Genomic DNA, 288,358 nt, shown 5'->3' on the forward strand with positions numbered 1-288,358 from the left:
AAGTATGACCACCAATCAACCATTGGGACCTCATGAAATTGAAAATCTAATACAGCAAAGAACAGAGTGAATAGAACAAAGACACAGCCTGTCATCTAGGGGGAAATCTTTGCCAGCTGTACATCTGTCAGAGAATAGATATCTAGGATATAGTAAGAATTACAGAAAAACTCAATAATAAAAAATGAATAACTCTATCAAAATTGTCTATAGAACTGGATTAAGACTTCTCTAGAGAAGAACTCTAAATGTTAAATAAATATGTAAAAATGGTTTTGACGGCTTAGCCATCAGAAAGATGCAAATGAATACAAGTCTGAGATTCCATTTCACTACTGTCAGAATAACTGTCATCGAGAAATCAGCTCTCCAGGCAGGGTCTGAGGACGAGATGTCTCACAGGAAATTTTCTGCTCCCAGACATGGGTCCTTAGGCTGCTTGTCTCAGAAGCACAGCAGCAGACGTTGGAGCAAAGTGAAGAGCTTCCCCAAGGATGACCCTTCCAAGCCGGTCCACCTTACAGCCTTTTCGGGCTACAAGACAGGCATGACCCACATCGTCTGAGAAGTCAATAGGCCAGGATCCAAGGTGAATAAGAAGGAAGTAGTGGAGGTTGTCACCATCGAGACTCCGCCCACGGTGGTTGTAGGCATCACGGGCTATGTGGAAACCCCCTGAGGCCTTCGTACCTTCAAGACAGTTTTTGCTGAGCACATCAGTGATGAGTGCAAAAGGCGCTTCTATAAGAATTGGCACAAATCTAAGAAGGCCTTCACTAAATATTGCAAGAATTGGCAGGATGACATGGGCAAGAAGCAGCTGGACAAGGACTTCAGGAGCATGAAGAAGTACTGTCAGGTCATCCACAGTATTGCCCACACCCAGATGTGCCTGCTTCCTGTTCGCCAGAAGAAGGCCCACTTGATGAACACAGGCACTGTGGCTGAGAAGCTAGACTGGGCCTGGGACAGGCTGGAGCAGCACATACCCGTGAACCGGCGTTTGGCCAGGACGAGGGGATTGATGTCATTGGAGTAACCAAAGGCAAAGGCTACAAAGGGGTCACCAGACTCTGGCACACCAAGAAGCTACCCCGCAAGACCCACCGAGGTCTTTGCAAGGTTGCATGTATTGCAGCCTGGCATCCTGCCTGTGTGGCTTTCTCTGTGGCTCCAGCTGGCAAGAAGGGCTACCATCACCACACTGAGATTAACAAGAAGATCTACAAGATTGGTCAGTGTTACCTTATCAAGGATGGCAAGCTGATCAAGAACAATTCCTCCACTGACTATGACCTGTGTGAAAAGAGCATCAACCCACTAGGTGGTTTTGTCCCTTATGGTGAAGTGATCAATGGCTTTGTCATGCTGAAAGACTGCATAGTAGGAACCAAGAAGCAGGTGCTCACCCACCACAAGTCTTTGCTGGTGCAGACCAAACGGTGGGCTCTGGAGATCAACTTGACGTTTATTGATACCACGTCTAAGTTTGGCCATGGCCATTTCCAGAACATGGAAGAGAAGAAAGCACTCATGGGACCACTCAAGAAAGACTGGATTGCCAAGAAGGAGGGTGCTTAATGTCAGCATAGTCCCCAGATGGTGGGGTCTTAATAAAAGCTTTTCCAGTGGGGAAAAAAAGCAATCAAATGACAATAAATGCTGGAAAGGTTGTGAGTAATGAAGAAAATTCATACATTGTTTATGGGAATATACGCTTATCCAGCCATCATGGAACTTAGTGTGGAGGTTCCTGAGACAGCCAAAGTAGATTTACCATATGGTACAGCTGTGCCTCTCCTTGGTATATAGCCTACAGACTCTACATATTAGTGTAAAGGTCCTTGTTCATCTGTTTATTACTGTTCTATTCACAATGGCTAAGAAGTAGAACCAGCCTAGATGTCCTAGAACTGACAAATTAAAAATTAGAGCGCTTACATTTACATAGTGCAGTTTTATGCAAATGTAAATGATAACATTTGCATGGAAATGGGTAGATCTGGAAGTATACTAGATAAGTATACTAGTATACTAGATAAGGCAACACAGGTTCAAAAAGTTTAATGATGAATGGTGTCTCTCACGTGGGGCTCCTAGCTTCAATTCTTCACATTTACATGTGAGGTAGAATAAAAGTGAGCAGAGTCCAAGAAGCTAGCAAGGGAGAAGGGAAGCCTTAAGAGGAGGATATTAGAAATGTGTAAGAAAGGGTACAAAAAGTTGGAAATGTGTAAGAAAAGGCACAAAATAATTGTGAGTTGAAATGACTGAGTTCAGGAAAGGGGACAGATGAGAGACGGCTAGGAAGGACTGTTAAAAAATTTAAAGATTTTAGTGTTTGAAAATGTTTATTTGCTTATTTGAGAGACAGAGAAAGCGGGTAGGGGGTGAATATGGGCTCACCAGAGCATCTTGCCACCGCGAACAAACTGCAGATGCAAGAACACTTTGCATATCTGATTTCATTTGGGTAATGATGAATCAAATCTTAGCTATCAGGCCTCACAAGCTATCATTCTGGCCCCAATTCAAAGATTTTTTATGAGTAAGCTATATGGTTACCTCCTTCTTGCTTGTAAAGTATTGTATGTGTAAAAAGTAGAGAATTTGGGCAGAAGTTCCTTGTGGCAGTGGATAAACTAGGCCCAAAATCATGTATGGTTATAAGAAAATTTTAGAGCAAGTGAGTGCTCGGTCTGGGAGGCTTCTGGTTCCCAACAAACTGCAGGCTATTGACTGGCATTTGCTTTATCACTGTGACGAGATGGTAATACCCTATTACTGTAGATAGTTAGGCTGAAGGTCCCTAAGAAATCAAGCTGGAGCTGAACTAGAAGTCTTCTCCCTGTTAACTAGCTGCCAGAATGCTGAAAACAATTACCTAGCCTGTTGCTTGGCAAATATCAATACCTACAACTGTACAGCCAGGCTAAAATACCAACTGGTTTAACTGTAACATATTTGCTCTGGTAAAAACAGGTACTCTTGATTGGGTTTGCGGAGCACTCCGTAGGAGGGAACCAATGGCTAAAAATGAAAACCTAGTCAAAAGCATTTGCTAGGGGAGGTCACAAGGCCTTGGGTGGGGAACTACTCCTGTTGACTATCTAAGTGAATATATGATGCTCACTAAACTGCCCTCTAACCACTTGTGCTCATGCCAATATATTAATACTGCTCTCACTTTTTCTTAGAGAAACTTCTGTTGCAAGATGGTGGTGACCACGTAGAAGACTCACAGCTCACTAAGGTATCATAGTGAAATTCCAGTGCAGCACTCAGGGAGACATCTTTACCAAACCCTGCAAGGTTCAGACTCCATTGCAGAAGAGGTGACAGTGAGAATGTAAGAGACTGGGAATGGGGGTGTGCTGTGTAATACAATCTTCCAGACAAAAGTGCTCATGGAATGCATGATCTCAATGTGGCTGACACCTCCTAAAGAAGTCTTGCATAGTAACAGGAGAAATGCTGCATAAAATCTTAAATTACTTGAGGGTCATTTGTAAGTAATTGGCCTCATTTCCTATGTGACTTTCTTCCTACTTAGAAAGATCTTGCCTATTCCTATATTTTACTAGTTTCCTCTAATTCTTTGGTCTTTCTCAAGATTCCTAAACCATCATTCAAAAGTAGAAACAAAAATAGTGTACAAAGTTAAGCACTGCAATAATAACAAATGCAATAAATAATCCTATCAATCTGAAATATTTTGGAAAGATCCAAAAATGTAATTTCATGTAACACTACAAAACAATAGTACCAAAAAGACAATGGCAATGGCACCAGAAATAGTAACTCTGTAGCATAGAAGGCCCACAAAGTTATAGGTACCTGACTTTCCCTAGACCGCAAAAATATAATCTGTAGAGAATACAGCCGATCTCCAAATTATGTTAACAATTCTGAATGGCCACATGTACAAGAAAAAATTTATACCTCTACCTTTAATGATGAAGAAAACAATTGATCAAGGACCTAAAAGGCGTTTCCTTCTTAACAGAAATGTGAAAAATTATATATTTCTATTAGAAGAAAAAAAATCAGTTAATTTTATAATAGATCTTGAACAGAACATGTTATGGTAGAGTTTTCACAACAAATTATTCCAAGTACACACAAAAGAGCCATACATACAAAACGTGAAAGTTACCTCACAAGATTAATTCATCATTGAGATTGAATGGAGAATTCTAAATGGCATCATTGTACCATAACCTGTCTTGACAGATGTGACAACAACATGAAGTGAATGTGAGATAATTTCTTGCACAGATTGTGCTGGGAATCAGTATATTTACATAATGAAGTATACAAGGTTATATCTCACCTTCTATGAAATCAATTGTGAAAAGCATTATTCAACTGATACTTTACCAGTTGTGTTAATAGAAGTTAGCAAAGGGAATGCACTTGTTGAGGGGTCTGTGCACAGAGTAGCAATAGTTCAGGAAATGATTGCAAGATGTGATGAATGAGAATTCACTAAATCCACAAGCTTCTGCATAGCAGAAGTAACAAAGAATAGATCAAAGACCTAGCCTGTATAAGAGGACAACGTATTGGAGCTATAAATCTGACTGCTGATTAGTATCAGGGCATAAAGAATGCAAAATTTAATACTAAAATCAGATAAATCAGTCAATACACAGGAAAGCATTCTGAAAGAAATCTTCCTAAAGAGGAACAAATTACCAATTAGCATATGATCAATCATAAACATATATAGAAATCTGAAAATTTTAAAAGCAACCACATTAATATCTTGTCCACAGTCATGAGCAATTCACTATGTTGTTCTGATTGCAGGGAAATTGGAACGTTTATACATTTGGTGGGGATATAAGCTTTTCTGGATGTCAGGATGAAGGATGTTCCTTTAAGTCTAAAATTAGGACCACCATATGATCCAGCAATACCACTTCCAAAAAATCAATACCAACTTATCTCAGAGAAACTTGAAAATCTATATCCCTGGTATCACATTCATGAAAGTCATAAAATGGAACCATAACAGATGTTCATCCCCACAAGATTAGCAGAAGAAACTGTGGAGTATATGTACAATCAACTTTTGTTCAAGCATCAGAAAGAAATGATTATGCCAGTGACAGTAAAGTGGATGGAAGTGATCATTGCCATATCATGAATCAGAATCTGCAGTATGTTTGTCAACAACCCACAGCCTCTTAGGCTTTATCCATGATAATAATGAAGCAATAATAACAACATGGAAAAACACTTACTGTGACTTAGGAATGATGAGACTACTCTTTCCCTGCAAGGGTTCCACATAAAGTAAGAAAACACATTCAGTTTGTGTATCTTCACCATGACCTCTATGGTGTTTTCTTTTCCACAGGCAGCTGTTGTCCTTTAAATTGCACAAGATGAGAGGATGTTTCAGGAGCAAGAAGACAAAAATCAAAGATAGCATCTTTTCCATGCCTCCCATCTAACAGCATGAACAGAGGTGGAGCACACACAGAGTGACATGCAGATGAATATGTATCACACGTCCTTGTGTGCATATGTGTCTCTTTTTATTACTGTGGTTGACTGATGAAGCCACTGATATCCCTCAACTATTGTCTCTTGTGCTTGTACCACCGTCTCTAGAGTTGTATGCGTCATATTGCCCTGGGGCTCTGCATCTGATGTCCACATCCAGCTGAAAAATGCTAGCTAAAAACATGTTGTGAGGATCATGTTCTGCCTCAGGGGCCATGATGTCATCATGTCTGTGGTAAACACGTCTCAGGTATGAGCTCATGTAATTTTTTTCCCCATCATGAATAAGCAAGCTGTTTGCATGAACATAATTTGAAATCATGTAAGGTGATTTCAGCACAGGATCCAAAATGAGGTGTGAAGGGAAATGGAAATAGAGGGCCCATGCCACTCTGAGCTGGTGAAGAAACGTGTAATATGTTCCCATGGTTTCTGACATAATGCAGTGTCACTAGCAGTCAGGAAAGATCATGTTCTATAACATGCATTCAGTACTCCATATTAGTCACACATGCAAAATCCCCCAAATCTTCATGTGTTTACTATTACGTGGAAAAGATACCATTCAAAATCATCATACTCCAAAATTATGATAAACCCAGTATCATGTGGTTACTCATTAACACTGCAGACACAAATCCTCATATTTTGTCTAGACTCTAATCTACCTCCTTATTATTCAGAATCCAGGATCAGTATCTTGTGATGAATCATTTTTTCACCTATGGCATTGTTTTTCTTTATTGCTAATTCAAGGATAGTAGCTCAAAATCAGTTTTTATTTTGCATGTAAAATTATTATTGCATGTTCAGAAAATACATTCTTTTTGCTGCATGCTAACATGCATATTTCCAATTAGTTTCTATAAGTGTAGTATGTAGTATGTAGATATTCAACATATTGATATTCAACATATTGTTGTGGGCTACTAATAAAACTCTGTAAGTTAGGGTTATTCATTTGTACAGAAGAGTGATAAATTATAGAACTTGAGATGATTTAAGCATCTTTGACCATCACAAATCTATGTTAGCATATTAAAATCTTTAATTAACATCCATGCAGGTTCCAGTCTATGTTGAATTCTCTTGAAGGGTGGCAAGAATAATAAACATACCTACTATAATGAAGAAATTAGATATGGAAACACAAGGAAACCCCCTCTTCAAATACTAAAGAAAACAGAGTATATAGGCTGCGAATGTAGCTTAGTGATAGGCTTATTATTATTATTACTCCTTTTTTAGTTGACATAGAGCTTTTATGTGTATAGTATGTAATATATTAAGTGTATATAATACTAGTTTTATTTTTATAATTTAAGGATGAATAAAGTTGCACTATTCACACTTTTATTAGAATTGATCTGATAATTGACACCAGTACTTATTCTATAAATTGGATATTCTGAATATTTCAAGAAATGTGAGTGTTTCTGTGGTGTGCTATTTAGGAACCTAGGTTATTTTCACAGAAGTAGTTAAAATAGAGTCTTTGGCTCTGGCACAATCATTTTCTCTCTCTCTCTTCTCCCTCTCCCTCTTTCTCTCCCTCAAATAAATAAATAATTAAAAATGAATCAGTTGAGAATAAAAGATGTCGTTAGCTAATGTAAATCAAAATAGTTAGGCAAACATTAAAATGGAAATAGACTCTGAGTGAGTGGTAGTCTGGAAAGTTCCTGAACCAGAGGGGGACGGACATAGTCCTCTGTGTTTATCGATGAGAATACAGGTGGAAATTTAGGGAGCAGTAGTCAATCTGCATTTTCATCCTCAATTTCTGGCCCTGGAAGAAGGGAGCTGGGTCTTTGTGAGCTATGAAATGTTCTGGACAATCCGACAGCTGAAGAGAAGGGTGGACTCCTGGCCCCCATTTCATTCCTTGCTCTTTATCCAGCATGTGTTGATGTATGTTATATGAAAATGTCATTTAAACAATCACAATTAAATTATTACTTTCCAGTGCAACAATATATTTGCTATTTCATTCTACTATTTTAAACTAGGAACAACATAAAAAATATGTATTGATTCTTGGTCCATTTTAAACATCATGATTCTTCAAACAATCCTAAACATTTTAATTTCAAATAATATTAAAGCTATTTGAAATAATGTAATAGTCAAAGGAAGGTAAGACTGCTTACAATGCAGGTGCCCAGACAGAAACTGGCCTTGATATCCATGCCTTCACAGTGCCTACTACTACCTTCACAAAACCCTAAAGGAGGAAATGATGATGGCATAAAAATAATAGAGACACTAACAGAGAGAGGAAGGGGATAAGATGGTGAGTGGATTTGTGGACAGGAAAGTGGGGAAGTGGAGGGAATTATCATGGTTTATTGTCTGTAAGTATGAAAGTTGTCAATAAAAAAATGCCAAAAAATGGGTGGCTGTAGAGATGGTTTAACAGTTAAGGCACTTGCCTTTGCCTGCTAAGCCTAAGGACCCATCTTCAACTTTCCAGATCCCAGGTAGACCAGATACACAGGGGTAAGGCAAATGCAGGATCACACATGTCCAGAGGTTGATGGAAGCATCTAGAGTTCTATGGAAGTGGCTGATACTCTGGTGTGCCAATTCACTCTCTCTCTCTCAAAATAAAAATAAATTTAAAAGAAATAGAAAAGCTTATAAATCCTTGACTAAGTTGATCAAAAGGAAAACAAAGGCTGGGCGTGGTGGTGCACACCTTTAATCCCAGCACTCAGGAGGCAGAGGTAGGAGGATCACTGTGAGCTCGAGGCCACCCTGAGACTACAGAGTGAATTCCAGGTCAGCCTGGGATAGAGTGAGACCCTCCCACAGAAAACCAAAAAAAAAAAAAAAAAAAAAGGAAACAAAGAAGAAGCTAATAAAAGAAAGCTTAGGGTTTAAAAAGGAGATGTTCCTACGAAAACTATGAAATTGGTAGAATTATTAGCATAAATTTCTCTTGGCTATATTACACAAAATTAGAAAAGCCTCAAGAAATGAAAGAATTTTTGGTCTGCTTCAGTGCTGGTGTTCTCTTAATGACCTCTCAAGACTAAGCCAAGAGGATATAAATTATCTAAGGAGAGCAATAACATCCTATGAAATTGGAATATTAATTAAAAGTTTCCAAAACAAAAAAAAAAGTCTGAGCCCACATGTTTTCACTACCAAACTCTGTTAAGCATTTATAGAAGAACAAAACCACTGCTTCTAGAGTTATTTCATAAAATTTTACAGGAAGAAATACTCCCTTATTCTTTTTATGAAGTCCAGTTGCACCAATACCAAAAATAAGACAGAGACATGGGAATGTCTACTCTCCTAATTGCTATTGAACATACCACTTGAAGGCTTAGCTTGAGTGATTTAAAAAAAAGAGAAAGAAATAAAGTGGATACAAATTGGCAAGGAAAAAAATGAAACCAGCCTTATTTGAAAACGACATGATTCTATACTTATTAAGCCAAAATAATTCACCCAAAATTTCCTAGGGCTGATACAAAATCAACATGCAAAAATAAGTAGCCTTTGTATATACCAATGACAAACATATGAACAAAGAAATCACTAAAGTACTCCCATTTACAATGGACACAAATTTAAATATCATGAAATATTCTTACCCAAGGACGTGAAAGATCTATAAAAATAAAATATCAAGCTGGGCATGACAGGTGCATACCTTTAATCACAGTACTTGGGGGCAGGGGTAGGAGGATTGCCATGAGTTCAAGGCCACCCTGAGACTCCATAGTGAATTCCAGGTCAGCCTGGGCTAGAGTGAGACCCTGCCTCAAAAAAAAAAAAAAAAAAAAAAAAAAAAAAAAACCCAGCACAGTACTGGTAAAAAAAAATAAAAGAAAGAAAAAAAGAAAAACCCAAGAAACATAGGTCGATGGGACAGAACAAAAGTTCCACAGATAAGTTCTGGCAAGCACTGCTATGTAATCTTTAAGAAAGTAGCCAGAAGTAAAGATGGAAGAGATGACAGCATTTTCAACAAATGATGCTGTATAAATGGGATAACTACATGTAGGGGAATGAATTTGTTCCCTCTTCTTTCACCCTACTTGAAAATAAACTGCAGATGGTTCAAGAACCTGAATGGAAGTGTTGAAATGGGCTGCTGCTAGGCACCCATGTTGGTGCCCCCTCCCACTTCCCAGCATCATCTGAGTCATTGCTTTGCCCAGCCCTGGGCTGGGAGCACCTGGATAGGAAGGACAGCTGGCACAGAAGTGTGTGGGTAAACCCTTTCAACAGCCAGTCCTGGGCACATTGCCAACAAGACATGTGAGGGCAGGCTAACCTGGAATGGTTCCATGGGATTCCCAGCAAGGCTGTGAGAAGGACCCCTGACACAAGGGTGTAAGGAGCAGAGTCAGGCCACTGCACAGGAAGACCTTTCCTCGGCTGCAGCAAGGCTGTCTCAGCTCTCCATGTGACCCAAGGACTTTCATGATGAGAGATCTTGGGTACTTTCCTCTCTGTATAATTGATAGTCTGGGTAGTGAAGAGGCAGGTGAAAGTGTCCAAATCTTTCTCCAGGACCGTTCAGGGCAATCAAAGACTCAATCTGGGGCAGTTGCACCATCTCAAAGCTAGATGCTGGAATCCAGCCAAACCGAGAAGATCAGCACTGCAGAAGAGCAAGTGGTGTCCTGATGCAGAGGCCAGCCCAGAGCTTAGAGGGCAAACGGGAGAGCGAGCCACACATTGCTAGTGGAATTTCCAGTGTGGTGCTTGGAATGGTGGCAGATTCTGGTTCAGCCTCCTCTTGTTTTACTGTTTATTCCTGTACTTCCATCAGTAGCAGCTAGGATCATTGGCGACCCATCACTCCATGGAGATGTCTGGTTGTGGCTTGGATTCTCCCTATTTCCATTTCCCTATGGGTGGTCCTCTGCTTGTTCTTAGTAAAGTTTTGAATGTCGTTTGGTTTCACAATAGAGCTGACCGGACATTTGTGGTGAGGAGGAGGAGGAAGTCTCATCCATTCCAGTGAGTGAGAAACATAATGGATGACATGTTCTTTAACCTTTTGCTATAGGCTCTATTCCTTAGCCAGGTGAATGTTTGTGAGTCTTTTTCCCATTTTTTTCCTTGGAGCTGGTTATTCTGCTGCACATGTCACTATTTTTATACACTGAACTGCTTTGAGTATCACTGATTGAATAACGGAATTGAAATGTACCAGCAACTATCAAATACAGAAAGGCAGTGACCTTACTGCTTTGGATTGGGCTTGCCATTGGCTTACTTCACAGAATGCAGTCCTCCTACATTACCAATGGCTGCCTCTTCTCTATCTAAGTTCATGTATTCATTGCCAGTGTCAAGGAAGCAAAGACTCCAGGGAAATGATGACTTTTCCAGTGGTGTCCCTCCTCCTTGGTGGTCTTCTTATGCAAAAGATTATTCCGCAACAGTGTATGTGCACTCAGCCCCCAGCAGCTCAATCTCAGTAGACAGGTTCCCTTCACCACATCCATCTCTTGCCAAACTAGATGTTGCTGCAGGCCACTGAGTCCCTATGCTCAAAGGGGATGGGTGGGATTAGATGGAAGCTGTCGCAGCTCTGTTTTCTTTCCCATGCCAGGAAAGAATGCACCCACTGCTAAAGGCCCTAATCACCCCCTCTGCTCTTTGGGGCATAGGAATTGTTATCTCTGATACACAAAGAGTAGATTTTTCACCACAGCAGGATGTGGAGTTTTACCACCACTGTGAATCTGAAAGGTCCACAGCTTTTCCAGCTGTTTCTGGTATTACCCAGGTTATGTGCCTGGACTGATCAGAAACTGTGTAGTCTCCCTGTGCCATTACCATCCCAGCTTTACTTCCTGCCTTGCAGCACCCTTGGAGAGAGAGGAAGTTTAGATGGATCAGAGGAGGGGATACTCAGCAGGCAAGTGGAGGGAATGAATCAGTAGGGTGTAAAGGTTGGCAGGGGCCTGTGTTAGGGAAAAATAGAACAGCAGAGATACATATATATACATACACACACATATCAGTGCCAGAATTGTGTTAACATCACAGAGGCCCACCATGTTCTTCAAACAATGCAGACCATTGTTAAATAGCTGGGGTACACACCTGATCTAAATTGCAACATCCTGCTTCTGATGAGTCCACAGGCTGGGGTCATAGGACACGGAGATATCTTGCTGGAAGTGAGTGGAAGCCGTATCTCTGCTAGGTTACTCTCATACTGCTGAAAATTGCTATATGAGCTGCTGCTGGGGGATAATGGCCACCAACAGTGTGATCTAGCAGTGGGGCCTACAAAATACAAAATCAACCTCCAAGGCAAGATGTGCACACTGGTACATTAGTGGCACAGAGGATTTCTCTCTGATTGAAGATGAGGTATGCCTGAGGGGGGTAAGAGGAATTCATACTTGGTACTTAGTACCAAATAGGAAGCCTATATTTTATAAAGTCATAAACCCTAGAGGGAAGTTTCCATAGTTTTTTTATATAAAGATATGCCTGTCAATATGTCATCTAAAAGTCTATTCTTATCCAGTTTGATACATGCCACTCTCACTCTTGATTAAAGAATCTTCTTTTCAAATATAGCATGACATACCTACAAGACTCAGAATCCAATAGTATGACAAGCCAAGAAAGTCAACTGACTAGCACGAGACTAGTCATCTCTACCACATCTCCCAGAGCCCAGGAAATATTACAGAGGACACTTTGGACTAAATATGAGTGCTTCTCCTACTGCTAGACTAAGAGACTCCCCAGAGAGATGGTGGAGGAGACTCAGCATTCACCAAAGGAAATATCAGAGGCTGCTGAGAGCTGAGCAGAAAAGGAGATATGACATAATTTCTAGGACCATGGTTCATTACAAAAGAGGGGATTGAAAGGAAGTTAAAGCCATAGGATGGAAAGGCATATGGTTATGCATTGTGCCCACCACAGACTGATTAGCACAGTCATCACCCCACATTGATACCAATAGCTGCAATGTGGATGATCCTCAATGGAATAAAGCTGGGGGAAGAGAGCATTAAGATGATAACTCAATAGGAGTATGGCTAATATGCAATAGGTTCATGCAGTAAATTCCTCAGTTATTAAAAAATCACTTTCCAAAGTAACCTTCAGATTATCTCATTTGTTTATCCATAGATATCATATCATTTCATAGGTATATGGGAGTAATTTAATGCATAATTATAGAAATACTCAGAATTGGTAAAATGGTATTTTTCTATTCACTTGACAACTACAGGTCAACATGAAACCCATTACATACAAGTAGTACATGTTTCACCACAGCATGTTGGCTCCTTAAATCACTCCTTCCTTCCTTCCTTTTAAAAATTTTTTTAAATTTATTTTTAACAGGTTTTTGAGGGAGGGTTTCAATATAATGAAGATGACCTAGAATTCTCTCTGTAGTTCCACTGGCCTCAAACTCATGGAGATTTTCCTATCTTCTCCTTGGGAGTATGGAAAGTAAAGTATGACAGACCACACCTGGCTCTAATCATATATTTCTTAAGGAAGAAAAGCATTTTCTGAGCATCTGACCTGTGTCAGTAACTTTGCTGGGTACTGGGAAGATATGGCTTTAGAAGATTCATGCTCTGGTTTTCATAATCTTTTGGAGGTATGGTCTCATTCTAGCCTAGTGTGACTTGGAACACCCTCTGCAGCCTTAGGCCTTGAACTCACAAACCCTCCTACCTCAATCACAATTAAAGTCTTGAACCACCACAGAAGTCTAGATTCATGTTTTTCATTGGAAACATGTGGGTCCAGTGGCAATCACATGTACATACAGGTAATCCCATATGCAAAATACAGTATCAGGGATAAAACTTCTATCATTACTATTTTGAACTCAAAAGAGTTTAATGGCAAAAGTATTATCGATAATGGTATTAGGAGAAGGTCAGGGTCATTTATATTTGCAATATTTTTGATGATGTAAATGTCATTATTAAATGAAGACTTTTTAAAATCTCTTCGGGTGTTTTCCAGATCCTTCCAAGGTCCGAGTCAGTTTTAGGGAGGAAATACACAGTCTGTAGAATTTCTCCTAATGTGTACCTGTGTCATTGGAAATCTCATTCTCTGGGCAGGCATTGCAATTAAAACAACAGGGAGCTTTCCCCTCCTGATGGGCTTTCCTGAACTGAGGCGTGCAAGTTACACTACACACAGAGGGAAGAATCTGAGGAAAATCAAATGATCAGTAGTCCATAGAGGTTTTAACTACTCCTTTCATAGCAGCCATGCTCTGGCATATTAATCCATTAGTAAATCTATTTTTCATGTACTTAAAATTGAATAGAATGGACATATACCATTTGTATAATGCATATCACACATGTATGAATATGTAGGAAAAAACTGAAAAATATTTCCGCTTCTCTTCTAATAGAAAAACAAGAAAGAGGGCTGAAGGGATGGCTTAGCAGTTAAGGAGTTTCCCTGCAAAGCCAAAAGACCCAGGTTCAATTCCCTAGGACCCATGTTAGCCAGATGCACAAGGTGGTACACGTGCTCTTTGCTGGAGCTGGAGGCTCTGGTGTACCCATTCTCTCCCTCTCTCTCTCTCTCCCTCCTTCCCTCTCCCTCTTTTTCTATCAACTAAATATATACATAAAAATAAAATATTTTTTAAAAATAAGACAATCTAAAAAGTGTAAAGTGAGTCCACAAATGATATTATGTTGTACCTATAAAAGTCCTGCAATTATACACAATACATTATAAGGTTTGGTTTATTTATGCTATGTGTAAATATAACTATCCTGTCTACTTCTTGTGGTCCACTCTATCACATCCTTTGATAAATGTAGTTGTTGTTCTTGCAGAACATATGGAGAATGCTGTCTTATTTTCACCTTTACCTGAAAGCTTTCTTGAAAATCCCATAAGTTAAAAATGTCATACTCTGGGTCTGATTTCCCTCTCTGATTCATATTCATTAGGTCTCCAACCAGGGTGGCAAATTTCATATTCTTTAGAAGATGGTTCAGCTGAAAGGGACAGATTATTTTATAAATAAGCATGGCCACACTAGGGTAGAAAATGAGAAGAGAAGACTGCCTCACAAATTCATTAATCTCTCACTTTCAAAGATACAGTTGTGAAAAACAACTACTATAAAAATTTAATAAATAATTAATGTTACCAGTAGGTTTTGAAATTAGTGTGTCTTATGAAAAATGCCCCAAACAAATCTATCCAAAAATAGACATGAGAGTGAGATAATTATTAACCCTACTTACCTCCATGATTACATTCAGAGCATATTTAAGAAATTAAGGACATGATTACATTTAATTTGTTTTGAATTACTTAAAAAAACTTATACATGGTAGACATCATGTTGATGCATATATTTTTCTACTTAAAGAGAGAGAAGTTCTCTCTGTTCACCACTGAGTATCCATGGGACTCAATGTTAAATATAAATATTGAAAACAAGTGGGTATGTTAATGCCTTCTGTCACAATCATCATTGACACACATTTCATACTGTTGTCATTGATTACCCTACTTTTTATGAGAAAACCCACATCTAATATGCTCAGATGTTAAAATGTATAAATTCTTATATTTGAAGAAAGGTTTCTTGACAATTTGGATTGATCAGGTCTGGGATAATCTATAAATAACCATAGTGAAGTCACTACATATCAATCTTGAAGGATTCTTTACCTTCCCACAGTCACTCTGAGGTCTGTTGTCAATAGGCATATGTGGGATATCTACTTGTTGAAGCAGCAGATCATGGAGGCAGTAGGCCACTGCATAGGCAGCATTGTATACATGGTAACCCTCCCCACTCATGGCCACACTGAAAGTGTGCCGTGTGAACAATTCCAATGATATGCTGTATGAATAGTTACATAGGATTTTACATTTAGACAGTGACACTTAACAAGTAACGTACAATCATCCCAACTTTTCCAAAGAAATGTCTTCTGCGTACTTGGATGGTTTCAGTGTTTGGATACATTTTTGAAGACCATAAACACCAGGATGGTGCTGAGAAAGATTGAAAGTCCTGTGGAACAGGTCAAGGTTTAAAGCTGTCATGCTTGAGAGAGCATCCCACGGTGTGGTGGTCACCCATATTTTCCCTGTGCCCAAATATTGCCATATTCTACTTGTTTTTCCTAGAATAGTACTAAAGTCACCATAAGTGATAACACTTGCTTTTAATATATTCCAGTTAATATATTATTTGCTTTTAATATATTCCAGTTCTTGTCAAGTACAACTGATTGGTTACAGGGACTACATTCACAAAAAGCACCACACATTCCATTTCTTTGTATTTCTTGTCTCAAGTCTAATAGAAATTGCAAGCTTTTTTCATCATCTGAAATGACCAGTCCCACCCACTTCCAGCTGAAATGAATCATCAAAGAGACGAATGCAAGGGTCAGAGAAGTATCCTGGTGGTCATCTGATATAGATAGGGAAACTTTTCGTGGTCACTCAGCACAGGTTGAAATGGTCCATAGATAAGCTACAGGACACAGAAAAAATGAAGCAATGTGAGGACAGGAGTGACATGCAACTCAATTTAACACTGGAATTGTGTCAGTAGTTTGATGCTACGTTGTCTCTGGTAATTAACCTTTCAAGACTCACAGGAGAGCCTATGCTTAAACTCCTTCTCCTCCTTTTTCTTTTCCAAGGCTCATAAGAAGGGCAACCCGGGAAACATCCCCACTCAACCTCCTCTGTGGAGTATAGTCCATTCAAAAGATTGGGGCCAACCTTGAAGATGTTGACCACATTTTGCCTGAAATTGTTACTTCACATAAAGTGCCGGTACACACATAGTTACGACACCAAAGAAACTAATTTTCTGTGCCTAAAGATAAATTTCTGTAAAAAATTGTTTAGATCAGCATTTGTTAAAAAAAGTAAAATCCTAGGGAAATGTTGGGTAAAAGACTGGGGTTCTTGTTGATCTCATCAATTTCATACTCCAATGCCAAGCCAAACTCATATTTTTCAGCTAACAAACTGAAATGAGAATTTAGTGGGCATTAGCAATGGATATTTAAAAATGATAATATTTAAATCCAATAGGATGAAATTTACTAACTTACGTTTGATTTCTAAATTCATGTGCTGAATGTATTGCCCCTGATTTGAGACTTTGAAAGCATAAGGTCATAGAGAGAGTACCAATAACTATTTTTAATAATAATGAAGGTGGATCCTTCAGTACTGTTAATTTTCTGGACACTCCTCCATCCCTTCTTCTCAGCACTGTGTTGCCTTTTGGGCCTTCCCAGTGGTCAATGCCATCTGAAAAGAGAAGCTTCTCTAACATCACTGGCCAACAACTCACTGGAAGGTATCCCACCCCTGGCACTGAACATTTTCTAGTAATAATTTCTGGCTTGTGGATGTGCCATTATTCAAGAAAGTAGATTTTCATATGTCTTATTGAGAATATCTTGAATTTTGATTGGCCCGCTCCCCCAACCTTCTTTTATAAAATCTCTCCCCCTGACATTGCTAAGGCTGGTCCCCTCCCTGTTATCTGTTCTTCTACTTACATATATACAGTAACATCCCCTTAAGACCTTTCCTCTCTTCCCTCCCTTATAACCTTTACAAATTTTTTTAAAGAAGAAAAACATTAATTTTGACTTAAAGTTTCAGGGCTACAATCCATCATGATGAAGAAGGCAAGGCAGGCTGGCTTCAACCCAGGAGACAGGGCATGAACAGTGAGTGAGCCCAGACTATAAAACCTCATGGCCCGCCTCAGTGACTCACTTCCTCCATTAAGGCTCCACCTTTTTCTTTATTGACAACTTCCATGATTGTAGACATTATCCCATGGTAATTCCCTCCCTCCATCCTCCCACTTTCCCCGTTGAAACTCCACTCTCCATCATATCTCCTCCCTGTCTCAATCAGTTTCTCTTTTATTTTGATGTCATGATCTTTTACTCCTATTATGATGGTCTTGTGTAGGTAGTGTCAGGCACTGTGAGGTTATGGATATCCAGGCCATTTGTGTCTGGAAGAGCACGTTGTAAGGAGTCCTACCCGGTGTTTGGCTCTTACATTCTTTCCGTCACCTCTTCTGCAATGGACCCTGAGCCTTGGAAGGTGTGATAGAGATATTGCAGTGCTTAGAACTCCTCTGTCACTTCTCAGCACTTTGGTGCCTTCTGACTCATCCCAAGGTTACTGCTATCTGAAAAGAGAAGCTTCTATAACTAAAAGTAAGAGAAGCATTTATATATGTGTATGAACATTAAGATAAGTGCTGACTGGGCAGTTTGGTGAGCATAGTATATAGTATATAGTATATACATTTAGCCAGACAGCAGCAGACTACACGCCTAAGGGCTCATGACCACCCCTGTTGTAGGTTTTCAGTAACAGGGATGTGTTTCCTCCCTTGGAGCAGGCCTCCAGTCAAATTAGAGGGCAGTTGGTTTCCCACATAACAGATATACTACTATTACACCCATTGGCTCATTTGGCCTGGCTGGCCAAATATAAGGCTTGTAGTGTCCACTGTTGAGTATCTTCACTGTTGATTTCTCTCTCCTCCATTGAACTGCATGCAGCGTGGCATTTTCCAGCTTTCTGTCAGCTGGTCTACATGGAAGAGGATTTTAGCTCAGCTCCAGAAGGATTTCTCAGTGACCTTGCAGGCCAAGTATGTGGAGTCTTCAGCAATACAGTACTACCATCTATTCCTAGTGGGAAACCAAGGGCCTCAGCAATGGCCTGTAATGTTTTGGGGGTATCAGTGACCTCCCTGACCAACAACTCACTGGAAGGTATTCCATCCCTGGCACTGAAAATTTTCTAATAACAATCTATGGCTCCTGTGTGATCCATTGTCCAAAAAAGTAGGTTTCCATATGATTTGTTTATATCCTCTCAAGATTTTGATTAGCCCTCCCTGTACCATTCTTTTACTCGATCTCTTCCCCTGACTTAAGTTAGGCCTTTTTTTACCCCCATTATCTGTTCTTTTACTTATGTATATAAAATACCATCCTATTAAGGCCCTCCGCCCCCTCATTTCTATTCCCTTTATACATTTCTTTTTATTACTGTGGCTGACTGAGGAAGACACTGATATACCTTAATTTGTACCTATTTTGCTTGTACCAACCCCTGTAGAGGAATATGCATCATATTGTCGTGGGGCTGTGCAACTGAGGTCCACATCTGGGTGGAAATCTCCTGTTGGAAAACATGTTGTGAGGATAATCTTCTGCCCCAGGGGCCATGATGTCATCATGTCTATGCTAAACATGTCTCGGGGATGAGCTCATGTAGTTTTGTTCCCTGTCTTTATGTATAGACATAATTTGAAATCGTTTTTTATAGGTAAAACAAGTAAACATTTTAAATATATTTCACTCATACATGATATAGGAAGGTAACAGGGCAAACAAAATGCTTATTCCTATCAAAGTGAGAGTAAAATAAACAGATACCTGAAAGAGACTCCATAAAGAAAAGCAGCTGAGTTAAGGCAGATCTCATGAAAGCATAAGATAATCACACAAGTGTTTCCTTTCTACTCATTTCATTGAGGGCTATAGAAATCAACTGGCATGTGGATATACAGATTGTTTATATCCTTATCTTAAATGAAACTTTACCTTTAAAAAATAAGTTTTTCATTCTAATTTCACAAATGGGTGATTTATTACTCTTTGGCCATGGATTTATTGCTGAAGAAGGTTGAAAACTGGTAACCTTCATCACTTCAACTTTTAGAGAAAAAAGAATACTAAATGGTGAATTTTATAACTCTAAATTCTGCTCTCTGATAGACTGTCCAGAGTTAACTTCTCTATCATACACTAACATCCTCGCTCTCTTTGAAGAATGCACACACCTATTAATGTGTTTAAAGTTCTCATTTTAAAGAACCTTTTCTATTACTGCTACTGATTAGAAAAAGCACAAAGAATAATAAAATCATGTCCAGTAGTCTATGATTTTAATTATATAACAAGTCAAACTCTCCTTGCCTGACTAAACAAGCCCAGATATAATGAATCAAGGCTTCTTATTTTTTTATTTGATTAACTTTGGGTTTCTCAAGGTAGGGTCTCTCTCTAGCCCAGGCTGACCTGAAATTCACTTTGCAGTCTCAATGTGGCCTTTAATGCGAGGAGATCATCCTACCATTGCCTTGGATGCGGTGGATTAGAGGTGTGTGCCACCATCCCACCCAGGAAGGCTTCTTATTTTTATTACAAAACAAAGAATTAGATTTTACTGTGGTGCTTGTTAAACACAGTCTATTTCTGTTTTCTTCAGACCTATTCTGTCCACCGGCATCTCTAGAGTTGTGTCCCCCTCCACCTGGCCTCCCTTCCCCTAACATCCTCATGGACTTTCGACACCTTTGCTCCACATCTCTGCTTCCATCTCATGGTCTCCTGTCCACTTTCACTCAAAATAATAAATGCAGTCATCACAGATATCCACCAACGGATAACTAGATCAAAAATATATGGTGCACATATACAAATGAAATTTTATATAACTGTAAAGAAAATGACCTCCTGAGATATGCTGGAAAATGGACATAAGTGGGAAACATACCTAAAGAGGTAACTTGGACCCATAAAATCAAACACTGCATGTTCTCCTTCACATGTAGATGTTAACTTCTGTGTGAGCATGCATGCAGATGCAGAAATATGTGCACAGGAATGGGCATTAAACTGGATGGACCAAGATTTCTAACACCGGAAGACAAATACAGGTATCACAGAAATACGCCCTTCCCTCTCTCCTGATCACTTCCAACAGCTTCCAATCATCGGTCAAATGCATGATGTAAAAAGAGAAACCTCTTCCTTTCTCCATTTCCCTTCACTTTCTAACTAGTTCTCAAATGCTTTTCTGAGGAAACGCAGTCTAAGGTGTTAGGTGTCATTATCCACTACAGCCAAGCTTCCATCATCAGTGCTCCTGCTCATCAATGTGCCTGGGGTCCATCTTCCTCCACCGCTCAGCAATGTGATGGAGCTGAGCACACTCCTACTTTGAATGAAGAGCACATGAATGAAGAGTGCAATATCGAGAGAAACTGAGCAGGGTCAAACTCCTGTCCAGGGGAAGGAATAGTCAGTGGTCTTACCTTCTCCCAGTGTGGTGTTGATTACCTGGCATGGGACTGCCGCCAACTTGCGACACAGAATCCATTTCAAGAGCAGACCCTTCACTGGTTGAAACAAAGATGGATTTACTTATAGTGAATTTGCTATTTTTACTTTTCCTTTCATCTGCCAGAGGGCAGGGGGTTCACTCCTTTAAGAGATTCATAAGAGTCAATGATTTCTACTATTTCATTCTCTGACAAGATTATAATTTGGCAACATTCCCACACTTCCACAAGGAGAGATGGCTTTGCAGTTAAGGCACTTGCTTACAAAGCTAAAGAACCCAGGTTTGATTCCCCAGGACACATGTAAGCCTGATCCCCAAGGGGCCCATGAATCCTGAGTTCATGTGTAGCAGCTGAAGGTACAGGTGCACCCATTCTCTCTCTCTTTCTCTCTCCATATATATATCACTCTTTTTATCTCTCTTTCAAATATACTTATCATATTTAACAAACAAATAACAAATAAAGAAATAGAAGTAGGATATTATACCTTATAATATATTTCTTATGGGTTGTTCCTAGTTTTGGATTTTCTTGCAAGAAAACTTTAGGTTTCACCATTTCTTCAATTTCTATTACAGTTACATCATTTTCGCTATTACTAACTTCCATTAGACTTCTGTATGGAAATACTTTACACTGGTTTTCCATTCTGATAGTGGAATCTGTATCAGTGAGAAATGGAAGGTAAAAAACACAAGAATACATTTTATGTATGTGGAATATACATTTTCAGATTCCTTCTTTCATGCTCTGAGGAAAGGTCTACTGATGGTGTGTGCATAATGTGCAACATGTTTTTTTTTTAAATTTTTATTTATTTATTTATTTATTTGAGAGCGACAGACACAGAGAGAAAGACAGATAGAGAGAGAAAGAATGGGCGCGCCAGGGCTTCCAGCCTCTGCAAACGAACTCCAGACGCGTGCGCCCCCTTGTGCATATGGCTAACGTGGGACCTGGGGAACCGAGCCTCGAACCGGGGTCCTTAGGCTTCACAGGCAAGCGCTTAACCGCTAAGCCATCTCTCCAGCCCATGTGCAACATATTTTTAAGCATAGCTAATTCAACATATGAGAGCTTGGCTCTCGTCTAGCTTAGTCTAGTGGAGAATCCTTGATAAATAATAGGTATAAGTTCAGGTAGATTCTTTAAGAAACAGATTGCGATAGGCCGGGAAGATGTTCTATAAGGTAAAGATGCTTGCTCGAAAAGGCTGCCATACTGGCTTGATTCCCTTGCTCCCCACTTAAGCCTGCTCCCTGTGTGCTGGAGTTCACCTGATGTGGAATAACCACTGATTTCCATCAGTGCGTCCATTTCTGCAGTAGATGTCTCAGGTGCTGGTGTTCTCACCAATTCTCTCAATTGGCTTTTTGTAACTTCACTTTTGTTTCCTTTCTCCAAAGGACAGGCTCTTTCCTTTCTGCAAGTTAATCATAGAAAACAATGCTTTCTATTAATTCTACTCATCAAGCTTTCAAAACAACTTGGGAAAATTACACACATTTCCCCTACTTACATATGTCTCAATTTTAACAGTTCTTTTTAATTTTATTATTTATTAGGTGGGCGAGCAGAAAGAAAGAGCAATAGAGAGAGAATGGACACTCCAGGGCCTTCAGCCAGTGGGAGCCAATGCCAGATGCACTGCCCCCTTGTGTGCATGCGCAGCACTGCATGCTTGAGTCACTGCACCTGTATGTGGACCTGGAGGTGAACAGGTTTTCTTAGGCTTCAAAGGCAAGCACTTAGCTGCTAAGCCATTTCTTCATGTAAAGTAATTGCTACTCATTACAAAAAGCACAAAGAATGACACAAATCTCTCTAGTGTTGTCTGAATGCTGTTAATTACATAAGTTAAGTCAAATCCCTCCATGCCTGATAGTTTCTTGTCAGCACATCATTTGCATGTGAAATTCCATTAAGATATTTATTGCCTTTTAGTACTACTCCAGAATAATCAATAGTCAGCAATTCCATTCTGATTTAACTGACTAAACATGATCAGATAGTGAAAAGAATTGGATTTCAATGTGGTGTTTTTCTCCCCTCCACCCTCAATTCAATCCCACCCTCATAACCACCACTGTGTCTTGCTCCAGTATGGCCTATTTTTCACATTCATGGATGTGGGTTTTGTGTATGTGTGTGACTTTTCAAGGTTGGGTCTTGCTCTCAGCTCAGATTTCCTGCCACCCAGTATGCAGTCTCGAGCTGTACTCAAACACACAGCGACCTCTTCTACCTCCCACTCCTCTCATGTGCAGGGACTGAAGGCGTGCTCTACAACACCTAGCTAGCCAAATGGATTCTTTGAGAAGTTGTATCAACACCTCCAGATTCCATGTCATGGTTTCTAATCCACGTAACACAAACTAAAGGTAAAATCTCCTTAGACATCAATCTACTGATGGTCGGACAAAAATTGGGTGTATATACACATACATACATATATATGTGGAAATTTCTTTAACTCTAAAGACACTGAAATTATGAATTATACAAGAAATGGATGGAGGTGGAAAATATTATTATACTAAAGGATTAACTGAGGGTCATAAAAAGAAAATCTACATGTTCTTCCTAACATCTGGATCCCACCTTTCATTATTGCCATCATCTTACTTTGACCGCTTGTACAGTTTGTTCTCCATCCTCACAGTCAGCCACATCAGGAGAAGTGGGAGCATCAGCAGGAGCAGGAGTAACAGGAGGAGGGGCAGGAACATCAGAATCCACAGAAAAAGGAGGATTAAGTAGGCCAGCAGGAAGAGCAAGAGAATCAGGGTCATCCTGAGCATAGGGACCATCAGAAGTGTCCAGATCATCAGAAGTATTGTGACCATTAGAAATATGCAGACCACCATAAGTATGCAGGCCATTGTAAGTATTAGGACCATCAGAAGTATTGGAAAAAATCAGGAGTTTCAGGACCATCAGGAATATTGGAACCATCGGGAGTATCCAGACCATCAGGAGTATCTGAGCCCTCGGAAGTATCTGGACCATCAGGTGTATGAGGCGCAGAAGAGGCATGGGGAGCATGAGGAGGGTCAGGAAACAGCATCACCAGGAAGAGCAGGAACAGCAGGGGCAGGCGGAATAGCAGGGGCAGGAGGAACAGGAGAAGCAAGAGGAAGAGGAAGAGAAGGTGCAGATACATAGGAGAAGAATGAGGAGCAGGAGTAGAAGGATCAGCGGAATTATCAGGATCATCCAGAGTTTTGGGACCATCCAGAGTATTGGGACAATTCAGAGCATCACGACCATCTGGAGTATCGGGAACATCTGGAGTATCAGGTCCATCTGGAGTATCATGATCATCCAGAGTAGCAGGACCATCCAGAGTATAGGGACCATATGGAGTTTCTGGTTCATCTGGAATATCAGGATATTCTGTAGTGTCAGGACCATCTGGAGTTTCAGGTCCATCTGGAGTATCAGGACCATCCAAGTTTCACGACCATATGGAGTTTCAGGTCCATCTGGAGTATGAGGATCATCTGCAGTATCAGGAACATCCCCAGTATTGGGACCATATGGAGTTTCAGGTCCATCTGAAGTATCAGGATCATCCAGAGTACTGGGACCATCTGGAGTTTCAGGTTCATCTGGAGTATCAGAACCATCCGGAGTATTGGGACCATGTGGAGTTTCAGGTCCATCTGGAGTATCAGGATCATCTGCAGTATCAGCACCATCTGGATCATCAGGATCATGCGGAGTATCGAAACCATCTGGAGTTTCAGGTCCATCTGGAATACCAGGATCATCTGGAGTATCAGGAACATCCAGAGTATTGGGAACATCTGGAGTATCAGGACCATCCAGAGTTATTGGGACCATCTGGAGTTTCAGTACCATCTGGAGTATCAGGTTCATCTGGAGTTTCAGGATCATGCAGAGTATCAGGACCATCTGGAGTTTCAGGTCCATCTGGAATATCAGGATCATCTGGAGTATCCGGAACATCCCATGTATTATTGGGATCATATGGAGTTTCAGGTTCATCTGGAGTACCGGGACCATCCGGAGTTTCAGGTCCATTTGGAGTATCAAGATCATCCGGAGTACCAGCAACATCTGGAGTGTCAGGTACATCTGGAGCATCAGGATCATGAGGAATATCGGGACCGTCTGGAGTTTCAGATCCATTTGGAGTATCAGGAACATCCAGAGTATCGGGACCATCTGGAGTTTCAGATCCATTTGGGGTATCAGGAACATCCAGAGTATCGGGACCATCTGGAGTTTCAGGAGCATCCGGAGTATGAGGACCATCCAGAGTATCATGAGCAGAAGGAGCAGGAGAATCAAATGGATTACCATCAGGAGTAGTGGAGGCAGGAGTAGGAAGTGGATCAGGAGAAGCAGGAGGGACAGGAGCAGGAGGATCCGTGTCATCAGCAGCAGCAGTAGAGGCAGGAGCTGTGGTACCAGAACCAGCGGCAGCAGGGTCGGCAGCAGCAGAAGCAGTAGCTGCAGGTCTACAATGTAACTTCTCTGAGCCTTTCAGTACCTTCCGTGCACTTTCCTTCTCCATTCTTTCAACCTTTAATGACAGTTTCAGTTGTATTACTTTTTGATAAAAAGAAATTTTATAGCTTTCCTAAGTTTCCTTTTTCTTTCTCTTTTTTTGTTATTGTCTTTTTCCAGGTAGGGTCTCCCTATAGCCCAGGCTGACCTGGAATTCACTATGTAGTCTCAGGGTGGCCTCAAACTCAGGGGGATCCTCCTACCTCTGTCTCCCGAGTTCTGGGATTAAAGGTGTGTGCCACCACGCCTGCCAGCATTCATTAGTTTTATCACTGGTCAATTCCTTTCCTTGACTTAATCACACTAAACAAAAGTATTTTTTTAATTTTTATCTATTTGAGAAGGACAGAAAGCCACAGGCAGATATTCATAGAGTATGGGTGCACTAGGGTGTCCAGACACTGCAAACAAACTCCAGACACATGTGCCATCTGTGCATCTGGCTTACGTGGGTCCTGAAGAATTGAACCTGGGTCCTTTGTCTTTATAGACAAATGCCTTAACTTCTAAGCCATCTCTCCAACCCTACAACACTTTTTTGTGTCTCACATTGATTTTGCCATTTTAAGTCATTATGAGTTTTTAAAAATAAATTCTGCTTCATTTCTACTCAAGTGAAAGAACCAGAGTGTTCAGGGTTCTCAACAAAGGACACACTTCATTCTGCGTCTTCTTCTGCTGTGTTCTACTCACCTAACATGGTCAGCTTCTGTGTAGTGGGACAGGAGTAAAGGTATTAAAAAGACAAAATTCAACTTCTTCCATTAGGACCCCAATTTCACATTACAGAGCTCAATTTAGTGAAGGCAGCTTGAGGCCTTCAGGAACTGAAGAAACCATTCCTTCCTGCACCTGGTTAATCCCTTTTCTACAATGACTTTTACATTTTTTTTTTTATCAGGATCCTGGGATATCAAATAAATGAATGTGATTCTTGAAATGCATGAAGCAGTATGTACCCACAAGAGGCCTCGTGGATATGCTGGGCATAAGCATGGAGAGGCCTTCCACATTTCACATTTATAGCTGTAACATTCTACTCCTGGGCTGGGGAGATGAGCCAGTGGTTAAGAGTGTTTGCTATTTAAGCATTAGGGCCACTCCTGACAGACAGTGAATTTCAAACCCCCAATCCCACATGAAAAGCTGGGCACAGTCATTCACATCTGCAGCCCCGGTCTGTAGCAGGCGGATACTGGAGAACTGCTGAGGCTTGCTAACAGACAAGAGCTTCAGATTTAAAGGAGAAACAGGGTCTCAAGAAACATCCTAAGTGGACCTGCTATAAAAGCAGGAAGCTGGGTGTTCTCTGTAACTTCCGCTTGAATGCAAACATGACATGAGCTTCACACACACACACACACACACACACACACACACACACACGTAATTGCCTTCAAGGCCAACAAATTCTGGATGATTCAAAGCCCTTTACAGGCTCTACCCAGCATTTTAAGTCACCCAAAATGATGAAATTCTGTAACACTGAATCAGATAAATTACCCTATGTGATTAAACCAATAAATTTAGGAAATGTGAGCTTTGCAAACCAATTAATTCCTACTTGGGGGCTGGGATTGCTTTGAAATACTGTATCTAGTTCCTTTGAAAGTCTTAATATCTCAGTGTGTGTGTGTCACAATTCAACATTCTAATAAGAGTCAAACAACAAATTTACAAATTTTTATGCTACATATGAAAAGACATCATGCATTATAAAACCTAATACATAATAAAATATGGAGATCATTGAGCAACATTTTAAGGAAGTATCCAAAATGTTTCCTTTTTTTAAGGTAGTGTTCCTATCTAGTACAGGCTGACCTGGACCTCACTATGTAGCCTCAGGGGGGCCTCGAACTCATAGTGAACCCCCTACCTCTCCTTCCCAAGTGCTGGGATTAAAGGCATGAGACACCATGCAAAGCAAAACATGTTTTCTTTAGTTACAGAGTCAAACACACTCTTCATGGAATCAAATGGAAAACATGGGACAGCCCCTATGTAATGTAGATTTTGATCGACTAAATGTTTAACTTTCTGGAACTTCTTAACTATGTTAGTCTAAATATTTTATTTATTTATTTATTTATTTATGAATGAGAGTGAGTGATAAGAGCAGGCAGATAGAGAATGGGCACACATCAGGGCCTCTTGCCACTGCAAGAAAACTCCAGATGCAGGTGCCACCTTTTACACTTGGCTTTCATGCGTAATTAGGAATTGAACCTTGGTCCACAGGTTTTCCAGACAAGTGCCTTAACCTCATCGTATTAAGGTACTTAAGGCACCTCTGCAGCACTCTTAGACTAAATAGACAGGCAAAGAAAAAAATTGGGAAGAGGTTCTTTTAAAAGCTAGAGGTCTTATGATGAGACTCCAGGCCTCAGGGAATTTCTAGAGTTGCATTCATTGATAATTAGATTTATTAAGGTTTAATGGGGGGGGGCAAGCAACAGCTCAGTGATTAAAAACGCTTACATGGGTTGACTTCCTCAGTTACCCGTCTAAAGTCAGCCAGAAGACTGCCTTCAGAGTCCGTTTCTTTGATTGGAGTGGCATAAGACACTGGCACGCTCATGCGTGTGTGAGCATGTGTTTAATTAGTTGGTAGATTTATTTAGGCATGGGTCATGTCAGTGTAATGTAAAAAGCCCTGTAAAGTACATTTCTCCAAATAATCCTTCACAGAATAGTAAATGTCCTGTACTGTGGGCCAAGTATTCCTCATTGAATTTTCCAGTACCTGTGGACTTTCAAACTCACTTTCTTCCTCATCCACAACTACCCCAATGTTTGTACTAGTCACATTCAATTTTATCAATGTAATAAATAATTAAATTGGTCTTAACTTTACAACTTTCCAAACAAATGATACTGGGCAGACAACTGCTGGATTTTAAAAGTAATCACTATCAAAACAAAATTCACAACAAAAAAAATTAATTTCAGAAAGGGGCATTTTACCTGGGCATTAAAATCATCATCTTTCTTGTCTCTCTTTTTAGTTTCAGGAGCATAAGGAGCGCGTCTGTTGGTCGCCCTTCAGAGGGAGAGCATACGATGAGTAACTTTGGTTATTAAAATAAAGTTCGGTAAAAGGTCACTTGTCTGCATAATAAGTAAGAGTTCTTCATTTATGTAAGAAAAGCTGGCTTTTAAAAGGTTTTAGATAGTTACGCCTTTACGTACTTGACTATGCGGGAGTTCAATGGAGACCACCCAGAACACCTACAGCCCGCATGTTGGCAGAGTCTGCACTGAGTGTCTGTATCAAGTACTTCTCTGGAAGGTTTAACGGAACACCCCCTAAGTGGACCTTGCACATTTGTCATTTAAACGGGAGCAAATCCCTTACTAAAACAAGGCAGAAAGACAAAGTAGGCCCTCCCAGTTGTCTGTTCCTTGTAAAGATTAATTGTAGATCCATGTCTGTAAATAGAGGCATGGGGTCGACAATACCACAAGCCTGTCTGCTACAGACAACCCGCCTGGGAGTATCTTTAACATGCTTCAGAGACTGGGAAGTTTCTCAGTTTCTAAAATTAAATCATGAAGTTACCAAAACAGCAACCACCTTCTCAGGACTCCCTTCATAGCTACAGAGTTCATGAAAAACAGGTCAGGAAGCACAGATGCTTTGTAAGCCTGTTGTGACGGTTACAAGCTAACACACACGAAGCACGTAGCATGATGTGTATCTGCAAGAACACTCAATGATCACGAGTGCCTCCTCTGTGTGTTGTCCATGACTCCAGAGTATTTAAGGGCAGAGAAATCCTACCTGCGAGAGAAGCTGGGAGAAGTACTGCGAGCTGCTTCTGAAGAGAAAGGAAAGTACATTGTACAACAGCAATACAAAATGGATCATAGTGAAATTACGGGAGGGATGTACTGGTAGGACATTAATAGACACGAATCTAGAGTGAGACTTCATTAGAATATTAAGAGGCAGGTGGTAATGCTCTGAAGTCTTACTTCCTTTTCTTTGTGTAATGAAAAACTGTAAGGAGAAGAAAGAAATCAAGGAAGGACTAACACGTGGAAGTGAGCTGCTGTGAGCAAGGACTGCCGTCCTAACTGAGCACTGTCACCTGACACAGGGGCTCTGCCAGCAGAATCCCCATCACAAGGTAACAGCATCAAGCATCAAGCATGGCACATTGTTGTTCTGGACTTGACGGCTTGAGGAACATTTCTATGTTCTTTGTTGGCCCGAGAAAATTATCTCCAGCTCGTCCACTGAAATTGCTCACTTTAGGATGAAAGTCTCTCACAAGGAAGGAGAACTATAGTCACTGTGCAGTTTAGCATAAAAAAATAGGAAACAGACAAGGAACCAATGTTCCTGTTTGAAATGAATCTCCAGCTGTCAGTGCGACAAAACTCAAGAAGGCAGAGTGCTTACCCTCCCGACACCTCCTCTGGGAAAGATGCTAGTGGAAGTGCGTAGCTCTAGCTCTGCTCCCTATTTGATGTACGCTCATCTTCTACTTAATCTCCCTTTAAATGAACCATTGAAGGCGATTTAGTTCAGGGGTGAAAGTTGCTCGTTTGGAAAGCCAGCCAGCCCGGGTTCCTTTCTGCAGTCACATAATGCAACATGGACATTCTCTTGCAGGGGCAAGAGTCACTGTTAGCTTCCCTTCATTCTGCACGTGTGCAAGTAAATACATAAATCAATGAAAAGAACTCCGGGAGGGGTCGCTGCCTTTGGGGTGAAGACCGCTGAGCGGTGATCTCACAGCGAGACACGGTGAGGGAGGCACTGGAGACAAGAGCGACAAGCCTACAGAGAACCGCCTGACATAAAACGCAAGGATCCACGCACGCGCTCGTCCCAGGCCAGCAGCTGGCTCTCACTAAAAGAAAAAATAACTCATTCTCACTTCACTTGAAGTACACACACGCCCAGTGAGACCTTCCTGGTATTCCAATGACGAGAGTCGAGGGTTGTCCAAAACTATAGTCGAGGCTGAGGTTGCTCATGGTGGAGCACTTCCTGAGCCAACAGCCAATACTGATCACCAGAGATAGTGAAGAAGGTGTTATTAACAAAATAGTACCTAAGAAAATAAGCCCTCTTATAAAAACATTGAATCTCTGCATACCCATGAATGGCAAAAGATTATTACAATTTATCTACAACATTTATTTCCTGGTCTTATTTATTTCCAGTGGAAATGTAGGTAGGAAAGAAGTTGTAGACAGTTTTTAAAAGTGCAAATTCTCAAGAGTGTTTCTTTACTACTAACACATCTGGACAGACTTGGTAGAATGTGATGTGTTCCTGCATGATGTGATCTTTGTCAGCCCACATGATGTGGCAGATCTCCCTGAAAAGTATACTTTCAGCATGTTAAATAAGTGGCACCATATTCTAATTTAGTCCACAAAAAAAGCAAGGTCTGTGCAGACTGAGAGGTTAAAAGTTATACCATACAATTGTAATAGTCGGAACAAGCAATCAATCAGAAAAGTGTTTCATGTTGTATCTTACTGTATGCCACAGATACCATTTGAAGGTATTCATGGCTTCATGATGTCATCAAGTAGTATTTTACAGATGCAATCATTATAAAAATTCTTTGTGCAACTGCAGAGAAACCACTTCACTGATAAATCATAATTGTAGTGTAATAATCATCAGGTACAAAATAAATGTATTTATTATACACATGGGCTTAAAATACATTTTTTTTTATAAATTTTTAAATTTTTTATTTATTTATTTGAGAGCAACAGACACAGAGAGAAAGACAGATAGAGGGAGAGAGAGAGAGAATGGGCGCGTCAGGGCCTCCAGCCTCTGCAAACGAACTCCAGACGCGTGCGCCCCCTTGTGCATATGGCTAACGTGGGACCTGGGGAACCGAGCCTCGAACGGGGGTCCTTAGGCTTCACAGGCAAGCGCTTAACCGCTATGCCATCTCTCCAGCCCTTAAAATACATTTTTACACCCTTTTCACCTTGTAATAACGGCAAAAGAAACACAAAATGTTTAACATCTTTCTCAAATACTTAACATCTTTCTCATACTTGTAAATGATTGTATCTATGTGTCTAAGTTTGTTTTCAGGAATCAAAAATCAACCAAAAACTGTCTGATTTTGAATTATCTAAGAAGAATTTCTTAAATCACTGTGAACCTCCAGTCACTTGGTAAAGAAATGAACAAAATGTATAATGATTTAAATTGGTATTTGTTTTCCCATGTAAATTCAGAGCACCAGGCGTAAATGAACGTCAGCATTCTTCCCCGGAGCTGGGGGTGTGGGTCAGTGGTGGAGCAAGGACCTCACATGGGTGAGGCCCTGCATCTACACCCAGTATGGGGAAAAAAGAAACAATCGGGGACTAGAGAGATGGCTTAGTGGTTAAGGTGCTCACCTGAGAAGTCTAAGGACTGAGATTCGATTCTCCAGGTCCCACATAAGCCAGATACACATGGTGGCACATGCATCTGAAATTTGTTTGCAGTGGCCAGAGGCCCTGGCATGCCCATTTTCACTCTCTCTCTCCTCCTCCTCTCTGTCATAATAATAATAATGATAATAATAATAAAATAATAATAATAAAGCATTCTTACCTGGAGGTCGTGCTGTATGCTTACACATCGTCCTGTGGTGTATCTTACGGTGGTTTCTAAAAAGAAATGATAGTGATTTTGAAGCATTTATTAAAAACAACTGACGATGTGTCCTTCAGCAATTAGTTGTGATTGATGATGGCTTTCCTTACTTTCTCCTCTTATGTCAAAGAAAGGAACAGAATTTTCCCCTTCATTAAAACATAAAACCACACCCACATGACACTCACGTACACAGAGACACACATAGGGAGATCCCCTCACCCCCACACACAGAGGAAAGAGGAGGATCTGAAGCGCTCACTCCCCGTGGTCACACTCTTGCTGTCAGTGTTCCTGGCTGGTTGCTTCTCGGTGCATTTTCTTTCTGTGGCTGCAGGGACTGAGAGTTCCCTACTTGCAACACACAATTCTTTGTACTTCTATTTACTCAGGAGGAACTAAGGACTGTCCCAGATTCCTACAGAACCACACCACACCATGGGCTCAGCCTCGTAGGCATTTCTGGGAGTCCTAGCCCGCTTCCCACACAGTTGGTGTGGGAGATAATGAGATGAATTTCTGCCTGTCAGCATCACCTGCCACCACACTCACAGCACAGCGCATTCTGGGCATTTTGAAGATGTTTCTTAGCAGGAAATTGGAGATTGGACGTTGAAACTATAATCTCACTATGTCTACGCTCAACCACCGTGTATCTGTCATGCTGAGTTCTTACAGCGCACACCCTTGCCACAACTCCCAGGAGGGCTGCACACCCCACGACTGCTCCCCTCTCCTGGCTGCTCCTAGATTCCACTTTGGGCTTCACCACTGGGATGGAAATTTGCTCTGGAGAGCCATGACCAAAGGGCCATCACTCACAGGGTCTCCAGCAAAGCTAAGAGCCCTGAGCCCGGCTTCCTTTGTCTCCAGCCCTCAGTCTTCTCAGAGTCGACTGATCTCAACTCTGTGCTCACCACCGTGTAATTTGAGTAAATGAAGGGGAAAGGGTCACAAGCAGAGAGGAGCATGCAGAAGGAAAGAGATCCCTGTGATCTAAAAGAACGTGACCTGCTCCAAGTCTCAGCTCCCTAACCAGCAAAGCAGAGCACAAAGACCCCGCGTCAGCAGGGTGAGAAGGGACAGGAACCTCCTACGCATGTCTTGTCGCTTCATCTGAGCAGTGACTGTTCTTGCTAAGCCTTCCTTGCATTGCTTCCTCTGTGTTCGTGAGAGATGAGTCAGTCTTCCTCCTGCCAACTCGCTGCTTCTGACTTCCGTGAGCGCCACCACTCAGGACAGCACAGAGCTGACAAGAGGGAACCATACCTATCCAGCAGCTCCTCCGCATGTATATCTGCACCCATGTCTTCCAAAAATTCTGCTACAAGATCTTTGTTTTCCTGTAGAGCAAGGAGGTATGGCGTGAAGCCTTCCTACAAAAATAAGAAATCAATCAATAAATAGGCACACAAATAAATAACATAATACAGATAATTTACAGCTTACACAATTTATGCATTTCTCCACTGAACTGTACAGATCATGAAAGAGGTCTTGAACACAAGGAGGAGTGTAGACAGTAACTCACAAGTCCCTCTCGTCCTCGTCCCGAGCTGCTCCTGCACACAGGCCGCTCCTGCGCTGGGACGTGCGCTGCCCCTGCTCAGTATCAACACGTGCACTCCAGTTCTCCCAGGAACTCACCTCAACACCCACTGCCTCTACGGAACTTCACTTTGAGGGACTCATATGATCTTTTTCAACCAAAACAAGACCTATGTGAACACAGTGTTCTACCTTTTTATCTTTTATGCATCACTGTGTATCTGGCTACATGGGACCTGGAGATTTGAACATGCATTCCCACATATTGCAAGCAAGTGCCTTAATCACTAAGCCATCTCTTCAGCCCTTAGTTTCTCTTCTGTTAAAAAAATTACTTATTTATTTATAAACAGAGAATGATAAGAGAATACAGATAGAATGAGCACTCCAGGGCCTTGGGCCTGTGCATAATAACTCTAGACGCATGTGCCTATTTTTGCATCTAGCTTTACTTGAATACTGGAGAGTCAAACCTGTCTTGCTGTGATTTGCAAGCAAGTTCCCTAACCACTGAGACATCGATCCAGCCCAAACTTGTAAACTTCAATCCAATTTTCAAGCTTCTAACAGAAAGTGTAGGCTAATGTATTCCTATGCATTATCATCAATCATTTATCTTTATAAATTAATATAAATCAAGTTGAAAACCCTGCAATACTTAACAATAATCATGAGTCATGATGTCAAATATTTGTAGAGGAAAAGCAGGAGGTGTGAGGTAATATCCTGGCGTGTCCCTAGACATCTGCATCTCACATGGGCCCCACCATATAAGTAGTGTGTTCCTCAAACACCAGAATGCCACAGGAGACTACATTCAATCTTTCGTTTTCAAGGTAGGGTCTCGCGCTAGCACAGGCTGACCTGGAATTCACTATGTAATCTCAGGGTGTCCTTAAACTCACGGATCCTCCTATCTCTGCCTCCTGAGTGCTGGGATTAAAGGCGAGCGCCACCATGCCCGGCTGCGTTCATTTTTTTTTTTTTTTTTTTTGGTTTTTCAAGGTAGGGTGTCACTCTGGCTCAGGCTGACCTGGAATTCACTATGTAGTCTTAGGGTGGCCTCCAACTCTTGGCGATCCTCCTATCTCTGCCTCCCAAGTGCTGGGATTAAAGGCGAGCGCCACCATGCCCGGCTGCGTTCATTTTTTTTTTTTTTTTTTTTTTTTGGTTTTTCAAGGTAGGGTGTCACTCTGGCTCAGGCTGACCTGGAATTCACTATGTAGTCTTAGGGTGGCCTCCAACTCTTGGCGATCCTCCTATCTCTGCCTCCCAAGTGCTGGGATTAAAGGCGTGTGCCATCATGCCTGGCTCAATTTTTAATAGCAAGTTTCTTGAGAAGTTTCCTTCAGTTCAAATGTGTACTTGAGCCATGCAGGCAACTCAGTGTATATATGATCCACGTTGAGCCCACAGCTCTTAAGATTTCCCTCTGCTGTGGACATTTCCACATGCTTAAGGAAAAGCAAGTGTGTGATGTGGACTCTTCTTCCTTTTAGCAAAAAGTCAAGTGATAACAACCTAAGTGTAATGAAAACGGTGCCCAACACCCTCTACAAGAATTTCTTCAACACATTAACTTCCACTCCATTTGCACCGGTATCTTCCCAAGTTCTCAATCAATGCATTGTGAAGCCATCAGATGGCTGTTCATATTAAGTGACAAAGTTTACTGTTCTGTGTTGTTCTACAGTAATTGCAAAGTCCTTGGTGAAAAACATATTTAAAGAAAGTTTTACCTTTGAAAATTCAATATCTCTTCAACTATTTGCCACAAATGCATAGAAAAAATGCTGTAGCCACTAAAACTTCTTTAAAAGTTCCAATATTAAAGGAAATATCTGGGCTGGAGAGATGGCTTAGTAGTTAAGCACTTGCCTGTGAAGCCCAAGGACCCCGGTTCAAGGCTCGGTTCCCCAGGTCCCACGTTAGCCAGATGCACAAGGGGGCGCACGCGTCTGGAGTTCGTTTGCAGAGGCTGGAAGCCCTGGTGCGCCCATTCTCTCTCTCTCCCTCTATCTGTCTTTCTCTCTGTGTCTGACTCTCTCAAATAAATAAATAAATAAATAAATAAATAAATAAATAAAGAAAGAAAGAAAGAAAGAAAGAAAGAAAGAAAGAAATATCTGTCAGGAGTAAAATTTCAAAACATTTCACTGTTAACACTGGAGATGCCACATATGAAAAATGGAGCAGCATGTGCCTTTGTTAAAACAAACCAATTTCAATGATTGTGGAAATAGAGTTGTGTCATCTTACCTTTGTTTTTGCCTCGATATTTGCATCGTATGCAAGCAGTAGAAATGCCAGTTCTAAGTCATCATTAAGAACTGCGTAATGGAGGGCGATGTTCCCGTACATGTCTGCCTCATTAGGATCTGCTCCATGGCCTAGTAAGGTATCGACACACGATGGAAACTCCCGCTGGCTAGCCTGTGGACAAAGAGTTCCCCAATTTAAAGACGTCCAGATAAAAATTACTTCTCTATAAATGAGACATTCATTTTTCCTCTAAGCATGTTTTGTTCCAATGTTGACATGAGGTCTCCTCATAAAGCCCAGATGTTTCTGGATTCAAAATCTACTTGTCCCAGTTTCTCATGTGGTGAGATCACAGGGTGAGCCCCCACCTTGATATTCTAAGCTTAAGTTGTTGGCTGTTACCTTAATCAGTGGAGTGCAGTGCTCCTTGTCAAATATGTTGACGGTGCGCTGATAGGTGAGTAACAGATGCACCACTTCCCTGTGGCCGTAGGCACAAGCATAATGAAGAGCAGTTCTATGCAAATGAGAGGGCATTTTAGGAAGCTATACAACACTACGTCAAAACACATCAATCAATATGATTATAAAAATCAGATAGTGTGCACTGAGTTTTCATGAGAAGGTGTTAGAATTTTCTTATTTTTATTTACTCTTTGTTTGTGGGTGCTTTTATGTAGTGTGTGTGTGTGTGTGTGTGTGTGTGTGTGTGTGTGCATGCACGCGCATGCGTGCTGAGTTACAAGTACAGCTGATGCAAAACCCTGAGTCCCCCTAGTGTAGAGGCAGGAGGAGATCTTCATGGGACCCCTCCATCTCTTGATTAGCTACTTTTCTTTTTTGTTTTTTCCTTTCTGAGGTACGGTCTCACGCTAGCCCAAGCTGGCCTGAATTCACTTTGAAGTCCCACCCTTTTATGTGGATGCCTGGGACTCACGCTGGAGCGGTGTCAGGCTTCTCAGGCCCTCGTGCTTGTGTGAGACACTCTGAGCCGCTGAGAGATCCCCACAGTCTGTCCATCTACTGACTCATGGTCCTGGGGTCACAGTACACGGCTCTACCTGTGCTGCGTCCCTGCACAGAGCAGCCTTTATACTGAACGGAGCTTGGATTCGAATCCTACCGCACATCGGGGCTTCTCTGGGAGCTCTACTCATGTTTTCTTCCTCCATAAAATGGGGATTGAGAACAGTAGTTACAATAAAGAATGTTGGTGTGAGCCTGGCATGGTTGTGCACGCCTTTAATACCAGCACTCGGGAGGCAGAGGTTTGAGGACTGCAGAGAATTCGAGGCCACCCTGAGACTACATAGTGAATTCCAGTCCAGCCTGAGCCAGAGTGAGATCCTACCTCAAAAAAACAAAAAACAAACCAACAAAAAAAGAATGTTAGTGGATGCTCTAATGAGAATCAACTCAAAGCCTCTAGACTTGTTTATGATACCTAACTCTTCAGTGTTTGTTAGATATGAAACCTAATACCATTTGCTCCCTGGATGTGGAGGTACATTCCTTTAATACCAGCACTTGGGAGGCAGAGGTAGGAGAATTGCCATGAGTTCAAAGCCACTCTGAAACTATACATAGTGAATTCCAGGTCAGACTGGGCTAGAGCAAGACCCTACATGGAAAAAAGAAACAAACAAAACTAACAATCCCGTTATGTGAAATAGAATCATAATTAACTTTGCAGATATAAGGATTTATGTATTTAAATAACCGTAATTTTTTTCTAATTTTTTTAAGAGAGAGAGCTAGAGACACAGACAGAGAGAGAGAGAACTGCTTTGCCAGGGCTTCAGCCACTGCAATTGAACCCCAGAGACTTGCACCACCTAGTGGGCATGTGTGAGCGACCAGCACTTGCCTCACCTTTGTGTGTCTGACTAACATGGGATGTGAAGGGTAGAACATGGGGCCTTAGGCTTTGCAGGCAAGCGCCTTACGCACCAAGCCCTCTCTCCAGCCCTAAATAACCATAACTGTTAAGGTCAGAAAGTGTCAGCTCGGTTGCCCATCTCCGCCTAGTAGCTGGGATCGTAGGCCAGGGCCACCCTGCCAGGCATTCTCTGATGCTCTTCATCTCACATTTTGGCATCTCTGGCATTCAAATGCCACTTGTAACTGCCAATGTTTCTCAAGTGTGAGTGGAAGGGTTTTTGTTTTTCTAGTTTATTACTATACAAGATAAAATACAATCACACGAAAGAAACTCAGTAAGATGTGCTCATGACGGCAAGGCAGCATGGACTGTGTGATGATCTTCTAGAGCAGCCACGTCCTCTGTATGGATGATCCCACCCACGCAGGTGACATCACTCTCCCAGGATGACCAGTACCCGGGCAGTCCCCTGCCCCTCCCGGCCTGTTACCTGTTCCTTCTGTCTGTGTCATTCACACTGACTATTCCGCTCCTGAGCAGACGCCGCACTGTGTCTACTGAGCCTTCCCTGGCGGCTTGGTGGAACTGCCCAACAGGCTCGTAGGCCTGGAGGTACTTCGGGGTTTTGCTCCTCTCAGTGTTAGGCACCTGCAGCAGAAGCAAGACCTGCACAGGCTGGTGCAGGAGCTTTGGAGCTCTGGGCTCCTTCGGGACCCTGAAACCCCCTCATGATAGAGGTCAAAGGCCTCACGGGGCCCTCCCCCCATGGGTCTCGGGTTTTCGTGGCCTTGGGGCCACACTCCGAGTCCTTTCTCGTTAAGAAAATTCCAAATCTGGTTGCCACTTCACCAGAACCACGCTCAAGGAGGACCTTTGACTCAGTAAGTGGAAGGAGCAGCTGGCTGCCGGGCAATGCGCGTGCACACGAGTCATGTCACAAGCGCAGTGACCACGGCCGCACCTGGGGGCCTGGAGGGCCAGCCCCGCACCTGCACAGGGCGCCCGCAACGGTGACCTGGGGGGCGGTGAGGTGTGCACGTCATTTGCCCCGTGCTTTGTGTGAGGAGCGGGTTCCGGGGTGCACGTGGGTGGCTTTTTTTCTGACCTACGATGTCAGGCATTCCCCACCTCAGACACGGTTCTTATTGATCCTGGTCACAGACCATTATCTCCACATGCATAGCGGGGCTCGGGGTAGGGGTCTGGGGTCTGGGGCGTGGGGCGGGTGGAACGGCTTCTCCCACGTCCTGAGGACAGGGGACTTTGCTCCGCAGCCTTGAGCCCTCGGAGGAACACTGGCTCCAGCATGCCGCAGAGGACCAGGTCCCCAGGGTGCCGCTGCCCCTCCTCCCCCGTGCAGCCTGCGGGGTCCCGCCAAGGACGGCCGTGGGGAGGGTCTCTGGGCGTGGGGTCGCGGTGTGGCCCAGGTTGTCCCGGGCGGCCGGGCTTACCTGGCCGGTGTCCCCAGGCTTCTCCTCCTCCTCCCGGGGGTCGTCCCAGGAGCGGCCACCCCGCAGGGCAGGGAGGGGCCCTAACGGCACCTCGGCGGGGGTCCGAGCCCAGGGTCTCCCGGCCCGCGGTGCGGGGACGCCGGCCTCGCCGCACGGAGCCCCGGGCAGCCCGGCGGCCGCAGCATCCTCGCAGCGCCTCGGCCCCGCGGCTCCCGGCCTCCTCCAGACCCGGGCTCCGCGCCGTGGGCCGCAGCCTGAGGACCGTCGCCTGTTCCACGAAGCCGCTCCTCTGGCCGCCTCGGAGAGTGTGCGCATGTCAAGCCCCGCCCTCCCTCGTGCCCATGGACCCCGGGGTCCTTTCACTTGCCCAAAGCCCTGCCAATCACTTGGCAGACTGCCCCTGGCCAGTGCCTGCCTGCAATCCTCAGGACCTCAGGCCTGGTGGCTTTTGCCTTTAATCACTGCCCTCAGGAGGCTAAAGTATGAGCTTTGCTGAGGTTCGAGGCCACCCTGAGACTACACAGTGAATTCCAGATCAGCCTGGACCAGAGTGAGATGCTACCTCAAAAAACCAAAAACAAACAAACAAACAAACAAGCAAACAAAAAACCACAATTATTGTGGATCTGTTGTCAATCAGTGCACAGACTTCCATTCTTTGGGGGCTGCTACTAGAACATGATTATGTTGATAGTGTCATGACTTTTTCATTTCTCGTGTTTGTTTTTGTGTTGATTCTCTACATATGATGGTGCAGTCAGCTGTTCCAAACGTCACACACTCATTTTTGTAGGGAAAGAGTTTCTCCCACAGATGGCTGTGACGGTGCTGGCTGGGTGGAGGGTGTTCGAGCTCTGGGGAGGGTGACCTTCAATAGTCTCCGTGTTGTCCTGTCTGCTCCGTTCACTGCTGGAAATGACGTGAGTGGCCAGGCAGCCATAGCCGTGGGCACCTGCAGTGGAAGTGCGGTTAGTGCCTTTGCTGGTGAAGGCTGCTGCAGCCTTCCTGATCTCCGGTGTTTATGGGGGACCGTTCCATGGAGGGGGTGTCCTCCCAGCAGTGGCTCCAGGTCTCGTTCTTGCTCAGGTGACAGCAGTACTCCTAATCTGGTGCATCTTACCTGGGAGGCCCCCGTGGGTTTGGCATCTGGAACGCATGGAATAGCGGCAGCAGGAGCCATAGAGCAAGCACGAGTGTCCCGTGTCTGCAGAAATCGGGAGCGCGAGTGCGCGCAGTGTGGCCGTTGCTGTGGAGTTCAGGGTTTGTGCGGGGACGGAGGGGGCACGATCTAAGTCTTAGGGCAGCACCCCACTGGCTCTTTTGGGAGGGCTGGGCACAATTTCTCTCTCTTCAGGGCCTTGGAGCAGCCATGCAGCTATGGTGGACCCCACCCTCTAGCTTATGGCAGCAGTTCTCTGTTCCTAGCCACCTCTTGGTATGTTAGCTGCTCCCATTTCCCCGGCAAGCCTTTCTCTGCAGTTATCTTTCCTTTAAAAAAAAAAATCTACTATGTTACTGAAAGATCTACATTTAAAATTTCATTTTCCTAAGGTATTTTCATTCACAGGTAGCTATGTAAATGTCTGCTTTGAGAGGGGAAGGATGGTATCTCCTACCCTTCCACAGGTAAAATCTCTTCTTTGCAAAATTTGACATGGTGGTGAAAAAAATAAGTAAAAGCACATTTACATATCATTTTTTGTTTGTTTGTTTGTTTGTTTTTATTTTTAACAGCAGGGTTTCACTCTGGCCCAGGCTGACCTGAAATTCACTATGTAGTCTCAGGGTGGCCTCAAACTCATAACAATTCTCCTACCTCTGCCTCCTGAGTGCTGGGATTAAAGGTGTGCGCCACCTCGCCTGGCTAAATAGCATTTACTTAATAGTCATATATATTCATTGTACAAGTCAATGGGGCTTGCTGTGGTGTTTCCACATATGCATACATTGTACATTTTCCATCTGCTCTAAACATATCACTTTCAATACTCTTTCAGTGACTAAGAGGAGGCCTCCCTCATAACACACACCAAAGAAAACTCTACCGATGAGATTGTATTTACAAAAGCAATCAGAAGTGGTATCTAATTTGCACAAAATGCTGGTGTATGCATGGGTAAAGCACCCTATGGCTATGGGAGGTGGAATACCCTCCCACCCCCGACAAAGCTGTCTGTTTACAATCCCTGGAGCCTGTGATCATGTCACTTATACGGCAGTGAGCAGTTGGGATTGTAGGCAGAATTCAGGCTACTAAGAACTTTACTTAACATCTGTATTACCTTGGTTTATCCTGCTGGACCCAATTAATCGTAAGAGTCCTAAAAGAGGAATGATTGAGACTGAAGACAAGCTTAAAGTGATGGTCGCGAAAAGGCTCAGCTCATGATTGTTGGCTTTTGAAATGGGAAAAGGGAACCAGGATTCAAATTCCAGAATTGCTTGGCTAAGATGGAAGAAGAAATTATGGAACTTCCAGAATGGAGCTCAGCCCCACTGATTCTTTGATGTGGGCCAATGAAATCCATACCAAATTTCTAACCCATAGAACTGGCCAGTGATAAATCTGTGCTGACTGAAGCCACTAAGTTTATGGTGACCTGTTACAGCAGCCATAAGAAATCAAGCAATGGCTTATAAGATGGGAGAAAATGGTGAATGACGAGCTCAGTAAAACTTGGATAATGTAGGAATTACATGGCTCTCAGCCACGATTAGAGGGCGATGACCATAGCACTGAGGTGCAGAAACAAGCGTTTAATCTGAGGACTAACCTGTGAAGGATTCAGGTTTCTGGTGAGGTTTTACTGATTGGGGGAAATATGACTTTGTGTCTTGCCCCTTTGTCAGAAAGGAAGAGCTGCTAGTTTGCGCAGAAGGAAGCAGTGCATTTTCTAGAAGGGAAAAGGGAGGAACCATGGCAGAGTGAAGGGCCCACGGTAAGGTAGTGGATAAAAGCAATGGATGTGATAACAATCTCTCACCCACCCACGTTGTGTATCATCAGAAACTCATCTACACCAGGTAGAAGGATAGAATGTACTGAATCTAAACAGCAACCAAGGAAAATTTATAACACAATTTAAACAATTAGATCTGGTTTTACCTGATTTATTGATGAATGAATAAGAATCTGTGATTTAAAAAACCATACAGAGGAGAAAATAAGAGAAAGAGAGTGGGAGAGAAAAGCAGAGAGAGAGAGGAGGGTAAAAAGACAAGAGGAAAGAGTACATAAGAGGTCCACAGAAACAAAAGGATTCAGTTCTTCCTGGGTGTAGTACTCTTGATTCTTGGTTGGTTTCCCATGGGCAGGCAACAATGTTGCATATTTAAACATCTCCCAGCATAGACTTCTGTTTCTATGCAATACTTTTGACAGGAACCATTTGGATGTGCACAAATCTCCTTCAAGTTGCCCCTGGCTGCACAGAGAAGAGAATTGATGATACCCAGTTATTGGTATGGATAAATTTTTGCTGAGTACATGGGGGCTAAGAGTATAGTATCTGGAGATAATTTTCTGTGTATGCTATTACTTGATTTCTTGCATTCATCCTCTAGGAATCTAACATTGCACAGTGATGGCTCAGCTGTCAAAGCTTCCTGCTTATAAAGCCTGACAGGTTCTATTCCCAGACCCAACATAAAGCCATATGTACAAAGTGGCACATGAATCTAGAGTTTATTTGTAGAGGAGGAGGGTCTTTGCTCTCTCTCTTTCTCTTTCTCATTGAATAAATAAATATTGGGTAAAAAATCCTCCCTAGCCACTGACCTGCACAGACAGTGAGCCTATGATGACCTTCTCATCCATGCTGGGGATCTTGCCATCTGTTGCAGTGCAGAGGAATCATGTGATCCAGGTCTCCATTCTGCAACTTCTCTCTCATGCCCTCCTTCTGGTCCTTCTTGGAAGGCAGTGTCTCAGAGGTGAAATGGTTACATCTGTGATGGTGCTGAAAGGGCAACAGGAAGCACAGTCAGTGTCACTCACCAAGGCTACCGGCCAAGCTAACTCAGAGTGAGCCCTCAACACCCTGGGGAGATCATCCCCTGACACCTAGGGAAACTGAGCAGCTCACACACAGGGATGTCCAGTGCCAAGCATGAAGACAAAAGCTTCATATTAGATATCAAAGTACTCTTGGCATTTTACTCAATTCTGTGAGGTGGCCACTGATCTAAGTACTAAGAAATTCACAATGTCCACTCCATCCAACTCAGCTGCTGCTCAGGTAAAGACCACATGCTGGTCAGAGAGGGCATCATTCTGTAACTACACCAGTGGTCTGTTACCTGATGTCTTACTTCATATGTGATGATGTATGTTTATCAAGGCCCTTTCCTACCTTTTAAGGGTAGAAATATATGATCAGGGAATAATCTAGATCAAAATACAGGGAAGAATTACCATTGCTATTGGTAAAGGGCTCACTGGCTACATTTTTTTCTGGTCTGGCCTCTTCCCCAGCTAATATCTTCAGAAGGTAATACTGTAGGTAGAAATATGGTTTCTAGGACTGTTAACATATTCTGACTGTTCTTATAGCTATTGTATGTTTATCAAGGTAACATATGGCTGGTTTCCATGTTCCAGATAGGGTTTACACTGTCACCATTCAAATAAACTTGAATATTAGACAGAATCACATTGAATTTTGTGCCATTCTTTCTAACCAGATGTGCCATATTGCCATATTTGTCTTCAAGACCAGTGAAACTGTCTTTCTGAGTGCTTAATAACCATATGTAGAAGTCATAGCTATTTGGAGATTCCAGAACAAAAAAGGACAACAATTTGTGTCCTGTTCCCAGGTCAGAAAGGCCACAGGAGACAATGAGACATTTCTAGCATGTTCTAAAACTCTGGTAAGCAACCTGGTCTTCTTGATCAGGGAAGGCATGGAGACTCAGATTGGACTGCAAGTCAGTGTACAATCCTCAAAAGGAGAGTCAAAATGGAGTAATGCTACCAAAGGAAGACACATGGCCTTGGTTTATCCTAGCAGATACCACAATGCTGAGTCATAGAGCTCCTGCCAAGTCCCTGAGAGTTATTCCTACAGAGCCACTACTGACCTTCAGAAAGGCAATATATAAAGTAACTTTTGGCTGTCTACACCATCTCAAACACCAACAAAAGAGTATAGCCAAAAGCATTACAATGTAAACAAAGATTCAGGATAATAGGCTTCCTTGTGTAATGCTAAATACAGATATCCACTTCTCTTAGACACATGCTTAAGGCTGATGATGCTAAGCTCTTACATTGACTTATGCCTCCTTCCAACAGGACAAGATCTTCTTTTACTATCTTGGTGATATCATAATGCTTTCCTTAACTGTTTATCTTTTATGAACGCTACCCTAGGTTCAAAGGAATGGACCAAAATAAAAGACCCACATACACATGGTCATGAGACATCAGACTAGTTCACCACAAATAACCTCTCCTCCTTGGGCCTTTCGATAAAATTCCCTCCTGAAGAGGTCTAACATCCATACCCTATGACACTGTTCTGCTTGAAGAAGGTAACGACTAGCCATCCTCCCATTTTCCTTACTTCAGTTAGTTTCTTCTTAGGAGAGGAGAATGAAGGACAAAGATAGGTTTTGATAGGCAGTCAGTCAGGAACACAGGCCCAAGGATGCCACTTGGCTTACCCTGGCAGAACTAAAACTCACATTCCCATCTGATGCAGTCTTGTGCAAGATGGCAGCAGGCAGCAGTCCCTAGCAGAGACTTCATTCTGGCTTCTTCCTCAGTTCAGCACACCTAGGTGGGCTGGTCTCTCCTGCGTTAGGCCCTTGAGTCCATAAACCAATCAGGTCTCCCCTTACACACCTACATGTGATAGCAAGACTCACCATAATTGCATGCCTGATCTTATAAATGAGCCAAGCCAATGGGCAAGACCTCTTTCTTCTTCCTGTGATTTCACCCAAACACCAGTGTGTAAGTCTGTCTTTCTTCTTTAGGCCTTTCTTTTCCTGCTTGCCTTCTACATGTGTGCTGCTTTGGGGTGCTTTCTCACTGTGTTTCCTGTATGCTTTTTCTTTGATCTCTGAATCATTCACTAGTTTTTAATCCTTTCTGGCATTCCCCCGTTCCCCAGGTTTGGTCTTTCTGGTCTTTTATGGGAAGGGGATCTTTTGGTTATCATGCTTTGCATTCTATGTGGGGATGCACACCTCCCACAGAGCCCGTTTACCCAGACATTTCCATGATGGAGATGCTCTCTGTCTTTCTTCTCTCTTCCCAGCTTGGGTCTTTCAGCTTGCCTCCTCCATGAATCTTACTTCTCCCTAAAATAAGCCTCATAATTTCCCCTAAATAAACTTAATAATTCATAATTCATAAACCCTTCTCAGAGTCATTTTTCTCAATTCTTTGTTAAAATGACAAAGAACCCAAAAGTTGGGATTCACAGAACCCTCTGAGTCACCAAATCCTGCACCAGTCTCCTCATTATATCTGGTTTCTCATACACGGTAACAGAAACCATGTTATATCACTACATACTTGTGAATTTGTCATTAGGCTTTGCAGGCAAGAGCCTTAACTGCTGAGCCATCTCTCCATACCCTCACTAAAATTCTTAATCTTTGTTTCTATCATTAAAGAACATCAAATATGTCATCTCCAGAGCCTTAACTGCTACTCTGAAGCCACTCTCATCAGATAATACAAGTGATCATCCATGAGAAAAAAATAAAACTGCCACATGCTTTAGAGACCAGAAGATCTACGATCAAAGCTTGATAAACATTCATCACATATCAAGTCAAGGTACAGATCTTCATAAATCACTTCCTCCAAATACCATGGCCTACCATTTAGCAGAAGAATGATCAGATTTATAAATGAGAAAGGAAACAGAAACAACAAACTGCTCACATTTGCTCAAGAAAATCTAAGAACACTAAGACTTGCAAAATAAACTGAACAAACCACAATGTCTCTCACAGATCATCTGAGCTTAAGCCTTTTTCTTTTTTTAGTATCAGCTCACTGAGACACTAATGTTCTAATACACAAGCTATATCTAACAATAAGTCCATGTACCATATTCTCTTGGGGACACACATGTCCAAAAAGCAAAGTCATCTACTGCTTCAACAACTCAGGGAAGTGTAGTTTTAACCACTCCACATCCAGACTACTAACTTCCAACCAAAGTAACACCACTCTATGCCTAGCTATAGGTCTGGAACCCCTTCATATCTCTTTTCTACCCCCTCCATTTGAATGTGTGCAGATCTTCTAATGCATGATTGTTCCTTCCTGCAGCAAACTATGTAAATGAAGCTTATTTTTGACCACAGATGTGTTCCTGGTAGTTGTCAGTGGTGGATGGGTTTTAATATTTCCAAGGCTGGCAACGGATGGCTAAGAAAAATAGGAAGACTTTCTGCTAAATACTGTAACATGTTATAATATTACTGATTTGAAAATAAAAATAAAGCCAATGTGCTGGTGCACACCTTTAATCCCAACACTCAGGAGGCAGAGGTAGGACGATCACCGTGAGTTTGAGGCCACCCTGAGACTACAGAGTGAATTCCAGGTTGGCCTGGGCTAGAATGAGATGCTACCTCGAAAAAACAAAATAAATAAATGAATGAATAAAATAAAAATTAAAAAGTGCTGAGATGAAAGCTCAGTTAGTAAGGTGCTTACCTTACAGACACAGGAACTGAGTTTGAATCTCAGAACCCACATTAGTAAAAAACAAAAACAAAGCCTAGCATGGTGGGGCAGGGTTGTAATCCCAGCCCTGGGGAGGCAAAGACAGGGGGACTGATCCCAGGGGCTCACTGTCCAATACTAAGTAGGCTAGTATTGGACAGTGAGCCCCAGGAACCGGAACCAGAACCAGAACGGACGCGTGGATGGGAAGAGCGCGCAGGGTCTCAGGCGCGCCGTTGGAACCACTCTGTAACCTTCATTATTAAGCTTACAGAGTGCCAGTCTGTCTTCCCACATCTAGAATTTCATAGTATTTGTCATAGTTCCTTAAATGTGATAACACATGAATATTCCTTCAGTTGTGAGAATATATGTGAGATTGGCAAACCACATATTGTTGAAAGAATCCAGTGTATCTCTTAAATGAAATACTAACTGGAAGATTAATAGATGAATATACTAAGAACACCAATAGACTTAGTAGTAGTAATATAGCCACCTACCAAAAGAGTTACTATATGTGTGAATGATGAATACTTACACAATACTTATACAGTTGTACTTTTAGACATGTATCTTTATATATGTACATACATATGTATTAGTTAACATTTTTAAAAGGTCAATTCATTTTAAAAGGTTTAGGCTCAAGTAAGGGTTCCATCCCTGTATTTTGGACGAGAATTCCTTTCTGGCCTTAAGAAAATAATATAGCATTTAGGAACAAATATGAAAATATGTATTCTTCCCTTGCTAGTGTTTGGCACACTCTCCTGCTGCTGTGTCCACGTGATGTTGGCTAGGAGGTGACGTTTACCCTGTGGTCATGCCATCATTTTCCCTTGCCATCATGGAGCTTCCCCTCAAGTTTGTAATCCAAAATAATCCCTTTCCTCCCATAAGTTGCTCTTGTTTTGGTGTTTTCTGCCAGTAATGTGAAGCTAGAACCAACAATTTATTTTATTTTATTTGTTCATTTTTAATTTATTTAGTTGAAAGCAACAAAGAGAGAAAGAGGGAGAGAGAGAGAGAATGGCCACTCCAGGGCCTCCAGCCGTTGAAAACTAACTCCACAAGCATATGTAACATGTTATAATATTACTGATTTGAAAATAAAAATAAATCCCATGTGCTGGTGCACACCTTTAATCCCAACACTCGGGAGGCAGAGGTAGGAGGATCCCCGTGAGTTTGAGGCCACCCTGAGACTATAGAGTGAATTCCAGGTTGGCCTGGAACATGGGTGCTGGGGAATCGAGCCTTGAACTGTGGTTCTTAGGCTTCACAGGCAAGCACTTAACCACTAAGCCATCTCTCCAGCCCTAGCACCAATAATTTAAATAATTTAAATGGGTAATAATTCTTATTCACTTTTATCTTTATGGTGAGCATAACTAAATATATATTTTCATTTATGTTTTTCATTCATGATTTTTAAATTGTATTACAAGTGAGCAAAATATTTCAAGTCTTATTAAATTGGGCATGCTATAATAAATTATCTTAGATTGGACAATGTATACACACCTAAATTTATTACTCACTGTTCTATGGCTTGGGAGTTTACGTTTACCATGATAACTGAATAACTGTTGACAACTATCTCTTGACTTCATAATTTCCCTTATGTTGGGTCTTCAGAAAAGAGTAGAAGCATGCAAATGTACTATAATTTAAATAAAGTGAAAAATTGTCCTAATCTCAAATACACACCTTAGCCCAACCTCATATTACCATCTCCTTAGGATTTGTTCTAACAGGCAAATTTTGTAAGACACTTATTTCACAAAATTCTGCTCTACAAGCTAGAGTGCATGATAGTAAACTCAAAGGTCTATGTACAATTACATACATAGAGCAAGATCCCTTTTTAACTTCCTCACAATTGAATACATACATCTGACATGACATATTAAAATATTGGACTTGTATTGCATATTAAGTTAATTTCTACAGTAAGAACATTTTTCCATTACTGAGTCTACCCATAAATATATACTTACACAGATCTACTCTTACTATATTCTAAATTGTGTTATAAATTTTATGGGTAGATACAACATTTTGGTAAATTTTTGAATTGTAGCATTCATTTTATTTGATAGGAAACATCTTAAAAAAATTTGTATGTATTTATTTGAGAGAGAGAGAGCAAAATAGGTAGAAAGTGACAAAGAGAGAATGGGCACATCAGAGCCTCTTACCAGTGCAAATGAACTATAGATGCGTGTGCCACCTTGTGCATCTGGCTTTACATGGGTACTGGGGAATCAAATTTGGGTACTTAGGCTCAGCAGGCAAGGGCCTTAACTGCTAAGCCATTTCTTCAACCCATATATACCATGTTTTAAACATTCTTCTTCACACAACATGACTATCATTTTATAAAGGGGAGAATTTGAATCATAACCTGCAATTTACAAACCACTAATGTCTGCATATTATTAATCCATGATGGTAATTTGTATATTGTGTGAACACCTCATCTAAACAATCACAATGAAATTATTACTTTCCAGTGCAACAATATTCATTCTATCATTTTTTATTAGGAACCACATCAAAAAACTTAAATATTGGGCTGGAGAGATGGCTTAGCACTTAAGTGCCTGCATATGAAGACTAAGGACCCAGTTCGAGCATCGAATCCCCAATACCCACATAAGCAAGATGCACAAGATGACACATGCATCTGGAGTTTGTTTGCAGTGGCTGCCGGCCCTCGTGCATCTGTTTTCTCTCTCTCAAATATATAAATCAATAAAAATATTTTAAAACTTAAGTATTGATTCTTTGCCCATTTTAGACATCATGATTCTTCATCCTATCCCAAATACTTCAATTTCAAATAATATAAATATATTTTTATATGTGTTCAAAAGCTGCACTGATCTCACCCCTGTCCTGCAGCATTAATGTGACACATGAGTTCCTAACACGTGACAACTCATACCCATGTAGGCACCACATAGCACTCTGAAAGTTGTCTGGAGTCCAGAGATCCATCCCCATGCACCCAAATAGTTATGTGGGTAAAATTAGGACTGTGCACTTATGGATTGAAGATGAGGTCCATTTGGCACTGACTTCACTCCTGGCCTGTCCAGTTCTGCCAACCTAATGAGAGACCTTAAAGTGGGGCACACTACCCACACCAGGCCCTTAGGGAGACTAGAAGTCACTCAGTGACTTCCCAGAATCCTGGTGACCACATGCCTCTGTGTCCATTAAGTCATGCCACCATTAGAGCCCTAGCCTGTGCATGCCCAGATGAGGAATTTTTGGATATCAGGCACATTAGGTGATGTCCACAGTCTCATGTCACCTGATAGTGTGTTCCCTGCATAGGGAAGATGAGAAAAGGCCCTCCCTGTCCTGGTCACACAGGACAGGACACCCAGCCACACCCCTGTAGAAAGGATAGGCTGATCACCTTCCTATGTTCCCAATCCAGACCTGAATATGGAAGGAAAGCCGAGGCCCACTGGGATCAAGGTTGCCCCGGCCAATTTACATAAACCCCAATAAAGCCAATGTTGCTGACTTTTCTACAATACAAAGGGATTGTCTAAAAGGTGGGCAAATACCAATTCAGAACAAGTAATACAAGAAGGTAAGACAAGGTATCTCCACCAAAAATGCTATGGTGGTTTGATTCAGGTGTCCCCCATAAACTTAGGTGTTCTGAGTGCTAGGTTCCCAGCTGATGAAGATTTGGGAATTTGCAGGTCCTGGAAGCAATGTACTGTTGGGCCTGGGCTTGTGTGTATTATAGCCAGTTTCCCTTTGCCAGTGTTTGGCACATTCTCCTGTGCCTGTTGTCCACGTTTTGTTGGCCAGAAGGTGGCCACTCTCTACTCATGCCAATGATTCCCCTGACATCATGGAGCTTCTCCTCGAGTCTGTAAGCCAAAATAAACCCTTTTTTCCTACAAGCTGATCTTGGTTGGGTGATTTCTGCCAGCAATGTGAACCTGACTGCAATGGTACAGTTGGTACTGAGGAGCGGGATTGCTGCTAGACACCTGACTGTGTGGCTTGGGTCCTTTGGAGCTGATTTTCAAGAGGAATGTGGAAGAACTTGAACTCTTGGCCTGAGAGACTCCTTGCAGTGCGATAAGTACAGCTTGATGGACTATTCTGGTCAAAGTGGAAAGACCTGGATACAGTAAGAACTATGGACTGTGAGGTTTGGCTTATAAGGGTGAGAGAGAACTTTGCTTGGACTTGGCTAGAAGCAGTTTGTGTGAGAGGCTTGCTGTTATGTCCATGTCCTGAGAACTAGTGCAGGTTGCAGTGCATAGAAACAGACTGATGTATGCAGAGGGATACGGCTGAAATTGCTGCCCGTTCCGCTGCAATTGTATGGGAGATTACAACCATTGAGATTGGGCCAGCTGACCTGCACTGGGACAACAGAAAGAAAGCAGTCTTTTGAAGGGGTCTCAATGCTAAAGGAGTGTCCTGTTCTTCAAAGCCTGCTTTATTGCCCCCTTGGTTCACAGGTTGGCATATTACCTAGTATTATGGAGTATAAAAAATGCAGGAAAGAGAGAGTCATTGAATTTTCTACATGGTCTTGTGTTTTGGAAGTGGCCATGGGCAGTGTGAAGTAGTATTGCCTGTGTGGAGACCCAATGGAGCTGTGAGGATGAACCGTGGGTTCCTGTGTAGACCCAATAGAGATCCTGGGACCATGAGATGGCTGCTAAGAGAAGCTGCCAGTCCCAGATGTAGTTTTCCAGGACTGTGGGTTGCCTAGCTGGAAGGGTGAAGTTAGATCTCCAGAGACTTGTTGCTGGTTAGAGTTATCAGACTTGGAGATTTGTCACTGACTAGAGTTGTTGGACTTGGAGCTATAGAGTCTGATGTTTGCTCTGATTGTTTTAAATCTTGTATTGGTCAAATATTTCTTTGCTATGTACAATGCCATCTTTTGCAGTGTAAGTGGTTATTCTGTGCCATTATGGGTTTTTCTTTGGAATATTTTGTAGTATGGCTCAGTTACAGACCTTGGATTATGGGGACGTTTGAACATCACTGGGATTGGTAAAACTATGGAGACTTTTAAAGTTGGAATGAATGCATTGTATTTTATATCACGTATGGTTATCAGTTTATGGGGGCCAGGAGCACAATGTGGTGGTTTGATTCACAGGTCCCCCATAAACTTAGGTGTTTTGAATGCTAGGTTCCCAGCTGATGGAGATTTGGGAATTAATGCCTCCTGGAGGCAGTGTATTATTCCATGTGGGCTTGTGGGTATTATAGCCAGTTCCATATTCCCAGTGTTTGGCATACTCTCCTGTTCCTGTTGTCCACCTTATGTTAGCCAGGGGTGATGTCCACCCTCTGCACCACTGAAGATTCCAGGATATCAAAGGATTCTTACATCCCATTCCCCACACAGTATACAGCACAGTGGATCTGAAGAGGTGAATGATGTAATTAGCTGAATGTACCCACCATGCACCATAGAGTGAACCAGCTTCATACTTAATGTTGGTGAGATAGAAAGTCATCCCAAAGGAGGTGTCTGTCTTTAGTAGTGAGATGGGTTTCTTGAAGACAGCAGATCGAGGGGTCCAATATTCTGATCCACCCTGTTAGCTTATGGCCCTTGATGGGAGAATTAAGGCCATTAATATTTAGGGTAATAACTATGATGTTTGATTTAATCCCTGCCATATTGTGGTGGTTTGTGTGGTTTGGTGTTTTCTTAGACTTTTTCACTTTTTGTGCCTTCTCTGAGTTTGGCTATTGTGATCTGCTTCTTGTAGGAACGTGATGTTGGTTATTTGACTCTTCTGTGTGAAGAATCCCCTGAAGTACTCTCTGTAGGAATGCCCTCTGTTCATATAGTTATAAAACTGACTTTTATCATGGAAAGTTTTTCTTTCACCATCTATTATGAGGGATGCTTTTGCAGAGTAGAGAAGTTTGGGTTGGAAGCCATAAGTTCTTAGACTTTTCCATGTTCTGTTCCAGGCCCTTATGGCTTCCAGGGTTTCCATTTTGAAGTCTGAAGTAATTCTGATGGCGTTACCTTTATATGTAATGTGTTGTTTTTACCTGGCTACTTTTAGGACTTTCTCTTTATTATCAATGTTTAGAGTCTTAATGATAATATGTCTTCTCCTTTAGTCTAGTCTGTTTGGAGTTCTGTTACCTTCATGTAAGCTGATGGGGCTGTATTTTGAGAGGGTGGGAAAGTTTTCTTCTATAATTTTGTTGATTAAGTTCTACATATCTTTGGTCTGAATTTCTTCCCCTTATGGTATTTCCATGATCTAAATGTTGGGTCATTTAAGGGTATCCCACAGTTCCCTCATGCTCTGTTCACAAACATTTTTGAACATATTGAGACATCTGGACTCACAAGTGTTTCTTCTGTTTTGTCTTCCAGTTATGAGTTTCTCTCCTCTAGATGACTGACTCTTCTTGAGCACTCCTATGGAGTTTTGGGCTTGTTCAATTTGGTTTGTGCTTCCTACTGTCTTTTTATGTATAGTTTCCATCCTTCTGTCGAGTTCCCTTTTCACATCATTTTCTGATTTTCTTAATGCTTCTTGGAATTAATCCTTGCATTTATTTATGTCTTCCTTGAGCTTAGCCAGCTGATTATTGAGGTCCTCTTTTATTTTGCTCTCCTTCAGATCATTTAACAGTTGTTGGAACTCTTCCTGGTTCTTTTCTATTAGGTCTAATCTAGCAAGGTCAGCATTCATACAATTATTGGACCTTTGTTGATTTTCTGCAAGTTCTGCTATTTGCTTCGCCAGGGTTGCATAGCTTGCATATTCATTTTGGGATTCTGATCCTATTGTCTCTTCTGTGTTTGGATTAGAGAGGTCAGTTGTGGGACTGGTAAATCTTGTTGGATTTACTTGCATTTGGTTTTTCATGTTATTCCTTTTGCATTGTAGTCTGCCGAACAAAGTGTAGGAATCTTATTTAATTTAGAGGAAACTGTAGTTTACCCTTGAAGTGTCTTCAGTGATTATTCCGTTCTATGTTTGCTTTGATTAGGCTTCTAATGGCAATGGGGCTTGTCTGCTCAGAGGGAAGGAGCCTGCAAGGCTCAGGTGGGGGCCCAAGGACCTGATGAAAGGATTAATCACTTGGTGGTTTGGGGTATGGGACTGTGTGGTAGGGTTGCCCAAGGGGACCGAGGTAGGGGGAATGGGGCAAAGCAGAAAGGTGTTGTGGCTGGGCTGTGGAGGGGGAGAGGGTAGGAGTATGTGGTGGTTCTGAGATGCTAAGGGGTGAGGGGATGGGACCATGGGTCCAGGTCTGTTGGGAGCTTGTAGCACGGGGAGAGAATGAGCCCATTGCACCTCACCAGGGCCCCAGCTGAAAACATAGAGAAACTTGGGAAATAAGCAAGAGTGCTGCTTTCTTGGTGAACCTGGTACCTGCGAGCACAAGGGTGAAGGATATAGACACAGAACACTCACCTCCTACCAAACCAGAGATCCAGAACACAGAGTCTCCCAAGACTTCATCACTGAAGTAGACCTAAAATGAACCCAACATGTCTCAGGGAAATTTGTGGAAGAGGGGGCTGAAAGATTGTTAGAGCCACAAGTTGGGACATTATGCACAGAGACATTGCTCTTCCCCATAACTGATGCCTGCCCTCACAATGCAGGATCCACAATCCCAACAAGGAGGCTCCCTTTGGAGGGGGGAGGACAGGGAGGAGGCTATCATGGCACCAACATGGCTGGTGATACACTGAGTATGTACATAATTAATGAAAAATTTATCCCTGAATGTAACTGGACTGTTTTTACAATAGGGCAATTAAATAAAGAGTACCTTATTACCAGTCATAAAGGAAATGCAAACTAATTGTATTACTCAGGGTTCTATAAAGGAACAGAACTACTAGAATGGATTGTTTTAAAAAGGGAATTTATTGGATTAGCTTTTGGTAGTTCAATAGCAGCTGCAGGTCCAAGAATCAAGGAACCTTGTAGCTGCTCAGTCCATGTGGCCAGATGCTTCAGCAGTCCCAATCCAGCACTGAATACCTGGAGGCTTCCTGAGGAGCCATTGGGTTTTGATCTATGAGGGTGTTCAGTTGATGCTGGTCTTCATTCCATGCTGGAAGGCAGCAAGCAGCTCCAGCAATCAGATGGGAGGAAGGAAGGGGCTCTCTACACCCAGAGATTCCTTATATAAAGTCCCCCTCTGAGAAGGGCCACCCTCTGTGAGACAAGGGCTCACTCTGGGAGAAGGACTTCTTCCTTCAGTTAATCCTTCCTAGAACCAACTTTAGAGACCCACCAGAAAGGGATTTCTGTGGATTACTAAACAGATCAAGTTGACAACACCTTAACTCTCACAAGTCCCCTCTCTTGTCAACTTGACACCAAACCATATCTCCTTATCTCATTCTTAATTTCCAAATAAAAACAGTAACAATCCGGGCATGATGGCACATACCTTTAATCCCAGCATTTGGGAGGCAGGGGTTGGAGGATGGCCATGAGTTCAAGGTCACCCTCAGACTGCATAGTGAGTTCTAGGTTAGCCTGAGCTAGGGTGAGACCCTACCTTGAAAAACCAAAACCAAAACCAAAACAAACAACAACAACAACAAGAAAAAAAAACAGTAGCCAGTTCATAATTCCTCCTAACATGGTATAACTATCCAACATACAACTGGAACTGCAAAATCTTCCCCCAACACAAAGCAAGGTTCCTTGAGGAATGCTTAGTCTCTAATATAATTGGTCTAATATAAATTAGACAGTTAGCTAGTGATATAATCTTAATATTGGTGTAGATATGTATAAACACCCTGTATCAAGGTAGGACAGAACATTGCACTTACAGTCCTCCTTGTTTCTATAACTGGTCACGAGGCCTTAGCTGGTATTTGTAACTGTCTTCTTCTACTACCCATTCTGTATTTCCTCTACCTTCCGCAAGCGCCTCAGCAGGTCTTGGTTCTTTACCTGGAGGGGTGACCGATACCTTCATTCCTGAAGGATGTGGGCCATTTACCACACTACCTCGATTGGGTTTTTGCAGTTGCCCATTGACTTTGACAACAGGGCATGGTAACACTAAGAGATGCCGTAAAGGATCTCCTGCACTCCAGACATACTCTTCCTTGCCTCCATTGTGGAAGAGCAGTCAGATTCCCCACTTGTAGTCTGGATCAATCATCCCTGCTATTACTGTAACTCCTTTCTCAGCCTGTTCATTTAAGAGCATCAGGAGCACAAAGTGGCCAGGGGCAAGTCTTAGCTTCCAGTTCAATGGAACGTTTTTCATGTCTCCTGGGAAAAGCACTCCCCCCTCTGGAACCAAGACTTGTAGGCCAGCAGAGCGCAAGATTGTGGGTACAGGAAGCAAAAATTTAGCTAATGGGTCACTTGGGGTGATGGTAAGTGGGACCATACCCATTTCCACCCCTTGATTCCTGGACGCATGAATCTGGGATATATGAGAAACAGTACCATATGTAGGATGCTGATTCAGAGAATATACAGCCTAGTGCTTTACCCACTCTTACACCTGCTCAGCCTCCAAGTAGGTTTCTTAAGGACAATGCATGGTGAAGAACAGCACCAGTGATGACCACTGGAGAGACTTAGAGCATCTCACTGAGGCTAGGCTAAAGAGAGGTAAAAGAAGAAATTGGGTATTGAGCTTTACCTACAGAATATTAAAAATGAGAAATTTCCATTCTTATTTAGTCTGTGGAGGTGGAATCTTTGCATTTGAGCAGTTTAAGTTTCCACTGATGTTGGGGTTTTCATGCTATTCCTCTTTCTTCTCTTGCTCTTTGTAATCTGGAGCTTGTGTCTCAAGTGTATTACATTCCAGACTCTCCTGGTGTTAATAATCTATTTATGTCACCAATGATATTTGATCACCCCATTATTACCTAGCTAACAACTTACTAAGTATATGATTCATGAGGCACTTTCATATTTCATTTTCATATTAGGTTACTATGGTACAGGTAGTTTTTTCTTATTGTCAGCTCCCATGTCCTCTATATTCTTGTATTTATCATTTCACTTGATCTCCATTTATTGTAATAATTTATGCATAAAACTAATTACAATTTCCATTTCTCCTGTTATAAAACCATTGAAATAGTCTGAAAAATATTGAATTATTGGATTTGGAGATGAGGCTACTACAGCATATTTTTGAGTATAGCACAGGCGTTACAATCTCTTAATGTAGGACCTTCTAGTGTATGTGGTTTTCAAATAACCATTCTTGACTGGGTGATGAAGTTCTTGGTTTCTTCATTTACTGAGAGTCATGAGTCTGGAAACTAACCAACAAAATGGTTATTAAATTTCTCTAAACACTTTTAATATATTCGGTAAATTTTCCATAAGAAAACACTTATTTACTATTGTCATGCATATAGATAATACCATTTCGATCATAATCCATTCACAATACATCTTTTGTCTCTTCACCCCTGGCCTTCATCTAATGAATCTCTTCTTCTTTCCAAGTAGTTCCTCTTTTATTTTGAAGTCTTTCCTGGGCTCCTACATATCAAATGTTGAAGGGTCCAATACTGTCCCTGTCTTCTGCAGGTAGCCATAGCATGTAACAGCCACTTCATTTCCAGAAGATAGTGTTCCAAAGCACTCCTTCTCATGCTGTGGCTCTTACATTCTTTCCACCATTTTAATCACTATTTGCTGAGCCTTGGAAGGCATGGTAGAGATGTCTCCTGTAACTCTGAGCATGCAATACCACTTTCTTTCTTTTTTTTTAAAGTGTGTGTGTGTGTGTGTGTGTGTGTGTCTATACATACATACATACATACATATATACATACACACACACACACACACACATATGTATATATATATATATATATATATATATATACAACTTCTATACTTATAGACAACAAACCATGGTATTTTCCTCCCCTCCCCCACTTTCCCCTTCATAACTCTGCTCTCTGTCATATCCCCTCCCTTTCTCCATTAACTTCTCTTTTAATTTGATGTCATCATCTTTTTCTCCTATGATGAGGGTCTTGTGTAGTTATTTCTAGGAACTGTGAGGTCATGGATATTGAGGCCAAATTCTGTCCACACAGTTGTATGTAAGGATGGTGCCCTTCTTTTGGCTCTTGCATTCTTTCCACCACCTCTTCTGCAATGGACCCTGAGCCTTGGAGGGTGTGATAGAGATGTTTTAGTGCTGGAGACTCCTCTGTCCCTTCTTCTCAGCACTATGTTGCCTTTTGGGTCATCCCTGTGGTCATCACCATCTGAAAAGAGAAGCTTCTCTAACCAGAAGTCAAAGTAGCAATAATATATGAATATGAACATTAAGTATAGTGCTTTCAGGGCAGTTTGGTGAGCGTAATATATACATTTATCTAGATAAGAACAGGCTTTATACCCCTAACGCTCATGACCTCCCTTCCATAGGCTTTTGATTAGGTTTTCCGTACCAGGCATGTATTCCCTTCCATGGAGTAGGCCTTCAGTCCAATTAGACAGCAGTTGGTTTCCCCCAGAGCAGACATGCCACTATTATACTCCTTCAGTCATTTGTCCTGTCTGGCCAAACTTGAGGCATCTGATGTCCACTGTTTTCACTGCTGATGACTTGTGTCTGCCCTAAGTGTGCATATAGTGCAGCTTTTCCCAGCTTTCAGTTGGCTGGGCCACAGGGGGAAGGTTTTCTGCTCAGCACCAGCTCTATTTCTCAGTGACTCTGCCACTCAGGCAAGTGAAGTCTTCAGCAATAGGGTATTTCCATCTCTTTCTCATAGGAAACCAAGGGCCTTGGCAATAGCCTATGGTGTTTTGGGGACAACAGCCACCTCCCTGGCCAACAATTCACTGGAAAGTATCCTATCCCTGGCACTGAAATTTTTCTAGTAACTATCTATGGCTTCTGTATGTGCTATCATTCTAGAAAGTAGATTTTCATATATCTTATTCAGAATATCTTGAATTTTGATTGACCCTCCCCACCTTTCTTTTATACTATCTCTTTCCCTGACCTCACTAAGGCCTTTCCCCTTCCTGTAATCTGTCCTTCTACTTACATATATACAATACCATCCCCTTAAGACCTTTCCTCTCCTCCCTCCCTTTTAGCCTTTTTCTAGCTTATATTTTTTAAAAAGAAAATTATTTGACTTTCCTGTCATATGAGATAAAAATTTACACAATTTGTTTCTTTTAACAGTACTAATTTCATGGCCGAGAGATTTTTAGAGTCTTAGCTTGGCTGAGACTCCGTAGGTCTGATTCCAAAAGAGGTATGAAAAACCCCTACAGCGTGGGGGGGGTTAAAATTACTCTGAGAATGGGAATGATGAGCCCTTCCCAGGCAGGCTGAGATCAACCAGGCAAATTCAGGCAGAGGTCATCTAAATCACAGGGCAATAAATGGTAGAGAGTCACATCAGCAAGAGAATGGATAAATCTGTAAGATCCACCCTTCTTCATTATCACTAATGAAGGAGGAGAGGACACAGAGAACCCAGATCTGGCAACATTCACAACAGTTAAAAGACCACATATAATATATATATAATATAATCTTTAAAAATCAGAAAATGAATAAAGGTTACTAAGAGCCATTAGTTTCATTCAACTGATGTTTGTAACTTCAAAAGTTTGATTATCTGAGTCTACTATAATACAAATGATGGCAATTACACTATTTTAGAAACAAATCCCCCTGCTATGTTGTGACATTATTAATAATGCTCTCTTCACATAAAGTTCAATGACATTATCATTTCTGTGACAAACATTCCTCCTTATTTCCTAACATGCCCTTTATTTCCTCAGCAGATTCTAGAAAGAAACTCAGTGCATTATCAAATATTAATCCCAACTGCATGAGCTTTCAGAAGTTATCTTACAATTGCAATATTATTTTAAATTCCTTAACAAGCACTCCCTTGATATCTTCAACTGTACCAATTATCTCAGTGACTCTCATCAAGATTCTGTTGTAATTCCTGCTACAAGGGGAGAATCAATTTCAGTTACCTAGAAACTCATTTGGATGATAAAGTAGGAGACTTCACACAGTGTATCCTGGACTTTCTTTTAGTAGTGAATTGCATTTCATCACATTTTCAAACATATTCCAGATAAAGACAAAGTATTTATTATGATCCTATTGCATCTTAGGAAAGAAAAACTTTTTCCTCTCTGCTAATATTCTCTACAAACTATCTCATAACTAACGGATAATTTAAAGCTTAATATATAAATATATGAAGAATCCAAATACTATTAATAATAATATAATATCATCTGTCAAGAAAATATTCAAGTCGCTTATATGTGAAACAAATGTCCCATAGTAATCTATTACTTCCTGATTTGATGGTTACAATTGTCAGTCTTTTGAGCATATATATTCATGTTATTATATGTGTATGAGTGAGGAAAACAATACTTACAAAGTTGTACATATATTTGTGTGAATATATATATATATATATATATATATATATATATATATATGGCAATTAGCATTTAAAAAGACTTATAGGTTCAAGCAAGTGTTCTATCTCTGTATTTTGGAACAGAATTCCTCTCTGGCCTTAAGAAAATAATATAGCACTTAGGGACAAAGATGCACCCGAGCAGCCCTGCACTGGAGGCCAGGATGGAGAAGACCTCCACAGCCACCATGACCTTCCCCTTTGTGCTGTGGTAGACTGGCAGGAACGTGACCCACACACTGCAAAACACGAGCATACTGAAGGTTAGGAACTTTGCTTCATTGTACTTGTCGGGAAGCTTTCTGGCAAAGAAAGCTATAGTGAAGCTCCCCAGGGCAAGGGAGCCAAGGAATCCCAGGACACAGTAGAAGGCAGAGACTGAGCCTTTGTTGCACACAATGATGATGCGCCCATGTTCAGAATGTGAATCTGTCTCAATAAAGGGAGGAGATGTTCCCAGCCAGACTCCACAGAGGATGAGTTGGATCAGTATGCAGATGAGGATGATGAAGTTCGGTGCTCCTGATACCAGCAACCACCTCATCCTTTTTCTTGGGGTCGTGAGCTTGAAGGCCAGAACCACAGTGATTGTTTTAGCTAAGACAGTGGAAACTGCCACAGAGAAAACCACTCCAAATGTGGTCTGCTGCAGGATGCAGGTGGCTGTGTTCGGACGACCCAGGAAGAGCAGGGAGCAAAAGAAACAGAAGATCAGGGAGATGAGCAGGATGTAGCTGAGAGCACGGTTGTTGGCCCTCACAATAGGAGTGTCATGGTGCTTCACAAGTACCCACAAAACTAGAGAGGTCAGTGCACAAAAACACAGGGCCATGCAGGCCAGAGCCATCCCCAGGGGTTCTCCAAATGAAAGAAATATTATAGCTCTTTGGAGGCAGTAGGTCTGTTCTCTGTTGTTATACTGATCTTCTGGACACCTCAAACACTGCTCCATATCTGTTGTAGGAGGCAAATATCATCACTGCTATACACAGGTCACCTTAAACAGATTTGCTAGAGAAACTTACAAAATGTGCTTTCCTTTTTACCTAGCTAGTTGATTAGTGTGGTGGTTTGCTTCATGCATCCCCCATAAACTTATGTGTTCTGTATGTCAGGTCCTTAGCTGGTAGCAAGTTTGGAATTGAAGCCTTCTGGAGGCAGTGTATTGCTGGGTATGGGCTTACAGATATTATAGCCTGCTTCCTCTTGCCAGTGTTTGGCACATTCTGCTGCTGCTGTTGTCCACCTGATTTGGACAAGAGTTGATGTCCTGCCTCTGCTCATGCTCTCAGTTTCCTTTGACATCATGGTTCTTTCCCTCAAGCCTTTAAGCCAAAATAAATACTTTCCTTCCATAAGCTACTCTTGGGTGTTTGTTTTCCTGGCAAATGAAGTTCACTGCAATAGCACAATTGGTACTGAGGTTTGTGATCCTTGCTACTGGAAACCTGAGTGTGTGGCTTTGGTCATTTGGCTGATCTGGGGGGACGAATGTGGCAGAAATTAAAACCTTGGTCTAAGAGCTGCCTTATAGTGCTGTAAGTACAGCTTGAGGCCTATTCTGGTAAGTGCTGAAAGACCTGAATGCAAACAACTGTGGACTGTGAGGTTTGGCTTATGAAGGGGAGAAACAGCTCTACCAGGATTGAATTAGATGCAGTTTGTGTGAGAGGATTTATGTTATGCCCAAGTCCTGTAAAGTTGTGAAGTGTTGTAGCATAAACGTGGACTGGTTGGGCATAGGGATCTGAAACAGAAAAAATGAAATCTTTGGGCCAAAGCTATTGCCTATTAAATTGTAATTGTTTGAGAGCTTACAACCATTGAGATTGGGCAAACTGACCTGTATTGGGACTACAGCAATAGTGCAGAGTCAGCTAGGTGTGGTGGTATACAGCATTAATCCAAACACACAGGAGGCAGATCTCTATGTGTTTAAGGCCACCCTGAGATTACATACTGAATGCCAGGTCATCCTGGGCTAGAAGGAGGCACTACCTTGAAAAACCAAAGAAGAAACAGAAAAGGAAAAATGCAGAGCATTTGAAGGGGTATGAATGCTGAAGGAATGTCCTTTTCTTCAAAGTCTGCTTTATTCCCCCGCCCAGATTAACAAATTGGCAGCCCACCTGGTAGTACAAAGTACAAGTGTAGGAGAGAAAGGGTCCTAGAGTTTGCAACATGGCTTTGTTTTCTAAAAATTGGCCACAGGCAATGTGAAGCAGGCTTGTTGGTTTACCAGTATTTAGGCCAGATGTAACCATGAGGATGAACCACTGGTTGCAGTAAAGACCTAACAAAGATGCCAGGACAAAGAGAGTGCTGCCAAGGAGAACTGCCAGCAGCAGATGAAGTTTGCTGGGACTGTATACATATATATATAAAATCCATCATAATAGAGGAGGAAAGAAAAACTCAATAATCAAAGTCAGCTATGTGAGTATATGAGCAGTGAGGCAGCTCTACAGACAACACTGGATGCAATACTTCACACTGAAGCGAACCCACAGTGAAGAGTCTATAGGAGGGAAAAAGAATAATCACAACTAGAACAGACATGAAAGCCAATGAAGATGAAGTAAATACCAAACTCAGCAAAGTCTTCAACTTGATGGAGATTAAGACATACTTCTTAATTAAAACTCTGAACATAATGTACAAAACTCCCTAGTCAAAAGACAGAGGTTAATGAGCTGGATCAGAAACCTGGATCCATCCATTTGCTGTCTTCAAGAAACCCATCTTGCAATGAAACAGACACCATGTTAGGGTGAAAGGATGGAAAAAGATATTCTAAGCAAATGGAAATACCAACAAGCAGATGTCTTAAAAAATAGACTTTCAACCAAAACAATAAAAATGTAGATGAATAAGTCAATTACTCACCAAAGATGCAATTTCACAAGAGGATATTCCAATTATAAACATAGATGCACACAACAGAGGTGCACCAAATTTTTTGAAGTAAAATATGTTAGTCAATAAATCTGAAATAAATCCTAGCTCAATAATACTGGGTACTTTAATACCCTACTGTAGTGATTATGTAGATCATCTAAACCGAAAATGCCAAGACAATGTAGCTAAACAACACAGTAGCTAACAAGTACTTTATAAACACCTGCACTTGATATTCCATTCAAACTTGACAGAACACATATTCTTCTCAGCAAATCAAGGGATCTTCTTAAAATAGGTGATGATCTATTATGACATAAAGCAAGCCTTTACAAACTCAGTAGGATGGACATAACATCTTGTCTTATATTTGACCACAATGCAATGATGTTAGATATCAGCAAGAAAAGAAGACACAGAAAATACACAAACTCCTGGTAATTGAAAAAAACAGCATTGAATTACTAATGAGTCAGTGAACAAAAACAACAATAAAAAATTCCTAGAACTGAATGAAAATGAAAGCATAAAACAACAAACTATTGCTACATAATGATAACCATCCCTAGATGGAAGTTGACACCTCTAAATGCCTTCATTACAAAAGTAAAGATATCTCAAAAAAATAATGAGGTGATCCATATGAAGGCATGGACAAACAAGAACATCCCATTCTTGAGTGTACTGCACTGAAGAAAAAAATCAAGATCAGGGCAGACATCAATGAAGGAGATGAAGAAAACAATTTAAAGACCTGATGGAATGAAGGGATGGTTCTAAGAAAAGAATGTAATAAAGCTTATAAACTCTTGCTTAGGTTGGTCAAAAAGAAAACAAACAAGAATCTAAAAAAAAAGTGGTAGAAATTAAAAGGATGTTCCAACAGATACCTGTGAAATTGGTAGAATCCTTAGGATAAATTTCTCATGGTGATATTACACAGAATTAGAAAATCTTGAAGAAATGAACAAATTTCTTGCCATATATGACCTCTCAAGACTAAGCTCAGAATATATAAATAATCTAAGGAGAGCAATAACATCTAATGAAGTTGAAATATTAATTAAAAGTCTCCAAATAAAAATAAAGTCCAAGCTCACATGTTTTAACTACCAAACTCTACTAAGCATTTATAAAGGAACAAAACCACTGCTTCTAGAGTTATTTCATAAAATTTTACAGGAAGAAATACTTCTTTACTCCTTATGGATATTATAGCAAGTTTCTCCTTGTCAGTGTTTGGCACTCTCTCCCGTTGCTATTGTTTACCTTATGTTAGCCAGGGGTGATGGCCACCCTTTTCTCATGCCATCATTTTCCTCTGCCATCAAGGAGCTTCCCCTTGAGTCAGTAAGCCACAATAAACCTTTTCCCCAAAAGCTTCTCTTGATTAGGTGATTTCTGCCAGCAATGCAAACCTACCTGCAACATTGCCTCTACAAGTTAGAGTCATGATAATTAATTCAAGGGTCTATGTTCATTTAAATATATTTTGAGCAATATCCCTTTTCAACTTCCTCATGTTTGAGTACACACATATGACATCATGACTTATATTAAATTATAGGAGTTGCATTGCATCTTAATTTTGATAATAATATTTCCCATCATTGAGTCTTTGCATCCATAAACATATACTTACACAGATCTACTCTCATATTGTACTTTAATTTGTGTTACATAGATTTATGCATAGATAAAACATATTGCTAAATTTTTTAATTCTTCCATTAACTTTTTTGATAACATCTTTAAAACTCTTTAATTTATATTTATTTATTTGATAGAGACAGAACAATAGGCAGGTAGAAACAGAGAGATATTGGGTGCACCAAAGCCACCAGACACTGCAAATGATGTATAGATAGATGCATATGCCGCCTCCACACCTCGCTTTCCATGGGTACTGGAGAATCAAACATGGGTCCTTTGATTTGCCGGCAAGGGCCTTAACAACTATGCCCTCTCTACAGCCCATAAATACCATGTTTTAAACATTCTTCGTCACATGTTACATGCCTATCATTTAGTAAAGGGATCATTTGAGTCATAACCTGGAACTTACAAACCACTAATGTCTGCCTACCACTAATCCATTACGTTAATTTGTATGTTGTATGAACATGTCATCTAAACAATCACAATTGAATTATTACTTTCCACTGCAACAATATATTTACTATTTTATTCTATTATTTTTCACTAGGAACCACATTAAAAAATTAAACATTGATTTTTCCCCTATTTTAGACATTTCAATTTCAAATAATGTTAAATCTCTTTTGAAATGTGCTCAGTAGCTGACATCTCACCTGTGTCCTGTCCACCTGTCCCACCAGGAATGGGATACCTGAGTTCCATACACTTGACAGCCTATATGCATGTGGGCACCACATGGCACTCTTACAGCTGTCTGTAGTCCAGAGATCCATGCCCAAGCATTTATGTGCATAAAATCAAGGCCTGTGCACTTATAAAGATCAGGTGTATGAGGCACTAATTTCATGCCTCAGCCTGTCCAGGTATGGACAGCTGATGAGGGATCTTAAAGTGGGTCACACTACCTCCGCCAGACCCTCTGGGAGACTGGAAGGCACTAAGGAGGCTTCCCAGAATCATGGTGACCATATGCCTTCAGCTCCCTTTCACTCATGCCTCCATTACAGCCTCAGCCTGTGCATGCCCAGATGAGGAATTATTGGCTATCAGGCACAGTAGGTGATGTCCACACTCTCACACCACCTGCAAGTGTTCTCCATGCATAAGGAAGACTAGAAAGGACCCTCCATGCAGTGGTCACACAAGGGCACCTAGTCCCACTCCTGTGGAGATTGTCCACTCATAGAATATGATGCTCAACTTCCAATATTCCCTAACCAAACCTGAATATAGAAAGGAATCCCAGGCCCACTAGGATCAAGGCTGACCAGGCCAATTTACACAGGTCCCAAAAAATCCAATGTTGCTACATTCTTTGTAATACAAAGGGATTATCTCAAGATGGCCAAACCTCAATTCAAAACAAGTAACACTAGAACACAAGACAGGGTATCATCACCAAGAATGCTTAGTCCCACATGAAAACATCCAATGAAAATACCTAGAAGAAACTTCCTAAACATAATTTCAAAATGCAATTATGATAAGCATATCCAACAAACTTAATGAAGTCATGAACAAATAGCTGAATGAGATGGAAGAGAACCAGTGAAAATGAATCAATAGGCAGCTGAAGGAAGTGGAAAAATAAACAAAAATAAGCCAATAGATGGACTAATGAAATGGAAGAATATAAAAAAATAAGATAAAATCAATAGACAGAGGAGTCAACCAAAAAAGAACAAGATCAGGGCATGAATGCATTCTAAGAGAGCACAGGTAATCAACAAAGTGCAATAAAAAGTCAAATAATGAAACGAAAATGAAACCCAATAAAAAGATGCAGATGTTGAAGAAGTATCTAGTGGAAATCAAGAATGAATTAATAAAATCTAAACTCTCCAAATAATGCCTCATCAGCAGAGTAACTAATGAGCACAGATTATCAAGGTCTGAGGAGAAGACAGAGAAAATAAGTCACGAAGTCAAAATTAGTGACACATTTAAAAACTATGAACAGAAAATTTGGAAAAATTGGGACACCTTAAAAAGACCAAATATTCAAACAATGGGCATATAAAGAAGACCCTCATGTCAAGTGAATATAGCCAATAAATTAATTGAAATTATGAGAACATTTTCTGACTGTTACCAAATAGAGGCCCATCCTGGTATAGAAGGCACACACAATACCAATCACAAAAGATCACAAAAGAAATTTCCCACTTTGCATTACAGTTCAAATACTAAACACAGAAAGCAAAGAGAGAGAGAGAACTAAATGACTGTACATAGAAAACTTATTCCTCATAATAAGGGATGAACAAAAAAACTTCCAAGGTAAAAGCCAGCTTTATGAATATATGAGCAGTACACCATTCCTACAGAGAATACTGATTGCAATATTCCACACTGAAGAGAACACACATACTTAAGAGTCTATAGGAAGGAACACAAAAGTCAAATTAGAACCAACAAGAAAGCGAATGAAGATCACGTAAATACCAAACTCCACAAAGTCTTCAACTTGACAGCAATTAACTTGTTCTTCTGAATTATAACTCTGAACAGCAATGAACAAAATTCCTCAGTCAAAAGATGCAGATTAACAGGCTGGATCAAAAACCTGGATCCTTCCATTTTCTGGCTTCAAGAAATCCATCTTAGCATGAAACATAGACACTACCTTAAGGTGAAAGGATGGAAAATGATATTCTAATAAAATGGAAAAAAAAAGCAACAAGCAGGTATGGCTATACTAATATCTGAAAAATTGAGCATCAACCAAAACATACTACAAAAGAAATAAATTAGCCACTTTTTACTTAGTAAAGAAATAATTCAAAAAAAGATATTTCATTCATTAACACAGATGCACCAAACAGAGGTACACCAAACATTTTGAAGCAAAATATATTAGATAATAAATCTGAAATTAATCCCAACCCCATAATAGTGGGGGCTTTTAGTTCCCCAATATAGTCAATATGTAGGTCATCTGAATAGAAGATCACAAAACAATGTGGCTAAACAACACAGCTGTTCTGCAGTATGGTAGCAGGTCTCTAGGTCCTTAATGTATTTTCTTCTAAGGTGCTAAACAAGAATGTAGAGGCCTAAGCCATGAAGATGGCAACAGATGCCATGATGCCCAATGCAGTTCATAAAGGGTCTGTTCACTTGCTACTGTTCTTGTGCCAAGTAAGGGCTATGTGAAGTATGAAAATTCAGGGTTTCAGAGCAATAACTTTTTCACTGTCTTATCCTCTGTCCTTTTCTATACCTGACACTATCAAGTACTTGGAGCCCTTTTCTTTTCTTCAAATATGGAAACCCTCATGAATTTCCATGTCAGCTTTGCTCAGGGCCCATGCTAATCTTCTCTGGAATCGTCCCAGTTTTAGTATCCCGGCTGCCGAAGCAAGCACGAGCCTACTTTCTTAAAGTAGCCTTCTTGACCTCAGCTGTTTTACCTGCTCTTGTTTGGCTGGGGGAATAGGACCTCTCGCTCTTTCACCAAAGCCTGAAAAGCCACCTGGTTTTTGTAGGGAAGCACCAGAAGCACGTTAGTTTAGAAGGATTCATCATAAATACAAACAGTAACTTAGTAGCCTTACTCCATAGACGAGAAAGGCATGTCAAAGCATTAGCCAAGCTTCGCCCTTAACTACGACATGACCCTTACAAGTTGTTCCAAGTTTTCTTCCCAAGGGCCAGCTTTTGGCTGACGAGTCCGGCCCTGCCCCAGACGACGCCACGTTAAACTCCTCCACATGGGCACTCTTGCTGCTGTTGGCTTGTCAGGGATAAGGGTCCAGCCGGCCAGCATGTCCAGAGACGCTAAGATGGAGTCCTACAGGCGACCTGCATGGCTCTCCAGCTCACCAGACTGCCTCGCGATCCTCCCAGGGACGTCCTTTAAACCTGGGGTGCTGTCCAGCAGGCACTGAAGCAGCAGCTCCCCTTTTCCCGGGACACTCGCCGTCAGCGACTGATGCTCATCGACATCTTTCTTAAGTTGCCGGTAGAGCTGCAGAGGAGACTGGACCTGGCTGGGGGAGAGCCAAGGTCAGCAGCAGCATCTGTGACGTTGTACGGCCCGCGGGGCAGTTCCTCCAGCTGACAGCAGACTGTCTGCGCACGCTGCGCCAACGAAGCTGTGCGCTGCCCTCCTGCCCAGGGCTCCGAGAGTGGCCGCCTGCCTGGCCGAGCTGGCGAGGGTGGAGTGTCCAGCAGTCTGCAGGTGGACCGAGGGCCTGGCTCACCCGACGGCTTTCGCCTGTGGAGTCCCGGGGGTGCAGGCAGCTGGGGTCCCGGCCCTAGGGTTCTGGGGTGACGGCACCTGAGGACACTGCGGGTGGGTGGGGTCCAGGGTGGGGGATGCTGGCCCATCTCTGTCTGGCACTTCCAGGGAGCTCCGCCCCTGAGCAGCCCTGGCAGGCGGGCTCTCAAAGGTGGGCACGGCTCCTACACAGGAAGCCAAACTAGAAACTTGGGTCAGCCGAGCAGGCAGGGCAAGGTACTCATCATCGCTGTCTATGTATATCTGACTTCCATCCAGGCTCTGGGCAGGTGGGGTGCTGAACACTCCGGCCGGCTGTCCTCTCCTGCTCTGACCTGGGCGACGGCTGCCCTCTCCCCCTTGTCCTCACCTGGGGAGAGCCCACTTTGAGGCGCATGCCCATAGACACACAGTCCTTTGCGCCCCTTAGGGCCGCTGCCCTGCTTTCCCAAGGAACATGCCCACTGCCAGGGGCTCGAGGGGTCAAGGGAAGGTGGCCCCAAAATGTCAAGTCTATGGTGCCCTGCTTCTGGGATACTCCCAAAGGCTGGAACTTAAGGCTTGACTGTTTGGCTCCAGAAAAAGGCAGGGTGGATGCTTCGGCTGGTGAGCAATTAGGGGTTACATTAGTAGGTGACTTCAGGGTGCTTGCTGGGGAGACCGAGAAACTGTCTAGATCTATGCCTCAATCTTGCATGACAGGGTCAACCAGGAGAAATATTTTTTAAAAAAGGAACTTATCCATATGAAAACAGGGAAGAACAAGGACACCCAATGCCCAAGTATGCCACACTGAAAGAAAGATCAACATCAGGTCAGACAGCAATAAACTGGAGATGAAAAAAAAAAAAAACAATTTAATAAACTAATGAAATAAAGAGGCGGTTCTTAGTGGGGCATGGTGGCGCACGCCTTTAACCCAGAACTGAGTAGGCAGAGGTGGGAGGATCACCAAGAGTTCAAGGCCAGCCTGAGTCTATGTAGTGAATTCCAGGTCAGCCTGTACTGGAGTGAAACCCTAGCTGGAAAAACAATCAAACAAACAAAACAAAACAAAAAAAGAAAAAAAAAGGTTCTGAAAAAAAGAAAGTAAAGGGCTAGAGAGATGGCTTAACAGTTAAGTGCTTGCCTGTGAAGCCTAAGGACCCCGGTTCGAGGCTCAATTCCTCAGGACCCACGTTAGCCAGATGCACAAGGAGATGCACCTGCCTGGAGTTCGTCTGCAGTGGCTGGAGGCTCCAGTGCATGCATTCATTCTCTCTCTCTCTCTCTCTCTCTGACAATCTCAAATAAATAAATAAAAATGAACAACAACAACAAAAAGAAAGTAAAGAAGCTTGATAAGCCCTTGTCTAAGTTGATGAAAAGTAAAATAAAGAAGAATCTAGAAGAGATTAAGTTTAAAAAAGAGATGTTTCAACAGATAAACATAAAATTAGTACAATCATTAGGACATATTTTTCATGGCTATATTGCACAAAATTAGAAAATCAGGAAGAAATGAGCAAATTTTTTGGCAAATATGACTTCTCAATTCCAGAAGCTATAAGTTATATAAGGGGATTAATAACATCTAATGAAATTGAAATACTAATAAAATCAAACCAAAAAAGTCAAAGCTCACATGTTTTCACTATTAAATACTAAAAAGCATTTGTAGAAGAACAAAATTACTGCTACTAGAGTTATTTCATAAAATTATACAGGATAAAATGCTTATTTACCCCTTTTATGAAATCAGTGTTGCATCAGTAACAAAACAAGACAGAGCCATAACAAATGAAAATTATAGACAAATATCTCTGGTGAGCATAGAAACAAAAATTCTCAATAAAATTCTGTCAAATCAAGTACTACAACATATAAAAACTGTCATCCATCTTGAATAGTAGGTTTCAGCTCAGGGGTGTAGGGATGGTTCAATGCACAGAAAGTGATAAACATAGTACATTAGACTTACAGAATGAAATCAAATGATCTTTGCAATAGATGTAGAAAAGGCTGTGAAAAAAATCAATACATCTTTATGGTTAAGTCATAGGACAAATTAGAAATTGAAGGGGTCATGCCTTAATATAACAATGGTTATGTAGAACAGATCTAAATCCTATACCATACTAAGGAAGGAGAATCTTGAAAAATTTCCACTAAGGTCTGGAACAAGACAAGGATGTCCACTCTCACCGCTGTTATTGAATATGGTACCTGAAGTATTAGCTTGAATAGTAAAAAACAAAACAAAACAAAAAATACTGAAAGACATAAAAGGGATACAAATTGTAAAGGAAAAAGTAAAACCAGCCTCAAGATTCTGTTTATTAAACCAAAACAATCTACCTTAAATCTCCTAGAGCTGATAATCTCTTTAAGCAAAGTAGCAGGAAACAAAACCAACATGGAAAAATCAATAGCTTTGGTGTATACCAATAACAAACCTATGGAGAAAGAAATCAGTAAAGCAGTCCTATTCACAATTGACACAAAATTAAATAACTTGAAATACACTCAACCAAGGAGGTGAAGGAACTATAAAATGAAAACATGGAATAACTCAAAATACAAACTGAGGAAAACACACACACACACACATACACACACACACACACACACACACACACACACACACAAATGGCCCATATTCATGGTTCAGATTGTAATATTCAGTAAGTGTCCATCACACCAAAAGAAATATACACATTCAATGCACTTAAAACCAAATTCTGGCACCATTCTTTACAGAAATAGGAAAGAAAACATCATCATTATGTGGAAGCCCAAAAATGTCCTGATAGACAAAAATATCCTCACCTCAGAATATGTGTGGTATATCAAAACTGATTTAAAAAATAATATAAAAGTATAGTAAAGTAAAATAACAGCAGTGTAATGGTAAAAAAAAAAAAAAAGAAAGAAACATAGGTCAATGGAACATAATAGAAGTTCCACTATAAGATCTAGAAAGTACTGTTACCTAATCCTTAAGAAAGAGGACAGAAACACAAATGGGAGAAAAGACATCATTTTAAACAAATGATGCCGGACAAACTGGATACTGCATGGGGGGCAATGAATCTGGAACCTCTTCTTTCACCTTCCTTGAAAACCGACTCCAGATGGTTCAACAACCTCATAGAAGTGTTGAAATGGGCTGCTGCTAGACACCCATGTTGGTGCCCCTTCCACTTCCCAGCATTACCTGAGTCAAGGGTATGCCCAGTGCTGGTGCAGCCCTGGCCTGGGAGCCACTGGATAGGAAGGACAGCTGGCATAGAGGTCAGTAGGCAGACCCATTCAACAGCCAGTCCTAGCACGTTGCCAACCAGGCATGTGTGGGCAGGCTAGCCTGGAATTGGTCCACAGGATTCCCAGCAAGGCTGTGGGAAGGACCCCTGACACAAGGGTGTAAGGAGCAGAGTCATGTCACTGCACAGGAAGACCTTTCCCCAGGGGCTGCAAGGCTGTCTTCAGCTTTCCATGTGACCCAAGGCCTTTCATGTTCAGGGATTTTGGGTATTTTCCTCTCTGTATAATTGATAGTCTGGGTAGTGAAGAGGCAGCTGACAGTTTTAAAATCTTTCTCCAGGACCTTCCAGGGCTTTCAAAGACTCGATCTGGGACAGTTGCACCATCTCAATGGTAGATGCTATAATCCAGCAAAACAGAGATCAGCACTCCAGGAGGGCAGCGCAAGCATAGAGCAAAAGCAGAATTATAAGCCCCACATTGTGAGACGAATTTTCTAAGGTGGTCCTTGGAATAGTTCCATATTCTGATTCAGTTTCCTCTTGTTTTAATATTTATTCCTGTGCTTCAGGCAGTCATAGCCAGTATCACTGGTGACACATCCCTCCATGGAGATCTCTGGTTGTGGCTGGAATTCTGCCTCATTCCATTTTCAGGGCTCTTTAGGTGCCCCCCTGTTTGTAATTAGCAAAGGTTTGAGTACCATTTGCTTTCACATAGAGCTTCCCTGACATCTGTGGTACTGAGCAGAAGTCTTGTCCATTACCTAAAGTGAGCAACATAACATGCTCTTTAACCTTTTGCTGTAGGCTCTGTTCCTTAGCCAAGGAAATGCTTGTGAGGCTCTTTCCCATCCGTTTCTGTGGTCAGCTGGTTAGTCTGCTGCACATGTCACTTTTTTACACACTGTACTTGAGTGTCATTGATTCAATAAGGGAATTGAAATGTACCAGTGACTGTCAAACACAGATGGGCAATGACCTTACTGCTTTGGATTGGGCTTGCCCTTGGCTTACTTTGCAGAGGGCAGTCCTTCTAATTTCCAGTGGCTGCCTCTTCTCTGTTCTGGGTCATGGATTTATTACCAGTGTCAATGAGGCAAAGACTCCTGGGAAAGGATGATTTTCCAGTTGTGCCTCTCCTCCTCGGTGGTCTTCTTGTGCAACAGATTATCCCACAAGACAGTGTATGTGCACTGAGTCCTGAGCAGCTCAAACTCTGTAGACAAGTTCCCTTCACCACATCCATCTCCTGACAAACTAAAGGTTTCTAAAGGGGGTTGAGTCCTCTAAGGTCAAAAGGGGGATGGGTGAGATTGGATGGAGGCTGTTGTAGCTCTTTTTTCCCCCATGCCAGTGAATAAAGGACCAACTGCCAAAGACCCTAATCATATCCTCTGCTCTTGAGTCATTGGGATCTTTATTTCTGGTACACACAGGGCAGAATATTCCCCACACCAGGATGTGGAGTTTTACCACCACCGTGAGTCTGAAAGGACCACAGGTTTTCCAGCTGTCTCTAGCATTTGCTAGGCCATATGCCTGGACTGATTAGAACACTGGGTATTCTTCCTTTGCCATTACTCTTCCATCTTTTCATCCTGCCTTCCAGCACCTTGAGGTAAATGGGTTATGTAATTCTCACAGCTGTATTTTGTGAATTTGTTGTCACTGTTTCTTTGAAGCACATACATTTGATGTAGCAGATGAGGGATTATGTCAGTTTCTCCTGCTCACTCTGTCTAGCCATTACTGTGTAGTTTCTTGTAATTCTGGTTAAGTTTTTAATCTCTTTCTCTACTCCTATCTCCCCCAAAAAGAAAGAAAAGATCTGAAGACATGACACAGGATAGACTTCACAGGCAGATTTTATTGATTCTAAGAAACAATTTTCTATCTCATGTTGAAGCAGACAAAGGTCTTTTCACTGGTAAATATATACTTTCCCTGCTAGGGGAGATACCAATACTAAAGAGAGAGTGTTAAGAGAATCTGAACCTCTCAATGATACAAGATGAAAATTTACTGTTGTCCACTGCCATGTCTGATTGGCATTTCGAAGAAATTTTCAGTGATACAAATAGGAACTGAAGAGGTAAACTTATTAAATACATATATCTCTGATAGGTGATGTTTTCCCTATCATATTCAAAAGACTAAATCAAAGATAGGAGGGCTGAAATCAAAAGTAAATACAATTTACAATTATTAAACATCACAATTACATGTGACTTTGCTTCCCATTAAAAAAAAAAATAGGGGCGGAGAGATTGTTTAATGGTTAAGGCCCTTGCTTGTGCAGGCAGAGCACCTAGGTTCAATTCCCCAGTATTCACATACTTCAGATGCACATGGTGGCACATGCATCTGGAGTTTGCTCACAGTGGCTAGAGGCCCTGGCATACCTATTCTCTCTGTCTCCTCTCCCTCTGCTTTCAAATAAATAAATAAATAATTTAAAAAGACATTGGCTGTGGAGGGTGTGCACAGAGTGAGTAGGTCAGATCTTTCTGTTCCTTTTCCTCCCATTTTCCTGTTCCCTGTCTGTTTCCCCCCCCCCCCCCCCCCCCCCCCCCCCCCGCTGAAGCTGGCTTGGTGCTTCCTATCAGCTTGCTGTGAAAGCAGGCTCCTTGCCTTGCCTTCCTGATTAATGTGCTCCTTAGCCCCAATTTCCGGGTACCCTGCTCCAAAGGGATTCCCTGGTGCTGGTTGGTTTCCCTGCTACTACCTTGGGGTTGCCTGGACCCTGTGCACTTGCTGCTCAAGCAGGCCCCTTGTTTTCCCTTCCGGATTGAATGGTGACTGAGTCTCCAACTTTTGGATCCCCTTTCCCAGAGGGTGCACATATGCAGTGAGTAAGCCAGAGCTTCTAGTTGGTTTTCCAACTACCAGTTCCCTGGTCTGGTATTCCTGCTGCTGCCTTGGCATGGCCTGCCCCTGTGTGTGCACTGTGGAAACAGACCTTTTGCTCTGGTTTCCTGATTGACGGGGCCCTGGGTACCACAATCCCTAATCCTCTGAGTCACAGGGTGCATGGCCACTGTAGGAGCTGGACTCTTGCCTCTGTCTCTCCAGCTTCCCTGCTCTTGTTTCCCTAGCTGTGGATCCCCGTGTGATGAAGCGTTTGTGCAGGTGGAGTGAGTAGGCCAAAACTCTCGGTTCCCCACCTCCCAGTTCCCCAGGTGCCTTTAATGTGCCTGCAGTCCCCCATCAGCAGTTATAATAGTTATAACTGTTACATATATTATAATTTTACATGTTATAATTATATATTTATATTTAATTTATATTTTTACTTATTTATTATTATGTTATATATTATATATTATGTTATTTTATTATATGTTATTCTATTATATTATTATTAATTATTTACATTTAAATAATTATATATAAATATATGATAATATTATAATATATTATATCATAACTGATCGTACACCAATCTGGTTCACATTTAAAGCAGATAAACCACTGAAGATTACAAGGACAAATACTTGCTTCCCCTTCAATAGAATAAAATAAAATGTTTCCTCAAGATGGGTACATCATAATGCAGAAACAAACAAACAAAACACAATTAAAATGAAAAAGCTGAGAGATCTCCCTCAATGATGTAGCCCCACAATGGAAGCCTCCAGTGAAATCATAGAGAAATCAATAGAACTTCAATCCCAAAATGAAAACACAACAACCAATGTGACCCTGATCAAAAGAATTTCTCAACTGTAAGACAACCATCCAAAACACAGTAATTCTATCACAGAAATTGAGCAGAATAGGCTCTTATAGCACTCAGCTTTTGACAGTAGGCTTACTTAATTGAAGAAAACCTTAGAAGCCTCAAAAGAGACACAAATGAATTGAAGGTGAGTCAACCAATGGAAAATCTCAATAACAAATTGATTAAACTTAATGAAGCCTTAATTAGATGCAAGAATAAATTCCAGAAAGCTTCAGGAAAAGCAGAATACAAACTGAAATCATATGTCAAAAAATGAACACAGTGCAAAATAACACAACAGAAAATAATAATGAAATAGATCATATGAAAACCTCTCTCGAACCCCTCACTAATACAGTTACTCATGTAGAGGACAGAATCTCTGACCTGGAACACAAGACAGAGGAAATTGATCAAGAGGTCAGAAGCATCACTAAGTTCAAAAAATCACATGTACATACGACGAGAGAAACTTTGGGATACTCTAAAATGACCAAACATCCAGATCATGGGCATACCAGAAGGAGAGGAAATCCAGACCAGAGACAGAGAGAATGTATTCAACAAAACCATTCAAGAAAAATTTCCCAATCTCTCAAAGAGAAGCCAATCCAGAATGGAACACTTCAAAGTCTAAAACTCTAGGGCTTCCAATACAATGTACTGTACATAGCAAAAGTATCCCTCATAATAGGTGGCTAAAGGAAAACTTTCCATGAAAAAAGTCAACTATATGATTACATGAACACAAAGCCAAACCTACAGAGAATTCTACAGGGAATACTCCACTTAGAAGTCAAACAACAAATCTCAAGAAGATCACAATCACCAAAACTAGACCAGGCTCAAAAAAGTTCAAAACACTGGAAAGCACCAAACTATAAAGCTCCCCATCATGGCAGGAATTGAATCAAACCTCAGAGTTATAACGTTAAATATTATTGGTCTTCTCTCACCCATCAAATGAAACAAGTCAACAAGGTGGATCAAGAAGGGACCCTTGTACTTGTTGTTTTCAAGAAGCCCACCTCACCACTAAAGGCAGACACCTGCTCAGTGTGGAAGGATGGACAATGACATTCCAAGCAAATGGAAATGAGAAACAAGCTGCTGTTGCTGTACTAATATGTGATAAAATAGACTTCAAACCAAAAGTAATAAGAAAGGACAAAGAAGGCGACTTCTTGCTCATCGAAGAAATGATCCAACACGAGAAGATCACAATCATAAATCTATATGCACCACACACAGGTGCACCATACTTTATAAAACAAAACCTACTTAATAAAGAAACCAGAAATAAACACCAATACCATCATAGTTGGACACTTCAATACTCCATTATCATCAACAAACAGATCATATAATTAGTAAATCAATACTTATCTAACAGAGCTCAGCCACACCATACATCACCTAGACCTAAAGAACATCAACAGAACATTCCACTCCAACTCTACAGAAAATACATTCTCAGCAGCCCATGGAAATTCCTGCAACATAGATCATATGTTAAGCCAAAAAAATGTGCCTCCATAAATTCAGGAAAATTGAAGTAAATTCTTGCATCATATCAGATCACAATGCCTCAAAGGTAGAAATTACCAACAAGATACACATCAGGAACTCCACCAGCTACTGGAGACTTAAAAACACTTTTATACAATTAATGGGTTGTGGAAGAAATCAAAGAAGAAATTGTAAAACTCCTAGAATTGAATGATAATGAAAATACAACTTACCAAAACTTGTAGGTCACAATGGCGGCAGTCCTAAGGGGGAAAATTCATAGCACTAAGTGCCTTCACAACAAAGACAGTGAGACCACAAATTAATAAACTAACTGGCCATCTAAGGACATTGGAAAAACAAGAAGAATCCAATTCTAAGAGCTCCAGATGGAAAAAAATAATGAAGATCAAAGGAGAAATTAGTTAATTAGAAAATCAAAACTATAGATAAAACAAAGAGCTGATTCTTTGAAAAAAAATATACAAGATTGATAAGCCCCTGTACAATTTGATATAGCAGATAAAAGAGAAGTAACAAATTAACAAAATCATAAATGAGAAAGGTGAGGTCACAGCAGATATGAATGAAATTGTAAGAACCATCAGGGCATACTTCAAAAACCTCTACTTCATAAAACTTGATTATCTGGAGAAATAGATGAATTCCTATCCACATATCACTTACCAAAACTAAACTCAGAGCCAATTATTCTCTTAAACAAACCTTTCATATCCATGGAGATTGAAAAGTTAATCAAAAACCTCCCCCAAAATAAAAGTCCACAAGTGGATGGCTACTCAGATGAATCCTATCAGTCCTTCATTGAAAAACTAGAACCAATTTGCCTCAAAGTGCTTCACATAATTGAAGTCCAGGGAATCCTCTCCAACTCCTTTGATGAAGCTAGCATCATCCAATACCAAAATCAGACAGAGATACAACAAGAAAATAAAACTGTAAGCCTACATCACTGATGAATTTGGATGCAAAGATCCTGAACAAAAGCCTCACAAACTGAATGCAACAATACATCAAAAGTATTATCCACCTTGATCAAGTAGGCTTTATTTCAGAGATTCCGGACTAGTTCAATATATGGAAATTAGTCAACATAATACACTACATAAAAAAACCTTACCCATAAGAACCACATGATCATCTCAGTTGATTCCGAGAAGGCCTTTGAAAAAAGATAATCCACAAGGAGATGATGGAAGGCACACAGAATTCACCAAAGGAAATATCAAAGGCTGTTGAAAGCAGAGCAGTAAAGGAGACATAACACAATCTCTAGGTCCAGGGTTCATTACAGAAGAGGGGAAGGAAAGGAAGTAAGAACCACAGGATGGAAAGGCACATTGTGACACACTGTGCCCTTGCACACATCCTGACTGGTTCACTCATCACCCCACATTGACAGTATCTGCACTAAGGAAGAACCTCTTTGGGAAAGAGGTGGGGGAGGAGAATAGGTGAATGATCCAAAGGCAGTGTGTCCAGTATGCAATACATTTACTCAACAAATTCCTCAATTATTAAAAAATCACTCTCCAAAGTGATCCTCGGATTATCTCAAAGGTTTATCCATCAATATAACATCATCTTGTAGGTTTATAGGATTCATTTAATGCATGCCTATAGAAATACACAGAATTCACATAGCTCTACTCACTTGTAAAATACAGAACAACACAAAATACAACAACCCAATTAGTGTATGTTGGCCCATAACATGTTTGACTCCACAAATAATTCCCCTCTTTCTTCCTTCCTTCCTTTCTTTCTTCCTTCCTTCCTTCCTTCCTTCCTTCCTTCCTTCCTTCCTTCCTTCCTTTCTTTCTTTCTTTCTTTCTTTCTTTCTTTCTTTCTTTCTTTCTTTCTTCTGTTCTTTCTCTCTCCCTTCCTTCTTTCCTTTCTTTTTCTTTTTACCTTACTTCTTCTTCCTCTCCTTTCTTTCTTGACTTCCTTCTTTTCATCTTATTTATTTATTTTTTACAGATATTTTTGTGGCAGAGTATCAACATACTGAAAGATGGTCTAGAATATTGTCTGTAGTTCCACTGGCCTCAGAATCATGGAGATTCTTCTACCTTATCATTGAGAACATTGGAATTAGATGTATAAACCACCACATCTGGCTCTAATCATATATATCTGAACTGCAGCAGTAACTTTGCTGGGTTTTGGAAAGATAAGGCTTTGAAAGATTCATGCTCTGTTTTTCATATTTGTTTTTCTTTGGAGGTATGGCATCACTCTAGCCTAGTCTGACTTGGAACATACTCCACAGCCTTAGGCTGGCTTTGAACTCACTGACCCTCCTACCTCATTCTCCTGAGCACTGTTATTAAAGTTGAATCATCATGCCGGGCTAGATTCATGGCTTTCATTGGAAACCTATGTTGGTTCAATGAAATTCATCCGTATGTACAGGTAATCCCATATGTGAAACACAACAAAGGGGGTAGAACTTCTGTTACTATTGTGTCCTCAAAAGATTTTAATGGGGAATGTATTATATATAATGGTATCAGAAAGGACTGAGTGCCACTTATATTTATAATATTTATGTTCATGTAAATGTCATTATTAAATAAAGGAAGACATTTTTATCTCTTCAGATGTTTTCCAAATCTGACCAATGTCCTAATGCATTTGAGAGAGGAAATAAACAGAAGAAGAGATTATATAAAAGAAGGGTGGGGGCAGGATTAATCAAACGTCAAGATATTCTGAATAAGACATATGAAAATCTAGTTTCTTGAATAATGGCACATCCAGAAGCCATAGATTGTTACTAGAAAATTTTCAGTGCCAGGGATGGGATACCTTCCAGTGAGTTGTTGACCAGGGAGTTCCCTGTTGCCTCCAAAACATTATGGGCTGTTGCCAAGGTCCTTGGTTTCCTGTGAGAAAAAGATGGTAAGATACTATTGCTGAAGATTCATATGCCTGAGCAGCAAAGTCACTGAGAAATCAAGCTGGTGCTGAGAAAAAAACCTTCTCCCTGTAGACCAGCCAAGTGAAAGCTGGAAAAAGCTGCACTGTATGCAGCCTTATGGGAGACAGAAGTCATCAGTGGTGAAAACAGTAAACACTGGAAGCCTCAAGTTTGGCCAGACAGGCCAAATTAGTGCATGATCATAATAGTGACACGTCTGCTCTGGGGAAGCCAACTGCTCTTTAATGGGACTGAGAATCCACTCTATGGAAAGGAATACATGCCCGGTACTGAAAACCTAGTCAGAAGCCTATGGCATGGGAGGAGGTCATGAGCCTTAAGGGTATAAAGCCTGCTTTTGTCTGGATAAATGCATATATTATTCTCACCAAATTGCCCTGAAAGCCTACACTTAATGTTCATACTCATATATTAACGCTACTCTCATTTCTGGTTAGAGAAGCTTCTCTTTTCAGATGGCAGTGACCACTGCGATGACCCAAAAGGCAACATAGTGTTGAGAAAAAGAGATGGAGGAGTGTCCATCACTGAAACATCTCACACCCTCCAAGGCTCAGGGTCCTCTGTGGAAGAGGTGGTGGAAAGAATGTAAGTCTAAAGGAAGGGTACCACTCTTAACATACAACTGTCAGGACAGAAATTGGCCTCAATATTCAAGACCTCTCAGTGCCTAGCAATACCTACACAAGACCCTCATAATAGGAGAAAAAGATGATGACTTCAAGTTAAAAGAGAGACTAATGGAGAGAGGGAGGGGATATGATGGAGAGCAGAGTTAGGAAGGGGAAAGCAGGGGAGGGGATGGAAATAACATGGTTTGTTGTCTGTAAGTATAGAAGTCAAATACATACACACACACATATATATATACACTTTTATACAGATATACATATATATACACACATATATACATATATATATAAGAAAAAAGATTTTAATGGGAAATTATTATATATAATGGTATCAGAAAGGGGAGAGTGTAATTAGTATTTGTAATATTTATGACCATGTAAATGGAACCATTAAATACCGGAAAACATTTTTTCTCTCTTCAGATGTTTCCCAGGTCTGACCAATGTCCTAATGGGTTTGACAGAGGAAATAAAAATTTTGTAGAATTTCTCCTAATGTCTAAACTTACCTGTGTCATTGGAAATCTCATTCTCTGGGCAGGGAATGCAATCAAAACAGCAGGGAGCCTTCCCCTCCTGCCGGGATTTCCTGAATCCAGGGATGCAAGTTACACTACACACTGAGGGAGGAATCTGAGGAACATCAAATGATCAGTAGTACATACAGAGTTTAACTACTCCTTTCATAGCAACAACGCCAAAGCATATTATGCCATTATTTTCCATTTACCTACAACTGAGTAGAATGGACACATATTATTTCTACAATTCATATCATATGTATGAATATGTAGGAAAAATATGAAACATATTTCTGCTTCTCTTCTAATAAAATATAAGAAAGACAATCTAAAAAGTGAAAAGGGAGTCCACAAATGATAATATCTTGTACCTATAAACTCATGCAGATATGTACAATATCTTATTCACTTTGGTTCATTTTTGCTCCATGTAAATATACTATTAGATCCATCTCACCTGTCTGTTTCCTGTGGCCCACTCTACCATGTCTTCCAGTAATTGCAGTTGTTGTCCTTGTGGAAGATATGGGGAAAACTGTCCTATTTTCTTCTTTACCTGCAAACTTTCTTGAAAATCCCATAAGTTGAAAATGTCATACTCTGGGTCTAATTTCCTTTTCTGATTCATATCCACTAGGTCTCCAACAGGGTTGGTAAATTGCATGTCCTTTAGTAAATGGTTCAACTGAAAGAGACATATCATTTTGTAAATAAACATGGCCACACTAAGACAGGAAATGAGAAGTGAGGACCTCCTCACAATTTCTCTACTCTCTCACTCTCAAAGGGTTATTTGCATAAAATAGATGTTATTATAAATTTAATAACTAATTAATATTATCATCAAGTTTTAATATCAATGTGTCTTGGGAAAAATGCCCCAAACAAATGTTTCCAATAATAGATATGAGATTGAGATAAATTTCAACACTATTTAATTCTAAGATTACATTCAAGACTATCATTATGAAATTGAAGATATGAATGAATTTTATTTGTTCTGAATTAACTTAAACACACATGATAGACATTGTGTTGATACATATATTTTCCTACTTTAAGAAAGAGAAATTAAGCCGGGCATGGTGGCACACACCTTTAATCCCAGCACTCGGGAGGCAGAGGTAGGAGGATTGCCGAGAGTTCAAGGCCATCCTGAGACTACATAGTGAATTCCAGGTCAGCCTGAGCCAGAGTGAGACCCTACCTCGAAAACCCAAAAAAAAAAAAGAAAGAAAAAAAAGAAAGAGAAATTCTCTCTATTCACTACTGAGTGTCCATGGGACTGAATGGTGAATATTATAAATATTGAAACCAAATGGGCATGTTAATGTCTTCTGTCACAAAATTGAGACACATTTCATACAGTTACCTTTAATTACACTATTTTTTATAACAAAACTCACATCTAACCTACTAAGATGTAAAAATGTAGAAATCCTTATAGTTGGAAAAAGTTTCTTGACAATTATTTACCAGCTCAGGGATACTCTATAAAGAGTATTAGTGATGGCACTAGATATCAATCATAAAGGACATTTTACCTTCCCACAGTCACTCTGAGGTCTGTTGTCAGTAAGCATATATACAATATCTACTTGTTGAAGCAGCAGCTCATGGAGGGAGTAGGCCACCACATATGCAGCATTGTATATATGGTAACTCTCCTCACTCATGGCCACATCAAAAGTGTGCTGTGTCAACAATTCCAATGATATGTTTGATGAAAAATTATACAAGGTTTTCCATTTAGACTCTGACACTGAACAATTAAAATACATCCACCCCAACTTTTCCAAAGAAATGTCTTCTAAGTACTTGGAAGATTTCATAGTTTGGACAAATGTTTTAAATCCATAAGTATCACCACAGTGTTGAGAAAGAGTGAAAGTCCTATGGAATGAGTCAAAGCTTAAGTATCTGATACTTGAGATGTCATACCATTGTGTGGTGGTGACCCAGATTTTTCCTGTGCCTAAATATTGCCATGTTCTAATTGTTTCATCGAGAGTAGAGCTAGTGTCCCCATACATGATGATAACATTTGCTGATGATATCATAATATGCTTATAATATATTCCATCTCTTCTCAAGTACAACTGGTTGTTTATTGGGACTACATTTACAAAAGCAGAGCAGATTCCATTTTTTTGCATCTCTTCTCTCAAGTCTGACAGAAATTGAATACCTTGGTCATCATCTGAGATGACCAGTCCCACCCAGTTCCAGGTATAATGAACCATCAAAGAGACCATGGCAAGGGTTAGTGAAGTATCCTTGGTGGCCATCTGATATAGATAAGGAAACCTGTCATGATCTCTCAACATAGGTTGAAATGGTCCATAGATAAGCTAGAGGAGACAAAACGAATGAAGCATTATGAGAACAGGACTGACATGAAACACAACACCTGAACCATGTTGAGAGATGCCATCATGTCTCTGATTAGTGCTTTGAGATACACAGATGAACACATACCTAAACTCAGTATCCTCCTTTGTTTTTCCCTATGTTCATGAAAAGGCCAACATAAAAAATATCCCCACTCTCCACTTGTGAACAATCTCACCTGTGGACCATGTTCCATTTGGATGTATGGTCCCCCCATTGCAGATGTTGCCCATTTTTGTCCTGAGATGGCTGCATGACATAAAAAGAAGCCACACCTATAGTTAGGAAACCAAAGTACTTCTTCTGTTGTGGCTGATAATAGAAGATCATGAAATGATTTTAAATCACATAGTTCTCTAAATAAATAAAATCCTAGGGAAATGTTAGGTAAAAGACTGTGGTTCTTGTTGATCTCATCAATTGCATACTCCAATGCCAAGCCAAGTTCATATTTTTCAGGTGGTAAACTGAAAAAAGAGTACAGAGTCATTAGCAATGAATATCTTAACTTGATGCTCTTCAAATCCAAAAGGGACACATTTTATTAATATTACATTTGATCCCTAATTCAGGCACTGGATCTTTCCCCCTGAAATGGGAGTGCATAATCATGAGGTAACTGAGTACTAATAAAGATATTTAAAATTCAAGAAAGTGAGTTCTTTATTGTTGTGACTTTTTAAAGTTTAAGAATCCATATGTTATCTATTGAAAAGACTGTATGTCATCCCTGCAGTAATAAACAGGCCCTTAGAAGACAAAAAGAATCTTGTCATCTTCTCATGGTGGAACTGTCATCTTCAAGACATGTAAACAGTGATTATAAACTCAGGTGAGATACCATAGTGAAGGAAGAGGGAGTTATAACCTTCCAGCATTCACTCAATCAACAAGGACCAGGTTCTAGCTATTTGTCAGTGGGATATGAAACACTAGAAATAAAAGGTAGAGTAAATTCAATAACAACAACAACAAAAACAAAAAAACATTAGAATATCTCTCCAATAGAATGAATCCAGGATAAAATGAAATATGTGAGCTGAAAGACAGGATGACAGGGCTGGAATATTTCAGCAAAAAGAAAGAAAAACTACCATGTTATTTTTATTACTATGGCTTTGTAGTATGGCTTTATATCAGGTATGATGATGTCTCCAGTGTTTTTTTTTTTTTTTTTTGCTGAGGATATGCTTGGATATCTGAGGCCTTCTGTCATTAAAAAACAACAACAACAAAAAGAAAAACTATAGAGTTACCAATAGATCCAGTTATTCCCTTATTGGTTATTTACTCTAAAAGCTCCGAACCTCAGCTCAGAGATATTTTCTCAACTGTGTTTTTGGCTGCTCAATTAATAATAGCTAAGAGCTGGAGTCAACCCAGATGTACATGATTAGATGAACGGACAATGAAGATGTAGTATATGTACACAATGGAATTCTACACAGCAGTAAGGAAAAATGGCATAATGAAATTTGAAGAAAAATGGTCAAACTTGGAAGAGATCATTCTCAGTGAACTCACCCAACCACAGAAAGATAATCGTTGCATGGTCTCCCTCATCTATGGCTCCTAAGCTGATTCTGCCCATGATGCTGACACCTTATAAACATCTCAAGGACTGACAATAGTGATGGTGGTGCAGGAGGGGTGGGTAATGGGGGGAACAAAAATGGACCCAAATGGAAATGGTAACTTAAAATCCTACATCCTGAAAGACATACTTATAAGTCAAACCTTCATCATGTGCTAAGAGAGAATACCTGATTCATAGGGACCTGGAGAGGGTGTGATAAAGATTATCCTCAATCTTTTCTTGTTTCTCTCTATCTCTTTTCTCTCTTTCTTTTTTACATTATCTGTATTTTTCTTCCTTCATCTCCCTTGGCACTAATATGTAACTCCCAGTACCAGCATGTGAGTAACATCCACAATGAGCTGTTGATTAGAGAGAACTACAAGGTTTTCCAAAGGAGACAGAATTCTGTCAGAGTACTTGATGTCTCACCAAAGATTAATGGTATGACCCTACTGCTGAAGACAACATTTACTATTGGGATGAAACATGGAGAGACCTAGCTGGAAACTGGAAGAGATTCAATCCCCAGACAGTCAGCTTGTCTAGTGCCAGAAGGTGTTACGTGAGTGACTGGGGGAAAATGACCAACATCTGTCTAAGCAACTTGTTGTCTTAGCTACACATCAGCTATTAACCTGATGTGAGGCTCACACAAGTGCAAAAGTGGCACACAGCCATGGTAACTTACCAACTACTCTTGATTTGGCTAACATATCCACTCAGTGGAATGGAACCCATACCTGGAATGGGAGAAACAAGTCAGAATCATATCCATAAATGAGCCTGCTCTCCAATATCAAGCTCCCACCAAAAGTGGGCTACAAGAGGGCCTACATCTATTAAATTTGCTGTAAAATAATAATGGGTATCCATGTATCTTGCACTGACCTTACTCTCCATTGGAGAATTTGCTTATCTTTTTCAGATGGATGTAGAACCTGAGGAGAGAATCAGCCCATCACACCCCACCAAGGCAGCAACTGAAGGCATAGAGTTAGTGGAATAATTAGCAAGAGCTGCTTTCTCAGTGAACCTGGTAATAGCACAAGGGTGAAGGAGACAGTCACAGAGAACACTCAACTCCTATGAAATCAGATATTCAGAACACAGAGACTACCAAGGCCTCCCGTCACTGAAATAGACCTAAAATGAACCCAACATGGCTCAGGGAAATTCGCAGAAGAGGGCGCTGAAAGATGGTGAGAGCCATAACTTGGGTCATTATGCACAGGGACATTGCCTCTCCCCTATAATTGAAGGCCACCCCCAAAATGCAACACCCATGATCCCAAGGGGGGACAGGGAGAAAGCTAACAGTGGCTAATCATGGCTGTATACACACTATATACATAACTAATAAAATTTTTTTAAAAAGAAAGACAAACTAATAAGATGTATGAATGAGAATTTCAATACTTCTGGAACTCTGTAAAGAGATCAAACTTAAAATTCAGGGCATCAAAGAAGAAAAATTTAAACCTAGATGCATACTAAGTATTTTCAACCAAATTATAGAAGGCAATTTCCCCCAAACTGGGAAAGCTTTGACATTGCAGATACAGAGAATATTTAATATACCAATCATGAAATACTAGAAAAGAACCTCTCCCCACCATTTTGTAATTAGACTACTGGACACACAGACCAAAGATAATATGTTGAAAGCAGTAAGAGAGAAGCACCTAGTCACCTATAAAGGCCAGGCTTTAGGGATAAATGCAGGTTCCTCAATATGATCTTTAAAATATAGAAAAGCTGGGAACGATGTATGCTATGTTCTGAAAGACAACTTCTGACCCAGAGCATTTTATCTACCAAAGCTCTCTATTATAATTCAAGAAGAAGAACGTTCAATGATCAAAGAAGTCTAAAGAAACACATAATCATTAAGGCAGCTCTACAGAAAGCAATTCAATATAGATATATAAACAAGGACTTTCTGCATGAAGCAACAGCCATTCAGGAAGTATGACCATTAATCAACCATTGGAACCTCATGAAACTGAAAATCTTCACTACATCAAGGAACACAGTAAATAAAACAAAGACATAGCTTATCAACTGGGAGAAAATCTTTGTCAGCTATATATCTGACAGAGAATATATATCTGGAATATACAAAGAAATACAGAAAAACTAAAAAATAAAAAAATTAGGCCGGGCATGGTGGCGCACGCCTTTAATCCCAGCACTCGGGAGGCAGAGGTAGGAGGATTGCCATGAGTTCAAGGCCACCCTGAGATGACAGAGTTAATTCTCCAGGTCAGCCTGGACCAGAGTGAGACCCTACCTCGAAAAAAAAAAAAAATTAGACAACTTTTATCAAAAATTGGCTATAGAACTGGATAAATAGTTGTCTTGAGAAGAACTACAAACGTTCAATTAATATGTAAAAAAGTTTTGCATGCTTAGCCATCAGAAAGATGCAAATGAATACAACTCTGAGATTTATTTCACTCCTGTCGGAATAACTGCCATCAATAAATCAAATGTCAAGAAGTGCTGGAAATGTTATGAGTAATGAGGAATCCTTATGCATGGTTTGTGTGAATGTATTCTGGTAACAGCCATCATGAAAGTCAGCATGGAGGTTCCTGAGACACACAAGAGAGTTCCCATATGGTACAGCTATACCTCTCTTTGGTGTATAGCCTAAGAGCTCTATAATTAACTCTAAATATTCTTGTTCACCTGTTTGTGACTGCTCTATTCACAATGGCTAGGAAGTAGAACCTGCCTAGATGTCCTAGATCTGACAAACTAAAAGCTAGAGCACTTACCTTTACACAGTGTACTTTTATTCAAATGAAAGAAAAATTTAAATTAGCACAGTAGCATTGAAGTGGTTAGATGTAGGAAATGTACTAGGTGAGGCAAACCAGGTTAAAGAGATTAATGATGAATGTTCTCTCTCGCGTGGGGATTCTAGCTTCAATTCTTCACATTTGCATGTGAGGTAGAATAAAAGTCAGTAGAGTCCAAGAAGCTATCAAGTAACAAGAAGGGAAGACTTAAGGGGAGGATGTTGGAAATATGTAAGAAAGGGAACAAAAAGTTGTGGGTGAAAAGGACTGAGTTCAGGAAAGGTGATAGATGAGGGAAGGTTTGGGCGGAGTTTCAGAGAGGAAAGTGGGGGGAGGGAGGGTATTACCATGGGATATTTTTTATAATCATGGAAATTGTTAATAAAAATTTGAAAAAAAAAAGATTTTATTTTTGAAAATATTTACTTATTTGAGAGAGAGAAAGCAAGAGAGAGAAAGAGAGAGAGAGAGAGAATATGGGCTCACCAGAGCAACTTGCCATTGCAAACAAACTCCAAATGCAAGAAAACTTTATATATCTGATTTCATTTGGGGACTAATGAATTAAACCTTGGCCAGCAGACCTTGCAAGCTATCATTATGGCCCCAAGTCAAAGATTTTGTGAGTAAGTTATATGGATACCTACTTCTTGCTTGCTAAGTATTGCATGTGTAAGAAGTAGACCATAGGGCTAGAGAGATGGCTTAGCGGTTAAGCGCTTGCCTGTGAAGCCTAAGGACCCCGGTTCGAGGCTCGGTTCCCCAGGTCCTACGTTAGCCAGATGCACAAGGGGGCGCACGCACCTGGAGTTCGTTAGCAGAGGCTGGAAGCCCTGGCGCGCCCATTCTCTCTCTCTCCCTCTATCTGTCTTTCTCTCTGTTTCTGTCGCTCTCAAATAAATAAATAAATAAAATTTAAAAAAAAAAAAGAAGTATACCATAGTTTATACTATTCCCCAAAGTCATGTATGGTTACAAGAAAATTTTACAGCAAGCAAGTTCTTGGTCTGGAAGGCTCCTTGTACCCCTAAAACAATGCAGGCTATTGAGTAGGCATTTGGTTGCTCACTGTGACTAGATAATATATCTAGGTAATAAATAGGTAATATCCTATTGTTATAACAATTAATCTTCAGGTCTCTGAGAAATCAAGCTGGGGCTGAGCTAGAAGTCTTCTCCCTGTTAACTGGCTGCCAGAATGCTCAAAAGGACTATGTTAGCCTGTTGAATAAAAAATATCAGCAGTGGGTCCTGTCAGCTCTGTAACTGTACAGCCTGACGAAAATACCATCTAGTTCACTTGTGTCATGTTTGCTATGGGAAAAACAAGGCTCTTTGATTGGACTTGAGGACCACTCCATAGGAGGGAATTAATGGCTGAAACTGAAAACCTAGTCAAAAGCATTTGGCTAGGGGAGGTCACAGGGCCTTGGGGCAGGGGCACAGCTACTCCTGTTGACAATCTTCGTGGATATTTGATGCTCACGAAACTGCCCTCTAAGCACTTGTACTCATGTCAATGTATTAATACTGCCCTCACGTTTTGTTAGAGAAACTTCTGTTGTAAGATGGTGGTGACCACTTAGAAGAATGAAAACTCACTAAAGTATCATAATGGAATTACAGTGCAGCACTAAGGGAGTCATCTTGACTATGCCCTGCAAGGTTCAGGGAGCACTGCAGAAGAGGTGGCAGTAAGAATGTAAGAGCCCAGGAATGGGAGTGTGCTGTGTAATACAATCTTCCAGACAAAAAGTGCCCATGGTATTCATGATCTCAAAGTGGCTGATACTTCCTACACAAGTCTTGCATAGTAACAGGGGAAATGCTGTATAAAATCTTAAATTGCTTGAGGATCCATTTGTAAATAATTGGCCTTATGTCCTATATGGTTATCATACTATTTATAAAGATCTTGCCTATTCCTATATCTTAGTAGTTTTCTGTAATTCTTTGGTCTTTCTCAAAATTCCAACACCATTATTCACAAAAGTGGAAACAAGAACAGTGTACAGTTTTGGGCACTGCAAAAATCACAAATTCAATAAATAATTCTAACTATCTGAAATATTTTGGAAAGATACAAAAATGTGATTTCATGTTACACTACAGAATCAGAGTACCAAAAAGAGAATGGTAATGGAATAAAAAATAGTAACTCTGCATAGAAGACCTACACAGTTACAGGTACCTGACTTTGTCAAGACTGTAAAACATATTCTGTATAAAACATAGCCCATAAGCCCACTCTCCAATATCAAGCTACCATCAATCATGGGCAACTGGGGGAAATAACCAATATCTGTCCAAGCACCTCATGGTCTAACCTACTTAGCAACAAATAACAGGTTGTGATGCCCACACAAGTGCAATAGTGGCACACAGCCATGGTGGGAAACCAACTGCTCTTTATTTGGCTAACTGATCCCCTCAGTGGTATGGGACCCATAGCTGGAGCTGGGAAACAAGTCAGAATCATATCCAAACATAAACCCTCTCTCCCATATCAAACTACCATCAACCACAGGCTACAAGAGGTCCTACACCTATTAAACTCTCTATAAAAAAAAGTAAGGGTTATTTCATTTGTCCTGGAACTAACTTACTCTCCATTGGAGAATCTGCTTCTCTTTTTCAGATAGATGCAGATCGTAAGGAGAAAGCCACCCCATCATACCTCAGAAGGGCCCCGGCTGAAACTAAGGAAAATTAGCAAAACAAGTAAGGGTGCTCTTTTCCTGATGAACTGGATACCAGCACAAGGGGGAAGGAGACAAACAGAAAAATCAACTCCTACCAAATCAGAGAGCCGGAGCATCAGAGGCACCCAACACCTGATCACTGAAGCAGACCAAAAATGAACCCAACATGGCTCATGGAAATTTTGCGGAAGAGGGTGCGGAAAGAATGTAAGAGCCACATGTTGGGTCATGATATGCAGAGACATTTATCGTACCCATAACTGTGGGCTAACTCCACAATGCATGACCCATATACCTCAACAAGGAGGGGACAATGGGGAGGGGGTTGGTCACGGATGAGCCTAATAATGGTACCAAACTGCCTGTACGTGCAAAATAGAAAACTAATTTAAAAAAAAAATTAAAAAAAAACATAGCCCATCACCAAATCATGTTGACAATTCTGATGGCCACATGTAGAAGACCAAATTTAGATCCCTATCTTCCTTGATGAAGAAGGAAAAATTATCAAAGACCTTATTGGCATTTCATTCTAAACAGAAACACATGTGAAAAACTATAAATATCTTTTAGAAACAAAGAAATCAGTTAATTTTATAATACATCTTGAACAGAACATATAATGGAAGAGTTTTCGCAAAAAAAAATTACTCAAAGTACAAAAAAGAGCCATACATGAAAAATGTGAATGGTACCTCACATGATTAATTCATCACTGAGATTGAATGGAGAATTCTAAATGACATTGTACCATAACCAGTTTTGACAAAGGTGATAAAAACATGCATTGACCTTTAATCCCAGCACTCGGGAGGCAGAGGTAGGAGGATCGCTGTGAGTTCGAGCCCACCCTGAGACTCCATGGTGAATTCCAGGTCAGCCTGGGCTAGAGTGAGACCCTACCTCGAAAAACAAAACAAACAAACAAAAAACATGCATTGAATGTGAGATAATTTCTTGCACAAATTGTGCTGGGGAATCTATATATTTATGTTTTGAAGAATACATCAGTATCTTTATTTCTCACCCTCTATGAAATCAAGTGTGAAAAGCATTATGCACCGCACCTGATATATCCTGATATATTACCAGTTGTGTTAACAGAAGGAAGCAAAGAGAATGCGCTTGTTGTGAGCTCTGTGTACACAGTTGCAGTAGCTCAGGATATGTTTGCAAGATGTGATGAATGAGAATTCACTAAACTCACAAGCTACTGCATAGCAGAAGTAACAATGAATACATCAAAGACTTAGCATGTATAATGCAAGAACATATTGGACCTATAAATCTGAACCCTGATTAGTAATAAGAACATAAAGAATGCAAAATTGAATACTAAAATCAGAGAACCCAGTCAATACATAGAAAAACATTCTAAAGGGGATTTTTCTAAACAGGGACATATTACTAATTAGCATATGATAAATCATAAACATACATAGAAATCTGAAAATTTTAAAAAGAAACTACATTAATATCTTGTCCACATGAGCAATGCACTATGCTGTTCTGATTGCAGGGAAATTGGAACACTTACACTTTTTTGGTGGGGGTATAAGTTTTCTGGGCATCAGAATGGAGGATATTCCTATAAGTCTAAAATTAGGGCCACTATAAGATACAGCAATACCATGTCCAAAAAATGATGCCAAGTTATCTCAGACAAACTTGAAACCCTATTTTACTAGTATCACATTTACGAAAGCCATAAAATGGAACCATACCAGATGTTCATCCCCACAAGATTAGCAGAAGAAACTGTGGAATATATGTACAATCAACTTTTGTTCAAGCATCAGAAAGAAATGATTATACCACTGACAGTAAAGTAGATGGAAGTGATCATTGTCATATCATGAACCAGAATCTGCAGCATGTTTTCTACCACCCACAGCCTCTCAGGCTTTATCCCTGATAATAATGAAGCAATAATAACAACATGGAAAAGCACTTACTGTGACTTAGGAATGTAGAGCCAGCTCTTTCCCTGCAAGGGTTTCACATAAATTAAGAAAACACATTCAGTTTGTGTATCTTCACCATGAACTCTATGGTGTTTTCTTTTCCACAGGCAGCTGTTGTCCTTTAAACTGCACAAGATGAGAGGAAGTTTCAGGAGCAAGAAGACAAAAATCAAAGACAGCATCTTTTCCATGCCTCCCAATCCAACAGCATGAACAGAGGTGGAACACACACAGAGTGACATGCAGATGAATATGTATCACACGTCCTTGTGTGCATATGTGTCTCTTTATTACTGTGGTTGACTGATGAAGCCTCTGATGTCCCTCAATTATTGTCTCTTGTGCTTGTACCACCGTCTCTAGAGTTGTATGCGTCATATTGCCCGGGGGCTCTGCATCTGATGTCCACATCCAGGTGAAAAACACTAGCTAAAAACATGTTGTGAGGATCATGTTCTGTCTCAGGGGCCATGATGTCATCATGTCTGTGGTAAACACGTCTCAGGTATGAGCTCATGTAATTTTGTTCCCCATCAGGAATAAGCAAGCTGTTTGCATGAACATAATTTGAAATCATGTAAGGTGATTTCAGCACAGGATCCAAAGTGAGGTGTGAAGTGAAATGGAAATGGAGGGCCCATGCCACTCTGAGCTTATACAGACACACGGAGTATTAGCATATTATGTTCCTGTGGTTTCCGACATGAAGCAGTGCCACTTGCAGTCAGAAAAGCTCATGTTCTCTGATATCCATTCAGAACCCCATACTAGTCAATGTGCAAAATCCCCAAATCTTCATGTGCTTACTATTACCTGGAGAAACAATCATTCAAAAGCCTTATACTCCAAAATCATCATGAATCCAATATCACCTGGTCAGTTACCCAATATCACTGAAGACAATAATCCTCATATTTTTTTCTAGAATGTAATCTATCTCCTCATTATTCAGTATCCATGGATCAGTAGATTTTGATGAATTATTTTTCCTTCTATGGCATTGTCTTCCATTATTGCTAATTAAAGGATAGTAGCACAAAATCAGTTTTATATTTTCATTGTAAAATTGTTGCATGTTCAGAAACGACATCCTTTTTGCTGCATGCTAACATGCTTGTGGCAATTAATTTCCATAACTGAGTGTAGTGTGAAGGTATTCAACATGTTGTTGTGGACTACAGATAAAACTCTGTAAGTTAGGGTTATTCATTTGGAGAGAAGAACGATAAATCATAGAACTTGAGATGAGTGAAGCATCTTGGATCATCACAAATCTACTTTAGCATATTGAAATCTTTAGATGACATCCATGCAAGCTCCACTCTATGTTGAATTCTATTGAAAGGTGGAAAGAATAATAAACAGACATAGTATAATGAAGAAATTAGATATGGAAACATGGGAAAACCCCTCCTTCAAATACTAAACAGTATACAGGCTGAGCATGCACCTTAGTGCTAGGCTCATTGTTATTTACCACGACTCCTTTTTAGTTGATGTACAGCTTGTATGTATAGTAGGTAATATATTAAGTATATATAATATTTGCTTTCTTTCTTTTCCTGCCCATTACTCACATGCTCCCATGAATATTGCATTTCTTTTTCCCCCACTGTCCCCACTTTTATTTAATATAGTACTGAAAGTCTTAGCTATAGCAATAAGTCAAGAGACACAATAAAAGGGACAAAAATTGGAAAGGAAGAGATCAAATTCTCATTGTTTGCAGATGGTATGATTTTTCTATTTTCTTTGTGTTATTATTATTTTTTTTTAATTTTTTTTATTTTTTATTTATTTATTTGAGAGTGACAGACAGAAAGACAGATAGAGGGAGAGAGAGAGAATGGGCGCGCCAGGGCTTCCAGCCTCTGCAGACGAACTCCAGACGCGTGCGCCCCCTTGTGCATCTGGCTAACGTGGGACCTGGGGAACTGAGCCTCGAACCGGGGTCCTTAGGCTTCACAGGCAAGCGCTTAACTGCTAAGCCATCTCTCCAGCCCTCTTTGTGTTATTATTAACAACATATTTTGCATGGATACCTCATGTATTGGTACCCTTTTCCTTCATCCCTGCCCGAATTCCACTGGGCCCCTCTCCAGTGGGTTTGCGGGTATTCTCCCCGGGTTGTGGAATGTGTGTTGTGGGAGCAGCAGTCAGTTTTCAGGGTTTTTTTTGGGGGGGGGAGGAAGGCCTCTGGGCATGATGACTCAACCTGTGGCTCTGAAAATCTTTGCCCTCCCCCTTGCACAAAATTCCCTGAGCCTTGGTGAGTTTTAAGTCTACTTCTGAGATGAGCTCTTAGGTGCCTCTGGATCTCTGCCTCGGTAAGTGCTGACTATCCTCAGCGTTTCTCCCGACCGCCTCGTGTTAGGTCGTCATGGAAGCGGCATTCTTGCTTGTCTCCCCGCTTCCTCTGCGGTTGCAGCAGTGAGTTACCTGAAGTGCGAGGAGTGCTTTGTCGCTTCAGGTTTTGCTGCCTTCTGGAAAAGAAGAACAGATTCTCCAACAGGAAGTGAAGTCAGCATACTTAAATGGTATAAGCCTTATTAATTTTGGGAGAATTTGAGGTATGTAGCCCCCTTTTTAGCCAAAGACTAGTGAAACCTTGTCAATGGGGAGTAAAATCTTTGTCTCCATAGAATTTTGATCTGGTTGCCACTTCCACATATGATTCCTTTACACTGAGTGGATCTCTTAGCCAATCAGAAAGTTATTGGTTACCCGCCAAGGCTGTGTGCCACTATTGCACTGGAGCGTACATCCTGTCAGGGTGTTTGCTTCTGAGTAGCTCAGACCTCTGGTTGTCCAGTCACTTGTTGGCTACTCTCGTCCAGTAGCTCATGTAGTGCCCAGCACTAGATGGGGACTGGCTCTCTTCTGGATTCTAGTCAGGTCTTTCCATGTTCTGTGTCAGCAGCATTTGGTGTTTTCAACAACAGATTTTGCCTCAGGCAGGTAATAAAGTGCTTTGATAGAAACCAGTCTTGTTTTAGGGAACTTAAAGGGATCTTTGTTAAACATCTCATTTGAATAGCAATGATTTCTGTACTGGAAATTACTGGCCAGAGACAAAAAGATAAATAAATAAAATAAATTTAGACTTCATTCCACACTCTCCAGGGAACTTCCTTTCAGGGGCTGTCCCCTTACTCCTGTTAAGGGTTATATCTTTTAGTCTATCTATAAGGGTAAAGGTCCCTATGGTACCAGTTCATTTAGAATTTAGTTTTATATTTGTTTTTTCCCACATCTATCACATCTTCCACCAAACAGCCACATTTCCCTTTAAGTCATATTAAGATTTTACCTGAATTCTAGGTTTTTCATAGCAAAGAAAACATGTCTGTTTCTCTGAGTCTCAGGTGTTTCACCTAACATGATGTTCTCCTTTTTCCCACTTTTCTGTGAGTGGCTTAACTTCTTTATAGTTTAAGGATGAATCAAGTTGCACTATGCACACTTTTATTGGAATTAATCTGATAATTGACACCAGTCCTCATTCTACACCTTGAATCTCCTACATAATATTACAAGAAATGTGAGTGTTTATGTGTTGTGCTGTTTTAGGCACCTAGGTTATTTTCACAGAAGTAGTTAAAATAGAACCTTTGGGTCTGGCATATTCATTTTATTTTTTCTCTCTCTCTTTTCCCTCTCCTTCTTTCTCTCTCTCAAATAAATAAATAATTAAAATATTAAAAACAAGTCAGTTGAGAATTACATATTTCATTAGCTAATGTAAATCAGAATAGTTAGGCAAACATTAAAATGGGAATAGACTCTATGAGTGAGGACTGGTCTGGAAAGTTCCTGGACCAGAGGGGGAGGGACATGGTCCTGTGTGCTTATGGGATAAGGATACAGGGGAAAATTTAGGGAGCAATGGTCAATATGGATTGTCACCCTCCATTTCTGGCCCTGGAAGAAGGCTGTGTGGGAGGTGGGTCTTTCTTCAACCATGGAATGTTCCAGACAATTGGAGAGCTGCAGAAGAGGGTTGACTCCTGGCCTCCACTTCAGTCCTTGCTCTTTCTGCCACCATGTGCTAATGAATGCCTCTCTTTTCACCTCCACCCACTTTGGTCCTCAATCACTATTCTTGGTGTCATGTTAACATCTGGAATGAAGTAAGGCTATAGTAGAGGTTACATATGCTCCAGTCTTAAGCAAGGTTCATGGCAGTTTTAATACCATTTACAATATCTATACATAAAAGCAATACTCTACAGTTTAGTCAGCACTACAGCAAATTTGCTAATAGTTTTGGAATACAGTTCTCTAAACTTGTGAGAAATTGCATCAACACTCCAGAAGGAAGGACTCCTTTTACTTCTTACGTCCTGTAATCTTCCCTGTCTTTCAATCTGTCCTCATTCCTTCCTTTGGTCCTGTCTTTTTCCTAAGACTAAGACTTCAGACTTTCTCCTCAAACTTCTGTCCTCCCTCAGAACTTACCTTCACCCTCATATCCCATTCTGATATGTTCTCCCCTCAGAATCCTGTTTCCCTCAGCAATTTCCTTTTAGCTCCACTCACAACATATTCCTCAGGTACCTACAGACTGCATCCATTTCATCAGGCCTTTTGTTTTCGAAATACTGTTAAGTTCTTACCTCCTCTCTGAAGTTGCTGCCTCAGCTCTCAGACACCCTCCAAATATCCATTCAAGTCTCTTCTTCATCACAAATGTGTCTTCCCACTTACTCCTCAGATGTGTGTGCACGATGGGCCTTGTTGTAGATGCTCATGTCCTAACCCTTTCTCCCTAACCTTGTCTTATTCCTTCTGGCTTTTTCTTTCTTCCTGACACCTTGTCTTCTATTCTTACATTTCTAAATACTGTCTTCCTTTCATAGATCTTTTTTTCCATCAGACACTTGGCTTCCTCCTTTGTTAAACAACAGGGAAAATCAGCACTGTCTCTCCCACACCCTTAAGGCCCTCCCTAGGCTAAGACAGATGGAGGCTTCTTCAGTGTTATGAGCACCAAGCCCCTGTCTGCCTTCGCCTGGGTAGCAGCAGTGGTAAAGTCACTACTAGAATCTATATACCCGCCCTTCCTCATCACACCCTTTGGCTGGGACTGAAGGTCCCCATAGGAAAAAGTTGGTAAACTCTAAAGCAGTTTTGGCAATTCCAAGGCAGCTTTTTATTCTTGTTTTCTGTGGCCCTATTAGTCTAGTAGGCAAAAGTTATGTGCTCCCTTTTTCTAGAAGAAAAAAACTTTCATGCAACATTTTCTTAGGTCTTGTAGGAAGGGAATATTTAATGACACCCAAGTTCTGTGAATGCCAGACAAGCACTCTATCACATATTAAATTGGTTTTTGGTTTGTTTTGAGGAGGAGTCTTGGTTACACTGGTTAGAAAAGACTCTGGAAACAAACTGTGCCTCAATGTTTTTGGTATTTGCTCTAGAATTACTGAGTTTGGTACCAAGGATGACAGGCATGTGTTAACCACAAGTATGGGAGGTAAAAGTTGAACACAGAAATAGGCCCCTTCTCTTGCTTCTCCTTAGCAGGGCAATGAGGGGGACCCACTGAGAGAAGGAAGGAGGTGTAAGGACGGAAGCTTCAGCACACAACTGACCCTGGTATCCTGAATCCCAAGTCAATATTACACAGGGCTGGGGGAATGTCCAAAGACCTTTCCCAGAGCATGGATCCAGACCCATGTTCACAGTCTCAGAGGGGCGACACTGGAGACACAAAAACAGGGCTAATTTGGCACAAATAATGTGGTTGATGGCATCTCATCATTTTGTAAACAAAGGTTTGATTATCTGAGTCTACTATTATACTTGAGAGATAAATGACACTATTTTAGGAACAAATCCCCCTGCCATGCTATGACTTTATCAAAAATGTTCTTTTCACATAAAGTTGAATTGCCTTATTTTTCCTATGATCATTCCAACTTATCTCTACCATTCCCCTTATTTCATCAATTGATTCATCAAAACAAAACACCCTCACTGCATTATGAAATACTAATCCTAACTGCATGACCTTTCAAACTCATCCTACAATTGAAACATTGTTTCAAGCGCCTTAACAAGCCCTCCCTTGATATGCTCATATGTACCATCTAGCTGTAGCCAATCAATCCATCAAGATTCTGATGCAATTATCCTTATATGGGGACAAGTAATTTCAGTTAGCTAGAAAATCATTATAAAGACAAAGGAAGGAAGGGGATTTCTCTTCTCCCACTGCATCCTGAACTTATCTTTAGTCATAAACTCTATTTCTCATATTTTCAAAGATTTCTCAGAAAAATAGTGTTTATTATGATTCTATTGTATTTTCATGTGGGGATTCTGAACCTATTGCCTCTTCTAAGTTTTCATTAGAATTTCCATTGTGGAACTGGGTAATCTTGTTGGATTTACCTGCATTTGATCTTTTTCTTTTAACACTAAGAGTATTTATTATCTACACAACCAGGAATTGTCCTCTAAATTTTTTTTTTGGTCTGTTTTTTATTTATTTATTTGAGAGCGACAGACACCAAGAGAAAGACAGATAGAGGGAGAGAGAGAGAATGGGCACGCCAGGGCTTCCAGCCACTGCAAACGAACTCCAGATGCGTGCGCCCTCTTCTGCATCTGGCTAATGTGGGACCTGAGGAACCGAGCCTCGAACCGGGGTCCTTAGGCTTCACAGGCAAGTGCTTAACCACTAAGCCATCTCTCTAGCCCTGTCCTCTAAATTTAAATATCCAACATGGGAGCCATAGCCTTCCTGGCCGTGGGTGGTTGCAGGAATGGGTCTAGGGCAGTGAAACCCTAGAACAACAGGTAGGATGCCCCAGAGCCAGGAGCTGCCAGTGGTAGCAAAAGATGCAAAAGGTCCCAGTGCCAGAGATGCCAAGGGGCGTGCAAGACACTTTGGACCCCACAGCTAGGCTGGGGGTTGGCCAAGCTGGGGTGCACACATGTGGAGGTCTAGTGCAATAGGCAAAGGCTACAACCTAGGTGCCCAGTAGCCAATCATGTGCGGGCTTGGCAATTTTGCCTCAAAGGCGTATGCCCTGGCCCTCCTGAAGTGAAGTGAGGTGGTACGGTAGAAGAGCAGGCACTGTTGACTGAGGACTTGCTGAAGGGCAAGTTTTGAGCCTTTTGTCCTGGCGCAAGCCCACCCACCCCAGCTCTTCAAAGGCTGATGAGGAAGGCGTCCTGCAGCCACTGGTCATGGGCATTGTGCGTCTGGGGCACAGTTAGGGGTGAGGGGGTCAGGGGGTAGGCTGGCATCAGAAGGCTCTTCATCATCAGAGAGGCCGGTATCAGGTGGGTGGAAGCTGCCCAAGAGCAAGGAGGACGACAGGTCCTGGCATAAGCTCAGGTCTTGGCACAGATGCTTGCAGCCCCCACAGCGGGAGTGGGAGAGGCATATCCAGCTGCCGCAGCCCCGCCTGCAGACAACCGACAGTGGGCATCTCCGTGTGCAGTGCAGCTAGCGCCGAGTCCAGGTTGACCTGACTGCACTGACCGGTAGCAGGGCCCGAGCTCGCCAGGCACAAAAATCACCTCCAAATGGAACAAAGTCCTCAATATAAGACCAGAAACTCTGCTACTACTGGAAGCAAAAGTAGGAGGAATTTTCCATTACATAGGAGTGGGAAAAGACTTTCGTAACGAAACCCCAGCAGTTCAGAAACTTAACTAATCACTCAACCATTGGGATCGCATGAAGCTGAAAAGTTTTTTCACAGACAAACATACAATAAGCAGAGCCAACAGACTACCCACAGAATAGGAGGAAATTTTTGTCAGCTATACAACTGACAGAGGCCTAATTCCTAGAATCTACAAAGAACCCCAAAACCTAAATAATAAAAAGTCAAACAATCATTCACAAAGTGGGACAGAAAACTGAACAGGGAGTTCTCAGAGGAAGAAATACAAATGGCAAACACACACTTATGAAAATATTCAACATCCCTAATCATAAGGGAAATGCACATTAAAACAATTATGAAATTCCACCTTACCACAGTAAGGTTAGCAAGCATTAAAGAAATTAAATGAGGGCTAGAGAGATGGATTAGCTACTAAGGCAACTGGTTGTGAAGCCTAAGGACCTAGGTTTGATTCTCCAGGTCCCGTGTAAGCCAGATACATATGATAACACATGCCTTTGGTGTTCATTTGCAGGGGCTAGAGGCCCTGGTGCACACATTCTCACTCTCTCTGTCTGTAATAAATTAATAAAATAAAAATCTTTTTTAAAAAAAAAACAAGTGAAAACAAATGCTGGCACAGATGTGGAGAAATGGGAACCCTCGTTTACTGTTTGTGGGAATGTAAGATGGTACAACCACTATGGAAAGCAATATGGAGACTCCTAAAAGATTGACTATAGAGATACCAACAGACCCAGCAATTCCCTTACTGGGCATTTAAACTAGAAGTCCCCTGCCTCAGTTCAGCCATTTGCTCAACTATGTTTATAGCTACTCAATTCATAACAGCTAAGAACTGGAATCAACCCAGATGTCCATTGTTTGATGAATGGATAACCAAGATGTATCTACATGATGGAATTCTACACAGCAGTAAGTAAAAATGACACAATGAAATTTAAAGAAAAATGTTTGAACTTGGAACATATCATTCTTGGCAAACTAACCCAATCACAGAAAGACAATAGTTGCATGGTCTCACTCATCTGTGGCTCCTAACCTGAATCATCCTGAGATGCTGACATGCCTATTATGCATCTCAAGGACTGGCCAATAGTGAGGGCAGAGTGGGAGGTGAAACAAAACTGGACCCAAATGGAAATGGCACCATAAAATCCTGTATCCTAAAAACAGACTAAAAGTTTGAACCTACATCAGGCCCTTAGAGGGTACACCTGAATCAAAGGGCCCCAGAGATGGTATGATGAAGACTAACCTTAATCTTTCCTGTTTCTCTTTCTCTTTCTGGCTCATTTTCACTCTTGTCTCTTTCACTTTCATATTTCCTATCTTTTTCTTCCTTCTTTTACCTGGGCACTGGTCTGTAACTTCCAGTACCAAGATGCAGTTAACATACATATTGATCAGAGAGGTCTCCCCCAAAAAGATAGATTTCTGTCACAGCACTTGATTATGCATCAAAGTTTATTAGGAAGACACTACTGCCAAAGAAACCATATGCTATTTGTACAGAACATGGAGAGACCTGGCTGGAATCTGGAAGAGAGTCAGTTCCCAGTTAGGTTGTCTAGTGCCAGAAGGTGCTGCATGAGCAACTGGGGGAAAATGACTAACATCAGTCCAAACAACTCGTGGTCTAAGATACTCAGCAGCAAGTAACCTAATATGATTGTCACCCAAGTGTAGTAGTGGCATAAAGCTATGGTGGGCAACCAACTGCTCTAGAATTGGCTAATAGATACGCTCAGTGGAATGGAACCCATAGCTGGAACTGGGAAACAAGTCAGAACCATATCCAAAGGTGTCATTGAGGAGCTGGAGAGATGGCTTAGCAGTTAAGCACTTGCTTGTGAAGCCTAAGGACCCTGGTTTGAGGCTCGATTCCCCAGGACCCACGTTAGCCAGATGCACAAGGGGGAGCATGCGTCTGGAGTTCATTAGCAGTGGCTGGAAGCCCTGACATGCCTATTCTCTCCCCCCCCCTTTCTCTGTGTGTGTGTGTCTTTCTCTCTCTGTCACACTCAAATAAATAAATAAAAATGAACAACAAAAAAATTTTTTTTAAGTGTCACTGTGGCCTGAAGAGATCGCTTAGCCCTTTAAGCCAAAGGACCTAGATTAGATTCCTCAGGACCCAAATAAACCAGATGTACAAGGTGGTGCATGTTACTGGAGTTCGTTTGCAGTGGTTAGAGGATCTGGTGTACCCATTCTCTCTATTTTCCTGTCTCTCTCTCTCTCTGTCTCTCAAATAAATAAATATAAACATAAAATATTTTTAAAAGATGTAATTGTCAGTGCCCATTAAGAAAATGAGGAAGAATATAACTAATATACAAGAGTTAAGGAGGAGAGAGAGAGACAGAGGGAGGGAGGGAAGATGTAGAAGAGACTCCCAGTACCAGCATGGGGCTATCATCCACAATGAGCTTTTGATCAGAGAAACCTACAAGGTTTCCTAAAAGAATGGCAGACTTCTGTCAGAGTACTTGACCCACCAAAGATCAGTGGTAAGACCCTATTGCTGAAGACACCATATGCAGTTGACACGTAAAATGGAACAGCAGGGCTGGAAGCCAGGAGAGAGTCACTCCCCAGACAGTCAGAGTATCTAGTGCCAGAAGGTGCTACATGGGCGACTGGGGGAAATAACCAATATCTCTCCAAGCAACTCATGGTCTAACCTAATTAGCAACAAATTGATGCCCACACAAATGCAATAGTGGCACACAGCCATGGTGGGGAACCAACTGCTCTTGATTTGGCTAACTGATCCCCTCAGTGGTACGGGACCCATAGCTGGAGCTGGGAAACAAGTCAGAACCATATCCAAACATAACCCGTCCTCCTGGGGGTGCTGGAGGGAAGGGAGACGCCACCAGTGCAGGCGTGACCCGTCTCTCATGGAGAGGACTCAGGGCTCCAGGGTCACTGACTTAGTAGTGGAAATAGCACTAGGGCCCATGAGAGAACCCAAATCCCCCCCCTGCCTGAGCACTGAGTCCTGCCCCAGGGGAACCTCAAGTCCTCCCCTGTGACCAGAGTCCTCTTGAAGAGCCCTAATCCACCCGTGCAGGAGCCCCGTGTCCTGTTCTGTGTGACCCCCTTGCCCTCCCTTGGGGAGCCCCTTGTCTTTTCCTGGGGAGCCCCGTGTCCTCCTCTGGAGGATCTTTCAAGCTCAGTTTCTCTCTAGTTTGAATGCCATGGTGTCAATCATGAAGTTGGATGGCTTGCCCCAGGGCATGGGTGCAGTAAACTCTGAGATTTAAGCAGCTCAACTTTAAAATGGCCCAGGATCATCAGCTGTGGTTCAAAACCCAGCCAAACATGGTGGCACACATCTGTCATGCCAGCCCACAGAGGCTGAGGCAGGAGAATTGCAAGTTAGAGGCCAGCCTGGGCTGCCAAGTGAAACCCTGTCTCTAAATAAACATATAAATGACTATACGCACATACGGTGTTTTGGCATGTCTGCTGAACACATACCTGAGGATCTAGCCCTGGCCTGCGCCCCGAAGGGCCCTCTGGACCTCGACTTTGAGTCGGCTTAAGAAAAGAGAAGACTTGTGGGCTAGAGAGATGGCTTAGCGGTTAAGCACCTGGCTGTGAAGCCTAAGGACCCCGGTTCAAGACTTGATTCCCCAGGACCCATGTTAGCCAGATGCACAAGGGGGTACATGCGTCTGGAGTTCATTTGCAGTGGCTGGAAGCCCTGGCATGTCCATTCTCTCTCTATCTGCCTCTTTCTCTCTCTCTCTCTTTCTCTCTCTGTCACTCTCAAATTAATAATTAAGATAATTAAAAATAATTTAAAAAAAACAAAAAAAATTAAAAAAGACACAAAAAAGAAACTTTACCTAAACCAAAAAAAAAAGAAGAGAAGACTTGTCACAGGAGTCACACCATTTAATCCTTACACTGGTCCTTGAGGAAGGAATTACCATCAGGGCGTGCAGGTGGGGAGATTGAAACACAGAGATTTTCCTGCTTAAGCACTTGAGCAGTTCTTGCGAGGACTTTGGGGAGTCTTTCTTGAGGCTCACATCCAGCCCAGGGGAGCACCTCTCTGCTGCCACCCCCACCCCTCAACACACACACACACACACACACACACACACACACACACACACACACACACACACACTTTCCAGCTTCTGGTTTCTGCTTCTAAAAAGCACAGCTGCTGCTGCTGCGCCCTGTTCTGCTGTTGGATTTCATTAGCAAGCGGGATTCTAATTGACCTTTTATTCACTAGCTACAGTTCGGCAATTAATCAAGCTCACCCGGCTCGGCTCGCATCCTCTGGGGGGAGAGAGAGCTAAGCAGGACTCCGTCCTCGTCCCTGGGGCGAGGCACCCTGCTCGCGTCTATGTTCTGCTGCTCTCCCCAGGCTCCCAGGACACCTTGCACTTAGAAATTTCTAAAGAAGGCTGTTAGATTCAGATGGCCATCACAGCCCCCTTCTGGCACAGTCCCTGGACTCTTGGCCTCTTCAGAAATCGCTTCATGCTGGCTTCCTGCTTCTTGTTGAGAAGTAAATGTGCCTTGCTCTCTGCCTGCCAGGCTCTTGGGCACCTCGTTTACTTTGTTTCTTCACGGAACATTTATAGTCGCTCTCCCCGTTCTCTGGTGTGAAAAATCACTAAGGAAAGAATAAATTCAATTATGCCACCAGCTAGAAATAGACCTCGCTGATATATGGAAGTGTGGAGAAAGCCTGACTTCCTTAAATACAGCTTTGTGAAACGCACACGTTGTGTCCAAATCCCCATCCAGAGATTCAAGACACAAGCAAGCTCAGGGGTGCTTCACCCCGCCTCATCATCTTCCGGTGGTTTCTGTTTTGTGAGAACTGCCCTCTATGAAGTTTTGCTGTATTCAGAGCCCAGGAAGATAGCAACTGCTGCCTGAGGCCGCAACCCTGGGGTTTAAGACGATCTGGAAAGTCAGCAGGTATAATCTGAACTGTGGAGCATGTGCCAACTGAAAACGACTGGAAGTCATCCCAAGGGCTTCCTTCTCCTGGCTCGACTCCTCCCTCTCTCCACACTTGCCTCCCCATCTTTGCCTTCCCCGAGGAATGACCACAAGAGCCTTGGCTACAAGGACTCTGACCTGACCTCTGGCGTCATAAACTGATGGCATTATTAGGAATGATGGGAACTTAGATGGGGCCTGGTTTGGGCATGTAATCACTGGGTGTGATCTCACCCTTGACCCCTCTGTTTCTGTCTGCTTGCTGGCTACCGTGGAAGAGCAGCTTTCCTGCATCAAACCCTTCCACCATGACACTCTGTCGTGGAAAAATCCTCTGAAACCATGAGCTAAAATCAACATTTCTCTCATTAACTGATTCCTTTAAGGAGTTTGTCTGAGTGACATAGGATTTGTGGTGGCAGGGCAGGCCCCAAACCGCCTGCCATGTGTGAAACTTAATACACATTTTTCTGGAACAGTAGATATGCTTCTATGATATTATTTCTAGCAATCACATAGATTCTATTACATAGATGCACAAAAGCAAGATCTCCTGTCAATGAAAGCTCACATTGTTTTTATTTTTTTAAATATTTTATTTACTTATTTACTTGAGAGAAAGAGAGAGAGGGCATACTAGAGTCTGTAGCCACCACAAAGTCCAGACACATGAGCCACCATGTGCATCTGACTTATGTGGGTAATGAGGAATCGCACCTGGGTCCTTTGCCTTTGCTGGCAAGCACCTTAACCACTAAGCCATCTCTCCAGCCTTTGTTTTTTATTTTTTGTCTTCAAACCATCTTGATGAACATCTTTTCCCACAAAGGTTTGTCTTGGTACTGTATGTATATAATAAATTTGTCTGTATTATTTGATATGGTATACAGTCTTGATATTCAAGTTTCCCTACACAGAGATGCCATCCAATCTCCACATGCAATGTTGGAGTGCCCATTTTCCCACCTCTTTATCTTCTGCAGTTAGAGATGGTTCTAGAGCAAGATGCCCAAGTAGTCTATTTTTAACTTTGTTTATTTATTTGAGAGAGAGGGAGGCACAGAAACATGAGGAGAGAGAATGGGTACACCAGGGCCTCCAACCACTGCAAATGAACTCCAGATGCAGGCACCCCCTTGTGCATCTGGCTTATGTGGGTCCTGGAGAATCAAACCGGGGTCCTTTGACTTTGCAGGCAAATGCCTTAACCTCTAAGCCTTCTCTCCAGCGACCCCTCCCCCAAGTAGTGTTTCTAAGAATCAGTTAAAGCATCCCCAGGGTTCCCAAATGCTCCCAAACGTTGTGTGCACCAGGGTTCTGCTCGAGGGCACATTCTCACAAGGTAGGAAGGAATTGCTGGGGAGCCCTCTATAGCAGAGAGGTGAGACCCTCAATTAACAGGCTGGATTAAGGAACAAATAGATGTTCACTAAACTACTGTCTAAGGAGGCCCGTCCACATAACTGCAGGCTTTCTGTGTTGGTCAGAAGGCACGCAAGTTCAGGGCCAGAACTGAAGTGTTGGGCGCCAGTGGAGAGACTGAAGTCCTTGTCACTCCTCCCCTACAGCACGCAGCCACTGCACTGACAGCCACTGGACATGCCCAGCGAAGCGCAGTTTCAACCACTGGGTAGTAGCCGGAGACTACTGATGATTGACCGTAAGTGATCACAATGAGCTGAAGGTGGTATCATTTACACTCCCTGCTTGTAGAGAGGAGGCACTCAGACTGGAGAGGTTGCTTAGTGTTAAGACATTTTCCTGCAAAGCCTAAGGACCCAGGTTCGATACCCCAGTACCCAGAATCAAACTTATCTCCTTAGGCTTTGCAGCCAAGTGCCTTACTGGTTGAGCTATTTCTCCAGCCCTACTGACTTTAATTTTAAGTAAGTAATAATTTGATCCTATCTTAAATGATGTCATTCTCCACATTTTAATTTATAAAACCTTGTTGCCATATTCCTGAGGGGGGGGGGAATACTGTCTCTGATGTTTTTTCTGTTTTAAATATGTACCATCACACTGCAAAGGAACTTCAGATGCATGAGCTACTTTGCACATCTGACTTTATATGGGTGCTGCCAACTGAACTTGGGCCATCAGGCTTTGCAGGCAAGCACCTTTAACCATTTTAACCATTGAGCCATCTCTCCAGACCCTGGAAGTTTAGTTCAAAAAATGAGCCTATGGCAGGACTGGGGAGATGGCCCAGAAGTTTAATGCACTTACTTACCACAGATGCCAGCCCAGGTTCAATTCTCCAGCACCCACCTAAAGCTGCTTGTGGGCCACACTCATTTGCAGCAGCAAGAGGCCAGATATCTCAAAGAAAGTGGAGCACATGCTGGATGGGTGGCGCCCGCCTTTAATCACAGCACTTGGGAGACAGAGGTAGGAGGACCACCTTGACTTCCAGGCCACCCTGAGACTACATAGTTAATTCCAGATCAGCCTGAGCCAGAGTGAGACCCTACTGCAAAAATCAAACAAACAAACAAAAAAAGCAAAAGAAAGAAAGAAAGAGGAGCTGAGAACTCTTTGGCCTCCACAGACTTCTATGGACTCCACAACATGGAACACACATACAAACCACCACGTAAACATACATACACATAAACAATTATTTTCAAAACGAACATCCAGGAGGGGATGGACAGATGGCTCAGCGGTAAAGGTGCTTGCCAGCAAAGCCTAAGGACCTAGGTTTGATTCTCCAGTCACACATAAGCCAGATGAACAGGGCAGCACATGCAGCTGGAGTTCATTTGCAATGACTATTGGCCCTGGCACAACTAGATTCTCCTTTCGTTTTCTTTCTCCCTCTCTCTGCTTTTCTCTCTCTCTCAAATAAATAAAATTTTAATATCCGGGCGTGATGACACATATCTTTAATTCCAGCACTCAGGAGGCAGAGGTAGGAGGATCACCATGAGTTCGAGGCCACCCTGGGATTACATGGTGAATTCCAGGTCAGCCTCGGCTAGAATGAGACCCTACCTCAACACAAAACAAAAAAATAAAAATAAAATTTTAAAAATCACATCATTGTTTGACTCTCGGTGACCCAGTTTCCTTCTTATTAGCATTTAATTGACATTGTTAATTTTTGTCTATTTTTCACTGGCATAATGTCACATACCTATTCAGAAGATGAAGTCAGGATGATGAGGATTTATATGCATATATGTATGTTAGTGTACACGTTTCTAAAAGTATATGAAAATATATTTACTATGATTTGAATGTGAAATTCCTCTAATAGGTTTGCATATTGAATGCTTGGCTCCCAGAGGTTGACACCACTGTGAGAGGCAGTGTAAACATCTGAATGTGTGTCATAGCTGAGGAAGGAGCCACTGAAATGCAGATCTTGTTTTCTCTCTGGCTGCCATGTCATTGATGAGCAGCTCCTCCCTATCACACATGATGGGCCTATGATCTTAGCAAGCAGGGCTCAGACACAAGGTCAGGAGCCAAAAGTCATTCTCAATTATCTAGCAAGTTTGAGGCCAGCCAGGCCTACATGAGAACCATCTCAACAAATTCATATGAACCCAAAGAGACAAACATCAACTCAGAGGAGGGACAGAGGATACAGCTTATGGGAGACACTGGACTAGAATGACAAGGCCCTAAGGAGGAGGGCCAGTACACGGGGTGAGGGCACAGCTGGGTGGGGGCCAACTCAGTGTGGCTGAAGATACGGCTGAGTGGTAGACCACTTGCCTACCATGCCCGAACCCAAGGTTTCAGCCCCCGCACCACACACACTCACACACACACACACACACACACACACACACACAAAGAAAAAAAACACACACGCACACACAAAACATCCTCAGTGAATTCTAATAATGACTTCCAAAGCACAAATGTAATTAAAGTAATCATAAAAGATCACTATGTTTAATCTTAGTAAGTGTTTCTGCAAAATGCAAAGATGTATTGTGTTCTTCTTAAACGTGGAGGAGGATTATGACTTGAGTTCTCAATTGAACACCAAAGACTTCAGAGGACCTCGAAGGACCTGAAGAAGATACTAGAAAGAGAAAGTGAGAATTATATTCTTGTTTTCAAAGATATCACTATTACTAGCACACAAGACTTAGGAAGTGTGAGCATTATGAGTATATATGAGAATGCAAACATGCATGTACCACTACAATACATCAGAATGGAGCACAATATGCCCAACTTTCACAAAGAATTCATTCTCATCAAGAATAAGTGTGAGTGATTTCCCATTTTTCATTCGGCTATTTAACAGCCACATGCTAAGTGAATAGCACACACTGGAACCAGGAATAAGGGGTCAAACTTCACAGGAGTCAGGCCGGAAAGAAGGCTAAGTGGTTAAGGCGCTTGCCTGTGAAGCCTAAGGTATCATGTTCTACTCTCCAGATCCCACATTAGCCAGATGCACAAAGGTGAGGCAAGCACAAGGTCCACTAGGTGGCATAAGCATCTGGAGTTCAATTGCAGTGGCTGAGGCCCAAAATATCAACTCTCTCTCACTCCTCTTTCTCTCTCTCCCTCTCTTTCTCTATCTCACTAAAAAAACAATAATAACAAAACAATATAAATAGCAAAGTAAACTTGCCCTCACATATTGGCTAAAAAGGTAGAGGCTATTGTCATTCAAGGAGTTCTTGCCATAAGAAAAGTTTACAAAATCTTAGTATTTAATGCAGACTCTGGATATATCTCCACATCTTGCACTCAGCATGAAGCAATGTGGAAGGAAAGAGGACCCTTAACAAGCGAGGGTTCACTCATTGAGCGTGCTCATTTCACTGTAGGGAAGAGAGAGGCTGTCCTAAGGCCACAATTATCCATTGCAAGACCCATCAAATAATTCAGTCCATACAAGTACTAAGAAAAAACAGTGTGGGAAAGGAAGGAGAAAAGGATGCTGGTTACAACATCACTATCACTGAGGCCGTTGATGGCTCAATCATCCCCAATCATAGCACAAGGGAGCAGAAAAGTCTAAATAGTGAAAGGAGTTCATAATGGGCCCATGGGTGCCCTTGCAAGGGAGTACTATTCCTCCTGCCAGTGAGGAAAGAAATGCCTCTCCTGACACCCTAAGTCCTTCAGTATCATGTGCAAGCCTCTCCACAAGTTCACTACTCCCCTCACCCACTGGCCAGCCTGAGAGCTGAATTACAAACTGCTCTATGCAGCTCTGTCAGTTCTCAGGGGCATCTCACGCCACCACCTTCTTTGACCAGTCACCCCTTCAAGGGACACTTACTAAAACAGGACAGGCAAATTATTTCACCATGTACACAAATGAAATCCTAACACACACTCATTCACTCTTCGGGACACCTGGTCAGCATAGCTCTGATTCTTCCCCGTGAAATCGTCAAAGGCTCAGAAGTCACCTAAGTTCTCCAACTAGAGATCCTGCCTGCCTTGGGCTCCGTACTCCTCTCCAAACTGACGATTACTGGATGATTATCTTGGTCTCCAAAGTAATGTCACAGGTCTCACCAGCTTAGTTGGCACCTTTGAACTCTCCTCTGCTTACGACTCTCCATCTTTGAGGAACAATTGAGAAGGCACACCCTACTGAAAGGAACGCCTCACTGGGGAATCACTTGACTTCCACAAGGCTTCCTCAACTCTTGGCTTTCACTCCTGAAAGATTCCAAGCCACTCCTCAGGCACTTCTCCTCCACTTGGTTGTCCCTACCCTACACCCTCCGGTGAAACTCAATCTACCCTTCTTAGAGGTAGCTAGGAACACCATTCCGAGATCTTACCATTTAGGAATCCAGTTCTACTTAGGGACCTATCTGGACACATACAATTCCTTCACACCTTTCTAAAGGACAGTTTCAAGTTATTTTCAGCACTTCCACTACGATAAACCTTTAAAGTCCCACCTTGGTTCCATCCGTCTACACTCAAGCTCAGCTCCAACTCTGCCAAAGGAATGAGATGTCACGATAGCGGCTGATCACAGACAGTATGACAGTGAGCCTAGAGGTGAACTCAAGCTGCTCTTCAAAAAAGAGAAGTCCTGAGCTGGTGAGACGGCTTAGCAGTTAATTGCTTGCCTGTTTAGCCTAAGGACCCTGGTTCCCCAGGACCCACGTTCGCCAGATACACAAGAGGGCACATGCGTCTGGAATTTGCATGCAGTGACTGAAGGCCTTGGTGCGCCCATTCAGTCTCTCTAACTGCCCCTTTCTCTCTCAAATAATCAAAACTAAAAAGAAGTTTTCCTCCATCACCACAGAACTTCTGTCTGATTATCTCTCTACATACCCCAGTAATTTATATACAGATCATGCTATTGAGATTGTCCTAAATCTGGTGTCAAAACAAAAGAATCCACAGCAGGGTTTCCGAGAGTACCCTCATTGTGGGCAAACACTGCCACTTTGCAAAACCAAATGGAAGTGTAGTTGTTGAAGGAGGTTGAAATGTTACAATAGTTATAACTCAGACTTCTTTGAAAAGCTAAACCATAATGATTTTTAGAAACCAAAAATTTCTGAATTCCCTATTTGTGACAGACTACTGTGAATTTATCTAAAATGTATGCGCCAAAGAAAGCCCACAACATAGTCTAAGTTGTGTCCACTGTAGAAAAACCTGCAACTCACAGGCGTCTGAAGTTGTTTATGCTGAATGAGTGAAATCGTCTGCTCCTTCTATCAACTCTCTCGCCCACCTGTAAAACAATGCAATGTCAAAATTTAAACATTTTTTTTTACCATATATGCAATGCGCAGAAATCTTAGTTTGATATCTAAAGTTAAAAATTTATGCACAGGTATAGGGACCTTGAGAAGAAATGACTTTTGTAACAGGGTAAAAGGAAAATTTTGTTTCTTCATGTAAATGTCTTTATTTAACCCAGTATTTCTTTTTCTCTACTTGACCATTTTTCCCATATCTTTAATTTATAGTTTGATACAACATCAAAGTGCTGATTAGAAACATCTTCAATAACTCAGATTTCGCAACAGTGTGTGCTCATTTAATAGCTATATTGACAGATATCTGTAATTTGTTACTTTTTTTTAATCAAGTGCTGAGCCTATGACAAGTCAAATTCTTAAACTTCACAGCTGGACCAGACAGGAAAGACCTTACCCTTTAAAGCTGCAGAGAGAGAAAACAATCCTGAGAAAGCACACACAGTTGATAGCACAAAAGGGGAAGCTTTCCCTCTGAAGCAATGAAAATCCTGTGCTGCAAAGATTCTGTGCACAGGGCCTGCAGGAGAGACCATGTCTGCCCCGGCTCCTGCTGTGACTCCCAGTCCTACCTGTTCACTGGGCGATGGAACATGATGCTGGTGGAGACGGGGAGCCTGCATTTCCTCAGTGCCAGTGAGCTGGAACTCCACCAGACATTGAGAAGTAGCTGACCGTATAACCTTTTCCCTTCTAACTCCATCGAAGCCTCTTTTCTCTCCTGCCCTTGAAGTGAGTTACTTCCTGATTTCTCCTACTGGCACTCTGGCATACTAACCTGTGCTCCTTGCTATCACTCCTCCTTGTTACCCACTGTTCCCTAGCAATAAACATGTGTGCAACGCTTTCTTGCTAATGTTCTCCTGTTCCAGCTGCCAGGCCCCAGGCATGCGAGTCCACCTAGCTCTGCCCGGCCCTGTGTGGGCACGGGGGTGGGCAGCCCTGACAGCGGGCTCCCGTGCAGCTGCAGGTCTCTGCGTGACTGCGCAGGGCTGGAGGCTGCTGAGGGAAGCCGTGGCGGCGGCAGCGCCTCCCTCTTCGTGTGCTCAGTGGGTCTGCGTTCTATGATAGATCTCACAGTTCTCTGCGGTGTGCAATGTTCCTCCTGAAAACTCTTTTAAGTGATTACTTGAAATACCTTGTGGAGTTCGGTAGATGTAATCTCGGCAGCCCTTTAAATCAAACAGAAAAAAAAAAAATTCAGACAATTAGTTAACAAATCACATACAGTGATTTTGTTGTTGTTGTTTTTCGAGATAGGGCCTCATGCTAGTCCAGGCTGACCTGAAACTCGCTATATAGTCTCAGGGTGGCCTCAAACTCTCAGCAATCCTTCCTACCTCTGCCTTCCAAGTGTAGTAGATGCTTTTTTAGGTAACAACATGAGGTTGAAATCTACGTCACAAATTCCTAACTGTTATATGGTACTAAAGGTCCAATCATTCTTTACCTGGGGATTGAAATGAAACTTAGTAGGCAGATCACAACACTATCAAAACCAAGAAACAAATTTACATCAAACTTTCTGAGGGCCAAAGCCAAAGAAAGATAACTCTTGTACCTTTTTAGCTACCACAAATATACTATATTGTTGTTCTTAATAAAAATAGAAGAAAGCTGGGAGTGGTGCCACACACCTTTCATCTCAGGACGTGGGAGGCAGAGGTAAGTACGAGAACCGCCGTGAGTTCGAGGCCACCCTGACACTACCTAGTTAATTCCATCTCAGCCTGAGCTATGTGAAACCATACCTCAAAAAAGCAAAAACAAAAAACCCAAACTCACAGGCACTAAATCCCTATACTAAAGTATGATTTGAGTCTTGACAGGATAGCATGCAGCGTTTTCAAACAATTACAGGGGTTATCTATCTCAGACCCCCCATGCAATATTAACTGTTTATTTACTGTAAGCCTTGTACATGTGTTGTTCTGCCTTGATACCTCACAATAATTTTGTGACATAAGTAACACGTAGATGTCTCATGGAGAAAGATATAGGGAAGAAAACGCCATGTAAATTGTCTAAGGATACAAGCTGGTTAGAGGGAGACCCAGAATTTCATCCTATGAGTATGTCTTTAGGACATGATTCTCACAATGTGTCATGAAAGTAACCTTTGTATTCCAGCAGTATTCAGTGATGTAACAGCACACTGACATTACCACTCACAGTATCACTCATTTGCCACTTATTATGACTGGCAGGAAAATACTTGTGAAAAATAAAACCACCTAAAGTTGCTTAAAAGTTATTTAAAATCCTACTTTGAGTATACCAAAGGTCTATTTATTACTATAGCCTGTTGAAAACCGGTAACTTTCATCACTTCAACTTTTAGAGGAAAAAGAATACTGAATGGTGAAGTTTAGAATTCCAGATTCTGCTCTCTGATACACTGTGAACAGTTTACTTCTCTATCATAGACTAATGGCACCCTCCCTCTCTCTGAAGAATGCACACACCTATTAATGTGTTTAAAGCTCTCATTTTAAAGAACCTTTTCTATCACTGCTACTGATTAGAAAAGACACAAAGAGTGACAGAATTATGTCTGACATGTCTAATGATTTTAACTATATGACTTAAGTCAAACTCTCCTTGCCTGACTAAACATGCCCAGACATAATAAATCAAGGCTTCTTAATTTTTATTTGATTAACATTGGGTTTTTTCACAGAGGGTCTCTCTCTCACAAGGCTGATGGGAATTCACTATGCAGTCTCAGTGTGACCTCAGAGGAATGGAGATCATCCTACCTCTGCATTGGATGCACTGCATTAGAGGTGTACGCCACCATCCCACCCAGGAAGGATTCTTATTTTTATCACAAAACAAAGAATTAGATTTATATGTGGTGTTTGTTACACATAGTCTATTTCTGTTTCCTTCAACCTTAATCTATCCACCGCCACCTCCAGAACTGTGTCCCCTCCACCTGGCCTCCCTTCCCCTAACATCCTCATGGACTTCCGACACCTTTGCTCAACATCTCTGCTTCCATCTCATGGTCTCCTGTCCACTTTCACCCAAACTAATAAATGCAATCAACATAGATATCCAACAACGGATGAGTCGGTCATAAAAATATGGGGCACATATACATATAAAATTCTATTCAACTGTCAAGAAAATAACCTCCTGAGATAGACTGGAACTCGGACATAAGTGGAAACATACCTAAAGTGGTAACTTAGCCTCATGAAATCAAACACTGCATGTTCTCCTTCACATGTAGATCCTAACTTTTGTGTGAGCATGTAAGCAGATGAGGAAATATGTGCACAGGAATGGGCATTCAACGGCATGGACCAAGATTTCTAACACCGGGCAGACAAACACAGATATCATAGAAACACACACTTCCTTCTCTACTGGACCACTTCCAAGAGCTTGCTTGCAATCATCTTTCCAATGAATGATGTAAAAAGAGAAACCTCTTCCTTTCTCTATTTCCCTTCACTTTCCAATGTGTTCTCCAATACTTTTCTGAGAAAACCGTGTCTAAGGCGTTATGTGCCAATATCCGCTACAGCCACGCTTCGATCGTCACTGCTCCTGCTCGTCCCTGTGGCGGGCGTCCATCTTCCTCACTGTTCAGCAATGTGATGGAGCTGAGCCTCCTCCTACTTTGAATGAAGACTACACGAATCTGCACAATTTCCAGAGAAACCGAGCAGTGTAACTTCCTGTAGAGCGAAAGGAATATTCGGTGGTCTAACCTTCTCCCGGTGTGGTGTAGGTCACCAGGCACGTGACTGCCGTCAACTTGCGCTGGCTGCGCAGTGTCCGTTTCAACAGGAGACCTTTCTCTGGTTGATGCAGACACGGATTCCCATGTAGTGAACTTACTGTTTTCACTCTTCTTTTCTTCTGCCAGAGGGCAGTGGGGCTCACTCCTTTAAGAGATTCAAGAGTCAATGATTCCTACCATTTTATTCTCTCACTACATTACAAGACAATTTGGCAACATTCCCACTCTTGCACAAAGACAGATGGCTAAGCAACTGCAGTTGCTTACAAAGGTTAAGAACAGATGTTCAATTCCCCAGGACACATGTAAACCTGATGCTAAGGGGCCCATTCATCTGGAATTTGTCTGTAGCAGCTGAACGTTCCGGCACACCCACTGTCTCTCTCTATATATATCTGATTCTTTTTCTCTCTCTTTCAAATATAAAAAGTAAATAAACAAATAAAAGGAGGATATTATACCTTTTAATGTGTTTCTTATGTGCTGTTCCTAGTTTCCAATTTAAGTGCAAGAAACCTTTATGTTTTTCCATTTCTTCATTTCCTATTACAGTTATATCATTTTCACTATTATTGACTTCCTTTAGCCTTTTGTATGGAACTACTTTATACTTGTTTTCCTTTCCAACTGTGGAATCTGTTTCGTGGAGAAAATGAATGTACATAAGACAAGACTACTTTCATGTAAGTGGAAGATACATTCTCACATTCCTTCATTCATGCTCTGAGGAAATGTCTACTGAAGGTATGTGTACAATGGGCAACATATTTTTTAAGCATAGCTAAATGAACAGATGAAACTTTGCTCTCATGTAGCTTAGCTAATGGAACATACTTGATAAATAATAGGTATAAAATCAAGTAGATCCTGTACGAAACAGATCATAATGGGCTGGGTAGATGTTTTAGAAGCTAAAGATGCTAGTTCGCAAAGGCTGCCATCCTGGCTTGTGTCAGGAGCTCCCTCGAAGAGCCTGCTCCCAATGTGCTCCTGGAGTTCACCTGATGCGGAAAGACTGTTGATTTCCATCATTGAGTCCATTCCTGCAGTGGATGTCTCAGGTGTTGGTATGCTCACCAATTCTCTCAATTGACTTTTTGTAATTGCACTTTTATTTCCTTTTCCCAATGGACAGGCTCTTTCCTTTCTGTAAGTTAATCATAGAAAACAATGCTTTCTAATAACTCTACTCATCAAGGTTGCAAAACAATTAGGGAAAATTACACACATTTACCCTGTTTATACATTTTTCAAATTTAACACTTTCATTATTATTTATTTGTGGGGGGAGTCAGATAAAAAGACCACTAGACAGAGAACAGACAATCTAGATCTCTCAGCCACTGAGAACTAATGCCAGATGCACCCTTGGCCTTGTGTGCATGCGCAACAGTGCAGGCTTAACTCACTGCATCTGCATGTGAGACCCGGAGGGGAACAGGTTTTCTTAGGCTTCAAAGGCAAACATTTAACCGCTAAGCCATGTGTTCATTGTAAAGTTATTGCTACTCATAATAAAAAGCACAAAGAATGACACATTTCTCTAAAGTGTTGTCTGAATGTTGTTAATTACATAATTGAAATCTAAACCTCCATTCCTGATACTTTCATGTCAGCACATCATTTGCATGTTGAATTCCATTAAGATACTGCTTTTTCATACTACTCCATAATACTCAGTGACCTCCAATTCCAGTCCGAAATGACTGACTAAACATGATCAGATACAGGGAGATGAATTAGATTTCAATGTGTTTTGCAAACTAGGTATGTTTTTGTTATATCAACCCTCTGTTCAAACCCATACTCATTTGTACCATTGTTTCTTTGCCCCACCATGGCCTCCTTTCTATTTTCATGGATGTTTTATTTTGTTTTGTTTTGTTTGGCAAGGTTGGATCTTGCTCTCAGCTCAGGTTGATCTGTGATTCCCTACGTACACAAAGGTTGTACTCAAACTCACAGAGATCCTCCTACCTCCCATTCCCATTTGCAGGAATCAAAGGCGTCCTGTACAACACCTGGGTAGCCAAATGGATTCCTTTGAGAACTTTTATCAACACCTCCAGATTCCATCTCATGGTCAACAATCCACTCTACTAAAAACTAAAGGGTAATATCTCCTTAGACATCTATCTCCTGATGATAGGAAAAAATAGGGTATAGGCACACACACACATGATATGGTTGGATTTTGTGGCACACTCCTTTAATCCCAGCAGTTTGAAGGTAGAGCTAGGAGGATGACTGTGAGTTTCAGGACACCCTGAGACACCACATGGTGCATTGCAAGTCAGCCTGGGCTATAGAGAAACCTTACTTTGAAAAGCCAAAACCAAACAGAAACAAACAAAAAACAACATGAACTCAGTACAGGGAGTGTACCCTTTCATTTCTGCAGTAAGAACAACTAGGCATTAAAAAGTAGGAGTATTTGGGGTGCACAGATGGCTTAGCAGTTAAGGCACTTGCATGCAAAGCCAAGGAATCCACAGGGTGAACTCCTCAGGACTCATGTAAGTCTGATTCACAAGGGGACACATGCATATGGAATTCGTCGGCAGAGGCTGGAGGCCCTAGATCCCCCAATCTCAATCTCTCTGTGCCCGTGTCTCTCTCTCTTTCTCTCCCACTCTCTCTCCAAATACATATATATACATATATATATCAGACTCTTTCAATTTGTTTCAAACAAATAAACCAATCAATGAATAGAAAACGGTAGGACACTGTAATTATACCTTTTCATTATTCCTAGTTTTGGATTTATTTGTAACAAAATTTTAGATTTCGACACTTCTAGAATTACGTTCGTAGCTACATCATTCCAATAATTTTAACTTACCTTAGACATTTGTAAGGAAATGCATGATCATTACGTTCCAATCTGACAGTGGACTCTGTATCATGGAGAAAAGCAGAAGGAAATAATATATGAGTCATTTTTATGTGTGTGTAATATGATGCATTTTTAGATTCCCTCATTCATATTCTTTTTTTTTTAATGGAAGCCAGATATTTTTAAAGTATTTTATTTTATTTATTTATTTATTTTATTTATTTGACAGCGACAGACACAGAGGAAAGGACAGATAGAGGGAGAGAGAGAGAGAATGGGCGCACCAAGGCTTCCAGCCTCTGCAGACGAACTCCAGACGCGTGCTCCCCCTTGTCTATCTGGTTAACGTGGGACTTAGGGAAGCGAGCCTCGAACCGGGATCCTTAGGTTTCAAAGGCAAGCGCTTAACCGCTAAGCCTTCTCTCCAACCTCCCTCATTCATATTCATGAGGAAATGTCTACTGATGATGTTTGTATAATGTGTAACATACATATACAGATAACTTGTTTTTTAAGGAGGGTCTCACTCTAGCCCGGGCTAACCTGCAATTCACTGTTTTCTCAGGGTGGCCTTGAACTCAAAGTGATCCTCCTACCTCTGCCTCCCAAGTGCTGGGACTAAAGGTGTGCACCATGGGTCCAGCGGTGTGTAATGTATTTTTAAAGCTCAGATAATTGAATAGATCACATCTTGGCTCTCATTGATCTTAGTCTAACAGAGAATGCTAGGCAGGAAATGGTTATATATTCAGGAAGATGCATTAACAAACAGATCGTTACATATTTGGGAGGTGTTTAGGAAGCTACAGTAGCTTGTTCACAAAGCGTGCCGTCTTGACTTGACTCCCTAGCTCCATCATTAAGCCTGCACCCTCTGTCCTGGACTTCACCTGACACGGGATGACCGTTCACTTCCATCAATTTGTCCATTTCTGCAGTAGATGTCTTAGGTGTTGATGTTCTCACCAATTTTTTCAATGGACTTTTTGTAATTTCACGTTTGTTTACTTTCTCCAAAGGACAGGCACTTTCATTTCTGCAAGGTAGTCATACAGAATAATGTGGTCTATTAATTCTACACCTCAACGTTACAAAACGTTATGACAAAATTCCAAAAATTCCCCTTTCACATTACTTAAAATTTTAAGTTTTGTAATTAATAATTTGAAAGAGATGGAGAAAGGGACAGACAGAGAGAGAATGGGCAGACCAGTTTCTTGAGCCACTGTGACCATGCATCAAACGCCTGTGCCCCCTTGTGTGCACGTGTGACATTGCATGTTTGCATCACTGCACCTGGCTCCATGGGATCTCGAGATCAGAGCAGGATTTCTTACGCTTCACAGGCAAGCACCTTAACCGAAAAGCCATATACGTGGTTAATAATTAATCATCATAAAAATGAGCCCAAATTAGACGGAAGCTTTCTTTGCAAAGAATAATTATCTAGCCTAAATTATTGCCATCATCTTACTTATCATTTTTCTCCTTAGTGTGAACGACTTTAGCAACTTGTAGAGCATGTTCTTTATCATCATAGTCAGCAGCATTAGGAGATGCGGGACCATCGGCAGGAACAGAAAGAGGGGCAGGAACATCAGCTTCCGCAGAAATAGCACGATCCAGAAGGGCAGCAAGAGGAGCAGGAGATTCAGGACCATCCTGAGCATTGGGACCATGAGAAACACGGGGACTCTCAGAAGGACTGGAACCATCAGAAGTTATGGGACCAACAGGAGTACTGGGCCCCTCAGAAGTATCATGAACATCAGAGGGATCAGGATCATCAGAAGTGCCCAGACTGTAAGGAGTGTCTGGACCATCGGGAGTGTCCGGATCATGAGGATTATCTGAACCAACAGGAATATCCGCACCATCAGTAGTGTCTGGTCCATCAGGAATGTCTGGACCATCAGGATTATGTGGACCATCAGAAGTGTCTGTACCATTAGGGCTGTCTGGACCATCAGGATTATCTGAAACAGTGGTCGTATCTGGACCATCACAAGTGTCCAGACCATCATGGGTGTCCAGACCATCAAGAGGATCTGGACCACCAGAAGAGTCAGGACCGTAAGGAGAGTCCATTTCTGAAGTGGATGTCTCACGTGTTGGTATTCTCACCAATTCTCTCAATTGACTTTTTGTAAGTGCACTTTTATTTCCTTTCTCCAAAGGATAGGCTCTTTTATTCCTGCAAGTTAATCATAGAAAACAATGTTTTGTAATAAATCTACTCATCAAGGTTGCAAAATAATTAGGGAAAATTACACACATTTACCCTGTTTATACATTTTTCAAATTTAACACTTTCATTATTATTTATTGGTGGGGGAGAGGTCAGATAAGAAGACCACTAGACAGAGAACAGACAATCTCAGCCACTGGGAACCAATGCCAGATGCACCCTTGGCCTTGTGTGCATGCGCAACAGTGCATGCTTAACTCACTGCATCTGCATGTGAGACCTGGAGGGGAACAGGTTTTCTTAGGCTTCAAAGGCAAACACTTAACCGCTAAGCCATGTCTTCATTTAAAGTTAATGCACTTCATAACAAAAAGCACAAAATATTACACATTTCTCTCTAGTGTTGTCTGAATGTTGTTAATTAAATAATTGAAGGCTAAACCTCCATTCCTGCTACTTTCTTGTCAGCACATCATTTGCATGTTGAATTCCATTAAGATACTGCTTTTGCATACTACTCCAGAAAACGCAGTCACCTGCAATTCCAGTCCGAATTAACTGACTAAACATGATCAGATACAGGGAGATGAATTAGATTTCAATGTGTTTTGCAAACTAGGTACGTTTTTGTTATATCAACCCTCTGTTCAACCCCATAATCATTTGTACCATTGTTTCTTTCCTCACCATGGTCTGCTTTCTATTTTCATGGATTTTTTATTTTGTTTTGTTTTGTTTGGCAAGGTTGGATCTTGCTCTCAGCTCTGGTTGACCTGTGATTCACACGTACACTCTGGTTGTACTCAAACTCACAGAGATCCTCCTAGGTCCCACTCCCATTTGCAGGAATCAAAGGCGTCCTGCACAACACCTAGGTAGCCAAATGGATTCTTTTGTGAACTTTTATCAACACCTCCAGATTCCATCTCATGGTCTTCAATGCACTCTGCTAAAAATTAAAGGGTAATATCTCCTTAGACATCTATCTACTGATGATAGGAAAAAAATAGGGTATAGGCACACACACACGATAGGGTTGGATTTTGTGGCACACTCCTTTAATCCCAGCAGTTTAGAGGTAGAGCTAGGAGGATGACTGTGACTTTCAGGCCATCCTGAGACACCACATGGTGCATTCCAAGTCAGCCTGGGCTATAGAGAAACCTTACTTTGAAAAGCCAAAACCAAACAGAAACAAACAAAAAACAACATGAATTCAGTACAGGGAGTGTACCCTTTCATTTCTGCAGTAAAAACAACTAGCCATTTAAAAGTAGGAAAATTTGGGGTGCACAGATGGCTTAGCAGTTAAGGCACTTGCATGCAAAGCCAAGGAATCCACTGGTTCAATTCCTCAGGACCCATGTAAGTCTGATTCACAAGGGGACGCATGCATGTGGAATTCGTCGGCAGAGGCTGGAGGCCCTAGATCCCCCAATCTCAATCTCTCTGGGCCCGTGTCTCTCTCTCTCTCTTTCTCTCCCTTTCTCTCCTATATACATATATATACATATATATACATATATATATCTGACTCTTTCAATCTGTTTCATATAAAAAAACAAATCAATGAATAGAAAATGGTAGGATACTGTAATTATACCTTTTAATTATTCCTAGTTGTGGATTTATTTGTAACAAAATTTTAGGTTTCGCCACTTCTAGAATTACGTTCGTAGCTACATCATTCTCATTAATTTTAACTTACCTGTGGCATTTGTATGAAAATGCTTGATCATTACGTTCCAATCTGACAGCGGACTCTGTATCATGGAGAAAAGGAGAAGGAAATAATATATGAGTCATTTTTATGTGTGTGTAATATGCATTTTTAGCTTCCCTCATTCATATTCTAAGGAAATGTCTACTGATGATGTTTGTATAATGTGTAACATACATATACAGATAATTTGTTTTTTAAGTAGGGTCTCACTCTAGCCCGGGTAACCTGCAATTCACTGTTTACTCGGGGTGTCCTTGAACTCAAAGTGATCCTCCTACCTCTGCATCCCAAGTGTGGGGACTAAAGGTGTGCAGCATGGTGCCCACCTGTGTGTAATGTATTTTTAAAGCTCAGATAATTGAATAGATCACATCTTGGCTCTCATTGATCTTAGTCTAACTGAGAATGTTAGGCAGAAAATGGTTATAAATTCAGGTAGATGCAGTAAGAAACAGATCGTTACAGATTTGGGAGGTGTTTCAGAAGCTAAAGTAGCTTGTTCACAAAGCGTGTCGTCTTGGATTGACTCCCTAGCTCCATCATTAAGCCTGCTCCCTGTGTGCTGCACTTCACCTGACACGAGATCACCGTTCACTTCCACCAATGTGTCCATTTCTGCAGTAGATGTCTTAGGTGTTGATGTTCTCACCAATTCGTTCAATGGACTTTTTGTAATTTCCCGTTTGTTTACTTTCTCCAAAGGACAGGCACTTTCATTTCTGCAAGGTAGTCATACAGAATAATGTTGTGTATTAATTCTACACCACAACGTTACAAAACAGTATGACAAAATTCCAAATATGCCCCTTTCACAATACTTAAAATTTTAAGTTTTGTAATTTATAATTTGAGAGAGATGGAGAAAGGGACAGACAAAGAGAGAATGGGCAGACCAGTTTCTTGAGCCACTGTGACCATGCATCAAACGCCTGTGCCCCTTTGTGTGCATGTGTGACATTGCATGTTTGCACCATTGCTCCTGGCTACATGGGATGTCGAGATCAGAGCAGGATTTCTGATGCTTCACAGGCAAGTCCCTTAACCGCAAAGCCATCTACATGGTTATAATTTAGTCATCATAAAAATGAGCCCATATTAGAATGAATTTTCTTGGCAAAGAATAATTATCTAAATTATTGCCATCATCTTACTTATCATTTTTCTCCTTTGTGGGAACGACTTTTACAACTTGTAGAGCATGTTCTTTATCATCATAGTCAGCAGCATTAGGAGATGCGGGATCATCGGCAGGAACAGAAAGAGGGGCAGGAACATCAGCTTCCTCAGAAATAGCAGGATCCAGAAGGGCAGCAAGAGGAGCAGGAGATTCAGGACCATCCTGAGTATTGAGACCATGAGAAACTCGGGGATTCTCAGAAGTACTGCAACCATCAGAAGTTATGGGACCAACAGGAGTACTGGGCCCCTCAGAAGCATCAGGAACATCAGAGGGATCAGGATCATCAGAAGTGCCCAGACTGTAAGGAGTGTCTGGACCATCGGGAGTGTCCGGATCATAAGGATTATCTGAACCAACAGGAATATCCAGACCATCAGGAGTGTCCGCACCATCAGGAATATCTGGACCATCAGGATTATGTGGACCATCAGAAATGTCTGTACCATCAGGGGTGTCCGGACCATCAGGATGATCTGAAAGAGTGGTAGTATCTGGACCATCACATGTGTCCAGACCATCGTGGGTGTCCGGACCATCAAGAGTATCTGGGACACCAGAAGAGTCAGGACCGTAAGGAGAGTCCATTTCTGAAGCGGATGTCTCACGTGTTGGTATTCTCACCAATTCTCTCCATTGACTTTTTGTAATTGCACTTTTATTTCCTTTCTCCAAAGGATAGGCTCTTTCATTTCTGCAAGTTAATCGTAGAAAACAATGGTTTGTAATAAGTCTACTCATCAAGGTTGCAAAATAATTAGGGAAAATTACACACATTTACCCTGTTTATATATTTTTCAAATTTAACACTTTCATTATTATGTATTTGTGGGTGGTGATCAGAAAAACAGACCACTAGACAGACAACAGACAATCTAGGGCTCTCAGCCACTGGGAACCAATGCCAGATGCACCCTTGGCCTTGTGGGCATGCGCAACAGTGCATGCTTAACTCACTGCATCTGCATGTGAGACCCGGAGGGGAACAGGTTTTCTTAGGCTTCAAAGCCATGTCTTCATTTAAAGTTATTGCTACTCATTACAAAAAGCACAAAGAATGACACATTTCTCTCTAGTGTTGTCTGAATGTTGTTAATTATATAATTGAAGGCTAAACCTCCATTCCTGATACTTTCATGTCAGCACATCATTTGCATGTTGAATTCCATTAAGATACTGCTTTTCCATACTACTCCAGAATACTCAGTCACCTGCAATTCCAGTACGAATTAACTGACTAAACATGATCAGATACAGGGAGATGAATAAGATTTCAATGTGTTTTTCAAACTAGGTATATTTTTGTTATATGAACCCTCTGTTCAACCCCATACTCTTTTGTACCATTGTTTCCTTGCCCCACCATGGCCTGCTTTCTATTTTCATGGATTTTTTATTTTCTTTTGTTTTGTTTGTCAAGGTTGGATCTCGCTCTCAGCTCTGGTTGACCTGTGATTCACCACGTACACTCTGGTTGTACTCAAACTCACAGAGATCCTCCTAGGTCCCACTCCCATTTGCAGGAATCAAAGGCGTCCTGCACAACACCTAGGTAGCCAAAGGGATTCTGTTGAGAACTTTTATCAACACCTCCAGATTCCATCTCATGGTCTTCAATCCACTCTGATAAAAACTAAAGGGTAATATCTCCTGAGACTCTATCTACTGATGATAGGAAAAAAATACGGTATAGGCACACACACACACACAGACACACACAGAAAAGGTTGGATTTGTGGCATACTCCTTTAATCCCAGCAGTTTGGAGGTAGAGCGAGGAGGATGACTGTGAGTTTCAGGCCACCCTGAGACACCACATGGTGCATTCCAAGTCAGCCTCGGCTACTGAGAAACCTTACTTTGAAAAGCCACAACCAAACAGAAACAAACAAAAAATAACATGAACTCCAGTACAGGGAGTGTAACCTTTCATTTCTGCAGTAAGAACAAGTAGGCATTTAAAAGTAGGAGAATTTGAGGTGCACAGATGGCTTAGCAGTTAAGCACTTGCATGCAAAGCCAAGGAATCCACAGGTTCAATTCCTCAGGACCCATGTAAGTCTGATTCACAAGGGGACGCATGCATGTGGAAATCGTCGGCAGAGGCTGGAGGCCTTAGATCCCCCAATCTCAATATCTATATGCACGTGTCTCTCTCTCTCTTTCTTTCTCTCCCTCTCTCTCTATATATACATATATATACATATATATATATGACTCTTTCAATCTGTTTCAAACAAATAAACCAATCAATGAATAGAAAACGGTAGGATACTGTAATTATACCTTTAAATTATTCCTAATTGTGGATTTATTTCTAACAAAATTTTAGGTTTCGCCACTTCTAGAATTATGTTCGTAGCTACATCATTCTGATTAATTTTAACTTACCTCTGGCATTTGTATGAAAATGCTTGATCATTACGTTCCAATCTGACAGTAGACTCTGTATCATGGAGAAAAGGAGAAGTAAATAATATATGAGTCATTTTTATGTGTGTGTAATATGCATTTTTAGCTTCCCTCATTCATATTCTGAGGAAATGTCTACTGATGATGTTTGTATAATGTGTAACATACATATACAGATAATTTGATTTTTACGTAGGGTCTCACTCTAGCCCAGGATAACCTGCAATTCACTGTTTTCTCAGGATGGCCTTGAACTCAAAATGATCCTCCTACCTCTGCATGCCAAGTGTGGGGACTAAAGGTGTGCAGCATGGTGCCTAGCTGTGTGTAATGCATTTTTAAAGCTCAGATAATTGAATAGATCACATCTTGGCTCTTATTGATCTTAGTCTAACAGAGAATGTTAGGCAGAAAATGGTTATAAATTCATGTAGATGCAGTAAGAAACAGATCGTTACAGATTTGGGAGGTGTTTCAGAAGCTAAAGTACCTTGTTCACAAAGCGTGCCGTCTTGGCTTGATTCCCTAGCTCCATCATTAAGCCTGCTCCCTGTGTGCTGGACTTCACCTGACACGCGATGAAAGTTCACTTCCATCAATGTGTCCATTTCTGCCGTAGATGTCTTATGTGTTGATGTTCTCACCAATTCGTTCAATGGACTTTTTGTAATATCATGTTTGTTTACTTTCTCTAAAGGACAGGCACTTTCATTTCTGCAAGGTAGTCATACAGAATAATGTTGTCTATTAATTCTACACCTCAAGCTTACAAAACAATATGACAAAATTCCAAAAATGCCCCTTTTCACATTTCTTAAAATTTTAACAGTTTTGTAATTTATAATTTGACAGAGATGGAGAAAGGGACAGACAGAGAGAATGGGCAGACCAGTTTCTTAAGCCACTGTGACCATGAATGAAATGCCTGTGCCCCCTTGTGTGCATGTGTGATATTGCATGTTTGCACCATTGCTCCTGGCAACATGGGATGTCAAGATCTGAGCAGTATTTCTGATGCTTCACAGGCAAGTGCCTTAACCGCAAAGCCATCTACATGGTTATTATTTAGTCATCATAAAAATGAGCCCATATTAGAATGAATTTTCTTGGCAAAGCATAATTATTAAATTATTGCCATCAACTTACTTATCATTTTTCTCCTTAGTGGGAACGACTTTTACAACTTGTAGAGCATGTTCTTCATCATCATAGTCAGCAGCATTAGGAGATGCGGAACCATCGGCAGGAACAGAAAGAGGGGCAGGAACCTCAGCTTCCTCAGAAATAGCAGGATCCAGAAGGGCAGCAAGAGGAGCAGGAGATTCTGGACCATCCTGAGCATTGGGACCATGAGAAACACGGGAACTCTCAGAAGTACTGCAACCATCAGAATTTATGGGACCAACAGGAGTAATGGGACCCTCAGAGGTATCAAGAACATCAGAGGTGTCAGTATCATCAGAAGTGCCCAGACTGAAAGGAATGTCTGGACCATCAGGAGTGTCCGGATCATGAGGATTATCTGAACCAACAGGAATATCCGCACCATCAGGAGTGTCCGGACCCTCAGGAATGTCTGGACCATCAGGATTATGTGGACCATCAGAAGTGTCTGTACCATCAGGGGTGTCCGGACAATCAGGATGATCTGAAACAGTGGTAGTATCTGGACCATCACAAGTGTCCCGACCATTGTGGGTGTCCGGACCATCAAGAGTATCTGGACCACCAGAAGTGTCAGGACTGTAAGGAGAGTCCATTTCTGAAGTGGATGTCTCACGTGTTGGTATTCTCACCAATTCTCTCAATTGACTTTTTGTAATTGCACTTTTATTTCCTTTCTCCAAAGGATAGGCTCTTTCATTTCTGCAAGTTAATCGTAGAAAACAATGTTTTGTAATAAGCCTACTCATCAAGGTTGCAAAACAATTAGGGAAAATTACACACATGTACCCTGTATATATATTTTTCAAATTTAACACTTTCATTATTATTTATTTTTTGGGGGGTCAGATAAAAAGACCACTATACAGAAAACAGACAATCCAGGGCTCTCAGCCCCTGGGAACCAATGCCAGATGCACCCTTCCCCTTGTGTGCATGCGCAACAGTGTATGCTTGACTCACTGCATCTGCATGTGAGGCCTGGAGGTGAACAGGTTTTCTTAGGTATCAAAGGCAAACACTTAACATCTAAGCCATGTCTTCATTTAAAGTTATTGCTGCTCATTACAAAAAGCACAATAAATGACACATTTGTCTCTAGTGTCTGAATGTTAATTACATAATTTAAGTCAAAAACCCTGATTCCTGATACTTTCATGTCAACACATCAATTGCATGTTGAATTCCATTAAGATCCTGCTTTTGTAAACTACTCCACAATTATCAGTGACCTGCAATTTCAGTCGGAATTGACTGACTAAACATGATCAGATACAGTGAAATGTAGATTTCAATGTGTTTTTCGAACTAGATATGTTTTTGTTACCTCCACCCTCTGTTCAACCCCACACTCATTTCCACCACTGTGTCTTTGCTCCACCATGGCCTGCTTTCTCCTTTCATGGATTTTATGTTTTGTTTTGCAAGGTTGCGTCTTGCTGTCAGCCCAGGTTGACCTGTGATTCACTATGTACTCTGTGGCTGTACTCAAAATCACAGCGATCCTCCTAACTCCCACTCCCACGACGGCGTGCTCTACAACACCCAGCTAGGCAAAAGGATTCTTTGGAGAACGTTTATCAACACCTCCAGATTCCATCTTATGGTCTCCAATCTACTTGAACAAAGACTAAAGGGTAAAATCTCCTTAGACATCCATCTACTGATGATAGGACAGAAATTGAGTATACACACACATATGGAATTTTATCCAACTCTAAAGACAATGAAATTATTAATTATATAGGAAATGGGTGGATAGAAGTGGAAAATATTATACTAACGGAGTACCCCAGGGTCACAAAAAGAAAACTGCATGATTTTCCTAACATGTTGATCCTGCCTTTCATGTGTGTACAGATACAGTAAGGAATTATGTCCATAGGCATGGGCATGAAACTGGCTGGATCTAGATTTCTAACACTTGGAAATAAAATGTCAGTTCAATTAGAACACAAATTTCTTTCTCTACTGCATCATGTCCAAAGATTGCAATCATTTCTCAAAAGAATGATGTAAAAAGAAATCTCTCCGTTGTCCAGTGCCCTTCACTTCTAACTAGTTCTTGAATCCGTTGATGGGGAAACATTGTCAAAGGTGTTAGGTGTCAATATCCACTACAGCCAAACTTCCATCATCACCGCTCCTGCTCGTCAGTGTGCCTGGGGTCCATCTTCCTGCACCGCTCAGCAATGGGATGGAGCTGAGCACCCTCCTACTTTGAATGAAGAGGACATGAATCTGCACAATTTCCAGAGAAACTGAGCAGTTTACAATTCCTGTTGAGGGAAAGGAATAATCGGTGGTCTTACCTTCTCCCAGTTCGGTGTAGATCACCGGACACGTGACTACCGTCAACTTGCGGTTCGGGCACAGTCCCCATTTCAAAAGGAGACCCCGCGCTGGTTGATGCAGACATGGATTCGCTTGTAGTGAATTTGCTATTTTCACTTTTCTTTTCTTCTGCCAGAGGGCAGGGGGCTCCATTCCTTTAAGAGATTCATGAAAGTCAATGTTTTCTACTGTTTCTTCTAAGAAGATTACAAAACAATAGGGGAAAATTCCACTCCTCCACTGATTGTTTTTTCAACCGTTTTCATTTGTTCTAGAGAGACAGAGCATGTGGCAGGTATGAGAGACGGGGTGAGGCGCGCACTCCAACCACTGCGAATGACCTCCAGATGCAAGTACCACCTTCTGCCGCAGGCTCACATGGCTCCTGGGAATTGTGCCTGTGCCATTTGGATTTGAAGGCAAGCGCCTTATTGGCTTAGTCATCTCTCCTAGACCTACTTATCTTTAAATGAATTTTTAACATGAGAATTACCAGGAAATGGCAAGGAAATATATATTCTATGATCATAAAATGGACACAGGTACAATTGATACTATGTGGTACACGAGGCTTATGCGAGAAGTTGTAACTGAGCTCAAGGACGTCTTTACATGGACAACAATGTAAACAAGGGGATGAACAATGAGGGGCATCAACCATGGAGATAAGAGACACCAGACACATGGTGCCTATGATGTCTAGATACCTCAATGGAAAAGAAAACAGATGAATGCAAACAGAGACGATGTCATATTACTTGTGAATGCTACCCTCACAGGATCGACCTCACTGAATATAACAAATGACGCAGTGACGGGAGTGATGCATTAGCGATTTACACCATATGTTGGTTTTCTTTTCAAATGTAACAATGTTCAATATAAATGATGTGAAATGTAGCATGGAGTTGGGTTTTGTGGCACACTCCTTTAATCCCAGCAGTTGGGAGGCAGAGATAGGATAATTACTGTGAGTTTCAGGGCACCCTGAGACCTCAAATGATGCATTCCAGGTCAGCCTGGGCTATAGAGAAACCTTACTTTGAAAAGCCAAAACCAACCAGAAACAAACGAAAAAACACCATCAACTCAGTACTGGGAGTGTACCCTTTCATTTCTGCAGTAAGAACAACTTAGGGATTTAAAAGTAGTATAACGCGAAGTGCACAGATGGCTGAGCAGTTAAGGCACCTGCATGCAAAGCCAAACAATCCACAGGTTCTATTCCTCAGGACCCATGTAAGGCTGATTCACAAGGGGACATATGCATCTGGAAATCAGCTTCAGTGGCTGGAGGCCCTAGCACCCCTAATCATACTTTCTCTCTGTCCCTCTCTCTGTGTATGTACATATACATATGTACATATGTGTGTGTGTCTGACTCACTCTTGTTCAAATAAATAAAACACATCAAGAAATAAATAACAGTAGGATACTGTAATTATACCTTTTAATTATTCCTACTTTTGGATTTCTTTGTAACAATACTTTAGGTTTTGCCATTTCTAGAATTACTTTTGTAACTACATCATTGTCCTTAATTTTAACTTACATTAGGCATTTGTATGAAAATGCTTGATTATTACGTTCCATTCTGATGGTGGAATCTGCATCATGGAGAAAAGGAGAAGGAAATAATATATGAGTCATTTTTATGTGTGTGTAATATGCATTTTTAGCTTCCCTCATTCATATTCTGAGGAAATGTCTACTGATGATGTTTGTATAATGTGTAATATATGCAGGTTTTTTTTTTTGAAGTAGGGTCTCACTCTAGCCCAGGCTGACCTGAATTCACTATATTCTCAGGGAGGCCTTGACCTCAAAGTGATCCTCCTACATCTGCCTCCCAAGTTCAGGGACTAAAGGTGTGCAGCATGGTTCCCGGCTGTGTGTAACATATTTTTAAAGCCATCCTAAGTGAATAGATGACACCATTTATCTTACTTTAACAGAGAATCCTAGGTAAATAATGATTATAAAATCAGGTAGATACAGTAAGAAACAGATTGCGACAGGTTTGGGAGATGTGTCAGAAGCTAAAGAAGCTTGCTCAGAAAGCCTACCCTCCTGGCTGGATTCCCTAGCTCCCTCGTTAAGCCTGCTCCCTGTGTGCTGGACTTCACCTGACTCGAGATGACCGCTCACTCCCTTCGGTGTGTCCATTTCTGCAGTAGATGTCTTAGGTGTTGGTATTCTCACCAATTCTTTCAATGGACTTTTTGTAATTTCATGTTTGTTTCCTTTCTCCAAAGGACAAGCACTTTCATTTCTGCAAGGTAGTCAAACAGAATAATGTTGTCTATTAATTCTACACCTCAAGCTTACAAAACAGTTTGACAAAATTCCAAAAATTCCCCTTTTCACATTTCTTAAAATTTTAACAGTTTTGTAATTTATAATTTGAGAGAGATTGAGAAAGGGACAGACAGAGAGAACGGGCAGACCAGTTTCTTGAGCCACTGTGACCATGCATCAAATGCCTGTGCCCCCTTGTGTGCATGTGTGACACTGCATGTTTGCACCATTGCTCCTGGCTACATGGGATGTGGAGATCTGAGCAGGATTTCTGATGCTTCACAGGCAAGTGCCTTAACCGCAAAGCCATCTACATGGTTATTAATTAGTCATCATAAAAATGAGCCCATATTACAATGAATTTTCTTGGCAAAGAATAATTATCTACATTATTGCCATCATCTTACTTATCATTTTTCTCCTTAGTTGGAACGTCTTTCACAGCTTTTAGAGCATGTTTTTCATCATCATAGTCAGCAGCCTTAGGAGATGCGGGACCATCGGCAGGAACAGAACGAGGGGCAGGCACATCAGCATCCACAGTAATAGCAGGATCAAGAAGGGCAGCAGGAGGTGCAGGTGAATCAGGACCATCCTGAGCATCGGGACCATCAGAAACACGGGGATTCTCAGATGTACTGGAACCATTAGAAATTTCAAAACCAACAGAAGTAGTGGGAGCCTCAGAAGTATTGGGAACAGCAGAAGTATCAGGATCATCACAAGTGTCCATACTGTGAGGAGTGTCTGGACCATCGTGAGTGTCTGGACCATCGGGATTATCTGGACCATCAGGCTTATCCAGACCATCAGAAGTGTCCGAAACATCAGGAGTGTCTGGACCAACAGGATTATCTAATACAACGGTATTATCTGGACCATCCAAAGTGTCCAGATCATCATGGTTATCCGGACCATCATGAGTAACTGGAACATCACAGGTGTTAGGACCATCGGGATCATCTGAACTATCAGGACTATCCGGTCCACCAGGAGTGTGTAGATCATCAGGAGTGTCTGGACCAGCAGGAGTGACCAGACCATGAGTATTGTCTGAATCATTAATAGTATCTGGACAATCACAAGCGTCCAGACCATCAGGAGTGACCGGAAGATCAGGGTTATCTGAAGCATTGGAAGTTACTGGACCATGATGAGTGACCAGACCATCAGGATATTCTGAAACATTGGTACTATCTGGAGCATCAGAAGTATATGGACCATTAGCTGTGTCTGGAACATCAGGATATTTTGAACCATCGGGAAATACTGGACCATCAGAAGTGTCCAAGCCATCAGGAATGTACGGACCATCTGGAGTGTCTGGACCATCAGCATTAGCTGGACGATCAGAATTGTCTGGACCATTGGGACTATCATTACCCTCAGTGATATTCGGACCATCAGTAGTGTTTGGATCATCAGGAGTGTCTGCACCATCAGGAGTATCTGGACCATCATAAGTGTCCGGACCATCAGCAGTGTCCGGTGCAGATGAGGCAAGGGGAGCATGAGGACGGTAAGGACAAAGCATCACTAGGAGCAGCAGGAACAACAGGGGCATGAGGAATGGCAGGGGCAGGTGGAAGAAGACAAGCAAGACGAGGAGGAAGAGCAGGTGCAGATATATAGGAGAAGAAAGGGGAGCATGATCAGCAGGAGCAGAAAGGTCAGTGGGAGTATCAGGATCATGCAGAGGATTGGGAACATCCAGAGAATCAGGACCATCTGGAGAATCGGGACCATGCAGAGTATCGGTACCATCAGGAATATGAGGTGCATCCGGAGCATCAGAACCATCCAGAGTATCACAAGCAGAAGGAGCAGGAGAATCGAATGGGTCAACATCAGGGATAGTAGTGGCAGGAGTAGAAGTTGGGGCAGGAGAAGCAGGAGGGGCAGGAGTAGCAGGAACAGGAGGATCAGTGCCATCAGCAGCAGCGGCAGAGGAGGCAGGAGCTGCGCTACCAGAACCAGGGGCAGCAGGGTCGGCAGCAGCAGAAACAGTAGCTGCGGCTCTACGATGTAACTTCTCTGAGCCTGTCAGTTCCTTAAGTAAGCATTTCTTCCTCACTCGTTCAACCTTTAATGAAAGTTGCAGTCGTGTTACTTTCCACTAAACAGAAGTTTTATGGCTTTTCTATGTTTTTTTTTCTCTTTTCATTTTGTTATTGTGTTTTTCCAGGTAGGGTCCCCCTATACACCAGGCTGACCTGGAATTCACTATGTAGTCTAAGGGTGGCCTCAAACTCACGGGGATCCTCCTATCCCAACCTCAATAATACTAGCATTAAAGGTGTGCGCCATCACGCCCGCCTCCGTTCATTGCTTTTATCGCTTGTCACTTCCTTTCCGTGACTTAATTATAGTGAAGAAAGTGTTGGTTTTAATTTTTAGCTATTTGAGATGGACAGACAGCCATAGGCAGATATTCATAGAGTATGGGTGCACTAGGGTATCCAGACATTGCAAACAAACTCCACACGCATATGCCACCTTGTGCATCTGGTTTATGTGGGTCCTGGAGGAATGAACCTGAGTCCTTTGGCTTTGCAGAGAAATGCGATAACTGCTAAGCCATCTCTCCAACCCTACAACACATTTTTGTGCCTTACATTGATTTTATCATATTCAATCATTGATTTTTGAAATAAATTCTGCTTTCTTTCTTCTCAAGTGAAAGAACCAGAGTGTTCAGGGATCTCAACAAACGACAGGCTTCCTTCCGTGTCTCCTTCTGTTGTGCTCTACGTCACCTACCATGCTCAGTCTCTGTGTAGGGGGACAGGAGTAAAGGTATTAAAAAGACCAAATGCAACTTCTTCCACAATGAACTCAGGGAATTTCTAGAGTTGCATTCATTGATGATTGGATTTATTAAGGGTTAATGGGGAGAGAGGAGGGGAATGGCTCAGTGATTAAAAGTGTTTACACGGGTTGAATTTCTCAGTTCCTCCTCTAAAGTCAGCCAGATGATTTCAGCCTCAGAATCTGTGTCTTTCATTCGAGTGGCATAAGACACAGGCACGCTCATGTGTGTGGTTGAATCATTACTAGATGTATTTAGGCATGAGTCATGTCAGTAAAAAGCCCTGTAAAGTACATTTGTCCGTGGGACAAGTATTCCTAATTCAATTTTCCTGTACAGTATGGACTTTCAAAAACATTTTCTACCTCATCCATTACTACTTCAATGATTGTACTAGTCATATTTAATTTTATCAAAGTGATAAATAATTAAATTGGTGTTAACTTCACAACTTTGCAAATAAACAATCCTGGGCAGAGAACTGCCGCATTTTAAAACTAATCACTACCAAAACAAAATTCACAACAAAACAATGAATTTCAGAACGTGCATTTTACCTGGGCATTGAAGTCATTGTCTTGCTCGTCTCTTTCAGTTTCAGAATCACGAGCACCTCTGTTGGTCGCCCTTCAGAATGACAGGGGATGATGAGTAACTTTAGTTATTAAAATAGTGTGGTACAAGGTCACTTTTCTACATAATCAATAAGAGGTCTTCATTTCTGAAGTAAAAGTGGCCTTTTCAAAGCTGGTAGATATTTATGCCTTTACCAGTTCACTATGCGGGAAGTTCAACAGAGACCAACCAGGTCCATACGGGACACCTACAGGCTGCATATTGGCAGAGTCTGCGCTGTGTGTCTATATCATGTTCTTCTCTTGAAGGTATCCCAGAACACTCCCTACATGGACATGGCACATTTGTCATCGAAACGAGAGCAAATCCCTTACTGCAGCAAGGCAGAAAGATAAACTAGGCCCTCCCAGGTGTCTGTTCCTTGCTGAAGACTAAGTGTAGATCCACGTCTGTACATGGAGGCATGGGGCCCACACTACCATGAGCCTGTCTGCTGCAGACAACGCTCCTGGGAGTGTGGTTAACATGCTGCGGAGACCAGGAAGTTTCTCACTTGCTAAAACAAAATCATGAAGTTATCAACAGAGCAGCCAGGTTCCAGCACTCCCTTCAGAGCTACCCAGTTCTTGAAAAACAGGTCAGGAAGCACAGATGCTTTGTAAGCCTGTTGTGATGGTTACAAGTTGACACACATGAAGCACATAGCATGATGTGTGTCCGCAAGAACACCCAATGATCAAGAGTGCCTCCTCTGTGTGTTGTCCATGACTCCACAATATTGAAGGTCAAGAAATCCTACCTGCGATAGAAGCTCGGAGAAGTACTGCGAGCTGCTTCTGAAGAGAAAGGAAAGTACATTTTACAACAGCAATACAAAATGCAACATAGTGAAATTACATGAAGGATGTAGTGGTAGGACATAATTAGACACAAATCTCGTGTCACCATTCATTATAATATTAATAGGCAGGTGAAAATGCCCTGAAGTCTTACTTCCATTTCATTGTGGAATGAAAAACGATAAGAAGAAGAAAGAAATGAATGAAGGACTAACACGTGGAAGTAAGCTGCTGTGGGCAACGACTGCCATTCTAGCTGAGCACCGTCACCCTGACATGAGGTGCTCCGCCAGCAGAATCCCCATCCCAAGGTGAGGGCGTCAAGCACATGACACGTTGCTCTCCTGGACTTGAAGGCTTGAGGAACACTTCATGTTCTGTGTTGGCCCCAGAAAATTATCTCCAGCTCTTCCACTGAAATTGCTCAGTTCAGGGTGAAAGTCTCTCACAAGGAAGGAGAACTAACGTCACTGTGCAGCTCAGCATAAAAACAGGAAATAGACCAGGAACCAAGAGGTTTGAAATGAATCTCCAGTTGTCAGTGAGGCAAAACTCAAGGGAGGGCGGAGTGCTTACACTCCCGACTCCTCCTCGGGAAAGACGCTAGTACAAGTGCATCGCTCTGGCTCTGCTCCTGTCTGATGTACGCTCATCTTCCACTTAATCTCCCTTGAAAGGAACCATTGAGGGCGATTTGGTTCAGTGCTGAAAGGTGCTCGTTTGGAAAGTCTGCCAGCCCTGCTTCCTTTCTGCAGTCACATAACGCAACATGGATATTCTCTTGCAGAGGCAAGAGTCACTGTTGGCTTCCCTTCATTGTGCACGCGTGCAAGTAAAAACATAAATCAATGAAAAGAACTCCGGGAGGGGTCGCTGCCTTTGGAGTGAAGACCGCTGAGCGGTGATCTCACAGCGAGACATGGTGAGGGAGGCACTGGGGACAGAGCGACAAACCTACAGAGAACCGCCTGACAGCAAGCGCAGGGATCCACGCACGCGCTCGTCCCAGGCCAGCAGCTGGCTCTCACTAAAAGAGAAAATAACGCATTCTCTCTTCATTTGAAGGACACAAACACCCAGTGAGACCTTCCTGGTATTTCCAATGACGAGAGTCGAGGGTTGTCCAAAAAATAGTCGAGGCTGAGGTTGCTCGTGGTGGAGCACTTCCTTAGCCAGCAGCCAGTACTGATCACCACACATAGTGAAGAAAGTGTTATTTACAAAATGGTTCCTGAGAAAATGAGCCCTCTCATCATAACAGTGAATCTCTGCATACTCATCATGAATGGCACAGGATTATTATGATTTATCTACACCATTAATTTCCTGGTCTTATTTCCAGTGGATACATAGGTAGGAAAGATGTTTTAGACAGTTTTCTATTTTTTATTTTATTTTATTTTTTTTCTTTTTTCAAGGTAGGGTCTCCCTCTGGTCAGGCTGACCTGGAACTATGTAGTCTCAGTGTGGCCTCAAACTCATGCTGATCCTCCTACCTGTGCCTCCCAAGTGCTGGGATTAATGGCGTGCACCACCACGCCCGCCTCTTTAGACAGTTTTTAAAAGTGCAAGTTACCGAAAGCGTTTCATTACCACTAACACTTTCGGGACAGACTTGGCAGAATGTGGTGTGTTCCTGCATGATGTGGTCTTTTTCAGCTCACATGACGGGGCAGATCTCCCTGAAAAGTATACTTTCGGCATGTTAAATAAGAGGCACCATATTCCAATTTAGTCCACAAGAAGGCAAGGTCAAAAAGGAGCTGGAGGTACAGCTCAGGAGGGGCACAGTGCCTAGACTGCTCAGAAGTCTCTATGCTGAATTTGTTGAAAAGACCAAAAAAAAAAAAAAGAGGAGGAGTGATCTAAAAGACATATTCAGTGAGCCTGTTAAAATGTATCAAAGCCGGGCATGGTGGCGCACGCCTTTAATCCCAGCACTCAGGAGACAGAGGTAGGAGCATCGCCGTGAGTTCCAGGCCACCCTGAGCCTACATAGTGAATTCCAGGTCAGCCTGGGCTAGAGTAAAACCCTACCTCAAAAAATCAAAAAAAAATAATGTATTACAGGCAGGCATAGTCACCTCAATATGTGACCGAATGACCTCAGGAAAAGCATCTTGTATGGTTTGTGCAGACTGACAGGTATAAAGTTATACCACACAATGGTAATTGTAGGAACGAGCAAGAAATTAATAAAGTGTTTCATGGTGTATCGTATGGTATGCCACAGATCCCATTTGAAGGTATTCATGGCTTCATTACATCATCAACTTGTATTTTACACATGCAATCATTGTAAACCACTACAAAGATAAATCATAACTGCACTGTAATAAACAATCATCAGATACATGATAAATGTATGTATTATACAAATGGATTTAAAATACATTTTTATACCCTTTTTTCTTTGTAGTAATGGCAAAAGAAATACAAAATGTTTAAAATCTTTCTCATATTTGTAAGTGATTGTATCTATGTGTCTAAGATTGTTTTCAGGAATTAAAAATCAACCAAAAACTGACTTTGCATTATCTAGGAAGAATTACTTAGCTCACTTTGAACTCCAGTCAGTTGATAAATAAATGAGCAAAATGTATAATGACAACGGTTTTTGTTTTCCCATGTAAATTCAGAGCAGCAGGCATAACTGAAAGTCAGCATTTTTCCCCAGAGTTGGGGGTTTGGGTCAGTGAGGGATCAAGGGCCTCACATGGCTGAGGCCCTGCAACTACACCCAGTATGGGGAAAAAAACAAACAATCGGAGACTAGAAAGATGGCTTAGTGGTTAAGGTGCTCGCCTGAGAAGCCTAAGAACTGAGATTCGATTCTCCAGGTCCCATACAAGCCAGATGCACATGGTACCTCATGCATCTGGAATTTGCTTGCAGTGGCTAGAGGCCCTGGCACGCACGTTCCTACTCTCTCTCTCCTCAGTCTGTCTTAATTAAAACAAAACAAAACAAAAGAGCAGTCTCACCTCGACGTCGCACTGTATGCTTACACATCCTCCTGCGGTGCATTTTACGGTGTTTCCTAAAAATAAAGGATAGTTACTTGGATGCACTTATTAAAATCAATCGATCACGGGTTCTTCAGCAATTAGTAATGATTGATGATGGCTTTCCTTATTTCTCCTCTGAAGTCAAAGATAGGAATAGAATTTTCCCTTGGAAAAATCTTAAAACCACACCTCCGTATGATACCTGCATGCACAAGGACACACATAGGCAGACACACCCACACACACAGGACAGGGGTGATCTGAAGCGCGCTCACTCCCCGAGTCCACATTCTTGCTCTCAGCGTTCCTGGCTCCTTGACTCTCCATGGCTGTTCTTTGCGCTGCTGCAGGGACTGGGAGTTCCCTCCTTACAGCACACAGGTCCCTGTACCTCTCATTACTCAGAAGGAACGAAGGATCGCCCGAGGTTCCAGCAGAACCACACCATACCAGGGGCTCACCCTCGTAGGCATTTCTGGGAGTCTGAGCCTGCTTCCCCCACACTCGGTATGGGAGATGAGGAGATGCATTTCTACCTGTCAGCCTCACCTGCCACCACGCTCACATCACAGCACATTTTGGGCATTCTGAAGATGGTTCTTATCAGGAAATTGCAGAGTGGATGTTGAAACTACAACCTCACTGCGTCTCTGCTCAATCACCGTGACTCTGTCATGCTGAGTCCTTACAGCGCACACCCTTGCCACAACTCCCACGCGGGCTGCACGCCTCACGACTGCTCCCCTCTCCTGGCAAGAGCTGAGAGCTCCAGCTCTATGTGCCTAGGATCCACTTGGCGCTTCACCCCTGGGATGAACATTGAGAGGGCTGTGATCCTGCTCTGGAGAGCCACAACCAACGGGCCATCACTCATGGGGTCGCCAGCAAAGCTAAGAGCCCTGAGCACGGCTTCCTTTTGTCTCCAGCCCTCAGTCTTCTCAGAATCGACTGATCTCAACTCTGTGTGCTCAGTACTTTGTATTTCACACCCAAACAGTGAGGCCATGGGAAATACCCCCAGACGCGTTGAGGTTCGGGCACCTACAATTTGTATGCAGCTTGTACGTAGAAAAATAATGAAGGGCAAAGGGTCACAAGCAGAAGGAGCACACAGAAAGAGAGTTCCCTGGGATCTAAGGGAAGGTGACCTGCTCCCAGTCTCAGCTCCCTAACCAGCAAAGCAGAGCACAAAGACCCCGCGTCAGCAGGGTGAGAAGGGACAGGAACCTCCTATGCATGTCTTGTCGCTTCATCTGACCAGTGACTGTTCTTGCTAAGCCTTCCTTGCATTGCTTCCCCTGTATTCGTGAGAGATGAGTCAGTCTTCCTTCTGTCTACTCGCTGCTTCTGACTTCTGTGAGCGCCACCACTCAGGACAGCACAGAGCTGACAAGAGGGAACCATACCTATCCAGCAGCTCCTCCGCATGTATATCTGCGCCCATGTGTTCCAAAAATTCTGCTATAAAATCTTTGTTTTCCTGTAGAGCAAGGAGGTATGGCGTGAAGCCTTCCTACAAAAACAAGAAATCAATCAATCAATAGGCACACAAATAAAATAATTAAAATAAAATAATACAGATAATTTACAACTTACACAACTTATGCATTTCTCCACTGAACTGTAGAGATCATGAAAGAGGTCGTGAACACAAGGAGGAGTGTAGACAGTAACTCACAAGTCCCTCGCGTCCTCGTCCCGAGCTGCTCCTGCACACAGGCCGCTCCTGCGCTGGGACGTGCGCTGCCCCTGCTCACTATCAACACGTGCACTCCAGTTCGCTCAGGAACTCACCTCAACACCCACTGCCTCTAAGGAATTTCACTTTGACGGACTTGAATGATATTTTCCAACTAAAACAACAACTATGTGAACACAGTGTGCTACCTTTTATCTTTGATGCATCACTGTGCATCTGGCTACATGGGATCTTTTGTTACAAAAAACTTATTTATTTAGAAACAGAGAATGATAGAGAACAGAGTTAGAATGGGCACACCAGGGCCTCAGGCCTCTGCATACTAACTCTAGAGGCATGTGCCTATTTTTGCATCTAGCTTCATCTGCTTTCTGGAGCAGGAAGCCTCTGTTGTGATGGTTTGCAAGCAAGTTCCTTAACCACTGAAACATCGATCCAGGCCTAATTTGTAAGCTTCACACCATTTTATTTTGGGGGGGGGGGTGGATTTAAGTAGGGTATTATTCCAACCCAGGCTGACCTGGAATTCATTACTGAATCTCAAGGTGGCCTCAAACGCACAGCAATCCTCCACCTCTGCCTCCCAAGAGCTGGGATTAAAGGTGTGTGCCACCACGCCTGGCTTCAATCCAAATTTTAAGCTCTAACAGAACGTGTAGGCTCATGTATTGCTGTACATTGCTGTCAACCATGTATCTTTATAAATTAATATTAATCAAGTTGATAACCTTGCAATATTTCACAATCATCATGAACCACGATGTCAAATATCTGGAATGGAAAAGCAGGAGGCGTGAGGTAATATCCTGGCGTGTCCCTAGAAACCTGGAACTCACGTGGGCCCTCCATATAAGTAGTGTGTGTTACTAAGACACCAGAATGCCACATGGACTCACAGGAGACTGCATTCAATTATTGCCTATTCAAGGTAGGGGTCTCCTGCTAGCTCAGGCTAACCTGGAATTTGCTATGTAGTCTCAGGGTGTCCTTGAACTCACGAAGATCCTCCTACCTCTGCCTCCCGAGGGCTGGGATTAACGGTGAGCACCACTACGCCCGACTGCGTGCTATTTTTCATGGCAAGTTTCTTTACAAGTTTCCATCAGTTCAAATGTGGACTTCATGCACGCAGGCAAATCAGTGTATTTATGAGCAACGTTGAGCCCACAGCCCTTGAGATTTCCCTCTGCCGTGCTCATTTCCACATGCTTAAGGAAAAGCAAGTGTGTGACTGTGGACTCTTCCTTTTAGCAAAAAGTCAAGTGATAACAACCTAAGTGTAATGAAAACGGTGCCCAACACCCTCTACAAGAATTTCTTCAACACATTAGCTTCCACTCCATTTGCACCGGTATCTTCCCAAGTTCTCAATCAATGCATTGTGAAGCCATCTTAGGGCTCTTCTTATTAACTGAATGTTTCTCCCACTGTAAAACTGCCAAGCTGCTGAGGGCAGGGTTTGAGAACCATCACAGACACACTGAGTGGATACCACACACCTTCAATTCAAAAACCTTTCCTAACTTGCTACAATCCTCAGCGAGAAAATCTGGCTCATGTTTGATATTTGTTAATGTGTTGAAATGAATGAGGACAATAGAGAAGACATCCTTGAAAGGAAAGCCTCTGATTATTCAAAGGCTACGAGTAGCAATTTCCTAAACGCTTTATTTTATTTTTCCTTTATTGATTGATTTCTTATATCGATTTTTATTTTGTTTTATACTGATATTTATTTTATTTTATTTTGGTGTTTCACTGTAGGGTTGCATTCTAGTGCAGGCTGACCTGTAATTCACTATATAATCTCAGGGTGGCCTGAAACTCATGGAGATCATCCTACATCTGCCACTCCCTACCGTGTGCTGGGATTAAAGGGTGTGCCACCACACCGAGCCTAAAGTTTGTTTTTTTGTTTGTTTGTTTGTTTTTCATCACTCCTTCTTACAGTTCAGCCTCATCTCAGAAATGATTCACTTTCAAAGATTTTTTTTTTTTAATTTTAAAAAGACAAGAGAGAACTGTCCAAAGGCATGAGCCACCACAATCGATCCCCAGAGGCTTGCGCCACCTCGTGGGCATCTGTGGCCCTGCCCTTGTCTCACGGTTGTACATCTGGCTTACACGGAATCTGGAGAGTCAAACCTGGTGCCCAAACTTCCCGGGCTAGCACCTTTGACCTCCAAACCATCTCTCCCACCCATCATTCACTTTTATATGATGATCCATGCTAACGAGGATTCCATTTGTCATAAATATTTATTTAGAGTTGTAAAACAAGGCCCAACTCTTAGATAATTTACTGTTCCGTGTTGTTTTACAGTAATTACAAAGTCCTTGGTGAAAAACATATTTAAACAAAGTTTTACCTTTAAAACATTCAATGTCTCTTCCATCATTTGCCACAAAAGCATTGAAATAATGCTGTAGCCACAAAAACGTCTTTAAGAAGTTCCAATGCCAGGCATGGTGGCACATGCCTTTAATCCCAGCACTAAGGAGGCAGAGGTAGAGGATCACCATGATTTCGAGGCCACCCTGTGACTATATACGGAATTCCACATAGACTGGAGTGGGGGGAGACCCTACCTCCAAAATAAAAAATAAAAATAAAAAGTTCCAATATTAAAAGAAAAATCTGGGGCTGGAGAGATGGCTCAGCGGTTAAGCGCTTGTCTGTGAAGCCTAAGGACCCCGGTTCGAGGCTCGGTTCCCCAGGTCCCACGTTAGCCAGATGCACAAGGGGGCGCACGCGTCTGGAATTTGTTTGCAGAGGCTGGAAGCCCTGGTGCGCCCTTTCTCTCTCTCTCCCTCTATCTGTCTCTCTCTGTGTCTGTCGCTCTCAAATAAATAACTAAAATATTAACAAAAAAAAAATAGAAAAATCTGTCAAGAGTAAAATTTCAAACCATTTCACTTTGTTAACACTGGAGATTCCACATATGAACAATGGAGCAGCATGTGCCTTTGTTAAAACAAACCTATTTTAATGATTGTGGAAATAGAGTCGGGTCATCTTACCTTTGTTTTTGCCTCGATATTTGCATCGTAGGCAAGCAGTAGATCTGCCAGTTCTAAGTCATCATTCAGAGCTGCGTAATGCAGCGCGGTGTTCCCGTACATGTCTGCGTCGTTCGGATCAGCTCCATGTGTCAGCAGGGTATCGACACACAAATGAAACTCCCGCTGGCTGGCCTGTGGACCAAGAGTTCCCCAATTGAAAGACATCCAGATCAACAATCCACTAGCTTCACAATTACTTCCCTATAAATGAGAGACATTCATTTTTCCTCTCAGCTTGTTTTGTTCCCAAGTTGACATGAGGGCTCCTCATGTAGCTCAGGCTTCTCATCCCAGCTTCTCATGGGGAGGGATCACAGGGGGGCGCCCCTCCTTGATGTTCGAGCATTGCAATGACTAAGTTCTCACACTGAAGTTGCTGCATGTTACCTACCTTAATAAGTGGAGTGCACTGCTCGTTATCGAAGACACTGATGGTGCATTCGTAGTCGAGTAACACATGGACCACTTCCCTGTGGCCATAGGCACACGCGTAATGCAGAGCAGTTCTATGCAAATGAGAGGGCATTTCAGGAAGTTATATAACACTACATCAAAACACATCCATTATAAAAATCAGGTAGGGTGCACTTAGTTATCATCAGAAGAGAAGGTGTTAGAATTTTCTTATTTTTATTTACTCTTTGCTTGCAGGTGCTTGTATGGAGTGTGAGTGTTGTGTATTTGTGTGTGGGGGGAGGTGGATGGTTAAAAGTACATCTGATGCAAAGCCCTGTGCCAACCTCCTGTAGAGGCAGGAGGAGTTCATCGTGGGACCCCTCCATTTCTTGACTTTTCTTGCTGTAATGTATTTTTTCTTCCCGAGGTAGGATCTCACGGTAGCCCGAGCTGGCCTGGAATTCACTATGTTGTCTTGGGCTGGCCTTGAACTCACAGCAATCCTCCTACCTCTGTCTCATGAGTGCTGGGATTAAAGGCATGAAACACCTTGGCCAGCCTTGCGTGGCTACTTTTCTTGGACACTGAGCCTCCTTGGCTCAGGACCACGCAGTGTTCAGGAACCTCAGCAATTCTTTGGTTTCTGCCCCACACGAGACCGGCGTTAGAGGCCATCTGCCCACACCCAGCCTTCTATGTGGATGCCTGGGACTCACGCTGGAGCACCGTCAGGCTTCTCAGGCCCTCGTGCTTGTGTGAGACACTCTGAGCCACTGAGAGATCCCCACAGCCTGTCCACATACTGACTCAGGGTCCTGGGCCTACAGTACACGCCTCTACCAGGGCCGCGTCCCTGCACAGAGCAGCCTTTACACTGACCGAAGCTTGGATTCGAATCCTGCTGTACATCTTCGCTTCCCTAGGAGGTCTACTCATGTTTTTCATCCATAAAATGGGGACTGGAAATAGTAGTTACCTTAAAGAATGTTAGGGTGATGGTCTAAAGAGATCAACTCAAAGCCTGTAGACTTGTTTAAAATGCTTAATTGTTCAGTGTTTGTTAGATATGATACCTAATATCATTCACTACTATGAACAAAACTGACATCACAGAGCCCCGTGTGGAGGTAGATTCCTTTAATCCCAGCACTTGGGAGGCAAAGGTAGGAGAATTGTCATGAGTTCAAGGCTACCCTGAAACTACATAGTGAATTCCAGGTCAGCGTGGGCTAGAGCAAGACCCTACCTTGAAAAAACCAGTGAAGAAAAGTAACATTCCAATTATGTGAAATAGAATCATAGCTCAAATTTCAGATATAAGAATTGATGTATTCAAATAACCAAAATGGTTTTTTCTATTTTTTAAGAGAGTGAGCGAGAGGAACCGAGAGAGAATTGCTGTGCCAAGGCCTCAGCCACTGAAATTGAACCCTAGGCACTTAGGCCACCTAGTGGACATGTGTGAGCGAACTAGCACTTGCCTCACCTTTGTGTTGACTAATGTGGGATCTCAAGGGTAGAACATGGGGCCTTAGGCTTTGCAGGCAAGCGCCTTAAGCACTAAGCCATCTGTCCAGCACTAAATAATCATAATTATAAATGTGAGAAAGTGTCTGCTTTGTTGTCCATCTCGGCCTTGATCTTGCAATCCATTACTTCAGCCTTTTAGTAGCTGGCATTGCAGGCCAGGGCCACCCTGCCAGGCATTCTCTGATGCTCTTCATCTCACATTTTGGCATCTCTGGCATTCAAATGCTACTTGTAACAGCCATGTTTCACGAGTGTGAGTGGCAGGGCTTTTTTCCTTTAAATTTATTACCATACAAAATAAGATAATCACACAAGACTCAATGAGATGTGCTCATGACCGCAAGGCAGCACAGACTGTGTGAGGATCTTCGCCAGCAGCCACGTCCTCCTTCTCCACTCTTGTCCACCTCTATGGAAAGGATGGATAGGAAGGAATGACTAAGGCCCCACCCAGCCCACTGTCCCCGCTTAGGATGAGCTCCTTTCTCCTTTGCAGGGCCTTGGATTTAGGGCTGTCACCCGATTGCTCATCTGGCAGTCAAAGTGAGAAGACAGAATCTCTCAAATTTCTGGAAGTGCGTACTTGCAGCCAAAACGCTGGGGAAACCTCCATCCATCCCTCGACATTGTGCAGAGGAACCCAGCCACACAGGTGACACCACTCTCCCAGGATGACCAGTCCCCCGGGCAGTCCCTGGCCCCTCCGGGCCTTTTACCTGTTCTGTACGTCGGTGTCGTTGACGCTGAATAGTCCGCTCCTCAGCAGACACCTCACTGTCTCTACTGAGCCTTCGCTGGCGGCTTGGTGGAACTGCCCTACAGGATCGTAGGCCTGGAGATATTTTGGCCTTTTGTGCCTCTTTCTCTTTAGGAATGTCCAGCAGAAGCAAGCCCCGCACAGGCTGGTGCAGGAGCTCTGGGGCTCAGGGCTCCATCGGGACCCTGACGCCCTCCTCATGATAGAGGTCAAGGGCCTCACGGGCCCCCTCCCCCCATCAGTCACAGCTTTTCGTGGCCTCACGGCCACATTCAGGGTAATTACTATTAAAGAAATACCAAATATGGCCAACACTTTGTAAGTACTGTGTTCAAGGAAGACCCCTGACTCACGAAATGAATGGTAGGAGCAGTTGGTTGCCAGGCAACGAGGGAAACAAAGTTATGTCACAATTGAACGTGACCAGGCAGCCTCAACTGAGGACATGGAGGGTCGGCCACGCACAAGCAAGTGCGAGGCAAGCCCGTCTGACACATGTCAGCTCTGCGCACAAGGCGCCCTGCAAAGGTGAGCTGCCAGGGGTGTGTGTGAAGTGTGCAGATCCTTTGCTGCCCAGCTCTGCCCACAAAGCCAAGTGGTTTCAGTGTGAGGAGCAGGTCCCGCTGTGCACTTGGGTAGCTTTTTTTTAACCTACCATGTCAGGCATTTAAGATTATTGGTGGCTTGATTTTGTTTTGTAGACTTTCCAGTTTCCTGTACATGAGTTCACCAAACCCAAAAACACCAACCTGCACGGAAGGAGAAAGACAGAGCCACAGGAAGGCGAGCGAAGGCTGCAGGTGAGCATGGTGCAGTCCCATCGCGAAGCTCAGGGGCATCTTCAGGATCGCCACCGCGCCCGCCAGCTCATCTGCTCTCGACAGGGTCCCCTGGGCTGCCAAAGCGGCTTCCTTGGCCTCTGCAGAAGTCCCTCTGTCCCTTGAAGTGATGCAACTCTGCCTTTCCTTTCCTCTTCCAAACCCAGTGTGTCCTGTGGGCCTGCCTTGCTCTGACTTCACTGCCTGGTAGGTATATTTGCCAGCGTTGACTGGGACCCCAACAACCAGGTAGTCATCTGCACTGGCTTCACACTGACTCAGGAACTTGTTAGCTGACATCCAGTGAAGAGATGCGTCCTTGCGAGGCAGCCCCAGGCTCTTGGAGACAGCCCTGGGGACGAACATCGCCTGTCCAGTGCTGGGAGGTGCGAAGGGGTGCACGCATGTGTAGTTCTTTCCCAGTGGCTGTAGGCCCTGCTAGGCCATTCAATCTGTCTATCTCTGCTTGTAGAGAAATAAATAAAAATACGTAAAAAGTCTAACTGGCACCCTGACACCCGTGAATGAATCTTCTATTCATTCTTTTCTAGCTCAGCTCTATTTGTTGTACAACTAGGGAATTCACTCACGACTTCAGATGGAAGCACTGAAGGCAGAACTCTGGACAGCGAACTGGCAGTGGGCAGTGCTGTGGGCCTTGGCCAGTCACCCCCCAGAGGGATCCTGATCCTCTCCTTTCACTTTCACTGTCACCAGGTCTAGTAATGGTCGTGGACCTCAGGGAAAACCCTGATAAAGCTGTTGGGCCGGGTCTGGGAGAAGCCTGTTCTGTGCTGGAGTCCACACCACCCTCCGCCCCTCCTGCTGGGCAGCAGTGAGCAGTGCTGAGGTGCTGCAGGGCCTGCAGGAGGCCACAGAGGGCGCACACCCACCAAGGCAGAGCCTGGCCTTAGGTGGCCCTGCTGCCTGAGGAGAAGGACCAGGCGCAGCGCAGCTTTGGGGGCCCTGGACTCTGAGGCGCTGCGAAGATGCGCAGCCTGGGCGGATCCATCCTGAGAGACTGCTCCTGCCAAGCCCCACTGCACAGCGACGCTGAGAAAAGGGTGTTGAGGGGGCTCCCCAGGGAATATAGGCAGTGGGTCCACTAGCCAGGTCAGTCGCAGCAGGTATATCCTCCACTCAGGTGAGGTCAATGTCCACCTCTGTCAGCACTGCCCACTTGTGCAACATTTATAAAGTGGTCTGCGATGCCCAGTAAGGTCCCAGGCCCTTCACACTCCCTGGTTCTATGGCAAACTTGATTCATGACGGGCCAACAGTATCAGTCAGAGGTTTTTAAGAAAATTTTTTTTATTTTTATGTTGGTTTTTTTTTTTTTTTCTTCTGGTTTTTGGAGGTAGGGTCTCCCTCTCTCTAGCCCAGGCTGATCTGGAGTTCATTCTATTCTCAGGGTGGCCTGGCACTCATGCAGTCCTCCTACTTCTGCCTCCAAAGGGCTGGTATTAAAGGCGTGAGCCACCACACCAGTTTTAAAGATTTTTGTTAATTCTGCTTTATTTATTCGAATTTCACAGACACAAAGAGAAAAGAGAGACAGGGGGAAGGACAGAGAGAATATGAGCGCGTCAGGGACTACAGCCACTGCAAAGGAACTCCAGACGCGTGCGCCCCCAGTGCATCTGAATTAAGTGTGTCCTGTAGAATCCAGCCTCTAACTGGTGTCCATAGGCTTCACAGGCAAGCGCTTAACCTCTAAGTCATGTCTCCAGCCTATTTTTTTTTTCATTTTTCTTTAATTGTTTTTTTTTCCCAAGGCAGGCTCTCACTCTACCCAGGCTGACCTAGAACTCACTCTGTAGTCTCAGTCTTGCCTCGAATTCACTGCAGGCCTACTTCTGCTTCCCAGGTCCTGGGATGAAAGCTGTGCTCCATCATGCTGGCAACTTTTCTCTTTGAGAGGAGGGGGAGCGAATGTGGGCATCCTAATCACCATCCCCTGATGCTACCCATTTCCCCGGTCCCAGACCCACGGTTTCTACAGGCACAGTTCGGATCCGGGTCTGGACGTGCGGCAGTGGGGGACTGAGGACTTTGCTCCGCAGCCGTGCCCCAAGTGGAAGCTCGTGGCCCAGCATCCCGCGGAGACCCAGGGACCCGGGATAGGCCCCGCCGCTGCCCCACCGTGCACCGCCGGGGTCCCGCCAAGACGGGCCGTGGGAGTGTCGGGGTGGGTCGCGGGACCACCGGCCTCGCCGCAGGGAGACCCGGGCGGGCGGGCGGGCTTACCTGGCCGGTGTCCCCAGGCTTCTCCTCCTCCTCCCGGGGGTCGTCCCAGGAGCGGCCACCCCGCAGGGCAGGGAGGGGCCCTAACGGCACCTCGGCGGGGGTCCGAGCCCAGGGTCTCCCGGCCCGCGGTGCGGGGACGCCGGCCTCGCCGCACGGAGCCCCGGGCAGCCCGGCGGCCGCAGCATCCTCGCAGCGCCCCGTCCCGCGGCTCCCGGCCTCCTCCAGACCCGGGCTCCGCGCCGTGGGCCGAGCTGCAGCCCGGCCAGGCCAAGGCCGCCTGACCGCCGTCGCCGTCCACGAAGCCGCTCCCGCAGGAGGACGAGCTGGACTCTGCGCCTGGGGCACGTGCAGGTCAACCGCGCCCGCCCTCCGCCCGCGGGACCCCGGGGACCTCGCATTTGCCCACAGCCCTGCCCATCACGTGCCAGACCGCCCCTTGCCCGCCCGCCTGCCTACAACGCTCAGGACCTCAGGCATGGTGGCCTGTGCCTGCAGTGCCAGCACTCAGGAGGCGAAGCAGGGGGATTGCTGTGAGGTCGAGGCCACCCTGAGACTACACAGTGAATTCCACACCAGCCTGGGCAGCAGCGAGGTCCTCCTTCTAAAAACGAAATATGAATACTAATGATTGAAAGACCCGGAAACTAGACTGGTGCCATGACACGCTTCAGTAAGGGGCTGCACCAGCTAGGCCAAAGTTTCACAAACACAACTGATTTTGCCTAGGTATACTGGCACATGCCTTTACTCCCAGCACTTGCGAGGCAGAGGTAGGAGGATCACTGTGACTTTAAGGGCACCCTAAGACTACATACAGAATGTCATTCAGCCTGGGCTACACTCACACCCTACCTCAAAAACAACAACAAAATGCAGATGTGGTGGCATACACCTGTCATCCCAATACACGGGATTCCAATTTTGTAGCCTTGCAAGTTACAGAGCAACATCCTGTCTCAAACTTTAAAAAAAAAAAAAAAAAAAAAAAAAGCCAGACCTAGTGGCTCACATCTGTAATCTCAGCACTCAGGAAGCTCTGAAGTAGGAGGATCACTGCCGAGTCAAATCCAGCCGGGTCTACATAGCTAGTACAAGGTCAGGCAGGTCTACATGTGAGGTCCTATCTCAAAATAAAAATAAAAAATTATTTAAATAGCCGTGTGTGACTGCACACCCCTTTTATCCCAGCACTCAGGAGGCACTGTTAGGAGGATTGCCATGAGTTCGAGGCCACCCTGAGACTACATAGTGAATGCCAGGTCAGCCTAGGCTACAGAAAAACCCTACTGTGAAATAATAATAATAATAATAATAATAATAATAACAACAATAATAATAATAATAATAATAAGCGCAAGAGAGATGGCATAGAGGTTAAATCATTTTCCTGCAATGCCAAAGGACATAGGTTCAATACCCCAGGACCCACATAAACCAGATGCACAAGGGAAATATGCGTCTGGAGTTTGTTTGCAGTGGCTAGAGGCCCTAGCATGCCCATTCTGTCTCTATTCCCTCTCTCTGCTTACAAATAAATAAATGAATAAAAATAGTAATAAGCCTTTAATCCCAGTACTTGGGAGGCAGATGTAGAAGGATCGCCATGAGTCTGTGGCCGCATTGAGTTTACATAGTGAATTCCAGGTCAGTCTGGGCTAGAGTGAAACCCTACATCAAAAACAACAAAAAGAAAAAAAAAAAAACAGTAATAAAACTTTCCTTGATTAAGGAAATGGAACATCATGTCCATTTCATAGATAATGCTACTGAGGCTAAGAGTGAACGAACTCAGACTGGAGAAATGGTTCAGTGGTTAAAGGCACTTGCTTGCAAGCCCAATGGCCCAGGATCAATATCAAAATAAAGGCAGACGCACCAAGTGACACATGATTCTGGAGTTTATTTGCCGTGGAAAGAAGCCCTAGCACACACATTCACTCTTTCGGACTGTTTCTCGCTGGATAGTTTTCTCCCTCATATTTGACAATAAGAATAGATTTTCTTAAAATGCGTTCGGGAGTCAGTAGGTTTATTGTGAGTTTGAGACTGGCCTGGAACTACACTTCAAGTCAGCCTGGGTTACAATGAGACCCTACCTTGAAAAAAAAAATTGAATCTGTGTGGATTGGCACATGTCTTTGTCTATGTTTTTAACAACTTTTTAAAATTCATCTTTTCTTCATTTGAGAGCAACAGAGAGAGAGAGAGAGAGAGAGAGAGAGAGAGAGAGAGAAAGAGAGAAAAGGAGAGAGAATGGGCATTCCAGGGTTTCCAGCCACTGCAAACAAACTCCAGAAGCATGCGCCCTCTTGTGCATATGGCTAACGTGGATCCTGGGGAATTGAGCCTCGAACTGGGGTCCTTAGGCTCCACAGCCAAGCGCTTAAATGCTAAGCCATTTCCAGCCCGGCACATGTCTTTAAATCGTGAGTTTGAGGCCACTGTGAGACAATGTAGTAAATACCAGGTCAGCCTGAGAAGGCTGACAACAAAAACACTAATAAAAGTAAGAAAGTGGAGCACAGGAAACTCTCTGACCTCCACAGACAGCTTCTATGACCTCCACACATACATGAAACACACATAGCCCCGCCCCCCACTTGAACATACATGCACATAACCAATTATTTTCAAAAAAATCCTCCAGGAGGGGCTCAAAGGAGGGCTCAGCGGTAAAGGTGTTTGCCGACAAAAGCCCATGGACCTTGGTTTGATTCCCCACTACACACATAAGCCAGATGAACAGAATGGCACATGCATCTGAGGTTCATTTACAGAGACAGAGGCCCTGGTACACCTAGATTCTCCTTTTTTTTTTCTTTATCTCTCTGCTTTGCTCTCTCTCTCTTTCTCAAATAAAACAAAAATTTTTAATTTTTTAAAAATTTTATTAGAGAGAGACAGACACAGAGAGAAAGGCAGATAAAGGGAGAGAGAGAGAGAATGGGCGCGCCAGGGCTTCCAGCCTCTGCAAACGAACTCCAGACGCGTGCGCCCCCTTGTGCATCTGGCTAACGTGGGACCTGGGGAACCGAGCCTCGAACCGGTGTCCTTAGGCTTCACAGGCAAGCGCTTAACCGCTAAGCCATCGCCCCAGCCCGTCAAATAAAATAAAATTTTTAAAATAACATCATTGACTCTCGGCGCCCCAGGTTCCTTCTTATTAGCATTTAAGTGCCATTGTGTTAGTATCTGTCTATTTTTCGCTGGTCATAATGGCATATACCTGTGAGCCCAGCGTTCAGAAGACAGAGGCAGGAAGACCAGGATTTCTATGCATATATGTATGCTAGCGTTGATGTTTCTGAAAATATGTTCACTATGATTTGAATGTGAAATTCCTCTCATATGTTTGCATGTTGAAAACTTGGTTCCCAGAGGTTGACATCATTGTGATAAATACTGGAAACTTCTGAATGTGTGTTCTTGGTGAGGAAGGAGGCACCGAAATGTATATCGTGTTTTCTCTCTCCCTTGCTGCCATGTCATTGATAAGCAACTCCTCACATCATAGGCCCATATCACACATGATGGGCCTATGATCTTAGCATGCAGGACTCAGACACGAGATCAGGGGCCAAAAGTCATTCTCAATTATCTAGCAAGTTTGAGGCCAGCCAGGCCTACATGAGAACCATCTCAACAAATTCATATGAACCCAAAGAGACAAACATCAACTCAGAGGAGGGACAGAGGATACAGCTTATGGGAGACACTGGACTAGAATGACAAGGCCCTAAGGAGGAGGGCCAGTACACGGGGTGAGGGCACAGCTGGGTGGGGGACAACTCAGTGTGGCTGAAGATACGGCTGAGTGGTAGACCACTTGCCTACCATGCCCGAACCCAAGGTTTCAGCCCCCGCACTACACACACTCTCTCACACACACACACACACACACACACAAAGAAAAAAAAACACACACGCACACACAAAACATCCTCAGTGAATTCTAATAATGACTTCCAAAGCACAAATGTAATTAAAGTAATCATAAAAGATCACTATGTTTAATCTTAGTAAGTGTTTCTGCAAAATGCAAAGATGTATTTTGTTCTTCTTAAACGTGGAGGAGGATTATGACTTGAGTTCTCAATTGAACACCAAAGACTTCAGAGGACCTCGTAGGACCTGAAGAAGATACTAGAAAGAGAAAGTGAGAATTATATTCTTGTTTTCAAAGATATCACTATTACTAGCACACAAGACTTAGGAAGTGTGAGCATTATGAGTATATATGAGAATGCAAACATGCATGTACCACTACAATACATCAGAATGAAGCACAATATGCCCAACTTTCACAAAGAATTCATTCTCATCAAGAATAAGTGTGAGTGATTTCCCATTTTTCATTCGGCTATTTAACAGCCACATGCTAAGTGAATAGCACACACTGGAACCAGGAATAAGGGGTCAAACTTCACAGGAGTCAGGCCGGAAAGAAGGCTAAGTGGTTAAGGCGCTTGCCTGTGAAGCCTAAGGTATCATGTTCTACTCTCCAGATCCCACATTAGCCAGATGCACAAAGGTGAGGCAAGCACAAGGTCCACTAGGTGGCATAAGCATCTGGAGTTCAATTGCAGTGGCTGAGGCCCAAAATATCAACTCTCTGTCACTCCTCTTTCTCTCTCTCCCTCTCTTTCTCTATCTCACTAAAAAAACAATAATAACAAAACAATATAAATAGCAAAGTAAACTTGCCCTCACATATTGGCTACAAAGGTAGAGGCTATTGTCATTCAAGGAGTTCTTGCCATAAGAAAAGTTTACAAAATCTTAGTATTTAATGCAGACTCTGGATATATCTCCACATCTTGCACTCAGCATGAAGCAATGTGGAGGAAAGAGAGGAAAGAGGACCCTTAACAAGCGAGGGTTCACTCATTGAGCGTGCTCATTTCACTGTACGGAAGAGAGAGGCTGTCCTAAGGCCACAATTATCCATTGCAAGACCCATCAAATAATTCAGTCCATACAAGTACTAAGAAAAAACAGTGTGGGAAAGGAAGGAGAAAAGGATGCTGGTTACAACATCACTATCACTGAGGCCGTTGATGGCTCAATCATCCCCAATCATAGCACAAGGGAGCAGAAAAGTCTAAATAGTGAAAGGAGTTCATACAGGGCCCATGGGTGCCCTTGCAAGGGAGTACTATTCCTCCTGCCAGTGAGGAAAGAAATGCCTCTCCTGACACCCTAAGTCCTTCAGTATCATGTGCAAGCCTCTCCACAAGTTCACTACTCCCCTCACCCACTGGCCAGCCTGAGAGCTGAATTACAAACTGCTCTATGCAGCTCTGTCAGTTCTCAGGGGCATCTCACGCCACCACCTTCTTTGACCAGTCACCCCTTCAAGGGACACTTACTAAAACAGGACAGGCAAATTATTTCACCATGTACACAAATGAAATCCTAACACACACTCATTCACTCTTCGGGACACCTGGTCAGCATAGCTCTGATTCTTCCCCGTGAAATCGTCAAAGGCTCAGAAGTCACCTAAGTTCTCCAACTAGAGATCCTGCCTGCCTTGGGCTCCGTACTCCTCTCCAAACTGACGATTACTGGATGATTATCTTGGTCTCCAAAGTAATGTCACAGGTCTCACCAGCTTAGTTGGCACCTTTGAACTCTCCTCTGCTTACGACTCTCCATCTTTGAGGAACAATTGAGAAGGCACACCCTACTGAAAGGAACGCCTCACTGGGGAATCACTTGACTTCCACAAGGCTTCCTCAACTCTTGGCTTTCACTCCTGAAAGATTCCAAGCCACTCCTCAGGCACTTCTCCTCCACTTGGTTGTCCCTACCCTACACCCTCCGGTGAAACTCAATCTACCCTTCTTAGAGGTAGCTAGGAACACCATTCCGAGATCTTACCATTTAGGAATCCAGTTCTACTTAGGGACCTATCTGGACACATACAATTCCTTCACACCTTTCTAAAGGACAGTTTCAAGTTATTTTCAGCACTTCCACTACGATAAACCTTTAAAGTCCCACCTTGGTTCCATCCGTCTACACTCAAGCTCAGCTCCAACTCTGCCAAAGGAATGAGATGTCACGATACCGGCTGATCACAGACAGTATGACAGTGAGCCTAGAGGTGAACTCAAGCTGCTCTTCAAAAAAGAGAAGTCCTGAGCTGGTGAGACGGCTTAGCAGTTAATTGCTTGCCTGTTTAGCCTAAGGACCCTGGTTCCCCAGGACCCACGTTCGCCAGATACACAAGAGGGCACATGCGTCTGGAATTTGCATGCAGTGACTGAAGGCCTTGGTGCGCCCATTCAGTCGCTCTAACTGCCCCTTTCTCTCTCAAATAATCAAAACTAAAAAGAAGTTTTCCTCCATCACCACAGAACTTCTGTCTGATTATCTCTCTACATACCCCAGTAATTTATATACAGATCATGCTATTGAGATTGTCCTAAATCTGGTGTCAAAACAAAAGAATCCACAGCAGGGTTTCCGAGAGTACCCTCATTGTGGGCAACCACTGCCACTTTGCAAAACCAAATGGAAGTGTAGTTGTTGAAGGAGGTTGAAATGTTACAATAGTTATAACTCAGACTTCTTTGAAAAGCTAAACCATAATGATTTTTAGAAACCAAAAATTTCTGAATTCCCTATTTGTGACAGACTACTGTGAATTTATCTAAAATGTATGCGCCAAAGAAAGCCCACAACATAGTCTAAGTTGTGTCCACTGTAGAAAAACCTGCAACTCACAGGCGTCTGAAGTTGTTTATGCTGAATGAGTGAAATCGTCTGCTCCTTCTATCAACTCTCTCGCCCACCTGTAAAACAATGCAATGTCAAAATTTAAACATTTTTTTTTACCATATATGCAACGCGCAGAAATCTTTGTTTGATATCTAGAGTTAAAAATTTATGCACAGGTATAGGGACCTTGAGAAGAAATGACTTTTGTAACAGGGTAAAAGGAAAATTTTGTTTCTTCATGTAAATGTCTTTATTTAACCCAGTATTTCTTTTTCTCTACTTGACCATTTTTCCCATATCTTTAATTTATAGTTTGATACAACATCAAAGTGCTGATTAGAAACATCTTCAATAACTCAGATTTCGCAACAGTGTGTGCTCATTTAATAGCTATATTGACAGATATCTGTAATTTGTTACTTTTTTTGAATCAAGTGCTGAGCCTATGACAAGTCAAATTCTTAAACTTCACAGCTGGACCAGACAGGAAAGACCTTACCCTTTAAAGCTGCAGAGAGAGAAAACAATCCTGAGAAAGCACACACAGTTGATAGCACAAAAGGGGAAGCTTTCCCTCTGAAGCAATGAAAATCCTGTGCTGCAAAGATTCTGTGCACAGGGCCTGCAGGAGAGACCATGTCTGCCCCGGCTCCTGCTGTGACTCCCAGTCCTACCTGTTCACTGGGCGATGGAACATGATGCTGGTGGAGACGGGGAGCCTGTTTTCCTCAGTGCCAGTGAGCTGGAACTCCACCAGACATTGAGAAGTAGCTGACCGTATAACCTTTTCCCTTCTAACTCCATCGAAGCCTCTTTTCTCTCCTGCCCTTGAAGTGAGTTACTTCCTGATTTCTCCTACTGGCACTCTGGCATACTAACCTGTGCTCCTTGCTATCACTCCTCCTTGTTACCCACTGTTCCCTAGCAATAAACATGTGTGCAACGCTTTCTTGCTAATGTTCTCCTGTTCCAGCTGCCAGGCCCCAGGCATGCGAGTCCACCTAGCTCTGCCCGGCCCTGTGTGGGCACGGGGGTGGGCAGCCCTGACAGCGGGCTCCCGTGCAGCTGCAGGTCTCTGCGTGACTGCGCAGGGCTGGAGGCTGCTGAGGGAAGCCGTGGCGGCGGCAGCGCCTCCCTCTTCGTGTGCTCAGTGGGTCTGCGTTCTATGATAGATCTCACAGTTCTCTGCGGTGTGCAATGTTCCTCCTGAAAACTCTTTTAAGTGATTACTTGAAATACCTTGTGGAGTTCGGTAGATGTATTCTCGGCAGCCCTTTAAATCAAACAGAAAAAAAAAAAATTCAGACAATTAGTTAACAAATCACATACAGTGATTTTGTTGTTGTTGTTTTTCGAGATAGGGCCTCATGCTAGTCCAGGCTGACCTGAAACTCGCTATATAGTCTCAGGGTGGACTCAAACTCTCAGCAATCCTTCCTACCTCTGCCTTCCAAGTGTAGTAGATGCTTTTTTAGGTAACAACATGAGGTTGAAATCTACGTCACAAATTCCTAACTGTTATATGGTACTAAAGGTCCAATCATTCTTTACCTGGGGATTGAAATGAAACTTAGTAGGCAGATCACAGCACTATCAAAACCAAGAAACAAATTTACATCAAACTTTCTGAGGGCCAAAGCCAAAGAAAGATAACTCTTGTACCTTTTTAGCTACCACAAATATACTATATTGTTGTTCTTAATAAAAATAGAAGAAAGCTGGGAGTGGTGCCACACACCTTTCATCTCAGGACGTGGGAGGCAGAGGTAAGTACGAGAACCGCCGTGAGTTCGAGGCCACCCTGACACTACCTAGTTAATTCCATCTCAGCCTGAGCTATGTGAAACCATACCTCAAAAAAGCAAAAACAAAAAACCCAAACTCACAGGCACTAAATCCCTATACTAAAGTATGATTTGAGTCTTGACAGGATAGCATGCAGCGTTTTCAAACAATTACAGGGGTTATCTATCTCAAACCCCCCATGCAATATTAACTGTTTATTTACTGTAAGTTTTGTACATGTGTTGTTCTGCCTTGATAACTCACAATAATTTTGTGACATAAGTAACACGTAGATGTCTCATGGAGAAAGATATAGGGAAGAAAACGCCATGTAAATTGTCTAAGGATACAAGCTGGTGAGAGGGAGACCCAGAATTTCATCCTATGAGTATGTCTTTAGGACATGATTCTCACAATGTGTCATGAAAGTAACCTTTGTATTCCAGCAGTATTCAGTGATGTAACAGCACACTGACATTACCACTCACAGTATCACTCATTTGCCACTTATTATGACTGGCAGGAAAATACTTGTGAAAAATAAAACCACCTAAAGTTGCTTAAAAGTTATTTAAAATCCTACTTTGAGTATACCAAAGGTCTATTTATTACTATAGCATGTTGAAAACCGGTAACTTTCATCACTTCAACTTTTAGAGGAAAAAGAATACTGAATGGTGAAGTTTAGAATTCCAGATTCTGCTCTCTGATACACTGTGAACAGTTTACTTCTCTATCATAGACTAATGGCACCCTCCCTCTCTCTGAAGAATGCACACACCTATTAATGTGTTTAAAGCTCTCATTTTAAAGAACCTTTTCTATCACTGCTACTGATTAGAAAAGACACAAAGAGTGACAGAATTATGTCTGACATGTCTAATGATTTTAACTATATGACTTAAGTCAAACTCTCCTTGCCTGACTAAACATGCCCAGACATAATAAATCAAGGCTTCTTAATTTTTATTTGATTAACATTGGGTTTTTTCACAGAGGGTCTCTCTCTCACAAGGCTGATGGGAATTCACTATGCAGTCTCAGTGTGACCTCAGAGGAATGGAGATCATCCTACCTCTGCATTGGATGCACTGCATTAGAGGTGTACGCCACCATCCCACCCAGGAAGGCTTCTTATTTTTATCACAAAACAAAGAATTAGATTTATATGTGGTGTTTGTTACACATAGTCTATTTCTGTTTCCTTCAACCTTAATCTATCCACCGCCACCTCCAGAACTGTGTCCCCTCCACCTGGCCTCCCTTCCCCTAACATCCTCATGGACTTCCGACACCTTTGCTCAACATCTCTGCTTCCATCTCATGGTCTCCTGTCCACTTTCACCCAAACTAATAAATGCAATCAACATAGATATCCAACAACGGATGAGTCGGTCATAAAAATATGGGGCACATATACATATAAAATTCTATTCAACTGTCAAGAAAATAACCTCCTGAGATAGACTGGAACTCGGACATAAGTGGAAACATACCTAAAGTGGTAACTTAGCCTCATGAAATCAAACACTGCATGTTCTCCTTCACATGTAGATCCTAACTTTTGTGTGAGCATGTAAGCAGATGAGGAAATATGTGCACAGGAATGGGCATTCAACGGCATGGACCAAGATTTCTAACACCCGGGCAGACAAACACAGATATCATAGAAACACACACTTCCTTCTCTACTGGACCACTTCCAAGAGCTTGCTTGCAATCATCTTTCCAATGAATGATGTAAAAAGAGAAACCTCTTCCTTTCTCTATTTCCCTTCACTTTCCAATGTGTTCTCCAATACTTTTCTGAGAAAACCGTGTCTAAGGCGTTATGTGCCAATATCCGCTACAGCCACGCTTCGATCGTCACTGCTCCTGCTCGTCCCTGTGGCGGGCGTCCATCTTCCTCACTGTTCAGCAATGTGATGGAGCTGAGCCTCCTCCTACTTTGAATGAAGACTACACGAATCTGCACAATTTCCAGAGAAACCGAGCAGTGTAACTTCCTGTAGAGCGAAAGGAATATTCGGTGGTCTAACCTTCTCCCGGTGTGGTGTAGGTCACCAGGCACGTGACTGCCGTCAACTTGCGCTTGCTGCGCAGTGTCCGTTTCAGCAGGAGACCTTTCTCTGGTTGATGCAGACACGGATTCCCATGTAGTGAACTTACTGTTTTCACTCTTCTTTTCTTCTGCCAGAGGGCAGGGGGGCTCACTCCTTTAAGAGATTCAAGAGTCAATGATTCCTACCATTTTATTCTCTCACTACATTACAAGACAATTTGGCAACATTCCCACTCTTGCACAAAGACAGATGGCTAAGCAACTGCAGTTGCTTACAAAGGTTAAGAACAGATGTTCAATTCCCCAGGACACATGTAAACCTGATGCTAAGGGGCCCATTCATCTGGAATTTGTCTGTAGCAGCTGAACGTTCCGGCACACCCACTGTCTCTCTCTATATATATCTGATTCTTTTTCTCTCTCTTTCAAATATAAAAAGTAAATAAACAAATAAAAGTAGCATATTATACCTTTTAATGTGTTTCTTATGTGCTGTTCCTAGTTTCCAATTTAAGTGCAAGAAACCTTTATGTTTTTCCATTTCTTCATTTCCTATTACAGTTATATCATTTTCACTATTATTGACTTCCTTTAGCCTTTTGTATGGAACTACTTTATACTTGTTTTCCTTTCCAACTGTGGAATCTGTTTCGTGGAGAAAATGAATGTACATAAGACAAGACTACTTTCATGTAAGTGGAAGATACATTCTCACATTCCTTCATTCATGCTCTGAGGAAATGTCTACTGAAGGTATGTGTACAATGGGCAACATATTTTTTAAGCATAGCTAAATGAACAGATGAGACTTTGCTCTCATGTAGCTTAGCTAATGGAACATACTTGATAAATAATAGGTATAAAATCAAGTAGATCCTGTATGAAACAGATCATAATGGGCTGGGTAGATGTTTTAGAAGCTAAAGATGCTAGTTCGCAAAGGCTGCCATCCTGGCTTGTGTCAGGAGCTCCCTCGAAGAGCCTGCTCCCAATGTGCTCCTGGAGTTCACCTGATGCGGAAAGACTGTTGATTTCCATCATTGAGTCCATTCCTGCAGTGGATGTCTCAGGTGTTGGTATGCTCACCAATTCTCTCAATTGACTTTTTGTAATTGCACTTTTATTTCCTTTTCCCAATGGATAGGCTCTTTCCTTTCTGTAAGTTAATCATAGAAAACAATGCTTTCTAATAACTCTACTCATCAAGGTTGCAAAACAATTAGGGAAAATTACACACATTTACCCTGTTTATACATTTTTTAAATTTAACACTTTCATTATTATTTATTTGTGGGGGGAGTCAGATAAAAAGACCACTAGACAGAGAACAGACAATCTAGATCTCTCAGCCACTGAGAACTAATGCCAGATGCACCCTTGGCCTTGTGTGCATGCGCAACAGTGCAGGCTTAACTCACTGCATCTGCATGTGAGACCCGGAGGGGAACAGGTTTTCTTAGGCTTCAAAGGCAAACATTTAACCGCTAAGCCATGTGTTCATTGTAAAGTTATTGCTACTCATAATAAAAAGCACAAAGAATGACACATTTCTCTAAAGTGTTGTCTGAATGTTGTTAATTACATAATTGAAATCTAAACCTCCATTCCTGATACTTTCATGTCAGCACATCATTTGCATGTTGAATTCCATTAAGATACTGCTTTTGCATACTACTCCATAATACTCAGTGACCTCCAATTCCAGTCCGAAATGACTGACTAAACATGATCAGATACAGGGAGATGAATTAGATTTCAATGTGTTTTGCAAACTAGGTATGTTTTTGTTATATCAACCCTCTGTTCAAACCCATACTCATTTGTACCATTGTTTCTTTGCCCCACCATGGCCTCCTTTCTATTTTCATGGATGTTTTATTTTGTTTTGTTTTGTTTGGCAAGGTTGGATCTTGCTCTCAGCTCAGGTTCATCTGTGATTCCCTACGTACACAAAGGTTGTACTCAAACTCACAGAGATCCTCCTACCTCCCAATCCCATTTGCAGGAATCAAAGGCGTCCTGTACAACACCTGGGTAGCCAAATGGATTCCTTTGAGAACTTTTATCAACACCTCCAGATTCCATCTCATGGTCAACAATCCACTCTACTAAAAACTAAAGGGTAATATCTCCTTAGACATCTATCTCCTGATGATAGGAAAAAATAGGGTATAGGCACACACACACATGATAGGGTTGGATTTTGTGGCACACTCCTTTAATCCCAGCAGTTTGAAGGTAGAGCTAGGAGGATGACTGTGAGTTTCAGGACACCCTGAGACACCACATGGTGCATTGCAAGTCAGCCTGGGCTATAGAGAAACCTTACTTTGAAAAGCCAAAACCAAACAGAAACAAACAAAAAACAACATGAACTCAGTACAGGGAGTGTACCCTTTCATTTCTGGAGTAAGAACAACTAGGCATTAAAAAGTAGGAGTATTTGGGGTGCACAGATGGCTTAGCAGTTAAGGCACTTGCATGCAAAGCCAAGGAATCCACAGGGTGAACTCCTCAGGACTCATGTAAGTCTGATTCACAAGGGGACACATGCATATTGAATTCGTCGGCAGAGGCTGGAGGCCCTAGATCCCCCAATCTCAATCTCTCTGTGCCCGTGTCTCTCTCTCTTTCTCTCCCACTCTCTCTCCATATACATATATATACATATATATATCAGACTCTTTCAATTTGTTTCAAACAAATAAACCAATCAATGAATAGAAAACGGTAGGACACTGTAATTATACCTTTTCATTATTCCTAGTTTTGGATTTATTTGTAACAAAATTTTAGATTTCGACACTTCTAGAATTACGTTCGTGGCTACATCATTCCAATAATTTTAACTTACCTTAGACATTTGTAAGGAAATGCATGATCATTACGTTCCAATCTGACAGTGGACACTGTATCATGGAGAAAAGCAGAAGGAAATAATATATGAGTCATTTTTATGTGTGTGTAATATGATGCATTTTTAGATTCCCTCATTCATATTCTTTTTTTTTTAATGGAAGCCAGATATTTTTTAAGTATTTTATTTTATTTACTTATTTATTTTATTTATTTGACAGCGACAGACACAGAGGAAAGGACAGATAGAGGGAGAGAGAGAGAGAATGGGCGCACCAAGGCTTCCAGCCTCTGCAGACGAACTCCAGACGCGTGCTCCCCCTTGTCTATCTGGTTAACGTGGGACTTAGGGAAGCGAGCCTCGAACCGGGATCCTTAGGTTTCAAAGGCAAGCGCTTAACCGCTAAGCCTTCTCTCCAACCTCCCTCATTCATATTCATGAGGAAATGTCTATTGATGATGTTTGTATAATGTGCAACATACATATACAGATAACTTGTTTTTTAAGGAGGGTCTCACTCTAGCCCGGGCTAACCTGCAATTCACTGTTTTCTCAGGGTGGCCTTGAACTCAAAGTGATCCTCCTACCTCTGCCTCCCAAGTGCTGGGACTAAAGGTGTGCACCATGGGTCCAGCGGTGTGTAATGTATTTTTAAAGCTCAGATAATTGAATAGATCACATCTTGGCTCTCATTGATCTTAGTCTAACAGAGAATGCTAGGCAGGAAATGGTTATAAATTCAGGAAGATGCATTAACAAACAGATCGTTACATATTTGGGAGGTGTTTAGGAAGCTACAGTAGCTTGTTCACAAAGCGTGCCGTCTTGACTTGACTCCCTAGCTCCATCATTAAGCCTGCTCCCTGTGTCCTGGACTTCACCTGACACGGGATGACCGTTCACTTCCATCAATTTGTCCATTTCTGCAGTAGATGTCTTAGGTGTTGATGTTCTCACCAATTTTTTCAATGGACTTTTTGTAATTTCACGTTTGTTTACTTTCTCCAAAGGACAGGCACTTTCATTTCTGCAAGGTAGTCATACAGAATAAGGTGGTCTATTAATTCTACACCTCAACGTTACAAAACGTTATGACAAAATTCCAAAAATTCCCCTTTCACATTACTTAAAATTTTAAGTTTTGTAATTAATAATTTGAGAGAGATGGAGAAAGGGACAGACAGAGAGAGAATGGGCAGACCAGTTTCTTGAGCCACTGTGACCATGCATCAAACGCCTGTGCCCCCTTGTGTGCATGTGTGCATGTTTGCATCACTGCACCTGGCTCCATGGGATCTCGAGATCAGAGCAGGATTTCTTACGCTTCACAGGCAAGCACCTTAACCGAAAAGCCATATACGTGGTTAATAATTAATCATCGTAAAAATGAGCCCAAATTAGACGGAAGCTTTCTTTGCAAAGAATAATTATCTAGCCTAAATTATTGCCATCATCTTACTTATCATTTTTCTCCTTAGTGTGAACGACTTTAGCAACTTGTAGAGCATGTTCTTTATCATCATAGTCAGCAGCATTAGGAGATGCGGCACCATCGGCAGGAACAGAAAGAGGGGCAGGAACATCAGCTTCCGCAGAAATAGCACGATCCAGAAGGGCAGCAAGAGGAGCAGGAGATTCAGGACCATCCCGAGCATTGGGACCATGAGAAACACGGGGACTCTCAGAAGGACTGGAACCATCAGAAGTTATGGGACCAACAGGAGTACTGGGCCCCTCAGAAGTATCATGAACATCAGAGGGATCAGGATCATCAGAAGTGCCCAGACTGTAAGGAGTGTCTGGACCATCGGGAGTGTCCGGATCATGAGGATTATCTGAACCAACAGGAATATCCGCACCATCAGTAGTGTCTGGTCCATCAGGAATGTCTGGACCATCAGGATTATGTGGACCATCAGAAGTGTCTGTACCATCAGGGCTGTCTGGACCATCAGGATTATCTGAAACAGTGGTCGTATCTGGACCATCACAAGTGTCCAGACCATCATGGGTGTCCAGACCATCAAGAGGATCTGGACCACCAGAAGAGTCAGGACCGTAAGGAGAGTCCATTTCTGAAGTGGATGTCTCACGTGTTGGTATTCTCACCAATTCTCTCAATTGACTTTTTGTAAGTGCACTTTTATTTCCTTTCTCCAAAGGATAGGCTCTTTTATTCCTGCAAGTTAATCACAGAAAACAATGTTTTGTAATAAATCTACTCATCAAGGTTGCAAAACAATTAGGGAAAATTACACACATTTACCCTGTTTATACATTTTTCAAATTTAACACTTTCATTATTATTTATTGGTGGGGGAGGGGTCAGATAAGAAGACCACTAGACAGAGAACAGACAATCTCAGCCACTGGGAACCAATGCCAGATGCACCCTTGGCCTTGTGTGCATGCGCAACAGTGCATGCTTAACTCACTGCATCTGCATGTGAGACCTGGAGGGGAACAGGTTTTCTTAGGCTTCAAAGGCAAACACTTAACCGCTAAGCCATGTCTTCATTTAAAGTTAATGCACTTCATAACAAAAAGCACAAAGAATTACACATTTCTCTCTAGTGTTGTCTGAATGTTGTTAATTAAATAATTGAAGGCTAAACCTCCATTCCTGCTACTTTCTTGTCAGCACATCATTTGCATGTTGAATTCCATTAAGATACTGCTTTTGCATACTACTCCAGAAAACGCAGTCACCTGCAATTCCAGTCCGAATTAACTGACTAAACATGATCAGATACAAGGAGATGAATTAGATTTCAATGTGTTTTGCAAACTAGGTACGTTTTTTTATATCAACCCTCTGTTCAACCCCATAATCATTTGTACCATTGTTTCTTTCCTCACCATGGTCTGCTTTCTATTTTCATGGATTTTTTATTTTGTTTTGTTTTGTTTGGCAAGGTTGGATCTTGCTCTCAGCTCTGGTTGACCTGTGATTCACACGTACACTCTGGTTGTACTCAAACTCACAGAGATCCTCCTAGGTCCCACTCCCATTTGCAGGAATCAAAGGCGTCCTGCACAACACCTAGGTAGCCAAATGGATCCTTTTGTGAACTTTTATCAACACCTCCAGATTCCATCTCATGGTCTTCAATGCACTCTGCTAAAAATTAAAGGGTAATAACTCCTTAGACATCTATCTACTGATGATAGGAAAAAAATAGGGTATAGGCACACACACACATGATAGGGTTGGATTTTGTGGCACACTCCTTTAATCCCAGCAGTTTAGAGGTAGAGCTAGGAGGATGACTGTGACTTTCAGGCCATCCTGAGACACCACATGGTGCATTCCAAGTCAGCCTGGGCTATAGAGAAACCTTACTTTGAAAAGCCACAACCAAACAGAAACAAACAAAAAACAACATGAACTCAGTACAGGGAGTGTACCCTTTCATTTCTGCAGTAAAAACAACTAGGCATTTAAAAGTAGGAAAATTTGGGGTGCACAGATGGCTTAGCAGTTAAGGCACTTGCATGCAAAGCCAAGGAATCCACTGGTTCAATTCCTCAGGACCCATGTAAGTCTGATTCACAAGGGGACGCATGCATGTGGAATTCGTCGGCAGAGGCTGGAGGCCCTAGATCCCCCAATCTCAATCTCTCTGGGCCCGTGTCTCTCTCTCTCTCTTTCTCTCCCTTTCTCTCCCATATACATATATATACATATATATATCTGACTCTTTCAATCTGTTTCAAATAAATAAACAAATCAATGAATAGAAAATGGTAGGATACTGTAATTATACCTTTTAATTATTCCTAGTTGTGGATTTATTTGTAACAAAATTTTAGGTTTCGCCACTTCTAGAATTACGTTCGTAGCTACATCATTCTCATTAATTTTAACTTACCTGTGGCATTTGTATGAAAATGCTTGATCATTACGTTCCAATCTGACAGCGGACTCTGTTCATGGAGAAAAGGAGAAGGAAATAATATATGAGTCATTTTTATGTGTGTGTAATATGCATTTTTAGCTTCCCTCATTCATATTCTAAGGAAATGTCTACTGATGATGTTTGTATAATGTGTAACATGCATATACAGATAATTTGTTTTTTAAGTAGGGTCTCACTCTAGCCCGGGTAACCTGCAATTCACTGTTTACTCGGGGTGGCCTTGAACTCAAAGTGATCCTCCTACCTCTGCATCCCAAGTGTGGGGACTAAAGGTGTGCAGCATGGTGCCCACCTGTGTGTAATGTATTTTTAAAGCTCAGATAATTGAATAGATCACATCTTGGCTCTCATTGATCTTAGTCTAACTGAGAATGTTAGGCAGAAAATGGTTACAAATTCAGGTAGATGCAGTAAGAATCAGATCGTTACAGATTTGGGAGGTGTTTCAGAAGCTAAAGTAGCTTGTTCACAAAGCGTGCCGTCTTGGCTTGATTCCCTAGCTCCATCATTAAGCCTGCGCCCTGTGTGCTGCATTTCACCTGACACGCGATGAAAGTTCACTTCCATCAACGTGTCCATTTCTGCAGTAGATGTCTTAGGTGTTGATGTTCTCACCAATTCGTTCAATGGACTTTTTGTAATTTCCCGTTTGTTTTCTTTCTCCAAAGGACAGGCACTTTCATTTCTGCAAGGTAGTCATACAGAATAATGGTGTCTCTTAATTCTACACCACAACGTTACAAAACAATATGACAAAATTCCAAAAATGCCCCTTTCACATTTCTTAAAGTTTTAAGTTTTGTAATTTATAATTTGAGAGAGATGGAGAAAGGGACAGACAGAGAGAGAATGGGCAGACCAGTTTCTTGAGCCACTGTGACCATGCATCAAACGCCTGTGCCCCCTTGTGTGCATGTGTGACATTGCATGTTTGCATCACTGCACCTGGCTCCATGGGATCTCGAGATCAGAGCAGGATTTCTTATGCTTCACAGGCAAGCCCCTTAACCGAAAAGCCATCTACGTGGTTATTATTTAGTCATCATAAAAATGAGCCCAAATTATAAAAAATCTTTCTTGGCAAAGAATAATTATCTAGCCTAAATTATTGCCATCATCTTACTTATCATTTTTCTCCTTAGTGGGAACGACTTTAGCAACTTGTAGAGCATATTCTTCATCATCATAGTCAGCAGCATTAGGAGATGCGGGAACATCAGCAGGAACAGAAAGAGGGGCTGGAACCTCAGCTTCCTCAGAAATAGCACGATCCAGAAGGGCAGCAAGAGGAGCAGGAGATTCAGGACCATCCTGAGCATTGGGACCATGAGAAACACGGGGACTCTCAGAAGTACTGCAACCATCAGAAGTTATGGGACCAACAGGAGTACTGGGCCCCTCAGAAGTATCAGGAACATCAGAGGGATCAGGATCATCAGAAGTGCCCAGACTGTAAGGAGTGTCTGGACCATCGGGAGTGTCCGGATCATGAGGATTATCTGAACCAACAGGAATATCCAGACCATCAGGAGTGTCCGGACCATCAGGAATATCTGGACCATCAGGATTACGTGGACCATCAGAATTGTCTGTACCATCAGGGGTGTCCGGACTATCAGGATGATCTGAAAGAGTGGTAGTATCTGGACCATCACATGTGTCCAGACCATCGTGGCTGTCTGGACCATCAAGAGTATCTGGGACACCAGAAGTGTCAGGACCGTAAGGAGAGTCCATTTCTGAATTGGATGTCTCACGTGTTGGTATTCTCATCAATTCTCTCAATTGACATTTTGTAAGTGCACTTTTATTTCCTTTCTCCAAAGGATAGGCTCTTTCATTTCTGCAAGTTAACCGTAGAAAACAATGTTTTGTAATAAGTCTACTCATCAAGGTGGGAAAATAATTAGGGAAAATTATACACATTTAACCTGTTTATATATTTTCAAATTAACACTTTCATTAGTATTTATTTGTGGGGGGTCAGAAAAAAAGACCACTAGACAGACAACAGACAATCTAGGGCTCTCAGCCACTGGGAACCAATGCCAGATGCACCCTTTGCCTTGTGTGCATGCGCAACAGTGCATGCTTAACTCACTGCATCTGCATGTGAGACCCGGAGAGGAACAAGTTTCCTTAGGCTTCAAAGGCAGACACTTAACCGCTAAGCCATGTCTTCATTTAAAGTTATTGCTACTCATAACAAAAAGCACAAAGAATGACACATTTCTCTCTAGTGTTGTCTGAATGTTGTTAATTACATAATTGAAGACTAAACCTCCATTCCTGATACTTTCATGTCAGCACATCATTTGCATGTTGAACTCCATTAAGATACTGCTTTTGCATACTACTCCAGAATACTCAGTCACCTGCAATTCCAGTCCGAATTAACTGACTAAACATGATCAGATACAGGGAGATGAATTAGATTTCAATGTGTCTTTCAAACTAGGTATGTTTTTGTTATATCAACCCTCTGTTCAACCCCATACTCATTTATACCATTGTTTCTTTGCCCCACCATGGCCTGTTTTCTATTTTCATGGATTTTTTATTTTGTTTTGTTTTGTTTGGCAAGGTTGGATCTCGCTCTCAGCTCTGGTTGACCTGTGATTCACTACGTACACTCTGGTTGTACTCCAACTCACAGAGATCCTCCTACGTCCCACTCCCATTTGCAGGAATCAAAGGCGTCCTGCACAACACCTAGGTAGCCAAATGGATTCCTTTGAGAACTTTTATCAACACCTCCAGATTCCATCTCATGGTCTTCAATCCACTCTGATAAAAACTAAAGGGTAATATCTCCTTAGGCATCTATCTACTGATGATAGGAAAATAATACGGTATAGGCACACACACACACACACAGAAAAGGTTGGATTTGTGGCATACTCCTTTAATCCCAGCAATTTGGAGGTAGAGCTAGGAGGATGACTGTGAGTTTCAGGCCACCCTGAGACACCACATGGTGCATTCCAAGTCAGCCTGGGCTATAGAGAAACCTTACTTTGAAAAGCCACAACCAAACAGAAACAAACAAAAAACAACATGAACTCAGTACAGGGAGTGTACCCTTTCATTTCTGCAGTAAAAACAACTAGGCATTTAAAAGTAGGAGAATTTGGGGTGCACAGATGGCTTAGCAGTTAAGGCACTTGCATGCAAAGCCAAGGAATCCACAGGTTCAATTCCTCAGGACCCATGTAAGTCTGATTCACAAGGGGACGCATGCATGTGGAATTCATCGGCAGAGGCTGGAGGCCCTAGATCCCCCAATCTCAATATCTCTATGCACGTGTCTCTCTGTCTCTCACTTTCTCTCCCTCTCTCTCTCCATATACATATATATACATATATATATCAGACACTTTCAATCTGTTTCAAACAAATAAACCAATCAATGAATAGAAAACGGTAGGATACTGTAATTATACCTTTTAATTATTCCTAGTTGTGGATTTATTTGTAACAAAATTTTAGGTTTCGCCACTTCTAGAATTACGTTCGTAGCTACATCATTCTCATTAATTTTAACTTACCTGTGGCATTTGTATGAAAATGCTTGATCATTACGTTCCAATCTGACAGTGGACTCTGTATCATGGAGAAAAGGAGAAGTAAATAATATATGAGTCATTTTTATGTGTGTGTAATATGCATTTTTAGCTTCCCTCATTCATATTCTGAGGAAATGTCTACTGATGATGTTTGTATAATGTGTAACATACATATACAAATAATTTGATTTTTAAGTAGGGTCTCACTGTAGCCCGGGATAACCTGCAATTCACTGTTTTCTCAGGGTGGCCTTGAACTCAAAGTGATCCTCCTACCTCTGCATCCCAAGTGTGGGGACTAAATGTGAGCAGCATGGTGCCTAGCTGTGTGTAATGCATTTTTAAAGCTCAGATAATTGAATAGATCACATCTTGGCTCTTATTGATCTTAGTCTAACAGAGAATGTTAGGCAGAAAATGGTTATAAATTCAGGTAGATGCAGTAAGAAACAGATCGTTACAGATTTGGGAGGTGTTTCAGAAGCTAAAGTAGCTTGTTCACAAAGCGTGTCCGTCTTGGATTGACTCCCTAGCTCCATCATTAAGCCTGCTCCCTGTGTGCTGGACTTCACCTGACACGCAATCACCGTTCACTTCCACCAATGTGTCCATTTCTGCAGTAGATGTCTTAGGTGTTGATGTTCTCACCAATTCGTTCAATGGACTTTTTGTAATTTCCCGTTTGTTTACTTTCTCCAAAGGACAGGCACTTTCATTTCTGCAAGGTAGTCATACAGAATAATGTTGTGTATTAATTCTACACCACAACGTTACAAAACAGTATGACAAAATTCCAAATATGCCCCTTTCACATTACTTAAAATTTTAAGTTTTGTAATTTATAATTTGAGAGAGATGGAGAAAGGGACAGACAGAGAGAGAATGGGCAGACCAGTTTCTTGAGCCACTGTGACCATGCATCAAACGCCTGTGCCCCCTTGTGTGCATGTGTGACATTGCATGTTTGCACCATTGCTCCTGGCTACATGGGATGTCGAGATCAGAGCAGGATTTCTGATGCTTCACAGGCAAGTCCCTTAACCGCAAAGCCATCTACATGGTTATTATTTAGTCATCATAAAAATGAGCCCATATTAGAATGAATTTTCTTGGCAAAGAATAATTATCTAAATTGTTGCCATCATCTTACTTATCATTTTTCTCCTTAGTGGGAACAACTTTAACAACTTGTAGAGCATGTTCTTCATCATCATAGTCAGCAGCATTAGGAGATGCGGGACCATCGGCAGGAACAGAAAGAGGGGCAGGAACATCAGCTTCCTCAGAAATAGCAGGATCCAGAAGGGCAGCAAGAGGAGCAGGAGATTCAGGACCATCCTGAGTATTGGGACCATGAGAAACTCGGGGATTCTCAGAAGTACTGCAACCATCAGAAGTTATGGGACCAACAGGAGTACTGGGCCCCTCAGAAGCATCAGGAACATCAGAGGGATCAGGATCATCAGAAGTGCCCAGACTGTAAGGAGTGTCTGGACCATCGGGAGTGTCTGGATCATGAGGATTATCTGAACCAACAGGAATATCCAGACCATCAGGAGTGTCCGCACCATCAGGAGTATCTGGACCATCAGGATTATGTGGACCATCAGAAATGTCTGTACCATCAGGGGTGTCCGGACCATCAGGATGATCTGAAAGAGTGGTAGTATCTGGACCATCACATGTGTCCAGACCATCGTGGGTGTCCGGACCATCAAGAGTATCTGGGACACCAGAAGAGTCAGGAGTGTAAGGAGAGTCCATTTCTGAAGCGGATGTCTCACGTGTTGGTATTCTCACCAATTCTCTCAATTGACTTTTTGTAAGTGCACTTTTATTTCCTTTCTCCAAAGGATAGGCTCTTTTATTCCTGCAAGTTAATCACAGAAAACAATGTTTTGTAATAAATCTACTCATCAAGGTTGCAAAACAATTAGGGAAAATTACACACATTTACCCTGTTTATACATTTTTCAAATTTAACACTTTCATTATTATTTATTGGTGGGGGAGGGGTCAGATAAGAAGACCACTAGACAGAGAACAGACAATCTCAGCCACTGGGAACCAATGCCAGATGCACCCTTGGCCTTGTGTGCATGCGCAACAGTGCATGCTTAACTCACTGCATCTGCATGTGAGACCTGGAGGGGAACAGGTTTTCTTAGGCTTCAAAGGCAAACACTTAACCGCTAAGCCATGTCTTCATTTAAAGTTAATGCACTTCATAACAAAAAGCACAAAATATTACACATTTCTCTCTAGTGTTGTCTGAATGTTGTTAATTAAATAATTGAAGGCTAAACCTCCATTCCTGCTACTTTCTTGTCAGCACATCATTTGCATGTTGAATTCCATTAAGATACTGCTTTTGCATACTACTCCAGAAAACGCAGTCACCTGCAATTCCAGTCCGAATTAACTGACTAAACATGATCAGATACAGGGAGATGAATTAGATTTCAATGTGTTTTGCAAACTAGGTACGTTTTTGTTATATCAACCCTCTGTTCAACCCCATAATCATTTGTACCATTGTTTCTTTCCTCACCATGGTCTGCTTTCTATTTTCATGGATTTTTTATTTTGTTTTGTTTTGATTGGCAAGGTTGGATCTTGCTCTCAGCTCTGGTTGACCTGTGATTCACACGTACACTCTGGTTGTACTCAAACTCACAGAGATCCTCCTAGGTCCCACTCCCATTTGCAGGAATCAAAGGCGTCCTGCACAACACCTAGGTAGCCAAATGGATTCTTTTGTGAACTTTTATCAACACCTCCAGATTCCATCTCATGGTCTTCAATGCACTCTGCTAAAAATTAAAGGGTAATATCTCCTTAGACATCTATCTACTGATGATAGGAAAAAAATAGGGTATAGGCACACACACACATGATAGGGTTGGATTTTGTGGCACACTCCTTTAATCCCAGCAGTTTAGAGGTAGAGCTAGGAGGATGACTGTGACTTTCAGGCCATCCTGAGACACCACATGGTGCATTCCAAGTCAGCCTGGGCTATAGAGAAACCTTACTTTGAAAAGCCAAAACCAAACAGAAACAAACAAAAAACAACATGAACTCAGTACAGGGAGTGTACCCTTTCATTTCTGCAGTAAAAACAACTAGGCATTTAAAAGTAGGAAAATTTGGGGTGCACAGATGGCTTAGCAGTTAAGGCACTTGCATGCAAAGCCAAGGAATCCACTGGTTCAATTCCTCAGGACCCATGTAAGTCTGATTCACAAGGGGACGCATGCATGTGGAATTTGTCGGCAGAGGCTGGAGGCCCTAGATCCCCCAATCTCAATCTCTCTGGGCCCGTGTCTCTCTCTCTCTCTTTCTCTCCCTTTCTCTCCTATATACATATATACATATATACATATATATATCTGACTCTTTCAATTTGTTTCATATAAAAAAACAAATCAATGAATAGAAAATGGTAGGATACTGTAATTATACCTTTTAATTATTCCTAGTTGTGGATTTATTTGTAACAAAATTTTAGGTTTCGCCACTTCTAGAATTACGTTCGTAGCTACATCATTCTCATTAATTTTAACTTACCTGTGGCATTTGTATGAAAATGCTTGATCATTACGTTCCAATCTGACAGCGGACTCTGTATCATGGAGAAAAGGAGAAGGAAATAATATATGAGTCATTTTTATGTGTGTGTAATATGCATTTTTAGCTTCCCTCATTCATATTCTAAGGAAATGTCTACTGATGATGTTTGTATAATGTGTAACATACATATACAGATAATTTGTTTTTTAAGTAGGGTCTCACTCTAGCCCGGGTAACCTGCAATTCACTGTTTACTCGGGGTGGCCTTGAACTCAAAGTGATCCTCCTACCTCTGCATCCCAAGTGTGGGGACTAAAGGTGTGCAGCATGGTGCCCACCTGTGTGTAATGTATTTTTAAAGCTCAGATAATTGAATAGATCACATCTTGGCTCTCATTGATCTTAGTCTAACTGAGAATGTTAGGCAGAAAATGGTTACAAATTCAGGTAGATGCAGTAAGAATCAGATCGTTACAGTTTTGGGAGGTGTTTCAGAAGCTAAAGTAGCTTGTTCACAAAGCGTGCCGTCTTGGCTTGATTCCCTAGCTCCATCATTAAGCCTGCGCCCTGTGTGCTGCATTTCACCTGACACGCGATGAAAGTTCACTTCCATCAACGTGTCCATTTCTGCAGTAGATGTCTTAGGTGTTGATGTTCTCACCAATTCGTTCAATGGACTTTTTGTAATTTCCCGTTTGTTTACTTTCTCCAAAGGACAGGCACTTTCATTTCTGCAAGGTAGTCATACAGAATAATGGTGTCTCTTAATTCTACACCACAACGTTACAAAACAATATGACAAAATTCCAAAAATGCCCCTTTCACATTTCTTAAAGTTTTAAGTTTTGTAATTTATAATTTGAGAGAGATGGAGAAAGGGAGAGACAGAGAGAGAATGGGCAGACCAGTTTCTTGAGCCACTGTGACCATGCATCAAACGCCTGTGCCCCCTTGTGTGCATGTGTGACATTGCATGTTTGCATCACTGCACCTGGCTCCATGGGATCTCGAGATCTGAGCAGGATTTCTTATGCTTCACAGGCAAGCCCCTTAACCGAAAAGCCATCTACGTGGTTATTAATTAGTCATCATAAAAAAGAGCCCAAATTACAAAGAATCTTTCTTGGCAAAGAATAATTATCTAGCCTAAATTATTGCCATCATCTTACTTATCATTTTTCTCCTTTGTGGGAACGACTTTTACAACTTGTAGAGCATGTTCTTCATCATCATAGTCAGCAGCATTAGGAGATGCGGGAACATCAGCAGGAACAGAAAGAGGGGCAGGAACCTCAGCTTCCACAGAAACAGCACGATCCAGAAGGGCAGCAAGAGGAGCAGGAGATTCAGGACAATCCTGAGCATTGGGACCATGAGAAACACGGGTTCTCTCAGAAGTACTGCAACCATCAGAAGTTATGGGACCAACAGGAGTACTGGGCCCCTCAGAAGCATCAGGAACATCAGAGCGATCAGGATCATCAGAACTGCCCAGACTGTAAGGAGTGTCTGGACCATCGGGAGTGTCCGGATCATGAGGATTATCTGAACCAACAGGAATATCCAGACCATCAGGAGTGTCCGCACCATCAGGAATATCTGGACCATCAGGATTATGTGGACCATCAGAAATGTCTGTACCATCAGGGGTGTCCGGACCATCAGGATGATCTGAAAGAGTGGTAGTATCTGGACCATCACATGTGTCCTGACCATCGTGGGTGTCCGGACCATCAAGAGTATCTGGGACTCCAGAAGTGTCAGGACCGTAAGGAGAGTCCATTTCTGAAGCGGATGTCTCACGTGTTGGTATTCTCACCAATTCTCTCAATTGACTTTTTGTAATTGCACTTTTATTTCCTTTCTCCAAAGCATAGGCTCTTTCATTTCTGCAAGTTAATCGTAGAAAACAATGTTTTGTAATAAGTCTACTCATCAAGGTTGCATAATAATTAGGGAAAATTACACACATTTACCCTGTTTATATATTTTTCAAATTTAACACTTTCATTATTATTTATTTGTGGGGGGGTCAGTAAAAAAGACCACTGGACAGACAACAGACAATCTAGGGCTCTCAGCCACTGGGAACCAATGCCAGATGCACCCTTCGCCTTGTGTGCATGCGCAACAGTGCATGCTTAACTCACTGCATCTCCATGTGAGACCCGGAGAGGATCAGGTTTTCTTAGGCTTCAAAGGCAGACACTTAACCGCTAAGTCATGTCTTCATTTAAAGTTATTGCTACTAAGAAAACGCACAACAAAAAGCACAAAGAATGACACATTTCTCTCTAGTGTTGTCTGAATGTTGTTAATTACATAATTGAAGGCTAATCCTCCATTCCTGATACTTTCATGTCAGCACATCATTTGCATGTTGAATTCCATTAAGATACTGCTTTTCCATACTACTCCAGAATATTCAGTCACCTGCAATTCCAGTCCGAATTAACTGACTAAACATGATCAGATACAGGGAGATGAATTAGATTTCAATGTGTTTTTCAAACTAGGTATATTTTTGTTATATGAACCCTCTGTTCAACCGCATACTCTTTTGTACCATTGTTTCCTTGCCCCACCATGGCCTGCTTTCTATTTTCATGGATTTTTTATTATGTTTTGTTTTGTTTGGCAAGGTTGGATATCGCTCTCAGCTCTGGTTGGCCTGTGATTCACTACATACACTCTGGTTGTACTCAAAATCACACAGATCCTCCTAGGTCCCACTGCCATTTGCAGGAATCAAAGGCGTCCTGCACAACACCTAGGTAGCCAAATGGATTCTGTTGAGAACTTTTATCAACACCTCCAGATTCCATCTCATGGTCTTCAATCCACTCTGATAAAAACTAAAGGGTAATATCTCCTTAGGCATCTATCTACTGATGATAGGAAAATAATACGGTATAGGCACACACACACACACACACACACACAGAAAAGGTTGGATTTGTGGCATACTCCTTTAATCCCAGCAGTTTGGAGGTAGAGCTAGGAGGATGACTTGAGTTTCAGGCCACCCTGAGACACCACATGGTGCATTCCAAGTCAGCCTGGGCTATAGAGAAACCTTACTTTGAAAAGCCACAACCAAACAGAAACAAACAAAAAACAACATGAACTCAGTACAGGGAATGTACCCTTTCATTTCTGCAGTAAGAACAACTAGGCATTTAAAAGTAGGAGAATTTGGGGTGCACAGATGGCTTAGCAGTTAAGGCACTTGCATGCAAAGCCAAGGAATCCACAGGTTCAATTCCTCAGGACCCATGTAAGTCTGATTCACAAGGGGACGCATGCATGTGGAATTCGTTGGCAGAGGCTGGAGGCCCTAGATCCCCCAAACTCAATATCTCCATGCACGTGTCTCTCTCTCTCTTTCTTTCTCTCCCTCTCTCTCTCCATATACATATATATACATATATATATCAGACACTTTCAATCTGTTTCAAACAAATAAACCAATCAATGAATAGAAAACGGTAGGATACTGTAATTATACCTTTTAATTATTCCTAGTTGTGTATTTATTTGTAACAAAATTTTAGGTTTCGTCACTTCTAGAGTTACGTTCGTAGCTACATCATTCTCATTAATTTTAACTTACCTGTGGCATTTGTATGAAAATGCTTGATCATTACGTTCCAATCTGACAGTGGACTCTGTATCATGGAGAAAAGGAGAAGGAAATAATATATGAGTCATTTTTATGTGTGTGTAATATGCATTTTTAGCTTCCCTCATTCATATTCTGAGGAAATGTCTACTGATGATGTTTGTATAATGTGTAACATACATATACAAATAATTTGATTTTTAAGTAGGGTCTTACTGTAGCGCGGGATAACCTGCAATTCACTGTTTTCTCAGGGTGGCCTTGAACTCAAAGTGATCCTCCTACCTCTGCATCCCAAGTGTGGGGACTAAAGGTGAGCAGCATGGTGCCTAGCTGTGTGTAATGCATTTTTAAAGCTCAGATAATTGAATAGATCACATCTTGGCTCTTATTGATCTTAGTCTAACAGAGAATGTTAGGCAGAAAATGGTTATAAATTCAGGTAGATGCAGTAAGAAACAGATCGTTACAGATTTGGGAGGTGTTTCAGAAGCTAAAGTAGCTTGTTCACAAAGCGTGCCGTCTTGGATTGACTTCCTAGCTCCATCATTAAGCCTGCTCCCTGTGTGCTGCACTTCACCTGACACGCAGATCACCGTTCACTTCCACCAATGTGTCCATTTCTGCAGTAGATGTCTTAGGTGTTGATGTTCTCACCAATTCGTTCAATGGACTTTTTGTAATTTCCCGTTTGTTTACTTTCTCCAAAGGACAGGCACTTTCATTTCTGCAAGGTAGTCATACAGAATAATGTTGTGTATTAATTCTACACCACAACGTTACAAAACAGTATGACAAAATTCCAAATATGCCCCTTTCACATTACTTAAAATTTTAAGTTTTGTAATTTATAATTTGAGAGAGATGGAGAAAGGGACAGACAAAGAGAGAATGGGCAGACCAGTTTCTTGAGCCACTGTGACCATGCATCAAACGCCTGTGCCCCTTTGTGTGCATGTGTGACATTGCATGTTTGCACCATTGCTCCTGGCTACATGGGATGTCGAGATCAGAGCAGGATTTCTGATGCTTCACAGGCAAGTCCCTTAACCGCAAAGCCATCTACATGGTTATTATTTAGTCATCATAAAAATGAGCCCATATTAGAATGAATTTTCTTGGCAAAGAATAATTATCTAAATTATTGCCATCATCTTACTTATCATTTTTCTCCTTAGTGGGAACAACTTTTACAACTTGTAGAGCATGTTCTTCATCATCATAGTCAGCAGCATTAGGAGATGCGGGACCATCGGCAGGAACAGAAAGAGGGGCAGGAACATCAGCTTCCTCAGAAATAGCAGGATCCAGAAGGGCAGCAAGAGGAGCAGGAGATTCAGGACCATCCTGAGTATTGGGACCATGAGAAACTCGGGGATTCTCAGAAGTACTGCAACCATCAGAAGTTATGGGACCAACAGGAGTACTGGGCCCCTCAGAAGCATCAGGAACATCAGAGGGATCAGGATCATCAGAACTGCCCAGACTGTAAGGAGTGTCTGGACCATCGGGAGTGTCCGGATCATGAGGATTATCTGAACCAACAGGAATATCCAGACCATCAGGAGTGTCCGCACCATCAGGAATATCTGGACCATCAGGATTATGTGGACCATCAGAAATGTCTGTACCATCAGGGGTGTCCGGACCATCAGGATGATCTGAAAGAGTGGTAGTATCTGGACCATCACATGTGTCGAGACCATCGTGGGTGTCCGGACCATCAAGAGTATCTGGGACACCAGAAGTGTCAGGACCGTAAGGAGAGTCCATTTCTGAAGCGGATGTCTCACGTGTTGGTATTCTCACCAATTCTCTCAATTGACTTTTTGTAAGTGCACTTTTATTTCCTTTCTCCAAAGGATAGGCTCTTTTATTCCTGCAAGTTAATCACAGAAAACAATGTTTTGTAATAAATCTAGTCATCAAGGTTGCAAAACAATTAGGGAAAATTACACACATTTACCCTGTTTATACATTTTTCAAATTTAACACTTTCATTATTATTTATTGGTGGGGGAGGGGTCAGATAAGAAGACCACTAGACAGAGAACAGACAATCTCAGCCACTGGGAACCAATGCCAGATGCACCCTTGGCCTTGTGTGCATGCGCAACAGTGCATGCTTAACTCACTGCATCTGCATGTGAGACCTGGAGGGGAACAGGTTTTCTTAGGCTTCAAAGGCAAACACTTAACCGCTAAGCCATGTCTTCATTTAAAGTTAATGCACTTCATAACAAAAAGCACAAAATATTACACATTTGTCTCTACTGTTGTCTGAATGTTGTTAATTTAATAATTGAAGGCTAAACCTCCATTCCTGATACTTTCATGTCAGCACATCATTTGCATGTTGAATTCCATTAAGATACTGCTTTTGCATACTACTCCAGAATACTCAGTCACCTGCAATTCCAGTCCGAATTAACTGACTAAACATGATCAGATACAGGGAGATGAATTAGATTTCAATGTGTTTTGCAAACTAGGTATGTTTTTGTTATATCAACCCTCTGTTCAACCCCATACTCATTTGTACCATTGTTTCCTTTCCTCACCATGGCCTGCTTTCTATTTTCATGGATTTTTTATTTTGTTTTGTTTTGTTTGGCAAGGTTGGATCTCGCTCTCAGCTCTGGTTGACCTGTGATTCACACGTACACTCTGGTTGTACTCAAACTCACAGAGATCCTCCTAGGTCCCACTCCCATTTGCAGGAATCAAAGGCGTCCTGCACAACACCTAGGTAGCCAAATGGATTCTGTTGAGAACTTTTATCAACACCTCCAGATTCCATCTCATGGTCTTCAATGCACTCTGCTAAAAATTAAAGGGTAATATCTCCTTAGACATCTATCTACTGATGATAGGAAAAAAATAGGGTATAGGCACACAAACACATGATAGGGTTGGATTTTGTGGCACACTCCTTTAATCCCAGCAGTTTAGAGGTAGAGCTAGGAGGATGACTGTGACTTTCAGGCCATCCTGAGACACCACATGGTGCATTCCAAGTCAGCCTGGGCTATAGAGAAACCTTACTTTGAAAAGCCAAAACCAAACAGAAACAAACAAAAAACAACATGAACTCAGTACAGGGAGTGTACCCTTTCATTTCTGCAGTAAAAACAACTAGGCATTTAAAAGTAGGAAAATTTGGGGTGCACAGATGGCTTAGCAGTTAAGGCACTTGCATGCAAAGCCAAGGAATCCACTGGTTCAATTCCTCAGGACCCATGTAAGTCTGATTCACAAGGGGACGCATGCATGTGGAATTCGTCGGCAGAGGCTGGAGGCCCTAGATCCCCCAATCTCAATCTCTCTGGGCCCGTGTCTCTCTCTCTCTCTCTTTCTCTCCCTCTCTCTCTCCATATACATATATATACATGTATATATCTGACTCTTTCAATCTGTTTCAAACAAATAAACAAATCAATGAATAGAAAACGGTAGGATACTGTAATTATACCTTTTAATTATTCCTAGTTGTGGATTTATTTGTAACAAAATTTTAGGTATCGCCACTTCTAGAATTACGTTCGTAGCTACATCATTCTCATTAATTTTAACTTACCTGTGGCATTTGTATGAAAATGCTTGATCATTACGTTCCAATTTGACAGCGGACTCTGTATCATGGAGAAAAGGAGAAGTAAATAATATATGAGTCATTTTTATGTGTGTGTAATATGCATTTTTAGCTTCCCTCATTCATATTCTGAGGAAATGTCTACTGATGATGTTTGTATAATGTGTAACATACATATACAGATAATTTGATTTTTAAGTAGGGTCTCACTCTAGCCCGGGATAACCTGCAATTCACTGTTTACTCGGGGTGGCCTTGAACTCAAAGTGATCCTCCTACCTCTGCATCCCAAGTGTGGGGACTAAAGGTGTGCAGCATGGTGCCCACCTGTGTGTTATGTATTTTTAAAGCTCAGATAATTGAATAGATCACATCTTGGCTCTCATTGATCTTAGTCTAACTGAGAATGTTAGGCAGAAAATGGTTACAAATTCAGGTAGATGCAGTAAGAATCAGATCGTTACAGATTTGGGAGGTGTTTCAGAAGCTAAAGTAGCTTGTTCACAAAGCGTGCCGTCTTGGCTTGATTCCCTAGCTCCATCATTAAGCCTGCGCCCTGTGTGCTGCATTTCACCTGACACGCGATGACCGTTCACTTCCATCAACGTGTCCATTTCTGCAGTAGATGTCTTAGGTGTTGATGTTCTCACCAATTCGTTCAATGGACTTTTTGTAATTTCCCGTTTGTTTACTTTCTCCAAAGGACAGGCACTTTCATTTCTGCAAGGTAGTCATACAGAATAATGGTGTCTCTTAATTCTACACCACAACGTTACAAAACAATATGACAAAATTCCAAAAATGCCCCTTTCACATTTCTTAAAGTTTTAAGTTTTGTAATTTATAATTTGAGAGAGATGGAGAAAGGGACAGACAGAGAGAGAATGGGCAGACCAGTTTCTTGAGCCACTGTGACCATGCATCAAACGCCTGTGCCCCCTTGTGTGCATGTGTGACATTGCATGTTTGCATCACTGCACCTGGCTCCATGGGATCTCGAGATCAGAGCAGGATTTCTTATGCTTCACAGGCAAGCCCCTTAACCGAAAAGCCATCTACGTGGTTATTATTTAGTCATCATAAAAATGAGCCCAAATTATAAAGAATCTTTCTTGGCAAAGAATAATTATCTAAATTATTGCCATCATCTTACTTATCATTTTTCTCCTTAGTGGGAACGACTTTTAGCAACTTGTAGAGCATATTCTTCATCATCATAGTCAGCAGCATTAGGAGATGCGGGAACATCAGCAGGAACAGAAAGAGGGGCTGGAACCTCAGCTTCCTCAGAAATAGCATGATCCAGAAGGGCAGCAAGAGGAGCAGGAGATTCTGGACCATCCTGAGCATTGGGACCATGAGAAACACGGGGACTCTCAGAAGTACTGCAACCATCAGAAGTTATGGGACCAACAGGAGTACTGGGCCCCTCAGAAGCATCAGGAACATCAGAGGGATCAGGATCATCAGAAGTGCCCAGACTGTAAGGAGTGTCTGGACCATCGGGAGTGTCCGGATCATGAGGATTATCTGAACCAACAGGAATATCCAGACCATCAGGAGTGTCCGGACCATCAGGAATATCTGGACCATCAGGATTACGTGGACCATCAGAATTGTCTGTACCATCAGGGGTGTCCGGACTATCAGGATGATCTGAAAGAGTGGTAGTATCTGGACCATCACATGTGTCCAGACCATCGTGGCTGTCTGGACCATCAAGAGTATCTGGGACACCAGAAGTGTCAGGACCGTAAGGAGAGTCCATTTCTGAATTGGATGTCTCACGTGTTGGTATTCTCATCAATTCTCTCAATTGACATTTTGTAAGTGCACTTTTATTTCCTTTCTCCAAAGGATAGGCTCTTTCATTTCTGCAAGTTAACCGTAGAAAACAATGTTTTGTAATAAGTCTACTCATCAAGGTGGGAAAATAATTAGGGAAAATTATACACATTTAACCTGTTTATATATTTTCAAATTAACACTTTCATTAGTATTTATTTGTGGGGGGTCAGAAAAAAAGACCACTAGACAGACAACAGACAATCTAGGGCTCTCAGCCACTGGGAACCAATGCCAGATGCACCCTTTGCCTTGTGTGCATGCGCAACAGTGCATGCTTAACTCACTGCATCTGCATGTGAGACCCGGAGAGGAACAAGTTTCCTTAGGCTTCAAAGGCAGACACTTAACCGCTAAGCCATGTCTTCATTTAAAGTTATTGCTACTCATAACAAAAAGCACAAAGAATGACACATTTCTCTCTAGTGTTGTCTGAATGTTGTTAATTACATAATTGAAGACTAAATCTCCATTCCTGATACTTTCATGTCAGCACATCATTTGAATGTTGAACTCCATTAAGATACTGCTTTTGCATACTACTCCAGAATACTCAGTCACCTGCAATTCCAGTCCGAATTAACTGACTAAACATGATCAGATACAGGGAGATGAATTAGATTTCAATGTGTCTTTCAAACTAGGTATGTTTTTGTTATATCAACCCTCTGTTCAACACCATACTCATTTGTACCATTGTTTCTTTGCCCCACCATGGCCTGTTTTCTATTTTCATGCATTTTTTATTTTGTTTTCTTTTGTTTGGCAAGGTTGGATCTCGCTCTCAGCTCTGGTTGACCTGTGATTCACTACGTACACTCTGGTTGTACTCCAACTCACAGAGATCCTCCTACGTCCCACTCCCATTTGCAGGAATCAAAGGCGTCCTGCACAACACCTAGGTAGCCAAATGGATTCCTTTGAGAACTTTTATCAACACCTCCAGATTCCATCTCATGGTCTTCAATCCACTCTGATAAAAACTAAAGGGTAATATCTCCTTAGGCATCTATCTACTGATGATAGGAAAATAATACGGTATAGGCACACACACACACACACAGAAAAGGTTGGATTTGTGGCATGCTCCTTTAATCCCAGCAATTTGGAGGTAGAGCTAGGAGGATGACTGTGAGTTTCAGGCCACCCTGAGACACCACATGGTGCATTCCAAGTCAGCCTGGGCTATAGAGAAACCTTACTTTGAAAAGCCACAACCAAACAGAAACAAACAAAAAACAACATGAACTCAGTACAGGGAATGTACCCTTTCATTTCTGCAGTAAGAACAACTAGGCATTTAAAAGTAGGGGAATTTGGGGTGCACAGATGGCTTAGCAGTTAAGGCACTTGCATGCAAAGCCAAGGAATCCACAGGTTCAATTCCTCAGGACCCATGTAAGTCTGATTCACAAGGGGACGCATGCATGTGGAATTCATCGGCAGAGGCTGGAGGCCCTAGATCCCCCAATCTCAATATCTCTATGCACGTGTCTCTCTGTCTCTCACTTTCTCTCCCTCTCTCTCTCCATATACATATATATACATATATATATCAGACACTTTCAATCTGTTTCAAACAAATAAACCAATCAATGAATAGAAAACGGTAGGATACTGTAATTATACCTTTTAATTATTCCTAGTTGTGGATTTATTTGTAACAAAATTTTAGGTTTCGCCACTTCTAGAATTACGTTCGTAGCTACATCATTCTCATTAATTTTAACTTACCTGTGGCATTTGTATGAAAATGCTTGATCATTACGTTCCAATCTGACAGTGGACTCTGTATCATGGAGAAAAGGAGAAGTAAATAATATATGAGTCATTTTTATGTGTGTGTAATATGCATTTTTAGCTTCCCTCATTCATATTCTGAGGAAATGTCTACTGATGATGTTTGTATAATGTGTAACATACATATACAAATAATTTGATTTTTAAGTAGGGTCTCACTGTAGCCCGGGATAACCTGCAATTCACTGTTTTCTCAGGGTGGCCTTGAACTCCAAGTGATCCTCCTACCTCTGCATCCCAAGTGTGGGGACTAAATGTGAGCAGCATGGTGCCTAGCTGTGTGTAATGCATTTTTAAAGCTCAGATAATTGAATAGATCACATCTTGGCTCTCATTGATCTTAGTCTAACAGAGAATGTTAGGCAGAAAATGGTTATAAATTCAGGTAGATGAAGTAAGAAACAGATCGTTACAGATTTGGGAGGTGTTTCAGAAGCTAAAGTAGCTTGTTCACAAAGCGTGTCGTCTTGGATTGACTCCCTAGCTCCATCATTAAGCCTGCTCCCTGTGTGCTGGACTTCACCTGACACGCAATCACCGTTCACTTCCACCAATGTGTCCATTTCTGCAGTAGATGTCTTAGGTGTTGATGTTCTCACCAATTCGTTCAATGGACTTTTTGTAATTTCCCGTTTGTTTACTTTCTCCAAAGGACAGGCACTTTCATTTCTGCAAGGTAGTCATACAGAATAATGTTGTGTATTAATTCTACACCACAACGTTACAAAACAGTATGACAAAATTCCAAATATGCCCCTTTCACATTACTTAAAATTTTAAGTTTTGTAATTTATAATTTGAGAGAGATGGAGAAAGGGACAGACAGAGAGAGAATGGGCAGACCAGTTTCTTGAGCCACTGTGACCATGCATCAAACGCCTGTGCCCCCTTGTGTGCATGTGTGACATTGCATGTTTGCACCATTGCTCCTGGCTACATGGGATGTCGAGATCAGAGCAGGATTTCTGATGCTTCACAGGCAAGTCCCTTAACCGCAAAGCCATCTACATGGTTATTATTTAGTCATCATAAAAATGAGCCCATATTAGAATGAATTTTCTTGGCAAAGAATAATTATCTAAATTGTTGCCATCATCTTACTTATCATTTTTCTCCTTAGTGGGAACAACTTTAACAACTTGTAGAGCATGTTCTTCATCATCATAGTCAGCAGCATTAGGAGATGCGGGACCATCGGCAGGAACAGAAAGAGGGGCAGGAACATCAGCTTCCTCAGAAATAGCAGGATCCAGAAGGGCAGCAAGAGGAGCAGGAGATTCAGGACCATCCTGAGTATTGGGACCATGAGAAACTCGGGGATTCTCAGAAGTACTGCAACCATCAGAAGTTATGGGACCAACAGGAGTACTGGGCCCCTCAGAAGCATCAGGAACATCAGAGGGATCAGGATCATCAGAACTGCCCAGACTGTAAGGAGTGTCTGGACCATCGGGAGTGTCCGGATCATGAGGATTATCTGAACCAACAGGAATATCCAGACCATCAGGAGTGTCCGCACCATCAGGAATATCTGGACCATCAGGATTATGTGGACCATCAGAAATGTCTGTACCATCAGGGGTGTCCGGACCATCAGGATGATCTGAAAGAGTGGTAGTATCTGGACCATCACATGTGTCGAGACCATCGTGGGTGTCCGGACCATCAAGAGTATCTGGGACACCAGAAGTGTCAGGACCGTAAGGAGAGTCCATTTCTGAAGCGGATGTCTCACGTGTTGGTATTCTCACCAATTCTCTCAATTGACTTTTTGTAAGTGCACTTTTATTTCCTTTCTCCAAAGGATAGGCTCTTTTATTCCTGCAAGTTAATCACAGAAAACAATGTTTTGTAATAAATCTAGTCATCAAGGTTGCAAAACAATTAGGGAAAATTACACACATTTACCCTGTTTATACATTTTTCAAATTTAACACTTTCATTATTATTTATTGGTGGGGGAGGGGTCAGATAAGAAGACCACTAGACAGAGAACAGACAATCTCAGCCACTGGGAACCAATGCCAGATGCACCCTTGGCCTTGTGTGCATGCGCAACAGTGCATGCTTAACTCACTGCATCTGCATGTGAGACCTGGAGGGGAACAGGTTTTCTTAGGCTTCAAAGGCAAACACTTAACCGCTAAGCCATGTCTTCATTTAAAGTTAATGCACTTCATAACAAAAAGCACAAAATATTACACATTTCTCTCTAGTGTTGTCTGAATGTTGTTAATTAAATAATTGAAGGCTAAACCTCCATTCCTGCTACTTTCTTGTCAGCACATCATTTGCATGTTGAATTCCATTAAGATACTGCTTTTGCATACTACTCCAGAAAACGCAGTCACCTGCAATTCCAGTCCGAATTAACTGACTAAACATGATCAGATACAGGGAGATGAATTAGATTTCAATGTGTTTTGCAAACTAGGTACGTTTTTGTTATATCAACCCTCTGTTCAACCCCATAATCATTTGTACCATTGTTTCTTTCCTCACCATGGTCTGCTTTCTATTTTCATGGATTTTTTATTTTGTTTTGTTTTGATTGGCAAGGTTGGATCTTGCTCTCAGCTCTGGTTGACCTGTGATTCACACGTACACTCTGGTTGTACTCAAACTCACAGAGATACTCCTAGGTCCCACTCCCATTTGCAGGAATCAAAGGCGTCCTGCACAACACCTAGGTAGCCAAATGGATTCTTTTGTGAACTTTTATCAACACCTCCAGATTCCATCTCATGGTCTTCAATGCACTCTGCTAAAAATTAAAGGGTAATATCTCCTTAGACATCTATCTACTGATGATAGGAAAAAAATAGGGTATAGGCACACACACACATGATAGGGTTGGATTTTGTGGCACACTCCTTTAATCCCAGCAGTTTAGAGGTAGAGCTAGGAGGATGACTGTGACTTTCAGGCCATCCTGAGACACCACATGGTGCATTCCAAGTCAGCCTGGGCTATAGAGAAACCTTACTTTGAAAAGCCAAAACCAAACAGAAACAAACAAAAAACAACATGAACTCAGTACAGGGAGTGTACCCTTTCATTTCTGCAGTAAAAACAACTAGGCATTTAAAAGTAGGAAAATTTGGGGTGCACAGATGGCTTAGCAGTTAAGGCACTTGCATGCAAAGCCAAGGAATCCACTGGTTCAATTCCTCAGGACCCATGTAAGTCTGATTCACAAGGGGACGCATGCATGTGGAATTTGTCGGCAGAGGCTGGAGGCCCTAGATCCCCCAATCTCAATCTCTCTGGGCCCGTGTCTCTCTCTCTCTCTTTCTCTCCCTTTCTCTCCTATATACATATATATACATATATATACATATATATATCTGACTCTTTCAATTTGTTTCATATAAAAAAACAAATCAATGAATAGAAAATGGTAGGATACTGTAATTATACCTTTTAATTATTCCTAGTTGTGGATTTATTTGTAACAAAATTTTAGGTTTCGCCACTTCTAGAATTACGTTCGTAGCTACATCATTCTCATTAATTTTAACTTACCTTTGGCATTTGTATGAAAATGCTTGATCATTACGTTCCAATCTGACAGCGGACTCTGTATCATGGAGAAAAGGAGAAGGAAATAATATATGAGTCATTTTTATGTGTGTGTAATATGCATTTTTAGCTTCCCTCATTCATATTCTAAGGAAATGTCTACTGATGATGTTTGTATAATGTGTAACATACATATACAGATAATTTGTTTTTTAAGTAGGGTCTCACTCTAGCCCGGGTAACCTGCAATTCACTGTTTACTCGGGGTGGCCTTGAACTCAAAGTGATCCTCCTACCTCTGCATCCCAAGTGTGGGGACTAAAGGTGTGCAGCATGGTGCCCACCTGTGTGTAATGTATTTTTAAAGCTCAGATAATTGAATAGATCACATCTTGGCTCTCATTGATCTTAGTCTAACTGAGAATGTTAGGCAGAAAATGGTTACAAATTCAGGTAGATGCAGTAAGAATCAGATCGTTACAGTTTTGGGAGGTGTTTCAGAAGCTAAAGTAGCTTGTTCACAAAGCGTGCCGTCTTGGCTTGATTCCCTAGCTCCATCATTAAGCCTGCGCCCTGTGTGCTGCATTTCACCTGACACGCGATGACCGTTCACTTCCATCAACGTGTCCATTTCTGCAGTAGATGTCTTAGGTGTTGATGTTCTCACCAATTCGTTCAATGGACTTTTTGTAATTTCCCGTTTGTTTACTTTCTCCAAAGGACAGGCACTTTCATTTCTGCAAGGTAGTCATACAGAATAATGGTGTCTCTTAATTCTACACCACAACGTTACAAAACAATATGACAAAATTCCAAAAATGCCCCTTTCACATTTCTTAAAGTTTTAAGTTTTGTAATTTATAATTTGAGAGAGATGGAGAAAGGGAGAGACAGAGAGAGAATGGGCAGACCAGTTTCTTGAGCCACTGTGACCATGCATCAAACGCCTGTGCCCCCTTGTGTGCATGTGTGACATTGCATGTTTGCATCACTGCACCTGGCTCCATGGGATCTCGAGATCTGAGCAGGATTTCTTATGCTTCACAGGCAAGCCCCTTAACCGAAAAGCCATCTACGTGGTTATTAATTAGTCATCATAAAAAAGAGCCCAAATTACAAAGAATCTTTCTTGGCAAAGAATAATTATCTAGCCTAAATTATTGCCATCATCTTACTTATCATTTTTCTCCTTTGTGGGAACGACTTTTACAACTTGTAGAGCATGTTTTTCATCATCATAGTCAGCAGCATTAGGAGATGCGGGAACATCAGCAGGAACAGAAAGAGGGGCAGGAACCTCAGCTTCCACAGAAACAGCACGATCCAGAAGGGCAGCAAGAGGAGCAGGAGATTCAGGACAATCCTGAGCATTGGGACCATGAGAAACACGGGTTCTCTCAGAAGTACTGCAACCATCAGAAGTTATGGGACCAACAGGAGTACTGGGCCCCTCAGAAGCATCAGGAACATCAGAGCGATCAGGATCATCAGAACTGCCCAGACTGTAAGGAGTGTCTGGACCATCGGGAGTGTCCGGATCATGAGGATTATCTGAACCAACAGGAATATCCAGACCATCAGGAGTGTCCGCACCATCAGGAATATCTGGACCATCAGGATTATGTGGACCATCAGAAATGTCTGTACCATCAGGGGTGTCCGGACCATCAGGATGATCTGAAAGAGTGGTAGTATCTGGACCATCACATGTGTCCTGACCATCGTGGGTGTCCGGACCATCAAGAGTATCTGGGACTCCAGAAGTGTCAGGACCGTAAGGAGAGTCCATTTCTGAAGCGGATGTCTCACGTGTTGGTATTCTCACCAATTCTCTCAATTGACTTTTTGTAATTGCACTTTTATTTCCTTTCTCCAAAGCATAGGCTCTTTCATTTCTGCAAGTTAATCGTAGAAAACAATGTTTTGTAATAAGTCTACTCATCAAGGTTGCATAATAATTAGGGAAAATTACACACATTTACCCTGTTTATATATTTTTCAAATTTAACACTTTCATTATTATTTATTTGTGGGGGGGTCAGTAAAAAAGACCACTGGACAGACAACAGACTATCCAGGGCTCTCAGCCCCTGGGAACCAATGCCAGATGCACCCTTCGCCTTGTGTGCATGCGCATAGTGCATGCTTGACTCACTGCATCTGCATGTGAGACCCGGAGAGGAACAGGTTTTCTTAGGCTTCAAAGGCAGACACTTAACCGCTAAGTCATGTCTTCATTTAAAGTTATTGCTACTAAGAAAACGCACAACAAAAAGCACAAAGAATGACACATTTCTCTCTAGTGTTGTCTGAATGTTGTTAATTACATAATTGAAGGCTAAACCTCCATTCCTGATACTTTCATGTCAGCACATCATTTGCATGTTGAATTCCATTAAGATACTGCTTTTGCATACTACTCCAGAATACTCAGTCACCTGCAATTCCAGTCCGAATTAACTGACTAAACATGATCAGATACAGGGAGATGAATTAGATTTCAATGTGTTTTTCAAACTAGGTATGTTTTTGTTATATCAACCCTCTGTTCAACCCCATACTCATTTGTACCATTGTTTCCTTGCCCCACCATGGCCTGCTTTCTATTTTCATGGATTTTTTATTATGTTTTGTTTTGTTTGGCAAGGTTGGATATCGCTCTCAGCTCTGGTTGACCTGTGATTCACTACGTACACTCTGGTTGTACTCAAAATCACACAGATCCTCCTAGGTCCCACTGCCATTTGCAGGAATCAAAGGCGTCCTGCACAACACCTAGGTAGCCAAATGGATTCTGTTGAGAACTTTTATCAACACCTCCAGATTCCATCTCATGGTCTTCAATGCACTCTGCTAAAAACTAAAGGGTAATATCTCCTTAGGCATCTATCTACTGATGATAGGAAAATAATACGGTATAGGCACACACACACACACACAGAAAAGGTTGGATTTGTGGCATACTCCTTTAATCCCAGCAATTTGGAGGTAGAGCTAGGAGGATGACTGTGAGTTTCAGGCCACCCTGAGACACCACATGGTGCATTCCAAGTCAGCCTGGGCTATAGAGAAACCTTACTTTGAAAAGCCACAACCAAACAGAAACAAACAAAAAACAACATGAACTCAGTACAGGGAATGTACCCTTTCATTTCTGCAGTAAGAACAACTAGGCATTTAAAAGTAGGGGAATTTGGGGTGCACAGATGGCTTAGCAGTTAAGGCACTTGCATGCAAAGCCAAGGAATCCACAGGTTCAATTCCTCAGGACCCATGTAAGTCTGATTCACAAGGGGACGCATGCATGTGGAATTCATCGGCAGAGGCTGGAGGCCCTAGATCCCCCAATCTCAATATCTCTATGCACGTGTCTCTCTGTCTCTCACTTTCTCTCCCTCTCTCTCTCCATATACATATATATACATATATATATCAGACACTTTCAATCTGTTTCAAACAAATAAACCAATCAATGAATAGAAAACGGTAGGATACTGTAATTATACCTTTTAATTATTCCTAGTTGTGGATTTATTTGTAACAAAATTTTAGGTTTCGCCACTTCTAGAATTACGTTCGTAGCTACATCATTCTCATTAATTTTAACTTACCTGTGGCATTTGTATGAAAATGCTTGATCATTACGTTCCAATCTGACAGCGGACTCTGTATCATGGAGAAAAGGAGAAGTAAATAATATATGAGTCATTTTTATGTGTGTGTAATATGCATTTTTAGCTTCCCTCATTCATATTCTGAGGAAATGTCTACTGATGATGTTTGTATAATGTGTAACATACATATACAAATAATTTGATTTTTAAGTAGGGTCTCACTGTAGCCCGGGATAACCTGCAATTCACTGTTTTCTCAGGGTGGCCTTGAACTCCAAGTGATCCTCCTACCTCTGCATCCCAAGTGTGGGGACTAAATGTGAGCAGCATGGTGCCTAGCTGTGTGTAATGCATTTTTAAAGCTCAGATAATTGAATAGATCACATCTTGGCTCTCATTGATCTTAGTCTAACAGAGAATGTTAGGCAGAAAATGGTTATAAATTCAGGTAGATGAAGTAAGAAACAGATCGTTACAGATTTGGGAGGTGTTTCAGAAGCTAAAGTAGCTTGTTCACAAAGCGTGTCGTCTTGGATTGACTCCCTAGCTCCATCATTAAGCCTGCTCCCTGTGTGCTGGACTTCACCTGACACGCAATCACCGTTCACTTCCACCAATGTGTCCATTTCTGCAGTAGATGTCTTAGGTGTTGATGTTCTCACCAATTCGTTCAATGGACTTTTTGTAATTTCCCATTTGTTTACTTTCTCCAAAGGACAGGCACTTTCATTTCTGCAAGGTAGTCATACAGAATAATGTTGTGTATTAATTCTACACCACAACGTTACAAAACAGTATGACAAAATTCCAAATATGCCCCTTTCACATTACTTAAAATTTTAAGTTTTGTAATTTATAATTTGAGAGAGATGGAGAAAGGGACAGACAGAGAGAGAATGGGCAGACCAGTTTCTTGAGCCACTGTGACCATGCATCAAACGCCTGTGCCCCCTTGTGTGCATGTGTGACATTGCATGTTTGCACCATTGCTCCTGGCTACATGGGATGTCGAGATCAGAGCAGGATTTCTGATGCTTCACAGGCAAGTCCCTTAACCGCAAAGCCATCTACATGGTTATTATTTAGTCATCATAAAAATGAGCCCATATTAGAATGAATTTTCTTGGCAAAGAATAATTATCTAAATTATTGCCATCATCTTACTTATCATTTTTCTCCTTAGTGGGAACAACTTTAACAACTTGTAGAGCATGTTCTTCATCATCATAGTCAGCAGCATTAGGAGATTCGGGACCATCGGCAGGAACAGAAGGAGGGGCAGGAACATCAGCTTCCTCAGAAATAGCAGGATCCAGAAGGGCAGCAAGAGGAGCAGGAGATTCAGGACCATCCTGAGTATTGGGAACATGAGAAACTCGGGGATTCTCAGAAGTACTGCAACCATCAGAAGTTATGGGACCAACAGGAGTACTGGGCCCCTCAGAAGCATCAGGAACATCAGAGGGATCAGGATCATCAGAAGTACCCAGACTGTAAGGAGTGTCTGGACCATCGGGAGTGTCCGGATCATGAGGATTATCTGAACCAACAGGAATATCTGGACCATCAGGAGTGTCCGGACCATCAGGAATGTCTGGACCATCAGGATTATGTGGACCATCAGAAGTGTCTGTACCATCAGGGGTGTCCGGACCATCAGGATGATCTGAAAGAGTGGTAGTATCTGGACCATCACATGTGTCGAGACCATCGTGGGTGTCCGGACCATCAAGAGTATCTGGGACACCAGAAGTGTCAGGACCGTAAGGAGAGTCCATTTCTGAAGCGGATGTCTCACGTGTTGGTATTCTCACCAATTCTCTCAATTGACTTTTTGTAAGTGCACTTTTATTTCCTTTCTCCAAAGGATAGGCTCTTTTATTCCTGCAAGTTAATCACAGAAAACAATGTTTTGTAATAAATCTAGTCATCAAGGTTGCAAAACAATTAGGGAAAATTACACACATTTACCCTGTTTATACATTTTTCAAATTTAACACTTTCATTATTATTTATTGGTGGGGGAGGGGTCAGATAAGAAGACCACTAGACAGAGAACAGACAATCTCAGCCACTGGGAACCAATGCCAGATGCACCCTTGGCCTTGTGTGCATGCGCAACAGTGCATGCTTAACTCACTGCATCTGCATGTGAGACCTGGAGGGGAACAGGTTTTCTTAGGCTTCAAAGGCAAACACTTAACCGCTAAGCCATGTCTTCATTTAAAGTTAATGCACTTCATAACAAAAAGCACAAAATATTACACATTTCTCTCTAGTGTTGTCTGAATGTTGTTAATTAAATAATTGAAGGCTAAACCTCCATTCCTGCTACTTTCTTGTCAGCACATCATTTGCATGTTGAATTCCATTAAGATACTGCTTTTGCATACTACTCCAGAAAACGCAGTCACCTGCAATTCCAGTCCGAATTAACTGACTAAACATGATCAGATACAGGGAGATGAATTAGATTTCAATGTGTTTTGCAAACTAGGTACGTTTTTGTTATATCAACCCTCTGTTCAACCCCATAATCATTTGTACCATTGTTTCTTTCCTCACCATGGTCTGCTTTCTATTTTCATGGATTTTTTATTTTGTTTTGTTTTGATTGGCAAGGTTGGATCTTGCTCTCAGCTCTGGTTGACCTGTGATTCACACGTACACTCTGGTTGTACTCAAACTCACAGAGATACTCCTAGGTCCCACTCCCATTTGCAGGAATCAAAGGCGTCCTGCACAACACCTAGGTAGCCAAATGGATTCTTTTGTGAACTTTTATCAACACCTCCAGATTCCATCTCATGGTCTTCAATGCACTCTGCTAAAAATTAAAGGGTAATATCTCCTTAGACATCTATCTACTGATGATAGGAAAAAAATAGGGTATAGGCACACACACACATGATAGGGTTGGATTTTGTGGCACACTCCTTTAATCCCAGCAGTTTAGAGGTAGAGCTAGGAGGATGACTGTGACTTTCAGGCCATCCTGAGACACCACATGGTGCATTCCAAGTCAGCCTGGGCTATAGAGAAACCTTACTTTGAAAAGCCAAAACCAAACAGAAACAAACAAAAAACAACATGAACTCAGTACAGGGAGTGTACCCTTTCATTTCTGCAGTAAAAACAACTAGGCATTTAAAAGTAGGAAAATTTGGGGTGCACAGATGGCTTAGCAGTTAAGGCACTTGCATGCAAAGCCAAGGAATCCACTGGTTCAATTCCTCAGGACCCATGTAAGTCTGATTCACAAGGGGACGCATGCATGTGGAATTTGTCGGCAGAGGCTGGAGGCCCTAGATCCCCCAATCTCAATCTCTCTGGGCCCGTGTCTCTCTCTCTCTCTTTCTCTCCCTTTCTCTCCTATATACATATATATACATATATATACATATATATATCTGACTCTTTCAATTTGTTTCATATAAAAAAACAAATCAATGAATAGAAAATGGTAGGATACTGTAATTATACCTTTTAATTATTCCTAGTTGTGGATTTATTTGTAACAAAATTTTAGGTTTCGCCACTTCTAGAATTACGTTCGTAGCTACATCATTCTCATTAATTTTAACTTACCTGTGGCATTTGTATGAAAATGCTTGATCATTACGTTCCAATCTGACAGCGGACTCTGCATCATGGAGAAAAGGAGAAGGAAATAATATATGTGTCATTTTTATGTGTGTGTAATATGCATTTTTAGCTTCCCTCATTCATATTCTAAGGAAATGTCTACTGATGATGTTTGTATAATGTGTAACATACATATACAGATAATTTGTTTTTTAAGTAGGGTCTCACTCTAGCTCGGGTAACCTGCAATTCACTGTTTACTCGGGGTGGCCTTGAACTCAAAGTGATCCTCCTACCTCTGCATCCCAAGTGTGGGGACTAAAGGTGTGCAGCATGGTGCCCACCTGTGTGTAATGTATTTTTAAAGCTCAGATAATTGAATAGATCACATCTTGGCTCTCATTGATCTTAGTCTAACTGAGAATGTTAGGCAGAAAATGGTTACAAATTCAGGTAGATGCAGTAAGAATCAGATCGTTACAGTTTTGGGAGGTGTTTCAGAAGCTAAAGTAGCTTGTTCACAAAGCGTGCCGTCTTGGCTTGATTCCCTAGCTCCATCATTAAGCCTGCGCCCTGTGTGCTGCATTTCACCTGACACGCGATGACCGTTCACTTCCATCAACGTGTCCATTTCTGCAGTAGATGTCTTAGGTGTTGATGTTCTCACCAATTCGTTCAATGGACTTTTTGTAATTTCCCGTTTGTTTACTTTCTCCAAAGGACAGGCACTTTCATTTCTGCAAGGTAGTCATACAGAATAATGGTGTCTCTTAATTCTACACCACAACGTTACAAAACAATATGACAAAATTCCAAAAATGCCCCTTTCACATTTCTTAAAGTTTTAAGTTTTGTAATTTATAATTTGAGAGAGATGGAGAAAGGGAGAGACAGAGAGAGAATGGGCAGACCAGTTTCTTGAGCCACTGTGACCATGCATCAAACGCCTGTGCCCCCTTGTGTGCATGTGTGACATTGCATGTTTGCATCACTGCACCTGGCTCCATGGGATCTCGAGATCTGAGCAGGATTTCTTATGCTTCACAGGCAAGCCCCTTAACCGAAAAGCCATCTACGTGGTTATTAATTAGTCATCATAAAAAAGAGCCCAAATTACAAAGAATCTTTCTTGGCAAAGAATAATTATCTAGCCTAAATTATTGCCATCATCTTACTTATCATTTTTCTCCTTTGTGGGAACGACTTTTACAACTTGTAGAGCATGTTCTTCATCATCATAGTCAGCAGCATTAGGAGATGCGGGAACATCAGCAGGAACAGAAAGAGGGGCAGGAACCTCAGCTTCCACAGAAACAGCACGATCCAGAAGGGCAGCAAGAGGAGCAGGAGATTCAGGACAATCCTGAGCATTGGGACCATGAGAAACACGGGTTCTCTCAGAAGTACTGCAACCATCAGAAGTTATGGGACCAACAGGAGTACTGGGCCCCTCAGAAGTATCAGGAACATCAGAGCGATCAGGATCATCAGAACTGCCCAGACTGTAAGGAGTGTCTGGACCATCGGGAGTGTCCGGATCATGAGGATTATCTGAACCAACAGGAATATCCAGACCATCAGGAGTGTCCGCAGCATCAGGAATATCTGGACCATCAGGATTATGTGGACCATCAGAAATGTCTGTACCATCAGGGGTGTCCGGACCATCAGGATGATCTGAAAGAGTGGTAGTATCTGGACCATCACATGTGTCCTGACCATCGTGGGTGTCCGGACCATCAAGAGTATCTGGGACTCCAGAAGTGTCAGGACCGTAAGGAGAGTCCATTTCTGAAGCGGATGTCTCACGTGTTGGTATTCTCACCAATTCTCTCAATTGACTTTTTGTAATTGCACTTTTATTTCCTTTCTCCAAAGCATAGGCTCTTTCATTTCTGCAAGTTAATCGTAGAAAACAATGTTTTGTAATAAGTCTACTCATCAAGGTTGCATAATAATTAGGGAAAATTACACACATTTACCCTGTTTATATATATTTTAAATTTAACACTTTCATTATTATTTATTTGTGGGGGGGTCAGTAAAAAAGACCACTGGACAGACAACAGACAATCTAGGGCTCTCAGCCACTGGGAACCAATGCCAGATGCACCCTTCGCCTTGTGTGCATGCGCAACAGTGCATGCTTAACTCACTGCATCTGCATGTGAGACCCGGAGAGGATCAGGTTTTCTTAGGCTTCAAAGGCAGACACTTAACCGCTAAGTCATGTCTTCATTTAAAGTTATTGCTACTAAGAAAACGCACAACAAAAAGCACAAAGAATGACACATTTCTCTCTAGTGTTGTCTGAATGTTGTTAATTACATAATTGAAGGCTAATCCTCCATTCCTGATACTTTCATGTCAGCACATCATTTGCATGTTGAATTCCATTAAGATACTGCTTTTGCATACTACTCCAGAATACTCAGTCACCTGCAATTCCAGTCCGAATTAACTGACTAAACATGATCAGATACAGGGAGATGAATTAGATTTCAATGTGTTTTTCAAACTAGGTATGTTTTTGTTATATCAACCCTCTGTTCAACCCCATACTCATTTGTACCATTGTTTCCTTGCCCCACCATGGCCTGCTTTCTATTTTCATGGATTTTTTATTATGTTTTGTTTTGTTTGGCAAGGTTGGATATCGCTCTCAGCTCTGGTTGACCTGTGATTCACTACGTACACTCTGGTTGTACTCAAAATCACACAGATCCTCCTAGGTCCCACTGCCATTTGCAGGAATCAAAGGCGTCCTGCACAACACCTAGGTAGCCAAATGGATTCTGTTGAGAACTTTTATCAACACCTCCAGATTCCATCTCATGGTCTTCAATGCACTCTGCTAAAAACTAAAGGGTAATATCTCCTTAGGCATCTATCTACTGATGATAGGAAAATAATACGGTATAGGCACACACACACACACACACACACACACACAGAAAAGGTTGGATTTGTGGCATACTCCTTTAATCCCAGCAGTTTGGAGGTAGAGCTAGGAGGATGACTGTGAGTTTCAGGCCACCCTGAGACACCACATGGTGCATTCCAAGTCACCCTGGGCTATAGAGAAACCTTACTTTGAAAAGCCACAACCAAACAGAAACAAACAAGAAACAACATGAACTCAGTACAGGGAATGTACCCTTTCATTTCTGCAGTAAGAACAACTAGGCATTTAAAAGTAGGAGAATTGGGGGTGCACAGATGGCTTAGCAGTTAAGGCACTAGCATGCAAAGCCAAGGAATCCACAGGTTCAATTCCTCAGGACCCATGTAAGTCTGATTCACAAGGGGACGCATGCATGTGGAATTCGTTGGCAGAGGCTGGAGGCCCTAGATCCCCCAAACTCAATATCTCTATGCACGTGTCTCTCTCTCTCTCTCTTTCTCTCCCTCTCTCTCTCCATATACATATATATACATATATATATCAGACACTTTCAATCTGTTTCAAACAAATAAACCAATCAATGAATAGAAAACGGTAGGATACTGTAATTATACCTTTTAATTATTCCTAGTTGTGTATTTATTTGTAACAAAATTTTAGGTTTCGTCACTTCTAGAATTACGTTCGTAGCTACATCATTCTCATTAATTTTAACTTACCTGTGGCATTTGTATGAAAATGCTTCATCATTACGTTCCAATCTGACAGTGGACTCTGTATCATGGAGAAAAGGAGAAGGAAATAATATATGAGTCATTTTTATGTGTGTGTAATATGCATTTTTAGCTTTCCTCATTCATATTCTGAGGAAATGTCTACTGATGATGTTTGTATAATGTGTAACATACATATACAAATAATTTGATTTTTAAGTAGGGTCTTACTGTAGCGCGGGATAACCTGCAATTCACTGTTTTCTCAGGGTGGCCTTGAACTCAAAGTGATCCTCCTACCTCTGCATCCCAAGTGTGGGGACTAAAGGTGAGCAGCATGGTGCCTAGCTGTGTGTAATGCATTTTTAAAGCTCAGATAATTGAATAGATCACATCTTGGCTCACATTGATCTTAGTCTAACAGAGAATGTTAGGCAGAAAATGGTTATAAATTCAGGTAGATGCAGTAAGAAACAGATCGTTACAGATTTGGGAGGTGTTTCAGAAGCTAAAGTAGCTTGTTCACAAAGCGTGTCGTCTTGGATTGACTCCCTAGCTCCATCATTAAGCCTGCTCCCTGTGTGCTGCACTTCACCTGACACGAGATCACCGTTCACTTCCACCAATGTGTCCATTTCTGCAGTAGATGTCTTAGGTGTTGATGTTCTCACCAATTCGTTCAATGGACTTTTTGTAATTTCCCGTTTGTTTACTTTCTCCAAAGGACAGGCACTTTCATTTCTGCAAGGTAGTCATACAGAATAATGTTGTGTATTAATTCTACACCACAACGTTACAAAACAGTATGACAAAATTCCAAATATGCCCCTTTCACATTACTTAAAATTTTAAGTTTTGTAATTTATAATTTGAGAGAGATGGAGAAAGGGACAGACAAAGAGAGAATGGGCAGACCAGTTTCTTGAGCCACTGTGACCATGCATCAAACGCCTGTGCCCCTTTGTGTGCATGTGTGACATTGCATGTTTGCACCATTGCTCCTGGCTACATGGGATGTCGAGATCAGAGCAGGATTTCTGAAGCTTCACAGGCAAGTCCCTTAACCGCAAAGCCATCTACATGGTTATTATTTAGTCATCATAAAAATGAGCCCATATTAGAATGAATTTTCTTGGCAAAGAATAATTATCTAAATTATTGCCATCATCTTACTTATCATTTTTCTCCTTTGTGGGAACGACTTTTACAACTTGTAGAGCATGTTCTTCATCATCATAGTCAGCAGCATTAGGAGATGCGGGACCATCGGCAGGAACAGAAAGAGGGGCAGGAACATCAGCTTCCTCAGAAATAGCAGGATCCAGAAGGGCAGCAAGAGGAGCAGGAGATTCAGGACCATCCTGAGTATTGAGACCATGAGAAACTCGGGGATTCTCAGAAGTACTGCAACCATCAGAAGTTATGGGACCAACAGGAGTACTGGGCCCCTCAGAAGCATCAGGAACATCAGCGGGATCAGGATCATCAGAAGTGCCCAGACTGTAAGGAGTGTCTGGACCATCGGGAGTGTCCGGATCATAAGGATTATCTGAACCAACAGGAATATCCAGACCATCAGGAGTGTCCACACCATCAGGAATATCTGGACCATCAGGATTATGTGGACCATCAGAAATGTCTGTACCATCAGGGGTGTCCGGACCATCAGGATGATCTGAAAGAGTGGTAGTATCTGGACCATCACATGTGTCCAGACCATCGTGGGTGTCCGGACCATCAAGAGTATCTGGGAAACCAGAAGTGTCAGGACCGTAAGGAGAGTCCATTTCTGAAGCAGATGTCTCACGTGTTGGTATTCTCACCAATTCTCTCAATTGACTTTTTGTAATTGCACTTTTATTTCCTTTCTCCAAAGGATAGGCTCTTTCATTTCTGCAAGTTAATCGTAGAAAACAATGTTTTGTAATAAGTCTACTCATCAAGGTTGCAAAATAATTAGGGAAAATTACACACATTTACCCGGTTTATATATTTTTCAAATTTAACACTTTCATTATTATGTATTTGTGGGTGGTGATCAGAAAAACAGACCACTAGACAGACAACAGACAATCTAGGGCTCTCAGCCACTGGGAACCAATGCCAGATGCACCCTTGGCCTTGTGGGCATGCGCAACAGTGCATGCTTAACTCACTGCATCTGCATGTGAGACCCGGAGGGGAACAGGTTTTCTTAGGCTTCAAAGCCATGTCTTCATTTAAAGTTATTGCTACTCATAACAAAAAGCACAAAGAATGACACATTTCTCTCTAGTGTTGTCTGAATGTTGTTAATTATATAATTGAAGGCTAAACCTCCATTCCTGATACTTTCATGTCAGCACATCATTTGCATGTTGAATTCCATTAAGATACTGCTTTTCCATACTACTCCAGAATACTCAGTCTCCTGCAATTCCAGTACGAATTAACTGACTAAACATGATCAGATACAGGGAGGTGAATTAGATTTCAATGTGTTTTTCAAACTAGGTATATTTTTGTTATATGAACCCTCTGTTCAACCCCATACTCTTTTGTACCATTGTTTCCTTGCCCCACCATGGCCTGCTTTCTATTTTCATGGATTTTTTATTTTCTTTTGTTTTGTTTGTCAAGGTTGGATCTCGCTCTCAGCTCTGGTTGACCTGTGATTCACCACGTACACTCTGGTTGTACTCAAACTCACAGAGATCCTCCTAGGTCCCACTCCCATTTGCAGGAATCAAAGGCGTCCTGCACAACACCTAGGTAGCCAAAGGGATTCTGTTGAGAACTTTTATCAACACCTCCAGATTCCATCTCATGGTCTTCAATCCACTCTGATAAAAACTAAAGGGTAATATCTCCTGAGACTCTATCTACTGATGATAGGAAAAAAATACGGTATAGGCACACACACACACACAGACACACACAGAAAAGGTTGGATTTGTGGCATACTCCTTTAATCCCAGCAGTTTGGAGGTAGAGCGAGGAGGATGACTGTGAGTTTCAGGCCACCCTGAGACACCACATGGTGCATTCCAAGTCAGCCTCGGCTACTGAGAAACCTTACTTTGAAAAGCCACAACCAAACAGAAACAAACAAAAAATAACATGAACTCCATACAGGGAGTGTAACCTTTCATTTCTGCAGTAAGAACAAGTAGGCATTTAAAAGTAGGAGAATTTGAGGTGCACAGATGGCTTAGCAGTTAAGCACTTGCATGCAAAGCCAAGGAATCCACAGGTTCAATTCCTCAGGACCCATGTAAGTCTGATTCACAAGGGGACGCATGCATGTGGAAATCGTCGGCAGAGGCTGGAGGCCTTAGATCCCCCAATCTCAATATCTATATGCACGTGTCTCTCTCTCTCTTTCTTTCTCTCCCTCTCTCTCTATATATACATATATATACATATATATATATGACTCTTTCAATCTGTTTCAAACAAATAAACCAATCAATGAATAGAAAAACGGTAGGATACTGTAATTATACCTTTTAATTATTCCTAGTTGTGGATTTATTTCTAACAAAATTTTAGGTTTCGCCACTTCTAGAATTATGTTCGTAGCTACATCATTCTGATTAATTTTAACTTACCTCTGGCATTTGTATGAAAATGCTTGATCATTACGTTCCAATCTGACAGTAGACTCTGTATCATGGAGAAAAGGAGAAGTAAATAATATATGAGTCATTTTTATGTGTGTGTAATATGCATTTTTAGCTTCCCTCATTCATATTCTGAGGAAATGTCTACTGATGATGTTTGTATAATGTGTAACATACATATACAGATAATTTGATTTTTACGTAGGGTCTCAATCTAGCCCAGGATAACCTGCAATTCACTGTTTTCTCAGGATGGCCTTGAACTCAAAATGATCCTCCTACCTCTGCATGCCAAGTGTGGGGACTAAAGGTGTGCAGCATGGTGCCTAGCTGTATGTAATGCATTTTTAAAGCTCAGATAATTGAATAGATCACATCTTGGCTCTTATTGATCTTAGTTTAACAGAGAATGTTACGCAGAAAATGGTTATAAATTCATGTAGATGCAGTAAGAAACAGATCGTTACACATTTGGGAGGTGTTTCAGAAGCTAAAGTACCTTGTTCACAAAGCGTGCCGTCTTGGCTTGATTCCCTAGCTCCATCATTAAGCCTGCTCCCTGTGTGCTGGACTTCACCTGACACGCGATGAAAGTTCACTTCCATCAATGTGTCCATTTCTGCCGTAGATGTCTTATGTGTTGATGTTCTCACCAATTCGTTCAATGGACTTTTTGTAATATCATGTTTGTTTACTTTCTCTAAAGGACAGGCACTTTCATTTCTGCAAGGTAGTCATACAGAATAATGTTGTCTATTAATTCTACACCTCAAGCTTACAAAACAATATGACAAAATTCCAAAAATGCCCCTTTTCACATTTCTTAAAATTTTAACAGTTTTGTAATTTATAATTTGACAGAGATGGAGAAAGGGACAGACAGAGAGAATGGGCAGACCAGTTTCTTAAGCCACTGTGACCATGAATGAAATGCCTGTGCCCCCTTGTGTGCATGTGTGATATTGCATGTTTGCACCATTGCTCCTGGCAACATGGGATGTCAAGATCTGAGCAGTATTTCTGATGCTTCACAGGCAAGTGCCTTAACCGCAAAGCCATCTACATGGTTATTATTTAGTCATCATAAAAATGAGCCCATATTAGAATGAATTTTCTTGGCAAAGCATAATTATTAAATTATTGCCATCAACTTACTTATCATTTTTCTCCTTAGTGGGAACGACTTTTACAACTTGTAGAGCATGTTCTTCATCATCATAGTCAGCAGCATTAGGAGATGCCGGACCATCGGCAGGAACAGAAAGAGTGGCAGGAACCTCAGCTTCCTCAGAAATAGCAGGATCCAGAAGGGCAGCAAGAGGAGCAGGAGATTCTGGACCATCCTGAGCATTGGGACCATGAGAAACACGGGAACTCTCAGAAGTACTGCAACCATCAGAATTTATGGGACCAACAGGAGTAATGGGACCCTCAGAGGTATCAAGAACATCAGAGGTGTCAGTATCATCAGAAGTGCCCAGACTGAAAGGAATGTCTGGACCATCAGGAGTGTCCGGATCATGAGGATTATCTGAACCAACAGGAATATCCGCACCATCAGGAGTGTCCGGACCCTCAGGAATGTCTGGACCATCAGGATTATGTGGACCATCAGAAGTGTCTGTACCATCAGGGGTGTCCGGACAATCAGGATGATCTGAAACAGTGGTAGTATCTGGACCATCACAAGTGTCCCGACCATTGTGGGTGTCCGGACCATCAAGAGTATCTGGGACACCAGAAGTGTCAGGACTGTAAGGAGAGTCCATTTCTGAAGTGGATGTCTCACGTGTTGGTATTCTCACCAATTCTCTCAATTGACTTTTTGTAATTGCACTTTTATTTCCTTTCTCCAAAGGATAGGCTCTTTCATTTCTGCAAGTTAATCGTAGAAAACAATGTTTTGTAATAAGTCTACTCATCAAGGTTGCAAAACAATTAGGGAAAATTACACACATGTACCCTGTATATATATTTTTCAAATTTAACACTTTCATTATTATTTATTTTTTGGGGGGTCAGATAAAAAGACCACTATACAGAAAACAGACAATCCAGGGCTCTCAGCCCCTGGGAACCAATGCCAGATGCACCCTTCCCCTTGTGTGCATGCGCAACAGTGTATGCTTGACTCACTGCATCTGCATGTGAGGCCTGGAGGTGAACAGGTTTTCTTAGGTATCAAAGGCAAACACTTAACATCTAAGCCATGTCTTCATTTAAAGTTATTGCTGCTCATTACAAAAAGCACAATAAATGACACATTTGTCTCTAGTGTCTGAATGTTAATTACATAATTTAAGTCAAAAACCCTGATTCCTGATACTTTCATGTCAACACATCAATTGCATGTTGAATTCCATTAAGATCCTGCTTTTGTAAACTACTCCACAATTATCAGTGACCTGCAATTTCAGTCGGAATTGACTGACTAAACATGATCAGATACAGTGAAATGTAGATTTCAATGTGTTTTTCGAACTAGATATGTTTTTGTTACCTCCACCCTCTGTTCAACCCCACACTCATTTCCACCACTGTGTCTTTGCTCCACCATGGCCTGCTTTCTCCTTTCATGGATTTTATGTTTTGTTTTGCAAGGTTGCGTCTTGCTGTCAGCCCAGGTTGACCTGTGATTCACTATGTACTCTGTGGCTGTACTCAAAATCACAGCGATCCTCCTAACTCCCACTCCCACGACGGCGTGCTCTACAACACCCAGCTAGGCAAAAGGATTCTTTGGAGAACGTTTATCAACACCTCCAGATTCCATCTTATGGTCTCCAATCTACTTGAACAAAGACTAAAGGGTAAAATCTCCTTAGACATCCATCTACTGATGATAGGACAGAAATTGAGTATACACACACATATGGAATTTTATCCAACTCTAAAGACAATGAAATTATTAATTATATAGGAAATGGGTGGATAGAAGTGGAAAATATTATACTAACGGAGTACCCCAGGGTCACAAAAAGAAAACTGCATGATTTTCCTAACATGTTGATCCTGCCTTTCATGTGTGTACAGATACAGTAAGGAATTATGTCCATAGGCATGGGCATGAAACTGGCTGGATCTAGATTTCTAACACTTGGAAATAAAATGTCAGTTCAATTAGAACACAAATTTCTTTCTCTACTGCATCATGTCCAAAGATTGCAATCATTTCTCAAAAGAATGATGTAAAAAGAAATCTCTCCGTTGTCCAGTGCCCTTCACTTCTAACTAGTTCTTGAATCCGTTGATGGGGAAACATTGTCAAAGGTGTTAGGTGTCAATATCCACTACAGCCAAACTTCCATCATCACCGCTCCTGCTCGTCAGTGTGCCTGGGGTCCATCTTCCTGCACCGCTCAGCAATGGGATGGAGCTGAGCACCCTCCTACTTTGAATGAAGAGGACATGAATCTGCACAATTTCCAGAGAAACTGAGCAGTTTACAATTCCTGTTGAGGGAAAGGAATAATCGGTGGTCTTACCTTCTCCCAGTTCGGTGTAGATCACCGGACACGTGACTACCGTCAACTTGCGGTTCGGGCACAGTCCCCATTTCAAAAGGAGACCCCGCGCTGGTTGATGCAGACATGGATTCGCTTGTAGTGAATTTGCTATTTTCACTTTTCTTTTCTTCTGCCAGAGGGCAGGGGGCTCCATTCCTTTAAGAGATTCATGAAAGTCAATGTTTTCTACTGTTTCTTCTAAGAAGATTACAAAACAATAGGGGAAAATTCCACTCCTCCACTGATTGTTTTTTCAACCGTTTTCATTTGTTCTAGAGAGACAGAGCATGTGGCAGGTATGAGAGACGGGGTGAGGCGCGCACTCCAACCACTGCGAATGACCTCCAGATGCAAGTACCACCTTCTGCCGCAGGCTCACATGGCTCCTGGGAATTGTGCCTGTGCCATTTGGATTTGAAGGCAAGCGCCTTATTGGCTTAGTCATCTCTCCTAGACCTACTTATCTTTAAATGAATTTTTAACATGAGAATTACCAGGAAATGGCAAGGAAATATATATTCTATGATCATAAAATGGACACAGGTACAATTGATACTATGTGGTACACGAGGCTTATGCGAGAAGTTGTAACTGAGCTCAAGGACGTCTTTACATGGACAACAATGTAAACAAGGGGATGAACAATGAGGGGCATCAACCATGGAGATAAGAGACACCAGACACATGGTGCCTATGATGTCTAGATACCTCAATGGAAAAGAAAACAGATGAATGCAAACAGAGACGATGTCATATTACTTGTGAATGCTACCCTCACAGGATCGACCTCACTGAATATAACAAATGACACAGTGACGGGAGTGATGCATTAGCGATTTACACCATATGTTGGTTTTCTTTTCAAATGTAACAATGTTCAATATAAATGATGTGAAATGTAGCATGGAGTTGGGTTTTGTGGCACACTCCTTTAATCCCAGCAGTTGGGAGGCAGAGATAGGATAATTACTGTGAGTTTCAGGGCACCCTGAGACCTCAAATGATGCATTCCAGGTCAGCCTGGGCTATAGAGAAACCTTACTTTGAAAAGCCAAAACCAACCAGAAACAAACGAAAAAACACCATCAACTCAGTACTGGGAGTGTACCCTTTCATTTCTGCAGTAAGAACAACTTAGGGATTTAAAAGTAGTATAACGCGAAGTGCACAGATGGCTGAGCAGTTAAGGCACCTGCATGCAAAGCCAAACAATCCACAGGTTCTATTCCTCAGGACCCATGTAAGGCTGATTCACAAGGGGACATATGCATCTGGAAATCAGCTTCAGTGGCTGGAGGCCCTAGCACCCCTAATCATACTTTCTCTCTGTCCCTCTCTCTGTGTATGTACATATACATATGTACATATGTGTGTGTGTCTGACTCACTCTTGTTCAAATAAATAAAACACATCAAGAAATAAATAACAGTAGGATACTGTAATTATACCTTTTAATTATTCCTACTTTTGGATTTCTTTGTAACAATACTTTAGGTTTTGCCATTTCTAGAATTACTTTTGTAACTACATCATTGTCCTTAATTTTAACTTACATTAGGCATTTGTATGAAAATGCTTGATTATTACGTTCCATTCTGATGGTGGAATCTGCATCATGGAGAAAAGGAGAAGGAAATAATATATGAGTCATTTTTATGTGTGTGTAATATGCATTTTTAGCTTCCCTCATTCATATTCTGAGGAAATGTCTACTGATGATGTTTGTATAATGTGTAATATATGCAGGTTTTTTTTTTTGAAGTAGGGTCTCACTCTAGCCCAGGCTGACCTGAATTCACTATATTCTCAGGGAGGCCTTGACCTCAAAGTGATCCTCCTACATCTGCCTCCCAAGTTCAGGGACTAAAGGTGTGCAGCATGGTTCCCGGCTGTGTGTAACATATTTTTAAAGCCATCCTAAGTGAATAGATGACACCATTTATCTTACTTTAACAGAGAATCCTAGGTAAATAATGATTATAAAATCAGGTAGATACAGTAAGAAACAGATTGCGACAGGTTTGGGAGATGTGTCAGAAGCTAAAGAAGCTTGCTCAGAAAGCCTACCCTCCTGGCTGGATTCCCTAGCTCCCTCGTTAAGCCTGCTCCCTGTGTGCTGGACTTCACCTGACTCGAGATGACCGCTCACTCCCTTCGGTGTGTCCATTTCTGCAGTAGATGTCTTAGGTGTTGGTATTCTCACCAATTCTTTCAATGGACTTTTTGTAATTTCATGTTTGTTTCCTTTCTCCAAAGGACAAGCACTTTCATTTCTGCAAGGTAGTCAAACAGAATAATGTTGTCTATTAATTCTACACCTCAAGCTTACAAAACAGTTTGACAAAATTCCAAAAATTCCCCTTTTCACATTTCTTAAAATTTTAACAGTTTTGTAATTTATAATTTGAGAGAGATTGAGAAAGGGACAGACAGAGAGAACGGGCAGACCAGTTTCTTGAGCCACTGTGACCATGCATCAAATGCCTGTGCCCCCTTGTGTGCATGTGTGACACTGCATGTTTGCACCATTGCTCCTGGCTACATGGGATGTGGAGATCTGAGCAGGATTTCTGATGCTTCACAGGCAAGTGCCTTAACCGCAAAGCCATCTACATGGTTATTAATTAGTCATCATAAAAATGAGCCCATATTACAATGAATTTTCTTGGCAAAGAATAATTATCTACATTATTGCCATCATCTTACTTATCATTTTTCTCCTTAGTTGGAACGTCTTTCACAGCTTTTAGAGCATGTTTTTCATCATCATAGTCAGCAGCCTTAGGAGATGCGGGACCATCGGCAGGAACAGAACGAGGGGCAGGCACATCAGCATCCACAGTAATAGCAGGATCAAGAAGGGCAGCAGGAGGTGCAGGTGAATCAGGACCATCCTGAGCATCGGGACCATCAGAAACACGGGGATTCTCAGATGTACTGGAACCATTAGAAATTTCAAAACCAACAGAAGTAGTGGGAGCCTCAGAAGTATTGGGAACAGCAGAAGTATCAGGATCATCACAAGTGTCCATACTGTGAGGAGTGTCTGGACCATCGCGAGTGTCTGGACCATCGGGATTATCTGGACCATCAGGCTTATCCAGACCATCAGAAGTGTCCGAAACATCAGGAGTGTCTGGACCAACAGGATTATCTAATACAACGGTATTATCTGGACCATCCAAAGTGTCCGGATCATCATGGTTATCCGGACCATCATGAGTAACTGGAACATCACAGGTGTTAGGACCATCGGGATCATCTGAACTATCAGGACTATCCGGTCCACCAGGAGTGTGTAGATCATCAGGAGTGTCTGGACCAGCAGGAGTGACCAGACCATGAGTATTGTCTGAATCATTAATAGTATCTGGACAATCACAAGCGTCCAGACCATCAGGAGTGACCGGAAGATCAGGGTTATCTGAAGCATTGGAAGTTACTGGACCATGATGAGTGACCAGACCATCAGGATATTCTGAAACATTGGTACTATCTGGAGCATCAGAAGTATATGGACCATTAGCTGTGTCTGGAACATCAGGATATTTTGAACCATCGGGAAATACTGGACCATCAGAAGTGTCCAAGCCATCAGGAATGTACGGACCATCTGGAGTGTCTGGACCATCAGCATTAGCTGGACGATCAGAATTGTCTGGACCATTGGGACTATCATTACCCTCAGTGATATTCGGACCATCAGTAGTGTTTGGATCATCAGGAGTGTCTGCACCATCAGGAGTATCTGGACCATCATAAGTGTCCGGACCATCAGCAGTGTCCGGTGCAGATGAGGCAAGGGGAGCATGAGGACGGTAAGGACAAAGCATCACTAGGAGCAGCAGGAACAACAGGGGCATGAGGAATGGCAGGGGCAGGTGGAAGAAGACAAGCAAGACGAGGAGGAAGAGCAGGTGCAGATATATAGGAGAAGAAAGGGGAGCATGATCAGCAGGAGCAGAAAGGTCAGTGGGAGTATCAGGATCATGCAGAGGATTGGGAACATCCAGAGAATCAGGACCATCTGGAGAATCGGGACCATGCAGAGTATCGGTACCATCAGGAATATGAGGTGCATCCGGAGCATCAGAACCATCCAGAGTATCACAAGCAGAAGGAGCAGGAGAATCGAATGGGTCAACATCAGGGATAGTAGTGGCAGGAGTAGAAGTTGGGGCAGGAGAAGCAGGAGGGGCAGGAGTAGCAGGAACAGGAGGATCAGTGCCATCAGCAGCAGCGGCAGAGGAGGCAGGAGCTGCGCTACCAGAACCAGGGGCAGCAGGTTCGGCAGCAGCAGAAACAGTAGCTGCGGCTCTACGATGTAACTTCTCTGAGCCTGTCAGTTCCTTAAGTAAGCATTTCTTCCTCACTCGTTCAACCTTTAATGAAAGTTGCAGTCGTGTTACTTTCCACTAAAAAGAAGTTTTATGGCTTTTCTATGTTTTTTTTTCTCTTTTCATTTTGTTATTGTGTTTTTCCAGGTAGGGTCCCCCTATACACCAGGCTGACCTGGAATTCACTATGTAGTCTAAGGGTGGCCTCAAACTCACGGGGATCCTCCTATCCCAACCTCAATAATACTAGCATTAAAGGTGTGCGCCATCACGCCCGCCTCCGTTCATTGCTTTTATCGCTTGTCACTTCCTTTCCGTGACTTAATTATAGTGAAGAAAGTGTTGGTTTTAATTTTTAGCTATTTGAGACGGACAGACAGCCATAGGCAGATATTCATAGAGTATGGGTGCACTAGGGTATCCAGACATTGCAAACAAACTCCACACGCATATGCCACCTTGTGCATCTGGTTTATGTGGGTCCTGGAGGAATGAACCTGAGTCCTTTGGCTTTGCAGAGAAATGCGATAACTGCTAAGCCATCTCTCCAACCCTACAACACATTTTTGTGCCTTACATTGATTTTATCATATTCAATCATTGATTTTTGAAATAAATTCTGCTTTCTTTCTTCTCAAGTGAAAGAACCAGAGTGTTCAGGGATCTCAACAAACGACAGGCTTCCTTCCGTGTCTCCTTCTGTTGTGCTCTACGTCACCTACCATGCTCAGTCTCTGTGTAGGGGGACAGGAGTAAAGGTATTAAAAAGACCAAATGCAACTTCTTCCACAATGAACTCAGGGAATTTCTAGAGTTGCATTCATTGATGATTGGATTTATTAAGGGTTAATGGGGAGAGAGGAGGGGAATGGCTCAGTGATTAAAAGTGTTTACACGGGTTGAATTTCTCAGTTCCTCCTCTAAAGTCAGCCAGATGATTTCAGCCTCAGAATCTGTGTCTTTCATTCGAGTGGCATAAGACACAGGCACGCTCATGTGTGTGGTTGAATCATTACTAGATGTATTTAGGCATGAGTCATGTCAGTAAAAAGCCCTGTAAAGTACATTTGTCCGTGGGACAAGTATTCCTAATTCAATTTTCCTGTACAGTATGGACTTTCAAAAACATTTTCTACCTCATCCATTACTACTTCAATGATTGTACTAGTCATATTTAATTTTATCAAAGTGATAAATAATTAAATTGGTGTTAACTTCACAACTTTGCAAATAAACAATCCTGGGCAGAGAACTGCCGCATTTTAAAACTAATCACTACCAAAACAAAATTCACAACAAAACAATGAATTTCAGAACGTGCATTTTACCTGGGCATTGAAGTCATTGTCTTGCTCGTCTCTTTCAGTTTCAGGAATCACGAGCACCTCTGTTGGTCGCCCTTCAGAATGACAGGGGATGATGAGTAACTTTAGTTATTAAAATAGTGTGGTACAAGGTCACTTTTCTACATAATCAATAAGAGGTCTTCATTTCTGAAGTAAAAGTGGCCTTTTCAAAGCTGGTAGATATTTATGCCTTTACCAGTTCACTATGCGGGAAGTTCAACAGAGACCAACCAGGTCCATACGGGACACCTACAGGCTGCATATTGGCAGAGTCTGCGCTGTGTGTCTATATCATGTTCTTCTCTTGAAGGTATCCCAGAACACTCCCTACATGGACATGGCACATTTGTCATCGAAACGAGAGCAAATCCCTTACTGCAGCAAGGCAGAAAGATAAACTAGGCCCTCCCAGGTGTCTGTTCCTTGCTGAAGACTAAGTGTAGATCCACGTCTGTACATGGAGGCATGGGGCCCACACTACCATGAGCCTGTCTGCTGCAGACAACGCTCCTGGGAGTGTGGTTAACATGCTGCGGAGACCAGGAAGTTTCTCACTTGCTAAAACAAAATCATGAAGTTATCAAAAGAGCAGCCAGGTTCCAGCACTCCCTTCAGAGCTACCCAGTTCTTGAAAAACAGGTCAGGAAGCACAGATGCTTTGTAAGCCTGTTGTGATGGTTACAAGTTGACACACATGAAGCACATAGCATGATGTGTGTCCGCAAGAACACCCAATGATCAAGAGTGCCTCCTCTGTGTGTTGTCCATGACTCCACAATATTGAAGGTCAAGAAATCCTACCTGCGATAGAAGCTCGGAGAAGTACTGCGAGCTGCTTCTGAAGAGAAAGGAAAGTACATTTTACAACAGCAATACAAAATGCAACATAGTGAAATTACATGAAGGATGTAGTGGTAGGACATAATTAGACACAAATCTCGTGTCACCATTCATTATAATATTAATAGGCAGGTGAAAATGCCCTGAAGTCTTACTTCCATTTCATTGTGGAATGAAAAACGATAAGAAGAAGAAAGAAATGAATGAAGGACTAACACGTGGAAGTAAGCTGCTGTGGGCAACGACTGCCATTCTAGCTGAGCACCGTCACCCTGACATGAGGTGCTCCGCCAGCAGAATCCCCATCCCAAGGTGAGGGCGTCAAGCACATGACACGTTGCTCTCCTGGACTTGAAGGCTTGAGGAACACTTCATGTTCTGTGTTGGCCCCAGAAAATTATCTCCAGCTCTTCCACTGAAATTGCTCAGTTCAGGGTGAAAGTCTCTCACAAGGAAGGAGAACTAACGTCACTGTGCAGCTCAGCATAAAAACAGGAAATAGACCAGGAACCAAGAGGTTTGAAATGAATCTCCAGTTGTCAGTGAGGCAAAACTCAAGGGAGGGCGGAGTGCTTACCCTCCCGACTCCTCCTCGGGAAAGACGCTAGTACAAGTGCATCGCTCTGGCTCTGCTCCTGTCTGATGTACGCTCATCTTCCACTTAATCTCCCTTGAAAGGAACCATTGAGGGCGATTTGGTTCAGTGCTGAAAGGTGCTCGTTTGGAAAGTCTGCCAGCCCTGCTTCCTTTCTGCAGTCACATAACGCAACATGGATATTCTCTTGCAGAGGCAAGAGTCACTGTTGGCTTCCCTTCATTGTGCACGCGTGCAAGTAAAAACATAAATCAATGAAAAGAACTCCGGGAGGGGTCGCTGCCTTTGGAGTGAAGACCGCTGAGCGGTGATCTCACAGCGAGACATGGTGAGGGAGGCACTGGGGACAGAGCGACAAACCTACAGAGAACCGCCTGACAGCAAGCGCAGGGATCCACGCACGCGCTCGTCCCAGGCCAGCAGCTGGCTCTCACTAAAAGAGAAAATAACGCATTCTCTCTTCATTTGAAGGACACAAACACCCAGTGAGACCTTCCTGGTATTTCCAATGACGAGAGTCGAGGGTTGTCCAAAAAATAGTCGAGGCTGAGGTTGCTCGTGGTGGAGCACTTCCTTAGCCAGCAGCCAGTACTGATCACCACACATAGTGAAGAAAGTGTTATTTACAAAATGGTTCCTGAGAAAATGAGCCCTCTCATCATAACAGTGAATCTCTGCATACTCATCATGAATGGCACAGGATTATTATGATTTATCTACACCATTAATTTCCCGGTCTTATTTCCAGTGGATACATAGGTAGGAAAGATGTTTTAGACAGTTTTCTATTTTTTATTTTATTTTATTTTTTTTCTTTTTCAAGGTAGGGTCTCCCTCTGGTCAGGCTGACCTGGAACTATGTAGTCTCAGTGTGGCCTCAAACTCATGCTGATCCTCCTACCTGTGCCTCCCAAGTGCTGGGATTAATGGCGTGCACCACCACGCCCGCCTCTTTAGACAGTTTTTAAAAGTGCAAGTTACCGAAAGCGTTTCATTACCACTAACACTTTCGGGACAGACTTGGCAGAATGTGGTGTGTTCCTGGATGATGTGGTCTTTTTCAGCTCACATGACGGGGCAGATCTCCCTGAAAAGTATACTTTCGGCATGTTCAATAAGAGGCACCATATTCCAATTTAGTCCACAAGAAGGCAAGGTCAAAAAGGAGCTGGAGGTACAGCTCAGGAGGGGCACAGTGCCTAGACTGCTCAGAAGTCTCTATGCTGAATTTGTTGAAAAGACCAAAAAAAAAAAGAGGAGGAGTGATCTAAAAGACATATTCAGTGAGCCTGTTAAAATGTATCACAGCCGGGCATGGTGGCGCACGCCTTTAATCCCAGCACTCAGGAGACAGAGGTAGGAGCATCGCCGTGAGTTCCAGGCCACCCTGAGCCTACATAGTGAATTCCAGGTCAGCCTGGGCTAGAGTAAAACCCTACCTCAAAAAATCAAAAAAAAATAATGTATTACAGGCAGGCATAGTCACCTCAATATGTGACCGAATGACCTCAGGAAAAGCATCTTGTATGGTTTGTGCAGACTGACAGGTATAAAGTTATACCACACAATGGTAATTGTAGGAACGAGCAAGAAATTAATAAAGTGTTTCATGGTGTATCGTATGGTATGCCACAGATCCCATTTGAAGGTATTCATGGCTTCATTACATCATCAACTTGTATTTTACACATGCAATCATTGTAAACCACTACAAAGATAAATCATAACTGCACTGTAATAAACAATCATCAGATACATGATAAATGTATGTATTATACAAATGGATTTAAAATACATTTTTATACCCTTTTTTCTTTGTAGTAATTGCAAAAGAAATACAAAATGTTTAAAATCTTTCTCATATTTGTAAGTGATTGTATCTATGTGTCTAAGATTGTTTTCAGGAATTAAAAATCAACCAAAAACTGACTTTGCATTATCTAGGAAGAATTACTTAGCTCACTTTGAACTCCAGTCAGTTGATAAATAAATGAGCAAAATGTATAATGACAACGGTTTTTGTTTTCCCATGTAAATTCAGAGCAGCAGGCATAACTGAAAGTCAGCATTTTTCCCCAGAGTTGGGGGTTTGGGTCAGTGAGGGATCAAGGGCCTCACATGGCTGAGGCCCTGCAACTACACCCAGTATGGGGAAAAAAACAAACAATCGGAGACTAGAAAGATGGCTTAGTGGTTAAGGTGCTCGCCTGAGAAGCCTAAGAACTGAGATTCGATTCTCCAGGTCCCATACAAGCCAGATGCACATGGTACCTCATGCATCTGGAATTTGCTTGCAGTGGCTAGAGGCCCTGGCACGCACGTTCCTACTCTCTCTCTCCTCATTCTGTCTTAATTAAAACAAAACAAAACAAAAGAGCAGTCTCACCTCGACGTCGCACTGTATGCTTACACATCCTCCTGCGGTGCATTTTACGGTGTTTCCTAAAAATAAAGGATAGTTACTTGGATGCACTTATTAAAATCAATCGATCACGGGTTCTTCAGCAATTAGTAATGATTGATGATGGCTTTCCTTATTTCTCCTCTGAAGTCAAAGATAGGAATAGAATTTTCCCTTGGAAAAATCTTAAAACCACACCTCCGTATGATACCTGCATGCACAAGGACACACATAGGCAGACACACCCACACACACAGGACAGGGGTGATCTGAAGCGCGCTCACTCCCCGAGTCCACATTCTTGCTCTCAGCGTTCCTGGCTCCTTGACTCTCCATGGCTGTTCTTTGCGCTGCTGCAGGGACTGGGAGTTCCCTCCTTACAGCACACAGGTCCCTGTACCTCTCATTACTCAGAAGGAACGAAGGATCGCCCGAGGTTCCAGCAGAACCACACCATACCAGGGGCTCACCCTCGTAGGCATTTCTGGGAGTCTGAGCCTGCTTCCCCCACACTCGGTATGGGAGATGAGGAGATGCATTTCTACCTGTCAGCCTCACCTGCCACCACGCTCACATCACAGCACATTTTGGGCATTCTGAAGATGGTTCTTATCAGGAAATTGCAGAGTGGATGTTGAAACTACAACCTCACTGCGTCTCTGCTCAATCACCGTGACTCTGTCATGCTGAGTCCTTACAGCGCACACCCTTGCCACAACTCCCACGCGGGCTGCACGCCTCACGACTGCTCCCCTCTCCTGGCAAGAGCTGAGAGCTCCAGCTCTATGTGCCTAGGATCCACTTGGCGCTTCACCCCTGGGATGAACATTGAGAGGGCTGTGATCCTGCTCTGGAGAGCCACAACCAACGGGCCATCACTCATGGGGTCGCCAGCAAAGCTAAGAGCCCTGAGCACGGCTTCCTTTTGTCTCCAGCCCTCAGTCTTCTCAGAATCGACTGATCTCAACTCTGTGTGCTCAGTACTTTGTATTTCACACCCAAACAGTGAGGCCATGGGAAATACCCCCAGACGCGTTGAGGTTCGGGCACCTACAATTTGTATGCAGCTTGTACGTAGAAAAATAATGAAGGGGAAAGGGTCACAAGCAGAAGGAGCACACAGAAAGAGAGTTCCCTGGGATCTAAGGGAAGGTGACCTGCTCCCAGTCTCAGCTCCCTAACCAGCAAAGCAGAGCACAAAGACCCCGCGTCAGCAGGGTGAGAAGGGACAGGAACCTCCTATGCATGTCTTGTCGCTTCATCTGACCAGTGACTGTTCTTGCTAAGCCTTCCTTGCATTGCTTCCCCTGTATTCGTGAGAGATGAGTCAGTCTTCCTTCTGTCTACTCGCTGCTTCTGACTTCTGTGAGCGCCACACTCAGGACAGCACAGAGCTGACAAGAGGGAACCATACCTATCCAGCAGCTCCTCCGCATGTATATCTGCGCCCATGTGTTCCAAAAATTCTGCTATAAAATCTTTGTTTTCCTGTAGAGCAAGGAGGTATGGCGTGAAGCCTTCCTACAAAAACAAGAAATCAATCAATCAATAGGCACACAAATAAAATAATTAAAATAAAATAATACAGATAATTTACAACTTACACAATTTATGCATTTCTCCACTGAACTGTACAGATCATGAAAGAGGTCGTGAACACAAGGAGGAGTGTAGACAGTAACTCACAAGTCCCTCTCGTCCTCGTCCCGAGCTGCTCCAGCACACAGGCCGCTCCTGCGCTGGGACGTGCGCTGCCCCTGCTCACTATCAACACGTGCACTCCAGTTCGCTCAGGAACTCACCTCAACACCCACTGCCTCTAAGGAATTTCACTTTGACGGACTTGAATGATATTTTCCAACTAAAACAACAACTATGTGAACACAGTGTGCTACCTTTTATCTTTGATGCATCACTGTGCATCTGGCTACATGGGATCTTTTGTTACAAAAAACTTATTTATTTAGAAACAGAGAATGATAGAGAACAGAGTTAGAATGGGCACACCAGGGCCTCAGGCCTCTGCATACTAACTCTAGAGGCATGTGCCTATTTTTGCATCTAGCTTCATCTGCTTTCTGGAGCAGGAAGCCTCTGTTGTGATGGTTTGCAAGCAAGTTCCTTAACCACTGAAACATCGATCCAGGCCTAATTTGTAAGCTTCACACCATTTTATTTTGGGGGGGGGGTGGATTTAAGTAGGGTATTATTCCAACCCAGGCTGACCTGGAATTCATTACTGAATCTCAAGGTGGCCTCAAACGCACAGCAATCCTCCACCTCTGCCTCCCAAGAGCTGGGAGTAAAGGTGTGTGCCACCACGCCTGGCTTCAATCCAAATTTTAAGCTCTAACAGAACGTGTAGGCTCATGTATTGCTGTACATTGCTGTCAACCATGTATCTTTATAAATTAATATTTATCAAGTTGATAACCTTGCAATATTTCACAATCATCATGAACCACGATGTCAAATATCTGGAATGGAAAAGCAGGAGGCGTGAGGTAATATCCTGGCGTGTCCCTAGAAACCTGGAACTCACGTGGGCCCTCCATATAAGTAGTGTGTGTTACTAAGACACCAGAATGCCACATGGACTCACAGGAGACTGCATTCAATTATTGCCTATTCAAGGTAGGGGTCTCCTGCTAGCTCAGGCTAACCTGGAATTTGCTATGTAGTCTCAGGGTGTCCTTGAACTCACGAAGATCCTCCTACCTCTGCCTCCCGAGGGCTGGGATTAACGGTGAGCACCACTACGCCCGACTGCGTGCTATTTTTCATGGCAAGTTTCTTTACAAGTTTCCATCAGTTCAAATGTGGACTTCATGCACGCAGGCAAATCAGTGTATTTATGAGCAACGTTGAGCCCACAGCCCTTGAGATTTCCCTCTGCCGTGCTCATTTCCACATGCTTAAGGAAAAGCAAGTGTGTGACTGTGGACTCTTCCTTTTAGCAAAAAGTCAAGTGATAACAACCTAAGTGTAATGAAAACGGTGCCCAACACCCTCTACAAGAATTTCTTCAACACATTAGCTTCCACTCCATTTGCACCGGTATCTTCCCAAGTTCTCAATCAATGCATTGTGAAGCCATCTTAGGGCTCTTCTTATTAACTGAATGTTTCTCCCACTGTAAAACTGCCAAGCTGCTGAGGGCAGGGTTTGAGAACCATCACAGACACACTGAGTGGATACCACACACCTTCAATTCAAAAACCTTTCCTAACTTGCTACAATCCTCAGCGAGAAAATCTGGCTCATGTTTGATATTTGTTAATGTGTTGAAATGAATGAGGACAATAGAGAAGACATCCTTGAAAGGAAAGCCTCTGATTATTCAAAGGCTACGAGTAGCAATTTCCTAAACGCTTTATTTTATTTTTCCTTTATTGATTGATTTCTTATATCGATTTTTATTTTGTTTTATACTGATATTTATTTTATTTTATTTTGGTGTTTCACTGTAGGGTTGCATTCTAGTGCAGGCTGACCTGTAATTCACTATATAATCTCAGGGTGGCCTGAAACTCATGGAGATCATCCTACATCTGCCACTCCCTACCGTGTGCTGGGATTAAAGGGTGTGCCACCACACCGAGCCTAAAGTTTGTTTTTTTGTTTGTTTGTTTGTTTTTCATCACTCCTTCTTACAGTTCAGCCTCATCTCAGAAATGATTCACTTTCAAAGATTTTTTTTTTTTAATTTTAAAAAGACAAGAGAGAACTGTCCAAAGGCATGAGCCACCACAATCGATCCCCAGAGGCTTGCGCCACCTCGTGGGCATCTGTGGCCCTGCCCGTGTCTCACGGTTGTACATCTGGCTTACACGGAATCTGGAGAGTCAAACATGGTGCCCAAACTTCCCGGGCAAGCACCTTTGACCTCCAAACCATCTCTCCCGCCCATCATTCACTTTTATATGATGATCCATGCTAACGAGGATTCCATTTGTCATAAATATTTATTTAGAGTTGTAAAACAAGGCCCAACTCTTAGATAATTTACTGTTCCGTGTTGTTTTACAGTAATTACAAAGTCCTTGGTGAAAAACATATTTAAACAAAGTTTTACCTTTAAAACATTCAATGTCTCTTCCATCATTTGCCACAAAAGCATTGAAATAATGCTGTAGCCACGAAAACGTCTTTAAGAAGTTCCAATGCCAGGCATGGTGGCACATGCCTTTAATCCCAGCACTAAGGAGGCAGAGGTAGAGGATCACCATGATTTCGAGGCCACCCTGTGACTATATACGGAATTCCACATAGACTGGAGTGGGGGGAGACCCTACCTCCAAAATAAAAAATAAAAATAAAAAGTTCCAATATTAAAAGAAAAATCTGGGGCTGGAGAGATGGCTTAGCGGTTAAGCGCTTGCCTGTGAAGCCTAAGGACCCCGGTTCGAGGCTCGGTTCCCCAGGTCCCACGTTAGCCAGATGCACAAGGGGGCGCACGCATCTGGAATTTGTTTGCAGAGGCTGGAAGCCCTGGTGCGCCCTTTCTCTCTCTCTCCCTCTATCTGTCTCTCTCTGTGTCTGTCGCTCTCAAATAAATAACTAAAATATTAACAAAAAAAAATAGAAAAATCTGTCAAGAGTAAAATTTCAAACCATTTCACTTTGTTAACACTGGAGATTCCACATATGAACAATGGAGCAGCATGTGCCTTTGTTAAAACAAACCTATTTCAATGAGTGTGGAAATAGAGTCGGGTCATCTTACCTTTGTTTTTGCCTCGATATTTGCATCGTAGGCAAGCAGTAGATCTGCCAGTTCTAAGTCATCATTCAGAGCTGCGTAATGCAGCGCGGTGTTCCCGTACATGTCTGCGTCGTTCGGATCAGCTCCATGTGTAAGCAGGGTATCGACACACAAATGAAACTCCCGCTGGCTGGCCTGTGGACCAAGAGTTCCCCAATTGAAAGACATCCAGATCAACAATCCACTAGCTTCACAATTACTTCCCTATAAATGAGAGACATTCATTTTTCCTCTCAGCTTGTTTTGTTCCCAAGTTGACATGAGGGCTCCTCATGTAGCTCAGGCTTCTCATCCCAGCTTCTCATGGGGAGGGATCACAGGGGGGCGCCCCTCCTTGATGTTCGAGCATTGCAATGACTAAGTTCTCACACTGAAGTTGCTGCATGTTACCTACCTTAATAAGTGGAGTGCACTGCTCGTTATCGAAGACACTGATGGTGCATTCGTAGTCGAGTAACAGATGGACCACTTCCCTGTGGCCATAGGCACACGCGTAATGCAGAGCAGTTCTATGCAAATGAGAGGGCATTTTAGGAAGTTATATAACACTACATCAAAACACATCCATTATAAAACTCAGGTAGGGTGCACTTAGTTTTCATCAGAAGAGAAGGTGTTAGAATTTTCTTATTTTTATTTACTCTTTGCTTGCAGGTGCTTGTATGGAGTGTGAGTGTTGTGTATTTGTGTGTGGGGGGAGGTGGATGGTTAAAAGTACATCTGATGCAAAGCCCTGTGCCAACCTCCTGTAGAGGCAGGAGGAGTTCATCGTGGGACCCCTCCATTTCTTGACTTTTCTTGCTGTAATGTATTTTTTCTTCCCGAGGTAGGATCTCACGGTAGCCCGAGCTGGCCTGGAATTCACTATGTTGTCTTGGGCTGGCCTTGAACTCACAGCAATCCTCCTACCTCTGTCTCATGAGTGCTGGGATTAAAGGCATGAACCACCTTGGCCAGCCTTGCGTGGCTACTTTTCTTGGACACTGAGCCTCCTTGGCTCAGGACCACGCAGTGTTCAGGAACCTCAGCAATTCTTTGGTTTCTGCCCCACACGAGACCGGCGTTAGAGGCCATCTGCCCACACCCAGCCTTCTATGTGGATGCCTGGGACTCACGCTGGAGCACCGTCAGGCTTCTCAGGCCCTCGTGCTTGTGTGAGACACTCTGAGCCACTGAGAGATCCCCACAGCCTGTCCACATACTGACTCAGGGTCCTGGGCTTACAGTACACGCCTCTACCAGTGCCGCGTCCGTGCACAGAGCAGCCTTTACACTGACCGAAGCTTGGATTCGAATCCTGCTGTACATCTTCGCTTCCCTAGGAGGTCTACTCATGTTTTTCATCCATAAAATGGGGACTGGAAATAGTAGTTACCTTAAAGAATGTTAGGGTGATGGTCTAAAGAGATCAACTCAAAGCCTGTAGACTTGTTTAAAATGCTTAATTGTTCAGTGTTTGTTAGATATGATACCTAATATCATTCACTACTATGAACAAAACTGACATCACAGAGCCCCGTGTGGAGGTAGATTCCTTTAATCCCAGCACTTGGGAGGCAAAGGTAGGAGAATTGTCATGAGTTCAAGGCTACCCTGAAACTACATAGTGAATTCCAGGTCAGCGTGGGCTAGAGCAAGACCCTACCTTGAAAAAACCAGTGAAGAAAAGTAACATTCCAATTATGTGAAATAGAATCATAGCTCAAATTTCAGATATAAGAATTGATGTATTCAAATAACCAAAATGGTTTTTTCTATTTTTTAAGAGAGTGAGCGAGAGGAACCGAGAGAGAATTGCTGTGCCAAGGCCTCAGCCACTGAAATTGAACCCTAGGCACTTAGGCCACCTAGTGGACATGTGTGAGCGAACTAGCACTTGCCTCACCTTTGTGTGTTGACTAATGTGGGATCTCAAGGGTAGAACATGGGGCCTTAGGCTTTGCAGGCAAGCGCCTTAAGCACTAAGCCATCTGTCCAGCACTAAATAATCATAATTATAAATGTGAGAAAGTGTCTGCTTTGTTGTCCATCTCGGCCTTGATCTTGCAATCCATTACTTCAGCCTTTTAGTAGCTGGCATTGCAGGCCAGGGCCACCCTGCCAGGCATTCTCTGATGCTCTTCATCTCACATTTTGGCATCTCTGGCATTCAAATGCTACTTGTAACAGCCATGTTTCACGAGTGTGAATGGCAGGGCTTTTTTCCTTTAAATTTATTACCATACAAAATAAAAGATAATCACACAAGACTCAATGAGATGTGCTCATGACCGCAAGGCAGCACAGACTGTGTGAGGATCTTCGCCAGCAGCCACGTCCTCCTTCTCCACTCTTGTCCACCTCTATGGAAAGGATGGATAGGAAGGAATGACTAAGGCCCCACCCAGCCCACTGTCCCCGCTTAGGATGAGCTCCTTTCTCCTTTGCAGGGCCTTGGATTTAGGGCTGTCACCCGATTGCTCATCTGGCAGTCAAAGTGAGAAGACAGAATCTCTCAAATTTCTGGAAGTGCGTACTTGCAGCCAAAACGCTGGGGAAACCTCCATCCATCCCTCGACATTGTGCAGAGGAACCCAGCCACACAGGTGACACCACTCTCCCAGGATGACCAGTCCCCCGGGCAGTCCCTGGCCCCTCCGGGCCTTTTACCTGTTCTGTACGTCGGTGTCGTTGACGCTGAATAGTCCGCTCCTCAGCAGACACCTCACTGTCTCTACTGAGCCTTCGCTGGCGGCTTGGTGGAACTGCCCTACAGGCTCGTAGGGCTGGAGATATTTTGGCCTTTTGTGCCTCTTTCTCTTTAGGAATGTCCAGCAGAAGCAAGCCCCGCACAGGCTGGTGCAGGAGCTCTGGGGCTCAGGGCTCCATCGGGACCCTGACGCCCTCCTCATGATAGAGGTCAAGGGCCTCACGGGCCCCCTCCCCCCATCAGTCACAGCTTTTCGTGGCCTCACGGCCACATTCAGGGTAATTACTATTAAAGAAATACCAAATATGGCCAACACTTTGTAAGTACTGTGTTCAAGGAAGACCCCTGACTCACGAAATGAATGGTAGGAGCAGTTGGTTGCCAGGCAACGAGGAAAACAAAGTTATGTCACAATTGAACGTGACCAGGCAGCCTCAACTGAGGACATGGAGGGTCGGCCACGCACAAGCAAGTGCGAGGCAAGCCCGTCTGACACATGTCAGCTCTGCGCACAAGGCGCCCTGCAAAGGTGAGCTGCCAGGGGTGTGTGTGAAGTGTGCAGATCCTTTGCTGCCCAGCTCTGCCCACAAAGCCAAGTGGTTTCAGTGTGAGGAGCAGGTCCCGCTGTGCACTTGGGTAGCTTTTTTTTAACCTACGATGTCAGGCATTTAAGATTATTGGTGGCTTGATTTTGTTTTGTAGACTTTCCAGTTTCCTGTACATGAGTTCACCAAACCCAAAAACACCAACCTGCACGGAAGGAGAAAGACAGAGCCACAGGAAGGCGAGCGAAGGCTGCAGGTGAGCATGGTGCAGTCCCATCGCGAAGCTCAGAGGCATCTTCAGGATCGCCACCGCGCCCGCCAGCTCATCTGCTCTCGACAGGGTCCCCTGGGCTGCCAAAGCGGCTTCCTTGGCCTCTGCAGAAGTCCCTCTGTCCCTTGAAGTGATGCAACTCTGCCTTTCCTTTCCTCTTCCAAACCCAGTGTGTCCTGTGGGCCTGCCTTGCTCTGACTTCACTGCCTGGTAGGTATATTTGCCAGCGTTGACTGGGACCCCAACAACCAGGTAGTCATCTGCACTGGCTTCACACTGACTCAGGAACTTGGTAGCTGACATCCAGTGAAGAGATGCGTCCTTGCGAGGCAGCCCCAGGCTCTTGGAGACAGCCCTGGGGACGAACATCGCCTGTCCAGTGCTGGGAGGTGCGAAGGGGTGCACGCATGTGTAGTTCTTTCCCAGTGGCTGTAGGCCCTGCTAGGCCATTCAATCTGTCTATCTCTGCTTGTAGAGAAATAAATAAAAATATTTAAAAAGTCTAACTGGCACCCTGACACCCGTGAATGAATCTTCTATTCATTCTTTTCTAGCTCAGCTCTATTTGTTGTACAACTAGGGAATTCACTCACGACTTCAGATGGAAGCACTGAAGGCAGAACTCTGGACAGCGAACTGGCAGTGGGCAGTGCTGTGGGCCTTGGCCAGTCAACCCCCAGAGGGATCCTGATCCTCTCCCTTCACTTTCACTGTCACCAGGTCTAGTAATGGTCGTGGACCTCAGGGAAAACCCTGATAAAGCTGTTGGGCCGGGTCTGGGAGAAGCCTGTTCTGTGCTGGAGTCCACACCACCCTCCGCCCCTCCTGCTGGGCAGCAGTGAGCAGTGCTGAGGTGCTGCAGGGCCTGCAGGAGGCCACAGAGGGCGCACACCCACCAAGGCAGAGCCTGGCCTTAGCTGGCCCTGCTGCCTGAGGAGAAGGACCAGGCGCAGCGCAGCTTTGGGGGCCCTGGACTCTGAGGCGCTGAGAAGATGCGCAGCCTGGGCGGATCCATCCTGAGAGACTGCTCCTGCCAAGCCCCACTGCACAGCGACGCTGAGAAAAGGGTGTTGAGGGGGCTCCCCAGGGAATATAGGCAGTGGGTCCACTAGCCAGGTCAGTCGCAGCAGGTATATCCTCCATTCAGGTGAGGTCAATGTCCACCTCTGTCAGCACTGCCCACTTGTGCAACATTTATAAAGTGGTCTGCGATGCCCAGTAAGGTCCCAGGCCCTTCACACTCCCTGGTTCTATGGCAAACTTGATTCATGACGGGCCAACAGTATCAGTCAGAGGTTTTTAAGAAAATTTTTTTTATTTTTATGTTGGTTTTTTTTTTTTTTCTTCTGGTTTTTGGAGGTAGGGTCTCCCTCTCTCTAGCCCAGGCTGATCTGGAGTTCATTCTATTCTCAGGGTGGCCTGGCACTCATGCAGTCCTCCTACTTCTGCCTCCAAAGGGCTGGTATTAAAGGCGTGAGCCACCACACCAGTTTTAAAGATTTTTGTTAATTCTGCTTTATTTATTCGAATTTCACAGACACAAAGAGAAAAGAGAGACAGGGGGAAGGACAGAGAGAATATGAGCGCGTCAGGGACTACAGCCACTCCAAAGGAACTCCAGACGCGTGCGCCCCCAGTGCATCTGAATTAAGTGTGTCCTGTAGAATCCAGCCTCTAACTGGTGTCCATAGGCTTCACAGGCAAGCGCTTAACCTCTAAGTCATGTCTCCAGCCTATTTTTTTTTTCATTTTTCTTTAATTGTTTTTTTTCCCAAGGCAGGCTCTCACTCTACCCAGGCTGACCTAGAACTCACTCTGTAGTCTCAGTCTTGCCTCGAATTCACTGCAGGCCTACTTCTGCTTCCCAGGTCCTGGGATGAAAGCTGTGCTCCATCATGCTGGCAACTTTTCTCTTTGAGAGGAGGGGGAGCGAATGTGGGCATCCTAATCACCATCCCCTGATGCTACCCATTTCCCCGGTCCCAGACCCACGGTTTCTACAGGCACAGTTCGGATCCGGGTCTGGACGTGCGGCAGTGGGGGACTGAGGACTTTGCTCCGCAGCCGTGCCCCAAGTGGAAGCTCGTGGCCCAGCATCCCGCGGAGACCCAGGGACCCGGGGCGGCCCCGCCGCTGCCCCTCCTTGCACCGCCGGGGTCCCGCCAAGACGGGCCGTGGGAGTGTCGGGGTGGGTCGCGGGACCACCGGCCTCGCCGCAGGGAGACCCGGGCGGGCGGGCGGGCTTACCTGGCCGGTGTCCCCAGGCTTCTCCTCCTCCTCCCGGGGGTCGTCCCAGGAGCGGCCACCCCGCAGGTCAGGGAGGGGCCCTAACGGCACCTCGGCGGGGGTCCGAGCCCAGGGTCTCCCGGCCCGCGGTGCGGGGACGCCGGCCTCGCCGCACGGAGCCCCGGGCAGCCCGGCGGCCGCAGCATCCTCGCAGCGCCCCGTCCCGCGGCTCCCGGCCTCCTCCAGACCCGGGCTCCGCGCCGTGGGCCGAGCTGCAGCCCGGCCAGGCCAAGGCCGCCTGACCGCCGTCGCCGTCCACGAAGCCGCTCCCGCAGGAGGACGAGCTGGACTCTGCGCCTGGAGCACGTGCAGGTCAACCGCGCCCGCCCTCCGCCCGCGGGACCCCGGGGACCTCGCATTTGCCCACAGCCCTGCCCATCACGTGCCAGACCGCCCCTTGCCCGCCCGCCTGCCTACAACGCTCAGGACCTCAGGCATGGTGGCCTGTGCCTGCAGTGCCAGCACTCAGGAGGCGAAGCAGGGGGATTGCTGTGAGGTCGAGGCCACCCTGAGACTACACAGTGAATTCCACACCAGCCTGGGCAGCAGCGAGGTCCTCCTTCTAAAAACGAAATATGAATACTAATGATTGAAAGACCCGGAAACTAGACTGGTGCCATGACACGCTTCAGTAAGGGGCTGCACCAGCTAGGCCGAAGTTTCACAAACACAATTGATTTTGCCTAGGTATACTGGCACATGCCTTTACTCCCAGCACTTGCGAGGCAGAGGTAGGAGGATCACTGTGACTTTAAGGGCACCCTAAGACTACATACAGAATGTCAGTCAGCCTGGGCTACACTCACACCCTACCTCAAAAACAACAACAAAATGCAGATGTGGTGGCATACACCTGTCATCCCAATACACGGGATTCCAATTTTGTAGCCTTGCAAGTTACAGAGCAACATCCTGTCTCAAACTTTAAAAAAAAAAAAAAAAAAAAAAAAGCCAGACCTAGTGGCTCACATCTGTAATCTCAGCACTCAGGAAGCTCTGAAGTAGGAGGATCACTGCCGAGTCAAATCCAGCCGGGTCTACATAGCTAGTACAAGGTCAGGCAGGTCTACATGTGAGGTCCTATCTCAAAATAAAAATAAAAAATTATTTAAATAGCCGTGTGTGACTGCACACCCCTTTTATCCCAGCACTCAGGAGGCAGTGTTAGGAGGATTGCCATGAGTTCGAGGCCACCCTGAGACTACACAGTGAATGCCAGGTCAGCCTAGGCTACAGAAAAACCCTACTGTGAAATAATAATAATAATAATAATAATAATAATAACAACAATAATAATAATAATAATAAGCGCAAGAGAGATGGCATAGAGGTTAAATCATTTTCCTGCAATGCCAAAGGACATAGGTTCAATACCCCAGGACCCACATAAACCAGATGCACAAGGGAAATATGCGTCTGGAGTTTGTTTGCAGTGGCTAGAGGCCCTAGCATGCCCATTCTGTCTCTATTCCCTCTCTCTGCTTACAAGTAAATAAATGAATAAAAATAGTAATAAGCCTTTAATCCCAGTACTTGGGAGGCAGATGTAGAAGGATCGCCATGAGTCTGTGGCCGCATTGAGTTTACATAGTGAATTCCAGGTCAGTCTGGGCTAGAGTGAAACCCTACATCAAAAACAACAAAAAGAAAAAAAAAAAAAAACAGTAATAAAACTTTCCTTGATTAAGGAAATGGAACATCATGTCCATTTCATAGATAATGCTACTGAGGCTAAGAGTGAACGAACTCAGACTGGAGAAATGGTTCAGTGGTTAAAGGCACTTGCTTGCAAGCCCAATGGCCCAGGATCAATATCAAAATAAAGGCAGACGCACCAAGTGACACATGATTCTGGAGTTTATTTGCCGTGGAAAGAAGCCCTAGCACACACATTCACTCTTTCGGACTGTTTCTCGCTGGATAGTTTTCTCCCTCATATTTGACAATAAGAATAGATTTTCTTAAAATGCGTTCGGGAGTCAGTAGGTTTATTGTGAGTTTGAGACTGGCCTGGAACTACACTTCAAGTCAGCCTGGGTTACAATGAGACCCTACCTTGAAAAAAAAAATTGAATCTGTGTGGGTTGGCACATGTCTTTGTCTATGTTTTTAACAACTTTTTAAAATTCATCTTTTCTTCATTTGAGAGCAACAGAGAGAGAGAGAGAGAGAGAGAAAGAGAGAAAAGGAGAGAGAATGGGCATTCCAGGGTTTCCAGCCACTGCAAACAAACTCCAGAAGCATGCGCCCTCTTGTGCATATGGCTAACGTGGATCCTGGGGAATTGAGCCTCGAACTGGGGTCCTTAGGCTCCACAGCCAAGCGCTTAAATGCTAAGCCATTTCCAGCCCGGCACATGTCTTTAAATCGTGAGTTTGAGGCCACTGTGAGACAATGTAGTAAATACCAGGTCAGCCTGAGAAGGCTGACAACAAAAACACTAATAAAAGTAAGAAAGTGGAGCACAGGGAACTCTCTGACCTCCACAGACAGCTTCTATGACCTCCACACATACATGAAACACACATAGCCCCGCCCCCCACTTGAACATACATGCACATAACCAATTATTTTCAAAAAGATCCTCCAGGAGGGGCTCAAAGGAGGGCTCAGCGGTAAAGGTGTTTGCCGACAAAAGCCCATGGACCTTGGTTTGATTCCCCACTACACACATAAGCCAGATGAACAGAATGGCACATGCATCTGAGGTTCATTTACAGAGACAGAGGCCCTGGTACACCTAGATTCTCCTTTTTTTTTTCTTTATCTCTCTGCTTTGCTCTCTCTCTCTTTCTCAAATAAAACAAAAATTTTTAATTTTTTTAAAATTTTATTAGAGAGAGACAGACACAGAGAGAAAGGCAGATAAAGGGAGAGAGAGAGAGAATGGGCGCGCCAGGGCTTCCAGCCTCTGCAAACGAACTCCAGACGCGTGCGCCCCCTTGTGCATCTGGCTAACGTGGGACCTGGGGAACCGAGCCTCGAACCGGTGTCCTTAGGCTTCACAGGCAAGCGCTTAACCGCTAAGCCATCGCCCCAGCCCGTCAAATAAAATAAAATTTTTAAAATAACATCATTGACTCTCGGCGCCCCAGGTTCCTTCTTATTAGCATTTAAGTGCCATTGTGTTAGTATCTGTCTATTTTTCGCTGGTCATAATGGCATATACCTGTGAGCCCAGCGTTCAGAAGACAGAGGCAGGAAGACCAGGATTTCTATGCATATATGTATGCTAGCGTTGATGTTTCTGAAATTATGTTCACTATGATTTGAATGTGAAATTCCTCTCATATGTTTGCATGTTGAAAACTTGGTTCCCAGAGGTTGACATCATTGTGATAAATACTGGAAACTTCTGAATGTGTGTTCTTGGTGAGGAAGGAGGCACCGAAATGTATATCGTGTTTTCTCTCTCCCTTGCTGCCATGTCATTGATAAGCAACTCCTCACATCATAGGCCCATATCACACATGATGGGCCTATGATCTTAGCATGCAGGACTCAGACACGAGATCAGGAGCCTAAAGTCATTCTCAATTATCTAGCAAGTTTGAGGCCAGCCAGGCCTACATGAGAACCATCTCAACAAATTCATATGAACCCAAAGAGACAAACATCAACTCAGAGGAGGGACAGAGGATACAGCTTATGGGAGACACTGGACTAGAATGACAAGGCCCTAAGGAGGAGGGCCAGTACACGGGGTGAGGGCACAGCTGGGTGGGGGACAACTCAGTGTGGCTGAAGATACGGCTGAGTGGTAGACCACTTGCCTACCATGCCCGAACCCAAGGTTTCAGCCCCCGCACTACACACACTCTCTCACACACACACACACACACACAAAGAAAAAAAACACACACGCACACACAAAACATCCTCAGTGAATTCTAATAATGACTTCCAAAGCACAAATGTAATTAAAGTAATCATAAAAGATCACTATGTTTAATCTTAGTAAGTGTTTCTGCAAAATGCAAAGATGTATTTTGTTCTTCTTAAACGTGGAGGAGGATTATGACTTGAGTTCTCAATTGAACACCAAAGACTTCAGAGGACCTCGAAGGACCTGAAGAAGATACTAGAAAGAGAAAGTGAGAATTATATTCTTGTTTTCAAAGATATCACTATTACTAGCACACAAGACTTAGGAAGTGTGAGCATTATGAGTATATATGAGAATGCAAACATGCATGTACCACTACAATACATCAGAATGAAGCACAATATGCCCAACTTTCACAAAGAATTCATTCTCATCAAGAATAAGTGTGAGTGATTTCCCATTTTTCATTCGGCTATTTAACAGCCACATGCTAAGTGAATAGCACACACTGGAACCAGGAATAAGGGGTCAAACTTCACAGGAGTCAGGCCGGAAAGAAGGCTAAGTGGTTAAGGCGCTTGCCTGTGAAGCCTAAGGTATCATGTTCTACTCTCCAGATCCCACATTAGCCAGATGCACAAAGGTGAGGCAAGCACAAAGTCCACTAGGTGGCATAAGCATCTGGAGTTCAATTGCAGTGGCTGAGGCCCAAAATATCAACTCTCTGTCACTCCTCTTTCTCTCTCTCCCTCTCTTTCTCTATCTCACTAAAAAAACAATAATAACAAAACAATATAAATAGCAAAGTAAACTTGCCCTCACATATTGGCTAAAAAGGTAGAGGCTATTGTCATTCAAGGAGTTCTTGCCATAAGAAAAGTTTACAAAATCTTAGTATTTAATGCAGACTCTGGATATATCTCCACATCTTGCACTCAGCATGAAGCAATGTGGAGGAAAGAGAGGAAAGAGGACCCTTAACAAGCGAGGGTTCACTCATTGAGCGTGCTCATTTCACTGTACGGAAGAGAGAGGCTGTCCTAAGGCCACAATTATCCATTGCAAGACCCATCAAATAATTCAGTCCATACAAGTACTAAGAAAAAACAGTGTGGGAAAGGAAGGAGAAAAGGATGCTGGTTACAACATCACTATCACTGAGGCCGTTGATGGCTCAATCATCCCCAATCATAGCACAAGGGAGCAGAAAAGTCTAAATAGTGAAAGGAGTTCATAAAGGGCCCATGGGTGCCCTTGCAAGGGAGTACTATTCCTCCTGCCAGTGAGGAAAGAAATGCCTCTCCTGACACCCTAAGTCCTTCAGTATCATGTGCAAGCCTCTCCACAAGTTCACTACTCCCCTCACCCACTGGCCAGCCTGAGAGCTGAATTACAAACTGCTCTATGCAGCTCTGTCAGTTCTCAGGGGCATCTCACGCCACCACCTTCTTTGACCAGTCACCCCTTCAAGGGACACTTACTAAAACAGGACAGGCAAATTATTTCACCATGTACACAAATGAAATCCTAACACACACTCATTCACTCTTCGGGACACCTGGTCAGCATAGCTCTGATTCTTCCCCGTGAAATCGTCAAAGGCTCAGAAGTCACCTAAGTTCTCCAACAAGAGATCCTGCCTGCCTTGGGCTCCGTACTCCTCTCCAAACTGACGATTACTGGATGATTATCTTGGTCTCCAAAGTAATGTCACAGGTCTCACCAGCTTAGTTGGCACCTTTGAACTCTCCTCTGCTTACGACTCTCCATCTTTGAGGAACAATTGAGAAGGCACACCCTACTGAAAGGAACGCCTCACTGGGGAATCACTTGACTTCCACAAGGCTTCCTCAACTCTTGGCTTTCACTCCTGAAAGATTCCAAGCCACTCCTCAGGCACTTCTCCTCCACTTGGTTGTCCCTACCCTACACCCTCCGGTGAAACTCAATCTACCCTTCTTAGAGGTAGCTAGGAACACCATTCCGAGATCTTACCATTTAGGAATCCAGTTCTACTTAGGGACCTATCTGGACACATACAATTCCTTCACACCTTTCTAAAGGACAGTTTCAAGTTATTTTCAGCACTTCCACTACAATAAACCTTTAAAGTCCCACCTTGGTTCCATCCGTCTACACTCAAGCTCAGCTCCAACTCTGCCAAAGGAATGAGATGTCACGATACCGGCTGATCACAGACAGTATGACAGTGAGCCTAGAGGTGAACTCAAGCTGCTCTTCAAAAAAGAGAAGTCCTGAGCTGGTGAGACGGCTTAGCAGTGAATTGCTTGCCTGTTTAGCCTAAGGACCCTGGTTCCCCAGGACCCACGTTCGCCAGATACACAAGAGGGCACATGCGTCTGGAATTTGCATGCAGTGACTGAAGGCCTTGGTGCGCCCATTCAGTCTCTCTAACTGCCCCTTTCTCTCTCAAATAATCAAAACTAAAAAGAAGTTTTCCTCCATCACCACAGAACTTCTGTCTGATTATCTCTCTACATACCCCAGTAATTTATATACAGATCATGCTATTGAGATTGTCCTAAATCTGGTGTCAAAACAAAAGAATCCACAGCAGGGTTTCCGAGAGTACCCTCATTGTGGGCAACCACTGCCACTTTGCAAAACCAAATGGAAGTGTAGTTGTTGAAGGAGGTTGAAATGTTACAATAGTTATAACTCAGACTTCTTTGAAAAGCTAAACCATAATGATTTTTAGAAACCAAAAATTTCTGAATTCCCTATTTGTGACAGACTACTGTGAATTTATCTAAAATGTATGCGCCAAAGAAAGCCCACAACATAGTCTAAGTTGTGTCCACTGTAGAAAAACCTGCAACTCACAGGCGTCTGAAGTTGTTTATGCTGAATGAGTGAAATCGTCTGCTCCTTCTATCAACTCTCTCGCCCACCTGTAAAACAATGCAATGTCAAAATTTAAACATTTTTTTTTACCATATATGCAACGCGCAGAAATCTTTGTTTGATATCTAAAGTTAAAAATTTATGCACAGGTATAGGGACCTTGAGAAGAAATGACTTTTGTAACAGGGTAAAAGGAAAATTTTGTTTCTTCATGTAAATGTCTTTATTTAACCCAGTATTTCTTTTTCTCTACTTGACCATTTTTCCCATATCTTTAATTTATAGTTTGATACAACATCAAAGTGCTGATTAGAAACATCTTCAATAACTCAGATTTCGCAACAGTGTGTGCTCATTTAATAGCTATATTGACAGATATCTGTAATTTGTTACTTTTTTTTAATCAAGTGCTGAGCCTATGACAAGTCAAATTCTTAAACTTCACAGCTGGACCAGACAGGAAAGACCTTACCCTTTAAAGCTGCAGAGAGAGTAAACAATCCTGAGAAAGCACACACAGTTGATAGCACAAAAGGGGAAGCTTTCCCTCTGAAGCAATGAAAATCCTGTGCTGCAAAGATTCTGTGCACAGGGCCTGCAGGAGAGACCATGTCTGCCCCGGCTCCTGCTGTGACTCCCAGTCCTACCTGTTCACTGGGCGATGGAACATGATGCTGGTGGAGACGGGGAGCCTGCATTTCCTCAGTGCCAGTGAGCTGGAACTCCACCAGACATTGAGAAGTAGCTGACCGTATAACCTTTTCCCTTCTAACTCCATCGAAGCCTCTTTTCTCTCCTGCCCTTGAAGTGAGTTACTTCCTGATTTCTCCTACTGGCACTCTGGCATACTAACCTGTGCTCCTTGCTATCACTCCTCCTTGTTACCCACTGTTCCCTAGCAATAAACATGTGTGCAACGCTTTCTTGCTAATGTTCTCCTGTTCCAGCTGCCAGGCCCCAGGCATGCGAGTCCACCTAGCTCTGCCCGGCCCTGTGTGGGCACGGGGGTGGGCAGCCCTGACAGCGGGCTCCCGTGCAGCTGCAGGTCTCTGCGTGACTGCGCAGGGCTGGAGGCTGCTGAGGGAAGCCGTGGCGGCGGCAGCGCCTCCCTCTTCGTGTGCTCAGTGGGTCTGCGTTCTATGATAGATCTCACAGTTCTCTGCGGTGTGCAATGTTCCTCCTGAAAACTCTTTTAAGTGATTACTTGAAATACCTTGTGGAGTTCGGTAGATGTATTCTCGGCAGCCCTTTAAATCAAACAGAAAAAAAAAAATTCAGACAATTAGTTAACAAATCACATACAGTGATTTTGTTGTTGTTGTTTTTCGAGATAGGGCCTCATGCTAGTCCAGGCTGACCTGAAACTCGCTATATAGTCTCAGGGTGGCCTCAAACTCTCAGCAATCCTTCCTACCTCTGCCTTCCAAGTGTAGTAGATGCTTTTTTAGGTAACAACATGAGGTTGAAATCTACGTCACAAATTCCTAACTGTTATATGGTACTAAAGGTCCAATCATTCTTTACCTGGGGATTGAAATGAAACTTAGTAGGCAGATCACAGCACTATCAAAACCAAGAAACAAATTTACATCAACCTTTCTGAGGGCCAAAGCCAAAGAAAGATAACTCTTGTACCTTTTTAGCTACCACAAATATACTATATTGTTGTTCTTAATAAAAATAGAAGAAAGCTGGGAGTGGTGCCACACACCTTTCATCTCAGGACGTGGGAGGCAGAGGTAAGTACGAGAACCGCCGTGAGTTCGAGGCCACCCTGACACTACCTAGTTAATTCCATCTCAGCCTGAGCTATGTGAAACCATACCTCAAAAAAGCAAAAACAAAAAACCCAAACTCACAGGCACTAAATCCCTATACTAAAGTATGATTTGAGTCTTGACAGGATAGCATGCAGCGTTTTCAAACAATTACAGGGGTTATCTATCTCAGACCCCCCCATGCAATATTAACTGTTTATTTACTGTAAGCCTTGTACATGTGTTGTTCTGCCTTGATACCTCACAATAATTTTGTGACATAAGTAACACGTAGATGTCTCATGGAGAAAGATATAGGGAAGAAAACGCCATGTAAATTGTCTAAGGATACAAGCTGGTTAGAGGGAGACCCAGAATTTCATCCTATGAGTTTGTCTTTAGGACATGATTCTCACAATGTGTCATGAAAGTAACCTTTGTATTCCAGGCAGTATTCAGTGATGTAACAGCACACTGACATTACCACTCACAGTATCACTCATTTGCCACTTATTATGACTGTCAGGAAAATACTTGTGAAAAATAAAACCACCTAAAGTTGCTTAAAAGTTATTTAAAATCCTACTTTGAGTATACCAAAGGTCTATTTATTACTATAGCATGTTGAAAACCGGTAACTTTCATCACTTCAACTTTTAGAGGAAAAAGAATACTGAATGGTGAAGTTTAGAATTCCAGATTCTACTCTCTGATACACTGTGAACAGTTTACTTCTCTATCATAGACTAATGGCACCCTCCCTCTCTCTGAAGAATGCACACACCTATTAATGTGTTTAAAGCTCTCATTTTAAAGAACCTTTTCTATCACTGCTACTGATTAGAAAAGACACAAAGAGTGACAGAATTATGTCTGACATGTCTAATGATTTTAACTATATGACTTAAGTCAAACTCTCCTTGCCTGACTAAACATGCCCAGACATAATAAATCAAGGCTTCTTAATTTTTATTTGATTAACATTGGGTTTTTTCACAGAGGGTCTCTCTCTCACAAGGCTGATGGGAATTCACTATGCAGTCTCAGTGTGACCTCAGAGGAATGGAGATCATCCTACCTCTGCATTGGATGCACTGCATTAGAGGTGTACGCCACCATCCCACCCAGGAAGGCTTCTTATTTTTATCACAAAACAAAGAATTAGATTTATATGTGGTGTTTGTTACACATAGTCTATTTCTGTTTCCTTCAACCTTAATCTATCCACCGCCACCTCCAGAACTGTGTCCCCTCCACCTGGCCTCCCTTCCCCTAACATCCTCATGGACTTCCGACACCTTTGCTCAACATCTCTGCTTCCATCTCATGGTCTCCTGTCCACTTTCACCCAAACTAATAAATGCAATCAACATAGATATCCAACAACGGATGAGTCGGTCATAAAAATATGGGGCACATATACATATAAAATTCTATTCAACTGTCAAGAAAATAACCTCCTGAGATAGACTGGAACTCGGACATAAGTGGAAACATACCTAAAGTGGTAACTTAGCCTCATGAAATCAAACACTGCATGTTCTCCTTCACATGTAGATCCTAACTTTTGTGTGAGCATGTAAGCAGATGAGGAAATATGTGCACAGGAATGGGCATTCAACGGCATGGACCAAGATTTCTAACACCGGGCAGACAAACACAGATATCATAGAAACACACACTTCCTTCTCTACTGGACCACTTCCAAGAGCTTGCTTGCAATCATCTTTCCAATGAATGATGTAAAAAGAGAAACCTCTTCCTTTCTCTATTTCCCTTCACTTTCCAATGTGTTCTCCAATACTTTTCTGAGAAAACCGTGTCTAAGGCGTTATGTGCCAATATCCGCTACAGCCACGCTTCGATCGTCACTGCTCCTGCTCGTCCCTGTGGCGGGCGTCCATCTTCCTCACTGTTCAGCAATGTGATGGAGCTGAGCCTCCTCCTACTTTGAATGAAGACTACACGAATCTGCACAATTTCCAGAGAAACCGAGCAGTGTAACTTCCTGTAGAGCGAAAGGAATATTCGGTGGTCTAACCTTCTCCCGGTGTGGTGTAGGTCACCAGGCACGTGACTGCCGTCAACTTGCGCTGGCTGCGCAGTGTCCGTTTCAACAGGAGACCTTTCTCTGGTTGATGCAGACACGGATTCCCATGTAGTGAACTTACTATTTTCACTCTTCTTTTCTTCTGCCAGAGGGCAGGGGGGCTCACTCCTTTAAGAGATTCAAGAGTCAATGATTCCTACCATTTTATTCTCTCACTACATTACAAGACAATTTGGCAACATTCCCACTCTTGCACAAAGACAGATGGCTAAGCAACTGCAGTTGCTGACAAAGGTTAAGAACAGATGTTCAATTCCCCAGGACACATGTAAGCCTGATGCTAAGGGGCCCATTCATCTGGAATTTGTCTGTAGCAGCTGAATGTTCCGGCACACCCACTGTCTCTCTCTATATATATCTGATTCTTTTTCTCTCTCTTTCAAATATAAAAAGTAAATAAACAAATAAAAGGAGGATATTATACCTTTTAATGTGTTTCTTATGTGCTGTTCCTAGTTTCCAATTTAAGTGCAAGAAACCTTTATGTTTTTCCATTTCTTCATTTCCTATTACAGTTATATCATTTTCACTATTATTGACTTCCTTTAGCCTTTTGTATGGAACTACTTTATACTTGTTTTCCTTTCCAACTGTGGAATCTGTTTCGTGGAGAAAATGAATGTACATAAGACAAGACTACTTTCATGTAAGTGGAAGATACATTCTCACATTCCTTCATTCATGCTCTGAGGAAATGTCTACTGAAGGTATGTGTACAATGGGCAACATATTTTTTAAGCATAGCTAAATGAACAGATGAGACCTTTGCTCTCATGTAGCTTAGCTAATGGAACATACTTGATAAATAATAGGTATAAAATCAAGTAGATCCTGTACGAAACAGATCATAATGGGCTGGGTAGATGTTTTAGAAGCTAAAGATGCTAGTTCGCAAAGGCTGCCATCCTGGCTTGTGTCAGGAGCTCCCTCGAAGAGCCTGCTCCCAATGTGCTCCTGGAGTTCACCTGATGCGGAAAGACTGTTGATTTCCATCATTGAGTCCATTCCTGCAGTGGATGTCTCAGGTGTTGGTATGCTCACCAATTCTCTCAATTGACTTTTTGTAATTGCACTTTTATTTCCTTTTCCTAATGGATAGGCTCTTTTCTTTCTGTAAGTTAATCATAGAAAACAATGCTTTCTAATAACTCTACTCATCAAGGTCGCAAAACAATTAGGGAAAATTACACACATTTACCCTGTTTATACATTTTTCAAATTTAACACTTTCATTATTATTTATTTGTGGGGGGAGTCAGATAAAAAGACCACTAGACAGAGAACAGACAATCTAGATCTCTCAGCCACTGAGAACTAATGCCAGATGCACCCTTGGCCTTGTGTGCATGCGCAACAGTGCATGCTTAACTCACTGCATCTGCATGTGAGACCCGGAGGGGAACAGGTTTTCTTAGGCTTCAAAGGCAAACATTTAACCGCTAAGCCATGTGTTCATTGTAAAGTTATTGCTACTCATAATAAAAAGCACAAAGAATGACACATTTCTCTAAAGTGTTGTCTGAATGTTGTTAATTACATAATTGAAATCTAAACCTCCATTCCTGATACTTTCATGTCAGCACATCATTTGCATGTTGAATTCCATTAAGATACTGCTTTTGCATACTACTCCATAATACTCAGTGACCTCCAATTCCAGTCCGAAATGACTGACTAAACATGATCAGATACAGGGAGATGAATTAGATTTCAATGTGTTTTGCAAACTAGGTATGTTTTTGTTATATCAACCCTCTGTTCAAACCCATACTCATTTGTACCATTGTTTCTTTGCCCCACCATGGCCTCCTTTCTATTTTCATGGATGTTTTATTTTGTTTTGTTTTGTTTGGCAAGGTTGGATCTTGCTCTCAGCTCAGGTTCATCTGTGATTCCCTACGTACACAAAGGTTGTACTCAAACTCACAGAGATCCTCCTACCTCCCAATCCCATTTGCAGGAAACAAAGGCGTCCTGTACAACACCTGGGTAGCCAAATGGATTCCTTTGAGAACTTTTATCAACACCTCCAGATTCCATCTCATGGTCAACAATCCACTCTACTAAAAACTAAAGGGTAATATCTCCTTAGACATCTATCTCCTGATGATAGGAAAAAATAGGGTATAGGCACACACACACATGATAGGGTTGGATTTTGTGGCACACTCCTTTAATCCCAGCAGTTTGAAGGTAGAGCTAGGAGGATGACTGTGAGTTTCAGGACACCCTGAGACACCACATGGTGCATTGCAAGTCAGCCTGGGCTATAGAGAAACCTTACTTTGAAAAGCCAAAACCAAACAGAAACAAACAAAAAACAACATGAACTCAGTACAGGGAGTGTACCCTTTCATTTCTGGAGTAAGAACAACTAGGCATTAAAAAGTAGGAGTATTTGGGGTGCACAGATGGCTTAGCAGTTAAGGCACTTGCATGCAAAGCCAAGGAATCCACAGGGTGAACTCCTCAGGACTCATGTAAGTCTGATTCACAAGGGGACACATGCATATGGAATTCGTCGGCAGAGGCTGGAGGCCCTAGATCCCCCAATCTAAATCTCTCTGTGCCCGTGTCTCTCTCTCTTTCTCTCCCACTCTCTCTCCATATACATATATATACATATATATATCAGACTCTTTCAATTTGTTTCAAACAAACAAGCCAATCAATGAATATAAAACGGTAGGACACTGTAATTATACCTTTTCATTATTCCTAGTTTTGGATTTATTTGTAACAAAATTTTAGATTTCGACACTTCTAGAATTACGTTCGTAGCTACATCATTCCAATAATTTTAACTTACCTTAGACATTTGTAAGGAAATGCATGATCATTACGTTCCAATCTGACAGTGGACTCTGTATCATGGAGAAAAGCAGAAGGAAATAATATATGAGTCATTTTTATGTGTGGTAATATAATGCATTTTTAGATTCCCTCATTCATATTCTTTTTTTTTAATGGAAGCCAGATATTTTTTAAGTATTTTATTTTATTTATTTATTTATTTTATTTATTTGATAGCGACAGACACAGAGGAAAGGACAGATAGAGGGAGAGAGAGAGAGAATGGGCGCACCAAGGCTTCCAGCCTCTGCAGACGAACTCCAGACACGTGCTCCCCCTTGTCTATCTGGTTAACGTGGGACTTAGGGAAGCGAGCCTCGAACCGGGGTCCTTAGGCTTCACAGGCAAGCGCTTAACCGCTAAGCCTTCTCTCCAGCCTCCCTCATTCATATTCATGAGGAAATGTCTAATGATGATGTTTGTATAATGTGTAACATACATATACAGATAACTTGTTTTTTAAGGAGGGTATCACTCTAGCCCGGGCTAACCTGCAATTCACTGTTTTCTCAGGGTGGCCTTGAACTCAAAGTGATCCTCCTACCTCTGCATCCCAAGTGCTGGGACTAAAGGTGTGCACCATGGGTCCAGCGGTGTGTAATGTATTTTTAAAGCTCAGATAATTGAATAGATCACATCTTGGCTCTCATTGATCTTAGTCTAACAGAGAATGCTAGGCAGGAAATGGTTATAAATTCAGGAAGATGCATTAACAAACAGATCGTTACATATTTGGGAGGTGTTTAGGAAGCTACAGTAGCTTGTTCACAAAGCGTGCCGTCTTGACTTGACTCCCTAGCTCCATCATTAAGCCTGCTCCCTGTGTCCTGGACTTCACCTGACACGGGATGACCGTTCACTTCCATCAATTTGTCCATTTCTGCAGTAGATGTCTTAGGTGTTGATGTTCTCACCAATTTTTTCAATGGACTTTTTGTAATTTCACGTTTGTTTACTTTCTCCAAAGGACAGGCACTTTCATTTCTGCAAGGTAGTCATACAGAATAATGTGGTCTATTAATTCTACACCTCAACGTTACAAAACGTTATGACAAAATTCCAAAAATTCCCCTTTCACATTACTTAAAATTTTATGTTTTGTAATTAATAATTTGAGAGAGATGGAGAAAGGGACAGACAGAGAGAGAATGGGCAGACCAGTTTCTTGAGCCACTGTGACCATGCATCAAACGCCTGTGCCCCCTTGTGTGCATGTGTGACATTGCATGTTTGCATCACTGCACCTGGCTCCATGGGATCTCGAGATCAGAGCAGGATTTCTTACGCTTCACAGGCAAGCACCTTAACCGAAAAGCCATATACGTGGTTAATAATTAATCATCATAAAAATGAGCCCAAATTAGACGGAAGCTTTCTTTGCAAAGAATAATTATCTAGCCTAAATTATTGCCATCATCTTACTTATCATTTTTCTCCTTAGTGTGAACGACTTTAGCAACTTGTAGAGCATGTTCTTCATCATCATAGTCAGCAGCATTAGGAGATGCGGGACCATCGGCAGGAACAGAAAGAGGGACAGGAACATCAGCTTCCGCAGAAATAGCACGATCCAGACGGGCAGCAAGAGGAGCAGGAGATTCAGGACCATCCTGAGCATTGGGACCATGAGAAACACGGGGACTCTCAGAAGTACTGCAACCATCAGAAGTTATGGGACCAACAGGAGTACTGGGCCCCTCAGAAGTATCATGAACATCAGAGGGATCAGGATCATCAGAAGTGCCCAGACTGTAAGGAGTGTCTGGACCATCGGGAGTGTCCGGATCATGAGGATTTTCTGAACCAACAGGAATATCCGCACCATCAGTAGTGTCTGGTCCATCAGGAATGTCTGGACCATCAGGATTATGTGGACCATCAGAAGTGTCTGTACCATCAGGGCTGTCTGGACCATCAAGATTATCTGAAACAGTGGTCGTATCTGGACCATCACAAGTGTCCAGACCATCATGGGTGTCCAGACCATCAAGAGTATCTGGACCACCAGAAGAGTCAGGACCGTAAGGAGAGTCCATTTCTGAAGTGGATGTCTCACGTGTTGGTATTCTCACCAATTCTCTCAATTGACTTTTTGTAAGTGCACTTTTATTTCCTTTCTCCAAAGGATAGGCTCTTTTATTCTGCAAGTTAATCATAGAAAACAATGTTTTGTAATAAGTCTACTCATCAAGGTTGCAAAACAATTAGGGAAAATTACACACATTTACCCTGTTTATACATTTTTCAAACTTAACACTTTCATTATTATTTATTGGTGGGGGAGGGGTCAGATAAGAAGACCACTAGACAGAGAACAGACAATCTCAGCCACTGGGAACCAATGCCAGATGCACCCTTGGCCTTGTGTGCATGCGCAACAGTGCATGCTTAACTCACTGCATCTGCATGTGAGACCTGGAGGGGAACAGGTTTTCTTAGGCTTCAAAGGCAAACACTTAACCGCTAAGCCATGTCTTCATTTAAAGTTAATGCTACTCATAACAAAAAGCACAAAGAATTACACATTTCTCTCTAGTGTTGTCTGAATGTTGTTAATTAAATAATTGAAGGCTAAACCTCCATTCCTGCTACTTTCTTGTCAGCACATCATTTGCATGTTGAATTCCATTAAGATACTGCTTTTGCATACTACTCCAGAAAACGCAGTCACCTGAAATTCCAGTCCGAATTAACTGACTAAACATGATCAGATACAGGGAGATGAATTAGATTTCAATGTGTTTTGCAAACTAGGTACGTTTTTGTTATATCAACCCTCTGTTCAACCCCATAATCATTTGTACCATTGTTTCTTTCCTCACCATGGTCTGCTTTCTATTTTCATGGATTTTTTATTTTGTTTTGTTTTGTTTGGCAAGGTTGGATCTTGCTCTCAGCTCTGGTTGACCTGTGATTCACACGTACACTCTGGTTGTACTCAAACTCACAGAGATCCTCCTAGGTCCCACTCCCATTTGCAGGAATCAAAGGCGTCCTGCACAACACCTAGGTAGCCAAATGGATTCTTTTGTGAACTTTTATCAACACCTCCAGATTCCATCTCATGGTCTTCAATGCACTCTGCTAAAAATTAAAGGGTAATATCTCCTTAGACATCTATCTACTGATGATAGGAAAAAAATAGGGTATAGGCACACACACACATGATAGGGTTGGATTTTGTGGCACACTCCTTTAATCCCAGCAGTTTAGAGGTAGAGCTAGGAGGATGACTGTGACTTTCACGCCACCCTGAGACACCACATGGTGCATTCCAAGTCAGCCTGGGCTATAGAGAAACCTTACTTTGAAAAGCCAAAACCAAACAGAAACAAACAAAAAACAACATGAACTCAGTACAGGGAGTGTACCCTTTCATTTCTGCAGTAAAAACAACTAGGCATTTAAAAGTAGGAAAATTTGGGGTACACAGATGGCTTAGCAGTTAAGGCACTTGCATGCAAAGCCAAGGAATCCACAGGTTCAATTCCTCAGGACCCATGTAAGTCTGATTCACAAGGGGACGCATGCATGTGGAATTCGTCGGCAGAGGCTGGAGGCTCTAGATCCCCCAATCTCAATCTCTCTGTGCCCGTGTCTCTCTCTCTCTCTCTTTCTCTCCCTCTCTCTCTCCATATACATATATATACATATATATATCTGACTCTTTCAATCTGTTTCAAATAAATAAACAAATCAATGAATAGAAAATGGTAGGATACTGTAATTATACCTTTTAATTATTCCTAGTTGTGGATTTATTTGTAACAAAATTTTAGGTTTCGCCACTTCTAGAATTACGTTCGTAGCTACATCATTCCCATTAATTTTAACTTACCTGTGGCATTTGTATGAAAATGCTTGATCATTACGTTCCAATCTGACAGCGGACTCTGTATCATGGAGAAAAGGAGAAGGAAATAATATATGAGTCATTTTTATGTGTGTGTAATATGCATTTTTAGCTTCCCTCATTCATATTCTAAGGAAATGTCTACTGATGATGTTTGTATAATGTGTAACATACATATACAGATAATTTGTTTTTTAAGTAGGGTCTCACTCTAGCCCGGGCTAACCTGCAATTCACTGTTTACTCGGGGTGGCCTTGAACTCAAAGTGATCCTCCTACCTCTGCATCCCAAGTGTGGGGACTAAAGGTGTGCAGCATGGTGCCCAGCTGTGTGTAATGTATTTTTAAAGCTCAGATAATTGAATAGATCACATCTTGGCTCTCATTGATCTTAGTCTAACAGAGAATGTTAGGCAGAAAATGGTTACAAATTCAGGTAGATGCAGTAAGAATCAGATCGTTACAGATTTGGGAGGTGTTTCAGAAGCTAAAGTAGCTTGTTCACAAAGCGTGCCGTCTTGGCTTGATTCCCTAGCTCCATCATTAAGCCTGCTCCCTGTGTGCTGCATTTCACCTGACACGCGATGACCGTTCACTTCCATCAACGTGTCCATTTCTGCAGTAGATGTCTTAGGTGTTGATGTTCTCACCAATTCGTTCAATGGACTTTTTGTAATTTCCCGTTTGTTTTCTTTCTCCAAAGGACAGGCACTTTCATTTCTGCAAGGTAGTCATACAGAATAATGGTGTCTCTTAATTCTACACCACAACGTTACAAAACAATATGACAAAATTCCAAAAATGCCCCTTTCACATTTCTTAAAGTTTTAAGTTTTGTAATTTATAATTTGAGAGAGATGGAGAAAGGGACAGACAGAGAGAGAATGGGCAGACCAGTTTCTTGAGCCACTGTGACCATGCATCAAACGCCTGTGCCCCCTTGTGTGCATGTGTGACATTGCATGTTTGCATCACTGCACCTGGCTCCATGGGATCTCGAGATCTGAGCAGGATTTCTTACACTTCACAGGCAAGCCCCTTAACCGAAAAGCCATCTACGTGGTTATTAATTAGTCATCATAAAAAAGAGCCCAAATTACAAAGAATCTTTCTTGGCAAAGAAAAATTATCTAGCCTAAATTATTGCCATCATCTTACTTATCATTTTTCTCCTTTGTGGGAACGACTTTTACAACTTGTAGAGCATGTTCTTCATCATCATAGTCAGCAGCATTAGGAGATGCGGGAACATCAGCAGGAACAGAAAGAGGGGCAGGAACCTCAGCATCCTCAGAAATAGCACGATCCAGAAGGGCAGCAAGAGGAGCAGGAGATTCAGGACAATCCTGAGCATTGGGACCATGAGAAACACGGGGACTCTCAGAAGTACTGCAACCATCAGAAGTTATGGGACCAACAGGAGTACTGGGCCCCTCAGAAGTATCAGGAACATCACAGCGATCAGGATCATCAGAACTGCCCAGACTGTAAGGAGTGTCTGGACCATCGGGAGTGTCCGGATCATGAGGATTATCTGAACCAACAGGAATATCCAGACCATCAGGAGTGTCCGCAGCATCAGGAATATCTGGACCATCAGGATTATGTGGACCATCAGAAATGTCTGTACCATCAGGGGTGTTCGGACCATCAGGATGATCTGAAAGAGTGGTAGTATCTGGACCATCACATGTGTCCTGACCATCGTGGGTGTCCGGACCATCAAGAGTATCTGGGACACCAGAAGTGTCAGGACCGTAAGGAGAGTCCATTTCTGAAGCGGATGTCTCACGTGTTGGTATTCTTACCAATTCTCTCAATTGACTTTTTGTAATTGCACTTTTATTTCCTTTATCCAAAGCATAGGCTCTTTCATTTCTGCAAGTTAATCGTAGAAAACAATGTTTTGTAATAAGTCTACTCATCAAGGTTGCATAATAATTAGGGAAAATTACACACATTTACCCTGTTTATATATATTTTAAATTTAACACTTTCATTATTATTTATTTGTGGGGGGGTCAGTAAAAAAGACCACTGGACAGACAACAGACAATCTAGGGCTCTCAGCCACTGGGAACCAATGCCAGATGCACCCTTTGCCTTGTGTGCATGCGCAACAGTGCATGCTTAACTCACTGCATCTCCATGTGAGACCCGGAGAGGATCAGGTTTTCTTAGGCTTCAAAGGCAGACACTTAACCGCTAAGTCATGTCTTCATTTAAAGTTATTGCTACTAAGAAAACGCACAACAACAAGCACAAAGAATGACACATTTCTCTCTACTGTTGTCTGAATGTTGTTAATTACATAATTGAAGGCTAATCCTCCATTCCTGATACTTTCATGTCAGCACATCATTTGCATGTTGAATTCCATTAAGATACTGCTTTTGCATACTACTCCAGAATACTCAGTCACCTGCAATTCCAGTCCGAATTAACTGACTAAACATGATCAGATACAGGGAGATGAATTAGATTTCAATGTGTTTTTCAAACTAGGTATGTTTTTGTTATATCAACCCTCTGTTCAACCCCATACTCATTTGTACCATTGTTTCCTTGCCCCACCATGGCCTGCTTTCTATTTTCATGGATTTTTTATTATGTTTTGTTTTGTTTGGCAAGGTTGGATATCGCTCTCAGCTCTGGTTGGCCTGTGATTCACTACGTACACTCTGGTTGTACTCAAACTCACAGAGATCCTCCTAGGTCCCACTCCCATTTGCAGGAATCAAAGGCGTCCTGCACAACACCTAGGTAGCCAAATGGATTCTGTTGAGAACTTTTATCAACACCTCCAGATTCCATCTCATGGTCTTCAATCCACTCTGATAAAAACTAAAGGGTAATATCTCCTTAGGCATCTATCTACTGATGATAGGAAAATAATACGGTATAGGCACACACACACACACACACACACACAGAAAAGGTTGGATTTGTGGCATACTCCTTTAATCCCAGCAGTTTGGAGGTAGAGCTAGGAGGATGACTGTGAGTTTCAGGCCACCCTGAGACACCACATGGTGCATTCCAAGTCAGCCTGGGCTATAGAGAAACCTTACTTTGAAAAGCCACAACCAAACAGAAACAAACAAAAAACAACATGAACTCAGTACAGGGAATGTACCCTTTCATTTCTGCAGTAATAACAACTAGGCATTTAAAAGTAGGAGAATTTGGGGTGCACAGATGGCTTAGCAGTTAAGGCACTTGCATGCAAAGCCAAGGAATCCACAGGTTCAATTCCTCAGGACCCATGTAAGTCTGATTCACAAGGGGACGCATGCATGTGGAATTCGTTGGCAGAGGCTGGAGGCCCTAGATCCCCCAAACTCAATATCTCCATGCACGTGTCTCTCTCTCTCTCTCTTTCTCTCCCTCTCTCTCTCCATATACATATATATACATATATATATCAGACACTTTCAATCTGTTTCAAACAAATAAACCAATCAATGAATAGAAAACGGTAGGATACTGTAATTATACCTTTTAATTATTCCTAGTTGTGGATTTATTTGTAACAAAATTTTAGGTTTCGTCACTTCTAGAGTTACGTTCGTAGCTACATCATTCTCATTAATTTTAACTTACCTGTGGCATTTGTATGAAAATGCTTGATCATTACGTTCCAATCTGACAGTGGACTCTGTATCATGGAGAAAAGGAGAAGGAAATAATATATGAGTCATTTTTATGTGTGTGTAATATGCATTTTTAGCTTCCCTCATTCATATTCTGAGGAAATGTCTACTGATGATGTTTGTATAATGTGTAACATACATATACAAATAATTTGATTTTTAAGTAGGGTCTTACTGTAGCGCGGGATAACCTGCAATTCACTGTTTTCTCAGGGTGGCCTTGAACTCAAAGTGATCCTCCTACCTCTGCATCCCAAGTGTGGGGACTAAAGGTGAGCAGCATGGTGCCTAGCTGTGTGTAATGCATTTTTAAAGCTCAGATAATTGAATAGATCACATCTTGGCTCTCATTGATCTTAGTCTAACAGAGAATGTTAGGCAGAAAATGGTTATAAATTCAGGTAGATGCAGTAAGAAACAGATCGTTACAGATTTGGGAGGTGTTTCAGAAGCTAAAGTAGCTTGTTCACAAAGCGTGTCGTCTTGGATTGACTCCCTAGCTCCATCATTAAGCCTGCTCCCTGTGTGCTGCACTTCACCTGACACGAGATCACCGTTCACTTCCACCAATGTGTCCATTTCTGCAGTAGATGTCTTAGGTGTTGATGTTCTCACCAATTCGTTCAATGGACTTTTTGTAATTTCCCATTTGTTTACTTTCTCCAAAGGACAGGCACTTTCATTTCTGCAAGGTAGTCATACAGAATAATGTTGTGTATTAATTCTACACCACAACGTTACAAAACAGTATGACAAAATTCCAAATATGCCCCTTTCACATTACTTAAAATTTTAAGTTTTGTAATTTATAATTTGAGAGAGATGGAGAAAGGGACAGACAAAGAGAGAATGGGCAGACCAGTTTCTTGAGCCACTGTGACCATGCATCAAACGCCTGTGCCCCTTTGTGTGCATGTGTGACATTGCATGTTTGCACCATTGCTCCTGGCTACATGGGATGTCGAGATCAGAGCAGGATTTCTGATGCTTCACAGGCAAGTCCCTTAACCGCAAAGCCATCTACATGGTTATAATTTAGTCATCATAAAAATGAGCCCATATTAGAATGAATTTTCTTGGCAAAGAATAATTATCTAAATTATTGCCATCATCTTACTTATCATTTTTCTCCTTAGTGGGAACGACTTTTACAACTTGTAGAGCATGTTCTTCATCATCATAGTCAGCAGCATTAGGAGATGCGGGACCATCGGCAGGAACAGAAAGAGGGGCAGGAACATCAGCTTCCTCAGAAATAGCAGGATCCAGAAGGGCAGCAAGAGGAGCAGGAGATTCAGGACCATCCTGAGTATTGGGACCATGAGAAACTCGGGGATTCTCAGAAGTACTGCAACCATCAGAAGTTATGGGACCAACAGGAGTACTGGGCCCCTCAGAAGCATCAGGAACATCAGAGGGATCAGGATCATCAGAACTGCCCAGACTGTAAGGAGTGTCTGGACCATCGGGAGTGTCCGGATCATGAGGATTATCTGAACCAACAGGAATATCCAGACCATCAGGAGTGTCCGCAGCATCAGGAATATCTGGACCATCAGGATTATGTGGACCATCAGAAATGTCTGTACCATCAGGGGTGTCCGGACCATCAGGATGATCTGAAACAGTGGTAGTATCTGGACCATCACATGTGTCCTGACCATCGTGGGTGTCCGGACCATCAAGAGTATCTGGGACACCAGAAGTGTCAGGACCGTAAGGAGAGTCCATTTCTGAAGCGGATGTCTCACGTGTTGGTATTCTTACCAATTCTCTCAATTGACTTTTTGTAATTGCACTTTTATTTCCTTTATCCAAAGCATAGGCTCTTTCATTTCTGCAAGTTAATCGTAGAAAACAATGTTTTGTAATAAGTCTACTCATCAAGGTTGCATAATAATTAGGGAAAATTACACACATTTACCCTGTTTATATATATTTTAAATTTAACACTTTCATTATTATTTATTTGTGGGGGGGGTCAGTAAAAAAGACCACTGGACAGACAACAGACAATCTAGGGCTCTCAGCCACTGGGAACCAATGCCAGATGCACCCTTCGCCTTGTGTGCATGCGCAACAGTGCATGCTTAACTCACTGCATCTCCATGTGAGACCCGGAGAGGATCAGGTTTTCTTAGGCTTCAAAGGCAGACACTTAACCGCTAAGTCATGTCTTCATTTAAAGTTATTGCTACTCATAACAAAAAGCACAAAGAATGACACATTTCTCTCTAGTGTTGTCTGAATGTTGTTAATTACATAATTGAAGGCTAATCCTCCATTCCTGATACTTTCATGTCAGCACATCATTTGCATGTTGAATTCCATTGAGATACTGCTTTTGCATACTACTCCAGAATACTCAGTCACCTGCAATTCCAGTCCGAATTAACTGACTAAACATGATCAGATACAGGGAGATGAATTAGATTTCAATGTGTTTTTCAAACTAGGTATGTTTTTGTTATATCAACCCTCTGTTCAACCCCATACTCATTTGTACCATTGTTTCCTTGCCCCACCATGGCCTGCTTTCTATTTTCATGGATTTTTTATTATGTTTTGTTTTGTTTGGCAAGGTTGGATATCGCTCTCAGCTCTGGTTGGCCTGTGATTCACTACATACACTCTGGTTGTACTCAAAATCACACAGATCCTCCTAGGTCCCACTCCCATTTGCAGGAATCAAAGGTGTCCTGCACAACACCTAGGTAGCCAAATGGATTCTGTTGAGAACTTTTATCAACACCTCCAGATTCCATCTCATGGTCTTCAATCCACTCTGATAAAAACTAAAGGGTAATATCTCCTTAGGCATCTATCTACTGATGATAGGAAAAAAATACGGTATAGGCACACACACACACACACACACACACAGAAAAGGTTGGATTTGTGGCATACTCCTTTAATCCCAGCAGTTTGGAGGTAGAGCTAGGAGGATGACTTGAGTTTCAGGCCACCCTGAGACACCACATGGTGCATTCCAAGTCAGCCTGGGCTATAGAGAAACCTTACTTTGAAAAGCCACAACCAAACAGAAACAAACAAAAAACAACATGAACTCAGTACAGGGAATGTACCCTTTCATTTCTGCAGTAAGAACAACTAGGCATTTAAAAGTAGGAGAATTTGGGGTGCACAGATGGCTTAGCAGTTAAGGCACTTGCATGCAAAGCCAAGGAATCCACAGGTTCAATTCCTCAGGACCCATGTAAGTCTGATTCACAAGGGGACGCATGCATGTGGAATTCGTTGGCAGAGGCTGGAGGCCCTAGATCCCCCAAACTCAATATCTCTATGCACGTGTCTCTCTCTCTCTCTTTCTCTCCCTCTCTCTCTCCATATACATATATATACATATATATATCAGACACTTTCAATCTGTTTCAAACAAATAAACCAATCAATGAATAGAAAACGGTAGGATACTGTAATTATACCTTTTAATTATTCCTAGTTGTGGATTTATTTGTAACAAAATTTTAGGTTTCGTCACTTCTAGAGTTACGTTCGTAGCTACATCATTCTCATTAATTTTAACTTACCTGTGGCATTTGTATGAAAATGCTTGATCATTACGTTCCAATCTGACAGTGGACTCTGTATCATGGAGAAAAGGAGAAGGAAATAATATATGAGTCATTTTTATGTGTGTGTAATATGCATTTTTAGCTTCCCTCATTCATATTCTGAGGAAATGTCTACTGATGATGTTTGTATAATGTGTAACATACATATACAGATAATTTGATTTTTACGTAGGGTCTCACTCTAGCCCAGGATAACCTGCAATTCACTGTTTTCTCAGGGTGGCCTTGAACTCAAAATGATCCTCCTACCTCTGCATGCCAAGTGTGGGGACTAAAGGTGTGCAGCATGGTGCCTACCTGTGTGTAATGCATTTTTAAAGCTCAGATAATTGAATAGATCACATCTTGGCTCTCATTGATCTTAGTCTAACAGAGAATGTTAGGCAGAAAATGGTTATAAATTCAGGTAGATGCAGTAAGAAACAGATCGTTACAGATTTGGGAGGTGTTTCAGAAGCTAAAGTACCTTGTTCACAAAGCGTGCCGTCTTGGCTTGATTCCCTAGCTCCATCATTAAGCCTGCTCCCTATGTGCTGGACTTCACCTGACACGCGATGAAAGTTCACTTCCATCAATGTGTCCATTTCTGCAGTAGATGTCTTAGGTGTTGATGTTCTCACCAATTCGTTCAATGGACTTTTTGTAATATCATGTTTGTTTACTTTCTCTAAAGGACAGGCACTTTCATTTCTGCAAGGTAGTCATACAGAATAATGTTGTCTATTAATTCTACACCTCAAGCTTACAAAACAATATGACAAAATTCCAAAAATGCCCCTTTTCACATTTCTTAAAATTTTAACAGTTTTGTAATTTATAATTTGACAGAGATGGAGAAAGGGACAGACAGAGAGAATGGGCAGACCAGTTTCTTAAGCCACTGTGACCATGTATGAAATGCCTGTGCCCCCTTGTGTGCATGTGTGATATTGCATGTTTGCACCATTGCTCCTGGCAACATGGGATGTCAAGATCTGAGCAGTATTTCTGATGCTTCACAGGCAAGTGCCTTAACCGCAAAGCCATCTACATGGTTATTATTTAGTCATCATAAAAATGAGCCCATATTAGAATGAATTTTCTTGGCAAAGTATAATTATTAAATTATTGCCATCAACTTACTTATCATTTTTCTCCTTAGTGGGAACGACTTTTACAACTTGTAGAGCATGTTCTTCATCATCATAGTCAGCAGCATTAGGAGATGCCGGACCATCGGCAGGAACAGAAAGAGGGGCAGGAACCTCAGCTTCCTCAGAAATAGCAGGATCCAGAAGGGCAGCAAGAGGAGCAGGAGATTCTGGACCATCCTGAGCATTGGGACCATGAGAAACACGGGGACTCTCAGAAGTACTGCAACCATCAGAATTTATGGGACCAACAGGAGTAATGGGACCCTCAGAGGTATCAGGAACATCAGAGGTGTCAGTATCATCAGAAGTGCCCAGACTGAAAGGAATGTCTGGACCATCGGGAGTGTCTGGATCATGAGGATTATCTGAACCAACAGGAATATCCGCACCATCAGGAGTGTCTGGTCCATCAGGAGTATCTGGACCATCAGGATTATGTGGACCATCAGAAGTGTCTGTACCATCAGGGGTGTCCGGACCATCAGGATGATCTGAAACAGTGGTAGTATCTGGACCATCACATGTGTCCAGACCATCGTGGGTGTCCGGACCATCAAGAGTATCTGGGACACCAGAAGAGTCAGGAGTGTAAGGAGAGTCCATTTCTGAAGTGGATGTCTCACGTGTTGGTATTCTCACCAATTCTCTCAATTGACTTTTTGTAATTGCACTTTTATTTCCTTTCTCCAAAGGATAGGCTCTTTCATTTCTGCAAGTTAATCGTAGAAAACAATGTTTTGTAATAAGTCTACTCATCAAGGTTGCAAAACAATTAGGGAAAATTACACACATGTACCCTGTATATATATTTTTCAAATTTAACACTTTCATTATTATTTATTTTTTTGGGGGTCAGATAAAAAGTCCACTATACAGAAAACAGACAATCCAGGGCTCTCAGCCCCTGGGAACCAATGCCAGATGCACCCTTCCCCTTGTGTGCATGCGCAACAGTGTATGCTTGACTCACTGCATCTGCATGTGAGGCCTGGAGGTGAACAGGTTTTCTTAGGTATCAAAGGCCAACACTTAACATCTAAGCCATGTCTTCATTTAAAGTTATTGCTACTCATTACAAAAAGCACAATAAATGACACATTTGTCTCTAGTGTCTGAATGTTAATTACATAATTTAAGTCAAAAACCCTGATTCCTGATACTTTCATGTCAACACATCAATTGCATGTTGAATTCCATTAAGATCCTGCTTTTGTAAACTACTCCACAATTATCAGTGACCTGCAATTTCAGTCGGAATTGACTGACTAAACATGATCAGATACAGTGAAATGTAGATTTCAATGTGTTTTTCGAACTAGATATGTTTTTGTTACCTCCACCCTCTGTTCAACCCCACACTCATTTCCACCAATGTTTCCTTGGCCCACCATAGCCTGCTTTCTATTTTCATGGATTTTTTATTTTGTTTTGTTTTGTTTGGCAAGGTTGGATCTCGCTCTCAGCTCTGGTTGACCTGTGATTCACCACGTACACTCTGGTTGTACTCAAACTCACAGAGATCCTCCTAGGTCCCACTCCCATTTGGAGGAATCAAAGGCGTCCTGCACAACACCTATGTAGCCAAATGGATTCTGTTGAGAACTTTTATCAACACCTCCAGATTCCATCTCATGGTCTTCAATCCACTCTGATAAAAACTAAAGGGTAATATCTCCTGAGACTCTATCTACTGATGATAGGATAAAAAATACGGTATAGGCACACACACACACACACACACACACACACACACACACACAGAAAAAGTTGGATTTGTGGCATACTCCTTTAATCCCAGCAGTTTGGAGGTAGAGCGAGGAGGATGACTGTGAGTTTCAGGCCACCCTGAGACACCACATGGTGCATTCCAAGTCAGCCTCGGCTATAGAGAAACCTTACTTTGAAAAGCCACAACCAAACAGAAACAAACAAAAAATAACATGAACTCAGTACAGGGAGTGTACCCTTTCATTTCTGCAGTAAGAACAACTAGGCATTTAAAAGTAGGAGAATTTGAGGTGCACAGATGGCTTAGCAGTTAAAGCACTTGCATGCAAAGCCAAGGAATCCACAGGTTCAATTCCTCAGTACCCATGTAAGTCTGATTCACAAGGGGACACACGCATATGGAAATCGTCGGCAGAGGCTGGAGGCCCTAGATCCCCCAATCTCAATATCTATATGCACGTGTCTCTCTCTCTCTTTCTTTCTCTCCCTCTCTCTCTATATATACATATATATACATATATATATATATATATATGACTCTTTCAATCTGTTTCAAACAAATAAACCAATCAATGAATATAAAACGGTAGGATACTGTAATTATACCTTTTAATTATTCCTAGTTGTGGATTTATTTGTAACAAAATTTTAGGTTTCGCCACATGTAGAATTACGTTCGTAGCTACATCATTCTGATTAATTTTAACTTACCTCTGGCATTTGTATGAAAATGCTTGATCATTACGTTCCAATCTGACAGTGGACTCTGTATCATGGAGAAAAGGAGAAGGAAATAATATATGAGTCATTTTTATGTGTGTGTAATATGCATTTTTAGCTTCCCTCATTCATATTCTGAGAAAATGTCTACTGATGATGTTTGTATAATGTGTAACATACATATACAGATAATTTGATTTTTACGTAGGGTCTCACTCTAGCCCAGGATAACCTGCAATTCACTGTTTTCTCAGGGTGGCCTTGAACTCAAAATGATCCTCCTACCTCTGCATGCCAAGTGTGGGGACTAAAGGTGTGCAGCATGGGGCCTAGCTGTGTGTAATGCATTTTTAAAGCTCAGATATTTGAATAGATCACATCTTGGCTCTCATTGATCTTAGTCTAACAGAGTATGTTAGGCAGAAAATGGTTATAAATTCAGGTAGATGCAGTAAGAAACAGATCGTTACACATTTGGGAGGTGTTTCAGAAGCTAAAGTACCTTGTTCACAAAGCGTGCCGTCTTGGCTTGATTCCCTAGCTCCATCATTAAGCCTGCTCCCTGTGTGCTGGACTTCACCTGACACGCGATGAACGTTCACTTCCATCAATGTGTCCATTTCTGCAGTAGATGTCTTAGGTGTTGATGTTCTCACCAATTCGTTCAATGGACTTTTTGTAATATCATCTTGGTTTACTTTCTCTAAAGGACAGGCACTTTCATTTCTGCAAGGTAGTCATACAGAATAATGTTGTCTATTAATTCTGCACCTCAAGCTTACAAAACAATATGACAAAATTTCAAAAATGCCCCTTTTCACATTTCTTAAAATTTTAACAGTTTTGCAATTTATAATTTGACAGAGATGGAGAAAGGGAGAGACAGAGAGAGAATGGGCAGACCAGTTTCTTGAGCCACTGTGACCATGTATCAAATGCCTGTGCCCCCTTGTGTGCATGTGTGACATTGAATGTTTGCACCATTGCTCCTGGCAACATGGGATGTCAAGATCTGAGCAGTATTTCTGATGCTTCACAGGCAAGTGCCTTAACCGCAAAGCCATCTACATGGTTATTATTTAGTCATCATAAAAATGAGCCCATATTAGAATGAATTTTCTTGGCAAAGCATAATTATTAAATTATTGCCATCAACTTACTTATCATTTTTCTCCTTAGTGGGAACGACTTTTACAACTTGTAGAGCATGTTCTTCATCATCATAGTCAGCAGCATTAGGAGATGCCGGACCATCGGCAGGAACAGAAAGAGGGGCAGGAACCTCAGCTTCCTCAGAAATAGCAGGATCCAGAAGGGCAGCAAGAGGAGCAGGAGATTCTGGACCATCCTGAGCATTGGGACCATGAGAAACACGGGAACTCTCAGAAGTACTGCAACCATCAGAATTTATGGGACCAACAGGAGTAATGGGACCCTCAGAGGTATCAGGAACATCAGAGGTGTCAGTATCATCAGAAGTGCCCAGACTGAAAGGAATGTCTGGACCATCAGGAGTGTCCGGATCATGAGGATTATCTGAACCAACAGGAATATCCGCACCATCAGGAGTGTCCGGACCCTCAGGAATGTCTGGACCATCAGGATTATGTGGACCATCAGAAGTGTCTGTACCATCAGGGGTGTCCGGACCATCAGGATGATCTGAAACAGTGGTAGTATCTGGACCATCACAAGTGTCCCGACCATTGTGGGTGTCCGGACCATCAAGAGTATCTGGGACACCAGAAGTGTCAGGACCGTAAGGAGAGTCCATTTCTGAATTGGATGTCTCACGTGTTGGTATTCTCACCAGTTCTCTCAATTGACTTTTTGTAATTGCACTTTTATTTCCTTTCTCCAAAGGATAGGCTCTTTCATTTCTGCAAGTTAATCGTAGAAAACAATGTTTTGTAGTAAGTCTACTCATCAAGGTTGCAAAACAATTAGGGAAAATTACACACATGTACCCTGTATATATATTTTTCAAATTTAACACTTTCATTATTATTTATTTTTTTTGGGGTCAGATAAAAAGACCACTATACAGAAAACAGACAATCCAGGGCTCTCAGCCCCTGGGAACCAATGCCAGATGCACCCTTCCCCTTGTGTGCATGCGCAACAGTGTATGCTTGACTCACTGCATCTGCATGTGAGGCCTGGAGGTGAACAGGTTTTCTTAGGTATCAAAGGCAAACACTTAACATCTAAGCCATGTCTTCATTTAAAGTTATTGCTACTCATTACAAAAAGCACCATAAATGACACATTTGTCTCTAGTGTCTGAATGTTAATTACATAATTTAAGTCAAAACCCCTGATTCCTGATACTTTCATGTCAACACATCAATTGCATGTTGAATTCCATTAAGATCCTGCTTTTGTAAACTACTCCACAATTATCAGTGACCTGCAATTTCAGTCGGAATTGACTGACTAAACATGATCAGATACAGTGAAATGTAGATTTCAAAATGTTTTTCGAACTAGATTTGTTTCTGTTACCTACACCCTCTGTTCAACCCCACACTCATTTCCACCAATGTGTTTTTGCTCCACCATGGCCTGCTACCTACTTTCATGGATGTTATGTTTTGTTTTGCAAGGTTGCGTCTTGCTGTCAGCCCAGGTTGACCTGTGATTCACTATGTACTCTGTGGCTGTACTCAAAATCACAGCGATCCTCCTAACTCCCACTCCCCTGACGGCGTGCTCTACAACACCCAGCTAGGCAAAAGGATTCTTTGGAGAACGTTTATCAACACCTCCAGATTCCATCTTATGGTCTCCAATCTACTTGAACAAAGACTAAAGGGTAAAATCTCCTTAGACATCCATCTACTGATGATAGGACAGAAATTGAGTATACACACACATATGGAATTTTATCCAACTCTAAAGACAATGAAATTATTAATTATATAGGAAATGGGTGGATAGAAGTGGAAAATATTATACTAACGGAGTACCCCAGGGTCACAAAAAGAAAACTGCATGATTTTCCTAACATGTTGATCCTGCCTTTCATGTGTGTACAGATACAGTAAGGAATTATGTCCATAGGCATGGGCATGAAACTGGCTGGATCTAGATTTCTAACACTTGGAAATAAAATGTCAGTTCAATTAGAACACAAATTTCTTTCTCTACTGCATCATGTCCAAAGATTGCAATCATTTCTCAAAAGAATGATGTAAAAAGAAATCTCTCCGTTGTCCAGTGCCCTTCACTTCTAACTAGTTCTTGAATCCGTTGATGGGGAAACATTGTCAAAGGTGTTAGGTGTCAATATCCACTACAGCCAAACTTCCATCATCACCGCTCCTGCTCGTCAGTGTGCCTGGGGTCCATCTTCCTGCACCGCTCAGCAATGGGATGGAGCTGAGCACCCTCCTACTTTGAATGAAGAGGACATGAATCTGCACAATTTCCAGAGAAACTGAGCAGTTTACAATTCCTGTTGAGGGAAAGGAATAATCGGTGGTCTTACCTTCTCCCAGTTCGGTGTAGATCACCGGACACGTGACTACCGTCAACTTGCGGTTCGGGCACAGTCCCCATTTCAAAAGGAGACCCCGCGCTGGTTGATGCAGACATGGATTCGCTTGTAGTGAATTTGCTATTTTCACTTTTCTTTTCTTCTGCCAGAGGGCAGGGGGGCTCCATTCCTTTAAGAGATTCATGAAAGTCAATGTTTTCTACTGTTTCTTCTAAGAAGATTACAAAACAATAGGGGAAAATTCCACTCCTCCACTGATTGTTTTTTCAACCGTTTTCATTTGTTCTAGAGAGACAGAGCATGTGGCAGGTATGAGAGACGGGGTGAGGCGCGCACTCCAACCACTGCGAATGACCTCCAGATGCAAGTACCACCTTCTGCCGCAGGCTCACATGGCTCCTGGGAATTGTGCCTGTGCCATTTGGATTTGAAGGCAAGCGCCTTATTGGCTTAGTCATCTCTCCTAGACCTACTTATCTTTAAATGAATTTTTAACATGAGAATTACCAGGAAATGGCAAGGAAATATATATTCTATGATCATAAAATGGACACAGGTACAATTGATACTATGTGGTACACGAGGCTTATGCGAGAAGTTGTAACTGAGCTCAAGGACGTCTTTACATGGACAACAATGTAAACAAGGGGATGAACAATGAGGGGCATCAACCATGGAGATAAGAGACACCAGACACATGGTGCCTATGATGTCTAGATACCTCAATGGAAAAGAAAACAGATGAATGCAAACAGAGACGATGTCATATTACTTGTGAATGCTACCCTCACAGGATCGACCTCACTGAATATAACAAATGACGCAGTGACGGGAGTGATGCATTAGCGATTTACACCATATGTTGGTTTTCTTTTCAAATGTAACAATGTTCAATATAAATGATGTGAAATGTAGCATGGAGTTGGGTTTTGTGGCACACTCCTTTAATCCCAGCAGTTGGGAGGCAGAGATAGGATAATTACTGTGAGTTTCAGGGCACCCTGAGACCTCAAATGATGCATTCCAGGTCAGCCTGGGCTATAGAGAAACCTTACTTTGAAAAGCCAAAACCAACCAGAAACAAACGAAAAAACACCATCAACTCAGTACTGGGAGTGTACCCTTTCATTTCTGCAGTAAGAACAACTTAGGGATTTAAAAGTAGTATAACGCGAAGTGCACAGATGGCTGAGCAGTTAAGGCACCTGCATGCAAAGCCAAACAATCCACAGGTTCTATTCCTCAGGACCCATGTAAGGCTGATTCACAAGGGGACATATGCATCTGGAAATCAGCTTCAGTGGCTGGAGGCCCTAGCACCCCTAATCATACTTTCTCTCTGTCCCTCTCTCTGTGTATGTACATATACATATGTACATATGTGTGTGTGTCTGACTCACTCTTGTTCAAATAAATAAAACACATCAAGAAATAAATAACAGTAGGATACTGTAATTATACCTTTTAATTATTCCTACTTTTGGATTTCTTTGTAACAATACTTTAGGTTTTGCCATTTCTAGAATTACTTTTGTAACTACATCATTGTCCTTAATTTTAACTTACATTAGGCATTTGTATGAAAATGCTTGATTATTACGTTCCATTCTGATGGTGGAATCTGCATCATGGAGAAAAGGAGAAGGAAATAATATATGAGTCATTTTTATGTGTGTGTAATATGCATTTTTAGCTTCCCTCATTCATATTCTGAGGAAATGTCTACTGATGATGTTTGTATAATGTGTAATATATGCAGGTTTTTTTTTTTGAAGTAGGGTCTCACTCTAGCCCAGGCTGACCTGAATTCACTATATTCTCAGGGAGGCCTTGACCTCAAAGTGATCCTCCTACATCTGCCTCCCAAGTTCAGGGACTAAAGGTGTGCAGCATGGTTCCCGGCTGTGTGTAACATATTTTTAAAGCCATCCTAAGTGAATAGATGACACTATTTATCTTACTTTAACAGAGAATCCTAGGTAAATAATGATTATAAAATCAGGTAGATACAGTAAGAAACAGATTGCGACAGGTTTGGGAGATGTGTCAGAAGCTAAAGAAGCTTGCTCAGAAAGCCTACCCTCCTGGCTGGATTCCCTAGCTCCCTCGTTAAGCCTGCTCCCTGTGTGCTGGACTTCACCTGACTCGAGATGACCGCTCACTCCCTTCGGTGTGTCCATTTCTGCAGTAGATGTCTTAGGTGTTGGTATTCTCACCAATTCTTTCAATGGACTTTTTGTAATTTCATGTTTGTTTCCTTTCTCCAAAGGACAAGCACTTTCATTTCTGCAAGGTAGTCAAACAGAATAATGTTGTCTATTAATTCTACACCTCAAGCTTACAAAACAGTTTGACAAAATTCCAAAAATTCCCCTTTTCACATTTCTTAAAATTTTAACAGTTTTGTAATTTATAATTTGAGAGAGATTGAGAAAGGGACAGACAGAGAGAACGGGCAGACCAGTTTCTTGAGCCACTGTGACCATGCATCAAATGCCTGTGCCCCCTTGTGTGCATGTGTGACACTGCATGTTTGCACCATTGCTCCTGGCTACATGGGATGTGGAGATCTGAGCAGGATTTCTGATGCTTCACAGGCAAGTGCCTTAACCGCAAAGCCATCTACATGGTTATTAATTAGTCATCATAAAAATGAGCCCATATTACAATGAATTTTCTTGGCAAAGAATAATTATCTACATTATTGCCATCATCTTTCTTATCATTTTTCTCCTTAGTTGGAACGTCTTTCACAGCTTTTAGAGCATGTTTTTCATCATCATAGTCAGCAGCCTTAGGAGATGCGGGACCATCGGCAGGAACAGAACGAGGGGCAGGCACATCAGCATCCACAGTAATAGCAGGATCAAGAAGGGCAGCAGGAGGTGCAGGTGAATCAGGACCATCCTGAGCATCGGGACCATCAGAAACACGGGGATTCTCAGATGTACTGGAACCATTAGAAATTTCAAAACCAACAGAAGTAGTGGGAGCCTCAGAAGTATTGGGAACAGCAGAAGTATCAGGATCATCACAAGTGTCCATACTGTGAGGAGTGTCTGGACCATCGTGAGTGTCTGGACCATCGGGATTATCTGGACCATCAGGCTTATCCAGACCATCAGAAGTGTCCGAAACATCAGGAGTGTCTGGACCAACAGGATTATCTAATACAACGGTATTATCTGGACCATCCAAAGTGTCCGGATCATCATGGTTATCCGGACCATCATGAGTAACTGGAACATCACAGGTGTTAGGACCATCGGGATCATCTGAACTATCAGGACTATCCGGTCCACCAGGAGTGTGTAGATCATCAGGAGTGTCTGGACCAGCAGGAGTGACCAGACCATGAGTATTGTCTGAATCATTAATAGTATCTGGACAATCACAAGCGTCCAGACCATCAGGAGTGACCGGAAGATCAGGGTTATCTGAAGCATTGGAAGTTACTGGACCATGATGAGTGACCAGACCATCAGGATATTCTGAAACATTGGTACTATCTGGAGCATCAGAAGTATATGGACCATTAGCTGTGTCTGGAACATCAGGATATTTTGAACCATCGGGAAATACTGGACCATCAGAAGTGTCCAAGCCATCAGGAATGTACGGACCATCTGGAGTGTCTGGACCATCAGCATTAGCTGGACGATCAGAATTGTCTGGACCATTGGGACTATCATTACCCTCAGTGATATTCGGACCATCAGTAGTGTTTGGATCATCAGGAGTGTCTGCACCATCAGGAGTATCTGGACCATCATAAGTGTCCGGACCATCAGCAGTGTCCGGTGCAGATGAGGCAAGGGGAGCATGAGGACGGTAAGGACAAAGCATCACTAGGAGCAGCAGGAACAACAGGGGCATGAGGAATGGCAGGGGCAGGTGGAAGAAGACAAGCAAGACGAGGAGGAAGAGCAGGTGCAGATATATAGGAGAAGAAAGGGGAGCATGATCAGCAGGAGCAGAAAGGTCAGTGGGAGTATCAGGATCATGCAGAGGATTGGGAACATCCAGAGAATCAGGACCATCTGGAGAATCGGGACCATGCAGAGTATCGGTACCATCAGGAATATGAGGTGCATCCGGAGCATCAGAACCATCCAGAGTATCACAAGCAGAAGGAGCAGGAGAATCGAATGGGTCAACATCAGGGATAGTAGTGGCAGGAGTAGAAGTTGGGGCAGGAGAAGCAGGAGGGGCAGGAGTAGCAGGAACAGGAGGATCAGTGCCATCAGCAGCAGCGGCAGAGGAGGCAGGAGCTGCGCTACCAGAACCAGGGGCAGCAGGTTCGGCAGCAGCAGAAACAGTAGCTGCGGCTCTACGATGTAACTTCTCTGAGCCTGTCAGTTCCTTAAGTAAGCATTTCTTCCTCACTCGTTCAACCTTTAATGAAAGTTGCAGTCGTGTTACTTTCCACTAAACAGAAGTTTTATGGCTTTTCTATGTTTTTTTTTCTCTTTTCATTTTGTTATTGTGTTTTTCCAGGTAGGGTCCCCCTATACACCAGGCTGACCTGGAATTCACTATGTAGTCTAAGGGTGGCCTCAAACTCACGGGGATCCTCCTATCCCAACCTCAATAATACTAGCATTAAAGGTGTGCGCCATCACGCCCGCCTCCGTTCATTGCTTTTATCGCTTGTCACTTCCTTTCCGTGACTTAATTATAGTGAAGAAAGTGTTGGTTTTAATTTTTAGCTATTTGAGACGGACAGACAGCCATAGGCAGATATTCATAGAGTATGGGTGCACTAGGGTATCCAGACATTGCAAACAAACTCCACACGCATATGCCACCTTGTGCATCTGGTTTATGTGGGTCCTGGAGGAATGAACCTGAGTCCTTTGGCTTTGCAGAGAAATGCGATAACTGCTAAGCCATCTCTCCAACCCTACAACACATTTTTGTGCCTTACATTGATTTTATCATATTCAATCATTGATTTTTGAAATAAATTCTGCTTTCTTTCTTCTCAAGTGAAAGAACCAGAGTGTTCAGGGATCTCAACAAACGACAGGCTTCCTTCCGTGTCTCCTTCTGTTGTGCTCTACGTCACCTACCATGCTCAGTCTCTGTGTAGGGGGACAGGAGTAAAGGTATTAAAAAGACCAAATGCAACTTCTTCCACAATGAACTCAGGGAATTTCTAGAGTTGCATTCATTGATGATTGGATTTATTAAGGGTTAATGGGGAGAGAGGAGGGGAATGGCTCAGTGATTAAAAGTGTTTACACGGGTTGAATTTCTCAGTTCCTCCTCTAAAGTCAGCCAGATGATTTCAGCCTCAGAATCTGTGTCTTTCATTCGAGTGGCATAAGACACAGGCACGCTCATGTGTGTGGTTGAATCATTACTAGATGTATTTAGGCATGAGTCATGTCAGTAAAAAGCCCTGTAAAGTACATTTGTCCGTGGGACAAGTATTCCTAATTCAATTTTCCTGTACAGTATGGACTTTCAAAAACATTTTCTACCTCATCCATTACTACTTCAATGATTGTACTAGTCATATTTAATTTTATCAAAGTGATAAATAATTAAATTGGTGTTAACTTCACAACTTTGCAAATAAACAATCCTGGGCAGAGAACTGCCGCATTTTAAAACTAATCACTACCAAAACAAAATTCACAACAAAACAATGAATTTCAGAACGTGCATTTTACCTGGGCATTGAAGTCATTGTCTTGCTCGTCTCTTTCAGTTTCGGAATCACGAGCACCTCTGTTGGTCGCCCTTCAGAATGACAGGGGATGATGAGTAACTTTAGTTATTAAAATAGTGTGGTACAAGGTCACTTTTCTACATAATCAATAAGAGGTCTTCATTTCTGAAGTAAAAGTGGCCTTTTCAAAGCTGGTAGATATTTATGCCTTTACCAGTTCACTATGCGGGAAGTTCAACAGAGACCAACCAGGTCCATACGGGACACCTACAGGCTGCATATTGGCAGAGTCTGCGCTGTGTGTCTATATCATGTTCTTCTCTTGAAGGTATCCCAGAACACTCCCTACATGGACATGGCACATTTGTCATCGAAACGAGAGCAAATCCCTTACTGCAGCAAGGCAGAAAGATAAACTAGGCCCTCCCAGGTGTCTGTTCCTTGCTGAAGACTAAGTGTAGATCCACGTCTGTACATGGAGGCATGGGGCCCACACTACCATGAGCCTGTCTGCTGCAGACAACGCTCCTGGGAGTGTGGTTAACATGCTGCGGAGACCAGGAAGTTTCTCACTTGCTAAAACAAAATCATGAAGTTATCAAAAGAGCAGCCAGGTTCCAGCACTCCCTTCAGAGCTACCCAGTTCTTGAAAAACAGGTCAGGAAGCACAGATGCTTTGTAAGCCTGTTGTGATGGTTACAAGTTGACACACATGAAGCACATAGCATGATGTGTGTCCGCAAGAACACCCAATGATCAAGAGTGCCTCCTCTGTGTGTTGTCCATGACTCCACAATATTGAAGGTCAAGAAATCCTACCTGCGATAGAAGCTCGGAGAAGTACTGCGAGCTGCTTCTGAAGAGAAAGGAAAGTACATTTTACAACAGCAATACAAAATGCAACATAGTGAAATTACATGAAGGATGTAGTGGTAGGACATAATTAGACACAAATCTCGTGTCACCATTCATTATAATATTAATAGGCAGGTGAAAATGCCCTGAAGTCTTACTTCCATTTCATTGTGGAATGAAAAACGATAAGAAGAAGAAAGAAATGAATGAAGGACTAACACGTGGAAGTAAGCTGCTGTGGGCAACGACTGCCATTCTAGCTGAGCACCGTCACCCTGACATGAGGTGCTCCGCCAGCAGAATCCCCATCCCAAGGTGAGGGCGTCAAGCACATGACACGTTGCTCTCCTGGACTTGAAGGCTTGAGGAACACTTCATGTTCTGTGTTGGCCCCAGAAAATTATCTCCAGCTCTTCCACTGAAATTGCTCAGTTCAGGGTGAAAGTCTCTCACAAGGAAGGAGAACTAACGTCACTGTGCAGCTCAGCATAAAAACAGGAAATAGACCAGGAACCAAGAGGTTTGAAATGAATCTCCAGTTGTCAGTGAGGCAAAACTCAAGGGAGGGCGGAGTGCTTACACTCCCGACTCCTCCTCGGGAAAGACGCTAGTACAAGTGCATCGCTCTGGCTCTGCTCCTGTCTGATGTACGCTCATCTTCCACTTAATCTCCCTTGAAAGGAACCATTGAGGGCGATTTGGTTCAGTGCTGAAAGGTGCTCGTTTGGAAAGTCTGCCAGCCCTGCTTCCTTTCTGCAGTCACATAACGCAACATGGATATTCTCTTGCAGAGGCAAGAGTCACTGTTGGCTTCCCTTCATTGTGCACGCGTGCAAGTAAAAACATAAATCAATGAAAAGAACTCCGGGAGGGGTCGCTGCCTTTGGAGTGAAGACCGCTGAGCGGTGATCTCACAGCGAGACATGGTGAGGGAGGCACTGGGGACAGAGCGACAAACCTACAGAGAACCGCCTGACAGCAAGCGCAGGGATCCACGCACGCGCTCGTCCCAGGCCAGCAGCTGGCTCTCACTAAAAGAGAAAATAACGCATTCTCTCTTCATTTGAAGGACACAAACACCCAGTGAGACCTTCCTGGTATTTCCAATGACGAGAGTCGAGGGTTGTCCAAAAAATAGTCGAGGCTGAGGTTGCTCGTGGTGGAGCACTTCCTTAGCCAGCAGCCAGTACTGATCACCACACATAGTGAAGAAAGTGTTATTTACAAAATGGTTCCTGAGAAAATGAGCCCTCTCATCATAACAGTGAATCTCTGCATACTCATCATGAATGGCACAGGATTATTATGATTTATCTACACCATTAATTTCCCGGTCTTATTTCCAGTGGATACATAGGTAGGAAAGATGTTTTAGACAGTTTTCTATTTTTTATTTTATTTTATTTTTTTTCTTTTTCAAGGTAGGGTCTCCCTCTGGTCAGGCTGACCTGGAACTATGTAGTCTCAGTGTGGCCTCAAACTCATGCTGATCCTCCTACCTGTGCCTCCCAAGTGCTGGGATTAATGGCGTGCACCACCACGCCCGCCTCTTTAGACAGTTTTTAAAAGTGCAAGTTACCGAAAGCGTTTCATTACCACTAACACTTTCGGGACAGACTTGGCAGAATGTGGTGTGTTCCTGCATGATGTGGTCTTTTTCAGCTCACATGACGGGGCAGATCTCCCTGAAAAGTATACTTTCGGCATGTTAAATAAGAGGCACCATATTCCAATTTAGTCCACAAGAAGGCAAGGTCAAAAAGGAGCTGGAGGTACAGCTCAGGAGGGGCACAGTGCCTAGACTGCTCAGAAGTCTCTATGCTGAATTTGTTGAAAAGACCAAAAAAAAAAAAAGAGGAGGAGTGATCTAAAAGACATATTCAGTGAGCCTGTTAAAATGTATCAAAGCCGGGCATGGTGGCGCACGCCTTTAATCCCAGCACTCAGGAGACAGAGGTAGGAGCATCGCCGTGAGTTCCAGGCCACCCTGAGCCTACATAGTGAATTCCAGGTCAGCCTGGGCTAGAGTAAAACCCTACCTCAAAAAATCAAAAAAAAATAATGTATTACAGGCAGGCATAGTCACCTCAATATGTGACCGAATGACCTCAGGAAAAGCATCTTGTATGGTTTGTGCAGACTGACAGGTATAAAGTTATACCACACAATGGTAATTGTAGGAACGAGCAAGAAATTAATAAAGTGTTTCATGGTGTATCGTATGGTATGCCACAGATCCCATTTGAAGGTATTCATGGCTTCATTACATCATCAACTTGTATTTTACACATGCAATCATTGTAAACCACTACAAAGATAAATCATAACTGCACTGTAATAAACAATCATCAGATACATGATAAATGTATGTATTATACAAATGGATTTAAAATACATTTTTATACCCTTTTTTCTTTGTAGTAATTTCAAAAGAAATACAAAATGTTTAAAATCTTTCTCATATTTGTAAGTGATTGTATCTATGTGTCTAAGATTGTTTTCAGGAATTAAAAATCAACCAAAAACTGACTTTGCATTATCTAGGAAGAATTACTTAGCTCACTTTGAACTCCAGTCAGTTGATAAATAAATGAGCAAAATGTATAATGACAACGGTTTTTGTTTTCCCATGTAAATTCAGAGCAGCAGGCATAACTGAAAGTCAGCATTTTTCCCCAGAGTTGGGGGTTTGGGTCAGTGAGGGATCAAGGGCCTCACATGGCTGAGGCCCTGAAACTACACCCAGTATGGGGAAAAAAACAAACAATCGGAGACTAGAAAGATGGCTTAGTGGTTAAGGTGCTCGCCTGAGAAGCCTAAGAACTGAGATTCAATTCTCCAGGTCCCATACAAGCCAGATGCACATGGTACCTCATGCATCTGGAATTTGCTTGCAGTGGCTAGAGGCCCTGGCACGCACGTTCCTACTCTCTCTCTCCTCAGTCTGTCTTAATTAAAACAAAACAAAACAAAAGAGCAGTCTCACCTCGACGTCGCACTGTATGCTTACACATCCTCCTGCGGTGCATTTTACGGTGTTTCCTAAAAATAAAGGATAGTTACTTGGATGCACTTATTAAAATCAATCGATCACGGGTTCTTCAGCAATTAGTAATGATTGATGATGGCTTTCCTTATTTCTCCTCTGAAGTCAAAGATAGGAATAGAATTTTCCCTTGGAAAAATCTTAAAACCACACCTCCGTATGATACCTGCATGCACAAGGACACACATAGGCAGACACACCCACACACAGGACAGGGGTGATCTGAAGCGCGCTCACTCCCCGAGTCCACATTCTTGCTCTCAGCGTTCCTGGCTCCTTGACTCTCCATGGCTGTTCTTTGCGCTGCTGCAGGGACTGGGAGTTCCCTCCTTACAGCACACAGGTCCCTGTACCTCTCATTACTCAGAAGGAACGAAGGATCGCCCGAGGTTCCAGCAGAACCACACCATACCAGGGGCTCACCCTCGTAGGCATTTCTGGGAGTCTGAGCCTGCTTCCCCCACACTCGGTATGGGAGATGAGGAGATGCATTTCTACCTGTCAGCCTCACCTGCCACCACGCTCACATCACAGCACATTTTGGGCATTCTGAAGATGGTTCTTATCAGGAAATTGCAGAGTGGATGTTGAAACTACAACCTCACTGCGTCTCTGCTCAATCACCGTGACTCTGTCATGCTGAGTCCTTACAGCGCACACCCTTGCCACAACTCCCACGCGGGCTGCACGCCTCACGACTGCTCCCCTCTCCTGGCAAGAGCTGAGAGCTCCAGCTCTATGTGCCTAGGATCCACTTGGCGCTTCACCCCTGGGATGAACATTGAGAGGGCTGTGATCCTGCTCTGGAGAGCCACAACCAACGGGCCATCACTCATGGGGTCGCCAGCAAAGCTAAGAGCCCTGAGCACGGCTTCCTTTTGTCTCCAGCCCTCAGTCTTCTCAGAATCGACTGATCTCAACTCTGTGTGCTCAGTACTTTGTATTTCACACCCAAACAGTGAGGCCATGGGAAATACCCCCAGACGCGTTGAGGTTCGGGCACCTACAATTTGTATGCAGCTTGTACGTAGAAAAATAATGAAGGGGAAAGGGTCACAAGCAGAAGGAGCACACAGAAAGAGAGTTCCCTGGGATCTAAGGGAAGGTGACCTGCTCCCAGTCTCAGCTCCCTAACCAGCAAAGCAGAGCACAAAGACCCCGCGTCAGCAGGGTGAGAAGGGACAGGAACCTCCTATGCATGTCTTGTCGCTTCATCTGACCAGTGACTGTTCTTGCTAAGCCTTCCTTGCATTGCTTCCCCTGTATTCGTGAGAGATGAGTCAGTCTTCCTTCTGTCTACTCGCTGCTTCTGACTTCTGTGAGCGCCACCACTCAGGACAGCACAGAGCTGACAAGAGGGAACCATACCTATCCAGCAGCTCCTCCGCATGTATATCTGCGCCCATGTGTTCCAAAAATTCTGCTATAAAATCTTTGTTTTCCTGTAGAGCAAGGAGGTATGGCGTGAAGCCTTCCTACAAAAACAAGAAATCAATCAATCAATAGGCACACAAATAAAATAATTAAAATAAAATAATACAGATAATTTACAACTTACACAATTTATGCATTTCTCCACTGAACTGTACAGATCATGAAAGAGGTCGTGAACACAAGGAGGAGTGTAGACAGTAACTCACAAGTCCCTCTCGTCCTCGTCCCGAGCTGCTCCAGCACACAGGCCGCTCCTGCGCTGGGACGTGCGCTGCCCCTGCTCACTATCAACACGTGCACTCCAGTTCGCTCAGGAACTCACCTCAACACCCACTGCCTCTAAGGAATTTCACTTTGATGGACTTGAATGATATTTTCCAACTAAAACAACAACTATGTGAACACAGTGTGCTACCTTTTATCTTTGATGCATCACTGTGCATCTGGCTACATGGGATCTTTTGTTACAAAAAACTTATTTATTTAGAAACAGAGAATGATAGAGAACAGAGTTAGAATGGGCACACCAGGGCCTCAGGCCTCTGCATACTAACTCTAGAGGCATGTGCCTATTTTTGCATCTAGCTTCATCTGCTTTCTGGAGCAGGAAGCCTCTGTTGTGATGGTTTGCAAGCAAGTTCCTTAACCACTGAAACATCGGTCCAGGCCTAATTTGTAAGCTTCACACCATTTTATTTTGGGGGGGGGGTGGATTTAAGTAGGGTATTATTCCAACCCAGGCTGACCTGGAATTCATTACTGAATCTCAAGGTGGCCTCAAACGCACAGCAATCCTCCACCTCTGCCTCCCAAGAGCTGGGATTAAAGGTGTGTGCCACCACGCCTGGCTTCAATCCAAATTTTAAGCTCTAACAGAACGTGTAGGCTCATGTATTGCTGTACATTGCTGTCAACCATGTATCTTTATAAATTAATATTAATCAAGTTGATAACCTTGCAATATTTCACAATCATCATGAACCACGATGTCAAAAATCTGGAATGGAAAAGCAGGAGGCGTGAGGTAATATCCTGGCGTGTCCCTAGAAACCTGGAACTCACGTGGGCCCTCCATATAAGTAGTGTGTGTTACTAAGACACCAGAATGCCACATGGACTCACAGGAGACTGCATTCAATTATTGCCTATTCAAGGTAGGGGTCTCCTGCTAGCTCAGGCTAACCTGGAATTTGCTATGTAGTCTCAGGGTGTCCTTGAACTCACGAAGATCCTCCTACCTCTGCCTCCCGAGGGCTGGGATTAACGGTGAGCACCACTACGCCCGACTGCGTGCTATTTTTCATGGCAAGTTTCTTTACAAGTTTCCATCAGTTCAAATGTGGACTTCATGCACGCAGGCAAATCAGTGTATTTATGAGCAACGTTGAGCCCACAGCCCTTGAGATTTCCCTCTGCCGTGCTCATTTCCACATGCTTAAGGAAAAGCAAGTGTGTGACTGTGGACTCTTCCTTTTAGCAAAAAGTCAAGTGATAACAACCTAAGTGTAATGAAAACGGTGCCCAACACCCTCTACAAGAATTTCTTCAACACATTAGCTTCCACTCCATTTGCACCGGTATCTTCCCAAGTTCTCAATCAATGCATTGTGAAGCCATCTTAGGGCTCTTCTTATTAACTGAATGTTTCTCCCACTGTAAAACTGCCAAGCTGCTGAGGGCAGGGTTTGAGAACCATCACAGACACACTGAATGGATACCACACACCTTCAATTCAAAAACCTTTCCTAACTTGCTACAATCCTCAGCGAGAAAATCTGGCTCATGTTTGATATTTGTTAATGTGTTGAAATGAATGAGGACAATAGAGAAGACATCCTTGAAAGGAAAGCCTCTGATTATTCAAAGGCTACGAGTAGCAATTTCCTAAACGCTTTATTTTATTTTTCCTTTATTGATTGATTTCTTATATCGATTTTTATTTTGTTTTATACTGATATTTATTTTATTTTATTTTGGTGTTTCACTGTAGGGTTGCATTCTAGTGCAGGCTGACCTGTAATTCACTATATAATCTCAGGGTGGCCTGAAACTCATGGAGATCATCCTACATCTGCCACTCCCTACCGTGTGCTGGGATTAAAGGGTGTGCCACCACACCGAGCCTAAAGTTTGTTTTTTTGTTTGTTTGTTTGTTTTTCATCACTCCTTCTTACAGTTCAGCCTCATCTCAGAAATGATTCACTTTCAAAGATTTTTTTTTTTTAATTTTAAAAAGACAAGAGAGAACTGTCCAAAGGCATGAGCCACCACAATCGATCCCCAGAGGCTTGCGCCACCTCGTGGGCATCTGTGGCCCTGCCCTTGTCTCACGGTTGTACATCTGGCTTACACGGAATCTGGAGAGTCAAACCTGGTGCCCAAACTTCCCGGGCTAGCACCTTTGATCTCCAAACCATCTCTCCCACCCATCATTCACTTTTATATGATGATCCATGCTAACGAGGATTCCATTTGTCATAAATATTTATTTAGAGTTGTAAAACAAGGCCCAACTCTTAGATAATTTACTGTTCCGTGTTGTTTTACAGTAATTACAAAGTCCTTGGTGAAAAACATATTTAAACAAAGTTTTACCTTTAAAACATTCAATGTCTCTTCCATCATTTGCCACAAAAGCATTGAAATAATGCTGTAGCCACGAAAACGTCTTTAAGAAGTTCCAATGCCAGGCATGGTGGCACATGCCTTTAATCCCAGCACTAAGGAGGCAGAGGTAGAGGATCACCATGATTTCGAGGCCACCCTGTGACTATATACGGAATTCCACATAGACTGGAGTGGGGGGAGACCCTACCTCCAAAATAAAAAATAAAAATAAAAAGTTCCAATATTAAAAGAAAAATCTGGGGCTGGAGAGATGGCTCAGCGGTTAAGCGCTTGTCTGTGAAGCCTAAGGACCCCGGTTCGAGGCTCGGTTCCCCAGGTCCCACGTTAGCCAGATGCACAAGGGGGCGCACGCATCTGGAATTTGTTTGCAGAGGCTGGAAGCCCTGGTGCGCCCTTTCTCTCTCTCTCCCTCTATCTGTCTCTCTCTGTGTCTGTCGCTCTCAAATAAATAACTAAAATATTAACAAAAAAAAATAGAAAAATCTGTCAAGAGTAAAATTTCAAACCATTTCACTTTGTTAACACTGGAGATTCCACATATGAACAATGGAGCAGCATGTGCCTTTGTTAAAACAAACCTATTTTAATGATTGTGGAAATAGAGTCGGGTCATCTTACCTTTGTTTTTGCCTCGATATTTGCATCGTAGGCAAGCAGTAGATCTGCCAGTTCTAAGTCATCATTCAGAGCTGCGTAATGCAGCGCGGTGTTCCCGTACATGTCTGCGTCGTTCGGATCAGCTCCATGTGTCAGCAGGGTATCGACACACAAATGAAACTCCCGCTGGCTGGCCTGTGGACCAAGAGTTCCCCAATTGAAAGACATCCAGATCAACAATCCACTAGCTTCACAATTACTTCCCTATAAATGAGAGACATTCATTTTTCCTCTCAGCTTGTTTTGTTCCCAAGTTGACATGAGGGCTCCTCATGTAGCTCAGGCTTCTCATCCCAGCTTCTCATGGGGAGGGATCACAGGGGGGCGCCCCTCCTTGATGTTCGAGCATTGCAATGACTAAGTTCTCACACTGAAGTTGCTGCATGTTACCTACCTTAATAAGTGGAGTGCACTGCTCGTTATCGAAGACACTGATGGTGCATTCGTAGTCGAGTAACACATGGACCACTTCCCTGTGGCCATAGGCACACGCGTAATGCAGAGCAGTTCTATGCAAATGAGAGGGCATTTCAGGAAGTTATATAACACTACATCAAAACACATCCATTATAAAAATCAGGTAGGGTGCACTTAGTTATCATCAGAAGAGAAGGTGTTAGAATTTTCTTATTTTTATTTACTCTTTGCTTGCAGGTGCTTGTATGGAGTGTGAGTGTTGTGTATTTGTGTGTGGGGGGAGGTGGATGGTTAAAAGTACATCTGATGCAAAGCCCTGTGCCAACCTCCTGTAGAGGCAGGAGGAGTTCATCGTGGGACCCCTCCATTTCTTGACTTTTCTTGCTGTAATGTATTTTTTCTTCCCGAGGTAGGATCTCACGGTAGCCCGAGCTGGCCTGGAATTCACTATGTTGTCTTGGGCTGGCCTTGAACTCACAGCAATCCTCCTACCTCTGTCTCATGAGTGCTGGGATTAAAGGCATGAAACACCTTGGCCAGCCTTGCGTGGCTACTTTTCTTGGACACTGAGCCTCCTTGGCTCAGGACCACGCAGTGTTCAGGAACCTCAGCAATTCTTTGGTTTCTGCCCCACACGAGACCGGCGTTAGAGGCCATCTGCCCACACCCAGCCTTCTATGTGGATGCCTGGGACTCACGCTGGAGCACCGTCAGGCTTCTCAGGCCCTCGTGCTTGTGTGAGACACTCTGAGCCACTGAGAGATCCCCACAGCCTGTCCACATACTGACTCAGGGTCCTGGGCCTACAGTACACGCCTCTACCAGGGCCGCGTCCCTGCACAGAGCAGCCTTTACACTGACCGAAGCTTGGATTCGAATCCTGCTGTACATCTTCGCTTCCCTAGGAGGTCTACTCATGTTTTTCATCCATAAAATGGGGACTGGAAATAGTAGTTACCTTAAAGAATGTTAGGGTGATGGTCTAAAGAGATCAACTCAAAGCCTGTAGACTTGTTTAAAATGCTTAATTGTTCAGTGTTTGTTAGATATGATACCTAATATCATTCACTACTATGAACAAAACTGACATCACAGAGCCCCGTGTGGAGGTAGATTCCTTTAATCCCAGCACTTGGGAGGCAAAGGTAGGAGAATTGTCATGAGTTCAAGGCTACCCTGAAACTACATAGTGAATTCCAGGTCAGCGTGGGCTAGAGCAAGACCCTAACTTGAAAAAACCAGTGAAGAAAAGTAACATTCCATTTATGTGAAATAGAATCATAGCTCAAATTTCAGATATAAGAATTGATGTATTCAAATAACCAAAATGGTTTTTTCTATTTTTTAAGAGAGTGAGCGAGAGGAACCGAGAGAGAATTGCTGTGCCAAGGCCTCAGCCACTGAAATTGAACCCTAGGCACTTAGGCCACCTAGTGGACATGTGTGAGCGAACTAGCACTTGCCTCACCTTTGTGTGACTAATGTGGGATCTCAAGGGTAGAACATGGGGCCTTAGGCTTTGCAGGCAAGCGCCTTAAGCACTAAGCCATCTGTCCAGCACTAAATAATCATAATTATAAATGTGAGAAAGTGTCTGCTTTGTTGTCCATCTCGGCCTTGATCTTGCAATCCATTACTTCAGCCTTTTAGTAGCTGGCATTGCAGGCCAGGGCCACCCTGCCAGGCATTCTCTGATGCTCTTCATCTCACATTTTGGCATCTCTGGCATTCAAATGCTACTTGTAACAGCCATGTTTCACGAGTGTGAGTGGCAGGGCTTTTTTCCTTTAAATTTATTACCATACAAAATAAGATAATCACACAAGACTCAATGAGATGTGCTCATGACCGCAAGGCAGCACAGACTGTGTGAGGATCTTCGCCAGCAGCCACGTCCTCCTTCTCCACTCTTGTCCACCTCTATGGAAAGGATGGATAGGAAGGAATGACTAAGGCCCCACCCAGCCCACTGTCCCCGCTTAGGATGAGCTCCTTTCTCCTTTGCAGGGCCTTGGATTTAGGGCTGTCACCCGATTGCTCATCTGGCAGTCAAAGTGAGAAGACAGAATCTCTCAAATTTCTGGAAGTGCGTACTTGCAGCCAAAACGCTGGGGAAACCTCCATCCATCCCTCGACATTGTGCAGAGGAACCCAGCCACACAGGTGACACCACTCTCCCAGGATGACCAGTCCCCCGGGCAGTCCCTTGCCCCTCCGGGCCTTTTACCTGTTCTGTACGTCGGTGTCGTTGACGCTGAATAGTCCGCTCCTCAGCAGACACCTCACTGTCTCTACTGAGCCTTCGCTGGCGGCTTGGTGGAACTGCCCTACAGGATCGTAGGCCTGGAGATATTTTGGCCTTTTGTGCCTCTTTCTCTTTAGGAATGTCCAGCAGAAGCAAGCCCCGCACAGGCTGGTGCAGGAGCTCTGGGGCTCAGGGCTCCATCGGGACCCTGACGCCCTCCTCATGATAGAGGTCAAGGGCCTCACGGGCCCCCTCCCCCCATCAGTCACAGCTTTTCGTGGCCTCACGGCCACATTCAGGGTAATTACTATTAAAGAAATACCAAATATGGCCAACACTTTGTAAGTACTGTGTTCAAGGAAGACCCCTGACTCACGAAATGAATGGTAGGAGCAGTTGGTTGCCAGGCAACGAGGGAAACAAAGTTATGTCACAATTGAACGTGACCAGGCAGCCTCAACTGAGGACATGGAGGGTCGGCCACGCACAAGCAAGTGCGAGGCAAGCCCGTCTGACACATGTCAGCTCTGCGCACAAGGCGCCCTGCAAAGGTGAGCTGCCAGGGGTGTGTGTGAAGTGTGCAGATCCTTTGCTGCCCAGCTCTGCCCACAAAGCCAAGTGGTTTCAGTGTGAGGAGCAGGTCCCGCTGTGCACTTGGGTAGCTTTTTTTTAACCTACGATGTCAGGCATTTAAGATTATTGGTGGCTTGATTTTGTTTTGTAGACTTTCCAGTTTCCTGTACATGAGTTCACCAAACCCAAAAACACCAACCTGCACGGAAGGAGAAAGACAGAGCCACAGGAAGGCGAGCGAAGGCTGCAGGTGAGCATGGTGCAGTCCCATCGCGAAGCTCAGGGGCATCTTCAGGATCGCCACTGCGCCCGCCAGCTCATCTGCTCTCGACAGGGTCCCCTGGGCTGCCAAAGCGGCTTCCTTGGCCTCTGCAGAAGTCCCTCTGTCCCTTGAAGTGATGCAACTCTGCCTTTCCTTTCCTCTTCCAAACCCAGTGTGTCCTGTGGGCCTGCCTTGCTCTGACTTCACTGCCTGGTAGGTATATTTGCCAGCGTTGACTGGGACCCCAACAACCAGGTAGTCATCTGCACTGGCTTCACACTGACTCAGGAACTTGTTAGCTGACATCCAGTGAAGAGATGCGTCCTTGGGAGGCAGCCCCAGGCTCTTGGAGACAGCCCTGGGGACGAACATCGCCTGTCCAGTGCTGGGAGGTGCGAAGGGGTGCACGCATGTGTAGTTCTTTCCCAGTGGATGTAGGCCCTGCTAGGCCATTCAATCTGTCTATCTCTGCTTGTAGAGAAATAAATAAAAATATTTAAAAAGTCTAACTGGCACCCTGACACCCGTGAATGAATCTTCTATTCATTCTTTTCTAGCTCAGCTCTATTTGTTGTACAACTAGGGAATTCACTCACGACTTCAGATGGAAGCACTGAAGGCAGAACTCTGGACAGCGAACTGGCAGTGGGCAGTGCTGTGGGCCTTGGCCAGTCACCCCCAGAGGGATCCTGATCCTCTCCCTTCACTTTCACTGTCACCAGGTCTAGTAATGGTCGTGGACCTCAGGGAAAACCCTGATAAAGCTGTTGGGCCGGGTCTGGGAGAAGCCTGTTCTGTGCTGGAGTCCACACCACCCTCCGCCCCTCCTGCTGGGCAGCAGTGAGCAGTGCTGAGGTGCTGCAGGGCCTGCAGGAGGCCACAGAGGGCGCACACCCACCAAGGCAGAGCCTGGCCTTAGCTGGCCCTGCTGCCTGAGGAGAAGGACCAGGCGCAGCGCAGCTTTGGGGGCCCTGGACTCTGAGGCGCTGAGAAGATGCGCAGCCTGGGCGGATCCATCCTGAGAGACTGCTCCTGCCAAGCCCCACTGCACAGCGACGCTGAGAAAAGGGTGTTGAGGGGGCTCCCCAGGGAATATAGGCAGTGGGTCCACTAGCCAGGTCAGTCGCAGCAGGTATATCCTCCACTCAGGTGAGGTCAATGTCCACCTCTGTCAGCACTGCCCACTTTTGCAACATTTATAAAGTGGTCTGCGATGCCCAGTAAGGTCCCAGGCCCTTCACACTCCCTGGTTCTATGGCAAACTTGATTCATGACGGGCCAACAGTATCAGTCAGAGGTTTTTAAGAAAATTTTTTTTATTTTTATGTTGGTTTTTTTTTTTTTTTTCTTCTGGTTTTTGGAGGTAGGGTCTCCCTCTCTCTAGCCCAGGCTGATCTGGAGTTCATTCTATTCTCAGGGTGGCCTGGCACTCATGCAGTCCTCCTACTTCTGCCTCCAAAGGGCTGGTATTAAAGGCGTGAGCCACCACACCAGTTTTAAAGATTTTTGTTAATTCTGCTTTATTTATTCGAATTTCACAGACACAAAGAGAAAAGAGAGACAGGGGGAAGGACAGAGAGAATATGAGCGCGTCAGGGACTACAGCCACTGCAAAGGAACTCCAGACGCGTGCGCCCCCAGTGCATCTGAATTAAGTGTGTCCTGTAGCATCCAGCCTCTAACTGGTGTCCATAGGCTTCACAGGCAAGCGCTTAACCTCTAAGTCATGTCTCCAGCCTATTTTTTTTTTCATTTTTCTTTAATTGTTTTTTTTCCCAAGGCAGGCTCTCACTCTACCCAGGCTGACCTAGAACTCACTCTGTAGTCTCAGTCTTGCCTCGAATTCACTGCAGGCCTACTTCTGCTTCCCAGGTCCTGGGATGAAAGCTGTGCTCCATCATGCTGGCAACTTTTCTCTTTGAGAGGAGGGGGAGCGAATGTGGGCATCCTAATCACCATCCCCTGATGCTACCCATTTCCCCGGTCCCAGACCCACGGTTTCTACAGGCACAGTTCGGATCCGGGTCTGGACGTGCGGCAGTGGGGGACTGAGGACTTTGCTCCGCAGCCGTGCCCCAAGTGGAAGCTCGTGGCCCAGCATCCCGCGGAGACCCAGGGACCCGGGATAGGCCCCGCCGCTGCCCACCGTGCACCGCCGGGGTCCCGCCAAGACGGGCCGTGGGAGTGTCGGGGTGGGTCGCGGGACCACCGGCCTCGCCGCAGGGAGACCCGGGCGGGCGGGCGGGCTTACCTGGCCGGTGTCCCCAGGCTTCTCCTCCTCCTCCCGGGGGTCGTCCCAGGAGCGGCCACCCCGCAGGTCAGGGAGGGGCCCTAACGGCACCTCGGCGGGGGTCCGAGCCCAGGGTCTCCCGGCCCGCGGTGCGGGGACGCCGGCCTCGCCGCACGGAGCCCCGGGCAGCCCGGCGGCCGCAGCATCCTCGCAGCGCCTCGGCTCCGCGGCTCCCGGCCTCCTCCAGACCCGGGCTCCGCGCCGTGGGCCGAGCTGCAGCCCGGCCAGGCCAAGGCCGCCTGACCGCCGTCGCCGTCCACGAAGCCGCTCCCGCAGGAGGACGAGCTGGACTCTGCGCCTGGGGCACGTGCAGGTCAACCGCGCCCGCCCTCCGCCCGCGGGACCCCGGGGACCTCGCATTTGCCCACAGCCCTGCCCATCACGTGCCAGACCGCCCCTTGCCCGCCCGCCTGCCTACAACGCTCAGGACCTCAGGCATGGTGGCCTGTGCCTGCAGTGCCAGCACTCAGGAGGCGAAGCAGGGGGATTGCTGTGAGGTCGAGGCCACCCTGAGACTACACAGTGAATTCCACACCAGCCTGGGCAGCAGCGAGGTCCTCCTTCTAAAAACGAAATATGAATACTAATGATTGAAAGACCCGGAAACTAGACTGGTGCCATGACACGCTTCAGTAAGGGGCTGCACCAGCTAGGCCGAAGTTTCACAAACACAATTGATTTTGCCTAGGTATACTGGCACATGTCTTTACTCCCAGCACTTGCGAGGCAGAGGTAGGAGGATCACTGTGACTTTAAGGGCACCCTAAGACTACATACAGAATGTCATTCAGCCTGGGCTACACTCACACCCTACCTCAAAAACAACAACAAAATGCAGATGTGGTGGCATACACCTGTCATCCCAATACACGGGATTCCAATTTTGTAGCCTTGCAAGTTACAGAGCAACATCCTGTCTCAAACTTTAAAAAAAAAAAAAAAAAGCCAGACCTAGTGGCTCACATCTGTAATCTCAGCACTCAGGAAGCTCTGAAGTAGGAGGATCACTGCCGAGTCAAATCCAGCCGGGTCTACATAGCTAGTACAAGGTCAGGCAGGTCTACATGTGAGGTCCTATCTCAAAATAAAAATAAAAAATTATTTAAATAGCCGTGTGTGACTGCACACCCCTTTTATCCCAGCACTCAGGAGGCAGTGTTAGGAGGATTGCCATGAGTTCGAGGCCACCCTGAGACTACATAGTGAATGCCAGGTCAGCCTAGGCTACAGAAAAACCCTACTGTGAAATAATAATAATAATAATTATAATAATAATAATAATAATAATAATAACAACAATAATAATAATAATAATAATAAGCGCAAGAGAGATGGCATAGAGGTTAAATCATTTTCCTGCAATGCCAAAGGACATAGGTTCAATACCCCAGGACCCACATAAACCAGATGCACAAGGGAAATATGCGTCTGGAGTTTGTTTGCAGTGGCTAGAGGCCCTAGCATGCCCATTCTGTCTCTATTCCCTCTCTCTGCTTACAAATAAATAAATGAATAAAAATAGTAATAAGCCTTTAATCCCAGTACTTGGGAGGCAGATGTAGAAGGATCGCCATGAGTCTGTGGCCGCATTGAGTTTACATAGTGAATTCCAGGTCAGTCTGGGCTAGAGTGAAACCCTACATCAAAAACAACAAAAAGAAAAAAAAAAACAGTAATAAAACTTTCCTTGATTAAGGAAATGGAACATCATGTCCATTTCATAGATAATGCTACTGAGGCTAAGAGTGAACGAACTCAGACTGGAGAAATGGTTCAGTGGTTAAAGGCACTTGCTTGCAAGCCCAATGGCCCAGGATCAATATCAAAATAAAGGCAGACGCACCAAGTGACACATGATTCTGGAGTTTATTTGCCGTGGAAAGAAGCCCTAGCACACACATTCACTCTTTCGGACTGTTTCTCGCTGGATAGTTTGCTCCCTCATATTTGACAATAAGAATAGATTTTCTTAAAATGCGTTCGGGAGTCAGTAGGTTTATTGTGAGTTTGAGACTGGCCTGGAACTACACTTCAAGTCAGCCTGGGTTACAATGAGACCCTACCTTGAAAAAAAAAATTGAATCTGTGTGGATTGGCACATGTCTTTGTCTATGTTTTTAACAACTTTTTAAAATTCATCTTTTCTTCATTTGAGAGCAACAGAGAGAGAGAGAGAGAGAGAGAGAGAGAGAGAGAGAGAGAGAGAGAAAAGGAGAGAGAATGGGCATTCCAGGGTTTCCAGCCACTGCAAACAAACTCCAGAAGCATGCGCCCTCTTGTGCATATGGCTAACGTGGATCCTGGGGAATTGAGCCTCGAACTGGGGTCCTTAGGCTCCACAGCCAAGCGCTTAAATGCTAAGCCATTTCCAGCCCGGCACATGTCTTTAAATCGTGAGTTTGAGGCCACTGTGAGACAATGTAGTAAATACCAGGTCAGCCTGAGAAGGCTGACATCAAAACCACTAATAAAAGTAAGAAAGTGGAGCACAGGAACTCTCTGACCTCCACAGACAGCTTCTATGACCTCCACACATACATGAAACACACATAGCCCCGCCCCCCACTTGAACATACATGCACATAACCAATTATTTTCAAAAAGATCCTCCAGGAGGGGCTCAAAGGAGGGCTCAGCGGTAAAGGTGTTTGCCGACAAAAGCCCATGGACCTTGGTTTGATTCCCCACTACACACATAAGCCAGATGAACAGAATGGCACATGCATCTGAGGTTCATTTACAGAGACAGAGGCGCTGGTACACCTAGATTCTCCTTTTCTTTTTCTTTATCTCTCTGCTTTGCTGTCTCTCTCTTTCTCAAATAAAACAAAAATTTTTAATTTTTTTAAAATTTTATTAGAGAGACACAGACACAGAGAGAAAGGCAGATAAAGGGAGAGAGAGAGAGAATGGGCGCGCCAGGGCTTCCAGCCTCTGCAAACGAACTCCAGACGCGTGCGCCCCCTTGTGCATCTGGCTAACGTGGGACCTGGGGAACCGAGCCTCGAACCGGTGTCCTTAGGCTTCACAGGCAAGCGCTTAACCGCTAAGCCATCGCCCCAGCCCGTCAAATAAAATAAAATTTTTAAAATAACATCATTGACTCTCGGCGCCCCAGGTTCCTTCTTATTAGCATTTAAGTGCCATTGTGTTAGTATCTGTCTATTTTTCGCTGGTCATAATGGCATATACCTGTGAGCCCAGCGTTCAGAAGACAGAGGCAGGAAGACCAGGATTTCTATGCATATATGTATGCTAGCGTTGATGTTTCTGAAAATATGTTCACTATGATTTGAATGTGAAATTCCTCTCATATGTTTGCATGTTGAAAACTTGGTTCCCAGAGGTTGACATCATTGTGATAAATACTGGAAACTTCTGAATGTGTGTTCTTGGTGAGGAAGGAGGCACCGAAATGTATATCGTGTTTTCTCTCTCCCTTGCTGCCATGTCATTGATAAGCAACTCCTCACATCATAGGCCCATATCACACATGATGGGCCTATGATCTTAGCATGCAGGACTCAGACACGAGATCAGGGGCCAAAAGTCATTCTCAATTATCTAGCAAGTTTGAGGCCAGCCAGGCCTACATGAGAACCATCTCAACAAATTCACATGAACCCAAAGAGACAAACATCAATTCAGAGGAGGGACAGAGGATACAGCTTATGGGAGACACTGGACTAGAATGACAAGGCCCTAATGAGGAGGGCCAGTACACGGGGTGAGGGCACAGCTGGGTGGGGGACAACTCAGTGTGGCTGAAGATACGGCTGAGTGGTAGACCACTTGCCTACCATGCCCGAACCCAAGGTTTCAGCCCCCGCACTACACACACTCTCTCACACACACACACACACACACACAAAGAAAAAAAAACACACACGCACACACAAAACATCCTCAGTGAATTCTAATAATGACTTCCAAAGCACAAATGTAATTAAAGTAATCATAAAAGATCACTATGTTTAATCTTAGTAAGTGTTTCTGCAAAATGCAAAGATGTATTTTGTTCTTCTTAAACGTGGAGGAGGATTATGACTTGAGTTCTCAATTGAACACCAAAGACTTCAGAGGACCTCGTAGGACCTGAAGAAGATACTAGAAAGAGAAAGTGAGAATTATATTCTTGTTTTCAAAGATATCACTATTACTAGCACACATGACTTAGGAAGTGTGAGCATTATGAGTATATATGAGAATGCAAACATGCATGTACCACTACAATACATCAGAATGAAGCACAATATGCCCAACTTTCACAAAGAATTCATTCTCATCAAGAATAAGTGTGAGTGATTTCCCATTTTTCATTCGGCTATTTAACAGCCACATGCTAAGTGAATAGCACACACTGGAACCAGGAATAAGGGGTCAAACTTCACAGGAGTCAGGCCGGAAAGAAGGCTAAGTGGTTAAGGCGCTTGCCTGTGAAGCCTAAGGTATCATGTTCTACTCTCCAGATCCCACATTAGCCAGATGCACAAAGGTGAGGCAAGCACAAGGTCCACTAGGTGGCATAAGCATCTGGAGTTCAATTGCAGTGGCTGAGGCCCAAAATATCAACTCTCTGTCACTCCTCTTTCTCTCTCTCCCTCTCTTTCTCTATCTCACTAAAAAAACAATAATAACAAAACAATATAAATAGCAAAGTAAACTTGCCCTCACATATTGGCTAAAAAGGTAGAGGCTATTGTCATTCAAGGAGTTCTTGCCATAAGAAAAGTTTACAAAATCTTAGTATTTAATGCAGACTCTGGATATATCTCCACATCTTGCACTCAGCATGAAGCAATGTGGAGGAAAGAGAGGAAAGAGGACCCTTAACAAGCGAGGGTTCACTCATTGAGCGTGCTCATTTCACTGTACGGAAGAGAGAGGCTGTCCTAAGGCCACAATTATCCATTGCAAGACCCATCAAATAATTCAGTCCATACAAGTACTAAGAAAAAACAGTGTGGGAAAGGAAGGAGAAAAGGATGCTGGTTACAACATCACTATCACTGAGGCCGTTGATGGCTCAATCATCCCCAATCATAGCACAAGGGAGCAGAAAAGTCTAAATAGTGAAAGGAGTTCATAATGGGCCCATGGGTGCCCTTGCAAGGGAGTACTATTCCTCCTGCCAGTGAGGAAAGAAATGCCTCTCCTGACACCCTAAGTCCTTCAGTATCATGTGCAAGCCTCTCCACAAGTTCACTACTCCCCTCACCCACTGGCCAGCCTGAGAGCTGAATTACAAACTGCTCTATGCAGCTCTGTCAGTTCTCAGGGGCATCTCACGCCACCACCTTCTTTGACCAGTCACCCCTTCAAGGGACACTTACTAAAACAGGACAGGCAAATTATTTCACCATGTACACAAATGAAATCCTAACACACACTCATTCACTCTTCGGGACACCTGGTCAGCATAGCTCTGATTCTTCCCCGTGAAATCGTCAAAGGCTCAGAAGTCACCTAAGTTCTCCAACTAGAGATCCTGCCTGCCTTGGGCTCCGTACTCCTCTCCAAACTGACGATTACTGGATGATTATCTTGGTCTCCAAAGTAATGTCACAGGTCTCACCAGCTTAGTTGGCACCTTTGAACTCTCCTCTGCTTACGACTCTCCATCTTTGAGGAACAATTGAGAAGGCACACCCTACTGAAAGGAACGCCTCACTGGGGAATCACTTGACTTCCACAAGGCTTCCTCAACTCTTGGCTTTCACTCCTGAAAGATTCCAAGCCACTCCTCAGGCACTTCTCCTCCACTTGGTTGTCCCTACCCTACACCCTCCGGTGAAACTCAATCTACCCTTCGTAGAGGTAGCTAGGAACACCATTCCGAGATCTTACCATTTAGGAATCCAGTTCTACTTAGGGACCTATCTGGACACATACAATTCCTTCACACCTTTCTAAAGGACAGTTTCAAGTTATTTTCAGCACTTCCACTACGATAAACCTTTAAAGTCCCACCTTGGTTCCATCCGTCTACACTCAAGCTCAGCTCCAACTCTGCCAAAGGAATGAGATGTCACGATACCGGCTGATCACAGACAGTATGACAGTGAGCCTAGAGGTGAACTCAAGCTGCTCTTCAAAAAAGAGAAGTCCTGAGCTGGTGAGACGGCTTAGCAGTGAATTGCTTGCCTGTTTAGCCTAAGGACCCTGGTTCCCCAGGACCCACGTTCGCCAGATACACAAGAGGGCACATGCGTCTGGAATTTGCATGCAGTGACTGAAGGCCTTGGTGCGCCCATTCAGTCTCTCTAACTGCCCCTTTCTCTCTCAAATAATCAAAACTAAAAAGAAGTTTTCCTCCATCACCACAGAACTTCTGTCTGATTATCTCTCTACATACCTCAGTAATTTATATACAGATCATGCTATTGAGATTGTCCTAAATCTGGTGTCAAAACAAAAGAATCCACAGCAGGGTTTCCGAGAGTACCCTCATTGTGGGCAACCACTGCCACTTTGCAAAACCAAATGGAAGTGTAGTTGTTGAAGGAGGTTGAAATGTTACAATAGTTATAACTCAGACTTCTTTGAAAAGCTAAACCATAATGATTTTTAGAAACCAAAAATTTCTGAATTCCCTATTTGTGACAGACTACTGTGAATTTATCTAAAATGTATGCGCCAAAGAAAGCCCACAACATAGTCTAAGTTGTGTCCACTGTAGAAAAACCTGCAACTCACAGGCGTCTGAAGTTGTTTATGCTGAATGAGTGAAATCGTCTGCTCCTTCTATCAACTCTCTCGCCCACCTGTAAAACAATGCAATGTCAAAATTTAAACATTTTTTTTTTACCATATATGCAACGCGCAGAAATCTTTGTTTGATATCTAAAGTTAAAAATTTATGCACAGGTATAGGGACCTTGAGAAGAAATGACTTTTGTAACAGGGTAAAAGGAAAATTTTGTTTCTTCATGTAAATGTCTTTATTTAACCCAGTATTTCTTTTTCTCTACTTGACCATTTTTCCCATATCTTTAATTTATAGTTTGATACAACATCAAAGTGCTGATTAGAAACATCTTCAATAACTCAGATTTCGCAACAGTGTGTGCTCATTTAATAGCTATATTGACAGATATCTGTAATTTGTTACTTTTTTTGAATCAAGTGCTGAGCCTATGACAAGTCAAATTCTTAAACTTCACAGCTGGACCAGACAGGAAAGACCTTACCCTTTAAAGCTGCAGAGAGAGAAAACAATCCTGAGAAAGCACACACAGTTGATAGCACAAAAGGGGAAGCTTTCCCTCTGAAGCAATGAAAATCCTGTGCTGCAAAGATTCTGTGCACAGGGCCTGCAGGAGAGACCATGTCTGCCCCGGCTCCTGCTGTGACTCCCAGTCCTACCTGTTCACTGGGCGATGGAACATGATGCTGGTGGAGACGGGGAGCCTGCATTTCCTCAGTGCCAGTGAGCTGGAACTCCACCAGACATTGAGAAGTAGCTGACCGTATAACCTTTTCCCTTCTAACTCCATCGAAGCCTCTTTTCTCTCCTGCCCTTGAAGTGAGTTACTTCCTGATTTCTCCTACTGGCACTCTGGCATACTAACCTGTGCTCCTTGCTATCACTCCTCCTTGTTACCCACTGTTCCCTAGCAATAAACATGTGTGCAACGCTTTCTTGCTAATGTTCTCCTGTTCCAGCTGCCAGGCCCCAGGCATGCGAGTCCACCTAGCTCTGCCCGGCCCTGTGTGGGCACGGGGGTGGGCAGCCCTGACAGCGGGCTCCCGTGCAGCTGCAGGTCTCTGCGTGACTGCGCAGGGCTGGAGGCTGCTGAGGGAAGCCGTGGCGGCGGCAGCGCCTCCCTCTTCGTGTGCTCAGTGGGTCTGCGTTCTATGATAGATCTCACAGTTCTCTGCGGTGTGCAATGTTCCTCCTGAAAACTCTTTTAAGTGATTACTTGAAATACCTTGTGGAGTTCGGTAGATGTATTCTCGGCAGCCCTTTAAATCAAACAGAAAAAAAAAAAATTCAGACAATTAGTTAACAAATCACATACAGTGATTTTGTTGTTGTTGTTTTTCGAGATAGGGCCTCATGCTAGTCCAGGCTGACCTGAAACTCGCTATATAGTCTCAGGGTGGACTCAAACTCTCAGCAATCCTTCCTACCTCTGCCTTCCAAGTGTAGTAGATGCTTTTTTAGGTAACAACATGAGGTTGAAATCTACGTCACAAATTCCTAACTGTTATATGGTACTAAAGGTCCAATCATTCTTTACCTGGGGATTGAAATGAAACTTAGTAGGCAGATCACAGCACTATCAAAACCAAGACACAAATTTACATCAAACTTTCTGAGGGCCAAAGCCAAAGAAAGATAACTCTTGTACCTTTTTAGCTACCACAAATATACTATATTGTTGTTCTTAATAAAAATAGAAGAAAGCTGGGAGTGGTGCCACACACCTTTCATCTCAGGATGTGGGAGGCAGAGGTAAGTACGAGAACCGCCGTGAGTTCGAGGCCACCCTGACACTACCTAGTTAATTCCATCTCAGCCTGAGCTATGTGAAACCATACCTCAAAAAAGCAAAAACAAAAAACCCAAACTCACAGGCACTAAATCCCTATACTAAAGTATGATTTGAGTCTTGACAGGATAGCATGAAGCGTTTTCAAACAATTACAGGGGTTATCTATCTCAGACCCCCCATGCAATATTAACTGTTTATTTACTGTAAGCCTTGTACATGTGTTGTTCTGCCTTGATACCTCACAATAATTTTGTGACATAAGTAACACGTAGATGTCTCATGGAGAAAGATATAGGGAAGAAAACGCCATGTAAATTGTCTAAGGATACAAGCTGGTTAGAGGGAGACCCAGAATTTCATCCTATGAGTATGTCTTTAGGACATGATTCTCACAATGTGTCATGAAAGTAACCTTTGTATTCCAGCAGTATTCAGTGATGTAACAGCACACTGACATTACCACTCACAGTATCACTCATTTGCCACTTATTATGACTGGCAGGAAAATACTTGTGAAAAATAAAACCACCTAAAGTTGCTTAAAAGTTATTTAAAATCCTACTTTGAGTATACCAAAGGTCTATTTATTACTATAGCATGTTGAAAACCGGTAACTTTCATCACTTCAACTTTTAGAGGAAAAAGAATACTGAATGGTGAAGTTTAGAATTCCAGATTCTACTCTCTGATACACTGTGAACAGTTTACTTCTCTATCATAGACTAATGGCACCCTCCCTCTCTCTGAAGAATGCACACACCTATTAATGTGTTTAAAGCTCTCATTTTAAAGAACCTTTTCTATCACTGCTACTGATTAGAAAAGACACAAAGAGTGACAGAATTATGTCTGACATGTCTAATGATTTTAACTATATGACTTAAGTCAAACTCTCCTTGCCTGACTAAACATGCCCAGACATAATAAATCAAGGCTTCTTAATTTTTATTTGATTAACATTGGGTTTTTTCACAGAGGGTCTCTCTCTCACAAGGCTGATGGGAATTCACTATGCAGTCTCAGTGTGACCTCAGAGGAATGGAGATCATCCTACCTCTGCATTGGATGCACTGCATTAGAGGTGTACGCCACCATCCCACCCAGGAAGGCTTCTTATTTTTATCACAAAACAAAGAATTAGATTTATATGTGGTGTTTGTTACACATAGTCTATTTCTGTTTCCTTCAACCTTAATCTATCCACCGCCACCTCCAGAACTGTGTCCCCTCCACCTGGCCTCCCTTCCCCTAACATCCTCATGGACTTCCGACACCTTTGCTCAACATCTCTGCTTCCATCTCATGGTCTCCTGTCCACTTTCACCCAAACTAATAAATGCAATCAACATAGATATCCAACAACGGATGAGTCGGTCA

The 288,358-nt window shown here is 42.7% G+C and overlaps 9 protein-coding genes, 1 long non-coding RNA gene, 1 other non-coding gene and 3 pseudogenes across 13 annotated transcripts in view; 2 read left to right on the plus strand and 12 right to left on the minus strand.

The window, feature by feature from the left end:
- The first annotated feature begins 391 nt into the window (after positions 1-391).
- LOC101617389 lies at positions 392-1,581 on the plus strand (annotated as a pseudogene).
- An 8,376-nt stretch (positions 1,582-9,957) lies between these two features.
- On the plus strand, positions 9,958-10,546 carry LOC123453545 (annotated as a pseudogene).
- Positions 10,547-11,597: 1,051 nt separating this feature from the next.
- LOC123453546 lies at positions 11,598-24,455 on the minus strand. The gene is made up of 7 exons (XM_045130564.1): positions 23,288-24,455; positions 21,940-22,085; positions 21,150-21,324; positions 20,633-20,716; positions 15,190-15,364; positions 14,376-14,504; positions 11,598-11,663 (listed from the first exon to the last, which is right to left on the minus strand). The coding sequence occupies exons 1-7, from the start codon at positions 23,560-23,562 to the stop codon at positions 11,598-11,600; spliced, it is 1,050 nt and encodes a 349-aa protein (XP_044986499.1). The 5' UTR covers positions 23,563-24,455.
- On the minus strand, positions 23,562-39,287 carry LOC123453547 (cell surface glycoprotein 1-like). The gene is made up of 11 exons (XM_045130565.1): positions 38,973-39,287; positions 38,012-38,169; positions 36,042-36,156; positions 35,637-35,810; positions 33,099-33,205; positions 31,788-31,843; positions 28,983-29,019; positions 28,166-28,241; positions 24,524-25,214; positions 24,127-24,471; positions 23,562-24,040 (listed from the first exon to the last, which is right to left on the minus strand). Exons 1-11 carry the CDS (start codon positions 39,285-39,287, stop codon positions 23,562-23,564), a joined length of 2,553 nt encoding a protein of 850 aa, XP_044986500.1.
- A 20,910-nt stretch (positions 39,288-60,197) lies between these two features.
- LOC123453548 (vomeronasal type-2 receptor 116-like) lies at positions 60,198-83,775 on the minus strand. The gene is made up of 5 exons (XM_045130566.1): positions 83,065-83,775; positions 81,978-82,205; positions 81,509-81,632; positions 77,526-77,528; positions 60,198-61,102 (listed from the first exon to the last, which is right to left on the minus strand). The coding sequence occupies exons 1-5, from the start codon at positions 83,773-83,775 to the stop codon at positions 60,198-60,200; spliced, it is 1,971 nt and encodes a 656-aa protein (XP_044986501.1).
- LOC123453879 lies at positions 67,966-68,071 on the minus strand. The gene has a single exon (XR_006633054.1). It is a non-coding gene; the product is annotated as a U6 spliceosomal RNA (small nuclear RNA).
- On the minus strand, positions 68,405-69,642 carry LOC101611085 (annotated as a pseudogene).
- A 25,720-nt stretch (positions 83,776-109,495) lies between the features above and the next one.
- On the minus strand, positions 109,496-149,956 carry LOC123453549. Its single transcript, XM_045130567.1, has 26 exons — positions 149,937-149,956; positions 144,580-144,694; positions 144,147-144,320; positions 140,833-140,939; positions 139,403-139,458; positions 136,379-136,415; positions 135,561-135,630; positions 132,602-134,277; positions 132,023-132,168; positions 131,449-131,503; positions 129,875-130,051; positions 127,545-128,264; positions 126,889-127,112; positions 126,378-126,432; positions 123,961-124,680; positions 123,383-123,528; positions 122,795-122,849; positions 120,373-121,092; positions 119,789-119,934; positions 118,905-118,959; positions 117,061-117,206; positions 116,521-116,695; positions 116,028-116,204; positions 113,444-113,477; positions 112,210-112,277; positions 109,496-109,628 (listed from the first exon to the last, which is right to left on the minus strand). Exons 3-26 carry the CDS (start codon positions 144,246-144,248, stop codon positions 109,598-109,600), a joined length of 5,898 nt encoding a protein of 1,965 aa, XP_044986502.1. The 5' UTR covers positions 144,249-144,320; positions 144,580-144,694; positions 149,937-149,956; the 3' UTR covers positions 109,496-109,597.
- A 3,957-nt stretch (positions 149,957-153,913) lies between these two features.
- LOC123453550 (cell surface glycoprotein 1-like) lies at positions 153,914-182,802 on the minus strand. Its single transcript, XM_045130568.1, has 18 exons — positions 182,793-182,802; positions 182,214-182,359; positions 178,039-178,093; positions 175,595-176,314; positions 175,011-175,156; positions 174,423-174,477; positions 172,003-172,722; positions 171,425-171,570; positions 170,835-170,889; positions 168,410-169,129; positions 164,248-164,393; positions 163,364-163,418; positions 161,520-161,665; positions 160,980-161,154; positions 160,487-160,663; positions 157,902-157,935; positions 156,669-156,736; positions 153,914-154,079 (listed from the first exon to the last, which is right to left on the minus strand). Exons 2-18 carry the CDS (start codon positions 182,251-182,253, stop codon positions 154,049-154,051), a joined length of 3,489 nt encoding a protein of 1,162 aa, XP_044986503.1. The 5' UTR covers positions 182,254-182,359; positions 182,793-182,802; the 3' UTR covers positions 153,914-154,048.
- A 5-nt stretch (positions 182,803-182,807) lies between these two features.
- Positions 182,808-226,795, minus strand: LOC123453551 (mucin-2-like). The gene is made up of 30 exons (XM_045130569.1): positions 226,768-226,795; positions 224,455-224,988; positions 221,410-221,524; positions 220,977-221,150; positions 217,665-217,771; positions 216,236-216,291; positions 213,216-213,252; positions 212,668-212,741; positions 212,397-212,467; positions 209,438-211,113; positions 208,859-209,004; positions 208,285-208,339; positions 206,711-206,887; positions 204,381-205,100; positions 203,725-203,948; positions 203,214-203,268; positions 200,797-201,516; positions 200,219-200,364; positions 199,630-199,684; positions 197,885-197,900; positions 197,181-197,809; positions 196,597-196,742; positions 196,009-196,063; positions 193,585-194,304; positions 193,007-193,152; positions 192,418-192,472; positions 186,386-187,105; positions 185,808-185,953; positions 185,219-185,273; positions 182,808-183,513 (listed from the first exon to the last, which is right to left on the minus strand). The coding sequence occupies exons 2-30, from the start codon at positions 224,511-224,513 to the stop codon at positions 182,808-182,810; spliced, it is 8,061 nt and encodes a 2,686-aa protein (XP_044986504.1). The 5' UTR covers positions 224,514-224,988; positions 226,768-226,795.
- A 3,926-nt stretch (positions 226,796-230,721) lies between these two features.
- Positions 230,722-234,518, minus strand: LOC123453710. The gene is made up of 3 exons (XR_006632929.1): positions 234,145-234,518; positions 233,477-233,544; positions 230,722-230,887 (listed from the first exon to the last, which is right to left on the minus strand). It is a non-coding gene; the product is annotated as an uncharacterized LOC123453710 (long non-coding RNA).
- A 2,920-nt stretch (positions 234,519-237,438) lies between these two features.
- Positions 237,439-249,454, minus strand: LOC123453552 (cell surface glycoprotein 1-like). The gene is made up of 6 exons (XM_045130570.1): positions 248,841-249,454; positions 248,263-248,408; positions 247,674-247,728; positions 245,879-245,948; positions 237,789-237,963; positions 237,439-237,472 (listed from the first exon to the last, which is right to left on the minus strand). Exons 1-5 carry the CDS (start codon positions 249,452-249,454, stop codon positions 237,928-237,930), a joined length of 921 nt encoding a protein of 306 aa, XP_044986505.1. The 3' UTR covers positions 237,439-237,472; positions 237,789-237,927.
- A 3,209-nt stretch (positions 249,455-252,663) lies between these two features.
- On the minus strand, positions 252,664-278,843 carry LOC123453553 (dentin sialophosphoprotein-like). The gene is made up of 19 exons (XM_045130571.1): positions 278,530-278,843; positions 278,445-278,474; positions 273,091-273,205; positions 272,658-272,831; positions 269,346-269,452; positions 267,918-267,973; positions 264,896-264,932; positions 264,078-264,147; positions 261,119-262,794; positions 260,540-260,685; positions 259,966-260,020; positions 259,521-259,530; positions 258,873-258,876; positions 258,391-258,610; positions 256,061-256,780; positions 255,403-255,626; positions 254,892-254,946; positions 252,735-253,161; positions 252,664-252,672 (listed from the first exon to the last, which is right to left on the minus strand). The coding sequence occupies exons 1-19, from the start codon at positions 278,841-278,843 to the stop codon at positions 252,664-252,666; spliced, it is 4,449 nt and encodes a 1,482-aa protein (XP_044986506.1).
- A 3,581-nt stretch (positions 278,844-282,424) lies between these two features.
- The window catches only part of LOC123453752 (dentin sialophosphoprotein-like), an 11,585-nt gene continuing 5,651 nt past the window's right edge, over positions 282,425-288,358 (minus strand). For 2 of the 3 annotated variants that reach the window (XM_045131636.1, XM_045131635.1), the window contains 3 exons: positions 286,415-286,448; positions 285,180-285,247; positions 282,425-282,590 (listed from right to left, as the gene is read on the minus strand). In XM_045131636.1, the coding sequence (XP_044987571.1) occupies positions 285,196-285,247; positions 286,415-286,448 (86 nt within the window). In that variant the 3' untranslated portion in view covers positions 282,425-282,590; positions 285,180-285,195. Of the gene's footprint in view, positions 282,591-285,179; positions 285,248-285,848; positions 286,222-286,414; positions 286,449-288,358 lie in introns of those variants that run through there. The other variant, XR_006632949.1, reaches the window with a different exon arrangement.

This window comes from Jaculus jaculus, chromosome 12 (genome assembly GCF_020740685.1).
Source record: "Jaculus jaculus isolate mJacJac1 chromosome 12, mJacJac1.mat.Y.cur, whole genome shotgun sequence".
In the NCBI taxonomy this organism is placed as follows: domain Eukaryota; kingdom Metazoa; phylum Chordata; class Mammalia; order Rodentia; family Dipodidae; genus Jaculus; species Jaculus jaculus.

Coding starts and splice junctions, on each gene's coding strand:
- LOC123453553 (XM_045130571.1), bottom strand. CDS start 278,843: ATGCGAGGTCCCCGGGGTCCCGCGGGCGGAGGGCGGGCGCGGTTGACC. Junction 267,974..269,345: donor GCGGAGGAGCTGCTGGATAG/GTATGGTTCCCT, acceptor CTTTATTTTTAG/GAAACACCGTAAAATGCACC. Junction 253,162..254,891: donor TTTTCATACAAATGCCAGAG/GTAAGTTAAAAT, acceptor ATTAACTTGCAG/AAATGAAAGAGCCTATCCTT.
- LOC123453551 (XM_045130569.1), bottom strand. CDS start 224,513: ATGCTCACCTGCAGCCTTCGCTCGCCTTCCTGTGGCTCTGTCTTTCTC. Junction 196,743..197,180: donor ACAAAGGAGAAAAATGATAA/GTAAGATGATGG, acceptor ACTACCTTGCAG/AAATGAAAGTGCCTGTCCTT. Junction 185,274..185,807: donor GAACGGTGATTGCGTGTCAG/GTGAAGTCCAGC, acceptor TCCATGATACAG/AGTCCACTGTCAGATTGGAA.
- LOC123453547 (XM_045130565.1), bottom strand. CDS start 39,287: ATGCGCACACTCTCCGAGGCGGCCAGAGGAGCGGCTTCGTGGAACAGG. Junction 38,170..38,972: donor AGCCTGGGGACACCGGCCAG/GTAAGCCCGGCC, acceptor CTTCTGCTGCAG/GTGCCTAACACTGAGAGGAG. Junction 33,206..35,636: donor ATATCGAGGCAAAAACAAAG/GTAAGATGACAC, acceptor TTATTTTTGTAG/GAAGGCTTCACGCCATACCT.
- LOC123453549 (XM_045130567.1), bottom strand. CDS start 144,248: ATGTACGGGAACACCGCGCTGCATTACGCAGCTCTGAATGATGACTTA. Junction 122,850..123,382: donor GAACGGTGATCTCGTGTCAG/GTGAAGTGCAGC, acceptor TCCATGATACAG/AGTCCGCTGTCAGATTGGAA. Junction 116,696..117,060: donor CAACAGTCTTTCCGCATCAG/GTGAACTCCAGG, acceptor TCCACGAAACAG/ATTCCACAGTTGGAAAGGAA.
- LOC123453550 (XM_045130568.1), bottom strand. CDS start 182,253: ATGGACACGTTGATGGAAGTGAACGGTCATCGCGTGTCAG. Junction 169,130..170,834: donor TTTTCATACAAATGCCACAG/GTAAGTTAAAAT, acceptor GTTAACTTGCAG/AAATGAAAGAGCCTATCCTT. Junction 161,666..163,363: donor TTTCCTTACAAATGTCTAAG/GTAAGTTAAAAT, acceptor ATTAACTTACAG/AAAGGAAAGAGCCTATCCAT.
- LOC123453552 (XM_045130570.1), bottom strand. CDS start 249,454: ATGGACTCTCCTTACGGTCCTGACACTTCTGGTGTCCCAGATACTCTT. Junction 245,949..247,673: donor TTTTCATACAAATGCCACAG/GTAAGTTAAAAT, acceptor ATTAACTTGCAG/AAATGAAAGAGCCTATGCTT. Junction 237,964..245,878: donor AAAGTCAATTGAGAGAATTG/GTAAGAATACCA, acceptor TCCACGAAACAG/ATTCCACAGTTGGAAAGGAA.
- LOC123453548 (XM_045130566.1), bottom strand. CDS start 83,775: ATGGTCTCTTTGATGGTTCATTATACCTGGAACTGGGTGGGACTGGTC. Junction 82,206..83,064: donor CTCAGAGTGACTGTGGGAAG/GTAAAATGTCCT, acceptor TGTCTCTTTCAG/TTGAACCATTTACTAAAGGA. Junction 81,633..81,977: donor GGGCCACAGGAAACAGACAG/GTGAGATGGATC, acceptor GATGTTCCTCAG/ATTCCTCCCTCAGTGTGTAG.
- LOC123453546 (XM_045130564.1), bottom strand. CDS start 23,562: ATGGTCCTAATACTTACAATGGCCTGCATACTTATGGTGGTCTGCATA. Junction 21,325..21,939: donor CAGTGGTTATTCCACATCAG/GTGAACTCCAGC, acceptor TCACTGATACAG/ATTCCACTATCAGAATGGAA. Junction 20,717..21,149: donor CATAAGAAATATATTATAAG/GTATAATATCCT, acceptor TGTTTCAACCAG/TGAAGGGTCTGCTCTTGAAA.